The sequence below is a fragment of the Heptranchias perlo genome, chromosome 2 (assembly GCF_035084215.1).
Source record: "Heptranchias perlo isolate sHepPer1 chromosome 2, sHepPer1.hap1, whole genome shotgun sequence".
NCBI classification, from domain to species: Eukaryota; Metazoa; Chordata; class Chondrichthyes; order Hexanchiformes; family Hexanchidae; genus Heptranchias; species Heptranchias perlo.
In genome coordinates, this window is record NC_090326.1 from 38,923,495 (window position 1) to 39,168,599 (window position 245,105).

The window sequence follows — 245,105 nt, forward strand, 5'->3', positions numbered from 1 at the left end:
AGTGAAACTCCACAGCTTATTTCCCATTTAAGTCTCCAAGGTTGAGTTTCATGTCGGGGCCATAAATCACATCATTAACAGGATCCTTTGACATGAATGGCAGTGGTGAGATTAACTTGCAGTGCAAATCTAGCAAATCATTATATGCAATTAATTTCAATGGGGAGGCTCAGGGCGAGGTTGCACTTTTTTGTCTTGTCGAGGTTAACGGAGCGGCGCAAATTGTCCCGCAATTTGTGGAGAATTGCAACTCATTGCGTATATCTGCTACATTGTTTTTTACACAATAATGGCAGGTGCTGTTAATACACCATTATTTTTCCAGCAATACTGGGGCCACTTCTAGCTTTCAAAATGGTAAATGTAAATAATTTTGACTAACTTGGCACAGGCTGGCTTTAACAACCTACCAGCAATGTGGTTAATCAGAAATGATACTTTTTGATATTTACTGATCAGGCTCTTGTATGCAACACACCCACTAATCTGAAAATAACCCCTTTTTAAATTACTAATGTTGCATCCTTTCTTTCAATGCTATCTGTTGGGGATAACAAAAACAACTAGCAAGTGCTTTTAATGTAGTAAAACCTCTAAAGGCACTTCATGAATGTTATCAAAGAGCCATGTAAGGTGTTACTGGGACAGATGCCCAAAAGCTTGGCCAGAGGTTTTAAGGAATGGGAGGAAGAGAGAGAAGTTTATGGAGGGAATTTCAGAGCTTGGGGCCTAGACAGCTGAAGGTACGGCCACCAACGGTAGGGCAAAGGGAATCGGATGCAGAATTGGAGGAACACTGAGTTCTTGGAGGGTTGTAGGGCTGGAGGTGGTTACAAATAGGGAGGGGTGAGGTCATAGAGGGATTTGAAAACAAGGATGAACATTTTAAATTAGAGGCATTGCTGCACTGCAAGCTAATGTAGGTCGGGGCAGAGACGGTGAAGTTACGGAGGTGGAAGTAGGCAGTTTTGATTGTCAAATAGGATGCCAAGGTTGCGAACGGTCTGGTTTAGCCTCAGTCGGTGGTGGCTAGGTAATGTAGGGGCCGAAGACAATGGATTTTGGTCTTCCCAATACTTGGAGGAAATTTCTGCTAAATTTCCAGTACTGGATGTCAGTCAAGCAGCGTGATGAATCGGGTGGTGGTGAGGTACAATTGGGTGTCATCTGCGTAAGTGTGGAATCTGTGTTTTAAGATGATATTGCCGAGGGGCAGCATGTAGATAAGAAATAGGAGGGGGGGGGACTAAGAATAGATGCCTGGGGGACTCGAGGGAACTGAGCAGGAAGTGAAGCCATTGCAAGAGACTTTCTGGATAAATTACAATGGAACCAGGTGAAGTCCATCGGAGGAGCGGTGTTAGAGGATAGTGTGGTCAACCTTGTCAAAGACTGCAGACAGGTCGAGAAGGATAGTTTACCATAGTCACAGGTTGTCATTTGTGACTTTGATAAGGGCCGTTTTAGCATTGTGGAGGGCGGAAACCTGGTTGGAGGGGTTCAAACATGGAGTTGTAGGAAATACGTGCACGGCTTTGGGAGGCAACAACACGTTCAAGGACTTGAGAGGAAAGGGAGGTTGGAGATGGGGTGGTAGTTTGTGAGGACCGAGGGGTCAAAGGTAGGTTTTTTTTTGAGGGGTTGATGATGGCAGATTTGAGAGGGTGGGGGGGGGAAAAGTACCAGAGGAGAGGGAACAGTTTACAATATCAGCCAGCAGGTAATACTAGTAATATGTAATTTTTCTTTCCTGTATTCCTGTTCATTTGCTGCTTTTATTTACATAATATGTAAAACCAAACATTTAGTTAATATTTACAGTTTGGCTTCTGCCTACACTACAATAATGGAGTTTCAGTAAGCAGGCTCGCACCACTGAAAGCTACTGATTTTGTGCTTCGAGTAAATGGGTTTAGCGGCCGTCGGGCTAACAATTGACCCTCTTTTCAAGTTATATATTGGCAAGATTTATGGAATGACACTTGTATCCTGTTAGTTTGCTTCTTCAGCTATTGAAGCAACCAACACTATTTCAGACCAACATTGCTAGTTTTATTGCAAGATATAAATTCATAAAAGTAACACAAATTGGACAAAACATTATAGTACTCAACTTTCTCTTGATAGTTTAAATTCTTTCCTGTAGCTAAAATTTTTTTTAATGAGCTTTTTATGTAAGCACCTTCTGGTTAGATGTAGTCACCCAGATGAGTAGTTGAACTGAAAACGTTGTCAGGACTGTCTAGTTTGCCATTCATTTCACTCCTCAATGCAAAATGTATTTTGCTCACCAACATGTTTCTTTGAAGAAGCCTCAATTTCTCAACAGATGGGTAAATAAGCTTTTCAGGTGAGGTATTTAAAATGTTCAAAGGATTTGATAGGGTAAAGAAACTATTTCTGCTGGTGGGGGGAAATCAAGAACAAGGAGACATAATCAAATTAGAACCAGGCCATTCAGGAGTGAAATTAGGAAGCACTTTTTCACACAAGGTAGTAGAAATTTGGAATACTCTCCCCAAAAGACTCTGGATGCTAGGACAATTGGAGCTTTCAAGACAAAAATTTGTCAGGTTAAGTGTATCAATGGATTTGGAACAAAGGTGGGAAAATGGAGTTGAGGTGCAAATCACCTATGATCTAATGAATGGTTGTAAACAATTTTACAACACCAAGTTATAGTCCAGCAATTTTATTTTAAATTCACAAGCTTTCAGAGGCTTCCTCCTTCCTCAGGTGAACGTTGTTGTCGTCATTTCCAACAACGTTCACCTGAGGAAGGAGGAAGCCTCCGAAAGCTTGTGAATTTAAAATAAAATTGCTGGACTATAACTTGGTGTTGTAAAATTGTTTACAATTGTCAACCCCAGTCCATCACCGGCATCTCCACATCATGGCTACCTAATGAATGGTGGCAGAGCAGGCCAGTGGGGCTGATAGGATTAGGAGTAGGCCAATGTTCATCAACTGTCTTCCAGGTAGAGTGTGAAACGGCTGGGTTTTGATGCCTGGATGGGTTTTAAATCTTACATCTGAGAGCATTACTAATATAGCTTAGACTGGAGTGGCCAATATACATCTCCTCTCATAGTGGCAATCTTGCATATAATTAACATTTCAGAAGCCTAAGCTGTAGGACCAACCAATCTGAACCTTTTTGTGAGGGTTCATTTACAGATAATCAAGAACAAGAGGAGATAAAAGTGAACTTTGCACTTCAATATCAAATTTAGACCAGCCTATGTGTACTCCTTTCCCAAGCCCCTTACCTCAAGGTGAAGAAAATCTCATGTTTAAATGGAGCCATAGTTTCTAATCCCAGTGTCTAGACAAAGCTACTAATTCAAATGCAGAAGAACAATCTAGAAATCCAGAAATATTTTATAATTTGAAATTGAATGTAATCCTGTTTCCATCTCACATGTTTATTGTTCCAGCATTTAAAGAGCGGATTTTGCCTACATTTTGTTTCTTGTGCCTGAATGAATTTGGCTACAGTTCTGTGCATTGATTTTTAAATTGAGCATCAGAAATTTGTAGCATTCCTTTTTTTTAAGATATGGTGAGGTAGACATGATCTGGAAAGAGAAAAGGATTGGTCACTGCTCATGAAGCTATGGTACCAGATAATGAACAACTTCAGCCACGTGTAGCTCAAACACCAGGCGTACAAGAAGCTACACTCAACAAAGCTGAAAAGGCTTTCTATACCTGTTTGACCATAAACAAAAAGCTTGCATTTATGTAGTGCCTTATGTCACTCGGCACATCCCAAAGGGCTACAATGGATTGCACTGAAGTGCAGCAATCAGTGTTAAATGGAGTCAAATTAAATGTGGCTATTGTTATGTAACATATGTGAAAGTTTATTTATTTTCAGTCAAAGCCTCTCTACTGCTCAGTAAATGCTATTAAACAGTGCTGTAACAAAGCAAAACTTTGTGGTTGTAACATTGGCATTAATGACAAAGTGCGAACTCCAGTGGTGGTGGGGTGGGAGGTGAAACATGACAAACATCCTATAAATTTGGGGACTATATATTCATAGTTGTAATATGCTGAAGAAGCCTCTGTTTCTTAACAGGTAGCCAAATAAGCTTTTCAGGTGATGTGTTTAAAATGTTAAGATTTGATAGAGTAGATACGGAGAAACTATTCCTCTGGTGGGGGGTCATAATCTTTAAATTAGAGCCAGCCATTCAAGAGTGAAATCAAGAAGCGCTTTTTCACACAGGTCGTCGAAATCTGGAACTCTCTTCCCCAAAAGGCTGTGAATACTAGCAAGACAGATTTTTGTTAAGTAAGGGTATCAAGGGATATGGAGTTGAGGTGCAGATCAGCTATGTCTAATTGAATGGCAGAACAGACTTGATCTGTATATTAACTCCATCTATCCACTTTGATTCTGTAACCTTTAATACTCTGGCCTTACAAATCTACCAATCTCCCCTTTTGAAATTTTCAGTTGACCTTGCCTCAACAGCTTTTTGGGGGAAGAGAGTTCCAGATTTCCACTATCAAGTGTGAAGAAGTGCTTTCTGACATCACCCATGAATAGCCTAGCTCTAATTTTAAGGTTATGCCCCCTTGTTCTGGTCTTTCCCACCAGGAGAAGTAGTGTTTTTTTTTCTCATCAAATTATTTAATCATAAACACCTCAATTAGATCACCCCTCAATCTTCTATACTCGAGAGAATACGAGTCCATGCAACCTGTCCTCATAATTTAACCCTTTTAGTCCTGGTATCATTCTGCTGAATCTGTGCTGCACTCCCTCCAAGGCCACTATCTCTTCCTGAGGTGCGGTGCCCAGAACTGAATGCAGTGCTCCAGATGGGGTCTAGCCAGAGCTTTATATAACTGTAACATAACTTCCAGCCCTTGAGAGGACAACTTTCCATCAGCCTTTTAAATAATTTATTGTAACTGTCCACTAGCTTTTAGTGATGTCTGCACTTGGACCTCTAAATCTCTCTGCGCATCCATAGTTCCTAGCTTCTTGCCATTTAGAAAATATTCTTGATTTGCCCTTGGATCCAAAGTGGATGACCTCACTTTCCCACATTGAACTCCATCTGCCATAGTTTTGCCCACTCACTTAATCTATCAGTGTCCCATTGCAACTTTCTGCTCCCACCTACACGACTTACTATGCCACCTAACTTAGTGGCGTCAGCAAATGTAGATATACTGCTCTCTATTCCTTCATCCAAGTCACTGACATAGTGAAAAGCTGCGGTCCCAGTACAGATCGCTGGGGGACACTGCTAGTCACATCCTGCCAATTTGAGTACATACTCATTATCCCTACTCTCTGTCTCCTAACCAATTTCCTATCGGAGCAATCTGTTGCCTCCAATTCCATGCGCTCACGTTTTTGTTAACAGCCTCTTTTATGTGGAACTTTGTTGAATGCCTTCTGGAAGTCCATATAGAATCAAAAGTTTACAACATGGAAACAGGCCCTTCAGCCCAACATGTCCATGTCGCCCAGTCTATACCACTAAGCTAGTCCCAATTGCCTGCACTTGGCCCATATCTCTCTATACCCATCTTACCCATGTAACTGTCCAAATGCTTTTTAAAAGTCAAAATTGTACCCGCCTCTACTACTGCCTCTGGCAGCTCGTTCCAGACACCACCCTTTGAGTGAAAAAATTGCCCCTCTGGACCCTTTTGTATCTCTCCCCTCTCATCTTAAATCTATGCCCCCTCGTTATAGACTCCCCTACCTTTGGGAAAAGATTTTGACGATCTACCTTATCTATGCCCCTCGTTATTTTATAGACTTCTATAAGATCACCCCTTTACCTCCTACTCTCCAGGGAAAAAAGTCTCAGTCTATCCAACCTCTCCCTATAAGTCAAACCATCAAGTCCCGGTAGCATCCTAGTAAATCTTTTCTGCACTCTTTCTAGTTTAATAATATCCTTTCTATAATAGGGTGACCAGAACTGTACACAGTATTCCAAGTGTGGCCTTACTAATGTCTTGTACAACTTCAACAAGACATCCCAACTCCTGTAGTCAATGTTCTGACCAATGAAACCAAGCATGCTGAATGCCTTCTTCACCACCCTATCCACCTGTGACTCCACTTTCAAGGAGCTATGAACCTGTACTCCTAGATCTCTTTGTTCTATAACTCTCCCCAACGCCCTACCATTAACGGAGTAGGTCCTGGCCCGATTTGATCTACCAAAATGCATCACCTCACATTTATCTAAATTAAACTCCATCCGCCATTCATCGGCCCACTGGCCCAATTTATCAAGATCCCGTTGCAATCCTAGATAACCTTCTTCACTGTCCACAATGCCATCAATCTTGGTGTCATCTGCAAACTTACTAACCATGCCTCCTAAATTCTCATCCAAATCATTAATATAAATAACAAATAACAGCGGACCCAGCACCGATCCCTGAGGCACACCGCTGGTCACAGGCCTCCAGTTTGAAAAACAACCCTCTACAACCACCCTCTGTCTTCTGTCGTCAATCCAATTTTGTATCCAATTGGCTACCTCACCTTGGATCCCGTGAGATTTAACCTTATGTAACAACCTACCATGCGGTACCTTGTCAAAGGCTTTGCTGAAGTCCATGTAGACCACGTCTACTGCACAGCCCTCATCTATCTTCTTGGTTACCCCTTCAAAAAACTCAATCAAATTCGTGAGACATGATTTGCCTCTCACAAAACCATGCTGACTGTTCCTAATCAGTCCCTGCCTCTCCAAATGCCTGTAGATCCTCAGAATACCCTCTAACAACTTACCCACTACAGATGTCAGGCTCACCGGTCTGTAGTTCCCAGGCTTTTCCCTGCCGCCCTTCTTAAACAAAGGCACAACATTTGCTACCCTCCAATCGTCAGGCACCTCACCTGTAGCGGTGGATGATTCAAATATCTCTGCTAGGGGACCCGCAATTTCCTCCCTAACCTCCCATAACGTCCTGCGATACATTTCATCAGGTCCCGGAGATTTATCTACCTTGATGCACGTTAAGACTTCCAGCGCCTCCCTCTCTGTAATATGTACACTCCTCAAGACATCACTATTTATTTCCCCAAGTTCCCTAACATCCATGCCTTTCTCAACCGTAAATACCGATGTGAAATATTCATTTAGGATCTCACCCATCTCTTGTGGTTCCGCACATAGATGACCTTGTTGATCCTTAAGAGGCCCTACCCTCTTCCCTAGTTACTCTTTTGCCCTTTATGTATTTGCAGAAGCTCTTTGGATTCTCCTTTGCCTTATCTGCCAAAGCAATCTCATGTCCCCTTTTTGCCCTCCTGATTTCTCTCTCAACTCTACTCCGGCAATCTCAATACTCTTCAAGGGATCCACTTGATCCCAGTTGCCTATGCATGTCATATGCCTCCTTCTTCTTTTTGACTAGTGCCTCAATCTCCCGAGTCATCCAAGGTTCCCTACTTCTACCAGCCTTGCCCTTCACTTTATAAGGAATGTGCTTACCCTGAACCCTGGTTAACACACTTTTGAAAGCCTCCCACTTACCAGACGTCCCTTTGCCTGCCAACAGACTCTCCCAATCAACTTCTGAAAGTTCCTGTCTAATACCATCAAAATTGGCCTTTCCCCAATTTAGAATTTTAACTTTTGGGCCAGACCTATCATTCTCCATAGCTATCTTAAAACTAATGGAATTATGATCACTGGTCCCAAAGTGATCCCTCACTAACACTTCTGTCACCTGCCCTTCCTTATTTCCCAAGAGGAGGTCAAGTTTTGCCCCCTCTCTAGTCGGGCCATCCACATACTGAATGAGAAATTCCTCCTGAACACACTCAACAAATTTCTCTCCATCCAAGCCCCTAATGCTATGGCTGTCCCAGTCAATGTTGGGAAAGTTAAAGTCCCTTACTATTACCACCCTATTTTTCTTGCAGCTGTCTGTAATCTCCTTACATATTTGCTCCTCAATTTCCCGTTGACTATTTGGGGTCTGTAGTACAATCCTATCAAAGTGATCTCTCCCTTCTTATTTTTCAGTTCTACCCATATAGACTCAGTGGGCGAACCCTCGGATATATCCTCTCTCACTACTGCCGTGATGTTCTCCCTAATCAAGAACGCAACTCCCCCCTCCTCTCTTACCTCCTGCTCTATCTTTCCTATAGCATCTGTACCCTGGAACATTGAACTGCCAGTCCTGCCCCTCCCTTAGCCATGTTTCAGTAATAGCTATAACATCCCAGTCCCATGTACCCATCCATGCCCTGAGTTCATCTACCTTGCCCATCAGACTTCTTGCATTGAAATAAATGCAGTTTAATCTAGACTTCCCTTGGTCTTTGCCCTGCTTTCTCAGACCATCTGTCCGGTCATGTTTTGTACACTCTCCCTTACTGCCTTTTGTTTCTGTCACCACTTTACTTCCCACTGACTTCCTGCATCGGTTCCCATCCCCCTGCCACATTAGTTTAAACCCTCCCCAACAGCACTAGCAAACACTGCCCCTAGGACATTGGTTCCAGTCTTGCCCAGATGCAGACTGTCCAATTTGTACTGGTCCCACCTCCCCCAGAACCGGTTCCAATGGCCCAGGAATTTGAATCCCTCCCTCTTGCACCATCTCTCAAGCCACGTATTCATCCTAGCTATCCTGTCATTCCTACTCTGACTAGCCCGTGGCACTCGTAGCAATCCTGAGATTACTACCTTTGAGGTCCTACTTTTCAGTTTAACTCTTAACTCCCTAAATTCAGCTTGTACGACCTCATCCCGTTTTTTACCTATATCGTTGGTACCTATATGCACCACGACAACTGGCTGTTCACCCTCCCCCTCCAGAATGTCCTGCAGCCGCTCCGAGACATCCCTGACCCTTGCACAAGGGAGGCAACATACCATCCTGGAGTCTCAGTTGCGTCCGCAGAAACGCCTGTCTATTCCCCTTACAATCGAGTCCCCTATCACTATAGCTCTGCCACTCTTTCTCCTGCCCTCCTGTGCAGCAGAGCCAGCCACGGTGCCATGAACCTGGCCGCTGCCATCTTCCCCTGGTGAGCCATCTCCCCCAACAGTATCCAAAACGGTATACCTGTTTGAGAGGGGGATGGCCACAGGGGACCCCTGCACTACCTGCCTGCACCTCTTACTCTGCCTGGTGGTCACCCATTCACTTCCTGCCTGTACACCCTTTACCTGCGATGTGACCAACTCGCTAAACGTGCTATCCACGGGTTTGTCTGCATCGCGGATGCCCCACAGTGAATCCACCCGCAGCTCCAGCTCCGAGATACGATCGGTCAGTAGCTGCAGGTGGACACACTTCCTGCACACATGGTCGGCAGGGACACTGGTAGTGTCCGTGACTTCCCACAACTTGCAGGAGGGGCATATCACGGGTGCGAGGTCTGCTGCCATGACTTGCCTTAGCTTAGTTACCTCTTTTAAATTACGTTGAAATTAGAAAATGTTAACTATACTAGGGACCAAGGTTCACTAAAAAAAACACTACCTGCTATAAAACCTGCAGACCTTCCCTTTCTTATTACTTTACTTACAGTAAAATGATAGAAATACTCACCTGAACCTACTCACCAATCAGCTGCCTCCCCAGCGCCGCGTCACTTTCTGACTGGTGATGTCACCCCGAACTCTGCCGCTGGTCTCAGAGTGTCGGTCTCAGAGTGAGCCTCGCCTTTTATACCTCCGATCTGGTCTCGGTGATTCTCCCGCTCTCGGGCCTCGCCTTTTATACCTCCGATCTGGTCTCGGTGATTCTCCTGCTCTCGGGCCTCGCCTTTTATACCTCCGATCTGGTCTCGGTGATTCTCCCGCTCTCGGGCCTCGCCTTTTATACCTCCGATCTGGTCTCGGTGATTCTCCCGCTCTCGGGCCTCGCCTTTTATACCTCCGATCTGGTCTCGGTGATTCTCCCGCTCTCGGGCCTCGCCTTTTATACCTCCGATCTGGTCTCGGTGATTCTCCCGCTCTCGGGCCTCGCCTTTTATACCTCCGATCCGATCCCGCTCCGGTCTCTGGTCTCGGTGATTCTCCCGCTCTCAGGCCTCCCCTTTTATCCTCCGATCCGATCCCGCTCCGGTCTCTGGTCTCGGTGATTCTCCCGCTCTCGGGCCTCGCCTTTTATACCTCCGATCCGATCCCGCTCCGGTCTCGGTGATTCTCCCACTCTCAGGCCTCCCCTTTTATCCTCCGATCCGATCCCGCTCCGGTCTCTGGTCTCTGTGATTCTCCCGCTCTCGGGCCTCGCCTTTTATCCTCCAATCCGATCCCGCTCCGGTCTCTTTGATTCTCCCGCTCTCGGGCCTCGCCTTTTATCCTCCGATCCGATCCCGCTCCGGTCTCTGTGATTCTCCCGCTCTCGGGCCTCGCCTTTTATCCTCCGATCCGATCCCGCTCCGGTCTCTGTGATTCTCCCGCTCTCGGGCCTCGCCTTTTATCCTCCGATCCGATCCCGCTCCGGTCTCCCTTATCTACCACGTTAGTGACCGCCTCAAAAAATTCAACTAGACATGACTTACCCTTAATAAACCCATGTTCACTCTCTCTGATCAGTTCATATTTGTCCAAATGCTCAGTCACTATGTCCTTATTAACAGATTCTAGTAACTTCCCCACAACTGACGTTGGTTAATGGGCCTCTAATTTCCTAGTTTATCTCTCTCTTGTCCTTCTTAAATAGTGAGTGACATTGGCAATTTTCCAATCCAAGGGGACAATTCCTGAATAGACAGTTTTGGAAAATCATGACTAACGCCTCGATGATTTCCTCACCTTTTAACAACTGAGGTGGAAACCATTGGGTCCTGGATATTTGTCTATCTTTAATCTCATTTGTTTCCCTATCACCATTTTTTTTTACTTGTATTGAATCTAGTTAGTCCCACCCCTTGATTTATTTTTAGTTTTCCTTGTAAGTCTGATATTCTCATCCTTTTTGTTAAGACCGATTTTTAAAAAGTAGTTACTTAGTAAATCTGCCATTTCCTGATTTCCAATTACAGTATCACCTGAGTCTGTCATTAAGGGGCCCACATTACTCTTAGCCATTGTCATTCTTTTAATATATTTGTAAAAATCTTTTGTGTTGTCCTTGATAACCCACGCAAGCTTTTTCTTATATTCCCTTCTTGCAGCTCTTACCACTTTTTTTTGTATCCCTTTGCTGTTCTTTATATATCTCCCAGTCTCTAACATTTGCCTTTGTATAAGATGGTTCCTTTAATTTTATACATTCATTTCCCTTATTAAACAACTTTGGTCAACTACACAAGTAGAGCTCTTACCCTTTAGGCATATGTACAGGTCTTGTATTCTACCAAATACTTTTTGAATACTTCCCACTGTTCATCTGTAGTTTTATCCATTAATAGTTCTGCCCAGCCTATTGTGGTCAATTCCTGCCTCATCCCTCCAAAGAAAGCCGCACCTAAATTTAAAACCTTGGTTCATGACTCACCCTTCTCTCAAACCTAATATTGAATTTGAACATATTATGGTCCATGTTGACTCGGTGTTTCCTTAAACCAGGAAGGAAAGTTAGGTTGTCAGGAGTTTAGTGGGAATAGGGTCAAGGGAACAGCAAGTGGGTCTAATGGACAAAATGAGCTTGGAGAGGGAATCAAGGGATATGGGGATTGGGCGGGAAAGTGGAGTTGAGGTAGAAGATCAGCCATGATCTGATTGAATGGTGGAGCAGGCTCGAGGGGGGGGTATATAGCCTTCTACTGCTTCTATTCCTTATGTTCTTTTGATGATACTGGGGGGTAGGGGAGGGAGAGAGAACTATAGAAAGATAAGGTTTCAGGACTAGGGTAGAAGGACTGAGGGAAGGTTTAGCTTGGTGAGCAAGTTAAAGGTCGAAGCAACTGAATGGATGGTCCCTATCTTGGTGACAAAGAAATCCATGAGCTCCTGTCGCCTTTAGAACCGTTCAGGTGTATTAGGACCTCGTCTGACACTCCCAGTCCTTGCTTTCTCGTCACGTCACTAAAATCAGGCAAGTCTGACTAAACCCTGGTGTCATTTTAATCAGGAGCTTCAAAGTCAATTTTACTAACGAAGAGTCCAAGTACTGGAAGCTGTTCTGTTGATTCAATGACTTGAATAAAATTGGAATACTTTACATTGACTGTTCCACAAGATTTAAATATAAAGTAACTCCACTAAATAGCAGATAATTCTTGACGGATGTGACTTGAATTAGTTTGTACTCTGCACTAAGGTTTGACTGAGTTTAAAGAAAACCAGACATAATTTATTTTCTGCTATGGAAGGTAAAAATGTACACTTTAAACTTACAATAAAGTATTGGCAAACTTTTTTTCATGTGCTTATTAAAAACGCATGATGTGTAGATGCTAACTTGTCACATTTAATTCAGGGACTTCACACTGTCAGAATTTTTTTGTAATTGCCAAAACCATAAGAAAATTCAGACAGCCAGATTTTGCTGGGGAAAAAAATGAAGTGTCTCCACTACTAATTATGGCAAGTTGGCTTCTCAGATGATACAATGCTGTAAATTGCCTCAAAATATCATTGTGTGCTTTCCTGCTGCCTTGGCCAGATTATCCAACCAGTAATTGTGTCATACTGACAAGGAAGGTCCCAGGATCAACCTGGCCTGAGCTAACTGATGTCAGCAAGGCAGGGGTAAAGGGGCTACAATAGAGGTCAGTGCCCCAAGTTAGGGAGGGCAAACTAGACCATGATTATCATTCCTGATTGTTATCCAGATAGAGGAGCACGTGTGAGGGCAGGTTTGGATTCAGCTGTGATTTCCGCACCCCCATGTTTCAAATAACCTGTTGGTACAGGATTCACACAATAATAATCACATCATTGTGTCACTTGTACATGTTGTTGTGACAAATGGAAGAGCCACAAGATCTGTGCATTCATGGACAAGTGATTATTTTTTGGGAAGATTAGTCAAATGGGTGGTGAGAGGAAGGAGGGGCTAATTGGTCTGAGGAAATAAGCAGGGTCCTACAAAAGAAGCTAAATAAAATCTGCAAACAGCTAAATTCCAAATAAAGGTTCAAGCAACTAAACAGTGCACACGTTTAAAATTCACGTAAGCAAGGCTAGAGGTTAGAAAAAAATAACAAAATAACCATAGCCCCACAGTCTCACAACATAATCTCATCGTCCCACACCATGGCCCCGATATTAACGGAGAGGCGGGATGGCAGCGGGGGGGGGGGGGGGGGCGATTGGGCGCGTGGCAAACCCGCATGAACCAAACTTATTGTTGCCGACACAATCGCACGTTGATCAATAGTGGTTAATATACTTTCCGGGTTTCACGCCCATCAGCTAGCCTGATTGACAGGCTGGCTGCCATCAGGAGCTGCAACGCGAGGGGGGGATGGGAAAGAGAGAGAGCCAGACGTCATCCACCGCTGGACTGGAAGACCGGCGGGAGAACGCAAGATCCGGCACTGGACTGGAAGACCGGGAGGGGGGATATTGGAAGATCCGGCGCTAGACTGGAAGACGGGGGGGGGAGATCAGAGCGGGGAGACATCGGACATTGGAGCAGGTTTCAAAGGTAGGTGGATTTAGTGTTTTCACTTCATTGCATGTTCTTTTGTTTAATTATTTTAGTTTCTTGTTCCCTGATCTGGCCCTTCAGGCGTGAATCAGAAGCAGTGTGCAAGCCGCCCAGGTAAGTTTAAAAATCTTTCTAATCACTTACTCTGTCACAGGTAAAGTGCCTTAAGTACCTCAATGAGGTACATTTGGCTCTTTAACTGTCCGGGCAGGACTTCCGTTTTCGGGTCGCCCGCGCGCACACAGGTGGGTCCCTGGGAAACTCGGAAGCCGGCAGGTTGGAGCCAGCTTCCGAAACCGAACGGGATTTGCGCAATTTTCAGAGCCACCCTCAGCCGCCCCAACACACCCACAATTTGCCTCCCAAAATCACCCCCCATTACTTCGCGGTCTCACATTTACTCTACACTATAATTCCACAGTCTCACTCTAACCCCATCTCACCACAACCTTGCAGTCCTACTCTATAGCCCCAGTCTTACGATCTCACACTCTAACCCCCACACTCTCCCCACTGTAACTACACAGCCTTACACCATAACCCGTTTTACAGAACTGAGGCAATTTGGCAGAAGTGGACTGGACACAACTACTTGAGGGGAAATCAGTGGCAAGCCAGTGGGAGGCACTAAAAAGTGAAATTCTACGGGTACAAAGCAGACACATCCCCTCAAAGAAAAAGGGTGGCGCTGCCAAATTTAGAGCCCCATGGTTGTCAAGAAGACAAAGCAGAAAAAGAAAGATAAAGCAGAAAAAGAAAGCTTGTGACTATCACAAAAAACCAGAAAGCCTAGAGGAGTATAGTAAGTACAGGGATGACGTAAAAAAGGAAATAAGGAAAGCAAATAGAAGGCATGAAAAAATATTAGCTAGTAAGAATAAAGAAAATCCAATGATGTTTTATCAGTACATTAAGAACAAGAGGATAGCTCAGGAAAAGGTGGGACCTATCAGGGATGATAAGGGTAACTTGTGTGTAGAAGCAGAGGATGTGGGTCGGGTTTTAAATGAATATTTTGTCTCTGTATTCACAAGGGAAAGGGATGATCCGGACATAGTAGTTAAAGAGGAGAGGTGTAAAATATTGGATAAGGTAAACATAACGAGAGAGGAAGTAATAGATGGACTGGAATCCTTGAAAATTGATAAGTCACCAGGGCCGGATGGATTGTTTCCTAGGCTATTGAAGGAAGCCAGGGAGGAAATAACGGATGCTCTGAGGATCATTTTCTAATCCTCACTAGATACAGGGGAGGTACCGGAGGACTGGAAGACTGCAAACGTAGTACCATTGTTTATAAAGGGTACGAGGGTAAGGCCGAACAATTATAGGCCAGTCAGTCTTACCTCGGTGGTGGGCAAACTATTAGAATCAATACTGACAGATAGGATAAACTGTCACTTGGAAAGGCATGGTTTAATCAGGGATAGTCAGCATGGATTTGTTCAGGGAAGGTCATGCCTTACAAATCTGATTGAATTCTTTGAGGAAGTGACCAGGAGGATTGATGAGGGTAGTGCAGTGGATGTTGTCTACGTGGATTTTAGTAAGGCATTTGACAAGGTCCCACATGGCAGACTGGTCAGAAAGGTAAAAGGCCATGGGATACAGGGAAATGTGGCGAATTGGATCCAAAATTGGCTCAGTAACAGGAAACAAAGGGTAAAAGTCGATGGATGTCTTTGCAAATGGAAATCCATTTCCAGTGGTGTGCCACAGGGCTCAGTGTTGGGTCCCTTGCTGTTTGTGGTATATATTAATGATTTGGACTTGAATGTAGGGGGCATGATTGGCAAATTAGTAGACGACACAAAAATTAGCCATGTAGTTGATAGTGAAGAGGTTAGCTGTAGACTCCAAGAAGATATCAATGGGTTGGTGGAGTAGGCGGAAAAGTGGCAAATGGAGTTCAACCTGGAGAAGTGTGAGGTAATGCACTTAGGGAGGGCAAACGGTAAAAGGGAATACGCAGTAAACGGGAATATATTGAGAGGGTTAGAGGAAGTGAGAGACCTTGGAGTGCATGTGCACAGGTCCCTGAAGGTGGCAGCACAGGTCAATCAGGTTGTGAAGAAGGCATACGGAATGCTCTCCGTTATTAGCCGAAGTATAGAATACAAACGCAGGGATGTAATGATGGAACTGTATAAAACGCTGATAAGGCCACAGCTGGAGTATTGTGCGCAGTTCTGGTCACCACATTACAAGAAAGACATAATTGCTCTGGAGAGAGTGCAGAGAAGATTTACAAGAATGTTGCCAGGGCTTGAAAATTGCAGCTACGAGGAGAGATTGGATCGGCTGGGGTTTTCTTCCTTGGAGCAGAGGAGGCTGAGGGGAGACTTGGTTGAGGTGTACAAAATTATGAGGGGCCTGAATAGAATAGACAGGAAGTACCTGTTTCCCCTAGCGGAGAGTTCAAGAACTAGAGGACATAGATTTAAGCTGATTGGTGGAAGGATTAGAGGGGACATGAGAAAAAACTTTTTTATCCAGAGGGTGGTGGGTGTATGGAATTCGCTGCCCGAATTGGTGGTAGAGGCAGGGACCCTCAACTCTTCTAAAAAGTACCTGGACCTTCACCTAAAGTGCTGTAAGCTGCAGGGCTACGGACCGGGTGCTGGAAGGTGGGATTAGAATGGGCACCTGGTTGTTCTTCGAGCCAGCGCGGACATGATAGGCCAAATGGCCCCCTTCTGTGCTGTATCTTTTCTATGGTTCTAACCCCTGTTGCTTCACGCTTTATGATCATCAGATGACAGCACCAAGTCTTGGAATTACTGTACCTGACCATGTTAGTTCAGCCCCCTCACATCAGTGGAGATTTAGGAAATTAAAAACAAGAATGAGGAAGAAGCTATAAGACAGACCATTGTTCAGCAACTGCAAATGATCTAATCTGGTAAAGGAATGCATTAAATTGGATGCATCCTTCCCACCATAAGCAGCAGATTGTGCAGTACGAAGATAACTGGGAAGAGGGGAGGCATTTTTATTGTGACATTTGATTGGCTTCTATAGTTTGGCGCAATTGCTATTCTTCTGCTTTGCACTGGTCTCGATCACTTCGAGGACCCTGGGCAGATAGGGGTGGTAGGTTATTGGGCTCGGAGATGGGATGAGGTAGGGAGTGCACCACAGTGAACGTACTTGCAAAATGTGAGTGAACCTATTGAAACCAATAGACTAAACATTTTCTACCCCACAAATCCTCCCTATCTTTGATATCTCCCTTCCTAAGGGATCCTGGAGAGGCTGAGGCCTCAGGCACAAAATTATACATTTTCTGGCCCAGTCCATGTCTCCGATTCTATTGGGTAAAGGTCTTATTATGTACCATGTCAGCTGTGGCTCAATGGTAGCACTCTTGCCTCTTAGTCAGAAGGTTGTGTGTTCAAATCCCACTTCAGCAACCTGATATTTCATTGCAGTACTGAGGGAGTGCTGCACTGTCGGAGGTGTCGTCCTTCAGATAAGACATCAAACCGAGGCCCTCTCTGACCCCTCAGGTGGACGTAAAAGTTCCCACGGCACTATTCAAAGAAGAGCAGGGAAGTTCTCCCGGTGTCCTGGCCAATATTTATCCATCAACCAACACCTAAAACAGATAATCTAGTCATTTATTTCATTGCCGTTTGTGGGAGCTTGCTGTGTGCAAATTGGCTGTCGAGTTTCCTACATTGCAATAGTAACTACACTTCAAAAGTACTTCATTGGTTGTAAAAAGCTTTGGGATGTCCCAGGTTGTGAAAGGCGCTATATAAATCCAAGTCTTTTCTTTTTTGGGTCATAGTGAGATTGACAGTCACCCAGCACTGCTTAACTCGGCTCCAGACCTCATTACAGCCTTGGTTCAAATATGGACAAAAGAGCTGAATTCCAGAGGTGAGGTGAGAGTGACCGCCCTTGACATCAAGGCAGCATTTGACCGAGTGTGGCACCAAGGAGCCCTAGTAAAATTGAAGTCAATGGGAATCAGGGGGGAAACTCTCCAGTGGCTGGAGTCATACCTAGCACAAAGGAAGATGGTAGTGGTTGTTGGAGGCCAATCATCTCAGCCCCAGGACATTGCTGCAGCAATTCCTCAGGGCAGTGTCCTAGGCCCAAACATCTTCAGCTGCTTCATCAATGACCTTCCCTCAAACATAAGGTCAGAAATGGGGATGTTTGCTGATGATTGCACAGTGTTGAGTTCCATTCGCAACCCCTCAGATAATGAAGCAGTCCATGCCCGCATGCAGCAAGACCTGGATAACATCCAGGCTTGGGCTGATAAGTGGCAAGTAACATTCGCGCCAGACAAGTGCCAGGCAATGACCATCTCCAACAAGACAGAGTCTAACCACCTCCCCTTGACATTCAACGGCATTACCATCGCTGAATCCCCCATCATCAACATCACCAAAGGCTGCATAAATACTGTGGCTACAAGAGCAGGTCAGAGGCTGGGTATTCGGCAGCGAGTGACTCATCTCCTGACTCCCCAAAGACACATAAATACTGTGGCTACAAGAGCAGGTCAGAGGCTGAGTATTCTGCAGTGAGTGACTCACTCCCCAAAGCCTTTCCACCATATACAAGGCACAAGTCAGGAGTGTGATGGAATACTCTCCACTTGCCTGGATGAGTGCAGCTCCAACAACATTCAAAAAGCTTGACACCATCCAGGACAAAGCAGCCCACTTGATTGGCACCCCATCCACCACTCTAAACATTCACAACCTTCACCACCAGCGCAAAGTGGCTGCAGTGTGTACCATCCACAGGGTACACTGCGGCGACTTGCCAAGGCTTCTTCGACAGCACCTCCCAAACCCACAACCTCTACCACCTAGAAGGACAAGGACAGCAGGCACATGGGAACAACACCACCTGCACGTTCCCCTCCAAGTCACACACCATCCCGACTTGGAAATATATCGCCGTTCCTTCATCGTCGCTGGGTCAAAATCCTGGAATTCCCTTCCTAACAGCACTGTGGGAGAACCTTCACCACATGGACTGCAGCAGTTCAAGAAGGCGGCTCACCACCACCTTCTCAAGGGCAATTAGGGATGGGCAATAAATGCCGGCCTCGCCAGCGACGCCCACATCCCATGAACAAATTTTTAAAAATTCCCTATCTAGAATTCCCTCTTTAGTATGAGAAATCAAATAATGCAGGTTGGTGGAGGGTATACTGAGTATATTCATTTTTTGGAGGGTAACCTGTTAATTAGGATGAAACACCGTTGGAGTGAAATTTTTCTTTGCCAGTAGTGGAAATGTGCTTTGAATTGGCAGCAAGTTTTATACCGTGCCTAGTGTTCTTTATCATTGAAGCCAATAGAAAAGAAAATCGGGTGCGGTATAAAATGGGCTGTCGATTCGCTATCCATGCATTTTGTGCTACTGGAAAAGGCCAACTTCACCCCCTTGTGCATTATGTTTATTCCACATGAACGTACCTTACACACACGTGTACTTACACACAGGATTATATTTACATATTTTTTGCCTAGCTCAGTGGGATATATTTTCTCATGAGGCAATGTACATATGAGAAAATATAGGAAAAGCATACTCCCAAGAGCTAGTAAATGTTAATGCTAAAATTCAAGAGCTTCTGAAGGAGTATACCGCCACGCCCCCCCAGAAAATCGCTCCCACACGTGTTTGTGGCAAACCCACTCCCGCAATTGTTACAGCACCACTAAATTGACACTTCAGTTCTTTGACTGGTTAAACCAAACTGGTGAGCACAAGAAATTCAAGCGCCTTTGGCCTAATAGTTTCCATGGGGATGAAACGTTTCCGCTAGGATTGTTCTTCAATGTGTCACACCATGTGTTCCTTGTGCTTAAAGTTCAAAGATCAGCATTTAATTTGACTCCGAGACTTCACATGGAGATATTGTAGAAGTAAACATGAAAATTGCATTTCTCGTACCATGCAATTGCTTCTGTTTTTTGACGGTATAAATAATACTTTGATTGCTGTTACCTGAAGAAGTACAGTTAGAGATTTATCTGCTGGCTCTCCCTCTTGATATATGGTTTGTGGTGGCTATTTAATCCTTGAGAAACGAGGCTTGCAATGCGACTCTCATCCCAAAAGACAGTAATTGAATGTGCATCCTGGAAATAATTTATATTAGTACTTTCAGTCAGGGCCCCATGTGTCCCTGCTATTTCTGTCACCTGATTAGGCAGCAATTTTTCAGTATATTTTCCTCATCTCCTCAATGTGATAGATCCAACAGTGCTTAGGGTTCATGTTAGAGGTTGGAATGCATTAATTGATTACTAAGTGATTCAATGTACTGACCTGTACATTTTTTTGGTGGGGACATGACAATCAGCCTTTAAAGTGTAAATCATTAGCTCTGGTTGTGTGGACAGTGTCTAATCAGCCTGTCACTATTCTGCTGTCTAATTTTGTGGAACCAATTGATAGCCCCAAAGTGCTGCAAGAAGATATCATGTAGTGTTAGAATGTGAGACGTGGTTGTGAAGCTATAACATAGCACTTTAGGGTTATAGTGTGAGGCTGTGGGGTTATTGTGTGGGACTGTTCGGTTATAGTATGGCACTGTGAGTTTATAATGCAGGGTTTTGGGATTTAGTGAGATTGTGGTGTTAGTGTGTCACTGGGATTATAGTATAGGACTGTGGGGTTATTGTGTGGGATTTTTGGACTGGGTTATAGTGTGAGACTATAGAGTTACAGTGTAGGACTGTGTGGTTATAGTACGAAACTGGGGTATAGAGTGTTGTAGGACTGTGGGGTTATAGGCCGAGACTGTGGGGTTACAGTGTGAGACAGTGAGGTTATACTGTCGCAGGGTATGTTTAGAACATTAGATTGTGTGGTTGTATTGTGAGATTGTGGGTGTTGCCTCACATGAAGTGAAAGCCCCAAAATCTTCTCTTATTAATCAACTAGTACTGCCTCCTTTTTAAAAAAAGTGCAAGTAAGTTATGCTAAACCTTTCTAAATCACTGGTTAGACCCCAGCTGGAGTATTGTGTTCAATTTTGGGCACCACACTTCAGGAAGGATGTCAAGACCTTGGAGAAGTTGCAGAGGAGATTTACGAGAATGATACCAGGGAGAAAACGGGGAGGCTAAGGGCGAAATGCCGTTTATGCGAAGCAAATGACAGAGCGGTGTAAATCGACCAGCAAGTTCTGGAGATTCGCAACTCATGGTGTATCCCTTTATCCCCTGAATACGCTGGACGATTTGCACATTAATAAGGCCGTCACTATTCCAGCAAGATCCAATCCAATCTCTTCAATCGTTACTCGGTGGCGTGGTGTGATACAAAGATTTGGTAGCTGATGGGACCATAAATGTAGGTTTCAGCATAAGTCATCACGCAATATTGCCCATTCATGTTTTCGATGACACTCAGTCTCCCGTCACCATCTTGTTAATTTCACCGGACATTCTCCAGCTGCCTCGGTCTCGGTCCCATTCCCGGAATTATTATAGACTGTAAATCTTTCCTCCTGTGCTAACTCTCTAATTCCCTGTAACAATGGCCTTGTAACACCATTGACCACCCTAGTCTCAAAATAATGCATGTCATTTTATTGTTTGCACTTCGGCTCTATTGCAAATTGACATACTCGCTCCAATTAATCCTGACCGTGATCCGACTATCCCCGCTGTATCTCTCCTTAGTCACTGTTGGTCAAACACCCCCACCAGTTGTCTTTCTTGTCCTGTCGGTGGGTCCTCACATTTCCCATGGTAACTGGTTAATATGTTTACCAAGGTGGTATCAAAAAATCAAAGAGAGAGCATTTATCTCAGAACAATAAGTATTACCACTAATGGCCCATTTTGAAAAGTTAAACTCTACGGTTACATGTATAATTTGTATATATTGTCAATCAAATGATCGATGCAGCGGTTAAACTGCTTTCTGGCCCCGGCATGACAATAAGACCTGTACCATTTGGGTTTGGGCCGCTGCCAAACCCTTTTTTGGGGGCATTGGGGTGGTAACATTTCTTTCCCGTGGTATCACTTTCATTGTCACCAGCCGAGGCTCCATCTCCCAAACTTTAAAATTTTTTAATTAAAATCATCTCACCCCCCCCGCCATCCTCTTGTACGCTCAGGTGATAGGTCCCAGCATCAGTTGTCTCGATATTAAATATCTGCAGTGTCCTGGGATCCATATATACTCGATATCTATATCGCTTTTCCCCCCGAGTCTGGGGAATTGTTTCTTTTCTGGAATACGTGACTGAGCCCCACTTTTATAAGTTTCAGAAATTCATGTCTCAGTGCAACAGGTAAAATAATAGATAACCAATGTCCAATCGTCTCACTTAATAAGGCCCTGCCTCACATTGTTCAATTGTTGAACCTCTTGAGTGTCAAATTCTCCTTCCTCCAGTGTCTGTATATCGGCCATAGTAGCAGGGGCATGTGAGGCTGTAATCTTTAATGCTTCACTTTGTTACCTCCAGCAGGAAATGCTGGAGCTCCTTCAGTCCTTTTGCTTCAGCTGACCTTCTCCTGGATGGATATTACCTCAGAAACAACCATAACTACTTGCATTTATATAATACCTTTAACGTAGTAAAACGTCCCAAGGCGCTTCACAGGAGCGATTATCAAACAAAATTTGACACCGAGTCAAGTAAGGAGATGTGGTATCGGACCACGTGACACCAGCAAGTGTTACTGCATTTAGCTTATCAAGGTTGGGTCCTCTGTGGTTGAGTATTTTTGCTTGTGGTTTTGCACCAGCGGCTGTTGTGTGACAAGTTCCGAGAACTAGAAGGCCATTCATGAGCAGGAGAAAAAGGCGGGGCAGGGGGTGCGGACCGAGGGTGGGGGCGAACCAAAGGGGGGGGGGGGGCGAACCGAGGGTGGGGAGAAACCAGAGTTGGGAGGAACTTTGATTCCACCAGTAACTAATAGTAACTCGCTGAAATTGCACCGATAACTAATAGTAATATTGGTAACATTCAGATTCCCCTCATAACCAACAGTAATGCAATAACACACAGATATTCTATATGTACCTGGTAGTAATAGACTAACGTCCCAATGTCCTACCTGTAACTAGTATAAATCCTATAAACCGCTGATATTCACCTTGTAACTACAACCAGAAACCCCCCCACCCCTGCACTGCACAGGGTGCGGTCAGGCTCCCCAGTCAATGCCACTTTTAACAGGCCCCATCTCTCTCCCTATCTCCTTGGGCTCTGGTTATGTGTGAAGGTGACAACTCTGAACTGGGAGCCTCAGTCAGAGCTGATCTGTACTTGGACTTCACTCGTTAAAACCGGCCGGTACAGACCGACCTGAACCAAACTGAGAGATCGCACTAAGGGCAGCGGGCTCGGTGTTTGGGGCACACCCGCCTGAGCCCCAATTTCCTGACCCCCATTCCCCAGTCACCCTCTCTCCCCACCCCAAGCTCCAATCCCCCAATCACCTTTAGTTGCTGGTCACTCACTCTTTACCCCCGTGCCTCAATCCCTTGCCCCCTTGTACTTTCTCATTGTAGCCCCGCACCTCTCCTTCTCTGCCCCTTCCCCCAGACACTAGGCATCCAGCCAGTCCCGTTTTCAGTCACACCTAAGAGGGATCCGTCTCGCTGCGGCATCAGGTGGTGATGGCATCATGGGGGATGGATTCATGCCCCATTCCGTTAGACTCCCGGGCAATCTGGGATGGTTGGCAACCCTACATGAGACAGTTATGGCAATACCACTCCATGTCCTGGCACATAGCCGCCCACCAGCCCACTGTTTTAAGCCTATCCAAGATATTTATTACTCCCTGATATTCCCCGTTGGTAAGTCATGTACTGCCCTGATAAACTCTTCCCTATAAGCTCGGGAGACCTCGCAAATGCTATTGTCCGGGACTCCTCTAAGCAGCACTACTCCTTCAGGGGATAGGTGGTCTTTCGGATCCTTGGCTACGTCGTTATCTGGTTTGGGGGACAAATTCTTCAATGCTTCCCTAACTAGTTTTGGGCCCTGGTCAGCAGCTTGCAAACTGCCTGTCAATGGGCTCCCCTTTCGTGTGCTGACGTGCCACCACACTCACTGCTTAAACTGGTGGCATCAATCGATCGCCCAGCCTTGCCACCTCTTTTACCTGCCAGGCACGGGGCCCTCTTTTTTAATTATATATACATAATAACATTACAGAATCCCTCATTTTTTTTTGCCAGGGTGACGTGGGCAATTGGTCTTGCATCTGACGTCGCATAACTGCTTCTTTGGCAGACACATAAGAACTCAGTAAAGTCGTTACAGACCTACGTGGGTACAGCTGTAGGACATGAACCACAGCCGTCAACTCCGCATATTGTGCAGAATGAGGTGTGAATGATATTATCACAAATAGTAAAGCCTGATAAGGGTTAACCACTCCGATAGTAACACGAGCTATCCAAATAGCATTCACTGACCTCTCCTTCTGGTTTTGGGCCATCCTGATGCAGAGCTCAAAAGAGGGAAGCTCGCCCCCTGGCTTGCATTGCGTTGAGCATTCAGGAGGTACTCCCTCGTAAAAAAAAGTGAATGAGTCAGGATTGAGGGGCCTTTCTCATGCCGGATTGTGGTGTCCTGATCTTGCAGAAGTAGCGTCCAACGTGTCGAGCAGGCATTTAATATGGCCCATCCTTAATCCTTGCAGCAAGGAGATACTTGGTGGGGGTGCAAGGTATGTAGAATCATTGGCTTCAGACTGACAAGGCATGTGAAATGTTTCATGGCCCAAAAGGTAGCTAATATGTGTCTCTCGCAGAACGAGTAATTAGGGAATTAGGGGTTACGGGGAGCAGGCAGGAAATTGGACATGAATTTAGATTTGAGGTTAGAATCAGATCAGCCATGATCTTATTGAATGGCGGAGCAGGCTCGAGGGGCCGATTGGCCTACTCCTGCTCCTATTCCTTATGTTCTTATGTTCACCCGTGAGGACATGAGGTGGAGACACAACGGGTTTCAATCGTGCCTGTGTCAACACCGCAGAAAGACCAGTGCCGGAAGCTGCCACTCTAGGTGAAATGGCCTATCTGGACAGGGGCCTACAGTAGGGCCTGCTTCAACTCGGCCACTGATTCAGTTCGGGCGAGGGTCCACACCCAAATTTCTGCCTTTTTAAGCAAATCATACAAAGGGGCTTCTAAATGCAAAATTAGGAATAAAATCTCTTGAAGAACCCACGAGCCCCAGAAAGGATCTTTGCACTGTTTCGAAAGTGGGGATGGGTACCTCTGTATTAACTCTACCTTATGTTGATCAACAGGCTTCCCTTTGCGTCCGATAGTGAGCCCTAAAATGGTAACGTGTTTTTAAAATTGTGCTTTTTTAGGATTAACCTTTAACCCTGATTCTAACAATATGAGTAATAATTCCTGCACTGGGGTTAAATGTTCTTCCCTTATTTCTAACAGAACAGAATATCATCTACATATTGCAATACATTAGATGGCCCCTGAAACTTATCCAGAGCTTTCTGTATGTGCAGATAGAAAATAGAAGGCGAATCATGGAAGCTCTGTAGAAGGGAAACCCATGTATACTGTACCCTTTGAAACGTGAATACACATCTATTCTGGCAGTCTGGATGCTGGGGAATAGACCAGAAGAGAAGTTATGTTAAACGTGTATAGAACCTTGATTAGACCACACTTGGAGTGCTGTGCACAGTTCTGGTTTCCATATTATAAAAAGGATATAGAGGCATTGGAGAAGATGCAAAAAAGATTCATAAGGATGATAACAGAACTTAGAGGATATATTTATCAGTAAAGACTAAACAGGCTGGGGCTCTTTTTTCTAGAAAAGAGAAGGCTGACGGGTGACCTGATAGTGTCTTTAAGATTATGAAAGGGTTTGGTAGGGTAGGTGTAGAGATGTTTCCACTTGTAGGGGAATCCAAAACTAGGTGTCATAAATATAAAATAAAAACAGGAAATGCTGGAGAAGCTCAGCAAGTCAGGCAGCATCTGTGGAGAAAGAAACAGAGTTAACAATTCAGGTCGAAGACCTGTTGTCCAAGCCAGTCACTTGTCATTTTAATTCCCCTTCCCACTCCTACTCTGACCTCTCTGACCTCGGCCTCTTACACTGTTCCAATGAAGTTCAACATAAGCTCGAGGAGCAGCACCTCATCTTTTGTTTAGGCACTTTGTAACCTTCCGGACTCAACATTGATTTCAATAACTTCAGATCAGAAACATTTTTCAGTCAGCTAGTGCTGGTGATGGTTCTGCTGCTGCCATTTACAGCTACTCCTGACCAATCTTTTGTTTCTCAACCTGTCCAATTATCACCTTCCTTGCCTTACACCATCATCCCTTTTGTCATTTAATCACTCTTGCCCTCTACCCTATCACAGACCTTCCCTCTTGTTCTTTCCTCCCCTCCCCTCCCTACCCCCTCCTTTCCCTGGCTCTGTACTTGCTCGAAAACTTCAACTCTCTTAACTTCCAGTTCTGACGACAGGTCTTCGACCTGAAACGTTATCTCTCTTTCTTTCTCCACAGACGTTGCTCACTTGCTGAGCTTTTCCAGCATTTTCTGTTTTTATTTCAGATTTCCAGCATCCGCAGTATTTTGCTTTTTGTCATAAATGTAAGATAGTCACTGATAAATCCAATAAGGAGTTCAGGAGAAACTTCTTTTCTGAGAGTGGTGAGAATATGGAACTTCCTCCCACAAGGAATAGTTGAGGCGATTAGCATAGATGCATTTAAGGGAAAGCTAGATAAGTACATAAGGGAGAATGGAATAGAAGGATATGTTGATAGGGTTAGATGAAGTAGGGAGGAGGCTTGTGTGGAATATCAACACCAGCGTAGACCGGTTGGGCCGAATGGCCTGTTTCTGTGCTGTAAATTCTATGGGCCAAATCTTCCTGGAGAAATAATGGTGTGTTAACGACACCGGCCGTTATTAATGCGCACATGAGCCAGTGTGTTCAGGGGATGAAGAGATACGCCATGAGTCGTGAATCTCCAGAACTTGGTGGTCAATTTAAGCCGCTCCGCATTTGCTTCGCATAAATGGCATCTCACCCTTAGCCTCCCCCTTTTTTTTTAAGAACTTGCTGGATTTGCACGTTAATTGCCCATTAGGGTACGGTAGCATAGTGGTTATGTTACTGGGCTAGTAATCCCGAGGCCTGGACTAAAATCCAGAGTCATGAGTTCAAATCCCGCCACGGCAGCTGGCGAATTTAAATTCAATTAATTAATTAAATTCAATTAATTAAATAAAAATCTGGAATTAAAATACTAGTATCAGTAATGATGGCCATGAAACTACCGGATTGTCGTAAAAACCCATCTGGTTCACTAATGTCCTTTAGGGAAGGAAGCCTGCCGCCCTTACCCGGTCTGGCCTATATGTGACTCCAGACCCACAGCAATGTGGTTGATTCTTAATTGGCCTAGCAAGCCACTCAGTTGTAAAATCTTGCTACGAAAAGTCAGAATAAGAATAAAACCGGACGGACCACCCGGCATCGGACCACTAGGCACCGGACACGACAACGGCAAAACACCAAGCCCAGTCGACCCTGCAAGGTCCTCCTTACTAACATCTGGGGACTTGTGCCAAAATTTGGAGAGCTGTCCCACAGACGAGTCAAGCAACAGCCTGACATAGCCATACTCACAGAATCATATCTTTCAGCCAACGTCCCAGACTCTTCCATCACCATCCCTGGGTATGTCCTGTCCCACCGGCAGGACAGACCCACCAGAGGTGGCGGTACAGTGATATACAGTCAGGAGGGAGTGGCCCTGGGAGTCCTCAACATTGACTCTGGACCCCATGAAATCTCATGGCATCAGGTCAAACATGGGCAAGGAAACCTCCTGCTGATTACCACCTACCGTCCTCCCTCAGCTGATGAATCAGTCCTCCTCCATGTTGAACACCACTTGGAGGAAGCACTGAGGGTAGCAAGGGCACAAAATGTACTCTGGGTGGGGGACTTCAATGTCCATCACCAAGAGTGGCTCGGTAGCACCACCACTGACCGAGCTGGCCGAGTCCTGAAGGACATAGCTGCTAGACTGGGCCTGCGGCAGGTGGTGAGCGAACCAACACGAGGGAAAAACTTACTTGACCTCGTCCTCACCAATCTACCTGTCGCAAATGCATCTGTCCATGACAGTATTGGTAGGAGTGACCACCGCACAGTCCTCGTGGAGATGAAATCCCGTCTTCGCACTGAGGACACCATCCAACGTGTTGTGTGGCACTACCACCGTGCCAAATGGGATAGATTCAGAACAGATCTAGCAGCTCAAAACTGGGCATCCAAGAGGCGCTGTGGGCCATCAGCAGCAGCAGAATTGTATTCCAGCACAATCTGTAACCTCATGGCCCAGCATATTCCTCACTCTACCATTACCAACAAGCCAGGGGATCAACCCTGGTTCAATGAGGAGTGTAGAAGAGCATGCCAGGAGCTAGCACCAGGCGTACCTAAAAATGAGGTGCCAACCTGGTGAAGCTACAACTCAGGACTACATGCATGCTAAACAGCGGAAGCAACATGCTATAGACAGAGCTAAGCGATTCCACAACCAACGGATCAGATCAAAGCTCTGCAGTCCTGCCACATCCAGTCGTGAATGGTGGTGGACAATTAAACAACTAACGGGAGGAGGAGGCTCTGCAAACATCCCCATTCTCAATGATGGCGGAGTCCAGCACGTGAGTGCAAAAGACAAGGCTGAAGCGTTTGCAACCATCTTCAGCCAGAAGTGCCGAGTGGATAATCCATCTCAGCCTCCTCCTGATATCCCCACCATCACGGAAGCCAGTCTTCGGCCAATTCGATTCACTCCACGTGATATCAAGAAATGGCTGAGTGCACTGGATACAGCAAAGGCTATGGGCCCTGACAACATCCCAGCTGTGGTGCTGAAGACTTGTGCTCCAGAACTAGCTGCGCCTCTAGCCAAGCTGTTCCAGTACAGCTACAACACTGGCATCCACCCGACAATGTGGAAAATTGCCCAGGTATGTCCTGTCCACAAAAAGCAGGACAAATCCAATCCGGCCAATTACCGCCCCATCAGTCTACTCTCAATCATCAGCAAAGTGATGGAAGGTGTCGTCGACAGTGCTATCAAGCGGCACTTACTCACCAATAACCTGCTCACCGATGCTCAGTTTGGGTTCCGCCAGGACCACTCAGCTCCAGACCTCATTGCAGCCTTGGTCCAAACATGGACAAAAGAGCTGAATTCCAGAGGTGAGGTGAGAGTGACTGCCCTTGACATCAAGGCAGCATTTGACCGAGTGTGGCACCAAGGAGCCCTAGTAAAATTGAAGTCAATGGGAATCAGGGGGAAAACTCTCCAGTGGCTGGAGTCATACCTAGCACAAAGGAAGATGGTAGTGGTTGTTGGAGGCCAATCATCTCAGCCCCAGGGCATTGCTGCAGGAGTTCCTCAGGGCAGTGTCCTAGGCCCAACCATCTTCAGCTGCTTCATCAATGACCTTCCCTCCATCATAAGGTCAGAAATGGGGATGTTCGCTGATGACTGCACAGTGTTCAGTTCCATTCGCAACCCCTCAGATAATGAAGCAGTCCGAGCCCGCATGCAGCAAGACCTGGACAACATCCAGGCTTGGGCTGATAAGTGGCAAGTAACATTCGCGCCAGATAAGTGCCAGGCAATGACCATCTCCAACAAGAGAGAGTCTAACCATCTCCCCTTGACATTCAACGGCATTACCATCGCCGAATCCCCCACCATCAGCATCCTGGGGGTCACCATTGACCAGAAACTTAACTGGACCAGCCATATAAATACTGTGGCTACGAGAGCAGGTCAGAGGCTGGGTATTCTGCGGCGAGTGACTCACCTCCTGACTCCCCAAAGCCTTTCCACCATCTACAAGGCACAAGTCAGGAGTGTGATGGAATACTCTCCACTTGCCTGGATGAGTGCAGCTCCAACAACACTCAAGAAGCTCGACACCATCCAAGATAAAGCAGCCCGCTTGATTGGCACCCCATCCACCACCCTAAACATTCACTCCCTTCACCACCGGCGCACTGTGGCTGCAGTGTGCACCATCCACAGGATGCACTGCAGCAACTCGCCAAGGCTTCTTCGACAGCACATCCCAAACCCGCGACCTCTACCACCTAGAAGGACAAGGGCAGCAGGCGCATGGGAACAACACCACCTGCACGTTCCCCTCCAAGTCACACACCATCCCGACTTGGAAATATATCGCCGTTCCTTCATTGTCGCTGGGTCAAAATCCTGGAACTCCCTTCCTAACAGCACTGTGGGAGAACCGTCACCACACGGACTGCAGCGGTTCAAGAAGGCGGCTCACCACTACCTTCTCGAGGGCAATTAGGGATGGGCAATAAATGCCGGCCTTGCCAGCGACGCCCACATCCCGTGAACGAATAAAAAAAAAAAAAAAAAATTCACCGTAGAAAGTTCGGTCTGGAATTTAACAGCGTATGTACCCTTTTAACAATGTGATAATTGTTAATGCAATGCCAATCAATCTCTCTGGATCAGAAAGGGAACAATTTAAACTGTTGAGTCTCATTCCTGCACGTAGTCAATTGTTGTTAGAGATTTTAAAAATATCACATTTTTAATTATTTTTCTTACTGTCTCTTTTCTCCCTCTCTCTTAATCCAATCTTTCGTTCCTGCTCTTTATCTCTGTGTACCTCCCTCTTTCTCAATCCTTAAATCTCATTGTTTAATGAGATACACTGTTGGTCCCCTCGTTCACTACGGTCCCAGATGCCCCGTTGCCCTCGCTGCGCCGTTATCAGCTCGCTCTTCCAGCAAGTTACGGTGCAAATTAAGTTCGAGCTGAAGGGTGCAGGAAAAAGTCTGACTAGAGGGTCACGCTGCGAGCTGCTCCCCTCCAGATTTGGCCTTATGTAATTCTATGTAACCCGTTTGAGATGTCCAAGGTAGAAAGCTGCTACGTGCCAGGTAGTATTCTACCGATGACATCAGGTGGGGGTTCATCGTCTTGCCATCTGGTTCAACTTCCAAGATCCATCTGGCTTCCTGATGGGCCAGATAGGTGAATTATTGGGATTAACATACCCTTATCACCCACTGTTCTAACTAATGCTGCTAATGTCATTCCAGGCTGCAGCAGGTGACCCCGAGGCATAAAAATTCAGTGCCACCATTACAATCAGAGCCACAGGCAAGGACGAAAGTGATCTGTTGCTGGGCTGCAGTGGGTGACACAGGTCTATGACAGCCTCCTTGTTAAAGTGCAGCCTCCTCACACACTGCTCCTCCTTGAATCGCAGGGTGTGAAGCTCTTGGCCTGTACACTGTAGTGGGGTAAGGCCTCCTGCGTGCTCTCCACCCTCCGCTTCTTCTCCCTGCAGCTTCAGGTCTGTGGACTCATAATGATGACCAGAGGCTTTGCCAGAACCCCTGCTCAAAATTCTGCAGTAGACTCAGTAAATTTTCCAAAAAGTTATTTAGCTATCAGCTAAAGAGCCAAAAGCTGTCAAAATGCACAAACCAGTGATTTACCAGAGAGTAGCTGATTAAATAATGCAGGAAATGGCAGCCTCCCAACTTTTCCTGCCCATGATTTGTGGGCCTGCTTAAGAACTGGCAAGTAGCACATTGTAGCAGTTAGAAATGACATTTGGGTCCTGAAACAGGTGCAGGACAAGTATTTACATATATTAACTAGGTACCCACCAAATTCAGATGGGGGCTTGGAAACCTAACAAGAAGCCTGATCCAAAATGCCATTGGGCACCTGTCCAGGGATGAACAGGCTGGAAAGTCCGCAACCCAATTTTCAGGTGCTTAACACCGATAGTTTCAATGTAAAACAGGTGGGTGCCCATTGAAAATCACCCCTACAGTGTGGGACTATAGGCTTATGGTGTAAGATTGTAGTGTTACAGTGCAGGAATGTGGGGCTGTAGTGAGAGAGTGTGGGCGTTTAGTGTGAGGTTACAGTGTAGCAATGTAGGGTTACAGTGTGAGATTGTGGGAGTTAGTGTAAACACAGTAGGGTTATAGTGTGGGATTGTGAGACCGAGACTGTGAGGCTCTAGTGTGAGACTGTGAGGTTATAGTACAGTGTGGGACACCAACTCTGGATCAATAGGCAGTGTAGAAGTGAGTGCCTGGAACAGGCACATTGAATTCAATTTTATAACTTGCCATGAAGGGATTTGAACTCACAAAGACAACAGAAAATGCTGGAAACAGTTAGCAGATACCGTGAACCTATAACACAGGGCCACCTGCTTGCTAAACACCACCAGCAGGCTGTAGACAAGGTTAAGCAGTCCTACAATCAAGGATCAGCTCTGTAGCCCTACCACATCAAATTGTCTACCACCATTCTCAATCAGGTAATTAAGGGAGGAGGAGACTCCATGAGCATCCTCATCCTAAACCATGGTAGAGCCCAGCATGCGACTACAAGAGACAAGGTGAAGTGTTTGAAAACATCGTCAGCCAAAAGTGCCAAGTGGATAATCCTATTTTGCCTCCTTCCGAGGTCCTCACCATCATAGACACCAATGTCTAGCCAACTCCATGTGACATTAAGAAGCGGCTGAGTGCACTGTGCACTGGGAAGGAAATGGACCCTGCCAAAATCTAGTCTGTAATGCTGAAGACCTGTGCACTAGAACTAGCCACCTCATTAGCCAGATAGGTATGTCCTATCCACAAAATAAAAGATAAATCTAACCCAGTCCAAATCTAAGCCATTTACCATCCTATCAGCGTCCTCTTAATTCCATCCATCATTTTGCTGATGATTATCAACAGCGCCATGAAGTAGTACCAACTCACCAATAACTGCTCACTGATGCTCAGTGCGGCCGCAGTCCTCATCACAGCTTTGATCCAGGCATAGATGCATGAGCTGAATGCCAGAGGAGAAGTGAAAGTAGCTGCCCTCGCCATCAACTGAGTGTAGCACCAGGAAGCCCTATTCAATGGGAGTCAAAGGGAAAATCTTACAGTGTCTGGAGTCATTCCTAACACAAAAGAAGATGGCCATGGTTATCGGACTCCAAATATTGCATATCCGGGATTTGTTGCTGCAGTTCCTCAGGGAAGCACCCTTGGCCCAACCATCTTTGGCTGGTTGACCTTCCCTTCCCTATAAAGTCAGGAATGGTAGAGGTGTTTGGTGATGATTCCACAGTGTTCAGCTCCATTCATAACTCCTCCAAACAGCCCATGCCAGCCAACTGCATGTCTTGGAAAACAACCAAATGGCAGGTGACATTTGTGCCACATAACTGCCAGGCAATGACCATCTCCAGCTAGATAAAGTCCTACCACCTTCCCCTGACCCCCACCATTGCCGAGCCCCCACTATCAACATCTTGGAAGCGATTACTAACCATAAATATAACTGGATCAAGCACATCAGCAATGTAGCTAAAAGAGCAAGATAGATGTGATTACCCTGTGAGTGGCTCACTTTCTTATGCCTCAAAGCCTCTCCACCATCGATAATGTTCAAATCAGAAATGTGATGGAATACTCACTGCTTACCACCATCCAGGACTCAGCAGTTCACTTGATTTTTGCCCCAACCACTGAATTCAAAGTCCATCCCCTCCACCACAGTTGCACTGCAGCTGAAGTGCTAGCCACAGGATGCGCTGTGACTGAAGTGCTATCTACAGGATGCGCTGCGACTGAAGTGCTAGCCACAGGATGCGCTGCGACTGAAGTGCTATCTACAGGATGCACTGCGACTGAAGTGCTATCTACAGGATGCACTGCGACTGAAGTGCTATCTACAGGATGCACTGCGACTGAAGTGCTATCTACAGGATGCGCTGCGACTGAAGTGCTATCTACAGGATGCACTGCAGCAACTCATCAAGCTTAATTCAACAGCACATCCCAACCCCCTGACCCCTACCACTGAGAAGAACAAGAGCAGCAATGTGTGAGAACACCATCACCTCCAAGTTCCCGCCTAAGTCACATACAGTCCCAACGTGGACATATGTCACCATTCCTTCATTGTTGCCAGGTGAAAATCCTGGAATTTACTACCTAACACCCTTATGGGAGCACCATCACCGCAAGGATTGCAGCAATTCAAGGAGGAGGTCCACCATTGCCTTATTAGGGTAACTAGAGATAGGTAATAAATGCAGCCTTGCCAGTGCCACCTACATCCTGAACACAAGTGCAATATGACTGCACACAAAACAAACATTCCCTCAGTTACTACACTAATGCAAATGAATACTTGTCCCAAATTAAATATTCCCAACAGCAACAGTCAGGCTTTTTGAGTAGGCATCATAGGAATAATTTTGTGAGACTCTGACCAGGTATAGAGCATCACTAGACAGGAGCACAGGTTATAGAATCAGCCCTATAGTGTTATAGCCCTCTCTCCATTCTAAGTTCAGCACAAAGCCTCATTAAATGGCATGATGTGAGAGCCTTATCTCCGTTCCCAGCATGGAGCCTTACTGCAAGATGGAAGGCTGCCAGGAGAGCATTGGAATAGTCAAGTCTAGAGGTAATAAAGGCATGGATGAGGGTTTCAGCAACAGATGCACTGAGGCAATCATGTCTCACATTCCACAAACAATACTCAGAAAATCTCTTCCCCCCCCCCCTACCCTGCCCACAGATTATTTTTCTCATAAACAGAAGGTTTGGGTCCCTTAGCCTAGATATTGCTATTGTTGCACTATTGATGGGTTAGCTGTCACTTATTGGAGAATTTTCACCTGCTTGTTAATGCCTGTGTTAGCTGCACGCTATCTTATACCTGCACACCTGTTCAATGAAGGCTTCCCCAAAGCTCACGGCTTGTACCATTTTGACCTTATGACTTTTTTTTATTTTCAGGATGTGGGCATCACTGACGAGGCCGGCATTTATTGCCCATCCCTAGTTGCCTGTGAGGAGGTGGTGGTGGGCCTTTTCCTGCAGTCCGTGTGGTGAAGATGCTCCCATAACGCTGTTAGGTAGGGAATTCCAGGATTTTGACCCAGTGACGGACCCAGGAATAGAGATAAGACCAAGTCGGGATGGTGTGTGACTTACAGGGGAACGTGGAGGTGATAGTGTTTCCGTGCACCTGCTGCCATGTCAGGGGTGTCAAACGTCCGGCTGGATACAGCCCACAGAACAGTTCCATCAGGCCTGCGAAGTGCTGTGCCAAGACTCCCAGGCACTGCTTCTTACAGCCCGAAAGACCAGCGTCTTTAAATTTCGCACCGCAGTAGCGCTGCTCCCCCGCTCCATGATGACAGAGGCCCCTCCTGCCAGCACAAAAATCCTGCCCGGCCACTCAGGAGTGACCGAAAATGAGAGTGATTTGTGGAAAGGAGAGAGACATTGAGTGGGGAAAGGGGCTGGGTTGGGCTGGGTGAACAGCGGCAAAAGGGCTGGAATCTGGATTGGGTTTCCAGAGATTGAGACGGGTGGAGGTTGGTGAGATTGGGACTCGAAGGGGGTTCGGTGAGATTGATACTTGGTGGTGGGGGGCGGTGGGGGTGTGTGAGATTGGGACTCGGGCGGGCGGGTGTGGTGAGATTGGGACAGGGTGGGTGGTCGGTGAGATTGGGACTCGGGGTGGGTGGCGGGAGAGATTGGGATTCGGGGTGGGGGGGTTGGTGAGATTGGGAGTCGGGCAAGGGGGCAGTCAGTGAAATTGGGAGTCGGGTAGTGGGGGGGTTCAGTGAGACGGAGTCGGGCAAGGGGGGGGTTGCTGGTCGGAGAGATTGAGACTCGGGCGGTGGGGGGGTTCAGTGAGATGGAGTCGGGTGAGGGGGGGGTTGCTGGTCGGAGAGATTGGGACTCGGGCGGGGGTTTGCCTCCCGCGTACCGTGATGCTCCGGTGTACCATCTTTCATTGAAAACTCATTATATGTGCCCGCAGGCCCTATTCCTCCTACAGGCCATGGTCTGATGTTTTTTTCAGTGTTAGAGATGTTACACTGTGCAATACACAATTAGGAATGTCAACCCTCTGGGAGGTTTCATCACACGACATCTGATCACGTGACGTTCAATCGCACGACAAATGCAGCATGCAAATATTATTGCATTTACCTTTTAAAGGTTGGGTCTCCTATGGTTAAGTGTCTTTACTCATGGTTTTTTGCCAGCTGTTAACGCACGAGAAGTTCTGAGAACTGGAAGTCTGCCCTTCAAAGTTTGCCTTACTTAAATTTAAAACCCTGGTTTGTGACTCTCCCTTCTCTCTCTCAAACCGAACATCAAATTCAATCATATTATGAGACAGACAATTGTTTTCCTCATTCTAATTGGATTTCTTTTTAAAATTCAACTTTTTTTTTAAGCAAACAAAGCCTTTGGGGGAAACAGATAAGAAGGGAGGGTAAGAATGAAATTGATTGAGTGAGGCATTTGGCCTACCACCACCCACCCTTGAGGGGTAACAACAGGGAGGGGGGAGTGGATGGAGTTTTAAGGCTGAGGTGAGTGACAGTAGAGCAGTAGTTGAATGGATATTTCAAAGCGGAGGAGCTAAGGATAGTGAAAGGAGTGAAAGGGTGTTAGGAAGGATAATGGTGAATGGAAAGGTGAAGGCATAGGGGACGAGCGGAGAGGAGAGGAGAGGAGAGGGGTTGAGAGAAAGCATGATTGATTGGGACAAGGAAAGGGAAGGAAGCTGCCAAGGTCCATATTTTCCCCACAGCACCCATCCCAACAAAAGCCTGCTGCCATTAGTGGCTCCTTTAACCACACCACTCCATACCACCCACCACCTCCCATCTAAAAGGAGAGAAGAAAAAGAAAGAGGTGCAGAAAAGGGAGGGAATAGGAACAGAGATGTTAAAAGATGAGTTCAGGTGAGAAAAGCAGCAGAGACGAGAAAAAGAAAGGTAGAAGCCATCTCAGCAACACACAGACATCAGAATGACCATATTCTCCAACTTATTGTATGCAATATCATGGGAGAACAACTAATATATGTAGAAAATGCTACTGCTAAGTTAAAACTTATTCTCAATGGGTTCATTTCACAGGACAGCAGAAGTACGAGGTGTAGATTAGAACTCAAACAGGATGTCTGAACCAGCATGTTTCAGACAATAAAAGTTAGTTTGGACATTTTGTTGACTGTTCTGGGTGGGATAACTTGATTCATTCGAGCTCAGTAGGGCTAGTTGCCAGAGCAGTTTGGTGAGATCTGCCTTCTTGGGTCAGAAATAACAGAGAAAAACTCATGCTCAGGATCAGTCAAGTCTAACAAAGGCTGTGAGAAGGCAAGTCCTGGCCTGAACTGGGTATTAAATATAGCATATCAGTTTTCCCAGCTAGAAGCAGATCTGAAAGGAAATAAAACAATTTGGAATAGTGTACTAAATGAGCACTTTGTTGTTTTGTGTTGTTATGGGATGCATTATAGGACACGTATATAAATTGTAAAACGGTAGTCAGAGGAAGGGTAAGAGCCGAGGGAGTGAAGGAGTTAGTAGAGAAATTGGATAGGTTAAAAATAGAGGTACTCGATACCAGAACTGAGAGGATATATTTATCAGGAAAGACTAAACAGGCTGGGGCTCTTTTCTCTAGAAAAAAGGCTGAGGGTGACCTGTTAGAGGTCTTTAAGATAATGAAAAGGTTTGATAGGCTAGACATAGAGAAGATGTTTCCACTTGTGGGGGAATCCAAAACTAGGGGTCATAAACAGAAGAAAGTCACTAATAAATCCAATAGGGAATTCAGGAGAAACTTCTTTACCCAAAGAGTAGTAAGAATGTGGAACATGTTACTAGATGAAGTAGTTGAGGCAAATAGTATAGATACATTTAAGGGGAAGCTGGATAAACACTTGAAGGAGAAAGGAATAGAAGGGTATGCTGATAGGGTTAGATGAAAGAGGGAGGGAGGATGCTCGTGTGGAGCATGAATGCCAGCATAGACCAGTTGAGCTGAATGGGCTGTTTCTGTGCTGTACATTCTAAGTAAGTATTAATCCAATTCCCTTTTGAATGTTACTATTGAACCTGCTTCCTCCACCCTTTCAGGCAGTGCAGGCCAGATCGTAACAATTCGCTGCATAAAAAAATAGTCTCCTCATCTCCCCTCTGGTTCTTTTGCCAATTACCTTAAATCTGTGCTTTGTTACTGACTCTCATGCCAGTGGAAATAGTTTCTTCCTATTTACTCTATGAAAACCCTTCATAATTTTGAAGACCTCTATTAAATCTCCTCTTAACCTTCTCTGGTCTAAGAACAATCTCAGTTTCTCTAGTCTCTCCACATAACTGAAGTCCCTCATCCCTGGTACCATTCTAGTAAATCTCCTCTGCACTCTCTCTAAGGCCTTATCATTCTTCTTAAAGTGTGGTGCCCAGAAATGAACACAATACTCCAGCTGAGGCCTAACCAGTGATTTATAAAGGTTCATCATAACTTCCTTGCTTTTGTACTCTATGCCTCTATTTATAAATTGTAAACAATTTTACAACACCAAGTTATAGTCCAACGATTTTATTTGAAATCTGAAATTTGAAATCGAGTTCCTGACATTTACCTGAGGAAGGAGGAAGCCTCCAAAAGCTTGTAGATTTCAAATAAAATCGTTGGACTATAACTTGGTGTTGTAAAATTGTTTACAATTGTCAACCCCAGTCCATCACCGGCATCTCCACATCTATTTATAAAGCCAGGGATCCCATATGCATTTTTAACAGCCTTATCAACTTATCCTGCCACCTTCAAATATTTGTGAATGTACATCCCCAGGTTTCTCTGTTCCTGCACCCCCGTTAAAATTGTACTTCCAATTCTGGAGTCCAAATCGTTTATGTAAATGGTGGCTAACAGTGGTCCTAGCACTGATCCCTGTGGGACACACTTCTCACCTTTGCAAGACTGAGTAACTACCCTTAACCCCTACTTTCTGTTTTGTAGTCAGCTTGCTATCCATTCTGCTACTTGTCCCCTGACTCCACATGCTCTGACCTTAATCATGAGTCTACTATGTGGTACCTTATCAAAGGCCTTTTGAAAATCCAAATATATTACATTTACTGCATTTCCCTTGTCTACACTTTCTGTTACTTTTTCAAAGAATTCAATAAGGTTTGACAAGCATGACCTTCCCTTTTGAAATCCGTGCTGACTATTCTTTATTATATTTTTGGTTTCTAGATGTTTTTCTATAACATCTTTGAATAAAGATTCAATTTTCTTTCCTACCTACCAACATTATGCTGACTGGTCTATAGTTCCCTGGACTTGCTCTATCTTCTTTTTTAAATATAGAAATCATATCAGCTGTCCGCCAGTCCTCTTACACTATTCTCTTTTCTGTATGTGTATATACATATTTATATATATAGTGCCTCTGCTATCTCTTCCCTAACCATTTATTCACAAATGCAATCCATCCAGACCAGGGGTTTTATCCTCTCTAAGTTTGATTAGTTTTTCAATTGCTTTCCTAATTGTTTTTTTGACTTTTTTCCTAACCTCTTTGTATTCCCTTTTGTCAACCTCTACTTTATTGTCCATGTACTTATTGTATGCCTTTTTCCTTTAGTTTCAATTTTACCCTTATCTCTTTATTCATCTATGGTGTTTCATTATTCGCTAGTTGAAGGGGAAGCATTTGCGGGGTTATGGGGAAAATAGGAGGGAAGTGGGACTAATTGGATGGCTCTTTCAAAGAGCCGGCACAGGCACGATGGGCCAAATGGCCTCCTTCTGTGGTGTATGATTCTAGGATTCTACGAAAGGGGATGATTAGAGTACCTGTGCTTTGTTTTGCTGATACTGAGAATTCAAAAGCAATGGTTATTTATAGAAGATGCATTTATTTTTCTCTGTAAAAGTTGAAGCATATTTTTGCTTAGACTATGAGAGTATTTGCGTTTATTTTTCAAAATGATTTTAAAACAAGATAGAATTTGAATTTAGGATGCTTTGTGGAGATAAACTGTTACTTCTGAAAGAAGCTACCTCAGAAAGGTAATTATAGCACCTGCAGGTTATTTTGTTTATATTCAGAATTTAATAACAATTTCTGTTAATAGAAAGGTTTAGTTATGCAGTTGTGCTAGTTATTTATTTAGCCAGCTCCCATGGATAAAGGAATCATTTATTTTCTAGAAATCAATCAAAAAACTTTTACTTCAACATTTCTTGGCACATTTCTCAAACTTCTTTTCTGATCCTTTCATCAGTTATGTACACTCCTATTCCATTTCCACACACAGCACTAACCCCTCTTGCAACCGTGTAATCTCTGACTCACTGATTATATAAATTTTGTCTCTTACTCAGACGTTAAGCTGCATTTCCCTGTGGCTGCTACTGATATTGTTCACTTATTGAAGAAGTGCCTCAGGTGATGCTGCAGCAGGTAGCGGCAGGCTTGTTTCTTCATCAGACTTGACTCAAAAAAACTATAAAGTCTTAACGATTGTCCCAGATGAAAGAGTATATCCGTATCCTATCACCCCAATTCCAGCTATGGAACATTGAGGACCATTGTCTTGCTTGTTCACATCTATACATGAAGAAAGTCTCCAGTACTGGCCTTGTGGATACAAGAAGGCACGGTGCAGTGCAAAGTGAAAGAGTACACTGAGCTCCCTTGATTTCATGTCTCCCAGGCAACAGAATGCCGTACACATGTCCTGTCTCCATAAGGTCAGTGCTAGGCAAAATTAATACAGTGATTAGAGCTGATTCCTTCCCTGCTGGTCATCTATTTTTAGATGGTGTCCAACAGTTCCTGGCTGGCCAATCCTGTGTTAATTAATATTTTAAATGCTACAGCATTCTAGTCCCTATTCTGAAGTGTTTGATATGTATATCGGTGTGAGGACAACACAGTGTGCTGAGAGTTCGGTACGTGTGGGAGTTGAAGGGTTAATCTCTTTAAATCTAGTGCATATTGCTTCAACTGTTTAAGGTCAATTTAAAAGTTTAAATTTCTAAGTTTCTGTCAGGCTTCAGCAGAGAGCTGCTGTAGCAAGTTAATTGGTTAGCTAGATTCAATTGGTACCTGAAGGTGGGGCAGGCCTGACTCATCTGAGTCTCAACTGTAGAAATACAGGGGCCTGTCAGTGCGGACAGCACGGTGTGAGGACAACACAGTGTGCTGAGAGTTCGGTACGTGTGGGAGTTTGGTGAAGTGGGGGAAGGAGGTGCTGCTTTGCCTTGCTTTTCCTGCAGAGCGGTAGTGGACCTGAGAGCGGTGAGCGGCGGGAGAGAGCGAGACCAGAGCGGGGATAAAAACAGCGCGGAGAGAGCGAGAGTTCAGTCGGTGAGCGGCGGTAAAGAGCGAGACCAGAGCGGGGATAAAAACAGCGCGGAGAGAGCGAGAGTTCAGTCAGTGAGCGGCGGGAGAGAGCGAGACCAGAGCGGAGATATAAACAGCGCGGAGAGAGCGAGAGTCCAGTCGGTGAGCGGCGGGAGAGAGCGAGACCAGAGCGGAGATATAAACAGCGCGGAGAGAGCGAGAGTTCAGTCGGTGAGCGGCGGGAGAGAGCGAGACCAGAGCGGGGATATAAACAGCGCGGAGAGAGCGAGACCAGAGCTTACTTTGAGAGCGAGACTCTGAGACCAGCGGCAGTTCGGGGTGACGTCACCGGTCAGAAAGTGACGCGGCACAGGGGAGGCAGCTGATTGGTGAGTAGGTTCAGGTGAGTATTTCTACCATTTTACTGTAAGTAAAGTAATAAGAAAGGGAAGATCTGCAGGTTTTATAGCAGGTAGTGTTTTTTTTTTAGTGAACCTAGGTCCCTAGTATAGTTAACATTTTCTAATTTCAACGTAATTTAAAAGGGGTAACTAAGCTAAGGCAAGTCATGGCAGCAGACCTCGCACCCGTGATATGCTCCTCCTGCAAGTTGTGGGAAGTCATGGACACTACCAGTGTCCCTGCCGACCATGTGTGCGGGAAGTGTGTCCACCTGCAGCTACTGACCGATCGTATCTCGGAGCTGGAGCTGCGGGTGGACTCACTGTGGAGCATCCGCGATGCAGAGAAACTCGTGGATAGCACGTTTAGCGAGTTGGTCACACCGCAGGTAAAGGGTATACAGGCAGGAAGTGAATGGGTGACCACCAGGAAGAGATGCAGGCAGGTAGTGCAGGGGTCCCCTGTGGCCATCCCCCTCTCAAACAGATATGCCACTTTGAATGCTGTTGGGGGGGATGACTTATCAGGGGAAGGCAGCAGCAGCCAACTTCCTGGCACCACGGGTAGCTCTGCTGCACAGGCTGGGAGGAAAAAGAGTGGCAGAGCTATAGTGATAGGGGACTCAATTGTAAGGGGAATAGACAGGCGTTTCTGCGGCCGCAACCGAGACTCCAGGATGGTGTGTTGCCTCCCTGGTGCAAGGATCAAGGATGTCTCGGAGCGGCTACAGAACATTTTGGAGGGGGAGGGCGAACAGCCAGCTGTCGTGGTGCACATAGGCACCAACGATATAGGTAAAAAAGGGGATGAGGTCCTAAAAGCAGAATATAGGGAGTTAGGAGGTAAATTAAAAAATAGGACCTCAAAGGTAGTAATCTCAGGATTGCTGCCAGTGCCACGTGCTAGTCAGAGTAGAAATAGGAGGATATTTCAAATGAATACGTGGCTAGAGGAATGGTGCAAGGGGGAGGGATTCAAATTCCTGGGACACTGGAAACGGTTCTGGGGGAGGTGGGACCAGTACAAACCGGATGGTCTGCACCTGGGCAGGGCCGGGACCGCTGTCCTAGGAGGAGTGTTTGCTAGTGCTGTTGGGGAGGGTTTAAACTAAAGTGGCAGGGGGTTGGGAACCTGAGCAGGGAGAGAGAGGAAAGCGTAACAGGAAGGGACAGAAGGTATGGAGTAATAGGTAAAGTGTTAAAAAAGGAAAAAGCAGGAACTAAGCGTCACAAAACAGATTTGAAAGTTCTTTATCTGAATGCACGTAGCATTCGTAATAAAATGGACGAGTTAACGGCACAAATAACTACGTATGGGTATGATCTTGTGGCCATTACAGAAACATGGCTGCAGGGTGACAACGACTGGGAATTAAATATGCCAGGGTATTTAACAATCAGGAAGGACAGGCAGGAAGGAAGGGGAGGTGGGGTGGCTATGTTAATAAAGGAAGGAATCACTGTAATACAGAGAAATGATATTGGGACAAAGCATCAAGATAATGAAACAGTTTGGGTGGAGATAAGGAATAATAAGGGAAAAAAAACATTAGTGGGCGTAGTATATAGGCCTCCTAATAGTTGCAACTCTGCTGGAAGAAGTATTAATCAGGAAATAGTCGGGGCATGTAATAAGGGAACAGCCATAATTATGGGGGATTTTAATTATCATATTAACTGGACAAATCAAATTGGGCAAAGCAGCCTTGAGGACGAGTTCATTGAGTGCATCAGGGATGGATTTCTTGAGCAGTATGTAACTGATCCTACAAGGGGGCAGGCAACCTTGGACCTGGTCCTGTGTAATGAGTCAGGATTAATTAATAATGTCCTAGTTAAGGATTCCCTTGGAACGAGCGACCACAACATGGTTGAATTCCATATCCAATTAGAGGGTGAGAAGGTTGATTCTCAAACAAGCGTACTGAGCTTGAATAAAGGAGACTATGATGGTATGAGAGCGGAATTGATTAAAGTGGACTGGGAAAATAGATTAAAGGGTAAGACGGTACATGAGCAGTGGTGTTCATTTAGGGAGTTATTTTACAACTTTCAAAATAAATATATTCCACTGAGGAAAAAAGGGTGTAAAAGAAATGACAGCCATCCGTGGCTAAGTAAAGAAATCAAGGATAGTATCCGACTAAAAACAAGGACATATAAGGTAGCCAAACTTAGTGGGAGGATAGAAGATTGGGAATTCTTCAAAAGACAGCAAAAAGTAACTAAAGGATTGATTAAGAAAGGGAAGTTAGATTATGAAAAGAAATTAGCAAAAAATATAAAAACAGATAGCAAGAGTTTCTATAGTTATATAAAAAGAAAAAGGGTGGCTAAGGCAAACATAGGTTCCTTAGAGGATGAGACCAGGAAATTAATGGTGGGAAACATGGAGATGGCAAAAATGCTGAACAAATATTTTGTTTCAGTCTTTACAGTAGAGGACACTAAGAATATCCCAACACTGGACAAACAGGGGACTCTCGGGGGGGAGGAGCTAAATACGATTAAAATCACTCAGGAGATGGTACTCAGTAAAATAATGGGACTCAAGGCGGATAAATCCCCTGGACCTGATGGCTTCCATCCTAGGGTCTTGAGGGAAGTGGCAGTAGGGATTGTGGATGCTTTGGTGATAGTTTTCCAAAATTCCCTGGACTCAGGAGAGGTCCCGGCAGATTGGAAAACTGCTAATGTAACACCGTTATTTAAAAAGGGTAGTAGGCAGAAGGCTGGAAATTATAGGCCAGTTAGCTTAACATCTGTGGTGGGTAAAATTTTGGAGTCTATTATTAAGGAGACAGTAACGGAACATTTAGATAAGCATAATTTAATAGGACAAAGTCAGCATGGCTTTATGAAGGGGAAGTCATGTCTGACAAATTTGCTTGAGTTCTTCGAGGATATAACGTATAGGGTGGATAAAGGGGAACCAGTGGACATAGTGTATTTAGACTTCCAGAAGGCATTCGACAAGGTGCCACATAAAAGATTATTACTTAAGATAAAAAATCACGGGATTGGGGGTAATATTCTGGCATGGGTGGAGGATTGGTTATCTAACAGGAAGCAGAGAGTTGGGATAAATGGTTCATTTTCGGACTGGCAACCAGTAACCAGTGGTGTTCCACAGGGGTCGGTGCTGGGTCCCCAACTCTTTACAATCTATATTAACGATTTGGAGGAGGGGACCGAGTGCAACATATCAAAATTTGCAGATGATACAAAGATGGGAGGGAAAGTAGAGAGTGAGGAGGACATAAAAAACCTGCAAGGGGATATAGACAGGCTGGGTGAGTGGGCAGAGATTTGGCAGATGCAATATAATATTGGAAAATGTGAGGTTATGCACTTTGGCAGGAAAAATCAGAGAGCAAGTTATTTTCTTAATGGCGAGAGACTGGAAAGTACTGCAGTACAAAGGGATCTGGGGGTCCTAGTGCAAGAAAATCAAAAAGTTGGTATGCAGGTGCAGCAGGTGATCAAGAAAGCCAACGGAATGTTGGCTTTTATTGCTAGGGGGATAGAATATAAAAACAAGGAGGTATTGCTGCAGTTATATAAGGTATTGGTGAGACCGCACCTGGAATACTGCATACAGTTTTGGTCTCCATACTTAAGAAAAGACATACTTGCTCTCGAGGCAGTACAAAGAAGGTTCACTCGGTTAATCCCGGGGATGAGGGGGCGGACATATGAGGAGAGGTTGAGTAGATTGGGACTATACTCATTGGAGTTCAGAAGAATGAGAGGCGATCTTATTGAAACATATAAGATTGTGAAGGGTCTTGATCGGGTGGATGCAGTAAGGATGTTCCCAAAGATGGGTGAAACTAGAACTAGGGGGCATAATCTTAGAATAAGGGGCTGCTCTTTCAAAACTGAGATGAGGAGAAACTTCTTCACTCAGAGGGTGGTAGGTCTGTGGAATTTGCTGCCCCAGGAAGCTGTGGAAGCTACATCATTAGATAAATTTAAAACAGAAATCGACAGTTTCCTTGAAGTAAAGGGAATTAGGGGTTATGGGGAGCGGGCAGGAAATTGGACATGAAGCTGAGTTCGGATCGGTCAATGCCCTGTGGGTGGCGGAGAGGGCCCAGGGGCTGTGTGGCCGGGTCCTGCTCCGACTTCTTGTGTTCTTTAGATTTGTGGTTGGGATCAGATCAGCCATGATCTTATTGAATGGCGGAGCAGGCTCGAGGGGCCGATTGGCCTACTCCTGCTCCAATTTCTTATGTTCTTATGTTCTTATGTATGGCACATGGTTGTACGTGATTAGCTTCACCTGAAGAGGGCACCATATCCATTATCTGAAACTGTTCAGATTTTAAACAGCAGAAATTACACTGGAGCGAGGACTGATTTTTATAAAGCCTGACATTTTTTTTCGAACAGACCACTATATCCATTAGTGGGATCATGGTGAATGATCATAACCCATGTAGAAACATGTGTTTGATACAAGCCATTAAACACATATATTGAGCTATATACATGTTCTGTGGCTCATCTCTTTATCTGTGATATAACTAATCGTTATTTTTATGGCACAATGCTGCTAATTAAGTGTATCAAGCTGGAGAATACTACACACAACGAGCCATGCACGCATAGAAGACTGAAAGGACCCAATGCTTTCCTTAAACATACCAACTGAGTAAGAGGTTTTCTGTTGCTATGTTGTTAGCCTCGGTCATTGGATTCTTGTCTATAACCTTAGAATAAAACTATCCCTGTTGCTGCGACAGCTTGTGCTCATTGGTATTCTGTTGCTGCACACTCCTCACAGTCCAACAACTTTCTCTCCATCTTGTCAGCCCTGCGCTGCTCATCGCGTACACCTGGTGACTCCTCACTCGCCTGACTCTGTGGAGTGAGCAAACAGGCTGCAGCTCAGACAGGCTTGAGTGTGTTTTCCCTGAGAGGGTTAGCTCTGGAAGACAGACAGGTCAGTATGTGGCTTGTCCCTATTGTGTCTGCCTCTAACAAGCCGGAGCTGTTTTAAAAACCTTCCCCTGGAGAGTTCCACTCGGCACTGCGGAAAAGATTATGGAGATTGGCCGCTGCTGTCATGTGACTGATGCTAGGCAACATGTGCCATTGGCCTGCCTGGTGCAGAATGATCAGGAGCAGCTCCAGTGCAGGCTAGCGCTTTCTTCACAGAGAATTCCGAGCAAGGTTGTGCATCTCCAGAGAGGTAAGACTTTCCATTTTTTTCCCTATTAAACAGCATCTAACAATGCTTGGACATTTTTTCATTTTAAATTGTGGTCCACAGCAAATTGGTTGTTATTAGCCCACAAAATCATTTATTCCCTGGAGATGGAGACGCAGCCTTTATACCAGTCCGTCTCTTTTTTTTAAGGTTGGTCCTTTACGGCTTTCTTTTACTTCACCAAAAAATGGAAACGTGCCCATAAAATATGTCAAGAAATAATTAATTTTCAAGGTGATTCATTGTACTGTGTGCTGTCACCCATTCATTTTAAGCAATGCATCTCCAGACGTGTATCTCTCATTATCTGGTTAAAGATTTGTCCTTTTTCCTTTGCTGCCACTGTGCATCTATAAATACATTCAGCATTGGTGCTGGTGGACAAACACGGTTAGCTGTGCGATAACAGTCATTCTTTGTGTTTCAACTTTCATCCATCGCCGTATCGTAATGGGAAGAAAGAAAAATAATGCGTTGAGGTGAAAGCTGATGACCTGTGAGGATGTAGGTGCGTTTCAGGGATTCTACACATCCTACACCAAGGTAAGATTTCATTTTCTAACCTATTAAATTTCCTTGGCATCAGTTATCGTTTCAGGTGTAAAGAGAGTAATAAATGGGACGTATATACTCAGACAACATAATGAGGGGTTTTCCCCTTAAATCTGCATATTCAGTATTACTAGAATTTGGCTCGGCTCTATTTGTGACTGTGTACAGTATGACAGTTGGAATAATCTGTTATATAACAGTGGGCTTTAGAAAACACTGTGATAGCAGGGTACTGTTACAGCTAACTGGCAGTGTACAGTGTGTAGAATGAAGCAGGCCTGAAATCACTCACTTCTCTCCAAAAGAAATTTTCTGATCATCCACTTTAGTCAGTGACATCTAATTTTATTTCTATGTATAGTTTAATTTGTATTGCCTTTTCATTTATCTGCTGCTTGTTGAATTTGAAGTGGAGATTCTGATTGTGGATTGAAATTCTGTTACGATGTGTTAAGTTATCAGTTATGGTTCCAGCTGTCTTTCCCCACCCCCCAAGACCTACCCTCTGCTTGGGAAATGGTGTCAGTGAGGATTCAAACCTTTGCCTATTAATTTCACACTCCAGTTTATAACACCTGGGTGAGGATCCTTTGGTCACCATGGGGCAATTTTACAAGTTTGTGCTGCCGTGGGAAACCTCGCTCGCTAGCAGCACAAATTGGAAATTCAGGGCTCGCATTGCCTAAGATCTCTGACCATTCTCCACTAGCAGCGCAGACTGGTAAAATTGCTCATGTGTGTAGTGACATTGTAAACATGTTTTTCAGACTCACTAGAAATAATGAACAGAGGAAACCTTCTCAAATGCACTAATGAAGTTGCTATACATTGGTATAAATCTTACAATTTGCAACTCCCAGCGCAGAACTTTGCATGACCAGATCACATTTTTAAAAAAATTCATTTTTGGGATATGGGCGTTGCTAGCAAGGCCAGCATTTATTGCCTTTCCTTAGCTGCCCTTGAGAAGGTGGTGGTGAGCTGCCTTCTTGAACTGCTGCAGTCCATATGGTGAAGTTACTCCCACAGTTCTGTTAGGTAGAGAGTTCTAGGACTTTAACCCAGCGACAATGAAGGAACGGTGATATATTTCCAAGTCAGGATGGTGTGTGACTTGGAGGGGAACTTGGACGTGATGGTGTTCCCATTTGCCTACTGCCCTCGTCCTTCCAGGTAGTGGAGGTTGCGGGTTTGGGAGATGTTGTCGAAGAAGCCTTAGCGAGTTGCTGCAGTGAATTCTGTTTTAGTAAACACTGCAGCCACGGTACGCCAGTGGTGGAGGGAGTGGAGTTTTGAGGTGGTGGATGGGCTGCTTTGTCCAGGCTAGTGTCAAGCATCTTGAGTGTTGTTGTAGCTGCACTCATCCAGGCATGTGGAGAGTATTCCATCACAATCCAGATTTGTGCCTTGTAGATGGTGGAAAGGCTTTGGGGAGTTAGGAGGTGAGCCACCCGCCGCGGAATACCTGGTCTCTGACCTGCTCTTGTAGCCACAGTATTTATGTGGCTGCTCCAGTTGCGTTTCTGATCAAAGGTGACCCCCAGGATGTTGATGTTGGGGGATTCGCCGATGGTAATGCCGTTGAATATCAAGGAGAGTTGGTTAGGCTCTCTCTTGTTGGAGATGGTCATTGCCTGGCACTTGTCTGGCACGAATGTTAGTTGCCACTTATCAGCCCAAGCCTGGATATTGTCCAGGTCTTGCTATATGGGGGCATGGACTGCTTCATTATCTGAGGGGTTGTGTATGGAACTGAACACTGTGCAATCATCAGTGAACTGCCTCACTTCTGACCTTATCATGGAGGGGAGGTCATTGATGAAGCAGCTGAAGGTAGTTGCTGAGTGTTTAGCTAATTTTAATGGATGGAAAAGGGACCGGCTATAAATTTGGTGGACTGACCTCCATGCCCATGTTTCTACTATCTGCTCCTGTTGCGAGAAGCTCTGGAATGCTAAATGGTAAAACCTACCCTTAATGACCACATAGATTCTTACACCCACCCCTACGTGTGACAATGACGTCATTCAGTTTTCATCCTGCCTTGGGGGAGGAACTGACACGTGAGCTCATGTACTGTGGTGAGCTGCTTCCTACAAGGGATAGACACCGATGAGTGGAAATGAACAGGAGTGTCAGGACAACAAAAGGAATGCATGAGAGATTGAGTAGAATGGGCCTATATTCTCTGGAGTTTAGAAGAATGAAAAGTGATCTCATTGAAACATATAAGATTCTTAGAGGGCTTGACAGGTTGTTTCCCCTGGTTGAAGAGTCTGGAACTAGAGGGCATAGTCTCAGGATAAGGGGTCGGCCATTTAGGACCAAGGTGAGGAAAAATTTCTTCACTCAAAGGGTTGTGAATCTCTCTACCCCAGAGGACTGTGGATGCTCAGTCGTTGAGTATATTCAAGACTGAGATCGCTAGATTTTTGGACTCTAAGGGAATCAAGGGATATGGGGATCGGGCAGGAAAGTGGAGTTGAGGTAGAAGATCAGCCATGATCTTATTGAATAGCAGAGCAGGCTCGAGGAGCTGTATGGCCTACTCTGCTCCTATTTTTTTATATTCTTATGAGGAGAAAAAAGATTCTGCAGAGTCACAATGCTCAGAATGATCCCGATGTTCTGATTGTTGCAGAACAGGCTAATTAGTGCTGGCTGGTGTAAAATGGTTACATTGTATAATGTCAGGGGTAAAGTAAAAAGCTGTCAGTTGCACAGACAGACAGCATAATGCAGGTTTTATAATGCTACAATCAGTTGTCAGGATATTGCAATTGGTTTTCCCACTCACTGTATAGGTTTGATTATATGAGTCATGGAATCGCAGAATGTCACAGCACAGAAACATGTCATTTGGTCATCAAGTTTGCACTGGTGATTATTTCCACATGAACCACTATCTAATCCCACTCTCCTGCTTGCTCACCACTCCTTTTAATATTCCTCTTTTTCAAGCAACTATCTAATTCCCTTTTAAAAGTATTTATGGACTTTACTTCAAGAGCAGTTTGTGGCAGAGAATTCCACATTCTAACCACCCTTTGTACAAATAATTTTTTTCTAACCTCCCCTTTAATTATGTTTATCTTGAATCTATCGTGTCAAACACAATCAGTTACTATAACCCTTCATAATCTTGAAGAACTCCATCTTTAATGTTTGCAGCTCTAGTGTAAAAAGCTCTGATTTGTCAGTCTTTCTTCAATACTGGTAACATTCTTTTTTTTTTCACTCGTTCATAGGATGTGGGCGTCGTTGGCAAGGCCAGCATTTATTGCCCATCCCTAATTGCCCTTGAGAAGGTGGTGGTGAGCCGCCTTCTTGAACCGCTGCAGTCCGTGTGGTGAAGGTTCTCCCACAGTGCTGTTAGGAAGGGAGTTCCACGATTTTGACCCAGCGACGATGAAGGAATGGCGATATATTTCCAAGTTGGGATGGTGTGTGACTTGGAGGGGAACGTGCAGGTGGTGTTGTTCCCATGTACCTGCTGCTCTTGTCCTTCTAGGTGGTAGAGGTCGCAGGTTTGGGAGGTGCTGTCAAAGAAGCCTTGGCGAGTTGCTGCAGTGCATCCTGTGGATGATACACACTGCAGCCACAGTGCGCCGATGGTGAAGGGAGTGAATGTTTAGGGTGATGGATTGGGTGCCAATCAAGTGGGCTGCTTTGTCTTGGATGGTGTCGAGCTTCTTGAGTGTTGTTGGAGCTGCACTCATCCAGGCAAGTGGAGAGTATTCCATCACACTCCTGACTTGTGCCTTGTAGATGGTGGAAAGGCTTTGGGGAGTCAGGAGGTGAGTCACTCGCCACAGAATACCCAGCCTCTGACCTGCTCTTGTAGCCACAATATTTATGTGGCTGGTCCAGTTAAGTTTCTGGTCAATGCTGACCCCCAGAATGTTGATGGTGGGGGATTCAGCGATGGTAATGCCGTTGAATATGAAGGGGAGGTGGTTAGACTCTGTCTTGTTGGAGATGGTCATTGCCTGGCACTTGTCTGGCGCGAATATTATTTGCCACTTATGAGCCCAAGCCTGGATGTTGTCCAGGTCTTGCTGCATGCGGGCACGGACAGCTTCATTATCTGAGGGGTTGCGAATGGAACTGAACACTGTGCAATCATAAGCGAACATCCCCATTTCTGACCTTATGATGGAGGGAATGTCATTGATGAAGCAGCTGAAGATGGTTGGGCCAAGGACACTGCCCTGAGGAACTCCTGCAGCAATGTCCTGGGGCTGAGATGATTGGCCTCCAACAACCACTACCATCTTTCTTTGTGCTAGGTATAATTCCAGCCACTGGAGAGTTTTCCCCCTGATTCCCATTGACTTCAATTTTACTAGGGCTCCTTGGTCAAATGCTGCCTTGATGTCAAGGGCAGTCACTCACCTCACCTCTGGAATTCAGCTCTTTTGTCCATGTTTAGTGTCTCTGTCTAGTGAATCTACGTCTCACCTTTGCCATTGCTTTTAAATGCTTCCTATGATGAAGTAGCCAAAACCATTCATACTACTCCAACTGTGGTCTAACTACTTCTTTGCTTTTGTGTTCTATGTCGCTGGATATAAAAACAAGGATTCTCTTTGCATTTTCATGGCCGTACACTGTTAACAGGAAGACTTTTTTTTATTTGTTCGTGGGATGTGGGCGTCGCTGGCAAGGCCAGCATTTATTGCCCATCCCTAATTGCCCTTGAGAAGGTGGTGCCTTCTTGAACCGCTGCAGGCCGTGTGGTGAAGGTTCTCCCACAGTGCTGTTAGGTAGGGAGTTCCAGGATTTTGACCCAGCAACGATGAAGGAACGGCGATATATTTCCAAGTCAGGATGGTGTATGGCTGGCAAGTTATGGAATGTATATGGCATTAATACTGTAAATACAAACAATACTTTGACTAACACCTGTGCATTGTAGTGATATTATCATGCCTGCAACACTGGTGTGAACACATCTTTTTTTACTGTAATGTAAGAAACGAAAAGGTGTTTTAAAAAAAACTGGGGCTTTTTTCGCTGAAACAGAGAAGCTTAAGGGTACACTTAACCTGATAGACTTTCAAAATACTGAAAGGCTTTGAAAGGGTAAATAGTTAAAGATTGCTTCCATTGGTTGGTGAATTGGTAAAAAGAGGGCATAGATTTAGGATCTAGAAGAATGAAGGGGGAAATTAGAAAAAAAAATCTCGCAGAGGGCTATTAGAAAATGGAATGCTTCTGAGGCATTAAGTGGCTATTCAGGCAGAGACTATAACATAATTTTAAAGGGAATTGGATAAGTGTTTGTAAAGGAAGAATATAAAACAATACAGGGATAGGGCAGGGAAATGGGACCAGAGTAAACAGCTCCAGTTCAAGAACTACCACCAGCACAGGTGTGATGAGATGAATTGCTTCCTTCTGTGCTGTAATTTCTATGATGCTAAACATTAAAGCACCAGTGATTCTCTCCAGAAAGAGCTCTTTCTCAACATCACTAATCAGAACTTGAAGAGACATTAGGCCCTGTATCTTTATTGGGCCTATCTAAAAATGTGCAAGCTGATTCCCATTAAAAACGATACATTAAAAGGTTGAATTGTTACAAATTCCCCGAAGATGTCCCATGACTTGGCCCCGGAATCACCAATATATGGGAGAAGACATGGATTTTCAAAAGGTGTTGGATAAGGTACCACATAGTAGACTCATGACTAAGGTCAGAGCGTATGGAGTCGTGGACAAGTAGCAGAATGGATAGCAAGCTGGTTGCAAAACAGAAAACAGAGAGAAGGGATTAAAGATAGTTACTCAGACTGGTGAAAGGTGGGAAATGGTGTTCCACAAGGATCGGTGCTGGGATCACTGTTGTTTACCATTTATGTAAATAGTTTTTGTCTCAGGAATCAGAAGTACTATATCAAAATTTGCAGACGACACCAAATTGGGTGGGGGGGGGGGAAGGTGGGGGTTATAGTTAATACTGAGGAAGATTGCGACAAAATACAAGAAGAGGTTAACAAACTTGCAAAATGGGGGCGTGTAAATGGCAAATGAATCTCAATATAGATAAGTGTGAGATGGTACATTTTGGTAGGAGGAATAAGGAGGCCACATACTCTGGAAAATAAGAGTCTAAATGGGGTAGAAGCGCAAAGGGATCGAGGGATACAGATTCACAATCATTAAAAGTGGAACTGCAAGGTAACAAAGCCATAAAAACTGCAAACAAAGCATTGGGGCTCTGGGGTTCATTTTTAGAGGAATAGAATTCAACAGCAGAGAAGTTATGTTAAACTTACATAGAACCTTGGTTAGACCACATTTAGAGTACTATGCACAGTTCTGATCTCCATATTACAAAAAATTGTTAGGCAAGGGTATTAAGGGATATGGAACCAAGGTGGGTAAATGGAGTTAAGATATAGATCAGCCATGATCTAATTGAATGGTGGAATAGGCTTGAGGGGCTGAATGGCCTACTCCTGATCTTATATTTCTGAAAAGGATATAGAAGCATTGGAGAAAGTGCAAAAAAGATTTACAAGGATGATACCAGAACTAACAGCATATAACAATGAGGAAAGACTAAACAGGCTAGCTCTTTTCTGTAGAAAAGAGAAGACTGAGATGTGACCTGATAGAGGTCTTTAAAATTATGAAGGAGTTCGACAGGGTAGATGTACAGAAGATGTTTCCACTTGGGGAGTCCAAAATGAGGGGCCATAAATATGAGATAGTCACTAATAAATCCAATAAGGAATTCAGGAGAAACTTCTTTACCCAGAGAGTGAGAATATGGGATTTGCTACTACATGGAGTGGTTGAGGCGAATAGCATAGATGCATTTAAGGGGAAGCTAAATAAGTACATGAGGGATAGAGGAATAGAAGAATATGTTGATAGGGTGAGATGAAGTGAGATGCGGGAGGAGGCTCGTGTGGTGCATAAACACCGGCATGGACTTGTTGGGCTGAATGGCCTGTTTCTGTGCTGTAAATTTTATGTAATGCTATGTAAGGAATGCATATTGGGAAACTCCATGCACAATCTTCATGATTTTCCGTCCAGCTCATCTTGCCTCGCCCATTGGCTATAACATAATGGAGGGGTGTGATTTCATGATATGTGTTCCGTATGGGCGAGGCTCCACCTCTGGGAGCGCATATTTGTAACATTTAACTTGAAGTATATATTTTTAGAAAAGAGCTTGTCTTACCTCTGCAAATGATGAGAATTTTAGATTAAAAACAGTTTTATAGGAATTGGATTCTTACTCATTGCCAAGGTGAGCACGGTCAGGGCCTAGACTTGTTATTAAACACTTTGCAAATTAAATCGCCTGATTGATTAGTGTATCTAAACCAGCGACACACACACAATAAAGATGGCATCTGAGGCATGGAGATATATCTTCATTTATATGCCAATTGCCTATTAGTTTTCCTCTATGATATATGGACAGATTTAAAAGATTGTAAAAATGCCCAGTAGAACTTTTGGGAGGGAATTTTAACTACTCCTGCCCAGTTTCCGCCAGGCGGGGGTGGGGGTGGGGCGCAGTTAAAATGGAGCGGGGACTTACCCGGCTCTTGTCCCACTCTGATGTGGCCGATAGCAATTTTAAATTGCAGACGGCAAGGACACCTGCCCCAAGCCAGTGGGGTCCTTCTTTCAATGCGCAGATTGGACTCCAATGAGCCCTGAGTGAGGGAGCAGTAATGGGTTCCCCGTCAGGCCAAAGCTGTCAAGAGCTGCATCGAGGGCCAGGGGAGCCCAGGCAATTGTAATTTTAATTTTTTTTACAGGTTTCCTGTGGGCCAGGAGTGCTTCTCTGAGCCCCACATGGAAACCTAGGACCTCCCACCGCCCCCCCCCCCCCGCGCCCCCAACCCCGACCATGATTTCCCTCCCCAGGCACACCAATGCACTTATCTCATTCCAGGGACCTTCCGCTGAGTCCGTCGCCCAAATTTAATGTCTGGGCAGCCACTTCATGCCGACATCTGAGCTGTTTTGCTTAGGAAGTCGGCAACCGGCATGCTAATGTGGGCCAGCTATTAAACTTGGCCGAGGCCCCCTGCTACTGCTGCCAGGCAGCATTGTCGCCCGGGAGTACAAATTGACGCCTTTGTGGTTTCTGTTTTCAGTACAGCTCGGTTTATGGGAGAGAATTTTCACGGGGTTCTCCTGATCTCCCACCTTAACTTCAGCAGGAGATCGCTGGAAACGCAGGAGAAAAGGTGTAAACAACCGTTTATAGACGTGTACACCATCTCTCACCAAAGAACCTGCACAGAAATTCCAGGCACATATCTTTTTACTATGTTTGAGAATCAGGACGTGGTATGAAATTGCAAATAATATAATAACAAGGCAACGTCTTCCTTGCAACTTGAATGAAAGTCAAAACAAAACAAAGCTGGATCATTAGACACAATGGTATAATTTCTAGGAGGGTGGATTAGAGTCTCATCATCTGCACAATGCTGCTGTAACTGCTCACTAAAGGGATTATTGTTCCCAATTTAAAAGTACTGGTGCGATAACCATATGATTTGCTGAAGGATTATGGGGCTATTAATCAGATTGAGAATCCTAGATGGGCTCTTAGCTATAAGCTGCTCTTGACAAAAAGCTCATTTGAACAAAAAGGACAATCACAGCGGTGGATCTACTACTGACATTTAGAGAAAGCATCTAATGAGTGGGAAATTAGCGTAAAAGTCAGTGTTGGCCACATTTTCAGTGTTCAACTTTCCACAAGATCCAGCAAAATCACACCCAAGCCAAACTAATGTGAAGAGAACTCTCTTCTGCCGCATACACAAGACAGCGTCCACCAAGGCTTGTGTAACTGGGGATAACTTGGGGTACAGCATTACTTAAAGCTCCAAGGAAGTAATATTTAATTTTTTTTTACTGATCACTAATATAGTTTTGTGACAGCTAATAATTTCTGCTGCAATGTCACCAATTCCTTTGTTTTGTACAATAAATGATTCTTTCCATTGACAGGACAAGGATTCTAAAGATTAATCTGACCTAATTTCTTCTATACAGAACCAAATTTTTTTAAAGAAACAGAATACTATAGCAGATATAGAGCCACCCCAGAGCCTTTAGTCTCTGAATGTAAGAACATAAGAAATAGGAGCAGGAAAAGGCCACCCGGCCCCTCGAGCCTACTCCGACATTCAATAAGATCATGGCTGATCTTCTACCTCAACTCCACTTTCCTGCCTGATCCCCATGTCCCTTGATTCCCTTAGAGTCCTAAAATCTATCGATCTCAGTCTTGAATATATTAAATGACTGAGCATCCACAGCCCTCTGGGGTAGAGAATTCCAAAGATTCACAACTCTCTGAAGAAACTTCTCCTCATCTCAGTCCTAAATGGCCAACCCTTTATCCTGAGACTATGTTGTAATCTCAATTGCATCATTGTGTCCAGAGTAGAAAGATGTAGAAAGTGTATTACTGAAGCTTCAGTACAAAGATGGGCACTGGGAGCTGAGGTCGCACAGCCTTATTAGACCTGAAAGGTAGAAGCCACTAGAGACAGTTACAGGATGTTCCATAAGAGTGTGGGTGCAATTTTGGTGCACTGTGGTGGTGCTTTGGTGCACTAATCTCAGAATTTATTCACTTATAACCTTGACGTGAGTGTGACCCAATTTTTAGCCAAAATCCCTGCATTTTTAAAATTCATTCATGAGATGTGGGCGTCGCTAGCAAGGCCAGCATTTATTGCCCATCCCTAATTGCCCTTGAGAAGGTGGTGGTGAGCCGCCTTCTTGAATTGCTGCAGTCCGTGGGGTGAAGGTTCTCCCACAGTACTGTTAGGTAGGGAGTTCCAGGATGTTGACCCAGCGACGATGAAGGAACGATGATATATTTCCAAGTCGGGATGGTGTGTGACTTGGAAAGGAACGTGCAGCTGGTGTTGTTCCCATGTGCCTGCTGCCCTTGTCCTTCTAGGTGGTAGATGTCACGGGTTTGGGAGATGCTGTTGAAGAAGCCTTGGCGAGTCGCTGCAGTGCATTCTGCGGATGGTACTCACTGCAGCCACACTGCGCCGGTGGTGAAGGGCGTGAATGTTTAGGGTGGTGATTGGGGTGCCAGTCAAGCGGGTTGCTTTGTCCTGGATGATGTCGAGCCTCTTGAGTGTTGTTGGAGCTGCACTCATCCAGGCAAGTGGAGAGTATTCCATCACACTCCTGACTTGTGCCTTGTAGATGGTGGAAAGACTTTGGTGGGTCAGGAGGTGAGTCACTCGCCGCAGAATACCCAGCCTCTGACCTGCTCTTGTAGCCACAGTATTTATATGGCTGGTCCAGTTAAGTTTCTGGTCAATGGTGATCCCCAGGATGTTGATGGTGGGGGATTCAGCGATGGTAATGCCGTTGAATATCAAGGGGAGGTGGTTAGACTCTGTCTTGTTGGAGATGGTCATTGCCTGGTGCTTGTCTAGTGCGAATGTTACTTATAGTTATTAGTCATATCAGCTCTGATAGTAAGAATCCATTGCTAATTCTCAGTATTCTCAATGTTTATAAATTCAGCCATAGCTACTTTATTTCTCTTACTGTAATAAAAAGACATCACTAATAAGGAAATACAGGAATAAAGAGTATATTTTTTGTTGGAAAGATTATTGTTAAATTTCTCTAATTTACTGCTTCTTGGGATCAAGTCCAAAAGATTCATAACAGTCAAGAAGGACATAGAATCATAGATTCATGGAATGATACAGCACAGTAGGGAGCCATTCAGCCCATTGTGTCTGTGCCGGCTCTTTGAAAGAGTTACCAATTTGTCCCACTCCCCTGCTCTTTCCCCATAGCCCTGCAAATTTTTCCCCTTCAAGTATTTATCCAATTCCCTTTTGAAAGTTATTATTGAATCAGCTTCCACCAACCTTTCAGGCAGTGCATTCCAGATTATAACAACTCGCTGCGTAAAATTTTTTTTCCTCATGTTGCCTCTGGTTCGTTGGCCAATTACCTTTGGGATATGGGTGTCTCTGGCAAGGCCAGTATTTATTGCCCATACGAGTTGCCCTGAGAAGGTGGTGGTGAGCCGCCTTCTTGAACCGCTGCAGTCCGTGTGGTGAAGGTTCTCCCGCAGTGCTGTTAGGGAGGAAGTTCCAGGTTTTTGGCCCAGCAATGATGAAGGAACGGCGATATATGACCACATATGTGTGAGTTAAGAGATGTGTGAAACATGACCTGAACAAGTTTTCAGGTTGCTCACCCCACGTTAAACCTGTAATTAGTAAAGCCAGAGCTGAAGCAGTAACCTCTAACTGAAAAAACCTCCATGTTAAACCCCTCAAACAGAACTCTTGTGTTCTCAAGTGCATTTTCTCAGTTTTGCATATATCATTTTTGGGTAGAGATTACAAGAATTAAGGCTGCATGAGTAATCAGGGTGACACTGTTAGGATTTCCATAGCATATGTTAATTATTCAAAAAAGAATAGCACATCATACCAGAAAATCATCGGCGATAATTTCTTCAGGTCATCTCCTGCTCCACCATTGTAACTTCGGCATAAGAACAGTAGAAGCCTCAAGGAAATTTCCGGGGGCTTGATATTTGTGCGAGAGGCTGACTCGTGATCAGTTCTCTGCACTGTCTGAAGTTAGAATTTGTACAATATATAATATATACTCTCCATGTCAGAGTCATTATATGAGATAATAGAAAGATTACATCAACCAAGAAAAACGAGAGTTGGAGAAGAATTACTGCGTTCTGTTCATTCACCGGCAGGCCTGAGAACATGTTAAGTAAAGCTTTGTAAAGAAAAATAATCTTGACAGGATGATGTACCACTTTTGGATCATCTATACATACGCAGGTGATTTTATTTTGCAATAATTATCTTGCATGACAATAATTGCACAAGTTGCTTCCTTATGTAACAAAAAGATAATAAAACAGCCAGTCCAGTAATGACATTGCTGATGGAGTGCAGCTCACACATCTCTGAGTCCATTTGTAAAGTCACAGAGGTGACATACCTAATGATTTTGTTCAGAAGCACGATAACAAGGGTAGCACTGACAGACAATAAATCTGAACTCTTGTAATAAATGGTTTGTGTGAAATCTGGAAATATATCTTGAGATATTAACTCATTTCTGGGGACCATCTCTCTTGCAAAGATGTTTTAGTGCAAGGTGAGGAATGGAAACACAGGCAATATATATACTTTAAAATGACTGTGATATGTTAGAATAATCATTAGTTATTGCAACTTTTCATGGTAGTAAAACCATCATTAATAAGTGTTCAGATTTATCAGTTCATTCCAAGGACTGTTTGCAAAGAATTCTTTTTGCTTGTTTTCCACTGACTGGCTTTGTTTAGAATTATGGCTAATTTCATTCTTGTGAATGTTAGAAAACATAAACCAAGTTTGTGTTCTTCAGCATCTCCGTAAAGTTTCAGAAGTCCAGGTTAAACTAGATCCCAGGGTTTTGACTGGGAATATTCCTATTCTCAATAACAGTTGGAAAGTCTTAATAATAATCTTAGCTTCTTTTGGTTTTAATTGTGCCTATAAAATCATGGGCTTGGTTTTTATTTGTTTTTGGGATGTGGGCCATATTTACTTTCTATCCTTTAGTTGCCTGGAGGAGGTGGTGGTGGGCCTTTTCCTTGAACCACTGCAGTCCTTGTAGTGATGGTGCTCCCACAATGGTGTTAGGTAGAGAATTCCAGGATTTTGACCCAGCAACAATGAAGGAGCAGCAATATATCTCCAAGTCAGGATGGTGTGTGACTTGATGGTTTTCCTACAACATTGCAGCTCTTCTTGTTCTTAATGTTATGGGGCTAGAAGATGCCAAAGGAGTAAGCTTGGTGAGTTACTACAGTGCATCTTGTAAATAGTATATACTGCAGCCATAGTAGAAAGAAAACAGAAACCAAGGCTCACTCTAAGTGCACCACTTGAATATTTACTGGAATACATGTGGCTGACCATGTTGAGTTTGACCATCTGAATGATGTTGATGACAACAGTTGTAAGACCAGAATTATTGAGTAATTTCAAAAAATTATCATGAAATCTAATTGTCAACATTGTAATGTTTTGGGCAGGCAACCACTGAGCCATCTAATCCCAAAGCAATTAATTTGTTCCTGAAATAGAGAAAGGTATAAAATAAAAGGATGATGTTTGCAGCATTCTTGAGATACATAAATTCCTAATCATTAAGTTCCATTCTGGTTAGTTGTTTGCTTGGTGATGGAAACTATTGTTTTTGTAGCCATGATGTGGAGATGCCGGTGATGGACTGGGGTGGACAAATGTAAGGAATCTTACAACACCAGGTTATAGTCCAACAAATTTATTTTAAAATCACAAGCTTTCGGAGATTATCTCCTTCGTCAGATGAATGAATGAAAAGGTTCTCAAATCGCATATCTTATACTATGTTGGGACAGCATCACACCAATCAAAAGGTGTCGTTGTTATTCAAACAGGCCAGTCACGGAGAACAGCACGTCCCCGTACACTCGATATACATTGTGTCTATTACACAGGCAGGCAGAAAGAAACTCAAAATGGCAGAGAGAGAGAGAGAGAGAGAGAGAGAGAATTTTTAAAAACATATAAATTTTTTCCCCCTTTTTGCTGGTGGGGTTACGTGTAGCGTGACATGAACCCAAGATCCCGGTTGAGGCCGTCCTCATGGGTGCGGAACTTGGCTATCAACTTCTGCTCGACGATTTTGCGTTGTCGTGTGTCTCGAAGGCCGCCTTGGAGAACGCTTACCCGAAGATCGGTGGCTGAATGTCCTTGACTGCTAAAGTGTTCCCTGACTGGGAGGGAACCCTCCTGTTTGGCGATTGTTGCGCGGTGTCCGTTCATCCGTTGTCGCAGCGTCTGCATGGTCTCGCCAATGTACCATGCTCCGGGGCATCCTTTCCTGCAACGTATGAGGTAAACAACGTTGGCCGATTCACAGGAGTATGAACCATGTACCTGGTGGGTGGTGTCCTCTCGTGTGATGGTTGTATCCGTGTCGATGATCTGGCAAGTCTTGCAGAGGTTGCCGTGGCAGGGTTGTGTGGTGTCGTGGACGCTGTTCTCCTGAAAACTGGGTAACTTGCTGCGAACGATGGTCTGTTTGAGGTTGGGTGGCTGTTTAAAGGCGAGCAGTGGAGGCGTGGGGATGGCCTTAGCGAGGTGTTCGTCGTCATCGATGACATGTTGAAGGCTGCGGAGAACATGGTGTAGTTTCTCCGCTCCAGGGAAGTACTGGACGACGAAGGGTACTCTGTTGGTTGCGTCCCGTGTTTGTCTTCTGAGGAGGTCTATGCGATTCTTCGCTGTGGCCCGTCGGAACTGTCGATCGACAAGTCGAGCGTCATATCCCGTTCTTACGAGGGCGTCTTTCAGCGTCTGTAGGTGTCCATCGCGTTCCTCCTCGTCTGAGCAGATCCTGTGTATTCGTAGGGCCTGTCCATAGGGGATGGCCTCTTTGACGTGGTTGGGGTGGAAGCTGGAAAAGTGGAGCATCGTGAGGTTGTCCGTGGGCTTGCGGTAGAGTGAGGTGCTGAGGTGCCCGTCTTTGATGGAGATTTGTGTGTCCAAGAAAGAAACCGATTCTGAGGAGTAGTCCATGGTGAGTTTGATGGTGGGATGGAACTTGTTGATGTTATCGTGTAGTCTCTTCAGTGATTCTTCGCCGTGGGTCCATAGGAAGAAAATGTCGTCGATGTATCTGGTGTATAGCGTTGGTTGGAGGTCCTGTGCAGTGAAGAAGTCGTGCTCGAACTTGTGCATGAAAATGTTGGCGTATTGGGGTGCGAATTTGGTCCCCATGGCTGTTCCGTGTGTTTGGGTAAAGAACTGGTTATCGAAGGTGAAGACATTGTGATCCAGGATGAAGCGGATGAGTTGTAGGATGGCGTCTGGAGATTGGCTGTTGTTGGTGTTGAGTATTGAGGCTGTTGCAGCGATGCTGTCGCGACACTACAGACTTCCTACAAAAACTCAGCACCCACGGACCAGTTGAACCAGGAACACTTCTCACCACGATGGACGTCTCGGCACTATACACCAGTATCCCCCACGATGACGGCATCGCTGCAACAGCCTCAGTACTCAACACCAACAACAGCCAATCTCCAGACGCCATCCTACAACTCATCCGCTTCATCCTGGATCACAATGTCTTCACCTTCAATAACCAGTTCTTTACCCAAACACACGGAACAGCCATGGGGACCAAATTCGCACCCCAATACGCCAACATTTTCATGCACAAGTTCGAGCACGACTTCTTCACTGCACAGGACCTCCAACCAACGCTATACACCAGATACATCGACGACATTTTCTTCCTATGGACCCACGGCGAAGAATCACTGAAGAGACTACACGATAACATCAACAAGTTCCATCCCACCATCAAACTCACCATGGACTACTCCTCAGAATCGGTTTCTTTCTTGGACACACAAATCTCCATCAAAGACGGGCACCTCAGCACCTCACTCTACCGCAAGCCCACGGACAACCTCACGATGCTCCACTTTTCCAGCTTCCACCCCAACCACGTCAAAGAGGCCATCCCCTATGGACAGGCCCTACGAATACACAGGATCTGCTCAGACGAGGAGGAACGCGATGGACACCTACAGACGCTGAAAGACGCCCTCGTAAGAACGGGATATGACGCTCGACTTGTCGATCGACAGTTCCGACGGGCCACAGCGAAGAATCGCATAGACCTCCTCAGAAGACAAACACGGGACGCAACCAACAGAGTACCCTTCGTCGTCCAGTACTTCCCTGGAGCGGAGAAACTACACCATGTTCTCCGCAGCCTTCAACATGTCATCGATGACGACGAACACCTCGCTAAGGCCATCCCCACGCCTCCACTGCTCGCCTTTAAACAGCCACCCAACCTCAAACAGACCATCGTTCGCAGCAAGTTACCCAGTTTTCAGGAGAACAGCGTCCACGACACCACACAACCCTGCCACGGCAACCTCTGCAAGACTTGCCAGATCATCGACACGGATACAACCATCACACGAGAGGACACCACCCACCAGGTACATGGTTCATACTCCTGTGAATCGGCCAACGTTGTTTACCTCATACGTTGCAGGAAAGGATGCCCCGGAGCATGGTACATTGGCGAGACCATGCAGACGCTGCGACAACGGATGAACGGACACCGCGCAACAATCGCCAAACAGGAGGGTTCCCTCCCAGTCGGGGAACACTTTAGCAGTCAAGGACATTCAGCCACCGATCTTCGGGTAAGCGTTCTCCAAGGCGGCCTTCGAGACACACGACAACGCAAAATCGTCGAGCAGAAGTTGATAGCCAAGTTCCGCACCCATGAGGACGGCCTCAACCGGGATCTTGGGTTCATGTCACGCTACACGTAACCCCACCAGCAAAAAGGGGGAAAAAATTTATATGTTTTTAAAAATTCTCTCTCTCTCTCTGCCATTTTGAGTTTCTTTCTGCCTGCCTGTGTAATAGACACAATGTATATCGAGTGTACGGGGACGTGCTGTTCTCCGTGACTGGCCTGTTTGAATAACAACGACACCTTTTGATTGGTGTGATGCTGTCCCAACATAGTATAAGATATGCGATTTGAGAACCTTTTCATTCATTCATCTGACGAAGGAGATAATCTCCGAAAGCTTGTGATTTTAAAATAAATTTGTTGGACTATAACCTGGTGTTGTAAGATTCCTTACAATTGTTTTTGTAGACTGAGGGCAGTCAGGTAAGTAATTAAATTCACCAAAAACCTTACCATATTTGAAACTCATTCTGCAAGGTTTTGCATAACCAGATTCCTTTTGGAGTTTTCCATGGAGGGTCACAGAGTAAATTTGTTCCATCAACTACAAATGTGGTGACGTTCCACATAATGTTTGAGTGGATTATAGCAGGTATATCACAAATGAAATGCTACATTGCAATCTGCAGTGATATTTTTGGTTTCCATGATTTATTAACCTTTCTCTTGGAAGATTACAAAGTTCTTCTTGACTGTGTTCTGTGTCATTATATACCTAAACCATCTTCAGTACATAAAAAATGCAGGGGGCGGGGAGAAACTTTTTTATGCAGCGAGTTGTTATGATCTGGAATGCACTGCTTGAAAAGGTGGTGGAAGCAGATTCAATAATAACTTTCAAAAGGGAATTGGATAAATACTTAAAAAGGAGAAATTTGCAGGGTTATGGGGAAAGAGCAGGAGAGAGGGACTAATTGGTTAGCTCTTTCAAAGAGCCAGCACACACACTATGGGAGGAATGGCCTCCTTCTGTGCTGTATGATTCAATGGTTCAGTGATGTCTTTATAATCATCCCTGTGGGGCTGAAGTGGGGCAGACTCTACAACACTGCATTTATTTTGTGAACAATTTTACAACACCAAGTTATAGTCCAGCAATTTTATTTTAAATTCACAAGCTTTCGGAGGCTTCCTCCTTCCTCAGGTGAACGTTGTTGGAAATGAAATCCTTGAAATGAAATCGCATTTATAAATCACAGAACAATGCTTGGTGATTACAGACAGTTTTTTCAACTGCCCGTTGCCAAGGCAATCAGTGTGCAGACAGACAGGTGTTACCTGCAAGGTCTCCGAATATACAAATCACCAAAAAAAACAGAGATAGAGAGGTAGAAACATAGAAAAGACAGCAACTGACCCGTTATATTAAAAACAGATAACATTTGTTCGCTGGTGGGGTAACGTGTAGCGTGACATGAACCCAAGATCCCGGTTGAGGCCGTCCTCATGGGTGCGGAACTTGGCTATCAATTTCTGCTCGACGATTTTGCGTTGTCGTGTGTCTCGAAGGCCGCCTTGGAGTACGCTTACCCGAAGGTCGGTGGCTGAATGTCCTTGACTGCTGAAGTGTTCCCCGACTGGGAGGGAACCCTCCTGTTTGGCGATTGTTGCGCGGTGTCCGTTCATCCGTTGTCGCAGCGTCTGCATGGTCTCGCCAATGTACCATGCTCTGGGGCATCCTTTCCTGCAACGTATGAGGTAGACAACGTTGGCCGAGTCACAGGAGTGTGAACCATGTACCTGGTGGGTGGTGTCCTCTCGTGTGATGGTGGTATCTGTGTCGATGATCTGGCATGTCTTGCAGAGGTTACCGTGGCAGGGTTGTGTGGTGTCGTGGACGCTGTTCTCCTGAAAGCTAGGTAATTTGCTGCGAACGATGGTCTGTTTGAGGTTGGGTGGCTGTTTAAAGGCGAGTAGTGGAGGTGTGGGGATGGCCATAGCGAGGTGTTCGTCGTCATTGATGACATGTTGAAGGCTGCGGAGAACATGGCGTAGTTTCTCCGCTCCGGGGAAGTACTGGACGACAAAGGGTACTCTGTTGGTTGCGTCCCGTGTTAGTCTCCTGAGGAGGTCTATGCGATTTTTCGCTGTGGCCCGTCGGAACTGTCGATCAATGAGTCGAGCGTCATATCCCGTTCTTACTAGGGCGTCTTTCAGCGTCTGTAGGTGTCCATCGCGTTCCTCCTCGTCTGAGCAGACCCTGTGTATTCGCAGGGCCTGTCCATAGGGGATGTCCTCTTTGACGTGGTTAGGGTGGAAGCTGGAAAAGTGGAGCATCGTGAGGTTGTCCGTGGGCTTGCGGTAGAGTGAGGTGCTGAGGTGCCCGTCTTTGATGGAGATTTGTGTGTCCAAGAAAGAAACTGATTCTGAGGAGTAGTCCATGGTGAGCTTGATGGTAAGATGGAACTTGTTGATGTTATCGTGTAGTCTCTTTAGTGATTCCTCGCCGTGGGCATTAAACAAGTAAAATAAGTAAGTTTTTGCTTGTTCGGTATCTGAACATATTCATTGTATTTATTCTAAAGACTGTGCAGTTTGTGTTGTCCAAACACACAAATTTGGTTGTATGCATTCAATTTTAATTTTTACTGTAAATATAGAAATTTGGTAACATTCCATTTCTGAGGAATATAAATGAATTTAAGGCTAATGGAAGTAAAGACAAATTAGGTAGCTGGATTGAAACCTGCAATACTCATGGATGATCTGTCTGCAAAGCAGTGGAGCCCTGCAACAATCTATTCTGGGTCTTTGTTCACATTATTCAGAAACCATGGGGTGGCAAGTATCAGCAAATTGACTGACACTTCAAACAGTATAGCCAGGTGACAGGTGTAAAGGAGGTTGATGCCGTTCAAAAGAAGGAGAAAAAGCAATTAAAATCTGGGACACCTGTTTGTGACTGTGTGAGCCCCCTGTGTGTAGGATATTAACCCACTTTTGACGCTGTAATGCCCCAGATTCTTGTACTGCCCCAGTTAGGCTGCTTCCATCCTGTGGTTTTAGTGTTACTTGGTGCTGTCAGACACAAGCACAATACCACAGGGTACTGTGGCTGTCAGTTCACTGTTAGTAAGACACCCGGGAGAGTAAAGGACATCACTGAGAAGGTGCAGAACATTCTGCGGGGGGAAGGGGGAACGGCCAGAAGTCGTGGTCCACGTGGGTACCAATGACATCGGAAAGAAAAAGGATGTGGTCCTGCGGCTAGAGTTTCAGGAGCTAGAGAGGAAGTTAAAAAGCAGGACCTCAAAGATAGTAATCTCTGGATTACTCCCAGTGCCATGTGCCAATGAGTACAGAAATAGGAAGATAAGGCAGGTTAATATGTGGCTAGAGACATGGTGGAAGAGGGAGGGCTTCAGATTCTTGGGGCATTGGGACCATTTCTGGGGCAGGAGGGATCTGTTCAAGGCAGGCGGGTTGCACCTCAACAGAGCTGGGACCAATATTCTCGTGGGGAGGTTCACTAGTGACTGGGGGAGGGTTTAAACTAATTTGGTAGGGGACTGGGCACCAGGATGTAGCATTAGAAAGGAGAAACAAAGTGCACAAAGGATTGGGAAAGACACATAGCACTAGAGTTAGAAATAGTATAGTATTAGGTGGGATCAGACTAAGAGAGAATACGAGAAGGCCAAAGATAGGTTTAGAGTCCACGGGGGTGATTTTAAGCCCCAAGAATGGGTGGGTTGGGGGCAGGTGGGAGTTGAAAATAGTTGTTCTTTGGGTTGCAACCACAACCCAACTTTATTTCCTGGTTTGACGTTGGCGCGTAAAAGTACAGGCTTCCCACTGGGAATGCAAAGTCTGAAAATGTTGCAGTTGCGACCCAAAACAACAACTATTTTCAACTCCCAACCGTCCCCAACCCACCTGTTCTTGAGGTTTAAAATCACCTCCCATGTGTGTAATCGCACGAAGCGTGGTAAATAAGGTTGGTGAGCTGCAGGCCCAAATAGCCACACGGGAATTGAATCTAGTGGCGATAAGGGAGACCTGGCTCAAAAAAGGGTATGATTGGGTACTAAATATTCCTGGATACAAGGTGTTCAGGAAAGATAGGGAAGGAAAAAAATGGGAGTGGGGGGTTGACAGTATTGATTAAGGGGAATATTGCAGTGCTGGAGAAAGAGGATGTCCTTGAGGGGTCAAGGACAGAATCTATTTGGTTAGAGTTAAGAAACAATAGAGGTGCCATTACACTACTGGGTGTATTCTATAGGCTACCAACTAGTGGGAAGGATATAGAGGAGCAAATTTGCAGGGAAATTACAGAGAGGTGCAAGAACTATAGAGTAGTGATAATGGGGGACTTCAACTATCCTAATATAGACTGGGAAGGTAATAGTGTAAAGAGCAAAGAGGGGGAAGAATTTCTGAAGTGTGTTCAGGAGAACTTTCTTGATCAGTATGTTTCTGGCTCAACGAGGAAGGAGGCAGTGCTGGATCTGGTTCTGGAGGACGAGGTGCGTCAAGTGGAGCAAGTGTCAGTGGGGGAACATTTAGAGAACAGTGATCATAGTATCATAAGGTTTAGATTAGTTATGGAAAAGGACAAGGAGCAATCTAGTGTAAACACACTTAATTGGAGGAGGGCCAATTTCAGTGGGTTGAGAATGGATCTGGCCTGGGTAAATTGGAATCAAAGGTTGGCAGGCAAAACCGTAATTGAACAATGGTTCGGGTACAATCTAGATACATCCACGAGGGGGAAAGGTAGGTCAACTAAATCCAGAGCTCCGCGGATGATGAAAAAGATAGTAAGGTGAAGCAGAGAATGGGGGCATATGATAGATAACAGGTTGATAATACAAGTGAGAACTAGGCTGAATATAGAAAATACAGAGGAGAAGTGAAAAGGGAAATAAAAGGGACAAAGAGAGAGTATGAGAATAGACTGGCAGCCAACATAAAAGGGAATCCAAAAGTGTTCTATAGGCATGTAAATAGTAAACAGGTAGTAAGAGGAGGGGTGGAGCCGAATAGGGACCAAAAAGGAGATCTACTCATGGAGGCAGAGGGCATGGCTGAGGTACTAAATGAGTACTTGCATCTGTCTTTACCGAGGAGGAAGATGCTGCCAAAGTCACAGTAAAAGGGGAGGTAGTTGAGATACTGGATGGGCTAAAAATTGATTAAGAGGAGATAATAGAAAGGCTGGCTATGCTTAAAATAGATAAGTCACCCGGTCCGAATGGGATGCATCCTTGGTTGCTGAGGGAAGTACGGGTGGAAATTGCAGAGGTGCCGCAATCCTCCTTAGATGTGAGGGTGGTGCCAGAGGACTGGAGAATTGCAAATGTTATACCCTTTTTTGAACAAGGGCGTAAGGATTAACCCAGCAACTACAGGCCAGTCAGTTTAACCTCAGTGCTGGGGAAGCTTTTAGAAACAATAATCGGGGACTAAATCAATAGTCACTTGGACAAGTGTGGATTAATAAAGGAAAGCCAGCACGGATTTGTTAAAGGCAAATTGTGTTTAACTAACTTGATAGTTTTTTTGACGGGGTAACAGAGAGTTGATGAGGGCAATGCGGTTGATATTGTGTATATGGACTTTCAAAAGACATTGGATAAAGTGCAACATAATAGGCTTGTCAGCAAAATTGAAGCCCATGGAATAAAAGGGGCAGTGGCAGCATGGATACAAAATTGGCTAAGTGACAGGAAACAGAGAGTAGTGGTGAACAGTTGTTTTTCGGACTTGAGGGAGGTGTACAGTGGTGTTCCCCAGGGGTCGGTACTAGGATTACTGCTTTTCTTGACATATGTTAATGACTTGGACTTGGGTGTACAGGACACAATTTTGAAACTTGCAGATGACACAAAACTTGGAACTGTAGTAAACTGTGACGAGGATAGTGATAGACTTCAAGAGGCTATAGACAGGCTGGTGGAATGGGCAGACACATGGCAGATGGAATTTAATGTAGAGAAGTGTGAAGTGATGCAATTTGGAAGGAAGAATGAGGAGAGGCAATATAAACTAAATGGTACAATTTTAAATGGGGTGCAGGAACAGAGAGACCTGGGGGTTCACATACAGAAATCTTTGCAGGTGGCAGGACAAGGTTGCTAAAGCTATTAAAATGGCATATGGGCTTTATAAATGGAGGCAGAGAGTACAAAAGCAAGGAAGTTATGCTAAACCTTTATAAATCACTTAGTTAGGCCTCAGCTGCAGCATTGTGTTCAATTCTGTATAATATACAAATATATTAAGAGAAAGAGGATGGCAAATAGTAATGTGGGTCTCTTAAAGACAGACACGGGTGATATTGTAATTGAAAATCAAGAAATGGCAGACTTGCTAAATACTTACTTTGTATCGGTCTCCACAGTAGAGGAAGAGGGTAAAGTACCAGAGATAAGAGGAAAACTAAATCAAGAGGAGGAACTTACTAGCTTTAATGTAAGTAAAAAAAAAAATGGTAATGGAGAAAATAATGAGACTAAAGATAAATAAATCTTCAGGACCTGATGATTTCCACCCAGGGTATTAAAAGAAATAGGTGAGGAAATTGTAGATGCTCTTGTCATGACCTTCCAAAACTCTCTCTTGATTCAGGAATTGTCCCCTTGGATTGGAAAATTGCCATTGTCATTCCATTATTTAAGAAGCGTAGGAGAGATAAACTAAGAGATTATAAACCTATTAGTCTAATGTCTGTTGTGGGGAAGTACCTAGAATCTGTTATTAGGGACAGAGTGACTGAGCACTTGGATAAATATAAGCTGATCAGAGAGAGCCAGCATGGAATTGTAATGGGTCTGTCATGTCTAACTAGCCTAGCTGAATTTTTTGAGGAGGTAACAACATGGTAGATGAGGGAGTGTCTAAGGATGTTGTTTATATGAACTTCCAGAAGACATTCGATAAGGTGCCACATAAGAAACTGTTAACAAAAATGAAAGCACGTGGAATTGGAGGTAACCTATTGACTTGGGTAGGGAATAGAAACATAGAAACATAGAAAACAGAAGCAAGAGTAGGCATTCGGCCCTTCGAGTCTGCTCCGCCATTCAATATGATCCTGGCTGATCCTCTATCTCAATACCATATTCCCGCTCTCTCCCCATACCCCTTGGTGCCTTTTGTGTCTAGAAATCTATCTATCTCCTTCTTAAATATATTCAGTGACTTGGCTTCCACAGCCTTCTGTGGTAAAGAATTCCACAGGTTCACCACCCTCTGAGTGGTTAGGAGGTAGAGGACAGAGAGTAGGGATAATGGGTATATACTCAGATTGACAGGATTTGACTAGTGGCGTCCCCCAGCGATCTATACTGGGGTCTCAGCTCTTCACTATATTTATAAATGACTTTGACAAAGGCATAGAGAGCTATATGTCCAAGTTTGCTGATGACACTAAGTTAGGTGGCACAGTAAATAGTGTAGATCAGTGCAAAAAGTTGGAAAGGGATATTGATAGATTAAATGAGTGGGCAAAACTGTGGCAGTTGGAGTTCAATGTGGGAAAGTGTGAGGTCATCTACTTTGGACCCAAGAAAGGTGGAACAAAATATTTTCTAAATGGTGAGAAGCTAGGAACTGTGGATGAGCAGAAAGATTATGGGGTCCAAGTACAGAAATCACTAAAAGCGAGTGGACAGGTCCAAAAAATAATGCACTGTTGATCTTTATCTCAAGGGGGCTGGAATAGAAAGGGGTGGAAGTTATGTTACATCTGTACAGAGCTCTGGTTAGACCGCATCTGGAGTACTGTGTTCAGTTCTGGGCACTGCACCTCAGGAAGGATATATTGACCTTGGAGGGGGTGCTGTGCAGATTCATCAGAATGATATCGGGGTTAAAAGGGTTAAATTATGAGGGCAGGTTGCATAGACTAGGCTTGTATTCCCTTGAGTATAGAATTGAGGTGCTTAAGATGAATAAAGGATTTGATAGGGTAGGTAGAGATAAACTATTTCCTCTGGTGGGGGGAGTCTAGTACAAGGGGGCATAACCTTAAAATTAGAGCTAGACCATTCAGGGCTGATATCAGGAAGCACTTCTTCACACAAAGGGTAGTGGAAATCTGGAACTCTCTCCCCATCCCCGCACCACCCCAAAAAAAGCTGCTGAGGCTAGGTAAATTGAACATTTCAAAACTGAGATTGATAGATTTTTGTTAGACAAGGTTTTTAAGGGTTATGGAACCAAGGCAGGTAGATGGAGTTAAGAAACAGATCAGCCATGTTGTAATTGAATGGCAGAACAGTCTCGAGGGGCTGATTATAGAATCATAGAATCATAGAAGTTTACAACATGGAAACAGGCCCTTCGGCCCAACATGTCCATGTCGCCCAGTTTATACCACTAAGCTAGTCCCAATTGCCTGCACTTGGCCCATATCCCTCTATACCCATCTTACCCATGTAACTGTCCAAATGCTTTTTAAAAGACAAAATTGTACCCGCCTCTACTACTGCCTCTGGCAGCTCGTTCCAGACACTCACCACCCTTTGAGTGAAAAAATTGCCCCTCTGGACCCTTTTGTATCTCTCCCCTCTCACCTTAAATCTATGCCCCCTCGTTATAGACTCCCCTACCTTTGGGAAAAGATTTTGACTATCGACCTTATCTATGCCCCTCATTATTTTATAGACTTCTATAAGATCACCCATTAACCTCCTACTCTCCAGGGAAAAAAGTCTCAGTCTATCCAACCTCTCCCTATAAGTCAAAACATCAAGTCCCGGTAGCATCCTAGTAAATCTTTTCTGCACTCTTTCTAGTTTAATAATATCCTTTCTATAATAGGGTGACCAGAACTGTACACAGTATTCCAAGTGTGGCCTTACTAATGTCTTGTACAACTTCAACAAGACATCCCAACTCCTGTATTCAATGTTCTGACCAATGAAACCAAGCATGCTGAATGCCTCCTTCACCAACCTATCCACCCGTGACTCCACTTTCAAGGAGCTATGAACCTGTACTCCTAGATCTCTTTGTTCTATAACTCTCCCCAACGCCCTACCATTAATGGAGTAGGTCCTGGCCCGATTTGATCGACCAAAATGCATCACCTCACAATTATCTAAATTAAACTCCATCTGCCATTCATCGGCCCACTGGCCCAATTTATCAAGATCCCGTTGCAATCCTAGATAACCTTCTTCACTGTCCACAATGCCACCAATCTTGGTGTCATCTGCAAACTTACTAACCAAACCTCCTAAATTCTCATCCAAATCATTAATATAAATAACAAATAACAGCGGACCCAGCACCGATCCCTGAGGCACACCGCTGGTCACAGGCCTCCAGTTTGAAAAACAACCCTCTACAACCACCCTCTGTCTTCTGTCGTCAATCCAATTTTGTATCCAATTGGCTACCTCACCTTGGATCCCGTGAGATTTAACCTTATATAACAACCTACCATGCGGTACCTTGTCAAAGGCTTTGCTAAAGTCCATGTAGACCACGTCTACTGCACAGCCCTCATCTATCTTCTTGGTTACCCCTTCAAAAAACTCAATCAAATTCGTGAGACATGATTTTCCACTCACAAAACCATGCTGACTGTTCCTAATCAGTCCCTGCCTCTCCAAATGCCTGTAGATCCTGTCTCTCAGTATACCCTCTAACAACTTACCCACTACAGATGTCAGGCTCACCGGTCTGTAGTTCCCAGGCTTTTCCCTGCCGCCCTTCTTAAACAAAGGCACAACATTTGCTACCCTCCAATCTTCAGGCACCTCACCTGTAGCGGTGGATGATTCAAATATCTCTGCTAGGGGACCCGCAATTTCCTCCCTAACCTCCCATAACGTCCTGGGATACATTTCATCAGGTCCCGGAGATTTATCTACCTTGATGCGCGTTAAGACTTCCAGCACCTCCCTCTCTGTAATATGTACACTCCTCAAGACATCACTATTTATTTCCCCAAGTTCCCTAACATCCATGCCTTTCTCAACCGTAAATACCGATGTGAAATATTCATTTAGGATCTCACCCATCTCTTGTGGTTCCGCACATAGATGACCTTGTTGATCCTTAAGAGGCCCTACTCTCTCCCTAGTTACCCTTTTGCCTTTTATGTATTTGTAGAAGCTCTTTGGATTCTCCTTTGCCTTATCTGCCAAAGCAATCTCATGTCCCCTTTTTGCCCTCCTGATTTCTCTCTTAACTCTACTCCGGCAATCTCTATACTCTTCAAGGGATCCACTTGATCCCAGCTGCCTATGCATGTCATATGCCTCCTTCTTCTTTTTGACTAGGGCCTCAATCTCCCGAGTCATCCAAGGTTCCCTACTTCTACCAGCTTTGCCCTTCACTTTATAAGGAATGTGCTTACCCTGAACCCTGGTTAACACACTTTTGAAAGCCTCCCACTTACCAGACATCCCTTTGCCTGCCAACAGACTCTCCCAATCATTGGCCTACTCCTGTTCCTATATTCCTACCACACCATAGGAAGAATGTGAACATCTTGGAGAGGAGGTAGAGGAGATTTACTAGAATGGTACCAGGGGTGAGGGACTTCATTTATGTGGAGAGACTAGAGAAGCTGGGATTGTTCCCTTTAGAGCAGAGAAGGTTACAGGGAGATTTAATAGAGGTGTTCAAAATTATGAGGGGTTTTGATAGAGTAGATAGGGATAAACTGTTTCCACTGGCAGGATGGTCGATAACCAGAGGACACAGATTTAAGGTAATTGGCCAAAGAACCAAGGGGGAGATGAGAATAGTTTTTTTGACGCATCGAGTTGTAATGATCTGGAATGCACTGCCTGAAAGGGTGGTGGAAGCAAATTCAATAGTAACTTTCAAACGGGAAGTGAATATATATTTTGAAAAGGAAAAATATGGAGGGCTATGGGGAAAGAACAGGAGAGTGGAACTAATTGGATAGCTCTTTCAAAGAGCCCGCACAAGCACAATGGGCCGAATGGCCTCCTTCTGTGCTGTATGATTCTATGAAAATCTCTGTTCTTTCTTGATATTTTTAATTTTTAGCTAAAACCCATCAAAACACTTCTTCATCATTGTGCACTAGGTTTAGTGTATATTGTGTGCACAGTATGGGGCACTGAATTGCTTGCACATGTCATTGGCAAAAGTGAGAATGGGGGAGAAATTTATTTACCTAACAAAAATCTATCAATCTCAGTCTTGAAAAGCTCAATTAACCCAGCACCACAGCCTTTTTTGGGGAGGGAACTCCAGATTTCAACTACCCTTTGCGTGAAAGCGTGCTTCCTGGTTTCACTCCTACAAGCTACAAGGCCAGGGCAGTGTGCAAGATTTGCCGTACTTTCGAAGGACAAGGAGAGATAAGCAAACCACAACAAAGACAGCTGTCTTCTCAAACCGCGAGAAAGAGACAGAAAGGAAAAACCAGCAAGCGGTTTTTGCAGCAGCAAAGAGAGATATTAAAAACAGCCATTTTAGTGATTTCTAGGAGACAGTACCAGAAGCAGTTCAAAGAAGAATTAACCCCTCAGTCTCTCAGAATAAAGGAGTGATCACCCTTCCTTCTGAGTTTCACTCCCAGATAAGGTTGTAAGTATCTTTATCTGTAAAACTGTTTGGTTTTATTGACATTAGGACATATCATTTAGAAAAGTACCTCAGCCTCGGTCGATTCTTATCTCTCGTACCCTAAAGAGTAGAGATAAAAATCCTACAGTCGCATTACAATTCTCTGGGTTGTGATGCTGTACTTTGGATTGTGATGTCACGTTGTTTGTCCGACATCCAGCACTGGACGAGCAAAAATTTCCTCCAACTAATTGTTGGGAAGACCGAAGCCATTGTCTTCGGTCCCCACCGCAAACTCCATTCCCAAGCCACCGACTCCATCCCCCTCCATGGCCACTGTCTGAGGCTGAACCAGACTGTTCGCAATCTTGATGTCCTATTTAATCTTGAGATGAACTTCAGACCACATCTTGGTGATAGAGGAGGGCTCTATCACCAAGACCGCCTACTTCCACCTCCGTAACATCGCCCAGCCTCAGCTCATCTGCTGCTGAAATCCTCATCCATGCCTTTATTACCTCTAGACTTGACTGTTCCAATGATCTCCTGGCCACCCTCCCATCTTCCACCCTCCGCAAACTTGAGCTCATCCATAACTCTGCTGCCCATATCCTAACTCGCACCAAGTCCCGTTCACCCATCACCCCTTTGCTCACTGATCTACATTGGCTCCCAGTCCGGGAATATCTCGATTTTAAAATTCTCATCCTTGTTTTCAAATCCTTCCATGGCCTCGCCCCTACTTATCTCTGTAACCTCTTCCAGCCCTACAACCCTCAGAGATCTCTATGTTCCTCCAATTCCAGCCTCTTGCGCATCCCTGATTTTAATCATGCCACTGTTGGCGGCTGTGCCATCAGCTGTCTAGGCCCTAAGCTCTGGAATTGCCGGCCTAAACCTCTCTGCCTCTTTACCTCTCCTACTTTAAAACGCTCCTTATAACTTATCTCTTTGACCAAGCTTTTGGTCACTTGTCCTAATATATCCTAATGTGGCTCGGTGTCAAATTTTGTTTGAGAATCGCTCTTGTGAAGCGCCTTGGAACGTTTTACTACATTAAAGATGCTATATAAATGCAAGTTGCTGTTGTTGTTATGCTGTACTATGGATTGCATTACTGCTCCCTGGGTTGCGATGGTGTACTCTGGGTAGTGATGCTGTACTCTGTGTTGTGATACTGTACCTAGGTTGAGATGCTAGACTGTAGGTTGCAGTACTGTTCTCTGGGTTGTGATTCTGTACCACGGGTCATGATTCTGTACCCTGGGTTGTGGTTCTGTATCCTGGGTTGCATTATTAATCTCTGGGCTATAATGCTGTACTCTTGGTAGTGATGCTGTACACTAGATTAAGATACTGTTGTGATGCTGTACTGTAGATACTGCACCCTGGGTTGCGACGCTGTACCCTAGGTTGTATTACTGATCTTTGGGTTTCATTACTGTTCTCTGCATTGTGATGCTCTAATCTGGGTTGCGATGTTGTTCGCAGAGTTGTGATCCTGTACCTTTGGTGCGATGCTGCACTCTGGATTGCGATGCTGCACTCTGGATTGCGATGCTGCACTCTGGATTGCGATGCTGCACTCTGGATTGCGATGCTGCACTCTGGATTGCGATGCTGCACTCTGGATTGCGATGCTGCACTCTGGGGGGGGTCTGAGCACAGCAGTTGGGAGGGAGGGAGGGAGTGAAAGATTAGGGTTGGAGGTCGGCCTATCGTGGGGCAGTTCCCGATCGGGCAGAAGCTTTGCTTGAGGAGCTGGGGGGAGCACACCTGCTCTCCCTGGCCCACAAGGAGTGCTATAAAAAGCACTTCCCTTCTGCAGCTGGCTACTCCTTTCTCCATTTAAACCGTTAAATTTAAATCTCAACTGCACTGAGAGTCTGATTTAAATATTATAATGAAGTGTCCTGCCTCTCCAAGATGGGACACAAGCACGGCACGCAACCCGCCATCGTAAAAATGGCGGAAGGCATGTTCATGGTGGATTGTGGTCGCGTTTCCTGATTTTTAATCTTTAACCGCCGTCCCCCCACACCGGACCCTCTCCTATCTGTCGTGAGGGGTTAATGTTGACCCCCATTTTTCTCAGCTCCTCAGAAACCAATTTTAACATAAAAGCGAAACTGCAGCTAAAATGTATCTGCCCCTAAATGCAACAACAACAACAACAACAACAACAGGGAAATCCAGAGCTTAGGACCAAGCTGGCATGTTGCACAGAGCTTTTGCAAGCAGGAGTGCTTCCCCCAGGCCCAACAAGCCTACCTGCAGCAACCCCCAACTCCCCCATGATCACCGACCCCCCCCCCCCCCCAATCCCGACATCCCTCCCTCGGTGACTGACCCCTCCCCCGGTGACTTACTCCTGATCCTCCTCCCGATGACTGACTTCCACCCCACCCCCCCACCGACGACTAACTCTCCCCCGGTGACCCCCATTCCCGCCCCCCTCCCCATCCATCCAATCTAAGACTTACTTGAACACTTATCTCTTCCTTGCTCTTCTCCCACCTGACTGAGACCTGCCTGTCAATCAGGCCGGCCTGTCGGGCGGGAAACCGTCAAAAAAAATAAAAGACATCCTTACGTCAAAATCTTAAGGATATCCAGGAATGTACTTCCGGCTTTCCCGTCCGCAATTCGCCCCGCACCCCCCCCCCACCCAAACCCGTTTCTGGCTCTGGGCTAAAATTATGCCCATAGAGTACAAAGAGTACATAGAGTAAGATAGTTATGCTAAACCTTTATAAAACATGGGTTAGGCCTCAGCTGGAGAATTGTTTTCAATTCTGGGCACCGCACTTTAGGAAGGTGCAGAAGAGGTTTACTAGAATGGTAATGGGAGTGAGGGATTTCAGTTATGTGGAGAGAATGGAGAAGCTGGGGTTGTTCTCTTTCTATCAGAGAAGGTTAAGGGGAGATCTGATAGAGGTGTTCAAAATCATGAATGGTTTCCAGTGGCAGAAGGGTCGGTAACCAGAGGACACAGATTTAAGGTGATCGCCAAAAGAGCCAGAGGCGACACGAGGAAACATTTTTTTTAACGCAGCGAGTTGTTATGATCTGGAATGCACTTTCAAAAGTGAATTAGATAAATACTTGAAGGGAAAAAAATTACAGGGGTATGGGGAAAGAGCAGGGGAGTGGGACTAATTGGATAGCTCTTTCAAAGACCCAGCACAGGCACGATGGGCCCAATGGCCTTCTCCTGTGCTGTACCTACTTTGATAAGGAGATATTAAAACAGGTGACCAAAAGCTTGGTAGAAGAGTTGGGGTTTAAGGAGCGTCTTAAAGGAGGAAAGAGAAGTGGAGAGATTTAGGAGGGAATTCCAGAGCTTAGGACCTAGGCAGCTAAGCAGGACCAAGCTGGCATGTTACACAGAGCTTTTGCAAGCAAGTGCTTGGTGCTCTATGCATGTGCATAAAAAGCTTTCGGGGCATTCTGAGGTGGCTCAGCTTTCAGTGCTGGAGGCAGTGAATATGAAAGCCCTCATTCAAATATCCTTCCAACACCCACTGCTGAAGCTCACTTATCAAAATTGCCAGTTAAATTAAGGCCAGTGTTGGTGAAATCACTACAGGAAAGGAAGGGTTAAAAGGCTCTAAAAAGTCATGGACACAATTGACGATGTTTAATCTTTTTGAAGCGAATTATTCTTGTAGGTGCTGAAAGTTTCAGTAATTCTTTGGACCAGGGATATGTAGGGTGGCCTGCCTACTTAGTCCAGTTATCTGACTGCTACGATTAGTAACACTCACTCGAATGGATATATCTGTGTTAGCCTAGATTTCACCCTGCAGCTCATTCAATCAGATTGGATTTTATGTTTTTATGTATACACACACACACACACACACACACACACACACACACACACGTCCTGCCAAAGCTGCTGTGTAGGCTGCAAGAAACTTTCACGTGTGGCGTTGGTAGCACATGCGCAGAAGAGAGAGGTCACAAGATTGTGAATGGGCATCCAAAAAACTGACTGCTTGCTCAAAATATGAGTGGTTGGCTTATATGCTTCTGGTCAGTCTCCTCATATGCATCATGTATGTTACTGTTACAACTGGTAGTAGATGAACAGGCAGACGGATCTTTATTTCCTTTTTACATGTGGGTTTTCAACTAGTATCATTTCTTTAATGTATAAATGTCAGCAGGTGACCTTCTGTCAGCTCAATGTCACTTTGATGACAATTACTTCAAAAGCCTCCAACTGTGCTTTTGGAAAATAACTTCTCGGAACTGTGCAGAAGAGGAATCAAAGTAATTTGCATCCTAAAGGGAATTCTCAGCTCCGATGCACACTTCTGTAAAGTTTCTGATCTGAGGAAGCTTATCCTTGAACAGGTTTAGACGAACAGCAGCCAAAGACCACCTGAGTCAAGGAGGGGCTTGCAGACTTAACATGTGGTTTATTAACATGCACTGAAGGAAAATAGAAAAAAAAGTGTTGTAGTTTTATATTTAGCTTTGTTGCCTACTGTACTATTGTTGTATAGTAACTTTCTGCAGTGTTAGTTTTATATTGCTAGTTGTTTAAAGCGGTTATGAATCCTTTTTAGAAATTTCTTATTATGTCTTTAAAAATGCAAAAAGGTTCCAGTTATAAGAAGTATAGCAATGGTTCCCAGCTGGATAATTGATCATTTAAATACCCTGAACTTAAAAAGATAGGCCAAAGCCTACAAATTCAATCATGCCCAGAACAGTGCTATTCATTGGCTCCATGCTTGTTTGGGGAGGCGGGAAATCGGGTGTCCCTGATGCCACGTAAAGGCAGCCGGCACCTCTTAAAGTAGAGAAACTGTAACTAAAGCTAACAGGGTATTAGGTTGTATTAATGGAACCATTCAGTATAAATAAAAGGACACCATTTTGACATTATACAGATTGCTAGTCAGACTGCATCTGGAGTACTGTGCCCAGTTTTGGTCCTCCCACATGGTGGGTGATATAGTGGCCTTGGAAAACGTCCAGGAGAGCTACAAGAATGATTCCTAGCTTAAAGAACCTCAGCTATTCAAAGGCTCGAGGACCTTGGTCTATTTACTTTAGAGCAGCGTAGACTTAAAGGTGACCCGATAGAGGTCTATAAAATAATTAATGGGCTGGATAGCGTGCTTATTGATAGATTATTTCAGTTTAACAGATCGGGGAGGACCAGGGACACGAATTTAAACTATGGAAGAGTAGGAATAGACTGGATGTTAGGCGGTTCTTTTCCCAGAGAGTACAGAGCCTCTGGAATATGTAGCCAGCTGGTGTGATGGGCGCTGACTCTCTCTAAGCCTTCAAGAGGGAGCTGGACCTGTTCCTGACTGAGGCAGAGATCGCATCATATAGAAGGCAAGTGTCTTTATAGATAACACTCGGTCCATGTAATCTCCTGGACTGGTTTTGATCGCCTGAGAGGGTTGGCGAGGAATTTTCCAAAGTATTTTGTCTCTTTTTTTGCATCTCCCAGAAGATTACATGACTGCGGGGGAGGGAAGAAGTGCCTAATCATGATGCTCCGGCCATCACGTGTGGGGCAGGCTTAATGGACCAGCTGGTCTTTTCCTGCCCGTCAATTTTGTATGTTTGTAAAGGGAGGTGCACTGTTGCTGCAGACAGCAGGGAAATTGCCCAGATTCAAGAAGATGGCTTGGAAGAGGTCCAGACAGGCCACCCAGGTTCTCCAATGCCACATTGGAAGCCCTGGTGCAGGGGTGGACAGGAGGAGGGAGATCCTGTTCTCCCCAGGGGGCACAACACCTCCGCCACAGTGGGAAGAGGTTGCAGAGGAGGCCAATGCCAGGAGCTTAGCTCCTAGGACATGGCTGCAATGCTGAAAGAAGTTCAATGACTTCATCAGAGATGTCAAGGTAAGAATACTGTTCTCTTATTCTCTGCTCATACATCCATCACCTAGGAACATAGGAACAGGAGTAGGCCATTCAGCCCCTCGTGCCTGCTCCGCCATTTGATAAGATCATGGCTGATCTGTGATCTAACTCCATATACCTGCCTTTGGCCCCTGTCCCTTAATACCTTTGGTTGCCAAAAAGCTATCTATCTCACATTTAAATTTAGCAATTGAGCTAGTATCAATTGCCGTTTGCGGAAGAGAGTTCCAAACTTCTGCCACCCTTCGTGTGTAGAAATGTTTTCTAATCTTGCTCCTGAAAGGTCTGGCTCTAATTTTTAGACTGTGCCCCCTACTCCTAAAATCCCCAACCAGCGGAAATAGTTTCTCTCTATCCACCCTATCTGTTCCCCTTAATACCTTATAAACTTCGATCAGATCACCCCTTAACCTTCTAAATTCTAGAGAATACAACCCCAATTTGTGTAATCTCTCCTCGTAACTTAACCCTTGAAGTCCAGATATCATTCTAGTAAACCTACGCTGCACTCCCTCCAAGGCCAATATGTTCTTCCGAAGGTGCGGTGCCCAGAACTGCTCACAGTACTCCAGGTGCGGTCTAACCGGGGTTTTGTATAGCTACAGCATAACTTCTGCCCCCTTGTACTCTAGTCCTCTAGATATAAAGGCCAACATTCCATTTGCCGCCTTGATTATTTTCTGCACCTCCAGCCTCACTACTCACAATACTTCCCTCCCACTTCCCTTCACTCTCCTACAAGCACTACATTCCACCTCCTTCTCAGACTCACACTCACCACTATTACAACCCTCACTTCCCCACACCTCACATCTTACACACAAAATACCAACTATTCGACCATGGCAGGCACATTCACTAAACACCTCAAGACTGTCACTAACACACTCCTTTCTTTCCTACAGGAAAAGGTTGCACACAACCTGAGACAGGAGGCTGCCACTGGAGGAGGCCGAGCCCACCTGCAAACCCTCTCCCCCGTGGAAGAAAACGTGCTGTCCATCATGGGCGGAGGTAGAGTTGTGGCCGTGATGAGTGGCAACGTTGGAGGAGACATCATGCAGGGTTTCTTCTCACCTTATCCTTTTTTTCCCTTCTTACTTCTATCTCACCCTACACACTTTGCATGACAAATTGCAGAAGCTTTCACCAGCCACTTCTCTCTCTGCTCTCCCTTCACACTAAAAGCTAACCCTTGTCCTTTTCTTTCATTTCAGGTGCTGAAGATGCGGAGATACCTCTGCCACTTCAGGAAGAGGAGGCCAGCCTTCCTGAAGATGCAGCGTCACTCAATCTGACCCTTGCAAGCACCAGCTCAGAGATTGGCACTACATGTACTTTAGAGGCTAGGCTAGAGGGCGGGTCTTCACGCGATGAATCACCGGACACAAGTGTGCAGGAGCTAGGACACAGCAATAGAACACCATAGATCCCAGCTCGCCGGAGGGCGAAATAACATACTAGCTCTGCTGCAGAGGACTCAGATGCTGATTTCGAGGACTCTGATGATCAGCAGGGTGTGGGGAACCTAGTTGGAGGCAAGGAAGGAGGAATCTGGTCCTGTCCAACAGTTGCAATGTACTTACTATCTGTGAGGAAAAGGAGAAAGTTTCATTCTTATCTATCCAGTCGTATCCAGAGAATCTCCTGCAATGGCTTCTCTTCCCGCTCCCACACCGTTACCTCTGGAGTCCCCCAAGGATCTATCCTTGGCCCCCACCGATTTCTCATCTACATACGGACCCTCAGCGATATCATCCAAAAACATAACGTCAGGTTCCACATGTACGCTGACGACACCCAGCTCCAACTCGCCACCACCTCTCTCGAACCTTCCACTGCCTCTGATGTGTCGCACTGCTTGTCCGACATTCAGTACTAGGTAAGCAGAAATTCCCACCAGCTAAGTATTGGGAAGACCGAAGCCACAAATTCTATTCCCTAGCCACTGATTCCACCTCCCTCCCTAGCCACTGTCTCAGGTTGGACCAGATTGTTCGCAACCTCGGTGTCATATTTGACTCTGAGCAGAGCTTCCGACCCCATATCCACTCCATCACTAAGACTGCCTACTTCCACCTCCATAATATGCAGCATCTCTTCCCTGCCTCAGTCTATCTGCTGCTGAAACCCTCATCCATACTTTTGTTATCTCCCGACACAATTATTCCAATGATCTCCTGGCCAGCATCCCATCTTCCACCCTCCATAAACTTGAACGCATCCAAAATTCTGCTGCCCATATCCTAACTCACACCAAGTCCCGTTCACCCATCATCCCGGTGCTCGCCGACCTACTTTGCTCTTGCTTCACCAACATCTCGAATTTAAAATTGTCGTCGTAGTGTTCAAATCCCTCCAAGGCCTCACTCCACCCTATCTATGCAACCTCCTCCAGCCCTACAACCTCTGAGAAATCTGCGTCCCTCTAATTCTGGCCTGTTGTGCATCCCTGACTTCCCTTCAATCCTCCATTGGCGGCCGTGCATCCTCTGCAGCCACGATCAAGAGTTCCAGAAGATGTGTTGCCTACCTAGTGCCGGGGTAAGGGATATCTCGACATGGGTGGAAAGGAACCTGGAAAGGGGAGGGTGGAGGACCAGTTGTCATGGGCCATGTCGGGACCAACAACATAGGGAAGAACAGGGAGCGGGGTCCTGCTAAAGGAATAAAACAAGCAAATTAGAAGAGAGTATGAGAAGCAAGGAGCTAAATTAAAAAACAGGGTCTTGAGGGTAGTAATCTCAGGATTATTATCTGGACCAAGAGCTAATTGGTATGTAAGGATAAATAGGGCTATAGAAAGGTCTTTAAACCAATAAAGGTGGGGAGGGGGGGATCAGCTAGAAATAATGTTAAGACTGATAACCTAAAGATGAGAAAAAGAAGGGATAAGAGCAAAGTTCAGAATGCAAAAAGAGATATAAATAATCCAAGTTCAGATCATAGAATAGGAATTAATAATATGCCTGATAGAAATAAAACAAGAATATTGAAAATTAAGAAAAAATGTGATGTTAAACACTGAGAAAAACACCAACAGCGTATATGGGCAGTATGGGGACTGTTAACCAAATCCGAGTTCTCTACACAATTGCACGTAACATAAGGAATAAAACAAACAAATTAGAAGCACAAATTTAGTTCAAAGGGTACAACGTAGCAGCCATTTCAGAGTCCTGGTTACAAGTTGGGCATGAACGGTAACTTAATATTTCAGGCTATGAGGTCTTTAGAAAGGATAGGGAAGGGAGGAGGAGTAGCAATATTGCTAAAAAGACAATATTACAGCAATTGAAAGAAAGGATATCAGTAACGGTGAGCAGGCAGTGGAAACACTCTGGGTAGAATTAAGAAATCGCAAAGGATGCTTGACTCTAGTGGGAGTTGTCTACAGACCTCCAGATAGCAGTGATGCAGTTGCAGGATGCATAAATACGAGATCAGAGAAGTATGTAGCAAAGGCAAGGCGGTTATAATGAGAAATTTTAATTTTCACGTAGACTGGGAGATGCAAAACAGCACAAGTCGTAAATGCAATTAATTTCTAGAGTGTATCCAGGACAGTTTACTGAAACAATGGGGGTTAAATTAGTTAATCCCTGAAAAAAGGCACAGGGATCACAGTGCCTGATTAACCCGTGCCTGGTCGTTGAGATGCATGCAGCACGTAACATTCATGCTGCCTGCTGTTTTACATGATTGCTGCGTGCAGCCAGGCCTACCTGTGCTGTTGAATGGCTGCTCACCAGCAGGGGGCCCAGATATTGCGAGTAGCTAGCTCCACTTAAAGGCAGCCTGCACCTCTTAAAGGGAAGGTGCACTGTGGCTGCAGGAAGTGGTGTAAGTCAATGGTGGAGTGAATCTGCACTGCAATGTAGTGAAGTATGGTGATGATGGGAACTCTGGAATTTTTAATGAGCAACAACTTGGCTGCTCAAAGTTTGCGGGACTCTTATATTTTGAAAATATAAGTTACAGGTCTGGATGGAGTCTGAACAGAGATTAGAAATCGCACACACAAAACACAGATGCAGGTCCCATCCTTATGTTTACAAACTGTTGAGTTCCTTCAAAACATTCAATAAAGGTTGTTCACAACTACATCCCACATCCTCCAATCTGCACCCCAGATTCTGCCAATCTGCCGATCTGAGTTTGCACCGGGCCTGCGAGACAGCGTGCATCTCTGATGATGCACTAGGGCCTTGCTGCAAGAGGTGGACAGAAGGAGGGGCATCCTATATCTGCAGAGGGGCAAGAGGCCCTCCAGACATATGCTCCCGAGGGAGTGGGAGGCAATAGGTGAAGAAATTAATGCCAGGAACATAGCACCGTGAACATGGATGCAGTGCAGGAAAAAGTGCAATGATTTGACACGAGCAGTCAAGGTGCGAGTTCAATTGTCGAGTGGCATATACCAACTGCACCAACTACCAGCTGCACCACTAGTCGCATCCACTGCTTCACGCACTACACCCACCATCACCCACCTACCAACAAACTCCGTCAGTACTCAACTCTTCAAATCAGATGCTTCCTCTCACCCTCACACATTACCACTGTTGCAAGCCGCACACCCACAACTCACAGGTCACACACACTGGCAGCTATTCAACCATGACAGCCACATCACCCAAACATCTTTCAGGACACTCACCGACACACTTCGCGCTTTCTTGCAGGAGAAGGTGGCACATAACAGGAGGCAGCAAGTGACAGTGGCTCCATGGAACATGAACCTGCTGTCCTCTCTCAGGATGACAGCATTCCTGTCCCACCCCTGCCACTCCACCAGTGCCCATGTTGTTGACTATCAGCTAGCCAGTCCACTCCCTGTATAGTACTGAAACTTTGTTATAGGAACATAGGAACAGGAGTAGGCCATTTAGACCCTTGAGCCTGTTCTGTCATTCAATGCAATCATGGCTGACTTGTGACCTAACTCAATACACCCGCCTTAGCCCCATATCCCTTAGATTTTTGTAAAACCAAAGGTATTATCAATCTCAGATTTAAAATTAACAATTGACCTAGCATCAACTGCCATTTGCAGAAGAGCGTTCCAAACTTCTACCACCCTTTCGTGTGGAAGCGTTTCCTAATTTCACTCCTGCAAGTCCTGGCTCTAATTTTTAGGCTATGTCCCCTCGTCCTAGTATTCAAGTATAGGAGACCTCCAAAAACAGGTACAAATGCATCAGCGGCCAAAAGCAGTAATTCAACAACGAACCTGTAACTCGTGCCTGATCCCTTTAAATAGCGCTGGTGGGGGGATCCTCCATGCCGTTTAAGACCTGTTCAGCTATGCAAGGTTAAGACGGTGTGGAGTTCCAAAATCGCATCTGTCCCTTTAAATCAGCATTGCACACTGATCTACTGCATAACCTCCGTGCTGGCATTCGTTAGGTGCGCTTGTGCAAACGTCTTTACCAAAATGGTGGCCTGTGCATGTCACGCCAGAAGTGGGCGCGCGCATTTCAGATGCCGTTTTAGGCCCTTAGGAGTCCACGTAGTGCCTACACAATGGGCGCTACGTGGCCCAATTTAGTCGTCAGTATGTTTTAGAACCAACATGGGGACAGGCCATACTAGATTTAGTAATGAGTAACAAGCCAGAATTAATTAATAATCTGACCGTAAGGGAGCATCTTGCCAACAGTGACCATCACATGATAAGAGTTTGACATTAAGTTTGAGAAGGAGAATGATCACATGCAAACCAAGGTTTTAAATATGGTTGATTTCAAAGGAATGAGACTTAAGATGAACATGTTAAACTGGGCTGAGCTGCTGATAGGCCAACCTACAGAAGAACAGTGGGAGGTATTCAAAGAAATATTTAGTACAATACAAGATCAATACAGTATAGTGATGCAGCATAAAGCTTAAAAAAAGTGGCTTACACAAATGCCAAGAAAAGTGGTAATCCAGCGAACTGGGAGAAATATGGAAAGCGACAATGGGACACAAAGAAAGTATTAAGAGCTGCAAAAAGGAATACGAGAAAAACCTTGTAAGTAATATAAAGGTTAATGGGAAAAGTTTTTATAAATATATTAAGAGTAAGAGAGTGGCTAAGGGAGATGTTGGCCCATTAATGACAGACTCGGGTGATGCTGTAATAGACAGCAAGATAATGGCAGACTTATTAAACGAGTACTTTGTATCCATTTTCACAGTAGAGGAAGAGAATAAAATACCAATGAAGGAAGGGAAACTAAGACATAAATCAAAGGGAGGAACTTATTGAATTCAATATAACTTTAAAAAAAAACGTAATCAAAAAATTAATGGGACTTAGGATAGATAAATCTCCAAGACCTAATGGTTTCCACCCAAGGGTATTAAAAGTAGGTGAGGAAATTGCAGAAGCGTTAGTCATAATCTTTCAAAACTCTCTTGATTAGGGCATTGTGTCGTTAGATTGGAAATTTGCTAATGTCACTCCACTATTTAAGAAGGGTGGGGGAGATAAACCAGGGGAATGATTTTAGCCCGGAAAAACGGGTGGGTTGGGGGCGGGGGGGGCAGTAACAATTGCACAAATCTAAAATCCCGCCCCCAATCCGCCGATTTCAGTTTTTTTGGGGGGCAGGCCGAGGGTCGGGCGACCAATCCACTCTCGGGAGGCAGGTCAGGCATTAAAAGCTTTTAACGGGGCTGCAAGCCTCCATTTTCAAAGATTTTTTGTATTTAACCCCGGGGGCCGGGTTCCCTGGGCCTTCTACTCCACGCCACATGAGAGGAGGTGAGAAGGCCCGAAACTGACTTTGATGAAGGAATAGAGAGTTGTATATCCAAGTTTGCAGATGACACTAAGTTAGGAGGGACAGATGTGAGCAGGAAGTTGCAAAGGAACATAGATTAAGTGAGTGGGCAAAACTGTGGAAAATGGAGTTCAATGTGGGCACTGTGATGCATTCCACTTAGGACCCAAGAAAGATAAATCGGGGTATTTTCTAAATGGTGAGAAGCTAGGAACTATAGAGGAGCAAAAGAGATTTGGGAGTCCAAGTACACAAATCATTACAAGCTTGTAGATAGATACAAAAAAGCAAATGGAATGTTGGCCTCTATCTCAAGGGGGTTGGAATACAAAGAGGAAGAAGTGATGCTTCAGTTGTACAGATCCCATCTGGAGAATTACGTTCAGTTTTGGGCACTGCACCTCAGGAAGGATATATTGGCCTTGGAGAGGGTGCGGTGCAGATTCACCTAAATGATATCGGGGCTTAGAAGGTTAAGTTATGAGGACAGGTTGCATAAGGTTCGCTTGTATTCCCTTCAGTATAGAAGATTGAGGAGTGATCTGATAAAGGATAAAATATTAAAAGGATTTAATAGCATAGATACAGAGAAACTACTTCCTCTGGTGGGGGAATCAAGAACAAGGGGACATAACCTTAAAATTAAAGCCATTCCACTCAGGAATGAAATCAGGAAGCACTTTTTCACACAAAGGTTAGTAGGAATCTGGAACTCTCTTCCCCCAAATGACTGTGGATACTAGAATAATTGGAGCTTTCAAGGGCGTCATTTTAGCACCCGCTAGCGGGTGCGTTCCTGGCAGGGGGGCTCCGAAAATCGGAGAATTCCGGCGCGGGACCAGAGCCCGCCCCGAACCCGCGCACTTCCGGGTTCCCCGCTGACGCGCCGGCGTGCGCGTGCAGCCCCCGCTGGTGGGAATCCCGCAGGCAATTAAAGCCAGTGGGGTGCAACTTGACAGTATTTATTTTGCTTGTTCAGGTCATTAACTGACCTGATTAAGGGATTATGTGAGGAGGGGTGGGATTTTAGAGCAAACTGGGACTGTTTCCCACACTGGGGGAAACACTCCCAGGTCAAATGGACCTGTTGCAGCTGTCAGCCTGTGGCAGCTGCAAAGGTCCATTTGACAGGCGGGGGAGGGGGAGAGACCCTCACCCATTGCAGGAGGCCAATCTGTCACTTTGGACAAAGTTTGGCCTCCACTACCCTCCTCCTGACAGTCAAAGTCACCAACCTGCACACTTACCCCGGGGTCCAGAGACATGTACCTACCTTGCGAACCCCCTCAGATGTACATCTTGCGGATGGGGGCCGCCGTAGCTGCAGTCATGACCTCCTCGGAGGGCGAACAGCATCACCAGCCTCGCCATCCACGCCGTCCACCTCTGACACGTGGAGCTCCACAACAGAGTGCTGTGACACATCCACCTGTACAGCAGGAGGGTGGGCTACCGCAGAGAGAGATGCGTCGCAGAGGGCACTACCCTCGCCACAGGGTCCACAGACCGAGGCTCAGCCTCCTGGACCTCTCTGAGCAGCAGTGCACACGGAGGCTCAGAGTCACTCGACATGTAGTCGTGGACATCTGCAGGCTCTTTCATGCCGAGCTGCTCCTGGCTGGCCCGAGCACCATCTTCTTACCTGTCGCTGTCAAAGTCACCACTGCCCTCACCAACTTCTCCTCCGCATCCTTCCAGGGTGCAACCGGGGACATCGTCGATGTCTCTCAGTCGTCTGCGCAAAAGAGCCCTGCAAATACATCTACACCCACTCTGCTTGGGCACAATAGGTGGCATCAGTTGTGGGTCCTCATAGTGATCCTCAGGAGAGAGCATTATTGCACAAACCAGACAGGATTCGCGAAGACATGGCAGTAGTGGTGCCAATATAATATGTAATGTGAGTTGGTCACAAATTCAATATAAGTAACACCCATGACAAACCCTCAAACACCCTTGTGCATCCCCTTCATGCTCACGACACGTTTGCCTTACGCTGCCTACTGCACATATGTGATGCATGCCCTGTGGCTGCAGCACAGGTAGTGGCAGGTTGAGTGAGGCTGGCCGTGAAAGAGATGCACGAGAGGGTGAGTATGAGAGAGAGCCATGAGATTGTATGAGGATTGGTTTGAGTGGTAGTGGTGGGATGAGTACTGGCGAGGTGAGTAGGTGCAGGTAAGATGAGGATGAGGTTTGAGTGGGTATGAGGGGTGATGTGACAGTGTTGTGTTGGCAGTGCTGAAGGAGATGTGGGGTGGGGGCGGTGATGTGGCAGACGGAGTGTAGGGGAAAGACTACGTGTACTCACTTTGGCTGACCTACTGAGGTCATTGGAGCGCCTCCTGCACTGTATGCAGGTGGGCGATATGTTGGTTGCGCTGGTGACCTCCTCTGCCACCTCGAGCCAGGCCTTCCTGGTGGCAGAGGCAGGCCGCTTCCTCCCGCCCGCCGGGGGGAAGATCTCTGTCCTCCTCCTCACCCCATGTATTGATACCTGGAGTGAGGCATCATTAAACTGGGAGCAGCCTTCCCCCTGGGCTGCTCCATGCTGTAATTGTTGCTATTTGTTGCAGCATCTGTCAGTGGAGGACTGCCCCTTTAAATAGAGCGCCTCCAGCTGACAGATCTTACTGCGCATGCGCAGTCCGCCCGACGCACAGATCAGCAGTGGGGAACCCGGAGGACCAGGTAAGTGGATCCAATTAGTGGATTGGATGCTACAATCGCGCGGGAAGCTGACTAATTTCACCGGGCGCGTTACCCACGCGCCCGATAGCCCCCCCGCCGAGAACCCGCAGCCCTGCTAACATCGGGCCCCAAGACTAAGATAGATAGATTTTTTTTAGGTAATGGTATCCAGGGATATAGAGCCAAGGTAGATGGAGTTAAGATACAAATCAGCCATGATCTAATTGCATGGTGGAGCAGGCTCGAGGGGCTGAATGGCCTACTCCTGTTCCTATGTTCCAATGTACAGGCAAAAAGAACCTGGGCCAGCTGGGCGGCACCCAAAGATTCTTAAAGAACTCAGGATGTGCTAGCAGCAGCACTAGCAAAAATATTTAGGGATTTGCTTGGAAAGGTTTAGAATTGGAGGACTGAAGAATGGCAAAGGTAGTATTGAAAAAGGGAACAAAGGTAATTATAGACCAGTTAGTCTCAGATCAGTACTAAGGGAAATTCTGGAATTATTATTAAGACAAAGTAGTGAAACACTAGAGAAACAAACTAATTTAAAAGAATTAACATGGATTTACAAAAGGGAAGACATTTCATAGTAATTATCAAACATATTGATATAAAGTGACAAATCTGTGGCTAAGGATGAGATGTGATGTACTTGGACTTTATTAGGGCTTTTGATCAGGTACTTCATAGAAAACTAGTTTGGAAAATCAGCAGACATGGAATTGGTGTGCTGAGGTAGATTGTATTATGATAGAAGACAGAGATTCTATGTGATGTAAAGTCCTCTGGGAGTAGGAATGTGACAAATGGAGCCCTGAAGGGCTCAGCATTGGGACCAGTCTTCTTCAATAATGTTATAAATTGGCTGGAATAAGGCACCAGAAGCTTTATCTCAAAGTTTCGGAAGATCCCAAAATAGTAACAGTGGAAAATACTGTGGAGAATGAAGGCAAGCTACTGGGAATTTAGACGGTTTGGGGAGGTGGGCAGACAATTGGCAGATGGAGATTAATGTGGTAAATTAATGCATTTAGAAACAAGAAACAGGCAGGGGAATTACAGGATTAATGGGAAATTGCTGACCACGATGGTAAAGAATCTTGGAGTAATACTAGATAGATTCCCTCAAACAACAAGCAATGTCTGACTGCTGTCAAAAAAGCTATTGAGAGTAAGGGTGCATAAAAAGAATGAGGTGTAGATCAAGGAAAGTAATTCGCCATTATATAGGGCATTGGTCAGACCCCAAATAGAGTACTATGTCCAGTTCTGTAACCCTCACTACAAGAATGATATCTGCACTTTTTCTAGCTCAGCTATAAGAGTTACTAGAATGATATAGGATTAGAGAATAAAACATATGAGGATAGACTCACGAACTGGGACTCTTCTGTTTGGAGAAGAGAAGACTGACAGAGGATATGATGGAGATATTCAAGTTAATAGGTTCAGGGATGTTGAAATTCAGTCAGGGCTTTTGTATTGACATGAGACAGCAGAATGATGGTTCATGGAAAGAGGAACATGGGAATCTTGAAGAAGTGGATCATTTGGGCAGGCAGAAATCCTGCCCCACCATGTGGCAGTGTTGCTGCTGGAGAGATAAATCCCTGCCATGGTCTCTTGCAGCTTTGAGATTTTTCTGTTCCAGACACATAGCAAAAAATTGTATTGTCTCCTGCGTGGCGCTATCTTTGAAACAGGGTCCGCCTTCGTTGACGCACCTCACTTCATTTTGCGCTCCATGGGCCACTTCCTAAAAGTGGACCTTGTTTTTTTTTAAACTGGTGCTATAAGGGCAGCCAACGGCTCTTCAATTGCTGCTGGAACCTATTATTCCAGCCCTTGACCCATGTGGTGCTCCTAGTGCATCATGCACTATGCACTGGCAATATCTTGTATCATTGTGCACAGTCCCTTCATTTGGACACAGGTACTCATGACGCCTCAAGATAAGCTGTCCTCGTGACTCTTCACATTATCATCCCTCTAGCCACTGCCTCGATAGCTGTATGTGGTAAAACAGTAACCCCCTGTGTGCTAACATTTCTTCTAACTTCTAACCCTTAGTTCTCTAATGATAATCTTGAGTCTATGGCCTTACATGGATATGAAGGTGCTGTGCTTGTGATTTTTAACAGCATTTGGAGTTGAATTATCTTGACAGATATTTTGCACGGCCTTCAGTAACATTTCCTCCAGATCTTGTACCATTCATGGAGAATGGAGTCCCTTGGGACTGAAATAGATGTTAATGTTTTCACATTGGAGATTTTGAAGCTGTTGTGGGGCTTAGTCTTGTCACTACTTATCACTGTTTAACACTAGTGTTTCATTTTAATTTCTAGAATAAATCATGAGTAAAGTGGAGGACAAGCTGGAGCAGATGATACCATGAAGAAAAGCTCACGGGTCCTCTATCACCAACTGCTGAGTAAGAATTACATACAATGTCTTGTGTTTATTTAATTTTACATGAAGCAAAGTCTGCCACATGTATGATTTTTTGTACCAAATTAAAATTTTGGCTATCAGAAGTTTGGAAGCAGGTAGCAGGATAAGAACCTTACTGAAAAAGAATGTGCTTAAAAAAGGACCACTGAAAGCCCAATGTGCTCGTGTGTAGTTATGCTGTGTAAGTCTTCATAAAGGAATTCACTGATGAATTCAGCTGTCGTCAGTGGACTGTGTCAGAATCTCAGTGAAGTCTGACAGAATAACCATTTTACCTCACAGTGAAGTTAGCAGTGCCAATTTTGTGGTATCACATGTTTTTCTGAGAGTAGTCACAATTTCAGGGCACTACTTTTTTTTAAAAAAGGGATAGAATTGCAAGTTTAAATGGGAGTTAAAAACCTATTGCCAATTGTAACACTGTTGGGCCTTAAAAAAAAAGTCTGCATTAATCAATGGCTTACTAATGTTAAGTGATTTACCAATTCACTCAATAGTTGACAAATACTTTTATCTAACTGTACCGACAGCTTCATGTATTGTGGTCTCTCCTTTATGAGACCTTAATGTTTGGTAATCCTGCTGAATAACTATCCATAAACAAGGTCCACATTGCTTGGTATTTTCCTAGTTTGAAATGGATATTGTTTATAACCATTAGAATGCCAAATATCTTATGGGTGATTTATCTTCATTTTGTTCTGGGAGTCTTCCCCCTTCAGCACAATGTCAGGTTTGGATCTGTCTGATGTCAACAGCAATAGATCTGCATGACATGGGACGGTTTTTCATTTGGAACAAGTGGGCCTATCGAGGATAGGGCTGAGACTGAGTGTGTGAGACCAGTTATGGTCTTTGTGGCCTCCTGAATTGCTGCTCAAAGCAATTGGATGTTGGGACATGAACAAAATGTGGGAAGGGTATTTTTTGGCCACAATCCCTCTAATATTCCTGCACAAGGGAGGAATCGAATTTGTTGCGTATGAAGAGTGTTATATGTTCAATCGATTTATTTAGAATTTATCTTTCCGCACTCTCTGTATGTAAAGATTGTGGAGTGTTTGCCTCCATTCTTCTCTGCATTTCTGCTCTGTTATTTGGTGGCCTATGTCTTATTGGCGGGCCCCTTTTTCTGTGCCATCATTTGCCATGGTGTATAGAGTTGGGTCTGTGGAGCTTTTCTACCTTGTGACTTGCAGAGAGCCACAGATAACAATCTACAACAGTTCATTTAAACACAATGGCCCAGAATTTGCTAGCGTGGGGCATCTCACGGTGCGCCCGGTTAGCTAGACTTGTTCCTACAGCTCAAAAGTTTTTTGCCCACAAGGTTGCTGGAAGTGTGAGCTGATAATGGTGCAGAGAGGGAAACAGGGCATCTAGGACCCTGGCAAACAACGGGACAAACAGTGTATCTCCTTAATCAATAAGATTAATGGATTGAGAAATAAACAGAAGAAGGACTGAGAAGGAGGGTGAATTCAATGTCAAATCAGGTACAGAAAGAGAAATAAAGAGAGAGAGAGAGAGAGAGAAAGACTGGATTAAAAGAGAAAGAGAAAAAAAAGAGACAGAAAGGAAAAGTAAGAAAACAAATTTAAAATTTGTCATTTTTAAAATCTCCAATAACAATTCACAACCTGAAGGAATGAGACTCCACACTTTTAATTGTTCACTTTCTGGGCCAGAGAGGTCGATTGTCAGTCATTAACAATTATCACATTGTTAAAAGGGTACTTAGAATCATAGAAAGGTTACAGCATGGAAGGAGGCCATTTATCCATCGAGTCCGTGCCGGCTCCATGAAAGAGCAATCCAGCTAGTCCCACTCCCCCGCCCTATCCCTGTAGCCCTGCAAATTTTTTCCTTTCAAGTACTTATCCAGTTCCCTTTTGAAGGCCATGATTGAATCTGCTTCCACCACTCCCTCGGGCAGTGCATTCCAGATCCTAACCACTCGCTGTGTAAAAAAGTTTTTCCTCATGTCACCTTTGGTTCTTTTGCCAATCACCTTAAATCTATGTCCTCTGGTCCTTGACCCTTCCACTAATGGGAACAGTTTCTCTCTATCCACTCTGTCTGGATGCTTCATGATTTTGAACACCTCTCTCAAATCTCCTCACAACCTTCTCTACTCTAAGGAGAACAACTCCAGCTTCTCCAGTCTATCCACTTAACTAAAGTCACTCATCCCTGGAATCATTCTAGTAAACCTCTTCTGCACCCTCTCTAAGGCCTTCACATCTTTCCCAAAGTGCAGTGCCCAGAACTGAACACAATTCTCCAGTTGTGGCTGAACCAGTGTTTTATAAAGGTTCATCATGACTTCCATACTTTTGTACTCTGTGCCTCTATTTATAAAGCCCAGGATCCCGTATGCTTTTTTAACCACTTTCTCAACCTGCCCTGCCACCTTCAATGATTTGTGCACATATACCCCCAGATCCCCCTGTTCCCGTACCCTTTTGGAGTTCTGCCCTCTAGTTTACATCGCCTCTCCTCATTCTTCCTACTGAAATATATCACTTCGCATTTTTCTGTGTTAAATTTCATCTGCCAGGTGTCCGCCCATGCCACCAGTCTGTCTATATCCTCTTGAAGTCTATCACTATCCTCACTGTTCACTACCCTTCCAAGATTTGTGTCATCTGCAAATTTTGAAATTGTGCCCTGTACACCCAAGTTCAAGTCATTAATAGATATCAAGAAAAGCAGTGGTCCCAGCATTGACCCCTGGGGAACACCACTGTATACCTCCCTCCAGTCTGAAAAACAACCGTTCACCACTACTCTCTGTTTCCTGTTACTTAGCCAATTCTGTATCCATGTTGCTACTACCCCCTTTATTCCATAGGCCGCAATCTTGATGATAAGCCTACCGTGCAGCACTTTATCAAAAGCCTTTTGAAAGTCCATATACACCACATCAACTGCATTGCCCTCATCTACCCTCTCTGTTAGAACCATAGAAAAGATACAGCACAGAAGGGGGCCATTCGGCCCATCGTGTCCACGCCGGCTCGAAGAACAACCAGGTTCCCATTCTAATCCCACCTTCCAGCACCCGGTCCATAGCCCTGCAGCTTACAGCACTTTAGGTGCAGGTCCAGGTACTTTTTAAAAGAGTTGAGGGTCCCTACCTCTACCAGCAATTCGGGCAGCAAGTTCCATACACCCACCACCCTCTGGGTAAAAAAGTTTTTCCTCATGTCCCCTCTAATCCTTCCGCCAATCAGCTTTACCTCATCAAAAAATTCTGTCAGGTTAATTAAACACGATTTGCCTTTAACAAATCCGTGCTGACTTTCCCTAATCAATCCACACTCATCCAAGTGACTGTTAATTCTGTCCTGGATTATCATTTCTAAAAGTTTCCCTGCCATTGGCCTATAGTTGCTGGGTTTATCCTTACACCTTTTTTTTGAACAAGAGTGTAACATTTGCAATTCTCCAGTCCTCTGGCACCACCCCCCGTATTTACGGATGTTTGGTAGATTATGGCCAGTACCTTCGCAATTTCCACCCTTCCTTCCCTCAGCAACCTAAGATGCATCCCATCCAGACCGGGTGACTTATCTACTTGAAGTACAGCTACTTATACTTAATTAGTAGACTTAATTTCTGTGGCAAATTTAATGGGCAATTAATATGCTAATGCAGCAACTTCATGAAAATGATGGGAAGGTTAAGGTCGAGATGCTGTTTTTGCGAAGCCAACGGTGGAGTGGCACAAATTTGCCAGTAACTTGTGGCGATTCGCAATTCACGGGATAGCTCTTCCTCACCATAAGTTGCTGGCTGATTTGCACATTAAAAACAACGTGCGTCATTCAGACGCTGTTATTTTTTCAGCAAATTCTGGGCCAATGTTATCCAAGCATTAGTCTCACCAGGGTCCCTGCCTCTACCAGCAATTCGGTGCATCTGTATGTGTTATCTGCTGAAGAAGGATTGTGCGTCTATCACTCCTGAATATTGAATTTGAATAATTTTGCAGAGATCAAGCTGAGTGGCAGGTGAGTGCTGGTGCATGGTCTTTTCCTTCTTTTCTAAATCCTCATAGCCTATTATTTCATACATACCAACCATCAGTGTTTTAAGCTGCCAGTCAGTTTTTTCATCCATGCTTATTAGCACAACACAAGAAAAATCAGATTATTTTTTCTACTGGGACTGGAGGTTGTGAGGGTCAAACAATCAGATCAGTTGGAAGGTGAGACTAGAACTTGTCTGAACCAATTATATTGATCAGAGGGCAAGACTGGGACGAGAGCCTCTTGGGAGTGATTGGAGGATGAATGAAAAGGCTGTTTGAACCAATCGATCACAAACTATTTTTCCCCACTTTTGGTTGCGCACTAACTTCTAGCAGAAAAGTTTAATGAAGAGCTGATAATCTCAGACCTGCAGTTGCAGCTGTACTTATTGAGTATATGTCCCTAAAGTTTGTTAGTTAGCATTTTTGTACATTGCACTACTGCAATAGGTGATGTGGATCATTCTCAATTCCTGGGTGAATTATAGTATCCGGCTGTGTTCTGTGACTTTAAAAGCTCTTTTCAGTTTGTTTGTGTTCATGTGGAGGTCACTTTATTAATGCGAAGTAACCTGGACCGTTTATATTAGAGCTGTCAACATTTACAGGGAAATGCGAGGTGTGACATTAATAATTAATAAGCATGTCATAGATTGCATACTCGGTCAGTTGGACCCGCCTAAGGAAAACTTATATAGCTCCTAGTGCATGTTTTCCTGCAGCTTTTTTAAACAATTGCAGTGTGTAATGATTTTTATCCCATAACTAGGAAGTTATTCTCAAATTCTCTGGGGTTTCATGGTTTCCTGACGTACCCCCGGTGTGAGACCAGCCGAATCCCCAGGGAAATAGCAGAGACCTGGTTACATCAGGACCCAGCATTCATATAGTGACTGGCACATCACCCACTGGTGGGGTCCAGGCCAGGCATGTGGCCTACACCCCCCCCCCCCAAAGAATTTTATTTTAAGCCAGATCATTCCCCTTGCTCAAGAAACCAATAGGAACATTGGCAGGTTTGTGGCAGGGGGTGGTGGGAATGGTGCCTGGGCAAACCCCTGCCTCAGGAAGATGATCATGGGAGTTTCCATGGGCATGGGACAAGTGAGCGACAGAGATGTTCCCAAAGTGGCGCTTGCAGCCGTCTGCCCCATGCAAATGAGGTGCAATCCCGTCGATCCCACAAATGCTAGTGGGGTCATTACTACAGGGCATCATCAGATGCAATTCCAGCGTAACTGCCAGGATTGCGATATGAGGAATTTAAGGTCTAGATCGTTTTCACAGGGTCAAAAGAGCAACATAGGGTAGAAATTACAGTTGCCGATAATAGTAAACAAACGCTTAACACATTAGGTTTAGAGTAGTGATGGAAAGGGGCAAGGAACAATCAACGGTGAAGGTACTCAACTGGAAGAGGGCTAATTTCAGGGGGCTGAAAAGCAATCTGGCCCAGGTGGATTGGAAACAAAGATTGGTGGGTGAAACAGTAAATGAGCAATGGGAGGCCTTCAAAGAGCAGATATTTTGGGCACAGACTAGACACTTAAGTGTCAGCAGCAACCATCCTTCACTTTCTATGCACTTCCTCAACTGCCCATTTATTCACCCACCACTGCCACTCACCCCAATCCTGATGCAATGTGATGAAACTGTCTGATAGTCACCCTCTGATGCACCTCTTTCATGGTCAGCCTCACCCAAAGCAATGCATTCATAGGGTGAATATGTCACCTTGAGTCACTCTCAGGTCTGTTCTTTCTCCCCTTGTAGGAGAAGAAAGCATAAAACGCAAGAGAGAGGAGCCGAACTGGAGGTGGCCCACCACATAGTGGAGGTGATAGATGTGGAGGAGGAGGCCATGGAAATAAATTGTACCATTGCATGCCTATCCATCTAAGATGGAGAGACTGGGAACCCGCAGATGGCTGGTGACAGAACTAACATTTTTCATACATGATGAATTGTTTTATCAATGACATAACTGTGCTAGACCTCAGTATGGTCATTGGAAAGATTGTCACTTTTGCGATGAATCATTAATATCACTTTCTATTGTCTTCCAGGGTCTTCACGCCTTCACGAGGAATCAGCAGAAATGGAAGAAAGCGATTCCTCTGAGGAGCTCATTCCTTCTGAGGGTGCACCGTCACAGGACATACAGCCATGCACCAGCGCAGATACTCGCACTTCGCTGGGTCCTGTTAGACAGTTAGTTGGGTTGTCACCTGGTGATTCACCAATCACAAGTGAGCACGAGCAGACACTGGTGGCAGGGGCAGCTGTGGAGAGTCTGCATTGGGGGGCGCACTCCTCTCCAAGCCCTGCTCAGCTGCACACAGATGCTGAACCCCTGGGGCCATCATTGAGAAGGAGAAAGATCGAGGTACAGCTGCAACTTTGCAAGGTAATAGAAAAAGTGCCATGCACACTCTTCACAAGAGCGGAGAGGATGGAGGAGTCCAACTCCATCGCTAGTGGATTGGTGGCACAGGAAAGTGCGGGAATGTCTGCTATGGAGAGAATGGCAGCCTTCATTGAGCTTCAAGCACGACTCTCAAATGAGTCCATGCAGGCCATGACAACGGCTGTGCGGACTCTGGATGCCAACATGTCTGCCGCCTTAAACAGGTAGACAGCTACGTTAGCTGTGGCCTTACAACGCGTCACATCTGCTCACCAAGTCTGAGTATGCAAGGAAGCACTACATACTATTTTAACAACTTTGCATTTATACAGCACCATTAATGTAGTAAAATGTCCGAAGGTGCTTCACAGGCGCGTTATCAAACAAAATTTGACACCGAGCTACATAAGGAGATATTAGGACAAGTGACCAAAAGTTTAGTCAAAGAGGTGGGTTTTAAGGAGGAGAGAGAGGTGGAGAGGTTTAGGGAGGGAATTCCAGAGCTTAGGGCCTAGGCAGCTGAAGGCACGGCCACTAACGGTAGAACAATTAAAATTGGTGATGCGAAAGAGGCCAGAATTGGAGGTGCGCAGAGATCTCGGAGGGTTGTAGGGCTGGAGGAGGTCACAGAGATAGTGAGGGGTGAGGCTATGGAGGAATTTGAAAACAAGGATGAGAATTTTAAAATCGAGGCAGTCCCAGACCAGGAGCCAATCTAGGTCAGCGAGCACAGGGGTGATGGGTGAACGGGACTTGATGCGAGTTAGGATATGGCCAGCAAAGTTTTGGATGAGCTCAGGTTTATGGAGGGTTGAAGATGGGATGCTGGCCAGGAGAGTATTGGAATAGTCAAGGCTAGAGATAACAAAGGCATGGATGAGAGTTTCAGCAGCAAATGTGCTGAAGCAGGGGAGGAGACGGATGATGTTACGGAAGTGGAAGTGGGTGGTCTTAGTAATGGAGCGGATACGGGGGTCAGAAGCTCATATCAGGGTTAAATAGGACACCAAGGATGCAAGCAGTCTGGTTCAGCCTCAGATAGTGGCCAGGGAGAGGGATGGAATCGGTGGCTAGGGAATGGAGTTTGAGGTGGGGACCGAAGACAATAGCTTCGGTCTTCTAGATTGATTCCTTGGATGAGAGGGTTGTACTATGAGGAGAGATTGAGTAGAATGGGCCTATACTCTCTGGAGTTTAGAAGAATGAGAGGCGATCTCATTGAAACATATAAGATTCTGAGGGGGCTTGACAGGGTAAAGGTTGAGAGGATGTTTACCCTGGCTGGAGAGTATAGAATGAGAGGGCTTAGTCGCAGGATAAGGGGTTGGCCATTTAATTCTGAGATGAGGAGGCATTTCTTCACTCAGAGGGTTATGAATCTTTGGAATTCTCTACCCCAGAGGGTTGTGGACACTGAGTCGTTGAGTATATTCAAGGCTGAGATAGATACATTTTTGGACTCTAGGGGAATCAAGGGATATGGGGATCAGGTTGAAGATCAACCATGATCTGATTGAATGGCAGAGCAGGCTCGAGGGGCCAAATGGCCTAGTCCTCCTCATATTTCTTATGTTCTTATGTTCCCAATATTTAGTAGGAGGAAATTTCTGCAAATCCATCACTGGATGATGGACAAGCAGCATGACAAATCAGAGGCAGTGGAGGGGTTGAGAGAGGCGGTTGTGAGATAGAGCTGGATGTCGTCAGCACACATGTGGAACCTGATGTTGTGTTTTCAGATGATGTCACCAAGGGGCAGCATATAGATGAGAAATAGGAGGGGGGCCAAGGATAGATCCATGGGGGATTCCAGAGGTACCGGTACAGGAGAGGAAAGAGAAGCCATTGCAGGTAATTCTCTGGCTAGGACTGGATAGGATTGGAACCAGAGGAGGGCAGTCCCAAACAGCTGGACTTAGGGAGTCCTTTGAAGCTGGCAGAACTACCTTAAAGAGTTGGGGAGGAATTTCCCAGGGTTTTTCACCTGAAATTGGCCAGAGGTATTTTTTCCTCCATTTTCCCCTCCCCCAGATTCAGTATTATTATGGGGAGGGAGGGTGGTGCACAAGGTTGTATCATCTAATGGATAGGGTGAGCATGGATGGGCTTTTGTTCTTACCTAACTTCCAATCTACAAATCCTGTACTCAATAACCTGTTCATCATCCAAAGATTATTGTCACTGAAAGTAACCTGACCTTTACATATGATTGCTGTTGCACTCCCTCAGAGACATATGTAATCGATAACACCCACATATAATCCCCACTGCTTATAGCAGACGCGTTCGAGCGAACGTGATTTGCCCGCTATATGCGATGGCCGTTATACGTGGTAATCTCGCTATAGTTATCTTACCTGTGGAAAGAAATTTCACTGAAGATGTTTTCCTTCGTCAAGCTTTCTGTCCCTGATAGTTGAATGAGTTCTTTGGCAACATCCAGTTTGCCATTGTAACAAGCCCCGAGGAACAAAATGGCAACGACACTGCTTATTTCTACTAAAGGCAAATCGACACAAAGCTGAACAGATTGAAACAGCTGACTTAGAGATACAGAGCTGTATCGCTGTAGATATTCACCACGCGGGGCTGACTGTGCCCCTCTTCCTTTTTGCTGCTGCCCTGGCTATCATGAAATCATGAAGCACTTGTTACAAGGCAACTTTGATGTGCAGCCCGACACGGTGAGCGATCCTCCTTACTACTAGACCCTAGACCTGACCAAGGACCCTGAATTCACAGCAGCAACCGCACCCTGGCCGCTGTCATCAGGAAACTGGAGGAGCAGGGAGCAGGACAACCATCTAAACCATTTAAGCAGGACAACCTTTCAACTTCACTCATACAATAACACAGTAAGCACAGCTCTTTCCGCCCCAAATAAATGGAGCACTTAAGCTGCTATAACCAGCAACTTTGAAATTGATGTTAATGCAAATGGCTAGTGGTTATCCTATTTTGGCCGATAGAAATGACTGCCCATTTTAAACGTGGATGTTTTAAGTGGTGGGGACTGTACTGCAGTTGCTCAACGGTTTCACTGTTGGGCTTTGAGATTTTTGTCTCCATTTGGCCTGGAAGGCATTTTAGATTCATTTATATTAGGACGTTGCTATTAAGTTAGATTCTGTCCAAAAGGGGTTAACTCTCCATGACACACAAGGATCTGGGAATGTAGTTTAGGCTCATTAGCTGGAGCCAGACAAAGTGTCTAACAGGATTGTGTTTCTCGCAGACCATATCAGTTTGAGACAATGTAGATAAGTAGTACATTTTTAGAGACATTCGCACCTGTAATGTTAGAATGTCTTCCTTTCAAGGGGGTCTTAACTGAACAGAACATGTAGGTGCCATGTTGAGAAGGTTTCTGCTAGTCTGTAAAGTGAGATTAGTGCTTTAACAGGGATAGAGTGGCATACTTTGTTCATTTCCATGTTACAAGAAGCAATATGAAATATATTAAATATCACTAAAAATTGCATTATTTGGTGTTATATTTAATGTAAAGTAAACCAGCTTCATTGGTTTAAAGTTGGTCTCATCTCATTGGGGTGTTTATCAGTCTGCCTTCTAGAAGATAGGTGGAATGCATGCGGGATTGTGTAAGATCATAGGGACCGAAGTTGGGCCATGTAGGGCCCGTCTAATAGGCGCTATGCAGACTCCGAAGCCCCGAAAATGGCGTCCAAGATGCGTGCACACACTTCCGACATGAAGTGCGCAGGACGCCATCTTGCTAAAGGCGTTTGCGGCACACACCTAACGATCGCCGGCAATGTGTAGAATAGGGAGATGATGACGCGAATCAGTCTGCAACGTTGATTTGAAACAGTCGGTGAAATTTTGGAACTCCCTGCTCCAGCCAACGTATTGTCTTAACCTCGCACAGCTGAACAGGACTTAAATGGCATGAAGGACCCCCCCAACAGCGCTATTTAAAAGGATTGTACAGGAGTTACAGGTTAGTTGCTGGATTAGTTATTCTGGCTGCTGGTGCAATTGTGGGTGTTTTTGAAAGTTTCCTATACTTGGATAAAGTTTCAATATTCTACAAAGAGTGGTCTGGCTGGTCTTGCAGTACTGTTAGTGGCATTTAAAATATAGTGCTGAATAAAGTTGCTTCTAGACATGGATGGCCTGGTAGGACTTCCCCTGGGAATTGAACGTGACTGGGAGCATGCAGAGAGGCCACGCAGAGCAGGACAAGCTGCTAGAAGAGGGAGGAGGAGGAGCAGGGCACTCAGCAGGAGACCATTTCCGTGGAGGGTCTTCAGGGAGCAATTCTCTTATCTCAACTTAAGTGACGACCAGTGCATCAGATATCTTTGGTTACCTAAAGAGGTTGTGACTGAAATTTGTCAACTGCTGCAGCCATGACTACAGCCTCAGAGCAGGGCAAGGACAGCATTGCCTGTGGCTGTCCAAGGTGACCGTGGAGCTTAATCTTTACGGCTCTGCCTCCTTTCAGGCTGCTGCTGGAGATATAAGCAACATCTCACAGTTTGCAGTGCACTGCTGTATAAGGAAGGTCACTGAGTCTCTGTATGCACTGAGAAGCAGATTCATCTCATTCCTTCTTGCCAGAGACAAGCAGAAGGAGCGAGCACGAGGGTTTGCTTGCATTGCAGGCTTCCCCATGATGCAGGGTGCCATTGACTGCATGTATATTGCTGTGCATGCTACACATCACAACTCGGCCATATTCATGAACAGAAAAGGATTCCACTCCCTCAATATGCAGCTGGTGTGCGACCACACGCAGCGCATCATGCAGGCCTGTGCCCGCTATCCTGGCAGCAGTCATGATTCCTTCATCCTGCAGCAGTCCTTTGTTTCAACTATATTTCAACCAGCACAGCAAGTCAAAGGCTGGCTACTGGGTGACAAGGGTTATCCCCTCATGAAGTGGCTCATGACTCCGGTCAGGAACACACACACGTGCAGAGCAGGTGTACAACAAGAGCCATGCTGCCACACAGAACATCATCGAGCATACCATAGGCGTCCTCAAGCGACGCTTCTGCTGCCTGGGCTGCTCTGGGGGAGCCCTGCAGTACTCAGCTGAGCGGGTATCAAGATTTGATCAAGTTGTATGCTGCCTGCTGCACAATCTCACCATTATGAGAGGCAGTGGCAACAGCTGTTCTATCAGGCGAAAACCTGAGGAAGAGGCATAGGAGGAGGAGGAGGAAGTGGAGGAAGAGGCAGGGAGGCTACCAGGTAGACAGGCCCTGTCTGCCAGGGCTCTGCATGATCAGATTATTAATGAGCGATACCAGTAACCTCAACTACACCTCCCAAAATCAACAAAAGTCCCACACTCCTCACCTTTCCTCTCTCACATGACCATCAAATAGTCCTCCTTATGATTATACAGTGGTTCCTCCCTCAGCTCATCGCAGAAATAAAAACCACCACCAACTGCGAATTCGAATCTACATTTACAAATTAACACATGAAATTATGTAAACAAAATGAGATTATTTACCCTTGTGCATTCCCTTAGTGCCTGTTTTTTCTGTGCTGTTACCTAGCCTAGTGCTCCTACGAGGTGCTTCCCCAGTGGCTGGAGCATGGGTGGTGGAAGGCTGCTGACCTTCAATGGAGGAACGTGCAGATGGTTTTGGAGGACGACCTCGAGCAGCTCTGGGCCGGGAGGGCCCGGCTTCAGACTGCACCACCTCGGCATGGGCTGCAGCAGTCTGGCCTGGCTGGATGACCGGCAACAGCAAGAACATTGGCGGAGTGACGGGGTGGGAGCAGAAATGCTGTCATCCAGAGAGAGGATAGCAGGTTCCTCTTCCATGGCGCCACTGCCACTCTCCTGGGGCGGCGTCTCAGCAATCCTGGAGATCTGTTGAAGAACAGATTGTTGGAGTGCTGTGACACCCTGGAAGTTCCATCCCAGAGCAGTACCCAGAGCCACGCTAGCAGCAGTCTGAGCTTCCAAATGCAGCAGTCTGACCTTTGATGGCAGATGTTTGTGCTGCAGTGGAAGCTGTTACATTGGTCATCAGATGCTGCATCATGGTGGGTTCCACAGGTCCGCCGATGGAGGTGACCACCCATTCCATATGGGAAAGGATGGGCTCCAAGCTCTGCGCAAAGCCCTGTGCCAAGTGGAGCTGGACTCCTCCATGCCTCTTGACATTGTGCGCAGGCTTTCCAGTGCATCAAGCATTTGGTGGTGTACGCCCATCAGCCGCTTTCTGTAACCTGGCCCATCGAAGTCGTCATCCCCCACCCGTAACGCACCCAGACTTTCATTCGAAAATCGAGACCTAAAATCAAAGGGGCAGAGAATCAGCAGCAGCTCAAAAACAAGGCTCCCTGGAACTACCTACAACAAGGCTGCAGTGTTTGGTCAGAGAGTGTCAGCAAACAATGCACTACATGCTCCTATGCAAGATTCATACAGCCATGCAACATCTAAAAGAATGGCTGATGCAACCATTTGATTTCAAGATTTGCAGAGGCAGTTCACCTTTACATGCATTAAAATATTTTTCTTTGTGTTTTGCTTTATAATCTCTTCATTGCCTTTAGACCGATTGGGCTCGATTTTCAAATGAAAGTCCAGCTGCGTTGGGGGCTGCGGGGTGGGCAGCGAAAATCGGTAAAGTCCCGAGCGGGTGAGGAACCCGGCTCCATCCCGCCGACTTCCGCGTCTCACACAGACGCATCTGTGCGCGCACGGGGTTCTGGAATCCGGAAGTCATGTCGGCAATTAAAGCCGGCAGGACGATATTTAAAGAAGCAAATGTACCTCATTGAGGTTATTAAGGTACTTAAATTGTTACATAGTAGGTAGTTGCAACAATTTTCAACTTGCCTGGGTGGCTTTCCCACGGTTTCCAATTCATGCCTGAAAAAACCAAGTGTGAAGGGCCGGATCAGGCAAAAATAAACGAAATAAATTAAATAAAATAACATTTCACAAAGTTAAAAAAATAAATAAACCTACCCTTCAAACAATCTCACCTGCACTCCCTTGATCCGATGTCTCACCCCCTGATGACTCACCCCGTGATGACTCTTCTCTGATGTCTCACCCCCTGATATCTACCCCCCCCCGATGATGTCCAATGCCCCCCTCTGATCATTGTTCCCCCCCCCGATCTTTGTCCCCCCCACACTCTGTTCCAGCGCCCGATGATGCCTGCCTCTCTCTCTCTCTCTCTCTCTCCCCCCTCCCCCCCCCCCCCCCAGCGTTGCAGCTCCTGTCGGCGAGAAACCCAGGAACAAGATTAATGAGCATCAATTACCTCGTGATTGCGTGGGGAACGGTAAGATTTTATTATCCGAGTGTGCCACGCTCCCATTGACCCCCCACCCGCTGCCATCCCACCGCCATTTGAAAACCGAGCCCATTGTGTCTATTCTGGAACATGCAGTGTAATACAGTACTGATGGAATTGATTCTTAATGGCTATTACAGTCTGGGCTACAGTATTGATGGAACTGACTGCGCATGAATTATTACAGTATGCAGTTCAGTACTGATGGGATTTATTGTTTATGAATTATTATAGTCTGGGGTGCAGTACCGATGGGATTAATTGTTTGTGAATTATTATAGTCTGGGGTTCTGTACCGATGGGATTCACTGTTTATGAATTATTATAGTCTGGGGTGCAGTACCGGTAGGATTATGTGTTTATGAATTATTACAGTCTGAGCTTCAGAGTTGATGGGATTAAGTGTTTATGAATTGTTACAGCCTGGGGTTTAGAGCTGATGGGATTAATTGTTAATGGATATTACAGTCTGAGGTGCAGTACTGATGGGACTGACTGTTCATGAATTATTACAGTGTGGGGTTCAGTGCTGATGGGATTAACTGTTAATGGATATTACAGTCTGATGGGACTGACTGTTCATGAATTATTGTCCATGTATAGTGCTGATGACACCGACCTTTCATGAGTTATTAGTCAGGGGAGCAGTCCTATTGGGACCGACTGTTCATGAATTACAGTTCATGTACAGTCTTGATGGGACAGACTGTTCATGGATATTACAGTGGCTGGTACAGTCAGACCTAACAACAGTCTGCATTTAGCCACCTGTGAGATTGTGATTTTCTGTCTGAAAATATCTAGTTCAGTCTATGAAGAAAACAACAGATATAAAGCAAAAGAATTTAAAGTAAAAGATGAAGATGCGAAGGGTAAAGAATAGGACAGAAAAGAGGATAAGAAAAAGGGGAGCAGAAAATATATTTTAACACCAGTTTAACACTATACTGAAGACTGCTCATGTGGAAGATGTTAGACTAATTCAAAGGTCAACATTCTTTTTTCTTGGCTCAGAACTTTTAATGTAACACTCCACACATTGAGCCCCCTGAGGTCAAACTTTATTTTTAAAATGTAGATTCCACAGTAGTATAATTCATACGCTAAAACAAGTACAAATCATTTACTCTATAAGAGATTCTACAAAAATTATTATTCGCTATAAAATTCATGTAATTCATTTACATGCAGTAAAGGTTTTCATTTAACAAGGTGTATCCGCAAAATGAACAGATTGAAAGTTACCAAATCTAGGAGGCATTGGAAGATGTTCTACCTTCAGCTCCCTTGTCCCGAAGGTTCACACTCAACGAGCTGCTAACTGCCTCTCTGTTAAGACCTGAAACTACAGCCTATGTGACTTTCTTGGCTTATCTGCCAGCCACATCATTACATCAAAGGAAAGTTAAAGAGCAAACAATTCCACAAGGTAAAATTAGTAAACTGACAAAGGCCTTCTATCTAATTGAATGAGTGAATCCTCTCGCTTGTTCTCTTATCAGCTAGTACATTTCTTCTACAGCTCTTCGGCCTTGAAAACATGTTTTTACAACAAAGTTCTGCAATACATCTCCTTGCCATGATTAAATGCTGGGCTTCAGGAACTAATTGACACTATAAAACTCTTCAACTAATAGCTAGGTTTCTCAATTAATTAGACAACAAAGCAATGGGCCAGATTTTGCTGGAGTGGGGTATCTCGCGGCGTGCCCCATTAGTTAGACTTGTTCGTGCACATTTAGGTTTTAACATTCTTTGGCCTCAAAGTTGCTGGAGGTGCGAGCTGATAACGGCGCAGTGAGGATAACAGGGCATCTGGGACCTGAGTGAACAACGGACAAACAGTGTATCTCCTTAACCAATGAGATTTATTGATTGAGAAATAAACAGAGGAAGGACTGAGAAGGAGGGTGAATTAGAGTGGTTGAATTCAATGTCAAATCAGATCAGAAAGAGAAATAAAGAGAAGGAAAGAAAGAATGGATTAAGAGAGAGAGAAAAAAGAGACAGAAAGGAAAAGTAGGAAAACAAATTTTAAAAACTTAAATTTGACATTTTAAAACAATTCACAACCTGAAGCAGTGAGACTCCATGCTGATAATTGTTTACTTTTTGGGCAAGAGAGGTTGATTGGCAGTCATTAACAATCACGTCGTTAAAAGAGTACTTATGCTGTTAATTACCAGACAACTTTCTGTGGTGTGTTTAATGGCCAATTAATATGCAAATACAGGAACTCCATGAAAATCACAGGGAGGTTAAAGTCAAGATGCCGTTTTCGCGAAGCTGTTGGCGGAACAGCGCAAATCATCCAGCAACTTGTGGCGATTCACAATTCATGGGTATCTCTTCCTTACTACAATTTGCTGGCCAATTTTTGTATCAATAACGGCATGCGTCATTCAGATACCATTACTTTTTCAATTGTAAACAATTTTACAACACCAAGTTATAGTCCAGCAATTTTATTTTAAATTCACAAGCTTTCGGAGACTTCCTCCTTCCTCAGGTAAGGAAGGAGGAAGTCTCCGAAAGCTTGTGAATTTAAAATAAAATTGCTGGACTATAACTTGGTGTTGTAAAATTGTTTACAATTGTCAACCCCAGTCCATCACCGGCATCTCCACATCATGATTACTTTTTCAGCAAAATCTGGCCCAATATTTACGTATATACACAAAACATTACTTCCTAGCGTTGAACTGACACATGATAGCACCAAGCTATCATAAAGATGTCGCACTTCTCCTATATCCTTGTGAAGCTGGGAAGATTGTTAAGCTAGTGAGTAGCCACACTGTCTCACACACACTCAGGGTCTAGATGTTCTCAAGGCCTTTGTATGTTTGTCAGAGGATTGTTGACACCAAGAGGGTAATTACACTGCTGGTGCTGTAAGGGTCTGCTTCAATTCATAAGTTCAGTGGTTTACATTATATTTTTAAATCAGAATCTAATAGCCTCTATCTTAGACAGACCTGTATATAATACAAAGCAGATTTGTCCTGTTACTAAAATTTCACTTTAAAATCTCACTTATTTACAAGGGTAAACAGTGACATGGACTATTTGGGCCAAATGGTCCGTTACCATGCTGTAACTTATATATAATCCTGTTTCTATGCCATATTGGCTGTTTTCACACCAGAGCAAATAGAAGTTATTGTGATTTGCTGAAAATGCTTCCATCCATTGCTACTGCAATTTCATTGCTCTGATGATAACTGAAGAAAATCCATGGCTTGAAACCATCACTTCAGGGGTAGGGATCATAGGATAACAATAGGGTAACAATAAAATAAACTGTAGACTAAATTATGCACATGCTGTCCCCATGTCGGAATGTAGTTTGACATGTTTATGTTTTTTCCATGAGGCGATGGCTTTGATATACTTCAACAACAACAACTTGCATTTATATAGCACCTTTAATGCAGTAAAACTCCCCAAGGCGCTTCGCAGAAGTGATTATCAAACAAAATTTGACACCGAGCCACATAAGGAGATATTAGGACAGGTGACCAAAAACTTGGTCAAAGAGGTAGGTTTTAAGAAGTGTCTTAAAGGAGGAGAGAGAGTTAGAGAGGTATAGCCAGGGAATTCCAGAGCTTAGGGTCTAGGCAGTTGAAGGCACAGCTGCCAGTGGTAGAGCGAAGAAAGTCGGGGATGCGCAAGAGGCCAGAATTGGAGGAACGCGGAGATCTTGGAGGGTTGGAGGGCTGGAAGAGGTTACAGAGATAGGGAGGGGCGAGGCCACCAGTTTGAAAAAAAGAATGAGAATATTAAAATCGAGGTGTTCCCGGAGTCGGAGCCAATGTAGGTCAGCGAGTACAGGGGCGATGGGTGAATGGGACTTTGTGCGATTTAGGATACGGGCAGCAGAGTTTTGGATGAGCTCAAGTTTACGGAGGGTGGAAAGTGGGAGGCCGGCCAGGAGAGCATTGGAGTAGACGAGTCTGGAGGTAAAATAAGCATGGATGAAGGTTTCAGCAGCAGATGAGCTGAGGCAGCAGCGGAGACAGGCAATGCTACGAAGGTGCAAGTAGGCGGTCTTGGTGATGGAGAGGATATGGTGTCGGAATCACAGCTCAGTCAAATATGACCCCAAGGGTGCAAACTGTCTGGTTCAGCCTCAGACAGCGGCCAGGGAGAGGGATGGAGTCGGTGGCCAGGGAACTGAGTTTGTTGTGGGACTGAAGACAATGGTTTCGGTCTTCCCAATATTTAATTGGAAGTAATTTCTGTTCATCCAGTAATGGATGCTGGACAAGCAGTGTGACAAATCAGAGGCAGTGGAGGGGTCAAGAGGGGTGGTGGTGAGGTAGAGTTGGGTGTTGTCAGTGTACATGTGGAACCTGACGTGTTTTCGAATGATGTTGCCGAGGGGCAGCATGTAGATGAGAAATAGGAGGGGGTCAAGCATAGGAGCAGGAAAAGAAGCCATTGCAGGTGATTCTCTGGCTATGACTGGAATCAGGCGAAGGTAGGGTACAGTAAGGATAGCGATAGACTTCAAGAGGATATAGACACTCTCTGGTGGCATGGGCGGACACGTGGCAGATGAAGTTTAACGTGGAAAAATGCGAGGTGATGCATTTCGGTAGGAAAAATGAGGAGAGGCAATATAAACTAGAGGGCACAATTCTAAAAGGGGCAGAGGAACAGAGGGATCTGGGGGTGTATGTGCATAAATCTTTGAAGGTTGCAGGGCAGGTTGAGAAAGTGGTTAAAAAAGCATACGGGGTCCTGGGCTTTATAAATAGAGGCACAGAATACAAAAGCAAGGAAGACATGATGAACCTTTATCCATTGGTTTGGCCACAACTGGAGTATTGTGTCCAGTTCTGGGCACCGCACTTTAGGAAGGATGTGAAGGCCTTAGAGAGGGTGCAGAAGAGATTCACTAGAATGATTTCAGGGATGAGGGACTTAAATTATGTGGATAGACTGGAGAGGCTGGGATTGTTCTCCTTGGAACAGAGAAGGTTGAGAGGAGATTTGATAGAGGTGTTCAAAATCATGAAGGGTCTAGACAGAGTGGATAGAGAGAAACTGTTCCCATTGGCGGAAGGGTCAAGAACCAGAGGGCATAGATTTAAAGTGATTGGCAAAAGAAACAAAGGTGATTTGTGGAAAAACTTTTTTACACAGTGAGTGGTTAGAATCTGGAATGCACTGCCCAAGGGAGTGGTGGAGGCAGATTCAATCATGACCTTCGAAAGGGAACTGGATAAGTACTTGAAACGAAAAAAATTGCAGGGCTACGGGGATAGGGCAGGGCAGTGGGTCTAGCTGGATTGCTCATGCATAGAGCTGGTGTGGACTCGATAGGCTGAATGGCCTCCTTCCGTGCTGTAACCTTCTCTGATTCTATGATTCTAAGAGGGCAGACCCATCCAGCTGGACAGCGGAGGAGAGACGTTAGAGGAGGATTTAGCTCACTTGCTGTTTATAGAACTGAAAATCTCTCGCCTAGGATTTTGTCCAGTCGTGACAGCCCTGATTACAGTAATAATTGATCTATCTGATTGAACGCAGAGGAAAATCATTTTGCCATCTGACCTCTTCTGTTGAAACTGTTTTGTGTGAGTTGCTAGGAGAGTGGACAAACTTAGTGGAAGTGATGAAATTGCAACCTAATTTCAGAGGTCATACAGCTTGATTTATCTGAAGTAACTGAGCCATTGGGTAACTGAGGGAAAATTCCAGAGCAGATACTTTGAGGTAGAGTGAATGAGAATGAAAAGAAAAGCAGCAAGTGAAAAATGAAAATTCAAGACTCCTGGGATCACCCCACTAGCTTTAGGATTTGTTGTGCACTTTGTTCTGCAATAGTTATGACTTTGAGATTGAGGGATATATATAGTGAGAACTCAAAGTTGAAAGAAAAAGTGAAGGAGAAATGAAGACTGTCAGGAACCAGGAGACAAAATGGCTCCAATGCATAACGGGGAAAATGGACAGTTTAGATTTGAGCACTTTACACAGAGAAAGAAAAGAAAGAGCTTGCATTTATATTGCAATGTTCATGCCCTCATGATGTTCCAAAGAACTTGACAATTAAATATCCTTTTATTTAACGTGTAGTTACTGTTGTGTAGGTAAGTGCAGCAACCAGTATTGTGCTAAGCAAGGTTCCATAAACAGCAAGTGAGCGACATAACCAGCTAATTTATTTTAATGGAGTTACTTGGTAGGGAACAGGGCGAGAACTCTCCCGATCTTCTTCAAATGGGATCCACCGTGATTCAATGTCTCTCCTGAAAGGCAGCACCTCCAACAATGCAGCACTGGGCTCCAGACCTCATTACAGCCTTGGTCCAAACATGGACAAAAGAGCTGAATTCCAAAAGTGAGGTGAGAGTAACTGCCCTTGACATCAAGGCAGCATTTGACCGAGTGTGGCACCAAGGACCCCTAGTAAAATTGATGTCAATGGGAATCAGGGGGAAAACTCCAGTGGCTGGAGTCATACCTAGCACAAAGGAAGATGGTAGTGGTTGTTGGAGGCCAATCATCTCAGCCCCAGGACATTGCTGCAGGAGTTCCTCAGGGTAATGTCCTAGGCCCAACCATCTTCAGCTGCTTCATCAATGACGTCCCCTCCATCATAAGGTCAGAAATGGGGATGTTAGTTGACGATTCACAGTATTCAGTACTATTCGCAACCCCTCAAGTAATGAAGCAGTCCGTGCCCGCACGGAGCAAGAGCTGGACAACATCCAGGCTTGGGCTGATAAGTGGCAAGTAACATTCGTGCCAGACAAGTGCCAGGCAATGACCATCTCCAACAAGACAGAGTCTAACCACCTCCCTTTGACATTCAACGACATTACCATCGCCGAATCCCCCACCATCAACATTCTGGAGGTCACCATTGACCAGAAACTTAACTTGACCAGCCACATAAATACTGTGGCTACAAGAGCAGGTCAGAGGCTGGGTATTCTGCAGCGAGTGACTCACCTCCTGACTCCCCAAAGCCTTTCCACCATCTACAAGGCACAAGTCAGGAGTGTGATGGAATACTCTCCACTTGCCTGGATGAGTGCAGCACCAACAACACTCAAGAAGCTCGACACCATCCAGGACAAAGCAGCCCACTTGATTGGCACCCCATCCACCACACTAAACATTGACTCCCTTCACCACCAGCGCACTATGGCTGCAGTGTGTACCATCCATAGGATGCACTGCAGCAACTCGCCAAGGCTTCTTCGACGGCACCTCCCAAACCCGTGACCTCCATCACCTAGAAGGACAGGGGCATCAGGCACATGGGAGCAACACCACCTGCATGTTCCCCTCCAAGTCACACACCATCCCAACTTGGAAATATATCGTCGTTCCTTCATCGTCGCTGGGTCAAAATCCTGGAACTCCCTACCTAACAGCATTGTGGGAGAACCTTCACAACACAGACTGCAGCGGTTCAAGAAGGCGGCTCACCACCACCTTCTCAAGGGCAATTAGGGATGAGCAATAATGCTGGCCTTGCCAGCGATGCCCACCTCCCATGACTGAATTTTTAAAAAAAATTCCCTCAGTACAGCACTGAAGTATCACACTTGATTATGGGCTCAGGCCTTGGAGTGGGGCTTGAGCCCTCAATCTTCTGATTCAGAGCTAAGAATGCTACCAATGAGCCAAACTGACATGTTGCAGAGGGTGGTGAATGCAAGGAACAGCTTGTCCAGGGAGACAGTAGAAGCAAATAGTGTGGAAACACTTAAGGGAGAATTAGATGGATATTTGAGAGACTGGGTGATTGAGAGGAATTAGCTTTTGGGACCAGCCAGATAGAGTGCAGGTTATTTTCTTGGCCCTGTATTTTCCTAGGCTATGTAAGTTTTGCTGTAAATATTCTCTCAGGTCTTTCACATGTGTGCTTCTTCAACGTCTTTGAAGGTGGACTGAGAAAACACTTGATTTGACAAGGCCAGATATGAATGATTAAGTATCTTTATTTCACAGCGAGTGAACATACTGAGCAACAGTTATAATCAGACTCGCTTAATTAAATCAGTACAAGTTGACATTGTAAAATAATACAAATTAATGAACACGCTACGTTCCTCCACATTGGTGGGTCATCTTGCTTAACTTAAGCAAAATAACTCTTAACTACTCTCCTATATTCTTATCTTCTTGCAGCCTTTGCTGGGACTGACAATCTGTGCAGCTTTCTGCTTTAAAGAAAAAACCTGATTGACCTTGCAATTTTTATATGTCTGCCTCTTTATTTTCTTTAATCACCCTTTGTTCATGATCAAAAAAGAAGGCCTGCCAGGCACCCGCTGCCAAGTGCCCAGGACCAGAGACTTTTTTTGCATCCCTCAAGAGTTAGTGCCCCTGAACATGTGCAGGTCAGAGATCCTGACACTTAGGCATGGATCGCGCCTGTCGATGTCCTTTGCTACTGACTTTGTCGGAGTATGCAGGATCAGGGGAAGGCATCTAATTTGCCAGCAAGCATCCGTGCTACTACAGATTCATGCCCACCTACCCCAAGTTACTGGGCAACCCAGCCTCAGGCTGCCCAGGCCTGGATACCCAAGTTGGGCCCTACTTCTACAGGGGTGGTGGCTGGTACACCTCTTCTCATTGGGCATATCTGCTGCCACTTGAACACCAGGCCTCTGACAAGTAGGGGCCGGGGAAACTGCTTGGCACACAAGACATCCAATGGATAGGGTGACAATAGATAGGCCTAATGTTTTTTTCATCATAGAATCATAGAATGAAGCAGCACAGAAGGAGGCCATTCAGCCCATCGTATCTGTGCCGGCTCTTTGAAAGAACTATCCAATTAGTCCCACTTCCCTGCTTTTTCCCCATAGCCCTGCAAATTTTCCCCCTTCAAGCATTTATCCAGTTCCCTTTTGAAAGTTATTATTGAATCTGCTTCCATCCCCTTCTCAGGCAGTTCATTCCAGATCATAACAACTCGCAGTGTAAAAAAAACCTCATCTCACCTTTGGGTGTTGGAAGTAGGTGAGAACATTACAGTTGCCCAAACTATAATCTTCCAAAGTTTTCTCAATTCAGGAACCATTCCTTTAGATTGGAAAACTGCACATGTCACTCCGCAATTTAAGAAATTTGAGAAAGGGAAGCCAGGGAATTATAGACCAGTTAGCCTAACATCTGTTGTCGGGAAATTACTCGAGTCTATAATTAAGGATAGAGTGATTGAACACCTTAAAAAATTTTCAGCTGATCAGAGAGAGCCAGCATGGATTTGTAAAGGGTAGGTCATACCTGATGAACCTGATGGAATTTTTTGAAGAGGTTACTAAAGTAGTGGACAGGGGAATGTCTATGGATGTTATTTATATGGACTTCCAGAATGCATTCGATAAAGTCCCTCATAAGAGACTGTTAGCTAAAGTTGAAGCTCATGGAATTGAGGGAAAATTTTTGACCTGGTTAGGAAATTGACTAAGCGGCAGGAGACAGAGAGTAGGGATAATGGGCAGGTACTCAAATTGGCAGGATGTGTCTAGTGGTGTCCCATGGGGATCTGTGTTGGGGCCTCAACTATTCACTATTTATTAACGACTTAGATGACGGGATAGAGAGCCACATATCCAAGTTTGCCGATGACACAAAGATAGGCAGCATTGTAAGCAGTGGAGATGGAAGCATAAAATTACAGAGCTATTAATAGATTAAGTGAATGGGCAAAACTGTGGCAAATGGATTTCAATGTAGGCAAGTGTGAGGTCACCACTTTGGACCTAAAAACGATAGATCAGAGTATTTTCTAAATGGTGAAAAGCTCAAAACAGTGGCGGGCCAAAGAGACTTAGGAGTCCATGTACATAGATCATTAAAATGTCATGGACAGGTGCAGAAAATAATCAAAAAGGCTAATTGAACACTGGCCTTTATATCTAGAGGACTAGAATACAAGGGGGTAGAAGTTATGCTACAGCTATACAAAGACCTGGTTAGACCACACCTGGAGTACTGTGTTCAATTCTGGGCATCGCACCTTAGGAAGGATATATTGGCCTTGGAGGGAATGCAGCGTAGATTTACTAGAATGATACCTGGACTCCAAAGGTTAAATTACGAGAAGAGATTACACAAACTAGGGTTATATTCCCTGGAATTTAAAAGATTAAGGGATGATTTGATCGAAGTTTTCAAGATATTAAGGGGAACTGACAGGCTATATAGAGAGAAACTATTTCCGCTGGTTGGGGAGTCTAGGACTAGGGGACATGAGCTAAAAATTAGAGCCAGGACTTTCAGGAGTGAAGTTGGGAAACACTTCACGCAAAGGGTGGTAGAAGTTTGGAACTCTCTTCCACAAACGGCAATTGATGCTAGCTCAATTGTTAATTTTAAATCTGAGATTGATAGATTTTTGTTAGCCCTATACCCCTTAATGCGTTTGATTAAGGCCGGTATACGGAGTTAGGTCACAGATCAGCCATGATGTCATTGAACGGTGGAACAGGCTCGAGGGGCTAGTTGGCCTACTCCTGTTCCTATGTTCCTTTGGTTCTTTTGCCAATTACCTTAAATATGTCTCTGGTTACCGAACCTTCTGCCACTGGAAACAGTTTTTATTTACTCTATCAAAACCTTTTATGATTTTGAATACCGCTATTAAATCTCCCCATAGCCTTCTCTGCTCTAAGGAGAACAACCCCAGCTTCTCTAGTCCCTCCACATTACTGAAGATCCTCATGCCTGGTATAAATCTCCTCTGCACCGTCTCCAAGGCCTTGACATCTTTCCTAAAGTGTGATGCCCAGAATTGGACACAATATGCCAGCTGGGGCCTCACCATAGTTTTATAAAGGTTTAGCATAACTTCCTTGCTTTTGTACTCTATGCGTCTATTAATAAAGCCCAGGGTCCCATAAGGTGGCTCATCAAGACCTTCTCAGGGCAACTAGGGATGGGCAATAAATGCCAGCCTTGCCAGCGATGCCCACATCCTGAGAATGAATTAAAAGAAGAACCACCTCATTGAACATTGTTTGTTCATTGACCATTTTGTTCCTCTACGTTTTTGACTTTTTATTGACTGTTTCAGTTTGCTAAGACACACCTTTGTGAAGTCTTGGTAATTACTGCTGCAGTACAAGTTGCAGCTAACAAAATAGGAAGGATGGGAATCCCTTTGACTTTTCCCATAGTGCTGCATGAATTGGATGACAAAGGAAAATTCATGAGCTGACAAAATCTTCAAGTCCAATGACACGTCAGGTTATATATTCAATCCTGTCAATATATAAGGACCTGTATTACAGACCACGCCATTGGTACCTGGGTATGTCACAGCACCTCTGCTTCACTGCAGAAGCAGTGACCAAGCTATGTCACTTGCTGCATGCTGATTTAGAGACAGCTTTAATGATCGGGGTGGCTTTTCCCATAACTTCAAAGGTGTCGATGGTATTAGGCTTCTGTGCAACAAGATCCATCCATGCCATTGTAGGAGATGTCTGCTGGATAAGCCAGAGAGCAGATCATTTCTGTATAAAGCAAGTGACTGACACCATGAGATTTTAACCCAATCCGCCAGGTAGGAACAGGGTGGCTGAATGGTGAAAATCGACTTACCGCCCCGTTCCTGCCAGGAAAGCTGCCAACTGCCGTTTTAACTCTGGCACTGACTCAAGTGGCAAACTCATCTGCTGGAAGCAGATGGGTGCCTCAGAAATAAATTAAAATCAGGGTCCTATGATGTCATTGAGACCCAACATGATTTTAACTGGGTGGGTCAGAAGTCCCGCCCAGCTGCAAACCGGCTGTGTAAAACCGAGCAGCACTGGCTTCACAAACTGACTGAGATGACTGGAAGCTGCATTTAAAGGGGCACTCACCTTCAGGCCCTCATGTCATTAAGATCTGTGTGCTGTTGTGAGTGATACATTTCCAAGGCAGTTCTGAGCTTGCAGTTTGCTTCTTTCTGTTTTTTATCGCCTCTTACCTACCTTTATTAAGCACGGACTGCTTAGCGGGGTGCGGAGGGGGAGGGGGATTGGTCTTTGCTTCACTCCTTTGTATAGGTGAACAATTGGAGGAAGAGAAGAAGCAGCAGCAGCAGCCTCAACAACAGGACAAGCAGCAGGTAGGCCTGTTTGTAGACAGTAGGTGTGGAGGGGCTGCTCATAGGCCTTGCCCAGCCCATAGGATCTAAAGGGCAAGAGTTAGTTTTTTGGATATCTCTGAGGAGCAGTGTATGAGGAGGCTGCCCTTTACCAAGCAGGCTGTTGCTGATCAATGCAGCTTCCTGCAGCAGAACCTGTGCTTTCTGGACCAGGAGGCTATGCTTTGCCAATGGCTGTCAAAGTCGCCACTGTCCTTATCTTTTTCGCCGCAAGCTCCTTCCACCTACTACAGGGGACATCACCCACAACCATAGACCAAAAAGCCAAAAGTGATAACGGTGATGATTTTAATTCCATACACCATATTGGAGTGGATTTGTTTCTCACCCAAGTGATGAGCCCACGGGTGTTAGAGATGAAACCCATGTGGCCATCAGGGCTTCTCACGTAAACCCAAATGCGTACCTCAACAGGAAAGGATGCCACTCCATAAATGTGTACGTAGTTTTACACCATGAATATGGGGTTGATCTTCCTCTCCCAGCACTGTCTGAGACCAATAAGTGCAAAGCGCACCGGCAGTGCCCCAGGCCACACCAACATCTTCAGTGCCCAACCCTTCTATGGGGCCTCTTTACCATATTGTTAGTGCGCTCCGGGTGCGCATGGCAGAGCAGTATTGGGCGCAGGGCGAGACAGAAGAGGAAGTACGAGTGCTGTCTGGGCTTTAAAGATACTAACACCTTTAAAGGGTAGATATAATTAAAGCTCATGGGAGAGCCAGAAGGAATTTGATTTTGCAGGTGATGGGGCATGATTTTGACCTAGATAGCATCTGATGAAGCTTGATAAGTTTTTATATTTTTGTAAGTGCGCCAGAAGCTGTGAGTTGCCTGTCAGTTGTCTTCATGGTTCTGTCCCTTGTGAATGAATTTGTGCTGCTGTACCATGGCTGGAAGGCAGCAGCACCCCATGCGGCTGTCTGAGTGCCCCTGCAGCCTGCTTTGGAGCAGCAGGCAGTCCCCTGGTGACGAGCAGTAACAGAGAAAGCAAGTGTGAACCTGAAGAGTGATGGTGTGGGAATAGGAGGAGGGTGCTGGTTTGACTGTGAGGCTTCTCTTTTTAGTCCAGATGGGATACAGCAGTTGGATGGTAAAGGAGAAGGGGGTATTCTTGCTTTGTAGTAGGAAAACAGGTGGTTGTGGCCCAGGAGAGGGCCAGGCGAATAAATTCAGCAAGGAGTCTTGTGGTTGTTCCTCACATCTGCCTCTAAATAATTCATATCACAAAGGAGAGGGAGGCACAGTATTGAACATAGCCTTCATCATTAAGTGCAAAAGACTAACTGCATGCAGCAAAGCTATTTTTTATTCAAAAAGCCAAAAATAAAATCCTTTCGCTACCAGTCTGTCCCTTAAGACGGATGATATCTGTCAGGAAGCAGTAGCACAGATTTTTAAGGGGGAAGTCTGCTCTGATCTGCAGCCGCCACTATTACAGGAACTCTGCATGCAGAGCCCTCTGACGTTCGTTTGCATGTCATTTACATTGCTGCACCCTCTTCAGGTACAGTCATGCGCAGACAGCAGAAAAGCCATTCTGTTGAAGTACTGTTCAGGTGCAAAATGGAAGAAAAGGATTAAGGGCCATTCTTGCTCTGCATTGCTCCCATTTTTTGATTGCTATTTGGAAGCAAGGTGGAGAAGAATTTATCCCATGATATTGTTCATTGGGCTGATGGATATAATCGTATTACAGTTAAACCTATTAGTAACACAAATTTGTAATTATGTAGCACCTGTAGCATAGGAAACATCCCAAGGTGCTTTACAGAGGGTAGGGGAATGGATGCCAAGCCATGGAGTGAGAGATTAGGAGGTGTATCCAAAACCTTGTTCGAAAAGAAAGGTTTTGAGAAGATTTTAAAGCTGGAGAGAGAAGTGCAAAGGCAGAGGGCTTTAGGGAGGGAATTCCAAAAAGTAGGCCAATGTAGCTGAAGGCCTTCTCACCAATGGTTGGGGCATAAAAGGCCAGTCAGAGAACTGCAAGATATGGAAGGAGATAGAAGGTTGGATGGAGGAGGTTGAGAAGATTGGGTGAAGACCAGGCTGAGGATGTTAAATTTAATTTGTTGGGGAAAGGGGAGCCAAAGAAGGTTTGTTTTTTCATTCATTCATAGGATATGGGCGTCGCTGGTGAGGCCAGCATTTATTGCCCATCCCTAATTGCCCTTGAGAAGGTGGTGGTGAGCCGCCTTCTTGAACCGCTGCAGTCCGTGTGGTGAAGGTTCTCCCACAGTGCTGTTAGGTAGGGAGTTTCAGGATTTTGACCCAGCGACAATGGAGGAACGGCGATATATTTCCAAGTTGGGATGGTGTGTGACTTGGAGGGGAACGTGCAGGTGGTGTTGTTCCCATGTGCCTGCTGCTCTTTTCCTTCTAGGTGGTAGAGGTTGTGTGTTTGGGAGGTGGTGTCGAAGAAGCCTTGGCGAGTTGCTGCAGTGCATCCTGTGGATGGTACACACTGCAGCCACAGTGCGCTGGTGGTGAAGGGAGTGAATGTTTAGGGTGGTGGATGGGGTGCCAGTCAAGCGGGCTGCTTTGTCCTGGATGGTGTTGAGCTTCTTGAGTGTTGTTGGAGCTGCACTTATCCAGGCAAGTGGAGAGTATTCCATCACACTCCTGACTTATGCCTTGTAGATGGTGGAAAGGCTTTGGGGAGTCAGGAAGTGAGTCACTCGCTGCAGAATACCCAGCTTCTGATCTGCTCTTGTAGCCACAGTATTTATGTGGCTGGTCCAGTTAAGTTTCTGGGATTGTAGATTTAGGCAAATGGGACAGGATATGGGTGGCTGAGTTTTAGAGGAGTTAGATTTTATGGAGGGTGGAAGATGGGAGGCAAACCAGGAGGATGTAGAGATGATAAAAACGTGGAAAGTGATTTTAGCAGTGAAGGGGCTGAGATAGGGATGGATGCAGGCAATGCCATGGAGATGAAAAGAAATGATTTTAGTAAAATATTTCCCAAATGTGCATGGTGTCACCATACTGCCCATATTTTGAATCTGCCCCCAAACCAAGGACATTTTGACAGGTGTATAGCACTGCCCCAATTTCTGCTCTTGCCTGCCCAGGTTACAGTGTTTGTATGCCAATTCTGGACTTATGTATTATTATTAATTGTATCACTGTTAGCAGATTCGTGATCAAATTATCATTATTAAGCCTTTTATTTCTAAACCCATCTTTATTACGCCCATTATTTAGACCCATCAGTACTAAACCAATCACTGTTAAATGAATTATGCTTAATTGTGATGGGTTTAAGAGATGAGCTCAGTAATGATGTGTTTAATTGTGCTGGGCTTTAGCAGTGACAATTTATATTTTTAGATGGGCCTTCATTGTGCAGCTGTGATATGGAGAAGGTGGATCTGTTATATATTTTCCTTACTGGAGAAAGAGGCATAAGTAATGTGATGTGAGATTATAGCATAATGGAAGTATTATAACGTGGATATTTTGTTTTGTTTAGTTTATTAAGAAGAAGCAATAAATAACGTGAACCCATCAGAAATGACAGTACCTCCACCTCTGACAGTGAGTCATCACTCTGGGCTGGATCTTGCTGGAGTGAGTCATCTCGCTGTTAGACTTTTTTCTGCACCCTTCAGCTCAAAATTTTTTTGCGCCGTAACTTACTGGAAGTGTGAGCTGATATCAGCGTGGCGAGGGCAACGGGGCATCTGGGACCTCAGTGAACGGTGGGACCAACGGTATCTCCTTAATAAATGAGATTTAAGGATTGAGAAAGAAACAGAGGAACGACGGTGAAGGAGGATGAATTAGAGTAAAATCAGGAACAGAAAGAGAAATAAAGTGAGGAAAGAAAGATTGGATTAAGAGAGAGAGAAAAAAAAGAAACAGAAAGAAAAAGTAAGAAAAAAATTAAAAAATTTAAAATTTGACATTTTTAAAGTCTCCAACAACAACTGACTACATGCAGGAATGAGATTGAACTGTTTAAGTTGTTCCCTTTCTGGGCTAGAGAGGTTGATTGGCATTGCATTAAGAATTATCACGTCATTAAAAAGGTACTTATACTGTTAATCACCAGCCCTAACTTTCTGCGGTGCGTTTAATGGGCAATTAATGTGCAAATCCAGCAAGTTCTGAAATATAACGGGGAGGCTGTGGGCGAGATGCTGTTTGTGTGAAGCAAACGCGATAGTAGCGTAAATCGACCAGCAAGTTTTGGAGATTCACAACTCACGGCGTATCTCTTAATCCCCTGAACACGCTGGCCGATTTGAGCATTAAAAATGGGCGGCATCATTAACGTGCCGTTATTTTTCCAGCATGGTCCCTCATTACTTTTTCACTGTAGTTTTGTGCTGTCTCAACCCTGGCTGCAGCCATTTTAACCATGATTATTTCTGAATCCCATTGTTTCTGCCCACATCTGTTTAATATCTTAAAGCTGCACTCAGTTGTACACGCTGGAAAATTTAATGACGTCACTCCATAAACGTCTGAACTCTCCAACTGTACATGACTGATATAGAATTATTGTAATTATATCATTAGTCAAACTGTCATTACCATATCTCAGTGACATTTTACAAACACCTCTCTGAGCTCCCACGTGATACCTCACAATGTAATTAACAGCTTAATGAGCAAATGACTATCTTTCTCTGTTCAGGAAGCTTAATGTTTACCTTTTTCTTAATGGAGTGAATATTGACATAAGAACATAAGAAATAGGAGCAGGAGTGGGCCACATGGCCCCTCGAACCTGCTCCACCATTCAATAAGATGATCTTTGACCTCAACTCCACTTCCCGCCCAATTCCCATATCCGTTGATTCCCTTAGAGTCCAAAAATCTATCGATCTCAGTCTTGAATATATTCAACGACTGAGCATCCACAGCCCTCTGGGGTAGAGAATTACAAATATTCATGACCCTCTGAGTGAAGAAATTCCTCCTCATCTCAGTCCTAAATGTCCAACCCCTTATCCTGAGACTATGACCCCTAGTTCTAGACTCTCCAGCCAAAGGAAATATCCTCTCAGCATCTACCCTGTCAAGCCCTCTTAGAATCTTAGATGTTTCAATGAGATCACCTCTCATTTTTCTAAACTCCAGAGAGTATAGGCCCATTCTACTTAATCTTTCCTCATAGGACAACCCTCTCACCCCAGGAATCAATCCAGTGAACCTTTGTTGCACCGCTTCAAGGCAAGTATATCCTTCCTTAAGTAAGGAGACCAAAAGTGAACACAGTACCCCAGGTGTGGTCTCACCAAAGCCCTGTAGAATTGCAGCAAGATTTCCTTACTCTTGTACTCCAACCGCCTTGCAATAAAGGCCAACATACCATTTGCCTTCCTAATTGCTTGCTGTTCCTGCATGTTAAGTTTCAGTGTTTTGTGTACAAGGACACCCAAATCTCTCTGAACACCAGGGAATGAGAACTTCCCGTATTTGATGGTGTCACTTGCCGTGCATGTCAACTGCACGAGCCTACTGAAAAAGCCAACCGTAGCCCAAGAGAATGATGCAGGTATTGGGGGTGGGGGGGAGCAGGAGCCCAGAGGGGAGCAGGGAGGGGGCAGAACATGGGGAGGGAACAGAGCACATGGTGGGGGGAGCAGAGCACGGAGGGAGCAGGTCGAATGGAGGGGGGAGGGTTGAGGTGGAGAGGGAGAACGTGATCCATCTCCCCACCTGGAACACAATCTCCCTTCTCCACCACCCCCCACTCCCACTTCCTAAATGTAGTGTGGGAGCCTGATTTCAATATGTTATTGAAATGACCCACCTACCCACGGCAGGACATTCGGACGCAATGATACCCATCGTGGGCAAGTGCTTGGCATGTCGGGGGCGTGTTCCCTATATTTAAGTCATTAACCCCCTCACCCTCGACCCTCTCTTGCCTGTTGTGGGGGTGTTAGTATCGAGGCCATTGAGTCTACAGCATGACTGGATCAAATTACACATTCCAGGCAAAGTGTTGGGTGATTATTTATAATGTGGAGATGCCGGTGATGGACTGGGGTTGACAATTGTAAACAATTTTACAACACCAAGTTATAGTCCAGCAATTTTATTTTAAATTCACAAGCTTTCGGAGGCTTCCTCTTTCGTCAGGTGAACGATGTGAAAATGATCAAGGATTTCATTTTCACATCGTTTTCACATCGTTCACCTGACGAAGGAGGAAGCCTCCGAAAGCTTGTGAATTTAAAATAAAATTGCTGGACTATAACTTGGTGTTGTAAAATTGTTTACGATTATTTATAAAGCCAAGGACCCTGTATGCCTTTTTAACAGCCTTATCAACTTGTCCTGCCACCTTCAAAGATTTCTGACTGTAAACCCCCAGGTCTCTCTGTTGCTGCACCTCCTTTAAAATTGTACCATTTTGTTTATGATACCTCTCCTCATTCTTCCTTCCGAAATGAATCACTTCACATTTCTCTGCATTAAATTTCATCTGTGACGTATTTGCCCATTTCACCAGTCTGTCTATGTCCTCCTGAAGTCTGTTACTATCCTCCTCAGTGTTTACAACATTTCAGAGTTTCATGTCATCTGCAAACTTTGAAATTATGCCCTGTATACCCAAGTCCAGGTCATTATATATATCAAAAGGAGCAGTGGTCCCAATACTGACCCCTGGGGGATACCACCGTATACTTCCCTCCAGTATGAAAAACAATCGTTCACAACTACTCTCTGCTTTCTGTCCCTTAGCCAATTTCATATCAACACTGCCACTGTCCCTTTAATCCCATGGGCTTCAAGTCTATTATGTGGTACTTTATGAAAAGCCTTTTGAAAGTCAATATGCAAAACATCAACCGCACTACTCTCATCAACCCTTGCATTTACTTCATCAAAAAGCTCAATCAAGTTAGTCAAACACGATTTTCCCTTAACAATTCCATGCTGGCTGTCATTGATGAACACATGTTTTTCCAAGTGACAATTAATCTTGTCCTGGATTATTGTCTCTAAATATTTCCCCACAACTGACGTAGGATGACTAGCCTGTTGTTATCTGGTTTATCCCTCTCTCCTTTTTTAAACAGGGATGTAACATTTGCAATCCTCCAGTCCTCTGGCACCACTCCCATTTCTAAGGAGGATTGGAAGATTGTGGCCAGAGCCTCCGCTAACTCCACCCTTACTTCCCTCAGCAACCTGGGATGCATCCCATCCAGACCAGGTGACTTTTCTACTTTTACTGCCAACCTTTTAAGTACCTCCTCTTTATCTATTTTTACCCTATCCAATATCGCTACTACCTCATCCTTTACTGTGACATTGGCAGCATCCTCTTCTTTTGTAAAGACAGGTGCAAAATACTCATTTAGTACTCATTCTCATACACTCTCTTTGCCCCTCTTATATCCATTTCCAGTTCTCCTCAGCACTTTCTGTAATCAGCTTTGTTCTGTACTGAATTATGTGCCTGACATTTATCATAAGCCTCCTTTTTCTGTTTCATTTTAATCTCTATACCTTTAGTCATCCAGGGAGCTCTAGCTTGGATGCCCTTCCTTGCCCCCTCATGGGAATGTGTCTAGTCTGTACCCGAACTATCTCCTCTTTGAAGGCCTCCCATTGCTCATTTACTAAGTCACCTTAACACCTGTAGTAAGGAAATTTTAGAGTGTTTAATTAAGGATGAAAGTAGCACACATTTAGACAAAGAAAAAATAAATAGAAGTAGCCAGCACGGATTCCCTAATGGAATGGAGGAATGGGTTAAGAAGCGGCAGATGGAATTCAATGCCAGTAAGTGTGAGGTGATACATTTTAGTAAAAACAACAGCAGTAATTGTACTCTGAATGGATGGCTCAGTGCATTGGAACAGCAGAGGGATTTGGGGTTACAGGTTCACAGGACATCAAAGGCAGCACCTCAGGCTGATAAGGCCGCAAAAAAACTAATGGAATTCAAGAGGTACAGAATATGAAAGCCAAGAGGTAATGATGAGCCTCTACAAGAACCTTAACAGGACCTCAAAGGATTGTTTACAGTATTGGGCTCCACACTAAAGAAAGGATAATGAGGATTTAGAGAGGGTGCAACACAGAATGCTGCCAGGAATGAGGATATACAAAGATGAAGAAAGACTTGAAAAATTGAGGCTTTTTTCATTAGCACAATGCAGGTTATGAGGCCATATGATTGAAGTGTTTAAGATGATGAAAGGATTGGATAGAGTAGATAGAAGCAGTCTGTTTCCAGTCATTGAGAGGTCTAGAATGAAGGGCCATCGATACAAGATTAAATGTAAGAGATTTAGAACAGAGAACAAATTTCTTTACACAAAGAATTCTAAGGCTGTGGAATTTGCTTCCAAAGTTAATGGTTGAGTCAGAAACTATGTCAACATTCAAGATTAGACTGGATAGGTAGATGATGTAAAGGAGGGTAAAGGGATATGGGAACAGGGCGTGCAAATGTAATTAGGACTATTTACTTGCGTGGAGGGTAAACACCAAAATGGATTTGTTGGGTTGAATGGCCTCTTTCCATGTTGTAGTTTCTTTGCATTTATATGTATTGTCACTACAGGGTACAATAACATCATTAACTTACAATTGTATAGTGCCTTTAACATAGAAAAACATCCTAATGCACTTCACAGAGGCGAAATCAGACAAAAATGGACACCGAGCCAACGAAGGAGATATTAGAAGGGGTGACCAAAGGATTGTAAGGAGAGCCCTAAAGGAGGAGAGGGAGGTGGAGAGGCAGAGGGGTTTAGGGAGGGAATTCCAGAGTAAGGGACCTAGACAATTGAAAATGCAGCCACCAATGGTGGGGCAAAGGGAGGGCGATTGCACAAGAGAGCAGAGTCAGAGGAATGGAGAGTTTGGGGGAGGATTGTAGAGCTGGAGGAGGTTACAGAGATTAAGGGGGGCAGGCCATAAAGGAAATTAAACACAATGATGTAGTGAGCGGGACCTGGTGCAGGATACCATATCAGAGTTTTGGATGAGCTGAAGCTTATGACAGCTGGAGAATGGGAGAGGATTGGAATAGTCGAGTTTGGCGGTGACAAGGACATGGATGAGGTTTTCAGCGGCAGATGGGCTAAAGCAGGGGTGGAGGTGGGCATTGTTATGAAGGTGGAAGTAGGCGTCATTGTGATAGATAGTATATGGGGTTGGAAGCCCAACTTTGGGTTCCATAGGACACCAAGATTGCGAACAGTCTGGTTCAGCAAAAGACAATGGCTGGGGAGGGAATGGAATCAGTGGCAAGGACACAGAGATTTTCGTAGGGGGGGGTCAAACACCATGGAGTCAGTTTTCCCAATGTTTAAATACCACCACAGGGCTTAATCCCACCATTGAACTTATCACCGCCAGAAGTCTTAACACCATCAGAAGGCTTAATACCACCAAAATACTTAACACCACCAAAGGAGGCCACCACTCAAAGCACAGAATTTAAGGGTAAAAATTACTGGTGATATTATGTGGATGAACACTTAAATGAATAGGTTAACACCTCCATTAAATAGTGGACAGAGGAATATTATAGAAACATGTTGAATGTTCATCCACTAATTGCTCTTGTGGTGCCTGCCAGGACACACATCAAGGATTCAGGTCCACACTCCCCTTGATGTTCTATCGTTAATTTTAAATGAATTAGGGTAGTCTCAACCCAACTTCTTAGTGGAAATGAATCCACACCACAACACTGTCTCTAACTTGGCACTAAGAATGGCTGGCTTAGGAAATGGAACCATTCACACCTGTGCTCTTCAGAGGCGAAGGTTAAGGGGTGTTGTTGGAACAAAGTAGAGAAAGTTTCACTGACATTCTCTATCTCAGTGGGGAAAAATTCACCCCAAAATAGCAACGTCCCGAAAATCCAATAAGGTGTTCCACTGGTCCCCCGATATAACTGGTGGGAGACTGGCAGACCTACTGTAAAATGGCAAGGACCTGGTTGTAGAATTTTTTGACTTGCCTTGTAAGGAACGGAAACTCCACTTCCCCCTAACAAGGCAGATATGTTGCGGGGGGTGGGGGGGTGGGGGTGAGGCAGAGCCAGGGGTGGTGAATCACTGCCCCAGGAGTGCCCACTTGTCTGACTCAGTCAGGACCTGGTGTAATGTGTGGGGGCCCAGACCAGGAAAGCAGTCTGGACCGCAAAGAAATGGACAATTTTTAAAAAAATCTGAGTCAAAGGGGGCCTGGCTGGGGAACCCTGGGCAACCTCCACCCAATGGCGGGCAGCCACCAGATTTTCTGGCTGCATGGGCAGACAGCAAATGGAGCTATGCATGCAGTCTGCCTGCCTCATGCAAATTAGGTGCCCTCCCACTGACCCCGCAAATTTCTGGCCAGCACCGGAGAGCACCAGATTGTGTGATCCCAGAGTAACCATCAGGATCACGTCCCAAAGATTTTCAGGGCCAAAATATCTTGTTTTATTTGATGAACTTTCTTGTCTGCTTTGCTGTAATAATGACACCTATTGGTACATCACGCCTACAGCGGCTGCTTTTGCATCAGGACATATGAAAAGTATTCTGTCCTATCACCCTTATGAATTCTAAGCAGGAATGCACTGGTACTGGTGTGAGATTTCATTCATTTGAGATATTATCCTAAAAATACCATGATGCCATTGTGATGTTGGATGAACTCCCACCCACCTTTTTCACCTGCCAATGACCCCTTCCCAAGGTCAGGATCATTTCAATAATTGGGTCAGGCACCTGAGCCTGTAGTGGCACCACAGAGGCACCCAACCCACAAAGGCAGTGAAACTCGGAACAAAACCTTGCTACCAAGAGGGGGCGCCAGAGGCCTAGATCAAGCTGAAGAAAAGGATGAGCGCCATTTTTAAAACATGTTACCCAGTAATTTCAGGGCCCCTCAACAATGGTTGGATTTCTCACTCTTGGGGCCTTCACTAGGCCTAGAATGGGTCCTGTGCCTGCACTCAGCCAACATAGGTCCTACCAGAGCCACTTTGAGCAGAATTTCCAGCATAGCTCGGGACTGTCCCCAAATATGTTCCCCAAACTGCTGCCGGGACGTAGGGTGGGTAGACAGAAAAAGTCCCTGAACCTCACCCCCCCCCCCCCCCCCCCCCCCCCCCCCATCAGGATTTCTTGGGCAGCTGAAATGGGACAGAAACATGATCAATCCAGATTCAGCACCAAATTGCAATCACTCATTTAAAACTATGCCAGAATTCCACCCACTATTGTTTTCAGCTTCTACCCAAATCATCCGTAGGAACCACAAGTAAGGTCGACATTATGTCGAGAATACTTTTTTGGTACTATAGTTGTGTCAGGGACAATCATGATTACTGTGTTGGACTTGACAGCAATAGTTTGCTCAAGGTGAAAATGTATTCTCATTTGCCAAATGGTTTAGACTATTGGGAGAAGCCTTAATTGGAATTAAATGCTCTGTAATAGATAACAAGTAAATTACCAGATAATAAACAGAAGAGTATTATCTACTTAGGTTATTGCTGATACCATTTAATCAATCAGGTTTGCTGTAAAAGCAAATTTTACCGTTTAATAGTGGTTCCACTCTGCACTTGCTAATTTATATTTTTGCACTAACTTCAAATGGCACAGTTAAAATGTTAAAAGACTAAAAGGCCCAAAATGCTTCAACAGCAGAGCAGGTAATTGATTATGTCTAATTGTTGTATCCTTTAAAACAGTCTAGCCAACCTGCAAATAACCTGGCTGTTTATGTAATGATTTGAGTGTGCAGTTAGCGGACAAACTTTGTGCCTTAAAGGTTGGCTAGTTCTGTTTTTTTTTCAATATATGTGGCACTTCAGCCGCTTTCTGTATTGGTAATAGGAAGTATTCAGGCATATGTAGAATGGAATTTTCATTGCATGCATCTGTAATGGAGAGTGAAGTCTGGCAGTGCTGATACCGCAGTGGTTTCAGTATTGATTCTGTGGTTGGTTAGCATGGGGCCAGGGTGCATGCAGCAAATGCACAACTGTATACTTTCCTTTCAAATGCTACCCCTGCCTCTCCTCCACATGCTGACATGCACATTTCGGGGGGGGGGGGAGGGGGTGCATCTAAGGGCATGTTCCCCTGTAAAATGTTTAATCTTATGTCATTAATGCTGCATTGTGGTTCATTTTAGAACACGTTTTACTTCACAAATGAATAAAATAAATGACACTTGAGTTTGTCCATAATCAATAGACTAACCAGAACATGATGTGGAGATGCCGGTGATAGACTGGGGTGGACAAATGTAAGGAATCTTACAACACCAGGTTATAGTCCAACAATTTTATTTTAAAAGGATTTTAAAATAAAATTGTTGGACTATAACCTGGTGTTGTAAGATTCCTTACATTTAACCAGAACATCACATCATTGCCTGAACCGTCACTTTATTCACAGAATCACTCTCCCCATCACTTTCAAAATGGCAGTCTTACCTCATCTCCCTCACAGAGGCAGTTGCCCCTCCCTTCCAGTGACACTCTCCCCTCTCCCTTCACAGAAACACTCTCTCCTGGGATGGGGATGCAACTTGAATGAAGAGTGTGTAATAAATCATTGCATGTTCTTTCTATATTGGTGCAGTGAAACATTTATGTAGCATCTTTCAAGTCCTCAAGATATCCCAAAGCAGTACACATACAATGAATTACATTTGAAGTGCAGTCACTGTTATATACACAAATGCAGTAGCAAAATTGCATACAGCAAGATCCCACAAATAGCAATGAGATTAAAACTGTTTTTGGTAGTGTTGGTTGAGAAATAAATTTGGCCAGGACACCGGGAGAACTCTCTACTCTTTTACCCATCCACCTGAACAGACAGACAACTTGGTTTATCATCACATCTGTAAGGCAGCACCTCCAACAATGCATCACTAGCTCAAAACTACACTGTCCACCTTAGATTATATACTCATGTCCTGAAGTGAGGCTTGCAAATACAGCCTTCTATCTCAGAGGCAAGTGTGCTATCACTGTGCTAAACTGATTTTTTCTTTCACTCACTCACTCACTCCCAAATAATGAGTGAGAAGGTGAGTATTTGTCATAAAATGTTAGTCAGGTTACATACCCGTACTGTAGAATTGAGAAAGATCCTAAAAAAAATTTATGCCCAAAATTGGATCGTGCAGTACCCATTTCTCAAGCGAAAAATGGGCATTGCAGGGTCCAATATGACGTGTGGCATGCACGCACTCATTCCACGCCGGGTATGGGTTGCACACCATACTGGTTGAAGAATCCAGTAGTCACCCAAGGCGTGGCCTGAAACTAGTGTTAGGTCAATTGCCAATGCAAATTGAGGGCCTATCGCCTATTTCAAGCCCCTTTGCGAAATTGATTCCTAACTGACGGTAGCATGCTGCACTCAGTCTTCTCAGGCGAAAAGCAGCCAAACCTTTTTTGATAGTGTTGGCTGAGAAATAATAATGCTGCTCCTGGCCCCACGTTGAAACTGTGACCCACTGTGGGCCTGCCCTCGTCCCCCTCCCGATTGTCTCCCCCACCTCCCCGACTTACCTTAGGCCCTCGCACAGAGTCTCAGCCGGCTGATCTTGCTCTCTCCCTGATCAGAGAGCTGCCTCTGGGGCCTACAGCTGCAGTTTGCCGGTACTATACGAATGAGGCCAGCAGACCAACTTTTCGTGGTCCTGCTGCCTGCCTCTTTAGGCGTGTGCAGCGAGTGCTGTCGTCGGATCACACCCCAATTTGCATGTGATCCAATTTCTAGGCCATAGCCTCAAGACTGAAATAGTTTCTAAATTGTCGACCAATTCTCTATAAAAAACCATGAAATCATATTTTATTACACAACCAATCACAGTTGTAGGGCCATACAGCCAGGGTGCAGATTAAATGAACGGTTGACCCCTCCGCTGATGTGGCGCTTGTTCTCTTTTATGCTTATTTCTAGTTTGGTTCGAAACCTTCGATGAAACACTCCACACGTCTTAATCTCCCTGAGAGTCAGGTTTTATTTTTAATATGTAGATTCCATAATAATACAACTCATATACTAAATGAGTACAAAATATTCAACAAATAAGAGATTCTACAAAGGAATAATTATTATAATAGTCATACAGTATTATAGTTATATAGTAAAATTCATAGTTTACCGACATAGCTTGTTTGATTATCAGACTGAGCAATCACCTAGTCTGGGCGACAGAAAAAGATGTTCTACCTTTAACTGTAGCTGGAAAGCTGTCTCTTCCCAGCATGCACTCTAACTCTAAACTGAAACTGCTCCTTTACTTAAAGCCCAAATAGTTACAGTTCATGTGACTTTGTTACATCTGTCAATCAAGACAGTTAAGAATAAAACATTTGAACTGAGATGAGGAAAAATTTCTTCACTCAGAGGGTTGTTAATCTTTGGAATTCTCTACCCCAGAGGGCTGTGGATGCTCAGTCGTTGAGTATATTCAAGACTGAGATTGATAGATTTTTGGACACTCAAGGGATATGGGGATAGGGCGGGAAAGTGGAGTTGAGGTCGAAGATCAGCCATGATCTTATTGAATGGCAGAGTAGGCTCGAGGGGCCATATGGCCTACTCCTGCTCCTATTTCTTATGTTCTTATGTTCCTATTCTCTTATCAAATAAAACATTCCATTTGATGGCTGTGGTCTCGGAAAGTCGTCCTTGTGTCTCCGTACTTTTCCACAACCGTGCTATACAGATATCCCTAATTCGAGCTATAAATTCCTTAACATGCCAGCTACACCATATAGTTTTGGATAACAGAATGGTGTTGCTTATCCAGCTTCCTGTTTCATTAGAACCAAGAAGCTTCTCTCCCATCGTAAAAATGTCAATTTATTTTTACCTTGTGAACTTTGACGACAAATAGTCTTCAAAGTTCCAATTGGTTCTTTCACAGAATCTTGAATAATGCTAGTTCAAATGTTATGTTAAAAACAAAGTCTGTTTATATTTGTTATTCCTCCAGTCTGAATTGATTACAAATACATATCTGTTCAATGCAGAGCCTATCAATACCAAACGGGCATATACACAAAAATAAAGCAAGATTCCAAATCCATTTTACTTTTATCACTACTATTTCATATTAAATTTGATCTTCTAACAGACTTCAGCTAATAGGGGGTGGGCTCCCACAAACAGAGCAGAGGGTAGATACAGGAACTTGAGACTTCCAGTAGTTTCGTGGATAAAGGATTCCCCATCAGCCGTTCAGGTTGGAAGAGGAAAAAGGTCTCATCTTTATGACTATCATTACGAGGGTGTCATTGGCCACGGGTGAGGCTAATGTGGTGCCCATAGACAAAATGTGTGAAAAAACAGGTACAAGGTAACTACAGACCAATTAATCTTAGTTCCAATCCGTGTAAAATAATGGAATCAATTTTCTAGAGTAAACTTGAGGATTCTTTGTAATAATAATAACATAGTTAACAACAGTCAGCATGCGTTCAGAAGGGGAAGATCCTATCAGACCAACCTCCTCAACTTCTCTGAGGGAGTGACAACCTCAGTGGACTGTGGGAAGCCCTAAGACATGTCTAAGACCCCTACACTTCCAAAAGGCAGTTAAGAAAGTTGCATACGAATAGTCAATAGTTAAGAACACAAAGCATTAGGGATTCAGGGAAAACTCTGGCAATGGATAAGAAATTGGCTGAAGGGTAGAAAAGAGTATTCATTAGAGGAGTTATATCTGGGAGGGGAGGATATGAGTAGGGTGCCTCGGGGCTTGATGTTGGAACCACTACCATTTTCAACTTATGTAAATGACCTGGATTCAGAAACTGAGTGCAAAGTGATCAGCTGATATCAAATTAGATGGGGCCGTGGATTTGGAGGGGCAGCTCTGAAATTACATAATAACTTGGATAGGATATGTTTGTAAGCAGAAAAATGTCAGATGAAATTTAATATGGAAAAGTGTAAATTACTGGACATAGGAAGAAAAATTAAGCGACATATGTACTCTATGAACGGTGGTGAAATAGCTAAGGATGAAGCCGCAGGGGTCTTAGTAGACTTGACACTCAACGTGTTCAACAAAGCCAATAGAGTGTTAAACCACATAGCCAAAACAGCAGAATACAAATCAGAGGAAGTAATGGCCAAACTTTATAGTGCTCTGATCAGATCACACCTTAAATATTGGATCCAGTTCTGATCGCCAAGACAGAAGGGAGACATTCAAGCTCTGGAGGAAGTAGCCACGCTTCTAGCCAAGCTGTTCGAGCACTGGCATCTACCCGACAATCATAGAGCCATTGAATGATACAGCACAGAAGGAGGCCATTCAGCCCATTGTGCTTGTGCTGGCACTTTGAAAGAGCTATCCAATTAATCCCACTCTCCTGCTCTTCCCCCATAGTCCTGCAAATTTAAGCATTTATCCAATTCCCTTTTGAAAGTTACTTTGTATCTGTTTCCTCCACTCTTTCAGGCAATACATTCCACATCATTACAACTCCATGCGTGAAAATATTTCTTCTCTTGCCTCTGATTCCTTTGCCAATTACCTTTAATCTGTGTCCTCTGGTTACCCAACCTTCTGCCACAGGAAACAGTTTCTCCTTATTTCTCCATCAAAACCCTTCACAATTTTAAACACCCCTATCAATTCCCCCCTTAACCTTCTCTACTCGAAGGAGAACAACCCCAGCTTTTCTAAACTCTCCAAGTAACTGAAGTCCCACACCCCTGGTACCTTTCCAGTAAATCTCCTCTGCACCCTCTCTAAGGCCTTGACATCCTTCCTAAAGTGGTGCCCAGAATTGGACACAATTTTTTTTTTATATTCGTTCACGGGATGTGGGCGTCGCTGGTGAGGCCAGCATTTATTGCCCATCCCTAATTGCCCTTGAGAAGGTGGTGGTGAGCCGCCTTCTTGAACCGCTGCAGTCCGTGTGGTGACGGTTCTCCCACAGTGCTGTTAGGAAGGGAGTTCCAGGATTTTGACCCAGCGACAATGAAGGAACGGTGATATATTTCCAAGTCGGGATGGTGTGTGACTTGGAGGGGAACGTGCAGGTGGTGTTGTTCCCATGCGCCTGCTGCTCTTGTCCTTCTAGGTGGTAGAGGTCGCGGGTTTGGGAGGTGCTGTCGAAGAAGCCTTGGCGAGTTGCTGCAGTGCATCCTGTGGATGGTGCACACTGCAGCCACAGTGCGCCGGTGGTGAAGGGAGTGAATGTTTAGGGTGGTGGATGGGGTGCCAATCAAGCGGGCTGCTTTATCTTGGATGGTGTCGAGCTTCTTGAGTGTTGTTGGAGCTGCACTCATCCAGGCAAGTGGAGAGTATTCCATCACACTCCTGACTTGTGCCTTGTAGATGGTGGAAAGGCTTTGGGGAGTCAGGAGGTGAGTCACTCGCCGCAGAATACCCAGCCTCTGACCTGCTCTCGTAGCCACAGTATTTATATGGCTGGTCCAGTTAAGTTTCTGGTCAATGGTGACCCCCAGGATGTTGATGGTGGGGGATTCGGCGATGGTAATGCCGTTGAATGTCAAGGGGAGGTGGTTAGACGCTCTATTGTTGGAGATGGTCATTGCCTGGCACTTATCTGGCGCGAATGTTAGTTGCCACTTATGAGCCCAAGCCTGGATGTTGTCCAGGTCTTGCTGCATGCGGGCTCGGACTGCTTCATTATTTGAGGGGTTGCGAATGGAACTGAACACTGTGCAGTCATCAGCGAACATCCCCATTTCTGACCTTATGATGGAGGGAAGGTCATTGATGAAGCAGCTGAAGATGGTTGGGCCAAGGACACTGCCCTGAGGAACTCCTGCAGCAATGCCCTGGGGCTGAGATGATTGGCCTCCAACAACCACTACCATCTTCCTTTGTGCTAGGTATGACTTCAGCCACTGGAGAGTTTTCCTCCTGATTCCCATGGACTTCAATTTTACTAAGGCTCCTTGGTGCCACACTCTGTCAAATGCTGCCTTGATGTCAAGGGCAGTCACTCTCACCTCACCTCTGGAATTCAGCTCTTTTGTCCATGTTTGGACCAAGGCTGTAATGAGGTCTGGAGCCGAGTGGTCCTGGCGGAACCCAAACTGAGCATCGGTGAGCAGGTTATTGGTGAGTAAGTGCCACTTGATAGCACTGTCGACGACACCTTCCATCACTTTGCTGATGATTGAGAGTCGACTGATGGGGCAGTAATTGGCCAGATTGGATTTGTCCTGCTTTTTGTGGACAGGACATACCTGGGCAATTTTCCACATTGTCGGGTAGATGCCAGTGTTGTAGCTGTACTGGAACAGCTTGGCTAGAGGGGCAGCTAGTTCTGGAGCACAAGTCTTCAGCACCACAGCTGGGATGTTGTCGGGGCCCATAGCCTTTGCTGTATCCAGTGCACTCAGCCGTTTCTTGATATCACGTGGAGTGAATCGAATTGGCCGAAGACTGGCTTCCGTGATGGTGGGGATATCGGGAGGAGGCTGAGATGGATCATCCACTCGGCACTTCTGGCTGAAGATGGTTGCAAATGCTTCAGCCTTGTCTTTTGCACTCACGTGCTGGACTCCGCCATCATTGAGAATGGGGATGTTTGCAGAGCCTCCTCCTCCCGTTAGTTGTTTAATTGTCCACCACCATTCACGACTGGATGTGGCAGGACTGCAGAGCTTTGATCTGATCCATTGGTTGTGGAATTGCTTAGCTCTGTCTATAGCATGTTGCTTCCGCTGTTTAGCATGCATGTAGTCCTGAGTTGTAGCTTCACCAGGTTGGCAGCTCATTTTTAGGTACGCCTGGTGCTGCTCCTGGCATGCTCTTCTACACTGCTCATTGAACCAGGGTTGATCCCCTGGCTTGTTGGTAATGGTAGAGTGAGGAATATGCCGGGCCATGAGGTTACAGATTGTGCTGGAATACAATTCTGCTGCTGCTGATGGCCCACAGCGCCTCATGGATGCCCAGTTTTGAGCTGCTAGATCCATTCTGAATCTATCCCATTTAGCACGGTGGTAGTGCCACACAACACGTTGGATGGTGTCCTCAGTGCGAAGACGGGACTTCATCTCCACGAGGACTGTGCGGTGGTCACTCCTACCAATACTGTCATGGACAGATGCATTTGCGACAGGTAGATTGGTGAGGACGAGGTCAAGTAAGTTTTTCCCTCGTGTTGGTTCGCTCACCACCTGCCGCAGGCCCAGTCTGGCAGCTATGTCCTTCAGGACTCGGCCAGCTCGGTCAGTAGTGGTGCTACCGAGCCACTCTCGGTGATGGACATTGAAGTCCCCCACCCAGAGTACATTTTGTGCCCTTGCTACCCTCAGTGCTTCCTCCAAGTGGTGCTCAACATGGAGGAGGACTGATTCATCAGCTGAGGGAGGACGGTAGGTGGTAATCAGCAGGAGGTTTCCTTGCCCATGTTTGACCTGATTCCATGAGATTTCATGGGGTCCAGAGTCAATGTTGAGGACTCCCAGGGCCACTCCCTCCTGACTGTATATCACTGTACCGCCACCTCTGGTGGGTCTGTCCTGCCGGTGGGACAGGACATACCCAGGGATGGTGATGGAAGAGTTTGGGACATTAGCTGAAAGGTATGATTCTATGAGTATGGCTATGTCAGGCTGTTGCTTGACTAGCCTGTGGGACAGCTCTCCCAATTTTGGCACAAGTCCCCAGATGTTAGTAAGGAGGACCTTGCAGGGTCGACTGGGCTTGGTGTTTTGCCGTTGTCGTGTCCGGTGCCTCGTGGTCCAATGCCGGGTGGTCCGTCCGGTTTTTTTCTTATTATGACTTTTCGTAGCGAGATTTTACAACTGAGTGGCTTGCTAGGCCATTTCAGAGGGCAATTAAGAATCAACCACATTGCTGGGGCCTAACCAGTGATTTATAAAGATTTACCATAACTTCCTTGCTAATAATAATAAGAACCAGCAGGCTAATCCCTAGACCACTGTTGTTCACCATATACACAAATGATTTGGACTCGGGAATCGGAAATACAATTTCAAAATTTGCGGGATGACACCAATTTGGGGGTATTGTTAATACTGAGAAGCATTGTGAAAAAATACAGGAAAACATTAATAAATTTGCAGAATGAGCATGTAATTGGCAATGAATTTCAATATAGACAAGTACGGGGTAGTACATTTTGGTAGGAATAATAAGGAGATCACATCCTCCTTGGAAAATAAGAGTCTAAACAGGGTAGAGGAGCAGAGGGATTTAGGGATAAAGATACACAAATCATTAAAAGTAGCAACACAGGTTAATAAGATCATAAAAAAAGCAAACCAAACACTGGGGTTCATTGCTAGAGGGGTAGAACTGAAAAGCAGAGAAGTTATGCTAAATTTGTACAGAACCTTAGTTAGACCACGCTTGGAGTACTGTGAACAGATTTGGTCTCCACACTACAAAAAGGATATAGAGGCACTGGAGAATGTGCAAAAAAGATTTACTAGGATGGTACCAGAAATGAGAGGTTATACCAATCAGGAAAGATTGAATAGGCTGGGGCTCTTTTCTCTAGAAAAGAGAAGACTGAGGGGTGACCTGATAGAGGTCTTTAAGATTATGAAAGGATTGATAGGGTAGACATAGAGAAGATGTTTCCACATGTGGGGGAGACCAGAACTAGGAGCCATAAATATAAGATAGTCACTGACAAATCCAATAGGGAATTCAGGAGAAACATCTTCACCCAGAGAGTAGTAAGAATGTGGAACTCGCTACCACAAGGAGTAATTGAGGCGACTCGCATAGATGCATTTAAGGGGAAGCTAGATAAACACATGAGGGAGAAAGGAATAGTGGATATGCTGATAGGATTAGATGAAGAATGGTGGGAGAGGGCTCTCGTGGAGTGTAAACACCGACATAGACCTGTACAAAGAATGTACAGCATTCTGGTCTGTTTCTGTGCTGTACATTCTTTGTAATTGAAAGACTGGAGAAATTTTTTTTTCAGGCTGGAAAGGAGGTGTCTAAGAGCAGATCTTATAGATGTTTATAATAGTTAAGGGAATAGAAAAAGTAAACCTGGAATGTATGTCAAATAATGAGAGTAGGACAAGGAGACATAGAAACAAACTAGTAAAAGGTATATTTTGAGTTTTCAGCCTAAAGCCGAGATTTGGATTTCTTGATGCAGAGCTCCTAATGTCACAATGCCTGCAGCTGCACTTACCTAGAATGGACAGACAATATATGGATTGATTTTTCAAATTTTCACTCTTGGCACAGAGCTTTATGAACTGGCAGCACATATTGGTGATTCATGTACTTAGGTCAGCAGGTCCTGTGGTATTTGCAGTCTATTAAAATTAATGGATGGAAAAAGCTGCAGAACAGATACCATTGTCATTCGATTTATATTGTTACCATACAAACATTTTGTTTCTAGTAGGTGCTTAATGCAGAGTTGTTTATAACCAGAGGGGGAATCAAGACGATGAAAATGAAGAATTCAGATTTATCTTAAAGTAATGGCCTGTCAGTAGTTTCTGTGTTAAGTTGGTCTCTTTGAATGTGAAAAGGATCCAAAATCCAGTCAAACGCTTTAAAATTCTGCAGCATTTGAGTTGAATAAATTGTTTATGTCCCTTTATAACTTCCTGTTCCCATCCACATAACTTACTGTGCTCCCAACTAACCAGATAATCTGTTTTTGGTGGTATTGGTTGAGGAGGGATAAATGTTGACCTGAACTCCCTGCTCTTCATATAGGGCCATGAGATCTTTTACATTCCCCTGAACAGTCAGAGGAGTCTCCGATCCATGATCCCTTTGATCAGAGCTTCCCTCTGGGAGCACAGGAACATTGAATGTGCCCTTTCATACCAGCAGAGTACTATCTGACCGTGTGTCCAAACATCTAATATATGGCTGACATTTCATCATTGATTAGATACGGTAGGAAAGATCAATGATATTCATAAAGAGTTATCCAGATGACTGGGCTATGCTAATATATTATGTAAGTTCATAGGCCCCAGAAAACAAATGACCTGACAAAAAGCAGGGAGCTATAGAGATAGGCATTCAGCTGTAAGATTGGCAAGCAGAATATCCTTGCGTTATTAAAACTCATATGTGCATTACTCCATGTCTGAATTTGATTTAAAATAACCCACATAACAGATCCCCAGAGAAAATGAATTTCAAAAAGCCTGAGATGAGGTACAAATTTATTCAAAGATCTGAACAATACAGAAAAGCTTCTGGTTTACGTGAAAAGTTTGCAGAGATTCCGATCTGCCTACTGATATAAATGGGGGGGGGGGGGGGGAAACAGAAGGTGTTCTCTGCTCATTTAAGCTGACAGAGAGAGACGGGTCCATAACATAAATTCTAGGGTCTAGTGCTGCTAACGGAGCTTTGCCTGACAGGAATACGTCCATGTGATTTTCCATCCATTCATTTTGCAGGCTGTGCAGGCCGTGAAACAGGCGCACCTGATTTTCTGATATGTGCTCCCATCATGTGAAGTCTGCATCAAGACAACTAAATCATAAAATTTGCCCCGTAAGAGGTTTGTGGAAATATTTGACAGATTTTTAGTGTGCATATAAAATGTAATTTTTAAAGAAAGCAATAAGTAATTAAAGAAAGCGTGGTGAATATATGCAGTTTTGTCGCAGCCCTATGCTGCTTAGAACAGCACTGCGAGTACGTCACAAGGAACTCAGTGAAATGTTTCATTACCACTGGTATAGTTGGCCTATGAAATAAAAGGCTATTAAGAAAGCTTTCAATGAGCCCTGATCTTATACTTGAGAAGAAGAAAAAAAACTGCATTTATGTAGAGCCTTTTACGACCTCAGGACTTCGCAAAACATCTCACAGCCATTGAAATACTTTTGAAGTGTATTCACCGTTGTGATGTAGGGAAATGTGACAGCTAATTTGCGCACAGCAAGATCCCACAAACAACAATGAGATTAATGATCGGTTAATCTGTTTTAGGTGTTGGTTGAGGGATAAATATTGGCCAAGATATCAAGAGAACTCCTTTGCTCTTCTTCAAATAGTGCCATAGATTATTTAATGTCCACCTGAGGGGGCAGACAGGATCTCATCTGAATTTTTTGAAGAGGTGACTAAAGTAGTGGACAGGGGAATGTCAACGGATGTTATTTATATGGACTTCCAGAAGGCGTTTGATAAGGTCCCACATAAGAGACTGTTAGCTAAGATAGAAGCCCATGGAATCGAGGGAAAAGTACGGACTTGGTTAAGAAGTTGGCTGAGCGAAAGGCGACAGAGAGTAGGGATAATGGGTAGGTACTCACATTGACAGGATATGACTAATGGAGTCCCGCAGGGATCTGTCTTAGGGCCTCAATTATTCACAATATTTATTAACGACTTAGATGAAGGCATAGAAAGTCTCATATCTAAGTTTGCCAATAACACAAAGATTGGTGGCATTGTAAGCAGTTTAGATGAAAACATAAAATTACAAAGGGATATTGATAGATTAGGTGAATGGGCAAAACTGTGGCAAATGGAATTCAATGTAGACAAATGTGAGGTCATCCACTTTGGATCAAAAAAGGATAGAACAGGGTACTTTCCAAATGGTAAAAAGTTAAAAACAGTGGATGTCCAAAGGGAGCTAGGAATACAGGTACATAGATCATTGAAGTGTCATGAACAGGTGCAGAAAATAATCAATAAGGCTAATGGAATGCTGGCCTTTATATCTAGAGGACTAGAGTACAAGGGGGCAGAAGTTATGCTGCAGCTATACAAAACCCTGGTTAGACCACACCTGGAGTACTGTGAGCAGTTCTGGGCACCGCACCTTCAGAAGGACATATAGGCCTTCAAGGGTGTGCAGTGTAGGTTTACTAGAATGATACTCGGACTTCAAGGGTTAAGTTATGAGGAGAGATTACACAAATTGGGGTTGTATTCTCTAGAGTTTAGAAGGTTAAGGGGTGATCTGATCGAAGTTTATAAGATATTAAGGGGAACAGATAGGGTGGATGGAGAGAAACTATTTCCGCTGGTTGGGGATTCTAGGAGTAGGGGGCACAGTCTAAAAATTAGAGCCAGACCTTTCAGGAGCGAGATTAGGAAACATTTCTACACACAAAGGGTGGTAGAAGTTTCGAACTCTCTTCCGCAAACGGCAATGGATACTAGCTCAATTGCTAAATTTAAATGTGAGATAGATAACTTTTTGGCAACCAATGGTATTAAGGGATATGGGCCAAAGGCAGGTATATGGAGTTAGATCACAGATCAGCCATGATCTTATCAAATGGCGGAGCAGGCACGAGGGGCTAAATGGCCTACTCCTGTTCCTATGTTCCTAGATGGCACCTTTGACAGTGCAGCACTCACTCAATACTGCATTGAAGTGTGTTCAATTCACTGGAGTGAGAACTTGAACCCATGATCAGAACCATGACTGCTGCCACTCAGCCAAGGCTGACACCTGAGAAGGCAAGGCAACAGGCAGGGCAAAATGAAACTGTTAAAAGATAGCATGTATTTAAAATAGCCAGATGCAGATCAGCTGAAGGCGCTAAATTACCAAGTAGTTAAAGTATCCCAGCCAAAGTTGCCTCTGAAGGGAAGCAAAGTAAAGCCACAAACAGTAAGAAACCCATCCATAAAGCAAAAGATACAGACATTCACCAGCATAATTCAAAGAGGTCTGCTCTACTAGAGATATGCCAAAAAAAGCATTTTCAGACAGGATGCAGGCAACAGAAAGCTGTCATTTACATTCAAGTGAATGATTAAGAATATGTATTCCTGGGTGAAATATAGGAAGAAGACAAAAACACCTGGACAATGAAGGTGCTCCTTAACAATATCCCAATCAATTTCATCCCAGAATCCCAGTGCCTGGAAAAGCTAGCCACTGATTCCAGAAATTCTCACTGCAAAAAACAACTAAAATGCCACAACAACTTGAATCTCGATCTGATAATCCAAGTGACCGAAATAGCATACTGGGACTGGAGTAGTGGCACCCCAGGCAACAGCGACCGTCTCATAATTAAATTTGGCATGATCTGGGATAAACCAATGCTCAGGTATACAACTTCAAAAGTGGCCAAATTAAAAGGAATAAGGGAAGAGTCTAAACAGTTGACTAGAATCATAGTATCTTACAGAACAGAAGGAAGCCATTTGGCCCATTGTTCCTGTGCCAGCTCTTTGAAAGAGCTATCCAAGTAGTCCCATTCCCCTGCTCTTTCCCCATGGCCCTGCAGATTTTTCTTTTCCTTGACTAGGGACAAAATCTACAAAGCGCTGACAATCATCATGAGGGAGTCAGCGAAAACAGGAGAGGTCCCACTGGATTGGAAACAAGTTAACATGATACCTTATTTTTTAAAAAGTAATAAAACAAACCTGGGTAATTACAGATCCATTAGTCTTACATCAGTACCTGGCAAAATAATGGAATCAAATTGAGGGGGGCCAGATCCAGTCTGACCAAACTTCTTGACTGGTTTGAGGAAGTGACATCCCAAGTGAAAACTGGAAAGCCTTTGTTTAAGTTTCACTTGAATGGCTTCAAATAGAAAAAGAGGCTTTGGCTATAACATGGTCATGTGGGACATTTAGCAACCACCTAATATGGAGGAATGTCCAATATAATACTGATCACAGCCATTCATATCATTATTGGGATCCAAACATGTGCAGCAATTATCACTGTGAATAGGGATTTTGCTTACACCTTATGAGGTTTTCATATAATTTCTCACATAGCTGGAAAGGACCTGACAATGGCTGCGATGAGGTCCAGTATCGGGAGTGACAGACTGCTGCGAGATTCCAGGAGGATATAGACACATAAGTGAATCTTGTTGTCCAGAAACTGACAACAAGTGAATGTTGCCTACAGCTCAGCAGCAGCATTACAAAGTGTGGTGTCTGATTATAGAATACTGCATGGAAGGGTGCTCACAAAAGAATGAAGTAGACAGCAGACTGAAACGATACTGGCCAGTGGAAAGCCTAAGATGGATTGTTCTTGAGAGGCAATCATCTACTGATTCCTGCAACAAAGTTATGGAAAGGACATTTAAAAAAAAATTGTTTTTGGAATGTGGGCAACAGTGACCTGGCCACATATATTGTCCATACCTAGTTTCCCTGAGAAGGTGTTGGTAGACCCTCCTCCTGAACTGCCACATTCCTTTTGGTAATTGTGTTCCCATAATGGTGTTAGGTAGGGAATTCCAGGATTTTGACCCAACAACAACAGGAACATAGAAACAGGTGTGGGCCATTCAGCCCTTCGAGCCTGTTACGCCATTCAGTTAGATCATGGCTGATCTGTATCTTAACTCCATCTACCCGCCTTGGTTCTGTAACCCTTAATACACTTGTCTAACAAAAATCTATCAATCTCAGTTTTGAAATTTTCAGTTGACCTAGCCTCAACAGCTTTTTGGGGGAAAGAGAGTTCTGGATTTTCACTATCCTTTGTGTGAAGAAGTGCTTCCTGTCATCGCTCCTGAATGGCCTAGCTCTAATTTTAAGAATATGCCCCCTTGTTCTGGACTCCCCCACCAGAGGAAATAGTTTATCTACCCTATCAAATCCTTTAATCATCTTAAACACCTCAATTAGATCACCCCTTAATCTTCTATATTCAAGGGAATACAAGTCTAGTCTATGCAACCTGTCCTCATAATGTAACCCTTTTAGTCCCAGTATCATTCTGGTGAATCTGTGCTGCACCCCCTCCAAGGCCAATATATCCTTCCTGAGGTGAGGTGTTCAGAACTAACTCCAATACTCTAAATGAGGTCTAACCAGAGCTTATATAACTGTAACATTAAACTTCCACCCCTATATATTCCAGTCCTCTTGAGATAAAGCCCAACATTCCATTAGCCTTTTAAATTATTTATTATACCTGTCCACTAGCTTTTAGTGATTTCCATACTTGGACCCCTAAATCTCTCTGATCATCTACAGTTCTTGCCATCTACAAAATACACTGATCCATCTTTCTTAGGTTCAAAGTGGATGACCTCAAATTTCTCCACATTGAACTCCATCTGCCACAGTTTTGCTTACTCACTTAATCTATTAATGTCCCTTTGCAACTTTCTGCTCCCATCTACACTATTTATTGTGCCAACTTACTGTCATCAGCAAACTTAGATATATGGTTCTCTATTCCTTCATCTAAGTCATTGATAAATACAGTAAAAAGATGAGGCTCCAGTACAGATCCCTGGGAGACACCACTAGTCACATACCCATTATCCCTACTCTCCGTCTCCTATCTCCTAATAGAATCATAGAATCATAGACGTTTACAACATGGAAACAGGCCCTTCGGCCCAACATGTCCATGTCGCCCAGTTTATACCACTAAACTAGTCCCAATTGCCTGCACTTGGCCCATATCCCTCTATACCCATCTTACCCATGTAACTGTCCAAATGCTTTTTAAAAGACAAAATTGTACCCGCCTCTACTACTGCCTCTGGTAGCTCGTTCCAGACACTCACCACCCTTTGAGTGAAAAAATTGCCCCTCTGGACCCTTTTGTATCTCTCCCCTCTCACCTTAAATCTATGCCCCTCATTATTTTATAAACTTCTATAAGATCACCCCTAAACCTCCTACTCTCCAGGGAAAAAAGTCTCAGTCTATCCAACCTCTCCCTATAAGTCAAACCATCAAGTCCCGGTAGCATCCTAGTAAATCTTTTCTGCACTCTTTCTAGTTTAATAATATCCTTTCTATAATAGGGTGACCAGAACTGTACACAGTATTCCAAGTGTGGCCTTACTAATGTCTTGTACAACTTCAACAAGACATCCCAACTCCTGCATTCAGTGTTCTGACCAATGAAACCAAGCATGCCGAATGCCTTCTTCACCACCCTATCCACCTGTGACTCCACTTTCAAGGAGCTATGAACCTGTACTCCTAGATCTCTTTGTTCTATAACTCTCCCCAACGCCCTACCATTAACGGAGTAGGTCCTGGCCCGATTCGATCTACCAAAATGCATCACCTCACATTTATCTAAATTAAACTCCATCTGCCATTCATCGGCCCACTGGCCCAATTTATCAAGATCCCGTTGCAATCCTAGATAACCTTCTTCACTGTCCACAATGCCACCAATCTTGGTGTCATCTGCAAACTTACTAATCATGCCTCCTAAATTCTCATCCAAATCATTAATATAAATAACAAATAACAGCGGACCCAGCACCGATCCCTGAGGCACACCGCTGGTCACAGGCCTCCAGTTTGAAAAACAACCCTCGACAACCATCTGTCGTCAATCCAATTTTGTATCCAATTGGCTACCTCATCTTAGATCCCGTGAGATTTAACCTTATGTAACAATTCCCTACCTATGTGAACAGGTTGCCTCCAATTATATGTGCTCTCATTTTTGTTTGCAGTCTCTTATCATAGAATCATAGAATAATACAGCACAGAAGGAGGCAATTCAACCCATCGTGCCTGTGCCGGCCCTTTTTCAATTAGGCCCAATCCCCTGTTCTTTCCCAAATTTTTGCCCTTCAAATATTTATCCAACTCCCTTTTGAAAGTTACTATTGAATCTGTTTCCTCCTTTCAGGCAGTGCATTCCAGATCATAACAACTTGCTGTGTAATATTTTTTCCCTCATGTCGCCTCTGGTTCTCTTGTCAATTACCTTAAATCTGTGTAATCCTGTTGCCAACCCTCTTGCCACTGGAAACAGTTTCTCTTTATTTACTCTATCAAAACCCTTCATGATTTTGAACACCTCTATCAAATCTCCCCTTAACCTTCTCTGTTCTAAGGAGAACAATCACTACTCCTCCAGTCTCTTCACATAACTGAAGTCCCTCATTCTTGGTATCATCCTCGTAAATGTCCTCTGTACCCTCTCTCAGGCACTAAGACCTTGACATCCTTCCTAAAGTGTGGTGCCCAGAATTGGACACAATAAGGCCTAACCAGTGATTTCTAAAGGTTCAGCATAACTTACTTGCTTTTATACTCTGTGCCTCTATTTATAAAGCCAAGGATCCTGTATGTTTTTTTAATAGCCTTAACAACCTGTTCTGCCACCTTCAAAGATTTGCGTACGTAAACCTCCAGGTCTCTCTGTTCCTACAATCCCTTTAGAATTGTACCATTTAGTTAATATTGCCTCTCCTCATTCTTCCTTCCAAAATGCATCACATAGAGTTACATAGGGCCCGATTTTAGCAGGCCTGCGGGTTCTCGGCGGATGGGCTAGAGGGCGCGTGGGTAACGCGCCCAGTGAAATTAGTGGGTTTCCCGCGCGATCATAGCAGGCAAACCACTAATTGGATCCACTTACCTGCTCCTCCGGGTTCCCCGCTGCTGATCTGCGGGTCGGGCGGGCTGCACATGCGCAGTAAGATCTGTCACCTGGAGGCGCTCTATTTAAAGGGGCAGTCCTCCACTGACTGATGCTGCAACCAATAGCAAAGATGACTGCATGGAGCAGCCCAGGGGGAAGGCTGCTCCCAGTTTAATGATGCCTCACCCCAGGTATCAATACATGGGGTGAGGAGGAGGGGGAGGACAGAGATCTTCCACCCGGCGGGCGGGAGGAAGTGGCCCGCCTCCGCCACCAGGAAGGCCTGGCTCGAGGTGGCAGAGGGGGTCACCTGCGCCACCAACATATCGCCCACCTGCACACAGTGCAGGAGGCGCTCCAATGACCTCAGTAGGTCAGTCACAGTGAGTACACGTAGTCTTTCCCCTACACTCCGTCTGCCATATCACTGCCCCCACCCCACATCTCCTTCGGCACTGCCAACACTACTCTGTCACATCACCCCTCATACCCACTCAAACCCCATCCTCATCTTACCTGCACCTACTCACCTCGCCAGTACTCACCCCGCCACTACCACTCAACCCAATCCTCATACAATCTCATGGCTCTATCCCATACTCACCCTCTCGTGCATCTCTCTCACGGCCAGCCTCACTCAACCTGCCACCACCTGTGCTGCAGCCACAGGGCATGCATCACATATGTGCAGTAGGCAGCGTAAGGCAAACGTGTCATGAGCATGAAGGGGATGCACAAGGGTGTTTGAGGGTTTGTCATGGTTGTTACTTATATTGAATTTCAGAACAACTCACATCACACATTATATTGGCACCACTACTGCCATGTCTTCGCGAATCCTGTCCAGTTTGTGCAATAATGCCAGCTCCTGGGTATCACTATGAGGACCCACCACTGATGCCACCCATTGTGTCACTGCAGAGTGGGTGTAGGTGTATTTGCAGGGCTCTTCTGCACAGACGACTGAGAGACATCGGCGATGTCCCCGGTTGCACCCTGGAAGGCTGCGGAGGAGAAGTTCGGGAGGGCAGTGGTGACTTTGACAGCAACAGGTAGGAAGATGGTGCACGGGCCAGCCAGGAGCAGCTCGGCATGAAAGAGGCTGCAGATGTCCACGGCTACATGTCGAGTGACTCTGAGCCTCCGTGTGCACTGCTGCTCAGAGAGGTCCAGGAGGCTGAGCCTCGGTCTGTGGAACCTGTGGCGAGGGTAGTGCCCTCTGCGACGCATCTCTCTCTGCGGTAGCCCTCCCTCCTGCTGTACAGGTGGCTGTGTCACAGCACTCTGTTGTGGAGCTCCACATGTCAGAGGTGGACGGTGAGGCTGGTGATGCTGTTCGCCCTCCGAGGAGGTCATGATTGCAGCTACGGCGGCCCCCATCCGCAAGATGTATATCTGAGGGGGTCCGCAAGGTAGGTACATGTCTCCGGACCCCGGGGTAAGTGTGCAGGTTGGTGACTTTGACCGTCAGGAGGAGGGTGGTGGAGGCCAAACTTTGTCCCAAGTGACAGAGTGGCCTCCTGCAATGGGTGAGGTCTCCCCCCCCAGCCCCCCCCCCCCCACCTGTCAAATGGACCTATGCAGTTGCCACAGACTGACAGCTGCACACGTCCATTCAAGCTGGGAGTGTTTCCGCCAGTGTGGGAAACAGTCCCATGTTGTTCAAAAATCCCACATAGTCCCTTAATCAGGTCAGTTAATGACCTGAAATGCCTAACTAAATATTGTCAAGTGGCATCCCGCTGGCTTTAATTGCCTGCGGGATTCCCACCAGCAGGGGCTGCGCCCGCACGCCGGCGTGTCAGCGGGGAACCCGGAAGTGGGCGGGATCGAGGTGGGATCCGGTCCCGCTCCTGGATTTCCTGATTTTCGGGGCCTCCCCGCTGAGAACGCACCCGAAAGCGGGTGGTAAAATCGAGCCCATAGAGTCTACAGCACAGAAACAGCCCATTCGGCCCAACTGGTCTATGCTGGCATTTATGTGCCACATTTGCCTCTGCCAACCCCTCTTCATCTAACCCTATCAGCATATCCTTCTATTTTTCTCCCTCATGTGTTTATCTAGCTTCCCCTTAAATGCATCTATGCTATTTGCCTCAACTACTCGTTATGGTAGCGCGTTCCATATTCTTACCACTCTTTGGGTAAAGAAGTTTCTCCTGAATTCCATATTGGATTTATTAGTGACTATCTTATATTTATGACCTCTAGTTTTGGACACCCCCACAAGTGGAATCATTTTCATACTTCCCTGCATTAAATTTCATCTGCCATGTGTCTGCCCATTTGACCAATCTGTCTATGTCCTCCTGAAGTCTGTTACTATCCTCCTCACTGTTTACTACATTTCCGAGGTTCGTGTCACCTGCAAACTTTGAAATTATGCCCCGTGCACCCGATTCCAGGTCATTAACATATAACAAAAAGAGTCGTGGTCCTAATACCAAACCCTGGGAGACACCACTGCACACTTCCCTCCAGTCTGCAAAACAACCGTTCACCACTACTCTCTGTCTCCTATCCCTTAGCCAATTACGTACCCAAGTTACCACCGTCCCTTCAATTCCATGGGCTTCAAATTTGCTAACAAGTCTATTATGTGGTACTTTATCAAACGCCTTTTGAAAGTCCATATGCACAACATCAACCGTACTACCCTCATTAACCCTCTCCGTTACTTCTTCAAGGAACTCAATCAAGTTAGTCAAACAGGATTTGCCTTTAACAAATCCGTGCTGGCTTTCATTTATTAACCCATATTTTTGCAAGTGCCAATTAATTTTGTCTCGGACTATCGTCTCTAAAAGTTTCCCCACCAACGACATTAGGCTGACTGGCCTGTAGTTGCCAGGTTTATCCCCCTCCCCTTTTTTGAACAGAGGTGTAACATTTGCAGTCCTCCAGTCCTCTGGCACCACTCCCATATCTAAGGAGGATTGGAAGATTGTGGCCAGAGCCACTGCAATTTCCACCCTTACTTTCCTCAGCAGCCTAGGATGCGTCCCATCCAGACTGGGTGACTTTTCTACTTTGAGCGCTGCCAACCTTTTAAGTATCTCTTTTGTGGAACCTTATCGAATGACTTCTAGAAGTCCATATAAATTATATTGATAGACATTCCCTTATCTACACCTCTTATGTGGAACCTTATCAAATGGCTTCTGGAAGTCCACATAAATAATATTGATAAAGATCCATATAACATTCATAGACACGCCCTTATCTACCACATTAGTTACCTCCTCAAAAAATTCAGCTAGGTTCGTTAGACATGACTTACCCATTACAAATCCATGCTGGCTCTCTCTGATCAGTTCATGCTTGTCCAAGTGTTCAGTTACTCTGTCCCTAATAATAGATTCTAGTAACTTCCCCACAACAGACATTAGACTAATAGGTTTATAATTTCTGAGTTTATCTCTCTTACCCTTCTTAAATAGTGGAGTGACATTGGCAAATTTCCAATCTAAGGGAACAATTCCTGAATTGAGAGAGTTTTGGAAGATCATGACTAGAGAATCTACAATTTCCTCACTTAATTCTTTTAACACCATCAGGTCCTGGAATTCTTTAGTCTCATTATTTTCTCCATTAACATTTTTTAACTTATATTAAATCTAGTAAGTTCCTCCCTTGATTTATTTTTACTTTTTCTCATATCTCTCATACTTTATTCTCATCCTCTACTGTGAAGACTGATACAAAGTAAGTATTGAACAAGTCTGCCATTTTCTGATTTTCAATTACTATATCACCTGTGTCTGTCTTTAAGAGACCCACATTACCCTCAGTTACCTTCTCACTTAAAATTCTTGTAAAATCCTTTAGTGCTGTCCTTGATATCCTTCACAAGATTTTTCTCGTTTTTCTTTTTTGCAGCTCTTACTACTTCGTATCTTAGTGCCCCTTTGCTTTTCTTTATATCTCTCCCAATCCGCGTGATATCTACTGCTCTTTGGCTTAGTATGAGCCCTTTTAGTTTTATACCATCTCTCACTTCTCTTTTTGTCCAAGGTTGTTTAATTATGCGAATAGAGCTCTTGCCCCTTAGGGGTATACAGGCATTGTATTCTACCAAATATTTCTTTGATCATCTCTCATTGTACGTCTGTACTTTTATCCGTTAATAGTTCTGCCTAGTCTACGGTGGTCAATTCCTGCCTCATCCCACCAAAGTCCGCCTTGCCTAAATTTAAAATCTTAGTTTGTGACTCAACCTTCTCCCTCTCAAACCTAATATTAAATTCAATCATGTTATGGTCACTGTTAGCTAGGTGTTCCCTTACTGTCAGATTATTGATGAATTTAGGCTCATCACTAAATCTAATATGGTCTGTTCTCAAGTTGGTTCATTGACATATTGTTCCAAAAAACTGTCTTGAGTACACTCAAGAAATTCACTGCCTTTGGAAATCGGCTGTTCTGCTTCTCCTTATCTATGTGAAATCAACATGCTTCTCTGATCTCCATGTTTATGCATCCCACTACTTTATCACTGCTATCAGGAGGTCTGTAGACAACTCCCACCAAAGTCTCACATCCTTTTATAATCCTCTGTTCTACTGCCTGTTCACCCTTCTTGATATCCCCTCTGTCTAATGCTGTAATAGTGTCCTTTATCAATATTGCTATTCCTCCTCCTTTTCCAATTTCCCTGACCTTTCTAAAGACCTTATAACCTGGTATATTTATCTCCCAGTTATGCCCAGCTTGTAGCCAGGTCTCAGTGATGGCCACTACGTCATACATTTTAAACTGAATTTGTGCTTTTAGTTCACTTGTTTTAGTCCTTATGCTACATGCATTAGTGTATAGAACTCTTATTTGGGCAACAGACCCTATCCTGCCCTTTTGCCCTGATGCTGTTTTACTCACATTTTTTAGCTTATCACACTCCTTGATTTTCATTTCTCCTATTGTATTTTTATCAGTTATTCTATTATTATTCCCTATTTTTTTTCTGAACCTGAAGTATTTATATTACCTTTAACACTATTGATGATCTGGACTTCACTCTCATCCCTTTTTCTTATCTTTAGCCTATTTTCACTTTTATTTTCATTTCTGCCTGAGCACCCCCACTTTATTTATTTAAGGTCCTTTCTACAGCCCTGTTTATCCTTCCAGCTAGGACCTTGGTCCCAGTCGAGTTCAGGTGCAGCCCATCCCAGTGGTACAGTTCCTTTCTGTCCCAGTACTGGTGCCAGTGTCCCATGAAATGCAACCCCTCTTTCCTACACCAATCCTTCAGTTACGTGTTTACTTTCCTAATCTCTTTGTCCCTATGCCAATTTGCACGTGGCTCAGGTAATCATCCTGAGGTTATACCCCTCGAGTTCCTGCCTTTTAATTTAGCTCCTAACCCCTGATACTCCCACAGCAGGACATCCACCTTGTTCTTTCCTATGTCATTGGTCCCGGCGTGGACCACGACAACTGGATCTTCCCCCTCCCTTTCCAAATAGCTTTCCAGTTGCTTCGAGATATCCCTTACCCTGGCACCAGGTAGGCAACACACCCTTCGGGGCTCTCATCGTGACTGCAGAGGCTGCTATCTTTCCCCCTAATGATTGAATCCCCTATAACTGCCTCATTTCTATTCTGCTCCTCCTCCCCTTTGCAGATTACCGTCTGCTCCACGGTGCCTTTGTTAGTGTTGTGGCAGTCCTTCCCGCAGCATTTCTCCTTATCCTCACAGGTAGCAAGTATCTCCTACCTGTTGGACAAGACCATTGTCTGCGGAACCTCCTTCTCTCCCTCCCCGAGGTACCCCTACCTTTCTGACTGACAGTCACACTCTACCCTTCCTGTACCTGTGCTTTCCTCTGGGGTGTCACTGTGCTCCAGAGAAAACCATCCAGAAATTACTCCCCCTCCCTTATGTGTCGGAGTGTCTCTAACTCACACTCCAGCTCAAAGACCCTGAGCTGGTGTGACTCAAGGCAGAGACATTTCCTGCATTTGTGGCAATTCAGGACAGCCTCACTGTCCACAAACTCCCACATACTGTAATCCCGACACACTGCCTGTGCTGCCATTACTATTCTTTCTTTATTCATTTATTTATTAGTTTGTAGTAGAATAACTTGAGGTCTAGATTATATTTGGTAGATGGGTTTTAGCTTGGTTTCTAATTAATTAGTAATTAATTACACTGAATATTTATTTATTTACTTACTTACTTAACTAAGTTGCACTCAGCTCAAATTCCTCGGGCTCCGCTGCTCCTCCCTCTGCACTGACTAGGACGTCCCTTTTTCAGCGTTTGTTTTAGTCTCTGCAGCTCTGTCTCCGCCGTGCTCTTTTTAAATGTGCCGGTTCTCCCACGGTGCTCTGCCTCTGACAATGAAGGTACACTGATGGTGTGTGACTTGGAGGACAAACCCTGAGTCTACTGGAAGAGGAGATGTTAGACTTAATAAGAAGATGCACAGGACAGCCTCTTAGGAGAGGGCGAGGTTAGAGGCAAGCTGGCAAGAGAAGGTTGGTAAAGGCAAGGTTCATCAAATGTAATTTCAGCTTCATGTGCTTTCTCAAAGTATTGCACTATTCTTATACGTGGCTGCTATTTTGTCAAGGGCAAATGTCACTGTGTGCAAAGCTAAACAAGCTCTTCTGTCTTGGCTTGGCCTGCTGCTTCAGCATGCAGATAGGCCTGTGCGGCCACTTCACTGAACACCAAAGCATCTGGAAATGTAGATATCATATTCGACATAGGATAACATGGCCTAAATGAACATTTTGAACAAGTTGTTTAGAACTGCTTGAAGTGTTCTGAGGAAGGACAACCATGTCAAACACCCAAAGTGTCAGCCTTGGCTCAGTGCTAGCACTCTCACCTCTGAGTCAGAAGTTTGTAGGTTCTGCTGGCCACATTTATTCCTCAAATAACACCAAAAACAGATAATCTGGTAATTTATTTCAATACTGTTTGTGGGACCTTGCTGTACACAAATTGACTGATGCGTTTCCTACATTACAACATCGACTACACTTCAAAAGTATTTAATTGGCTGTAAAACGCTTTGGGACATTTTGGAATGCAAGGTTATCCAAGTTACAGGGGGTGTAGAGCTTTCAGGTTACAGGGGGTGTAGGGCTATCCAAGTTACAGGGGGTGTAGAGCTTTCAGGTTACAGGGGGTGTAGGGCTATCCAAGTTACAGGGGGTGTAGAGCTTTCAGGTGACAGGGGGTGTAGAGCTATCCAAGTTACAGGGGGTGTAGAGCTTTCAGGTTACAGGGGGTGTAGGGCTATCCAAGTTACAGGGGGTGTAGAGCTTTCAGGTTACAGGGGGTGTAGAGCTATCCAAGTTACAGGGGGTGTAGAGCTTTCAGGTTACAGGGGGTGGAGAGCTATCCAAGTTACAGGGGGTGTAGAGCTTTCAGGTTACAGGGGATGTAGAGCTATCCATGTTACAGGGGGTGTAGGGCTATCCAAGTTACAGGGGGTGTAGGGCTATCCAAGTTACAGGGGGTGTAGAGCTTTCAGGTTACAGGGGGTGTAGAGCTATCCACGTTACAGGGGGTGTAGGGCTATCCAAGTTACAGGGGGTGCAGAGCTTTCAGGTTACAGGGGGTGTAGAGCTATCCACGTTACAGGGGGTGTAGGGCTATCCAAGTTACAGGGGGTGTAGAGCTTTCAGGTTACAGGGGGTGTAGGGCTATCCAAGTTACAGGGGGTGTAGGGCTATCCAAGTTACAGGGGGTGTAGGGCTATCCAAGTTACAGGGGGTGTAGGGCTATCCAAGTTACAGGGGGTGTAGAGCTATCCAAGTTACAGGGGGTGTAGGGCTTTCAGGTTACAGGGGGTGTAGGGCTATCCAAGTTACAGGGGGTGTAGGGCTATCCAAGTTACAGGGGGTGTAGAGCTATCCAAGTTACAGGGGGTGTAGGGCTATCCAAGTTACAGGGGGTGTAGGGCTATCCAGGTTACAGGGGGTGTAGGGCGATCCAGGTTACAGGGGGTGTAGGACTATCCAAGTTACAGGGGGTGTAGAGCTATCCAAGTTACAGGGGGCGTAGGGCTATCCAGGTTACAGGGGGTGTAGGACTATCCAGGTTACAGGGGGTGCAGGACTATCCAGGTTACAGGGGGTGTAGGACTATCCAGGTTACAGGGGGTGTAGGACTATCCAAGTTACAGGGGGTGTAGAGCTATCCAAGTTACAGGGGGTGTAGGACTATCCAAGTTACAGGGGGTGTAGGGCTATCCAAGTTACAGGGGGTGTAGAGCTATCCAAGTTACAGGGGGTGTAGAGCTATCCAAGTTACAGGGGGTGTAGGGCTATCCAAGTTACAGGGGGTGTAGAGCTATCCAAGTTACAGGGGGTGTAGAGCTATCCAAGTTACAGGGGGTGTAGAGCTATCCAAGTTACAGGGGGTGTAGGACTATCCAAGTTACAGGGGGTGTAGGGCTATCCAAGTTACAGGGGGTGTAGAGCTATCCAAGTTACAGGGGGTGTAGAGCTATCCAAGTTACAGGGGGTGTAGGGCTATCCAAGTTACAGGAGGTGTAGAGCGATCCAAGTTACAGGGGGTGTAGAGCTATCCAAGTTACAGGGGGTGTAGGACTATCCACGTTACAGGGGGTGTACGGCTATCCAAGTTACAGGGGGTGTAGAGCTATCCAAGTTACAGGGGGTGTAGGACTATCCACGTTACAGGGGGTGTAGGGCTATCCAAGTTACAGGGGGTGTCGGGCTATCCACGTTACAGGGGGCGTAGGACTATCCACGTTACAGGGGGTGTAGGACTATCCACGTTACAGGGGGTGTAGGACTATCCAAGTTACAGGGGGTGTAGAGCTATCCAAGTTACAGGGGGTGTAGGGCTATCCAAGTTACAGGGGGTGTAGAGCTATCCAAGTTACAGGGGGTGTAGAGCTATCCAAGTTACAGGGGGTGTAGGGCTATCCAAGTTACAGGGGGTGTAGGGCTATCCAGGTTACAGGGGGTGTAGGACTATCCACGTTACAGGGGGTGTAGGGCTATCCAAGTTACAGGGGGTGTAGAGCTATCCAAGTTACAGCGGGTGTAGGACTATCCACGTTACAGGGGGTGTAGGGCTATCCAAGTTACAGGGGGTGTAGGGCTATCCACGTTACAGGGGGTGTAGGGCTATCCAAGTTACAGGGGGTGTAGAGCTATCCAAGTTACAGGGGGTGTAGAGCTATCCAAGTTACAGGGGGTGTAGGACTATCCACGTTACAGGGGGTGTAGGGCTATCCAAGTTACAGGGGGTGTCGGGCTATCCACGTTACAGGGGGCGTAGGACTATCCAAGTTACAGGGGGTGTAGGACTATCCACGTTACAGGGGGTGTAGGGCTATCCAAGTTACAGGGGGTGTCGAGCTATCCAAGTTACAGGGGGTGTAGGACTATCCAAGTTACAGGGGGTGTAGGGCTATCCAAGTTACAGGGGGTGTAGGACTATCCATGTTACAGGGGGTGTAGGGCTATCCAAGTTACAGGGGGTGTAGGGCTATCCAAGTTACAGGGGGTGTAGAGCTTTCAGGTTACAGGGGGTGTAGAGCTATCCACGTTACAGGGGGTGTAGGGCTATCCAAGTTACAGGGGGTGTAGAGCTTTCAGGTTACAGGGGGTGTAGAGCTATCCACGTTACAGGGGGTGTAGGGCTATCCAAGTTACAGGGGGTGTAGAGCTTTCAGGTTACAGGGGGTGTAGGGCTATCCAAGTTACAGGGGGTGTAGGGCTATCCAAGTTACAGGGGGTGTAGGGCTATCCAAGTTACAGGGGGTGTAGGGCTATCCAAGTTACAGGGGGTGTAGAGCTATCCAAGTTACAGGGGGTGTAGGGCTTTCAGGTTACAGGGGGTGTCGGGCTATCCAAGTTACAGGGGGTGTAGGGCTATCCAAGTTACAGGGGGTGTAGAGCTATCCAAGTTACAGGGGGTGTAGGGCTATCCAAGTTACAGGGGGTGTAGGGCTATCCAGGTTACAGGGGGTGTAGGGCGATCCAGGTTACAGGGGGTGTAGGACTATCCAAGTTACAGGGGGTGTAGAGCTATCCAAGTTACAGGGGGCGTAGGGCTATCCAGGTTACAGGGGGTGTAGGACTATCCAGGTTACAGGGGGTGCAGGACTATCCAGGTTACAGGGGGTGTAGGACTATCCAGGTTACAGGGGGTGTAGGACTATCCAAGTTACAGGGGGTGTAGAGCTATCCAAGTTACAGGGGGTGTAGGACTATCCAAGTTACAGGGGGTGTAGGGCTATCCAAGTTACAGGGGCTGTAGAGCTATCCAAGTTACAGGGGGTGTAGAGCTATCCAAGTTACAGGGGGTGTAGGGCTATCCAAGTTACAGGGGGTGTAGAGCTATCCAAGTTACAGGGGGTGTAGAGCTATCCAAGTTACAGGGGGTGTAGAGCTATCCAAGTTACAGGGGGTGTAGGACTATCCAAGTTACAGGGGGTGTAGGGCTATCCAAGTTACAGGGGGTGTAGAGCTATCCAAGTTACAGGGGGTGTAGAGCTATCCAAGTTACAGGGGGTGTAGGGCTATCCAAGTTACAGGGGGTGTAGAGCGATCCAAGTTACAGGGGGTGTAGAGCTATCCAAGTTACAGGGGGTGTAGGACTATCCACGTTACAGGGGGTGTACGGCTATCCAAGTTACAGGGGGTGTAGAGCTATCCAAGTTACAGGGGGTGTAGGACTATCCACGTTACAGGGGGTGTAGGGCTATCCAAGTTACAGGGGGTGTCGGGCTATCCACGTTACAGGGGGCGTAGGACTATCCACGTTACAGGGGGTGTAGGACTATCCACGTTACAGGGGGTGTAGGACTATCCAAGTTACAGGGGGTGTAGAGCTATCCAAGTTACAGGGGGTGTAGGGCTATCCAAGTTACAGGGGGTGTGGAGCTATCCAAGTTACAGGGGGTGTAGAGCTGTCCAAGTTACAGGGGGTGTAGGGCTATCCAAGTTACAGGGGGTGTAGGGCTATCCAAGTTACAGGGGGTGTAGGACTATCCACGTTACAGGGGGTGTAGGACTATCCACGTTACAGGGGGTGTAGGGCTATCCAAGTTACAGGGGGTGTAGAGCTATCCAAGTTACAGCGGGTGTAGGACTATCCACGTTACAGGGGGTGTAGGGCTATCCAAGTTACAGGGGGTGTAGGGCTATCCACGTTACAGGGGGTGTAGGGCTATCCAAGTTACAGGGGGTGTAGAGCTATCCAAGTTACAGGGGGCGTAGGACTATCCACGTTACAGGGGGTGTAGGACTATCCACGTTACAGGGGGTGTAGGACTATCCAAGTTACAGGGGGTGTAGAGCTATCCAAGTTACAGGGGGTGTAGGGCTATCCAAGTTACAGGGGGTGTAGAGCTATCCAAGTTACAGGGGGTGTAGGGCTATCCAAGTTACAGGGGGTGTCGAGCTATCCAAGTTACAGGGGGTGTAGGACTATCCAAGTTACAGGGGGTGTAGGGCTATCCAAGTTACAGGGGGTGTAGGACTATCCACGTTACAGGGGGTGTAGGGCTATCCAAGTTACAGGGGGTGGAGGGCTATCCAAGTTACAGGGGGTGTAGAGCTATCCAAGTTACAGGGGGTGTAGGACTATCCACGTTACAGGGGGAGTAGGGCTATCCAATTTACAGGGGGTGCAGGACTATCCACGTTACAGGGGGTGTAGGGCTATCGAAGTTACAGGGGGTGTAGGGCTATCCAAGTTACAGGGGGTGTAGGACTATCCACGTTACAGGTGGTGTAGGGCTATCCAAGTTACAGGGGGTGTAGGGCTATCCAAGTTACAGGGGGTGTCGAGCTATCCAAGTTACAGGGGGTGTAGGACTATCCAAGTTACAGGGGGAGTAGAGCTATCCAAGTTACAGGGGGTGTAGGGCTATCCAAGTTACAGGGGGTGTAGGGCTATCCAAGTTACAGGGGGTGTAGGGCTATCCAAGTTACAGGGGGTGTAGGACTATCCACGTTACAGGGGGTGTAGGGCTATCCAAGTTACAGGGGGTGTAGGACTATCCACGTTACAGGGGGTGTAGGACTATCCAAGTTACAGGGGGTGTAGGACTATCCACGTTACAGGGGGTGTAGGGCTATCCAAGTTACAGGGGGTGTAGAGCTATCCAAGTTACAGGGGGTGTAGAGCTATCCAAGTTACAGGGGGTGTAGAGCTATCCACGTTACAGGGGGTGTAGGGCTATCCAGGTTACAGGGGGTGTAGAGCTATCCACGTTACAGGGGGTGTAGGGCTATCCAGGTTACAGGGGGTGTAGAGCTATCCAAGTTACAGGGGGTGTAGGGCTATCCACGTTACAGTGGGTGTAGGACTATCCAAGTTACAGGGGGTGTAGGACTATCCACGTTACAGGGGGTGTAGGGCTATCCAAGTTACAGGGGGTGTAGAGCTATCCAAGTTACAGGGGGTGTAGAGCTATCCAAGTTACAGGGGGTGTAGAGCTATCCACGTTACAGGGGGTGTAGGGCTATCCAGGTTACAGGGGGTGTAGAGCTATCCACGTTACAGGGGGTGTAGGGCTATCCAGGTTACAGGGGGTGTAGAGCTATCCAAGTTACAGGGGGTGCAGAGCTATCCAAGTTACAGGGGGTGTAGAGCTATCCAAGTTACAGGGGGTGTAGAGCTATCCACGTTACAGGGGGTGTAGGGCTATCCAGGTTACAGGGGGTGTAGAGCTATCCACGTTACAGGGGGTGTAGGGCTATCCAGGTTACAGGGGGTGTAGAGCTATCCAAGTTACAGGGGGTGTAGGGCTATCCAAGTTACAGGGGGTGTAGGACTATCCAAGTTACAGGGGGTGCAGAGCTATCCAAGTTACAGGGGGTGTAGAGCTATCCAAGTTACAGGGGGTGTAGAGCTATCCAAGTTACAGGGGGTGTCGGGCTATCCAAGTTACAGGGGATGTAGGGCTATCCACGTTACAGGGGGTGTAGAGCTATCCAAGTTACAGGGGGTGTAGGGCTATCCAAGTTACAGGGGGTGTAGGGCTATCCAAGTTACAGGGGGTGTTGGGCTATCCAAGTTACAGGGGGTGTAGGGCTATCCAAGTTACAGGGGGTGTAGGGCTATCCACGTTACAGGGGGTATAGAGCTATCCAAGTTACAGGGGGTGCAGGACTATCCAAGTTACAGGGGGTGTAGGACTATCCAGGTTACAGGGGGTGTAGGGCTATCCAAGTTACAGGGGGTGTAGGGCTATCCAAGTTACAGGGGGTGTAGGGCTATCCAAGTTACAGGGGGTGTGGAGCTATCCAAGTTACAGGGGGTGTAGGACTATCCAGGTTACAGGGGGTGTAGAGCTATCCAAGTTACAGGGGGTGTAGGACTATCCAGGTTACAGGGGGTGTAGGGCTATCCAAGTTACAGGGGGTGTAGAGCTATCCAAGTTACAGGGGGTGTCGGACTATCCAAGTTACAGGGGGTGTAGGACTATCCAAGTTACAGGGGGTGTAGAGCTATCCAAGTTACAGGGGGTGTAGGGCTATCCAAGTTACAGGGGGTGTAGGGCTATCCAAGTTACAGGGGGTGTAGGGCTATCCAAGTTACAGGGGGTGTAGGGCTATCCACGTTACAGGGGGTATAGAGCTATCCAAGTTACAGGGGGTGCAGGACTATCCAAGTTACAGGGGGTGCAGGACTATCCAGGTTACAGGGGGTGTAGGGCTATCCAAGTTACAGGGGGTGTAGGACTATCCAGGTTACAGGGGGTGTAGGGCTATCCAAGTTACAGGGGGTGTAGGGCTATCCAAGTTACAGGGGGTGTGGAGCTATCCAAGTTACAGGGGGTGTAGGACTATCCAGGTTACAGGGGGTGTAGAGCTATCCAAGTTACAGGGGGTGTAGGACTATCCAAGTTACAGGGGGTGTAGGGCTATCCAAGTTACAGGGGGTGTAGAGCTATCCAGGTTACAGGGGGTGTAGGGCTATCCAAGTTACAGGGGGTGTAGGACTATCCAAGTTACAGGGGGTGTAGGGCTATCCAAGTTACAGGGGGTGTAGAGCTATCCAAGTTACAGGGGGTGTAGAGCTATCCAAGTTACAGGGGGTGTAGGTCTATCCAAGTTACAGGGGGTGTAGAGCTATCCAAGTTACAGGGGGTGTAGGGCTATCCAAGTTACAGGGGGTGTAGAGCTATCCAAGTTACAGGGGGTGTAGGACTATCCACGTTACAGGGGGTGTGGAGCTATCCAAGTTACAGGGGGTGCAGGACTATCCAAGTTACAGGGGGTGTAGAGCTATCCAAGTTACAGGGGGTGTAGGACTATCCAAGTTACAGTGGGTGTTGGACTATCCAAGTTACAGGGGGTGTAGGACTATCCAAGTTACAGGGGGTGTAGGGCTATCCAAGTTACAGGGGGTGTCTGACTATCCAAGTTACAGGGGGTGTAGGGCTATCCAAGTTACAGGGGGTGTAGGACTATCCAAGTTACAGGGGGTGTCGAGCTATCCAAGTTACAGGGGGTGTAGGGCTATCCAAGTTACAAGGGGTGTAGGACTATCCAAGTTACAGGGGGTGTAGAGCTATCCAAGTTACAGGGGGTGTAGAGCTATCCAAGTTACAGGGGGTGTAGGGCTATCCACGTTACAGGGGGTGTAGGGCTATCCACGTTACAGGGGGTGTAGGGCTATCCACGTTACAGGGGGTGTAGAGCTATCCACGTTACAGGGGGTGTAGAGCTATCCACGTTACAGGGGGTGTAGAGCTTTCAGGTTACAGGGGGTGTAGGGCTATCCACGTTACAGGGGGTGTAGAGCTATCCAAGTTACAGGGGGTGTAGGGCTATCCACGTTACAGGGGGTGTAGAGCTATCCAAGTTACAGGGGGTGTAGAGCTATCCAAGTTACAGGGGGTGTAGAGCTATCCAAGTTACAGGGGGTGTAGGGCTATCCAAGTTACAGGGGGTGTAGAGCTATCCAAGTTACAGGGGGTGTAGAGCTATCCAAGTTACAGGGGGTGTGGAGCTATCCACGTTACAGGGGGTGTAGAGCTATCCAAGTTACAGGGGGTGTAGAGCTATCCAAGTTACAGGGGGTGTAGGGCTGTCCAAGTTACAGGGGGTGCAGGGCTATCCAAGTTACAGGGGGTGTAGGGCTATCCAAGTTACAGGGGGTGTAGGGCTATCCAAGTTACAGGGGGTGTAGAGCTATCCAAGTTACACGGGGTGTAGGGCTATCCAAGTTACAGGGGGTGTAGGGCTATCCAAGTTACATGGGGTGTAGGGCTATCCAAGTTACAGGGGGTGTAGGGCTATCCAAGTTACAGGGGGTGTAGGGCTATCCAAGTTACAGGGGGTGTAGGGCTATCCAAGTTACAGGGGGTGTAGGGCTATCCAAGTTACAGGGGGTGTCGGGCTATCCAAGTTACAGGGGGTGTAGGGCTATCCAAGTTACAGGGGGTGTAGGGCTATCCAAGTTACAGGGGGTGTAGGGCTATCCAAGTTACAGGGGGTGTAGGGCTATCCAAGTTACAGGGGGTCTAGGGCTATCCAAGTTACAGGGGGTGTAGGGCTATCCAAGTTACAGGGGGTGTAGGGCTATCCAAGTTACAGGGGGTGTCGGACTATCCAAGTTACAGGGGGTGTAGAGCTATTCAAGTTACAGGGGGTGTAGGGCTATCCACGTTACAGGGGGTGTAGAGCTATTCAAGTTACAGGGGGTGTAGGGCTATCCACGTTACAGGGGGTGTAGAGCTATCCAAGTTACAGGGGGTGTAGGGCTATCCACGTTACAGGGGGTGTAGAGCTATCCACGTTACAGGGGGTGTAGAGCTATCCAAGTTACAGGGGGTGTAGGGCTATCCAAGTTACAGGGGGTGTAGGGCTATCCACGTTACAGGGTGTGTAGGACTATCCAAGTTACAGGGGGTGTAGGACTATCCAAGTTACAGGGGGTGTAGGGTCATTCAAGTTACAGGGTGCCGTCTGTCTATGAGAGCGCCTGCAATTGGAGGCAACCTATTGACATGGGTAGGGAATTGGTTCGGAGGTAGGAGACAGAGGGTAGTGATAATGAGTATATACTCCAATTGGCAGGATGTGACTAGTGGTGCCTCCCAGGGTCCTGCATTACTGCCTCAGCTTTTTACTGTATTTATTAATGACTCAGATGAAGGATTGGAGAGCGTATATCTAAGTTTGATGACGTCACTAATTTAAGTGGCACAGTAAATAGTGTTGATCGGAGCAGAAAATCTCAGTGGGATAATGATAGATTAAGTGAGTGGGCAGAACTGTGGCAGATGAAATTGAAATGTGGGAAGTATGAGGTCATCCACTTTGGACCCAAGAAAGATAGATTAGAGTATTTTTTAAATGCTGAAAAGCTAGGAACTACGGAAGAGCAGTGAGATTTAGGGGTCCATGTACAGAAATCACTAAAAGGCCAGGGGACTACAAAAGTTATGCGAGTTATTTAAAGCCCTGGGTAGGCTACATCTGGAGTACTGCATTCAGTTGCATCGAAAATAGGAGCAAGAGTAGGCCATTCGGCCCTTTGGGGCTGCTCCGCCATTCAAAATGATCATGGCTGATCGTCTAACTCAGTACCCTGTTCCCGCTTTTTCCCCATATCCCTTGATCCCTTTAGCATTCAGTTCTGGGCACCATACCTCAGGAAGGATATATTGGCCTTGGAGGGAGTGCAGATTCACCAGAATCATACCTGGGCTAAAAGGGTTAAATCATAAGGTCAGGTTGCATAGACTAGGCTTGTATTCCCTTGAGTATAGAAGATTAAGGGGTGATCTAATTGAGGTGTTTAAGGTGAGTAAAGGATTTGATAAAGACAGAGATAAACTAATTCCTCTTATGGGAGAGTCCAGAACAAGGGGGCATCACCTTGAAATTAGAGCTAGGCCGTTCAGGATGTCAGGAAACACTTCTTCACACAAAGGATAATGGAAATCTGGAACTATCTCCCCAAAAAGCTGTTGAGGCTGGGGGTCAATTGAACATTTCAAAACTGAAATTGATAGATTTTTGTTAGGCAAAGGTAGTAAGAGTTATGGAACCAAGGCGGGTAGATGGAGTTAAGGTACAGATCAGCCATAATCTAATTGATTGGCATAACAGTCTCAAAGGGCTGAATGGCCTAATCCTGTTCCTATATTCCTGTGTTCCTGAGTCACAGTGGCTGTATGCCCAAGCATATTCAGCTTTTGCATATTCAGTAGTCCCAAATGACAGTTCCTGGTATTTTATTGCTTTAACAAGATATTCAAACCATATCGATTTCTCAGGTTCTGGCACTGAGTATTAGAAAGGACTATAAATCTGACAGTGAGGAGATTTTCTAAAGAGCATTTTTATATATGATGGTGCCTTGAAATTGTTTTATTGGAGGAGACTAAGTTAGCCAAACTACAACGTGCAAGAGCGCCACAACTATTTTTGCCTTACAACGCCAAAGTAGCACCATGATCAACATGAGCATGCACTTACCTGTAACAAGTTTACTGAGATTTACTGGGGAGAGGAGATCATTTCGTCTGTGCTTGTTCACACCCTTAAAAAAAATCACTAGGTCACGCCTCCCTCAGCAGATCTTATAGACTGCGACAAATTTTCCTCTAGATCACCAAGCTAAATCGTACATATGTGGAGTCAGTATTGTGGAGGGGCCTCAGAATAAATTCACTCGGGTAAATTTTGCAAGGCTTTGCACCACAAGCAGGATCTCACACACAACCAGCGCATATTGGAAAATCACAGATACCTTGCCTGCCTTTTGCAAGCAGCCAACAGATATTGGAAAATCTGTCCATTGATTTCAATGTGCGAAAAGTTGCAGGCAATTAGTGCACTATTTTTTCATATTTGCTGGCAACATGCAAGGCCCCATACTGCTGATGGGGCCTCACAAGACCTATCTACTGTGTCAATCTATAACCATCAGCTCCTAGAACTTTATAGGGCAAATTCACTGATCCCGTGTACCCATCAGTGTGCCATGCTCCAAGCAAATGTAGGTCAGTGATATAGCGAAAACACTGTAGTGCCAATTCTCTGACCTGCACTTCCTTAGAGCACAGCTCCCCACTCAAATTGGTAAATGTATCCTATGGGGTTTTCTGTTGTCCTATATAAATTCAAACTAATTTGAACTGAAAAGAATTGTTTCACTATTACATGCTGCACTGACAGAACAAAATAATACAAATAACCTGCTCACCAATGCTCAGCTTGGGTTCTGCCAGGATCACTTGGCTTCTCACTTCATTACAGTCTTGATCCAAACATGGACACAAAATCTGATTTCCAGAGGTGAGGTGAGAGTGACAGCCCTGGACATCAAGGCAGCATTCATGTGCGGCACCAAGGAGCCCTAGTAAAATTGAAGTCAATGGGGATTAGGGGGAAAACTGTCCAGTGGCTGGAATCATTCTTGGCACAAAGGAAGTTGGTTGTGGTTGTTGGAGGCCAATCATCTCTGCCTCAGGACATCACTGCAGGAGTTCCTCAGGTTAGCATCCTAGGCCCAACTATCTTCAGCTGCTTCATCAATAACCCTCTATCATAAGGTCAGAAGTAGGGCTGTCACTGATGATTGCAAAGTGTTCAGCTGCATTTGTAATTCCTCAGATAATAAACCAGTCCATGCCTATGCAGCAAGACCTGCACAACATCCATGCTTGGGCTGATAAGTGCAAGTAACATTCGCACCATACAAGTGTCAGGCAATGACCATGTCCAATAAGAGAGAGTCTAACCACCTCCCCATGACATTCAATGGCATTACTATCGCTGAGTCTCCCACCGTCAACATCCTGGGAGTTACCATTGACCAGAAACTCAACTGGACCAGCCACATACTAGAGTGGGTCAGAGGCTGAGTATTCTGCAGCGAGTGGCTCATCTCCTGACTCCCCAAAGCCTCTCTACTGCCTACAAGGCACAAGTAATGAGTGTGATGCAATACCCTCCATTTAGCTGGATGGGTGCAACTGCAACAACACCCAAGAAGCTCGACACCATCCAGGACAAAGCAATCTGCTTGATCGGCACCCCATCCATTAGCCTAATCATCCACTCCCTCCACCACCGGCGCACTATAACTGCAGTGCGTACTGTCTACAGGATGTACTTCAGCAAGTAGCCAAGGCTTCATTATCAGCATCTCCCAAACCTGTGTCCTCCACCACTTAGGGCAGCAGGTGTATGGGAACACCATCGCCTCCAAGTTTCCCTCCTAGTCACAAACCATCCTGACTTGGATATGTATCGCGGTTCTTTCATCGTCACTGGGTTAAAATCCTGGAACTCCTTATCTAAGAGCATTGTGGGAGCACTTTCACCACATGGTAAGCACCAGTTCAAGAAGAAGACTCACCACCACCATCTCAAGGGCAACTATGGATGGGCAATAACTGCTGGCCCTGCCAACGATGCCCACAAATCCCAAGAATGAACAAAAAATATTGAATTTTTCTAAAGAACAAAACGAAAATGGACCTTATTGAATTTTTACCCCATTGAATATAAAAGGAAGGATGTGATATTCGATTTGCATAAGAGATAATTGGGGTACTTTTGGGCACCACACAATAATAAGAATATTACAGCCATGCAAAAGGTAGAGTGAAAATTTACTAAAATTATACCAAGAGGCACTGACAGAAACAGTTAGAGACATATGACCAGCTTGTGCTTTTACCTAGAGGCGTATTTGCAGGCTGACGTGGGTGTTATATTGATGGGTTTTTACGGTAGATAGTATCCTTTGACTCAGTATCACCAGCCACTCCTGTAAGTGAGCCTTCCATGCCTTTTTAATGAGAGTGTGCCTTTACCTATTCAGTATTAAGGTAAATGTGGTGAGATCCAGAGGGTTGATAAAGAACCCTTGTGACTGTATTTCGGCTTACTGGAATATATCAAATTCCACCATGTGATATCCTCATCTGCAATAGGTGAGTGACTATACACTTTATCAGACCATGGCTCAGGGTATAAACCACTAGACACATTTATTGAATATTAAACAAGCAAATCAACAGTAGATAGTGAAAACAGTATATTTACAGTAATTACAATTCACATTATTGGCCCCAAAATGTCCTGTGCAGACCATGTACAAGGCTCATTAAAGGACATCTGATCACATTCTCAGTCCCAATGGGCTGGAACCATGGGTATGTCAGCTCCAGTAAGCAATTAGCCAGTGTTGAATAATGGAGGATAAGAATTGATAGACATTTTGGAGTTGTGCTTCATTTCTTCTGAGCGAAGGAGCGCTTAAAATGCCATCGATTTTTTTTGCAATGTTTACGGTATGTTTTTCGTACCATGTTATTTATTTGTATTAGTCATTTTTCTGTATTTAATATTTTAATTAATAATTTTTAGAAAGATTTTTGAGGCCTAATTTTTGTTTTATCCCGATGGTAAGTTTACTTTTAAAGTGCCTCAAAATCAGCATTTTATCTTTGAGGTAATTCATAAGAAGGTATGCCAGGGAGATCAGCAGGCAGCAGAACATAACTGCAGTGGGAATAGAATGCCAGTGCAGATTGTGGAGGGGGAGAGAATGCCAGCATAGATTGGGGAGGGGGGGACAATGCCAGTGTAGATGGGGGGGAGAGAATGCCAGTGTAGATTGGAGGGAGGGGGAGACAATGCCAGTGCAGATTGTGGAGGGGGAGAGAATGCCAGCATAGATTGGGGAGGGTGGGATCAATGCCAGTGTAGATGGGGGGGGGGGAGGAGAGAATGCCAGTGTAGATTGGAGGGAGGGGAGAAAATGCCAGTGCAGATTGTGGAGGGGGAGAGAATGCCAGCATAGATTGGGGAGGGGGGACAATGCCAGTGTAGGTTGGGGGGTGGGGGAGAATGCCAGTGTAGATTGGAGGGAGGGGGGAGAATGCCTGTGTAGATTGGAGGGAGGGGGGACAATGCCTGTGTAGATTGGAGGGAGGGGGGACAATGCCAATGTAGATTGGAGGGAGGGGGGACAATGCCTGTGTAGATTGGAGGGAGGGGGGAGAATGCCTGTGTAGATTGGAGGGAGGGGGGACAATGCCTGTGTAGATTGGAGGGAGGGGGGAAAATGCCAGTGTAGATTGGAGGGAGGGGGGACAATGCCTGTGTAGATTGGAGGGAGGGGGGACAATGCCTGTGTAGATTGAAGGGAGGGGGGAGAATGCCTGTGTAGATTGGAGGGAGGGGGGACAATGCCAGTGTAGATTGGGGGGGGGGGAGAGAATGCCAGTTTGGATTGGGGGAGGTGGGGAGACAATGTCAGTGTAGATTGGGGGGCGGGGGGGAGAGAATGCCAGTGTAGATCGGAGGGAGGGGGGAGGACAATGCCAGTGTAGATTGGGGGGCGGAGAGAATGCCAGTGTAGATTGGGGGGGGAGAGAATGCCAGTGTAGATTGGGGGGAGAGTATGCCAGTGCAGGTTAGGGGGGTGGAGAATGCCAGTGTAGATTTGGGGGGGTGAATGCCAGCTGGATGGCTGGTGGTGGTTCTGCGCACCACAACAGTCTTTAATACACCTGGTTGGTTTCTGCATCCCCAGTAAGCAGTTTTAATTTTATTCTTCAATTTCTTCCATAGATTATGATCTTGAACTATCCCCCAGGTCTCCAGCTCTTTATCTTTCTCTCTTACCCCCGCCCCCATGGCCTCCAGCTATATTCTGGTGGAAGACCGCTGGCTGCTGGTGGCTGGCTTCTGATGACTAACAATGAACTGACTGCTGGTAGCATGACTTGAACTACTGGCTCCTGGTGACTTGCTGTGGGCTAGTCCAGTGTAAGTACCAGGATATGCCCACCTGGGACTTCCACTGCTGGTCCTGCAGGAGGTGATCCCTTAAGATGCATTCCTTGTGGTGTGGGCACTCACCATTGCCATGCAAATAAAGGGATCACCTCCTGCAGGGCCAGCAGTGGAAGTCCCAGGTGGGCATATCCTGGTACTTACACTGGACTGTGCCCCCTGCCCCTGCTGCCTGCCCCTGCCCCCTGTCCCTGCCCCCATGGATTTTAAGTTCCTTTATGTCTAGATAGGAAAAAGTATCCTCCAAAATACTGGAAAATGCACCAAAGTTTTAAAAATTGGAATTTTCTGAGGGTCATGCCCCCAGGCTCCTGTAGAAAATAATTTTCATGCATGATGTACAATGTACCCACTTCTAAAATTGTCACTATACCACTGTCTCAAGATTAGAAAGAAAGAACTTACATTTATATAGTACACTTCATGTGCCCTGGATGTCCTAAAATGCATCACCACCAATTAATTACTTTGTGAAGCGTAGTCACTATTATTACATAGGCAAGTGTAGTAACCAAATTGTTCACCGCAAGGTCCCACAAACACCAATGCGATAAAAGATGCTTTTGGTGGTGCTGCTTGTGACATAAATATTGGCCAAGATACTGGGAGAAATCCTCTGCTCTTCAAATAGTGCCATGAGACTTTTCACATCTACCTGTAAAAAAGTTAAATGGGACCTCAAGTTCACGTTGTATCTAATAGGTGGTACCTCCAGCAGCTCTCTCTTACACTGAAGTGCCAATGTAGATTTTGGGTTCAAATCCTGGAGTGGGGCTTGAGTCCACATCTTCTGATACAGAGGCAAATGAACCAAGCTATTTCTATTGATAAAACAAGATTAGTGTACTGATGCTTCCCTTGTTCATTGGATCTTCCTCCTAGTTTTAACCTTCAGATAAGGTGGGAGCCATGCTTAGCTAATTCGTGACATTTCAGCTATTAAAGTACTCCTGTTGTAAATTATTGGGAATATTCATCAAGGTGGCAGGAGAAAGTTAGAGGACAGAAAATCATGCTGATGGTGACATATTGATATGAAATGCATGCAATGGTAAGTAATCAGCAGAGAATGATGACATTTCTTAATCACATGCCAAGAATTTGTACAGGAATGTGCTGTGATTATTCGGGTCTTAGCATTATGCATGTACCATAGTATCATAGTAGGTACAGCACAGGAGGAGGCCATTTGGCCATTCGTGTCTGTGCTGGCTCTTTGAAAGAGCTATCCGATTAGTCCCATTCCCCTGCTCTTTCCCCATAGCCCTGTAAATGTTTTCCCTTCAAGTATTTATCCAATTCCCTTTTGAAAGTTACCGTTGAATCTGCTTCCACCGCCCTTTCAGGCAGTGCATTCCAGATCATAACTACTCGCTGCGTAAAAAATGTTTCCTCATGTCGCCTCTAACTCTTTTGCCAATCACCTTAAATCTGTGTCCTCTGGTTACTGACCCTTCTCCTTATTTACTCTTTCAAAAGCGTTCATGATTTTGAACACCACTATTAAATCTCCCCTTAACCTTCTCTGTTCGAAGGAGAACAACCCCAGCTTCTCCAGTCTCTCTTCTGAAGTCCCTCATCCCTGGTACCATTCTGGAAAATCTCTTCTGCACCTTCTCTAAGATCTTGACATCCTTCCTAAAGTGTGGTGCCCAGAAATGGTCACAATACTCCAGCTGAGGCCTAACCAGTGTTTTATAAATGTTTAGCATAACTTCCTTGCTTTTGTACTCTATGCCTCTATTAATAAAGCCCAGGATCCCATATGCTTTTTTAACAGCCTTCTCAACTTGTCCTTCCACCTTCAAAGATTTGTGTACATACACCCCCAGGTCTCTCTATTCCTGCACCCCCTTTAAAATTGTACCATTTAGTTTATATTGCCTCTCCTCATTCTTCCTGCCAAAATGTATCACTTCGCACTTCTCTGTGCGAAATTTCATCTGCCATGTGTGCGCTCATTCCACAAGCCTGTCTATGTCCTCTTGAAGTCTATTACTATCCTCCTCACGGTTTGCTACAGTTCCAAGTTTTTGTAGGGTGTTTTGGGGTTGTTCTCACCCTATTGATCGGTGCAGATATCTGGTCGCCGGTCTTGCCAAGGAACACTTATACCTCACGGATCGGGGGTTCAGGAAAACGGGACTTATGCTAACGCACCCAGTGATGGATCACGTAGCTGAATAGCACAGAGAACACACAAACTTGGTGTTTGAATTGAATTGGAATGTTGGTTTTATTATACCGTCAACACGAAGAAAATAACGATAAAAACGGTCCTACACAGTACATTGAGTTACACACACCCACTACAGTACTTTATCCCGCTAAATTAAGAGGTTGGTGGGGACCCTGGAGACACCTATCTCTCTCACACACACACACACACACACACACACACACACATATGGTCGAGGCTCACCAATCCTTTGCACTTGCAGGCCTGGCTGACCGGTTCTCTCACATAGGGTTCGTTGGTTTTGCTGGAAGCCGCTCTCCTCCATAGAGAGCTCGGGTGAGCAAGAGAAGCAGAACAAGAGAGAGAGGGGTTTCGAGCTTCCACTAATGTACCCCTCTCTTACAATGGTCTTCATCACTAAATGAGGCACTTCATGTCTGTTTATAAACAGTTCTTACAAAGTCCTTGATGGCTTTTGATGGTCTCTCATCATGTTGTAATTGCTCCTCTCGATGGGTCATTGTTCTACGAATTAATTCCGATTTGTTGAGCACTTGCCACACAAGGCTTCCTTTTTATCCCACGTCCTAGGTGTCGATTGGTTTCGCATCAGAACCAAGGCATGGCCCCGCTATGTCTGGAGCAGTTGCCTCTCTCAATGGCCGACTGCCTCTCGAATTAGTGCTGAGTGTTGACCTCCTGCTGTAGGTTTTGCATTAAAACAGAGGCATGTCTGAAGCAGTAATTCTCCCACATTCCACTGTGTGTGTTGTTGATTTGACTGGTGACCTCTCACCTATCCTTCCATCTTAAGATTTTGGTCAATGGCCAAAGTTTTACATCCTCAGGGAAAAGGTGGAATTCCCAGAATTCTTACATTTTGTGTCATTCTCAAATTTTGAAATTGTGCCCTGTACACCCAAGTCCAAGTCATTAATATATATCAAAAAAGCAGTGGTCCTAGTACTGACCCCTGGGGTACACCAATCTGAAAAACAACCGTTCACCACTACTCTCTGTTTCCTGTCACTGGCTACAACAAATATATTAAGCGTCAATTGTTTCAGTTCATAACTGTTGGACAATGCATAAGGGACTCTTTGAAGATTTGGATTTTATTTCAAAAATTTGTAATATATGCCAAGTTTTAAATATGTCAAGTTTCTTCTGCTCCTTTGACTATCTGTCATCGATAGTCCTGATTTGTGCTCTATACCTTTTACACTTGTCATTTATATACACTGTACAACTAAGCTAGAGGTGAGGATGATGGAGTGAATGCAGTTTACTTGGATTTTCAGAAAGCATTGGTGAAGTTCCACATGAGATTACCAGGATTTTGAAGAGGTTTCGAAGGGCAAGAAGGAAGGTGACAAGGTGAAGGTGTTTAGGGAGGGAGTTCTAGAATGTAGGACTGAGATGGCTGATCTTCTGCCACTGATGGTGGATTGGAGGGGGGGTGTACAAGTCCTCAAAATCAGAGGAGTGAATGGCAATGGCTGAAAGAGGTTATAGAGGTTGGTGGGGGGGGGGGGGGTGGTGGTAGGTGAGGCCATGGAGGAATTTATAAACAAGTGTGAGGATATTGAATTCAGTGTGTTGGAGGAAATTGGAGTTCAGTGAAGACAGAAGTGATAGGTGAGTGTGAGTTAAGACACGATGCGAGTGGCAGAATTTTGGACTAATAGAGTGAAGCTCAGGAGCAGGCATTGAAGAAGTCAGGTCTGGAGGTAACAAAAGCATGGATAAAGGTTTCAAACTCGGTGACGAGGTAAGAGCGGAGGTGGGTGACGTTCTGGAGGTAGAAGTAAGCAATATTGATGATGGATAGGATGTTGGGTTTGAAACTCAGCTTAAGGTTAAACAGAGTGTGATCCCTTTGATTGAACCTGAAGAAGCAGCTAGGGAGGAGGAGGGATCAGGGGAAAAGGATACAGAGTTAAATTTAATGAAATTGATGACAAGTTGTCTAGAGGGTAGAAATTCCATTGGGGTTCCCTGATCTCTCAGTGCAACTTCAATCGAAGATTGACGGAAACCTGGAGAAATGACATTAACAGCTGGATACGCCATTTCTCCAGGGTTTCTACTGATCTTCCACCAAAGTTATGGTATGAGTTTGGAAGAATCCCCCATGAAATGCCAGGCGTAGATGTTTTCAGAATTGGCTTAGCAACAGAAAATGGAGGGCGGTGATAAATGCTCTTCACAGGAAATTGTTCCGGGATCTCTGCTCTACACAATGTTTGTGAATGATATGGAACAGAGTGTTTCCAGTATTAGTATTACATTTGCTGTTGATGCATAGCTTGGGGCAGGTAATAAGTACAGAGGAGATTATTGTCGAAGAAACTTGGACTAAGTTATGTATATAAGCTAAAATATGAATTTAATGTGGACAATGTAGGAAATGAATAAAAGAACAGTTAACAGTAAAAGCCTTGAATTTTGTCAATCTATTCCAAAGTTCTTCTTTCAGTTCTGGTCTTTATCATGTTGGCCCTAGAGAAAGAAAATATTTACTTTCTGGCTGGCCATAGGTTTTCATTAGGCTCTGCTGAGATCCTCTGATCTGAGTGGTGCTGGGCTCAAGGTCTAAGGCCTACTCTGGGTGCCAATCTAAATGAGTACCTGCCCAGTGTTGAGGCAAGTGGAAGCTGCCATTAGGTTTCTTCAGTGCAAGCACTCTTTACCCTCCCCATCGGGAAAATCCCAGACCAATGCAAAGGGGTTGCAGATCCAGTATCACAGTCTGCAACTCATCCTTCTTTGCTCCTTTGCACTTATAGCTGCAGGTCTCCCATATCTGTGAATTACTGTATCCAACAATCTGCTGTGAGTTGTCTTCGATTTAATAGAATCTATTCACAGGCATCTTTTATGATGAGAACAACACAGTTTACATTTTATAATGTTATATATTATGTATACACATTGCTCTTTGATTTCAAATAACATCTTATTCTTATTTACATTTAGGTGTTCTACTGATCCTGGCACTGACAGAAGAACTAATATCCACTGCACAAGAATTGTCTCCTAACTCATGGTCTCAAAACCATCTAATAGACTTAACTACTGTAAGCATGGTGATGCCCAAACCTAGTGCCACTCCCAAGATGACAGACCATACTAACTGGCACAGGACCTCAGATACAGATGGGAATATCTTGAAATATCTTCAGATAGTCCATAACACGAAGCTGATGGATATCAGCTTAATTGAACCTACACCTACTGTCATCCAGCCGCTTCTATCAGCCTCATCACAGGATGTCGCCCGTAATTATCACAGAACAATGGAGGCCACAGTTTCCTTATATAATCAAAGTACTTTGCATTCAGAGCCATCACCTTCAAAGGAGAGACTGTCTCCTCTTCACAAAGATGACTTAGTGGAGCCTGCGCAACTTCATGGAAATGTAATGCTGCATTCTTCATTTTCTACTAGAATATACCACAGAGATTTTGAGACAGTCTCTTCATCTGTTAATCATCAATCTGAGCTTGTTTCAAGAACCTCAGATATCCATAACATCACTATGTTGATATTCTCAAATGATGTAGCTACACTGAATCAGGCTGACAACTTGCATGACCTTAAGAATCTTTGGCAAGCGGAGGGATCAAACATTACAGAAGAAAGGGATTCACAGACACCACTTCTTCCTGCCTTGCCAAGTAGTCTGATGATTAGTTCTGTCTCACAGGTCGCTTCTACCTTTGATAGCTTGTCATTAAAATCACAGCCAGGTCTAAACTTGGATTTGTCTATCATAACAGCAGGTGAATATCCCCCATATATAGATACACTTCAGGATTTATTGAAAGTTAGTGATAAAAACCTATCCGTCGTGTTTGGATCTTATATTTCAACCTCCATGACAACATTCAGCACTATGGAAAGTGATGCTTTAGCTCATGGCATTCTGCCAACTATGTCTACACCTGGGATCTCTTCAACCTTGTCAGAATCTGACACAACAGCAGCAGGGAGCTTCCTGAACAGAATAGTTCCTGCTGGGACTAGGGGCCCTGAAACACCTGGCAACATTTCCCATGTAACTGAAGTAGATAAGCCACAACAAAAAGCAACTATCTGCCTCAGCAAAGTTGACATAGCCTGGATTATTCTGGCAGTCAGTGTGCCTGTTTCATCATGCTGTAAGTAAGGAGTTTAATTTCACTATTATATGGGTATAGATGGATGAATAGTTTAGATAATCAGCCTACATGTGGCTACAATAATGATTAGCAATTCAACAGAGAGATCAATGTCCAGTACAACTGAAAAAAACTCAGAAATGTGTGCACGCAATGAGGAGCTTCTAGGACAATCTTACACCGAAAGGAGTGTAGAAAGGCTAATTTATAGCAAGAATAATGTCATATCATTTTAATAATTGAGACCATTACTTCAGGTTTCAGTCTAAGCGTGTCCAGAGAAAGGGAAGATGCATCAACTATTTCTGTAATTGATTACTGGGCACTTCTATCTGATAAAGTCTTTAAATGTGCTGTCTCTAATTCTGCAAATACAATGGTGGAAAATGTTGCACCTTCAGATAGAAGAGAGTGATAATGGTACAGAGCTGCTCTGAGCTTGAATAAATTCTGCATTTAACAGAACTTGACTCAGTCTAGTCATCATCAATGTGAAACTACTATCATTGTACAAGTGGTGGTCAATAGTCCTAAATTAAAACATGACCGCAGGAAGCTCAAATTGTTTTCAGATTGACTATTAACAGTATGTGGCAGACACTGTGGGAAACCAAAACATCACACTGGTGTTCTTGGGGTAAAGTATATGGAACGCTATTAGGGTAATGATTGCAGGGGAGTGCTGTACCTCATCTGCCTCAGACAACAGTTTACATAAGAGTGTGGTGGTATCAATGAGTACGTAGTGAAAAACTATGCTATTTTCTAGCAATGTAATTACTATAACCTTTACAAATGAGTTAGGAAAGCAACATTTGCATCTGATCTGAGTGAACTGTATTATTCAGCATTGGAGCAGCACAGGTCCTTCTGGAACAGGGTTCTGAACCTATTAATCCAGTATAAATATCCAAGGGCCGAACGTTACTTGTAAATTGAAGGAGGTGAAAATATAATGGGGTCAAAAATCCATAACCCTTCCAGTGTGCTCCTGCTGTAATTCCAGCAGGACTGTCCCAGATGAGCCAGAAATGAGGTTAGGACCCAGATATTCCAGGTCCCAGCCTTATGTTGGAGATTTGTGGGGTGTTGCTTGCAGGGGAGCCACATAAATATTTAAAATCTACAGCATATCTAATTGATTGGATCTGCCCTTGGTTGCTATTTTTCCTGAGTGTTAGAAACCTAACCTCCATCCATATGGAATGCGTTATTATATGGAATATTCAGGTTGTTATACTGTCATACAAATTGCCAACAGCTGGAAACGTGCCCCCTTTCTTACTCCATTACTGATAAATAATATTTTAAGTTATTTAGTGGATATACATATATCACGTTTGGTATGATACTGTTTACTAGACATGTTTTCCTATGCTTGTGGTACAGTAATAAACCACACATTCAATAGGATTGAGTCCTGTAGAAAACAATTACAGTCAGATCGTGTTGATTAAGTGTCAGTTTGGCTCAGTCAGTAGCACTCTTCTCTGAGTCAGAAGGTTATGGGTTCAAGCACCACTTCAGGATCTAGTAACATAATCTACCCTGACACACCAATAAAGTACTGAGGGAGTGCTGCATTGTCAGAAATGCCTTCCTTCAGATGAGACATTAAACCATATCTGCCTGTTAATGATCACATGGCACTCAAACAAGACTGGGAGTTCGCGCAATTTCCTGGCCAATATTCTTCCCTCAACCAATACTACCAAAAATGATTAACTGGTCATTGGAGATGGTGCAGAGGAGATTTACTATAATGGTAACAGAGATAAGGAACTTCAGTAATGTGTAGAAATTATGGAAACTGGGATTGTGCTAGTGCTGTGGAGGAGGGTTTAAACTAATTTGGCAGGGGGAGGGGATCCAGAATGTAGCAGCAGAGAGGAGAGACTAGGTGCATAGTAAAAGTTAGGAGGGACAAATAGCAACAGAATAAAGAATAGTGTAGAAAGAGCAGGAATTAGGTGGAGGAAAAAAGCAAAACAGACCAGCATGGTGACTGAATGCATGTCTGTTAATGTGGGCAGTGTTACAAATAAGGTTGATGGAACTGCAGGCACAAGTTGTCACATGGGGTTATGATATAGTGGCTATAACGGAGACCTGGCTTAAACATGGGCAAGAATGGGAAATAAATATTCCTGGCTACAATGTATTCAGGAAGGATAGGGAAGGAAAAAAGAAAGGGGTGAGGAGGTGGCAGTATTAATCAAGGATAATATTACAGTTCTACAGAAGAGCAATATTTGGTGTGATGAGTTTGGGCTTCCTCCTCTCCATGCACTTCTACTTGGAACAGAACATTGTGATGTCATTAACAGATGTACTAGACGGTTCAAAGACTGAATCTGTTTGGTTAGAGTTAAGAAACAGAAAGGAGCTGTTACATTGCTGGGTGTTTAATACAGACCCCAAATAGTGAGAAGCAGATAGAGGAGCAAATCTGTAGGCAAATTTCAGAGAAATATAAAAATAATAGAGCATTAATAGTAGGGGACTTCAGTTACCTTAATATAGACTGGGGAAAAAAGTGTAAAGGGCAAGGAGGGTGAAGAATTCTTAAAATGTGTACAGGAGAACTTTCTTAATCAGTATGTTTCTAGCCCAACGAGGAAGGAAGCAGTGCTGGATCTGGTTCTGGGGAATGAAGTAGGGCAAGTGTAGTGTGTTTCAGCGGGAGAACAAATGGGTAATAGTGATCATAATATAATTAGGTTTAAAGTAGTTATGGAAAGGGACAAAGAAAAATCGACAGTGAAAATACCCACTGGAAGAGAGTCAATTTCAGTGATTTGAGAAGGGATCCAGCACAGGTGGACTGGAAACAAAGATTGGCCAGGTAAACAGTAAATGAGCAATGGCAGGCCTTCAAGGCGGAGATAGGTCATTTACAAACCAAGCATATTCCCATAAGGAGGAACGATAGGGCATCCAAAGCTGGAGCTCCCTGGATGACAAAGGAAATAGAGGTTAAAATAAAACAGAAAAAGGAGGTTTATGAAAAAAATCAGGTACAGAATACAGTAGAAAACCAGGCAGAATACAGAGAGTGCAGGAGGAAATTGAAAAAGGATATAGGAAGGGCAAAGAGAGAGTATGGAAAAAGATTAACAGGTAACATAAAAGGGAACCCAAAAATCTTTTATAAATATATAAAAAGTAAAAGGATAGTTAAAGGAATGGTGGGACCAATTATGGACAAAGAAGGAAATCTTCTTGTGGAGGCAGAGGATATGATTGAGGTACTGAATGAGTACTTTCCATCTGTCTTCACAAAAGAAGAGGATGAAGTTAATGTCACAGTAGAGGAGGAGAGAGTAGAGATATTGGATAGGATAAAAATAGAGAGAAAGGAGGTGCTAAATAGGTTGACATCACTAAAAGTTAACAAATCACCTGGTCCGGATGGGATGCATCCTAGGTTGCTGAGGGAAGCAAGGGTGGAGATAACAGAAGCTCTGACCACAATCTTTCAATCCTCCTTGGATATGGGAGTGGTGCTAGAGGACTGGAGGATTGCAAATGTCACACCTCTGTTCAAAAAAGGGGAGAGGGATAAACCTGGTAACTACAGGCCAGTCAACCTAATGTCAATGATGGGAACTCTGCTAGAAACCATTGTCAAGGACAAAATTAATTCTCACTTGGAGAAGCATGGGTTAGTAAGGGACAACCAGCACAGATTTGTTAAAGGCAAATCATGTCTGACTAATGTGATTGAGTTCTTTGATGAAGTATAGAGCAGGTTGATGAAGGTAATGCAGTAGATGTATATATGGACTTTCAAAGGGCATTTGAGAAAGTACCACATAACACACTTAGTCAGAAAATAGAAGCACATGGGATTAAAGGGACGATGGAAACTTGGGATACATAATTGGCTACGGCTAGAAGGCAGAGAGTAGTGGTGAACAGATGTTTGTTCTGTCTGGAAAGAAGTATGCAGTGGGGTCTCCTGGGGATTGGTATTGGGACAATTGCTTTTCTTTTTATATATAAATGACCTGGACTTGGGTTTAGGGAGTACAATTTTGAAGTTTGCGGATGATACCAAACTTGGCAACGTGGTGAATAGTGGCAGACTTCAGGAGGACACAGACAGACGGGTGAAATGGACAGACACATGGCAGATGCAGTTTAATGCTGATAAGTGTGAAGTGATGCACTTTGGGAGGAACAACATGGAGAGGCGGTATAATCTAAATGGTACTATTTTGAGGGGGCTGCAAGAGCAGAGGGACCTGGGGGTACATATTCACAAATCTTTGAAGGTGGCAGGGCAAGTTGGTAAGGTGATTAAGAAAGCATATGGAACATTTGGCTTTGTAATTAGGGGTATTGAATACAAAAACAAGGAAGTCATGCTAAACCTTTACTAATCACTAGTTAGGCCTCAGCTGAAGTATTTTGTACAATTCTGGGCACCACATTTTTAGGAAGGATGTCAAGTCCTTGGAGAGGATACAGAGGAGGTTTACATGGATGATACCAGGGATGAGGGACTTCAGTTATGTGGAGAGATTGGAGAAGCTGGGATTGTTCTCAGAGCAGAGAAGGTTAAGGGGATGCCTAATAAAAGTATTCAAAATAATGAGGGGTTTTGATAGAGCAAATAGGAAGAAACTGCTTCCACTGGCAAGTGGGTCAGTAACCAGAGGTCATAGATTTAAAATAATTGGCAGAAGAACTAGAGGGGAAATGAGGAGAAATTTTTTCACACAGAGGGTTGTTAAGATCTGGAATGCACTACCCGAAAAGGTGGTGGAAGCAAATTCCATAGGAACTTTCAAAAGACAATTGGACATGTACTTGAAGAGGACTAATTTGCAGGCTTATGGGGAAAAATCTGGGGTGTGGGACTAATTGGATACCTCTTTCAAAGAGCCGGCACAGGCACGATAGGCCGAATGGCCTCCTTCTGTGCTGTAAGATTCTATGATTGTTCTTCTTGGAGCAGAGAGGTTAAGGGGAGATTTAATGGAGGTGTTCAAAATTATGAGAAGTTTTGATAGGGTAGATAGGGAGAAACTGTTTCCACTGGCAGGAGAGTCAGTAACCAGAGGACACAGATTTGAGATAATTGGCAAAAAAGCCAGAGGGAGCTGAGGAGAAATTTCTTTACTCAACGAATTGTTATGATCTGGAATGCATAGCCTGAAAGGGTGGTTGAAGCAGGTTCAATAGTGACTTTCAAAAGGGAGTTTGATATATGCTTAAAAAGAAAAAATATGCAGGGCTATGGGGAAAGAGCAGAGGAGTGGGAATAATTGGAAGCTCTTTCAGAGAGCCGGCACAGGTATAATGGGCCGAATGGCCTCCTTCTGTGCTGTATGATTCTACGATACTGTGATTTATCACATTACTGTTTGAGAGAAGTTGTTGATTGGAAATGGCTGCCTTGTTGCCCTACGTAACAATAGTGACTGCACTTCAAAGTAACATAATATTTGAAGCGCTTTAGGAGGTCCTGACAGATGCTAATAAATGCAAGTTCTTTCTTATTATGTTTCATTAACATTTATGTATCTTCATTACTTCTACTTTATTCTATGGGTACGCACATTTTTACTAATGTACACTGAAGGATTACCATCAAGAACAAGATACCACAGATGGAATATGAAGCTGTTAATCAGAATTCATAAAATGGTGAAAATAAGTATTTGCAGTTGAATTATACAGTTATTCAATTAGCTTTTTAATTGCTATGAGCAATGGAACATAGAAACAGGAGTAGGCCATTCAGCCCCTCGAGCCTGTTCCACCATTCAATTAGATCATGGCTGATCTGTATCTTAACTCCATCTACCCGCCTTGGTTCCATAACCCTTAATACCCTTGCCTAACAAAAATCTATCAATCTCAGTTTTGAAATTTTCAATTGACCCCCAGCCTCAACAGCTTTTTGGGGGAGAGTTCCAGATTTCCACTACCCTTTGTGTGAAGAAGTGCTTCCTGGCATCACCCCTGAATGGCCTAGCTTTAATTTTAAAATTATACCCCCTTGTTCTGGTCATAAGAGGAAATAGTTTCTCTCCATCTACCCTATCAAATCCTTTAATCATCTTAAAAACCTCAATTGGATCACCCCTTAATCTTCTATACTCGAGGAAATACAAGCCTAGTCTATGTAACCTGACCTCATAATTTAACCCTCTTCGGGTTCTGTTGACTCTGCATTGCACTACCTCTAAGGTCAATGTATCCTTCTTGAGGTGCGGTGCCCAGAACTGAATACAGTACTCCAGATGCAGTCTAACCAGAGCTTTATACAAGTGTAGCATAACTTCCACCCCTTTGTATTCCAGCCCCCTTGAGATGAAAGCTAACATTATATTAGCCTTTTTAATTATTTTTGGTACTTGTGCACTAGCTTTTAGTGATCTCTGTACACGGACCCTAAATCTTTCTGCTCCACCACAGTTCCTAGCTTCTCACCATTTAGAAAATACTCTGATCTATTAGTCTTAGGTCCAAAATGATGACCTCACACTTCCCCACATTGAACTCCATCTGCCACAGTTTTGCTCACTCACTTAATTTATCAATGTCCCTTTGCAACTTTCTGCTCCCATCTACACTATTTACTGTGCCACCTAACTTAGTGTCGTCAGCAAACTTGGATATACTGCTCTCTATTCCTTCATCCAAGTCATTTATAAATATAGTGAAAAGCTGAGACCCCAGTACAGATCCCTGGGGGACACCACTAGACACATCCTGCCAATTGGAGTATATACTCATTATCTGTACTCTCTGTCGCCTAACTCCTAACCATCTACCTCTACTCATGTCAAAAGGTTGCCTCCAATTCCATGAGCTTCCATTTTTCCTAATAGTCTCTTTGGTGGAACCTTATCGAGTGTCTTCTGGAAGTCCATATAAATAACATCCATAGACATTCCCTTATCTACCACATTAGTGACCTCCTCAAAAAATTCAGCTGGGCTAGTTAGACATGACTTACTCATTATAAATCCATGCTGGCTCTTTCTAATAAGTTCATGTTTGTCCCCTAAACATACGTTAGGCTAATAGGTCTATAATTTCCATGTTTATCTCTCCCACCATTTTTCAATCCAACGGGACAATTCCTGAATCAAGAGAGTTTTGGAAGATCATGACTAAAGCATCTATTATTTCCTCATCTACTTCTTTTAATATACTGGGGTGGAAGGCATCAAGTTCTGGAGATTTGTCTATCTTTAGCCTCATTATTTTCTCCATTAAATGCCATTTGCATGATTCTATGATTCTATTTTTTTTTTATTCGTTCACAGGATGTGGGCGTCGCTGGCAAGGCCGGCATTTATTGCCCATCCCTAATTGCCCTTGAGAAGGTGGTGGTGAGCCGCCTTCTTGAACCGCTGCAGTCCGTGTGGTGACGGTTCTCCCACAGTGCTGTTAGGAAGGGAGTTCCAGGATTTCTATGTGCTTGTAAAGGGGCAGGTATACTAGATTGTCACTCCACTCCAGACTAGAAATTTTGATGGGAAGAAAAATGGGGTAACAGTAACAGAAATCGTCAGTCAATCCCCAATATTTAGTAACACCGGTATTACGCTTTTCTCTCACCAAAATTAATGAGGACTTGCGGCCCCATTGTTGTAAAACTGAGGAAGAGCAAGAGAACTACTTGTGTAATTAAACAACCTTGATCAACAAAAGAGGTGAGAGATAGTATAAAACTAAAAGAAAGGACTTATACGAAGGGAAAGAACAGTGGAGATCCCGCGGACTGTTAGAAATATAAAGAACAGCAAAGGGATACGAGGAAAGTAGTAAGACCTGCAAAAAGGGAATACCAGAAAAAACATTTGAGGGATATCAAGGACAACATTAAATGTCTTTACAAGTATATTAAGAGAAAGAGGGTGGCAAAGGGTAATGTGGGCCACTTAAAAGCAAACGCAGGTGATATTGTAATTGTAAATAAGGAAATGGAAGACTTGCTCAGCTCAGGCTCAAATAAGACGCCAAGGTTGCAAGGACCCTCAGGCAGTGGCCAAGGAGAGGGATGGAGTCGGTGGCTAGGGAATGGAGTTTGTGGCAGGGACCGAGAACAATGGCTTCAGCCTTCCCAATATTTAATTGGAGGAAATTTCTGCTCATCCAATACTGGATTTTGGACAAGCAGCGTGACAAATCAGAGGCAGTGGAGGAGTCGAGAGAAGTATCACAGTATCATAGTATCATTGTATGATACAGCACAGAAGGAGGCCATTCGGCCCAACGTGCCTGTGCCGGCTCTTTGAAAGAGCTATCTAATTAGTCCCACTGCCCTTCCCTTTCCACATGGCCCTGTAAATTTTTTCCCTTCAAGTATTTATCCAATTCCCTTTTGAAAGTTAGTATTGAATCTGCTTCCACCGCCCTTTCAAGCAGTGCATTCCAGATTACAATTCGCTGCATCAGAAAAACTTTAATTCTTTGGTTCTTTTGCCAATCACCTTAAATCCGTGTCCTTTGGTTACCGACCCTTCTGCCACCCAGGTTCTCCTGAAGTCTGTTACTATCCTCCACATTGTTTACTACATTTCTGTGTTTCGTGTCATCTGCAAACTTTGAAATTATATCCTCTATACCCAAGTCCAGATCATTAATATATATCAAAAAGATCAATGGTCCTAATAATGACCCCTGGGGAACACCACTGCATACTTCCCTCCAGTCTGAAAAACAACTGTTCACCACTATTTTCTGCTTTCTGTCCTTTAGCCAATTTTGTATCCACGCTGTCACTGTCCCTTTACTCCCATGGCCATTAATTTTGCTAACAAGTTTATTATGTGGTACATTATCAAATGCGTTTTCAAAGTCCATATACACAACATCAACCACACTACCCTCACCAACCCTCTCCGTTACTTCATCAAAGAACTCAATCAAGTTAGTTAAACAGGATTTGCCTTTAACAAAACCATGCTGGCTTTCAGTTATTAACACATATTTTGCCAAGAGCGAGTTCATTTTGTCCCAGATTATTGTCTCTAAAAGTTTCCACACCTCCGACGTTAGGCTGACTGGCCTGTAATTGATGGGTTTATCCCTCTCCCCTTTTTTGAACAGGGGTGTAACATTTGCAATCCTCCAGTCTTCTGGCACCACTCCCATATCAAAGGAGGATTGGAAGATTGTAGCCAGAGCCTCTGCAATTTCCACCTTTACTTCCCTCGATAACCTAGGATGCATCCCATCTGGATCAGGTGACTTTTCTGCTTTGAGTACTGGCAACCTTTTAAGTACCTCCTCTTTATCTATTTTTATTCTATCTGCTATCGCTACTACCTCCTCCTTTACTATTACATTGGCAGTATTCTCTTTAGTGAAAACAGATACAAAATACTCATTTAGTACCTCAGCCATACCCTCTGCCTCCATAAGATGATCTCCTTTCTTGTCCCTAATTGGCCCCACCCTTTCTTTGACTATCTTTTTACTATTTATATGTTTATAAAAGACTTTTGGTTTCCCTGTTATGTTAGCCACTAATCTATTCTCATACTTTCTCATTGCCCCTATACTTTCTGTATTCAGCTTGGTTCTCTACTGTATTATGAAACTTACATTTGTCATAAGCCTCCCTTTTCTGTTTCATTTTAATCTCTATATCCTTAGTCATCTAGAGAGCTCTAGCTTTGGATGCCCTTCCTTTCCCCCTCGTGGAAATGTGTCCACTCTGTACCCGAACCATCTCCTCCTTGAAGGCCTCCCATTGTTCAATTACCATTTTGCCCACCAATTATTGATTCCAATCCACCTGGGCAAGATCTTCTTTTAACTCAATGAAATTAGCCCTCCTCCAGTTAAGTATTTTTAGGCTTGATTGTTCCTTGTCCTTTTCCATAACTATTCTAAACCTGATGATATTATGATCACTGTTCCCCAAATGCTCCTCCACTGAAACATGCTCCACTTCCCCAGAACTAGATCCAGCACTGCTTCCTTCCTCGTTGGGCTGGAAACACACTAATCAAGAAAATGTTCTTGTACATTTTTCAGGAATTCCTCCCCCTCTTTGCCCTTTACACTATTACTATCCCAATCTATATTGGGATAACTGAAGTCTCCCATTACCACGACTCTACAGTTCTTGCATCTTTCACTAATTTGCCGGCAAATTTGCTCCTCTATCTCCTTCCTACTATTTGGTGGCCTATAGAGTACACCCAGAAGCGTAATAGCGCCTCGATTGTTCCTTAATTCTCACCAAATAGATTCTGTCTTTGACTCCTCAGCTGCATCAACCCTTCCTAGTGCTATAATAGTTTCTTTGATCAATACTGCAACCTATCCCTTCCTGAGTACCCTCTGCAGCCCCCGCTTCAGTGCCCTCTGCAGCCCCTGCTTCCTCAGGTTGCCATGGACCTGTGGGAAGGAAGAACAAAATGTTACAATGGTGCAGCATGTTCATTTGCCACATCACATAAGTTTTTTCTTCACATTCAATGCACAAATTCATTGGAAAATGGCAACTCACCCCACTTGGTGCAGGCCAGGGCTCACAGGCTGCATGAGCAACCCCCATTCTAATTTCCTTTTCCCACCCTGCAGCCACGAAAGAGGTTTCAAACATGCAGCTCCAGCATGGAACACATGCAATTCACAAACTTCAGATGTCTCTCCTCTCTGTCTCAGCCTGGCCAGGAGACAAAGTAATAGAATGTGACGCTCACATTGCCTGAATCCAATATCTGATTCGCCCACAGATGGTACACCCTTGTACCCCTGTAGCTGCGGGGCTCTGTTCTCATGGTGGGTAAGCTCCCTCAGGAAGGAAGTACCCCCACCCATCATCATCCGCTCCTGGGGATTATGAGCCATCTTACCCTACACAGACATAAAAATATGAAAAAGAGAGAGCATCACGTTAGTTGCTGACTGTTGTTAGGGACTTTGTTTCATGAATTCTAATGTGCTCTTTCTGCAGCAGGAATAAAAAGGTGTGAAATTCATTACTTTGGAAAGGCTGTCTCCCATGGCAACTGAGTTTTACAACTCACTTGACTTTAGTTTCAACCTTCCACAAACAACTTGTAAAAAAAACTCACTGGCTTACATGTAGTAACACACAGACTGCAATTTTAAAATTATATATTTGTCTAATAATCTGTAACTACCTTCTCTGCTCTGGTAAGATCGTTATATTTCTTTCTGCATTGGTCCGCTGTCCATGAGACTATGGATCTCTGCTACCCCCTTCCATGCCACATGCTGATTTTGTGTGATGCCCTGGATTTCTCGTTCCCTAGCAGCCGCCGACGTCTCATCTCGAACTTGTCTAACAATGTCCGCAGCTCATCGTCGGCAAAGTTGTGGGACCTCGTCTTCTGTCTTTTCTTGCAACATCTTTCAAGGATTTTCTGTGAAGAAGTGTATATGCAAAACACTGTTAATTACTTTCTACTGCTTTGTAAAAAGGTTTTTAAAAGTTTATTTTTAAATTTTGGTAACTATATAATGTTAGTTTTAGGTCATTTCAAAAGTTACAGGTCACTCGCCTCTCAGTGCCACACCTTAACTGAGTTGATGGCATCTGTTTTCATCTATTTATAACGCCATGTGATTGGTCTGTTTGATAAACCATTGGGCACGATGTTCATGAGGTCCCAAATGTGACGGTGACATTGCTGCGGCATTATCACTTTGCATTTCCAGCAATTTGCAGCGCAAAAATAATACGATCTGAAGGGTGAGGTAAAATATCCAATATACGTAACTCGCTGTGAGAAGTGCCATTCCAGCAGTTTCTGGGCCAACATTTCTTGACTAATTAATTGCATTATGTGACAGCGCCAAACTTCAACCTTTAGTTATCCCCAGGTCGTCATTTTATTCAAAAATCCCAGTTGCATGCTCCCAGGAACCAGCTAAGTGAAAAAGTGCAAAATGCAAAATAACCTGAGTGCTCACAATTAATGAAACTTGTTATGTCAATGAAATGGATTTGGCCAAATGTTATTCAACCTGTTTGAAGTCCGTTGACAGATGTAGTGAAGGTGGCCACACAGCTGATCGATGGAGGAATGGTGAAATAAGTGCGACAAAAACTGTAGAGTCCCTGTTAGAAAAGAATCAAGATACCATTGAATGAACTGAATTGAAAGTTTAGAGGTGGGCAAGCAGGACTACAAATTCTAACCCTGCACCTAAACATTGCACAGGAAAGCTTTCAAAACATATAAATACCCCAAATGAGCACAGAACACCACCCATCACCCCCGCCCCCACCTCCCCAGTAAAATGAGATTTCACCAACTTCCCCCCCCACCCCCAGTAAAATGAGATTTCACCAACCCCCACCCCCAGTAAAATGAGATTTCACCAAACCCCACCCCCAGTAAAATGAGATTTCACCAAACCCCCCCCAGTAAAATGAGATTTCACCAAACCCCACCCCCAGTAAAATGAGATTTCACCAACTCCCTCCCCCCCAGTAAAATGAGATTTCACCAACTCCCTCCCCCCCAGTAAAATGAGATTTCACCAACTCCCTCCCCCCCAGTAAAATGAGATTTCACCAACTCCCTCCCCCCCAGTAAAATGAGATTTCACCAACCCCCACCCCCAGTAAAATGAGATTTCACCAAACCCCACCCCCAGTAAAATGAGATTTCACCAAACCCCACCCCCAGTAAAATGAGATTTCACCAACTCCCTCCCCCCCAGTAAAATGAGATTTCACCAACTCCCTCCCCCCCAGTAAAATGAGATTTCACCAACCTCCACCCCCAGTAAAATGAGATTTCACCAAACCCCTCCCCCAGTAAAGTGAGATTTCACCAACTCCCTCCCCAGTAAAATGAGATTTCACCAACCCCCCCTCCCCAGTAAAATGAGATTTCACCAACTTCCCCCCCCCCAGTAAAATGAGATTACACCACCCCCCACAGTAAAATGAGATTTCACCAACTCCCTCCCCCCCAGTAAAATGAGATTTCACCAACTCCCTCCCCCCCAGTAAAATGAGATTTCACCAACCTCCACCCGCAGTAAAATGAGATTTCACCCCCCCCCCCGAGTAAAATGAGATTTCAGCAACTCCGCCCCCCCCCCCAGTAAAATGAGATTTCACCAAACCCCACCCCCAGTAAAATGAGATTTCACCCCCCCCCCCGAGTAAAATGAGATTTCAGCAACTCCGCCCCCCCCCCCAGTAAAATGAGATTTCACCCCCCCCCCGAGTAAAATGAGATTTCAGCAACTCCGCCCCCCCCCCAGTAAAATGAGATTTCACCAAACCCCACCCCCAGTGAAATGAGATTTCACCCCCCCCCCGAGTAAAATGAGATTTCACCAAACCCCACCCCCAGTGAAATGAGATTTCACCAGCCCCCCCCCCAGTAAAATGAGATTACTTCAACCTCCCCCCAAGTAAAATTAGATTTCACCAAACCCCCCTCCTACAAAGTGAGATTTCACCAAACCTCCCTCCTATAAAATGGGATTTCACCAAACCTCCCTCCTATAAAATGGGATTTCACCAAACCCCCCCCCCTCCAGTAAAATGAGATTTCACCAACCCCCCCCCCCCCTCCAGTAAAATGAGAATTCACCAACCCCCCCCCCCCCCCCAGTAAAATGAGATTTCACCAAATCCACCCCCAGTAAAATGAGATGGAACGAGGGACTATCTGGTAAACTAACTTACTTGATTCTCTAAATAGCGTATCTGCTCTCCATAAGGCAGGACAGTAACAGATTTAAATACTACCTTAACATTTAAACTTTTCTTATATACCGGTACAGATTTGCAAAAGAGATTGAGTACACTTTGTAAGTGCTTCAGTGGCTGTTGTAAAATGATGTTATGGTTTTTGCATCATCAGCAGAGCAGGATAATGGGAATCAGCAGACAGTATAACAAGGTTTGTCATACTGTTTTACTGGTGTAATATATAGTCAGGACATAGAATAGTATTTTCTTAAAAATGAAGCTATTGACCAGGTGGTTCATTTAGATTTAATGACTTCATCTACTGTTAATATCAAGGCTTTTTCTCCTCTTTGGACTTCTTAATGTTCAGACTGTCTGCTACAAAAGGGTGTCATCATCTGCACTGGAGAGTGATGGTGAGATAGTTTAGGGAGATAATAATCTCAAAAAAAGCTGCTCTTGATGTGTAGTTGCAGCAAACAATGAAATTTAATGTAAGCTGTGTGAAGCAAGGTGCTTTCTTATATATAAAACTAACTTTTTTTCTCTGTTGACAGCAGTTTTGCTTACAGTATGTTGTATGCAGAAAAAGAGGAAGACGTCAAATCCTGAAAACAATTCAAGTTATTGGAACAATGCAATCACTATGGATTACTTCAACAGACACGCTGTGGAACTTCCGAGAGAAATCCAGTCTCTTGAAACATCAGAGGTCATTTCTTTAAAATAAATTTGAAAAAAAAATGATAGAATTGAGTAACTAATGTGGTGTGGCGGCCTAACGCTGGTTAAGCACCTGACTCCCAACCGGATGCTCATGTACCTGCCACCTAAGCTTACTATAGATTCTTGACGTCTTGACAGTTTTCATCTGGGGATATGTCAGTGGGGCATTCCAGACCAGCCAGCAGATCTGTCTGACTTGCACCTTCTTCCTGTTAGCCAACGAGCAGGATTAACAGTTCTCATTTTGTCCTGCACTGTGGCTAATAGCAAGAAGGGTGCAAATCAGAGAAGATTTTCTGGAGACCAGCAGTATTTACAGAGGACAAGATGGGAAGGTAAAATAAAAGTTGAAGAGCACTTGGCAGGTGTTGCTATTCATCTTTTTATATCTGGCCAGAGCCCAATATGAGAAAGGGCTTGCGCGGGATATCAAGGACGAGGCTAAAGGTTTTTACAAATATATTAAGAGAAAGAGGGTAGCTAAGAGTAATGTGGGCCCCTTAATGACAGACATTGGAAATCAGGAAATGGCAGACTTATTAAATAGCTACTACACAATAGAGAATGAGGATAAAATAACGAGAAAAAATAAAAATAAATCAAGGGAAGAAACTAATTCGATTCAATATAAGTAAGAAAATTGTGATGGAGAAACTAATGAGATTAAAGATAGACAAATCTCCAGGACCCCATGGTTTCCACCCCTGGGTATTAAACAAAGTAGGTGAGGTAATTGTAGATGCTCTAGTCATGATCTTCCAAAACTCTCTCGATTCAGGAATTGTCCCCTTGGATTGGAAAACTGCTAATGTCGCTCCATTTTTTAAGAAGGGTGGGAGAGATAAACTAGGAAATTATAGGCCTATTAGTCTAACAACAGTTGTGGGGAAGTTACTAGAATCTATTATTAGGAACTGAGTGACTGAGTATTTGAACAAATATGAACTGATCAGAGAGAGCCAGCATGGAATTGTAAAGGGTAAGTCATGTCTAACAAACCTAGTTGAATTTTTTGAGGCGGTAAATAACGTGGTAGATGAGGGAGTTTCTATGGATGTTATTTATATGAACTTCCAGAAGGCATTCGATAAGGTTCCACATAAGAGACTGTTAACAAAAATGAAAGCTCATGGAATTGGAGGGAACCTATTGGCTTGGATAGGGATTTAGTTAAGAGGTAAGAGGCAGAGAGTAGGGATAATGGGTATATAGTGATATTGGCAGGATGTGACTAGCGGTGTCCCAGAGGGGCCACAGTTTATACTATATTTATAAATGACTTGGATGAAGGAATAGAGAGCAGTATATCTAAGTTTGCTGATGACACTAAGTTAGGTGGCACAGTAAATAATGTAGATGGGAGCAGAAAGTTGGAAAAGGAACATTGATAGATTAATTGAGTGGGCAAAACTGTGGCAGATGGAGTTCAATGTGGGGAAAGTGTGAGGTCATCCACTTTGAACCTAAGAAAGATCAGAGTATTTTCCAAATGGTGAGAATCTAGGAACTGTAGATGAGCAGAGAGATTTAGGGGTCCAAGTATAGGCATCACTAAAAGCTAGTGGACAGGTACAAAAAATAATTAAGAAGGCTAATGGAATGTTGGCCTTTATCGCAAGAGGGCTGGAATAATAAGGGGTGGAAGTGATGTTACAGTTATATGAAGCTCTGGTTTGACCCCATTTAGAGTACCTGCATTCAGTTCTGGGCACCGCACCTCAGGAAGGATATATTGGCCTTGGAGGGGTTGCAGCACAGATTTATCAGAATGATACTGGAGCTAAAAGGTTTAAATTATGAGGACAGGTTGCATAGACCAAGCAATGTAGAAGATTTAAGGGGTGATCTAATTGAGGTGTTTAAGATGATTAAGGAATTTGATAGGGTAGATAGAGTGAAACTATTTCCTCTGGTGGGAGGGTCCAGAACAAGGGGCATTACCTTAAAATTAAAGCTAGGCCGTTCAGAGGTGATATCAGAAAGCACTTCTTCACACAAAGGATAGTGGAAATCTGGAACTCTCTCCCCCAAAAAGCGGTTGAGGCTGGGGGTCAATTGAAAATTTCAAAATTGAGATTGATAGATTTTTGTTAGGCAAGGGTATTAAGGGTTAGGGAACCAAGACGAGTAGATGGAGTTAAGATACAGATCAGCCACGATCTAATTGAATGGTGGAACAGGTTCGAGAATGGCCTGCTGCTCTTCCTATGTTCCTATGTCCGACTCTTTCTCAAAATCTCAGTTCGGCTTAGTTGTAATAATCCTACCTCTGAGTCAAACAGTTATGAGTTTAAGCCCCACTCCAAGATTTGACCCCAAATCATATCTCCCTCAGTGCAGAACTGTGGGAATGTTGCATTGTCAGAGGTGCTGTCTTTCAAATCAGATATTAAAACAAAGTTATGTCTGCCTGTCCAAATGTGTGTATCCATGGCTCTATTTGAAGAAGGGGGGGGAAATCCTCCCATCATCCAAAAACAGATTAACTGGTCATTCATGTCTTTTGCTGTTTGTGGGGTGTTGCTACATTTGGCAACATAACAGCACTTCAAACATATATAAATTGTAAGATGAGGAAGTTAAATGCGTGGCTGGATAGACGACACAGGAAGGAAGGGTTCAGATTCTTGGCACGTTAGGACCTAGCCTAATATCTTAAATATGAAGCGGATGCAAAAAGTGGGATTAGAATGACTAATGGTAAATAGTAAAGGATTTTATTAATCCTTTAAAAAAATAAAAGAATATTTAAAGAAAGGACTGACTAGAAATGAAATAGGAATTAATGGCAGAGATACTGAGGGGTAAAGATTGGACCTTGTTGCACCCGTTTTATGGATGTAAAATGGGCGCAACGAGGGCCAAATTCAGGAACCAACGTCCTGAATCTCCCTGGAGGCCACCTAAAACAGGCTTGAGGCCCCTTACATATGTAAATGAGGGGCCTAACTCCTGTTTTAGAATGCCTTGGGACAGTGCTGTTCTAGGAAGCGGGTCACATGCTGGGCCTACTCAGCTCAGCTTCACTTGACATAGATTCGGCCTAGGAACAGGCCACCATCGAAAACATGAGTTTGAGACATTTTTAAAGAAAAATTCACATGGTGCCAGGAAGAGCAGGAATGCTCCTCCCGGCTCCACAGCATTCCTGCCAGCCATGATCGGCCCCCCTCCCGCTGTCCTCCGCCTTCCCTCCCCCTCCTGGCACTTACCTGAGGCCATTGCCAACAAGACAGGTGGCCTGCAATTTGTTCCTGCTGAAGAATAAGCTGCCTGTGGATGAGCAACAGGCGCAGATTATTTGGATGAGACCAGAGGCCCTATTTTGGGCCGGCCTTGGGCCTTCTGTTTCAGGTGCCGTTGCTGTCATATTGCCAACTTCACATCCAATACCGGGCGCTGACTGACCTCTGCCCCTAAATGAGTACTTAGCCTCAATTTTTGCAGAAGAGTGTGATAGAGGGAATGAAAGGGTACAAGAGGAGGATGTAGGGCACTTAGATAGAGTAAATAAAGATAGGGAAGTGGTACTGAAAAAATGGTGGAACTCAAAGAGAAAAAACATAGAACCCTGATGACGTGCATCCTAGACTTTTAAGGGAAATCAGAGCGAAAATAGCAGAGGCTTTAATCACAATCTTTCAAATATGCTTTGATAGGGTAGTTGTGTCAGAGGACTGGACAGTTGCCAGTGTAACGCCTCTGTTCAATATAATAAGGGAGAAAGGGATAAACCAGCTAACCATAGACCAGTTAGCTTAATAATAGTAATGGATGAGCTTCTAGAAGCCATAATAGGAGAAAAAATTAACACTCACTTAGAAAGACATGGATTAATTCAGAAAAGCCAGCATGGATTTGTAAAAGCCAAAACATGTTAAAGAAAATGCAGTGGATGTTCAGTATATGAATTTTCAAAAGCTGCATAGGAGGCTTCTTGATAAAATGAATGCACACAATATAAATGGAAATGTGGCAAAATGGATATAAAATTGGTTAAAGAACAAAAAATAGCGAATAGTGGTTAATGGATGTTTTTTGTACTGGATGGATGTAAATGATAGTGTCCCAGAGATCAGTATTCAGATCATTGCTCTTCAAAATAATTCTAAATGATCTGCACTTAAGTATTAGGAGAGACCACATCAAATTTGCAGATGACACAAAAAAAGGGAATTCGATTAACTGTGATGAGGACCACAAGAGGTTTCAGGAGGACATAGGCAGTTAGGCAGAAAGATGTCAGATGAAATTTAATGTGGAGAAATGTGAGGTGACATTTTGAGAGGAAAAATAAGGAGCGTAAATATACACTAAATGGTAAAACTTTAAGAGATCAAGTGAGCTGAGAGACGTAGAGGTTCAGATATGCATTTTTTTAAAATGGGAGAACAAGTTGACAAAGCATGTGGTATCCTAAATTGGAGAATAGAATATAAATGCAAAGAGATAATGCTAAACCTGTATAAACCAATGATGTGGAGATGCCGGTGATGGACTGGGGTTGACAATTGTAAACAATTTTACAACACCAAGTTATAGTCCAGCAATTTTATTTTAAATTCACAAGCTTTCGGAGGCTTCCTCCTTCCTCAGGTGAACATTGTTGGAAATGAAATCCTCGAAATGAAAATGCGATTTCATTTCCAACAACGTTCACCTGAGGAAGGAGGAAGCCTCCGAAAGCTTGTGAATTTAAAATAAAATTGCTGGACTATAACTTGGTGTTGTAAAATTGTTTACAATTGTATAAACCAATGGTTAGGCCACAGTTAGAATATTGTGTCCTGTTTTGGGCACCCTACTTAGGAAGGATATCAAGGCTAGAGTGTGGGGACAGAGGAAATTCACAAAGGAAATTGACGACAAGAATAAGAGTCTTTTGTTGTGAAGAGAGACTAGAGAAACTGAGACTTTTTTTAGTAGAACAAAGAAGGTTAAAAGAAGTTCTGATATGTATTCAAAACTATAAAATCTATTTCCACTGGTCGGTGACTGAAGGGAATAAATTTTAAAATAATCACCAAAAGAACAAAATCAGATGGATATCCCTTTGTCACATCTTTTCCAATACCATGATGTTCTTCCTATAATATGGTGACCAGAACTGCCCACAGTATTCCAGATGGGGATGAACCAATACCCAGTATTACATCCTATGATTTGTGTTCTATTCTGATTTGCAGAGCTGTTTTTGTGTGTCAGCTCATTTTTTAAAAATTTATTCATGGGATGTGGGCGTTACTGGCAAGGCCAGCATTTATTGCCCATCACTAATTGCCCTTGAGAAGGTGGTGGTGAGCCGCCTTCTTGAACCGCTGCAGTCCGTGTGGTGAAGGTTCTCCCACAGTGCTGTTAGGTAAGGAGTTCCAGGATCTTGACCCAACATATTTGCATATTCATTGGAGGATTCATTGGTGTAAATTTGTGTAACGTGGGAGTAATGTGTGGGGATGTTTGGAAATTAGAGTGCAGCCTTTAAAAAAACAATTCTGACTGAAGGTTACAGCAGTAGGCTGGGGAAACAGCAAGTAAGTAGCATAGTGCTTGACTGAGTTGAGTGTCAGATAGGTTGATTGTCTATCTCATGGATGTTTTAGTACCACTTTTCAAGAATGTCTATCACTGGAGCATCTGCCAAAGGCAGCCAAAGAAGAGACAGGGGCATGACACAGAGACATAAAAGAAGAGCCAACAATTTAATTGAACCAGACTGCAAACCTTCCTCGATGAAATAGAGTAGAGACAGATTGCTGGGTAGCTGTGGGTGGAAATTTGTGCTTTAAGGAAATGGAAGCCCTTCCTGTTGAGGAGGTTGATAAAGTCATCTGTACAAGTTTGAAAAGCATCTGTTTCACCCTCGACCTTGGGAAAACCAGAAACACCGTAGAACTGGATGGTCCTCTCTCGCTGCGCTTTGCTGTGATGCAAAAGTCGATGAATTTCCCAGGTCACCTATAAAGGATGTCAGTCATTTGTTGAATGCATGCCCAAACTGCAGCCTGGCTGATATCAACGATCTCCCGTGGCTACCTGAAATGACCCTGTGCGATATAAGCTGAGCGCGGTTGTGACTTTCAAAGCCACAGACGGCGCAGTGGCTGCAGATCCTCCTGCAATAGCCGGAACAGCTCCCCTATTGTCTCTTTGGTGAAGCGCACTCTTCGAATACGCATCTCCTCACTAAGATCCTCATTGGACCTGTGTTGCCAGTATATCCTTTAAGGGGGTTAATATCTTTCTTAGATGCTGCTTCACTGTCCTTTCCTCTGCTGTTCCTCTTCCTCCTCCATGATAATGGTATACATACCCATAAACAATGCCATACCTGCTCCTGAGAAGCCCTTACTGTGGGTGGGGAGCTCAAAATCTCTCTGTGATCTCACACCATAGAAGCAGTTAGAAGTAAGCCCAAGGCTGCGTAGGCAGAAGGCCAAAAAAGCATTCTACAAATTTGTTCCCATCTGCAGTAATCACTACTCAAACACTCCAGGCTCAGAAATTCCTAATTTCTACCGACCTCAGATGATCCTGGCAATAGCTGCATCTTATTTCACTGATTCTAACTTGCACTAGTGCATTGCGACCGTGAAACCAAACAATTCAAGGTTGCAGTACCGCTCGTCCTCATTACCATAAATTATAATGAGCTGGCTGGGTAGATCAGGAAAAAGGGCAAATCACATTAGGAAACTTGGGGGACCAGTTTTGGGTGGAAAATCAGCAGAAATGGCTCACTGCCTGACATGCCCCAATACTGCACAGAAAAAATGCTAATAACGGCATGGAAATTCAGAGTCCTTGGAGCTGATTTTCACTGGGGAAAATCGGTGTTAATGGAGCGGTCAGGACCTAAAAATGGGGTTGATAGCCTTACGATGATGGGCCTGCTGTACCTTTCACAGGGGCCAACTGTGGGCGGTTGAAGTGCCTGCCTGAATCACGCGGAAGGCCACTTCGCCAGGAAAACCAGGGTCCTAGTCACGTAATTAGGACCCCGATTGCAATTTTAAGGGACACAAGGTCAGAGCTTGTGGCACAAAGGCGCAATCAGGAACAGAGTGCTCCTCCTAGCTCCCAAAAGTACCGCAGGCCTCACCCCACCTCAGCGTCGGGGCGCTCTGAGGACATACATGTGCGCTTCTGCTGGTGTCCCAGCCGGCTGACATTCCCGAAGCTGCATTGGGACGCCTGTTTGCTCACAGCTCGCCTGTGAAAATTCAAACGTGGCCGAAGCCTCAAAATCATGACTCTTCACCGCTGGTACAAGCGACCGTCTGACGCATTCCACTGGTTGACTGCCCAAGGATCAAAATTGAAGCAAAGGGTAATGGTCGACTGGTGTTTTTGCGACTGGAAAGCTGTTTCCATTGGGGTCCTGCAAGGCTCAGTACTCGGTCCCTTGCTTTTTGTGGTATATATTAATGATTTGGACTTGAATGTGGGGGGCTTGATCAGGAACTTTGTAGATGATAAAAAATTGGCCGCGTGGTTGATAGGAGGAAAGCTGTAGACTGCAGGAAGATATCTATGGACTGGTCAGGTGGTCAGAAAAGTGGCAAATGGAATTCAATCCAGAGAAGTGTGAGGTAATGGCATTTCTGCGGCCGCAGACGTGATTCCACAATGGTATGTTGCCTCCCTGGTGCCAGGGTCAAGGATATCACTGAGCGGCTGCAGAACATTCTGGAGCAGGAGGGTGAACAGTCAGAGATGGTGGTCCATATCAGTACCAACGACATAGGTAGAAAGAGGGATGAGGCTCTGCAGGCAGAATTTAAGAAGTTAGGAAAGAGATTAACAAGCAGGTCCTCAAAGTGGTAATCTCCGGATTACTCCCGGTGCCACACGCAAGTCAGTATAGAAATAGGAGGATAGAGCAAATGAATGCATGGCTGGAGAGATGGTGCAGGAAGGAGGGCTTCAGATTCCTGGGGCATTGGGACCAGTTCTGGGGGAGGTGGGACCTGTACAGGCCAGACGGGTTGCACCTCAACGGAGCTGGGACCAATGTTTTCGCGGGGAAGTTCGCTAGTACTGTATAGGGGGGGATGGTTTAAACTAATTTGGCAAGGGGGTGGGCACTAGGATGTAGCAATTGAAAGGAGAAACAAGGTGCACAAAGAATTGGGGGAGAAAGATAGCACTAGAGCAAGTAATAGTACAGTATTAGGTGGGATCAGACTAAGAGAGAGTACAAGAAATTATAAGATGGGTTTGCGGTGCATGTGTGTGAACACACGAAGCGTGGTAAACAAGGTCAGTTAGCTGCAGGCGCAAATAGCCACATGGGAATATGATGTTGTGGCGATAACGGAGACCTGGCTCAAGAAAGGGCAGGATTGGGTACTAAATATTCCTGGATCCGAAGTGCTCAGGGAAGATAGAGAAGGAAAGATAGGAGGGGGGGATGGCAGTATCGATTAAGGGGAATATTGCAGTGCTGGAAAGAGAGGATGTCCTGGAGGGGTCAAGGACAGAATCTATTTGGTTAGAGTTAAGGAACAATAGAGGTGCCATTACACCACTGGGTGTATTCTATAGGCCACCAACTAGTGGGAAAGATATAGAGGAGCACATTTGCAAAGAAATTAGAGAGAGGTACAAAAGCCATTGAGTAGTGATAGCAGGAGATTTCAACTATCCTGATATAGACTGGGATAACAATAACATAAGGGGCAAAGAAGGGGAGGAAATTTTGAAATGTGTTCAGGACAACTTTCTCGACCAGTGCGTTTCCGACCCAACGAGGAAGGAGGCATTGGTGGACTTGGTTCTAGGGAATGAGAGAGGACGAGTGGAGCAAGTGTCAGTGGGGGAGCATTTAGAAAGCAGCGATCATAGTATCATAAGGTTTAGAATAGCTATGGAAAAGGACTCTGACCACTCTAAAGTAAAAATACTCAATTGGAGGAGGGCCAATTTCAGTGTGATGAGAACAGATCTGGCCCCAGTAAATTGGAATCATAGATTGGCAGGCAAAACTATAATTGAACAGCCTTTAAAGAGGAGATGATTTGGGTACAGACATGGTACATTCCAACGAGGGAGAAAGGTAGGGCAACTAAAGCCAGTGCTCCCAGGATGACAAAGGAGATAGAGAATAAGATGAAGCGGAAAAAAGCGGCATATGGCAGGTGTCAGGTTGATAACACAAGTGAGAACCAGAATATAGAAATTTCAGAGGGGAAGTGAAAAAGGAAATAAGAGGGGCAAAGAGAGTGTATAAGAATAGACTAGCGATCAACATAAAAGGGAATCCAAAAGTCTTCTACAGACATGTTAACAGTAAACGAGTAGTAAGGCGAGGGGTGTGGCCGATTAGGGACCATAAAGGAGATCTGCTCATGGAGGCAGTGGGCATGGCTGAGGTATTAAATGATTACTTTGCATCGATCTTTACCAAGGAAGAAAATGCTGCCAGAGTCTCGGTAAAGGAAAATGTAGTTAAGATACTGGATGGGCTAAAAATTGAGAAAGAAGAGGTATTAGAGGTAACTGTGCTTAAAATAGATAAGTCACCTGGTCCGGATGGGATGTACCCTAGGTTGCTGATTGAAATAAGGGGGGAAATTGCGGAGGTACTGGCCATAATCTTCCAAACATCCTTAGATACGGAGTGGTGCCAGAGGAGTAAAGAATTGCAAATGTTACACCCTAGTTCAAAAAAGCGTATTAAGATAAACCCAGCAACTATATGCCAGTCAGTTTAACCTCGGTGGTGGGGAAACTTTTGGAAATGATAATCCGATACAGAATTAACAGTCACTTGGACGAGCGTGGATTGATTAGGGAAAGCCAGCACGGATTTGTTAAAGGCAAATCATGTTTAACCAACTTGATAGAGTTTTTTGATGAGGTAACAGAGGGTAGATGAGGGCAATGCAGTTGATGTGGTGTATATGGATTTTCAAAAGCGTTTAATAAAGTGCCACATGATAGGCTTGCTATTAAGATTGCGGCCCATGGAATAAAGGGGACAATAGCAATATGGATACAGAATTGGTTAAATGACAGGAAACAGAGAGTAGTGGTGAATGGTTGTTTTTTGGACTGGAGCGAGGTGTTCCCCAGGGATTGGTGCTGGGACCACTGCTTTTCTTGATATATATTAATAACTTGGACTTGAGAGTACACAGCCTAATTTCAAAATTTGCGGATGACACAAACTTGGAAGGATAGTAAACAGTGAGAAGGATAGTGATAGACTTCAAGAGGATATAGACAGGCTCGTGGCTTGGGCGGACACGTGGCAGATGAAGTTTAACGCGGAAAATTGCGAGGTCATGCATTTCGGTTGGAAAAATGAGGAGAGGCAATATAAACTAGAGGGTACAATTCTAAAAGGGGTAGAGAAACAGAGAGATCTGGGGGTATATGTACATAAATCATTGGAGGTGACAGGGCAGGTTGAGAAAGCAGTTAAAAAAGCATACAGGATCCTGGGCTTTATAAATAGATGCCGGTGATGGACTGGGGTGGACAAATGTAAGGAATCTTACAACACCACCTGACGAAGGGGATAATCTCCGAAAGCTTGTGATTTTAAAATAAAATTGTTGGACTATAACCTGGTGTTGTAAGATTCCTTACATTTATAAATAGAGGCATAGAGTACAAAAGCAAGGAAGACATGATGAACCTTTATAAAACAATGGTTCGGCCACAACTGGAATATTGTGTCCAGTTCTGGGCACTGCACTTTAGGAAGGATGTGAAGGCCTTAGAGAGGGTGCAGAAGAGATTTACTAGAATGATTCCAAGGATGAGAGACTTTAGTTTGCATGGATAGACTGAAGAAGTTGGGATTGTTCTCCTTAGTGCAGGGAAGGTTGAAAGGAGATTTGATAGAGGTGTTCAAAATCACGAAGGGTCTCGACAGAGTAGATAGAGAGAAATTGTTCTTGTTGGCCGAAGGGTCAAGGACCAGAGAACATAGATTTAAGGTGATTGGCAAAAGAACCAAAGGTGACATGAGGAAAAACTTTTTTACACAGTGAATGGTTAGGATCTGGAATGCACTGCCCGAGGGGGTGGTGGAGGCAGATTCATCATGGCCTTCAAAAGGGAACTGGATAAGTACTTGAAACGAAAAAATGTGCAGGGCTACGGGGAAAGGGCGGGGCAGTGGGATTAGCTGGATTGCTCTTGCATAGAGCTGGCTTGGACACTATGGGCCGAATGGCCTCCTTCCATGCTGTAACCTTTCTATGATTCTATGATTCTATAATGCATTTGGGGAGGACAAACAAGGCAAGGGAATACACAATAAATGGGAGGATACTGAGGGGTTTAGAGGAACAAAGGGACCTTTGAGTGCATGTCAGGTAGATAAGGTGGTTAAAAAGGCATACGGGATACTTTCTTTTATTAGCCGAGCATAGAATATAAGAGCAGGGAGGTTATGCTAGAACTGTATAAAACATTAGTTAGGGCACATACGAACATACGAACTAAGAGCAGGAGTAGGCCATTCGGCCCCTCGAGCCTGCTCTGCCATTTGATAAGATCATGGCCGATCTGATTGTGACCTCAACCCTACTTTCCTGTCTATCTGCTATAACCTTTGACTCCCTTGTCAATCAGGAATCTATCCAACTCAGTCTTAAAAATATTCAATGACCCTGCCTCCAACGCTCTCTGGGGAAGGGAGTTCCACAGACTCACGACCCTCTGAGAGAAAAAATTTCTCCTCATCTCCCTCTTAAATGGGAGACCCCTTATTTTTAAACTGTGGCCCCTAGTTCTAGTCTCTCCCACAAGGGGAACCATCCTCTCAGCATCTACCCCTTCTAGTCCCCTCAGGATTTTATATATTTCAATCACAGCTTGAGCACTGAATACAGTCCTGGTCACCACATTATAGAAAAGATATGATTGCACTAGAGGGGGTACAGAGGAGATTTACGAGAGTGTTGCCAGGGCTGGAGAATTTTAGCTATGAAAAAAGATTGGATATGCTGGGGTTGTTTTCTTTGGAACAAAGGAGGCTGAGGGGAGGTTTAATTGAGATATATAAAATTATGATGGGACTAGATAGAGTGGATTGGAAGGACCTATTTCCCTTGGAAGAGGGGCCAGTGACCAGGGAGTATAGATTTAAAGTAATTGGTAGAAGGATTAGACAGGAGCTGAGGAGAAATTTTTTGATCCAGAGGGCGGAGGGGATCTGGAATTCACTGCCTGAAAGGGTGGTAGAGACAGAAACCCTCAACTCATTTAAAAAGTACTTGGATGTGCACTTGAAGTGCCGTAACCTACTGGGCTATGGACCAAGTGCTGGAAAGTGGGATTAAGCTGGATAGCTCTTTTTTGGCCGGCACAGACATGATGGGCCGAATGGCCTCCTTCTGTGGGGTAACTTTCTATGATCCAAGATTCTATGACCCCCTCATGTTTATTCTTCTACCGTTCTCATCAGTTTGCACTGGTTGATATTGAATTTCATTTGCTATTTCTCAGCCGAACTTCCCAATCCATTTAGACAGGATCACAGGAACAGGAGCAGACCATTCAGCTTCTCAAGCCTCTTGCACCATTTAATTAGATCATGGCTGACCTTTACCTCAACTCCATTTACCCACCATTGATCCATATCCTTTGATACCCTTGCTTAATAAAAATCTGTCGATCTTGAAAATTTCAACTGACCCAGCATCCGCAGTCTTTTGGGGGAGAGAATTCCACATTTCTTTGTGTGAAAAAATGCTTCCTGATTTCATTTCCGAATGGCCTGGCTCTAATTTTAAGATTGTGCCCTCTTGTTCTGGATATCCCACCGGAGGAAATAGTTTCTCTGTATCTACCCTATCAAATCCTTTTATCATTTTAAACACAAGAAGATGAGCCCTCAACCTTCTAATCTCAAGGGAATATAACCCAAGTTTATCCAACCTGTCCTAATAATTTAACACTTTAGGCCCTAGTATCATTTTAGTAAATCTGCGCTGTACCTCCAAGGCCAATATATCATTCCTGGGGTGAAGGTTAAGGAGAGATTTGATGGAGATGTTCAAAACCACGTTCAAAAACAGATTAGAGAACATGTTAGAATCATAGAACTGCAGCATAATTGAGTTTGTCATCAGACTCACCATGGATAAGGAGAGTACAACAAAGATTTAACTTGTTCAGTCATCTCTGGGTTGTTACACAAAACCAGATTGAAAGTTGTTTCCCCTCTCCTATGCTGCTTAACTATCTGGGTTAAAAAGCAATCCATGACCGTAAATCTACTTCTGCTCCCACTACTTTAAAATATCCCATGACAGTCATCTTCATGCTCAACTGTACCTTCCTAATTTGTTTTAACAGTTCAGCATCCATAGCCTCATTCTTACCCAGTGAGCCCTAACAGATCCCAATAACTATATTCTTTTCCTTATCCCTTATCCTATTCATTATGCCTTTACATTGCTTGTGCTAAATCCAGGATTAATTATTTCCTTTACCGTCATATCTTCTTTTGTACATAAAGCAACTCCTCTCCTGGCACATCTTCTCTATCCTTACACATCAATCCATTGAGCTGTACCCCTCACTCTGCATCCTTACTTCAGCACGATTCGGTAATACGTACAATATTACAATCCTTGTCAGCAGTATAGAGTTTCAGATCACCTTTTTTTGTTAGATGTGGGTGATGCTGGCATTTTTTGGACTCTGGGGGAATCAAGGGATAAGGAGATCGGGCAGGAAAGTGGAGTTGAGGTCGAAGATCAGCCATGATCTGATTGAATAGCGGAGCAGGCTCGAGGGGCCGTGTGGCCTACTCCTGCTCCTATTTCTTATGTTGTTATGCAAGGTTGCATTAATTGCCCATCCCTAGTTTGCTAAGAAGGTGATAGTGGGTCTTTGAAAGGGGCTTCCAGGGCGTCACACCAGTCCAGCCATCTGTTCCCCAACAGATCACCAGGATTGCTGAGGCGCCACCCGGGGAGAGTGGTAGTGGCACCATGGAAGACAAACCTGCTGTCCGCTCTCAGGATGACAGCATTCCTGCTCCCACCCCTGCCATTCCACCAGTGCTCTTGCTGTTGCCTGTCAGCCAGCCAGGCCAGACTACTGCAGCCCAGGCCGAGATGGTGCAGTTTGAAGCTGGGCCCTCTAGACCCAAAGCTGCTCGAGGTCGACTTCCAAGGCCATCTGCAAGCTCCCCAATTGAAGGTCAGCAGCCTCCCACCACCCATGCTGCAGCCACTGGGGGAAGCACCTCATAGGAGCACTAGGATAGGTAAAGGCACACGAACGACAGGCACTAAGGGAGTGCACGAGGGTAATTAGTTTCATTTTGTATGCATTATTTCATGATTGCATTGATAAATTTGGATTTGAATTTGCATTTGGTGGTGGTTTTAATTTCTGCGCTGAACTGAAGGAGGAACCAATAAGTGTTGTCAGAAAAAGGACGATGTGATGGCCAGTGAGAGAGGAAAGGTGAGGAGTGTGGGACTGTTGGTGAATGGGGAGGTGTTGTTGAGGTTACTGGTATCGCTCATTAATAATCTAATCATGCAGAGCCCTGGCAGAAAGGAACTGTCTACATTGTAGCCTCACTGCCTCTTCCTCTTGCACTACTTCCTCTTTTACTTCCTCCTCCTCCTCGTGCTCCTGCTCCTCAGGTTCTCGCCTGATAGGCGGTGGCAAGGCCTATTCCCTCATTATGGCCAGGTTGTGCAGCATGCAGCATACACCACAAATCTGGATACCCGCTCAGCTGAATACTGCAGGGCTCCTCCAGAGCGGTCCAGGCAGTGGAAGCATTGCTTGAGGATGCCAGTGGTCTGTTCTATAATGCTTCTTGTGGCAGTATGGCTCTCATTGTAAGCCTGCTTTGCACATGTGCACATGTTCCTGACCGGAGTCATGAGCCATTCCATGAGGGGCTAACCCTTGATGGCCAGTAGCTAGCCTTTGACTTGCCGTGCTAGTTGAAATAAAGGTGGAGTTGAGGACTGCCGCAGAATGAATGAATCATGAATGCTGCCAGGATAATAGGCATTCACCTGCACATTAAGGGAGTGGAATCCCTTTCTGTTGATGAATATGGCCGAGTTCACATGAGGAGCACGCATGGCAATATGTGTGCAGTCAAGGGCTCCCTGCACCCTGGGGAAGCCTGAAATCCATGCAAAACCTTTTGCTCGCTCCTCCTGCTTGTCTCTGGCAAGAGAGAATGAGATGAATGTTTCTCATTGTATAGAGAGCATCAGTGACCTCCCTTTTTCTGCAGTGCACTGCAAACTGCGAGATGTTGCTTATATCTCCAAAGGCAGCCTGAAAGGAGCCAGAGGCATAAAAATTAAGAGCCATGGTCACGTTGACAGCCACAGGCAATGCTGTCCTATGCAGCTTTGAGGCTGCAGTTGACAAATTCAGTCACAACCTCTTTAGCGAACCGCAGCCATCGGATGCACTAGTCGTCGCTGAATTTGAGGTAAGAGAATTGCTCCCTGAAGACCCTCCGCGGATATGGCCTCCTGCTGAGTGCCCTGCTCCTCCTCCTCCCTCTTCTAGCAGCTTGTCCTGCTCTGCGTGGCCTCTCTTCATTCTCCCTGTCATGTTCAATTCCCAGAGGAAGCACTACCAGGCCATTCATGTCTGGAAGTAACTTCTTTCAGCACAATATTTTAAATGACACAAAAAGGACTGCAAGACCAGCCAGCCCACTCCCTGTAGAGTGTTGAAACTCCAGCCAAGCATAGGAAACCTCCAAAAACATTTAGGGCCATGCAGCGCCCGTTGTTCCAGCGCTGCACGACCTCTCGAACATCCAAGATGGCATCTTGGCTGCGCGTTTCCAGCGTGATGTGTGCCGGACGCCAGCTTGGTATAGGAGTTAGCGCAGGCGCAAATACTGAACGCCAGAAGCATGAAAAGTAAGGAGAAAATGCGAGCAATCAATGTGCAACGCTGACTTAAAGTGATAGACACCATTTGGACCTTAACGCTCAACTCAACACACTGTCTTAACCTTGCACACCTGAACGTGTCTTCGAGTGCCTGGAGGACCCCCCCCCACCACCCACCATCAGCGCTAATTAAAGGGACCATTCAGGATTTACAGGTTAGTTGCTGGATTATTGCTTCTGGCTGCTGGTGGTGTAGGAAGTGTTTTTTGAAGCTCCCTATCATTACTGAGAGTTCCTAGAACTACATTTAAAAGTGGTTTGACAGGTACTGCCTTACGGGTCGGAAAGTTACAACCGTGGTTGAACAACATTCCTGGCAACCATGGGTGGTCTGCTGGGCTCCCACTGGGCATTGAGCATAACTGGGAGCATGCAGAGAGGTCACGCATATCAGGTCAATCTGGGAGGACGAGGAGGCGCAGGGCACTGAGCAGGAGGCCGTATCCAATGAGAGCCTTCCGGGACCAATTCTCTTACCTCAACATGACCGAGGAGGATTGCATCCGACGCCCGAGGTTCACCATGGAAGCCGTGACCGAGATCTGTCAACTGGTGCGGCCACAACTGCAGCCTCAGAGCAGGGCGAGGACAGCATTGCCTGTGGCTGTGATGGTCACCGTGGCACTGAATTTCTATGGCTCAGGAGCATTTCAGGCCTCTGCTGGTGACATGTGCAACATCTCGAAATATGCAGTGTACTGCTGCATAAGGGAGGTTACAGACGCACTGTACCAGATGAGGAACAGGTTCATCACCTCCCCTCTCAACAGAGACAAGCAGAACGAGTGAGCACGGGGGTTTGCTCACATTGTTGGCTTCCCCCTGGTGCAGGGTGCCATTGACTGCACACATATTGCCCTGCGTGCCTCGCATATCAACTTGGCCGTGCTCGTCAACCGAAAGGGCTTCCACTCCCTCCACGTGCAGCTGGTGTGTGACCACACGCATCAAATCATGGAGGTCGATGCCCACTACCCTGGGAGCAGTCACGATGCCTTCGTCATGCGGCAGTCCAACGTGCCAGCTATCTTTCACCCGCCTCGGCAAGTCAAAGGCTGTCTACTGGGCGACAATGCCTATCCCCTCACACCGTGGCTCATGACTCCGGTCAGGAACGCACATATGTGCATAGCAGGCATTTAATGAGAGCCATGCTGCCACACGGAACATCAGGAAGCACTGCATAGGCCTCCTCAAACAAGGCTTCCGCTACCTAGACCGGTCTGGAAGAGCCTGCAGTACTCCCCTGGGCGGGTGGGCAGATTCGTGGTGGTATGCTGCATGCTGCACAACCTCGCCATCATGAGGGACCAGCCTTTGCCACCAATGATTGGAGAAGACCCTGAGCCAGAGGTGGAGGAGGAAGAGGCTGAGGAGGAAGAGGCTGAGGAGGAGGAGGAGGAGGGGGTAGAGCTGGAAGAGGAAGTGGAGGAAGACGCAAGGGTGCAACAGTGACCACACGCCTTGCCTGGAAGGGCTCTGCATGCTCGCCTGATCTGTGCCGCTATCAATAATGTCAACTACATCCCCAACTCACCAACAGTCCTACCTTCCCCACCTTTCCGCTCCCACAAGACAATCAAATCGCCCTCCATCTGATTACACATTGGTTTCCCTCTCAGCTCATCGCAAAATAAAAACCACCACCAAATGCAAATTCAAAGTTACATTTATCAATAAATAAATGAAATTATGGAAATAGAACAGAACTATTCACCCTTGTACATTCCCTTAGTGCCTATTGTTCGTGTGCCTTTACCTATCCTACCTCTTACGAGGTGCTTCCCCAGTGGCTGGAGCATGGATGGTGGGAGGCTGCTGGCCTTCAATGGAGGAACGTGCAGATGGCCTTGGAGGACGACCTCGAGCAGTCTGGGCCAGGAGGGCCCGGCTTCAGACTGTACCTTCTCAGCATGGGCTGCAGCAGTCTGGCCTGGCTGGCCCATAGGCAACAACAAGGGCATTGGCGGAGTGACAGCGGGGGGAGCAAGAATGCTGTCGTCCTGAGCGAGGACAGCAGGACCGACTGCCATGGTGCCACTGCCACTCTCCCGGGGCGGTGCCTCAGCAATTCTGGTGATCAGCTGGAGAACGGATTGCTGGAGTGCTGTGATGCCCAGAAAGCCCCGTTCCACAGTGGTTCCGAGAGCCACAATAGAAAAGTTTGAGTTTCCATTGCAGCAGTCTGAGTAGCAACCATAGCTTGCAGAGCTTTGATGACATTGGTTTGTGCTGCAATGGATGCCACAACATCGGCCATCAGATGCTGCATCATGCTGAGTTCCACAGGTGTGCTGATGGAGGTGACCACCCGTTCCATGTTGGAAAGGATGGGCTCCAAGCTCTGCGCAAAGCCCTGCGCCAAGTTGGAGCTGGACTCCTCCATGCCCCTTGTCATTGCGCGCAGGCTTTCTGGCAGGCTTTCCAGTGCCCCAAGCATTTGATAGTGTACGCCCATTGGCCGTCTTCTGTAGCCTGGTCCATCGAAGTCCTAATCTGACTCCTCAGCAGCAGAACTATTGTGCGACCTCTCTCTCCGGCGAGCTGGCACCTGTGGTATCCGTTCCCCCCGCCCCAGTTCCTACGCACTTGAGCTCGGTGTCTCACCACGTGCAGATCCCTCCTCTAACCTAGCCTCTAAAGTACATGCAGTGTCAGTCTCTGAGCTGGTGGAAGCGAGTGTCAGATCAAGTGACGGTGTGGCTTCAGTGTCCTCCTCCTCCTCAGACGGTGCTGCCACGTGTTCAATGACAAAGGGAAACAGGTTGAACTGTGGAGCAGGGAGAGGAGCAAATAAGAGGTGTGTGCCGACAGCATCTGCAGCACGTGAGTCAGAAAAGATTATGGGAGGAGGTAGAAGTGGGAAACGAGAATGAGCATTAGATATGCAGAGGCCCCCTTCATCGGGACCTCCAGCCCATTGTTGTCACGGCTGCAGCGACGGCCCGCCCAATCTCCTCTAGGGGGTGAGGACATGTAAATGTCCCCATCCACCCTCAGGTCCCTCCTGCTGCCAGCTGTTATGCGCCACCTTCTCCTGCAAGACAAAGGACAGTGTGCCGGTGAGTATCCTGCAAGGTGTGTGGTTGATGTGCCTGTCATGGTCGATTGGCTGCCAGTGTGTGTGACCTGTGAGTGGCGGTTGTTTGGCTTGCAAGTGTGGTACTACGTGCGAGTGAGATGGGCAGTGTTTATTGATGGGTGGGTGATGGGGAGTGTGATCCGTGGAGCAGTGGCGCAGTTGCTAGGATGTGCCACTTGACACTTGCATTCACTCACCTTGACCACTTGTGTCAAATCATTGAACTTCTTTCTGCACTGCACCCAGGTGCATGGTGCCATGCTCCTGGTGTTCATCTCCTGGGCCACAGCCTGCCCATGCCTGTGGAGCTGCAGTCTGGAGGGTCTCCTGCCACCCTGCGGGTACATGCCTTCCTTTTGTCCACCCAATCCACCAGGGCCTCCAGTGCATCATTCGAGAAGCTTGGGGCCTTCTCTCGCGCCGGTCCTGCCATCCTTGCGGCCATCTTTCCCTCCTCCTAGAGGACTGTGCATGTCCCATTTAAAATGTGCACCTGCACCTTTAAGAGGTGCGCTGAGCACGCCCCATTTCCGACTCCCTCATTCTCATTGCAGCCTCCCAGCAGCGCAGGCAGCGCTGGTTGCCTAAAGATATCATGATAAGTAGCAGGCAGCTCAAAATTCACGTAGGGTTCATCGGGGCATAGGGTAATAATGGATCATGCTACCCGCGCCCGAAAGGGGCCCTATCGAATTTTTCCCTGCACAATTGCACCACCAGCTAGAATAAATAATCCAGCAACTAACCTGTAAATACTTCATGATCCCTTTAATTAATGCTGGTGAGTGGGGTCCTTCGTGCCATTTAACATTGTGTTCAGCTGTGCGAGGTTAAGACATGGCGTTGGATGAAATGTGGAGTAACAAAATGGCAGCAGTGGTTTCAGAGCAGCGTGTCACACTGATTTGCATCATAATCTCCCTACTCTCCATGCTGCCGGAGGTCGTTGGGTGCACGTGCGCAAACACCTTTACCAAGATGGCTTCCTGCACACTTCACTTCGGAAGCGTGTGCGCAAATCTCAGACGCTATTTTGAAACCTTCGGTGGCCATGTAGCGCCTAAAAAAATGCACAAAGCGGCCCAATTTAATCCCCTTATTTTCCAAGGAGTGGGTGGCCTCCTTATTCTTCCTACCAAAATGCACCACCTCACACTTAAGATGGGAGGTCATTGATGAAGCAGCTGTAGATGGTGGACCAAGGATGCTACCCCGATGAACTCCCAATGCAATGATTGGCCACCAACAACCACGACTATCTTTCTGTGCGTCATGTATGACTCTGGCCCTGGAGGGCTTTCTCTTTGACCCCCCCATTGACTCCCATTCCCTTTGAACCCCTCAGTTTCGCTGGGACTCCATGGTGGCATATTCAGCCAAAATGTTGTCTTGGTGTCAAGAGCAGCTACTTTCACCTCACCTCTGGCATTAACTCCTTACGTGTATGTCTAGATTTATTCTTAATGCTACTCGCATGAAGTGCTCATCTCAATTCAATATGAGATCTATACTGTAGATACTGGTTGGTATCCTTACTAATGGTAAGGGTTCGCCTGGGAACTCTGTACTCCCCAGGTGCAATGAAGCAGACAATCTATCCTAATAGGTCACACCTATTTCAATTCCTTGAGGAAGTCGCGAAATTAACAGAGAACATGATTCTTGCCTGCATAGAAATGGAAAAAGTTGCTCTGTACATGACAAATATTACAATATTTAAAGGCTGGTGTATTTTGAAATAATAGATAGGGATTTCTTATTTGAAAATGCTTGTTTTTATTTTTTCAGGACCATCTTTCTGAACCTCGATCCCCTCCGAATGGTGATTATGTAGACACTGGAATGGTCCTCGTCAATCCTTTTTGCCAAGAAACACTCTTCTCAGCAAACGCAGAGAGAGTTTCTCAGTTGTAGTCATGTGATAAAGAAACCTGAGTAAAGCTCTATTTACCGTGGTAGCTGTAGACAGTATTCATACCTCCATGTAAACCTTAAACAGCAAGCTGGCTCAGCCAACGGACCTCTTTTCCAAAACTTCACAGATCCTTTTTATATGTGTGAAGAAGACTTTACAAGACTGTGCTTTATAAAATAAAAGTATTTCTAAACAGACAACTATTTAACTACTGGTCTATTTGTCTATTTTTTGTGGTTCTTCTGGTTTTCGCAGGTGTGTTTTTTCACTGATGTAATATTTTGTATTTATTTGTTAAAACACTGTCATTTTAAGCAGCCTGTAATTAAAACTGTCATTGGTGCGTTAGGCCAGAACAATAAATGTGTTTGTGCTCAGTTCTACCAAGCTGAAATTAAAATCACTGAGAAATACAAACATTTTCTTTGATTGAATCATAGCAACATGTACATACACTTTAAATTCCACTTCACAGCAGGCCAGCAGGCAAAAGGCACAAAGTATGAAGCAGAATCTAGTCTCAAAGATCACTCTCCTCCCTATAGAACAAATCCACTAAAATTGTAACACTGTGTATATGTTGGCTCTGGGAATCTATTTATTCAGCAGTAAAAAAGAAAGCTTGATGGGAACCTACTTCTGGTGGGTCATCCATATAGTTCTCAATTTGTCTCAAAAGTGCATTTGGTTATTGTCTCTTGAGGTTTGCACAGGGAAATATAAAAATCCTGCTATTTGTAGTAAATACATTCAGAAGCCAGCAAGTGGCATTCCTTATACAAAAAAGGAAAATCAAAATGGTCTCTTCCTGCAAATATCACTTTTCTTTCTTAGTCTCTAATTCTTTGTGTTGCTCTGTTTTCCTGTTTGTCTTGCACACTTTTGCTCTCTCTCTCTGAATGGCTGTCACACTTCTCATTGTGATGGCACATCTGGTTACTCGTCAACTCTTTTCCACACTCTCATCCTGTTTGTGTAAGCCTCTTCTTCCATATGTGTGCCTTCTCTTCTGTCTCTTCCCATCTGCCTGCATAGCTTTCACATGTTACCTTACCCATCTGTTAATTCTCTATCTTCTAACTATTTTCAAGTCCAGGCTACATAAGATGGCAGCTGACATGTTCCAGGTTAGTGACGGGTAGTGGGATCAGGGAGGGAGTGCTGCTAGAACAAATGTGGACGAGAGACAAAGTGGGAAATCTGGGGGAGCAGGATGGGAGGTCTTGGGCCAGTAGAAATCCGGGAAATGGGGTGGTGGAGTGGGAGGAGTGGAATTGGCCTGAGATTGCCATGCAGGAGGTAGAGGATGGTAGGAGTTAAGGGAGGAGTTGATGGATATTCTATCAGCTCCTCAACCACCTGGTCCTGCTACCCACCTCCAACCAGCCTCGTGGTGACTACCATCTCATCACATACCTGGGCTTTATAAAAGGTGAAATAAAAATGCCAATACATTAGTAAAGAATGGGGTCTGGGAGACCTGATATTCAGTAGGCCCGGCCTGGGAAACTGGTGGGAGGAGTGGTGATGGGGGAAGGGTGGTGGTGGCAAGAGATAGAGCCATTTGTCAGGGAGATAGCTGGGGTAGGAGGAGTGCACTCAGGGGTTGGGACCTGTAAGCACCGGAATGGTTTGGTGTCTGAAGCACTGAGGGGGTACGGGAGCACTTTGGGGGTGGAGTAGGGCCTGGGAGCAGTCTGAGGGGAGGCAGTAACCTGAGAGCACTCAGGGAGAGGTCTGAAATCTGTGAGCACTTGAAGACACCCCAGTCCGTTATCACTCAGGAGAGCTGGAGTTTGGAAGCGTTCCAGGGATTTAGGGCTGGAAACACATCAGAGGAACCAAGGCACCCGAGCTGCCAGTGGTAGAAACTGTGCCCATGACCACACTAATAGCAGACCATGACTGCGGCCCAACAGCCATGGGCCTGTCGGGATGAGATAGAAGCCATGCGGGCAGTGGAAATAAAGGTTACAGCCACACCGGAGGTAAAAAAATCAGATGGCCAGGAGCAGAACTGATGTGCCTTAAACGCAATGCATCTAGTCTGAAGGGGAGTGGGTGGGGTGGGGGGGGGTTCCTGTGGCTATGCCAGAAATGTTGATGATGATCACATGCAGCTGACAGTACATGTCCAGAAGGCTGAATGCCTGTGTGGGAAGAGATAGGAAACTGAGGGGCACTGAGGTCTTGCATGTGCAGTGGCCAGCCCAAAAAATATTGGAACCCAAGGCCCAAATGAAAGGTATGAGAATGGAGCAAAAATTAGGCACAAAGCTCCTGAGAGAATGAAATTCCTGTGCAAGACAGAATAGCTTTAGGTATTTCAAGGTGCAATAGGTACGTTTTGTGATTTTGTGTTTCAGAATTGTTGATCTTTTATGTAGAATCTTAGAAAATTTACGGCACAGAAGGAGGCCATTCGGCCCATCGTGTCCACGCCGGCTGAGAAACGAGCCACCCAGCCTAATCCCACTTTCCAGCACTTGGTCCGTAGCCCTGCAGGTCACGGCTCTTCAGGTGCACATCCAGGTATTTTTTAAATGAGTTGAGGGTTTCTGCCTCTCCCACCCTCTCAGGCAGTGAGTTCCAGACCCCCACCACCCTCTGGGTGAAAACATTTTTCCTCATTTCCGCTCTAATCCTTCTACCAATCACTTTAAATCTCTGCCCCCTGGTTATTGACCCCTCTGCTAACGGAAATAGGTCCTTCCCATCCACTCTATCTAGGCCTCTCATAATTTTGTACACCTCAATCAAATCACCCCTCAGCCTCCTCTGTTCCAAGGAAAATAACCCCAGCCTATCCAATCTTTCCTCATAGCTATAATTCTCCAGTCCTGGCAACATCCTCATAAATCTCCTCTGCACCCTCTCTAGTGCAATTACATCCTTCCTGTAATGTGGTGACCAGAACTGTGCGCAGTACTCAAGCTGTGGTCTAACTAGTGTTTTATACAGTTCCAGCATAACATCCCTGCTTTTATATTCTATGCCTCGGCTAATAAAAGAAAGCATTCCATATGCCTTCTTAACCACCTCATCTACCTGTCCTGCTACCTGAAGGGATCTGTGGACATGCACTCCAAGGTTCCTCACTTCCCCTACACCTCTCAGTATTCTCCCATTGATTGTGTATTCCCTTGCCTTGTTTGCTCTCCCCAAATGCATTACCTCACACTTAGAGTTATACAGCACGGATAGAGGCCCTTCGGCCCATCGTGTTGGGCCGAAGGACCTCTATCCGTGCTGTATAACTCTTCTCTGGCCCATCACTTCTCTGGATTGAACTCCATTTTCCACTTTTCTGCCCATCTGACCAGTCCATTGACATCTTCCTGCAGTCTACAGCTTTCCTCCTCACTATCAACCACACGGCCTATCTTTGTGTCATTCGTAAATTTCTTAATCATGTAGTTATGTTATAAACATGATTTTCAACAGTGTATAGCGCAATGGGTGAGAAACCAACTGAAAGGACTTTGGAAAAAAATTCAGTTGCATTTATTGGAAATTTTTTGAACGTTAATAAGCATTTAAGTGTTTTTTGATTAGTTACTCTTTATGAATGTAAAATTCGAGTCAATCAGCATGCTTTGCATGAAATGGGAGCCAATTACACACTTTGGGCCCGATATTACCATGGCAGCGGGTTCGTGGCGGGGGGGCGATTCACGCATCGGGTGAAATCAGTCTGCCCCGAACGCAATCGCAGGCTGATTGGATCCACTTACCTCTTGTTCCGGGTTCCCCGCTGCTGAGCTGCGCGGCGGGCAGACTGCACATGCGCAGTAAGGTCTGTCAGCTGGAGGAGCTCTATTTAAAGGGGCAGTCCTCCACTGACTGATGCTGCAAGAAATAGGAAAAATTACAGCATGGAGCAGGCCAGGGGGAAGGCTGCTCCCAGGTTTAATGATGCCTCACTCCAGGTATTATTGGATGGGGTGAGGAGGAGGGGGAGGACAAAGATCTTCCCCCCAGCGGGCGGGAGGAAGCGGCCTGCCTCTGCCACCACGAAGGCCTGGCTCGAGGTGGCAGAGGAGGTCACCTGCACCACCAACATATCGCCCACCTGCATACAGTGCAGGAGGCGCTTCAATGACCTCAGTAGGTCAGCCAAAGTGAGTACACTCACTCATTCCCCTACACTCCGTCTGCCACATCACCGCCCCCACCCCACATCTCCTTCTGCACTGCCAACACTACTCTGTCACATCACCCCTCACACCCACTCAAACCTCATCCTCATCTTACCTGCACTTACTCACCTCGCCAGTACTCATCCCGCCACTACCACTCAACCCAATCCTCATACAATCTCATGGCTCTATCTCATACTCACCCTCTCATGCATCTCTTTCACAGTCAGCCTCACTCAACCTGCCACAGGGCATGCATCACATATGTGCAGTAGGCAGCGTAAGGCAAACGTGTCGTGAGCATGAAGGGGATGCACAAGGGTGTTTGAGGGTTTGTCATAGTTTTTACTTATATTTAATTTCTGATCAACTCACATTACATATTATATTATCACCACTACTGTCACGTCTTTGCGAATCTTGTCTGGTTTGTGCAATAATGCCCTTTCCTGAGGATCACAATGAAGACCCACAACTGATGCCACCCATTGTGTCACTGCAGAGTGGGTGTAGGTGTATTTGCAGGGCTCTTTTGTGCAGACGACTGAGAGACGTCGGTGATGTCCCCGGTGGCATCCTGGAAGGATGCGGAGGAGAAGTTGTTGAGGGCAGTGGTGACGTTGACAGCGACAGGTAAGAAGATGGTGCTCGGGCCAGCCGGGAGCAGCTCGGCATGAAGGAGGCTGCAGATGTCCACGACTACATGTCGAGTGACTCTGAGCCTCCATGTGCACTGCTGCTCAGAGAGGTCCAGGAAGCTGAGCCTCGGTTTGTAGACCCTGTGGCGAGGGTAGTGCCCTCTGCGACGCATCTCTTTCTGCCGTTGCCCTCCCTCCTGCTGTGCAGGTGGATGTGTCACAGCACTGTGTTGTGGAGCTCCACGTGTCAGAGGTGGACGGCGTGGCCGGCGAGGCTGGTGATGCTGTTCGCCCTCCGAGGAGGTCATGACTGCAGCTACGGCGGCCCCCATCCGGAAGATGTACATCTGAGGGGGTCCGCAAGGTAGGTAAATGTGTCTGGACACCGGGGTAAGTGTGCATTTGGTGAATTTTGTTGTTAGGAGGAGGGTGGTGGAGGCCAAACTTTGTCCAAAGGAACAGAGTGGCCTCCTGCAATGGGTGAGGGTCTCCCCCCCCCGCAACCTGTCAAATGAACCTTTGCAGCTGCCACAGGCTGATGGCTGCAACACGTCCATTTGAACTTGGAGTGTTTCCCCCAGTACGGGAAACAGTCCCAGTTGTTTGTAAAATCCCAACCCTCCTAAAATATCACGTTAATCAGGTCTGTAAACGACCTGAAATACCAAAATAAATACTTTAAGTGGCACCCCGCCGCCTTTAATTGCCTGCGGGAGTCCCACATTCGGGGGGCTGCGCGCGCCTGTCAGTTGGAGCCGGGCTCCCAACCCGCCCCGGGAATCCCCGATTTTTGTAGCCCCCCCGCCAGGAACGGGTGCGAAAATAGAGCCCTTTATGTCTACAGGCTTATCAGACATGTTCCCACCCGCTTTGGACACAATTTCTGGGGTGTGCTCTTCTAAAGTTGGCATTAAGGCATATTGGTGGTGCAATATGGAAGAAGATGCAGTTATTCCATACATCTGTTCCTAGACTCAGCTAAGTCTGTATGATAGCCATAAAGACGATTTGTCTGGTAAAGGATGGCTTACTTTGTGATGGTGAGAGGAGCTGGTGAAAGAAGCTTTGTGATTAGCTGGGGAGAACAAGCTGAATCTGTCAAGTTTATCCAATATTTCAGGGGGAAAATGTGTCTAATTTTTATGTTTATCAATTTAAACTTTATTTTCAAAAACTTTGGTAATATGGATATGTAAGTTCTCTATTTGCAATGATTAACATTCTCTAGCTTTTTGCCCTTTGTAAAAAAAGACCAGTGATTACCAATGGTGCTCATGGACTGTCATCAGAAAGGAAACAGAACAGGGCAATCCAAGAGACAAACAGAAATAGGGACTCAAACAAAAAGTTCAAATGCCTAAAATACTTATGAATACATCTTAAATATGAGCACATTTAAAGTAAAATAGTACAGCAACATCATAAGGAATGTATAGAAAAAAGAACATTATGGGCAGAGAATGGAGATATAGTTACAGCAAAGGACTTAGAGGTTTTTCTTGTGTGTTTATGGACATGACGTGGTAAGTAGCATGCTGAACATGCTTTAAAAAGAAAAAAAGAAACACTTGCGTTTATATAGCAGCTTTCACGACCTCAGGATGTCCCAAAACGCTTTACATCGAGTTACATCGAGTCTACAACAAAGAACCAGGCCATTCAGCCCAATTTCATCTCCCTCCCTATTTCATCTAACCCTATCAGCATACCCTTCTATTCCTTTCTCCCTCATATGTTTATCTAGCTTCCCTTTAAATGAATCTATATTATTCACTTCAACTACTCCTTGTGGTAGCGAGTTCCACATTCTTACCATTCTTTGGGTAAAGAAGTTTCTCCTGAATTCCCTATTGGATTTATTAGTGACTATCTTATATTTATGATCCCTAATTTTAGACCCCACAAGTGGAAACATTTTCTTTACGTCTACTCTATCAAACCCTTTCAATATCTTAATGACCTCTATCAGGTCACCCCCTCAGCCTTCTTTTTTCTAGAGAAAAGAGCCCCAGCCTGTTCAGCCTTTCCTGATAAGGATATCCTCTCAGTTCTGGTATCATCCTGGTGAATCTTTTTTGCACCCTCTCCAAAGCCTCTCTATCCTTTTTATAATATGGAGACCAGAACTGTTCACAGTGCTCCAAGTGTGGTCTAACCAAGGTTCTATACAAGTTTGACATAACTTCTCTGCTTTTCAATTCTATCCCTCTAGAAAAGAACCCCAGTCCTTTGCCTATTTTATGGCCTAATTAACCTGCGTCATTACTTTTAGTGATTTGTGTATCTGTACCCCGAGATCCCTTTGCTCCTCTATCCCATTTAGACTCTTATTATCCAAGCAATATGTGGCCTCCTTATTCTTCCCACCAAAATGCACCACCTGTTGAGATATGGGAAGGAAGGAGTTAAGTTGAAAATGTGCAGAAAGGACAGTTGGGATGTATGATAATATGTGTGTGATTAAATTAGCAGAAGACAAAGGCCCTGATCACCTCAGCAGTTGATTAAATTTAAGCAATTTGCGAAGTTAAATCCGTTGGGTAAAATGATAGGCAGACTCGTTCCTTGTCTCTTGTCTTGCCTTTATTTCAATGTTACTGTGCGATAAGAAAGATACAGTCAAGCCTAGGCACGAGCTCTTCAGACAGCACCATAGCTTTAATCGAATCATCTCTTTTTATACATTCAAATCTCCCGCTTATTTCCCTTAACTCCATGATTGGTTATAAGTTTGTGCATTGCCTTGTACAGTGCATCACCCTCTTTTCTGTTTGTGCTACCCTCGGTAGTCTCAGCTGCTCTCAGTTTGGACCTGTGGTAAATGAGTTTTCAAGCTGCTAATTTAATCAATTGCTGAGGTGATCAGGGCCTTTGTCTTCTGCTAATTTAATCACGCACACGTTATCATAAGAACATCAGAACATAAGAATTAGGAGCAGGAGTAGGCCAAACGGCTCTTCGAGCCTGCTCCGCCATTCAATTAGATCATGGATGATCTTCGAATTTAACTCCACTTTCCAGCCCGATCCCCATATCATGCTGTCCTTTCTGCTCATTTTCAACTTAACTTCTTCCTTCCCATGTTTTAACACCACCCCACACAGCCAATTAAGTACTTTTGAAGTGCAGTCACTGTTGTAATATAGGAAATGCATCAGACAATTTGCGCACAGCAAGCTCCCACAAACAGCATTATGATAATGACCAGATAATCTGTTTTAGGTGTTGATTGAGGGATAAATATTGGCCAGGAAACCGGTGAGAACTCCCCTCTCCTCCTCCTCTTCCTCCCCCTCTCCTCCTCCTCTGCGTCTCCCTTCCTTCCCCTCCCTTCTCCTTCCCTTCCTCTCCACGCCCCTTCCCTTCCCCTTCCCATCCCCTCTCCTCTTCTCCCCTCTCCATTCCTCCTCTCTTCCCCTTCCCCCTCTCCCATAGTTCTCTCTCCTTCCCTTCCTCCTCTCTCCTCCCCTTCTCTCCACTCTCTTCCTCCTATACACCTCCCTTCTCTTCCTCTCACCCCCGCCCCCCTCTCTTCATCCTCTCCCTTCCTTTTGCCTCCCCTCCATTCTCCTTCCCCCCTCCCCTCCCTTCCCTTCCCCTCCTCTCCCCTTCTCTCCACCTCTCCCTCTCCCTGATCAGTGTGCTTATAAAAGCCAAATGCAGCATTTGTGACCATGGGATCAGGTTCCACATTTACGCTGACGACACCCATCTCCACCTCTCCCCCACCTCTCTCGACCCCTCTACTGCCTCTGTGTTGTCAGGCTGCTTGTCCGCTATCCAGTTTTGGATAATCAATTACAGTTTCTAACCAGTTAAACATTGGGAAGACTGAAGCCCTTGTCATTGGCCCCCATCACAAACTCAGTCGCCTTGCCACTGATTCTATCCCCTCCCTGGCTGGACCAGACTGTATGCAATCTCAGCATCATATTCAATGCCACGCTGAGCTTTCGAGTTCATATTCTCCCCATCAAAAAAATCGCATACTTCCACCTTTGTAACATCACCTGTCTCCGCCCCTCCCACAGCCCACCTACGACTGAAACCTTCAGCCATGCCCCCAGAGTGAGCAGGCAGTAGAAACTCTGGGTAGAATTGAAGAATAGAAAAAGATGTAAGACTTTGGTTGGAGTTGTCTACAGACCTCCTGATAGCAGCGATGAAGTAGCAGGATGCATAAATATGGAGATCAAAGAAGTTTGTTGCAAAAGCAGAGTGGTTATAATGGGAGACTTTAATTTTCACATAGACTGGGAGAAGTAGAACAGCTCGCGACCCAAAGGCAGCGAATTTCTTGAGTGTATTCGAGACAACTTTCTGGAACAATATGTTCTGGAACTAACACGAGGACAGACCTTACTAGATTTAGTGATGAGTAATGAACCTGAATTAGTCAACAATCTAATGGTGAAGGAACACCTAGCTAACAGTAACTATAACATGATCGAATTCAATATTAGGTTTGAGACTTGTTAAATACTTACTTTGTAACATTCTTCACAGTACAGGATGAGGATAAAGTAGCAGAGATACGAGGGAAACTAAAACTAAATTAAGGGGATGATCTTACTAGATTTAATATAAGTAAAAAAACGGTAATGGAGGAAATAATGGCCCCAATATTTACGGGGAGACAGGGAGGGAGCGTGGGCGTGTCTCAGCGTCCGGGAAACCCAGAAATCCCAGGAAGGCAGAGGCCTTGCCGAATTTAATGGCAGGACCTCATTAGAATTTTGTTACTCTGTTTCCCGTCGGGCAGCCGGCCAGATTGATAGGCTAACCACGACCCTCTCCCACCTGTCGTGGTGGGGGGGGTAGTTTTAAAATTCTCCCCAACGAGATTAAAGACACATAAATCTCCAGAACCCAATGGTTTCCACTCCAGGACATTAAAAGAAGTAGATGAGGAAATAATAGATGCTTTAGTCATGATCTTCCAAAACTCTCTCGATTCAGGAATTGTCCTCTTGGATTGGAAAATTGTCAATGTTACTCCATTATTTAAGAAGGGTAGGAGCAATAAACTAGGAAATTATAGGCCTTGTAGTCTAACGTCTGTTGTGGGGATGTTATTAGAATCTATTATTAGGACAGAGTGACTGAGCACTTGGACAAACATGAACTGATCAGAGAAAGTCAGCGTGGATTTGTAAAGGGTAAGTCATGTCTGACTAATCTAGTTGAATTTTTTGAGGAGTTAACAAACGTGGTAGATAAGGGAGTGTCTATGGATGTTATTTATATGAACTTCTAGAAGGCATTCAACAAGGTCCCGCATAAGAGACTATTAACAAAAATGAGAGCACATGGGATTGGAGGCAACCTACTGACATGGGTAGGGAATTTGTTAGGAGGTAGGAATAATTGGCAGGATGTGACTAGCGGTGTCCCCCAGGGAACTGTACTGGGGCCTCAGTTTTTTACTATAAATGATTTAGATGAAGGAATAGAGAGCCGTATATCCAAGTTTGCTGACGCCGTCAATTTAGGTGGCACAGTAAATAGTGTAGATGGGAGCAGAAAGTTGCAAAGGGATACTGATAGATTAAGTGTGGGCAAAACTGTGGCAGATGGAGTTCAATGTGAGGAAGTGTGAGGTCATCCACTTTGGACCTCAGAAAGATAAACCAGAGTATTTTCTAAATAAGAACACAAGAATATAAGAAATAGGAGCAGGATTAGGCCATATGGCCCTTCGAGCTGCTCCGCCATTCAATAAGATCATGGCTGATCTTCAACCTCAACTCCACTTTCCAGCCCGATCCCCATATCTCTTAATTCCCTTAAGGTCCAAAAATCTATCTCAGCCTTGAATATACTCAATGACACAGCATCCACAGCCCTCTGGGGTAGAGAATTCCAAAGATACACAACCCTCTGAGTGAAGAAATTCCTCCTCATCTCAGTCTTAAATGGCCGACCCCTTATCCTGAGACTATGCCCCCTAGTTCTAGACTCTCCAGCCAGGGGAAACAACCTCTCAGCATCTACCCTGTCAAGCCCCCTCAGAATCTTACATGTTTCAATTAGATCACCTCTCATTCTTCTAAATTCCAGAGAGTATAGGCCCATTCTACTCAATCTTTCCTCATAGGACAACCCTCTCATCCCAGGAATCAATCTAGTGAACCTTCGTTGCACCACCTCCAAGGCAAGTATATCCTTCCTTAGATAAGGAGACCAAAACTGTACAGAATACTCTAGGTGAGGTGTCACCAAAGCCCTATACAATTGTAGTAAGACTTCCTTACTCTATGGAGAATGGTGAGAAGCTTCGAACTGTGGATAAGCAGAGAGATTTAGGGGTCCAAGCACAGAAATCACAAAAAGCTGGTGAATAGGTACAAAAAATAATTTAAAAGACTAATGGGAATGTCAGCCTTCATCTCGATCGGGCTGGAACACAAAGGGGCGAAACCTGTAAATTAGGGATACCTAAGGGACTTGCATCAGGTGTCCTTTATTTACAGGTGTCCTTATTTTTAAACTGGTCATTGTATGCACAGTAAACCGGATGAGCCAAATATCCCGAGATTGGCTATATCTCCTGCAGCGTTCCCTCTTTCTTTGCCCTCACCTGAGATCATGCCTCATTTTGGAGCTCTGCCAGTGGGATGTGATTTCAGTTCAATTTCTGTTCATTGGGTTTCCCAGTTCACTGCCATCCCGGGGTCATTTTCCATTGAGGGAGGAATGTTGTGATCTTGGGATTTGTTGGCAGCCTGTACAGGGCGAGGTGGCTGCTGTAGGGCCAGAGTGCCTGGGCTTTTGTGGAATGGGGAGTTCTTTACCCAGCATCCATGGCGGCAAAGAAACCCTGAGGTAGAGCCGTGCAATTCAATCCCAGAGATAGAGCGGTTTCTCTGCCACTATGGATGCTGGGTAAAGAGATCCCCATTCCACAAAAGCTGTTTCTTTTACCCACTGCCGCCTCACGCTGACCTGCGTGTCTCGTGTAAACGAACATGGTCCTTTGCATGCTGTCCGTAATTCATAATTTGCGAGTGTCAGTGGTTTCAAGATGCAGCTTGTATCAATTACAATGTAAGTTATGTGGGACTGTCAATAAGTGTCCATTTTTTGCAGGTGTCCATTTTTTGGGGATATCTGTTTGTACAGATCTCACTGTACGTACAATGGATACCTGCTGCAGTATCCATTTTCTGAGACGAGGGCATCAGTGAGCTATGAAGGAAAGAGCGTGCTCTTGTGGCAGAAAATCAGTGTTGCAGTTCTAGTTCCAGTTATTTACAAGGGCTTCACAGTGATTTTGTGCTGATTCAAATTCAACTTTCCCACCCCTTCCTCAAGGAAAAAGGAAAACAAGTCTTGTGAAGTTTTCAACTCCTGTGGATGTGCATTAAAAGAGAGTGAACATCTTTTAGCACTGCTCTACTGCTGAGTTTTTTTTGAAGGCACGTGGGGAGGATGAACGAAAAGATACCAGGGAGAATAGTATAAAACCTTTGCCCCTATCCTTTCACCTAGGACCTAGAGAGGGCTGAGGGGTGACCTAATAGAGGTCTTTAAAATTATGAAGGGGTTTGATAGGGTAGATGTAGAGAAAATGTTTGCACTTGTGGGAGTATCCAAAACTAGGGGGGAGGTAATAAAAATAAGATAGTCACTACTAAATCTAATTAGGAATTCAGGAGAAACTTATTTATCCAGAGAGTGGTTAGAACGTGGAACTTGCTATCATATGATGTAGTTGAGGCGAATAGGATAGATGCATTTAAGGGGAAACTAAATAAGTACATGAGGGAGAAAGGAATAGAAGGTTATGCTGATAGGGTTAGATAAAGCAGAGTAGGAGGGGGCTCATGTGGAGCATAAACACTAGCATAGACTAGTCGGGCCGAACAGCCTTTCTCTGTGCTGTAAATTCTATGTAATTCTATGTAGGTCTACACACCCAGACATATCTACATGAGATTGACCAAATAGAATATTCAACAGGAAGGTAGTTTCGAATTTGTGCCATCTGCTGCGCGCTGACCACATCCACCACAGGCACAGCACTGCCAGTAACAGTCAGGTCCTTCACATCTGGCAACCTCTAAGTTCGATCAGAGGACGTATGTAACATCAGTCAATCAGCAATGTACGGATATATCAAGCAGGACTCTGATGCTTTATTTGGCAGAACAAATTCCTCATCAGTTTCCCAATGGAAATGAATCCCAAAATGTGAAGGCACTGAAATTCTTCTGGCTCGCAGGATTCCCCTTGGTCGAGGCAGTAATTGATGGCACACGTGGCCATACAGGCTCTATACACAACCCTGCATCATTCATGAACCACAAGGACTGACTCTTAACAATGTGCAATTGGTGATTGCGAGCTGCAAAAAATCATGCAAATGAATGCCCAATTCACAGGCAACAGCCACTGTTCTTTTATTTAAAGGTAAGTATGAGGCAAAAAACAAACTTGGTGGATCACACCTAGGAGACTAAGATTTTTCTCTGCAGTCCTGGCAAATGATGCCACTTCAAATATAATTAACATGGCAATATACTGTGTGCCATAGTGTTGTGTTTGAGTGTGTGAATGAAGGAGAGAAGAAAGAACATGAGAAGGATGATACTATGGTACTTGCTGGGAGCTTGGATGAAGTATTTGACCTCACCCCCACTATGTTGTAAGATCCAGTGATTTTCATGGAAATCTCTTCAAAGAGGCTTACGTTCATGTAGTTATAGAGCTCTCCTCCACAGTGCCTTTGCTCCCTTTTATTATGTGTGGTCTTGTCCTGCAAGCAGAAAAATAGTGTTGAGAAGTTGGAATTATCAGGCAAGTACACATCATGGAGCTACATTTTGGTAAAATGTTTGTGCAATGACGCTGAAAGGTGACAGTGTGTCAATTATAAGCTGCAGCTGCAATTTATGCCTTGCTGAATGGCCACTTGTGATAAGTATGCAAAAGTCTGTAAGGTGCTCTGAGTGCTTGGTGTGTGTCAATGTGCAACAGTCTGTGAGCAAACATTTTGTGGCATACATACTTTGCCCATTCATTTGGTGTAGGGTTGTGATGACTAGCCTGAATTTGGCTAATTTCTTGAAGTCTGCAAAATTCTCCATTTGCTGCTAGGTCCTCTGGATGGTTGATGTAGCATTTAACTTTGGAACCACAGCTGACTATTCTCTTTTGGTGCTGCTCCATCTAACAAGTAATTAGACCGCATCTGGAGTACTGAGTTCAATTCTGGACACAGCACCTCAGGAAGGATATATTGGCATCGAGGGGGTGCAGCTCAGATTCACCAGAATAATACCGAGGCTAAAAAGGTTAAATTATGAGGACACGTTGTATAGACTAGGCTTGTATTCCCTTGAGTATAGAAGATTAAGGGATGATCTAATTGAGGTGTTTAAGGTGATTAGATAGAGAGAACGTATTTCTTCTGGTGGGGGAACAAGGGGGCATAACCTTAAAATTAGAGCTAGGCCGTTCAGGGGTGATGTCAGAAAGCACTTCTTTACACAAAGGGTAGTGGAAATCTGGAACTCTCCCCCAAAAAGCTGTTGAGGCTGGGGGTCAATTGAAAATTTCAAAACTGAGATTGATAGATTTTTGTTCGGCAAGGGTATTAAGGGTTATGGAACCAAGGTGGGTAAATGGAATTAAGATACAAATCAGCCATGATCTAATTGAATGGCAGAACAGGCTCAAGGGGCTGAACGGCCTTCTGCTGTTCCTATGTTCGCATTATATATTGGGAAGTAATAGTGTTTGCCTCACAGAAATACCCTTCTCTTTATAAGACTGCTGAAGCTCCTTAAATAACTGTAGTAACACAGAAAATCCCACCTTCCCAACCTGTGAGCTCCCAGCAGGAAATCAGAAGTTAGAACGGGAATGGTGGTGTGCAACTTGGCAACTACAAAGCTCATTATCATTCCCACTGCTAGGGAAAACCCAATCTCTCATATTCATCTGTGACTGTCAAAAAAGTTGAGTTCTGATGGAAAGAGTTTGTTGGTATATGGGTGATGGGGGGAGTGTAGTGTGTGGTGCAGTTGGTAGGCGATGCCACTTGACAGTTAACCTCACTCACCTTGACCACCCATGTCAAAGCATTGAACTTCTTCCTGCGCCTGGCACTGACTTCATGCCCCGCTGCCTCCCACTGCCTTTTGGATGTATGTCTGGAGGGCCTCTTGACCCCCCAACCCCACCCCCCCACTTGCGGATATAGGATGTCCCTCTTTCTGTCCATCTCTTGCACCCAAGGTCTCTAGTGCATCAGCAGAGAACCTCGGGGGTGCATGTGCTCTCGCAGGCCTGGTACCAACTCAGATCAGCAGATTGGTGAGTTCTAGCGTGCAGATTGGAGGATGTGGGATTTAGTAGTGCGCAACCTTTATTCAATGTTTTAACATAACTCATCAGTGTGTAAACATAGGAATGGGACCTGCATCTGTGTTTTACATGTCCGATGTCTGATCTCTGTTCAAACTCCGTGCAGACAGTGGACTGTTATTTTCAGCAAATAACAGGTACCAGCTACCTTTAAGAGATTTCTAAGAAACATCCTCTCTTTAAGAGATTGAGCTCCCCCTGGTGGTGGAAAGTGTGAATTGCATTGATTCCATGTGCAAGGCCTGGAATGGAAAGCTGATTGCAGGAGAGTCCTCGGGTGGGCTGAAACTTGTGTCCTGCCTGCGTGGGGGTCATTGGGCGCGGGGTAATAGTACATCACGCTACCTACGCCCAAAAACGGCCCCTATCCAATTTTTTTCCCCCCAACATGTTTAACTACTTGTAGAAAGACAAAATACCTTCAACAGTCAACCAGTTTCTGTTCCCTGTGAGGTTGTGTATGCCTTACTATGCTACCATTGTCTGCAGAACTACAAAATTAGCAACCCTATTGCTAACAATCAGCTGATTTTGAATGGTTTCAGTAAAAAAAAAGTACATTTGAAAATACTCTTTTTGCCCCCTCCTTTCTATATAGATGGGCCAAGGAAACTGGCTGTATATTCCCAACTTCTTTCAGTCTGACCCAGTTTGCCAAATAGCATGTGGTACAAAGAAAGATTCAGTATCATTATACGCCGAAACTGAAGGAGTGGAATACTGTTCAAATTGAGAATTTTGCTGGAGTAACTATTTATATGTACACGTACAATTCTCTCAGGAAGATGTAGTGAGCTGTATTTTTTTTAAGCATGTCCAGAATCTGGAGGGGAGTAGTAAACCTGTGAGCAGCAATGGTGTCTTTGAATCCCTGACTCAAAGCTGTTTCAACCCAACCCCCAAGAATGATGAATAGAGATCTTGTAGATTGGAGTCCAAGGCAATAGCAATAGTCTGAGCATTCAGAAGAGATATTCCAATGTACTAGCAACCTGTCTCACCGGAGGTTCAGCTGCAGATGCTCCAGGGGTTACCATGCACTCCATGGTATAGAGAAAACCAGGCTTCCTGCACATATATGGCTATTGAACTCCTCCACACTCCTAGCCAGACCTAGCAAAGTAGTTTGGACAAATTCAAGTGACTCCTTTTTTTTGATTCGTTCATGGGATGTGGGCGTCGCTGGCGAGGCCGGCATTTATTGCCCAACCCTAATTGCCCTTGAGAAGGTGGTGGTGAGCCGCCTTCTTGAACCACTGCAGTCCGTGTGGTGAAGGTTCTCCCACAGTGCTGTTAGGAAGGGAGTTCCAGGATTTTGACCCAGCAACGATGAAGGAACGGCAATATATTTCCAAGTTGGGATGGTGTGTGACTTGGAGGGGAACGTGCAGGTGGTGTGTTCCCTGCTGCTCTTGTCCTTCTAGGTGGTCGAGGTCGTGGGTTTGGGAAGTGCTGTCGAAGAAGCCTTGGCGAGTTGCTGCTGTGGATGGTACAAACTACAGCCACAGTGCGCTGGTGGTGAAGGGAGTGAATGTTTAGGGTGGTGGATGGGGTGCCAATCAAGCGGGCTGCTTTGTCTTGGATGGTGTCGAGCTTCTTGAGTGTTGTTGGAGCTGCACTCATCCAGGCAAATGGAGAGTATTCCATCACACTCCTGACTTGTGCCTTGTCGATGGTGGAAAGGCTTTGGGGAGTCAGGAGGTGAGTCACTTGCCACAGAATACCCAGCTTCTGACCTGCTTTTGTAGCCACAGTATTTATGTAGCTGGTCCAGTTAAGTTTCTTGTCAATGGTGACCCCCAGGATGTTGATGGTGGGGGATTCGGTGATGGTAATGCCGTTGAATGTCAAGGGGAGGTGGTTAGACTCTCTCTTGTTGGAGATGGTCATTGCCTGGCGCTTGTCTGGCGCGAATGTTACATGCCGCTTATCAGCCAAGCCTGGATGTTGTCCAGGTCTTGCTGCATGCAGGTACGGACTGCTTCATTATTTGAGGGGTTGCGAATGGAACTGAACACTGTGCAATCATCAGCGAACATCCCCATTTCTGACCTTATGATGGAGAGAAGGTCATGATGAAGCAGCTGAAGATGGTTGGGCCTAGGACACTGCCCTGAGGAACTCTTGCAGCAATGTCCTGGGCTGAGATGATTGGCCTCCACCAACCACTACCATCTTCCTTTGTGCTAGGTATGACTCCAGCCACTGGAGAGTTTTCCCCGATTCCCATTGACTTCAATTTTACTAGGGCTCCTTGGTGCCACACTCGGTCAAATGCTGCCTTGATGTCAAGGGCAGTCACTCTCACCTCACCAGTAGTTGAGCCTGCTCAAACAGCAATATCTTTTACATGCAAAGTCTCTTAGGTATGAATCCCTCGGCTTTGCAGCCTAGCAAGACTCCCTGCTGAGGGCATGGGATCGGTAAATTTGTGGTATACAGCCAAATAGGTCCAGCATGACCTCTTCAAAGGCTGTCAAGAGTTTGAAATTTCTGGGCTCTTTTCCATTTGGGGTCTGTTCCTTCAGTATGAGTCATCCTGTCCTGAAAGCAAAGATATAGTCTTGAGATGTTGCATATTTAAAGAGCACATACAGTGATGCACAAATGCCCAACCTGCAGCCCATTGCATCATACATTTCGAAGGATTTTTTCTGTGAAGCCCCTTTAAGATGTCAGTGTGACGACAGTTTCAGTTGTAAGTTGCAGTTTAAATTGGGCCTTGCTACAGTCAGCTAGAGCCAAAGGTGACATGAGGTAAAACTTTTTTACACAGCGAGTGGTTAGGATCTGGAATGCACTGCCCGAGGGGGTGGTGGAGGCAGATTCAATCATGGCCTTCAAAAGGGAACTGGATAAGTACTTGAAAGTAAAAAATTTGCAGATCTACGGGGATAGGGCGGGGGAGTGGGACTAGCTGGATTTCTCTTGCATAGAGCCAGCACGGACTCGATGGGCTGAATGGCCTCCTTCCATGCTGTAACCTTTGTATAATTCTATGATTCTATGAATGGTAAGGATTCAGAGTTATAAAGTTTTTTGAATGCTGTGGATGGGCATCTGTAAAAAGTAACAGGTTCAAAGGAAACGCTTTGTAGCCTGTATACTTGGTGAAATTACTTGGTATAAGGCTAGCCTTACCTTAGCAGGTTTCCTGATGTATGTCATCTTCTTCCACAATTGGAACCAAGTCCTCAGGGTTTTGCTGACAGCATTCACCCTATTAGCAATCTGCTGTCAGGCATTTTGGGCCATTCTTCTCTGGGGAGGGCCACTCTCCTTTGCCCCATTTCATCCAATATGACTTCAAACTTGGTGTGTGGTGGTGAGAACCATACATTCTGCAGAAATAGTGCAGTTTGGTCTTCAAGTGAGAATGCAGCACTTTAAATGGCCACTTCAGTGCTTTAAAATTCTTGCTAGCTTTGCAAATGTTCCTTCAGGCAGTCAGTACCATTCCGTAATTGTCTTGCAAAACTACAATTACTGTTGTCCAGGATTAATCCTGTCAGCAAATGTGGGTCCCTTACAGACAGAGACGGGAGAATTTATAATGGGGAATAAGGAAATGGCAGAAAATTAAACAAGTACCTTGGGCTCGAATTTAGCAGGCCTGCGGGTTCCCAGCGGGTGGTCCTCCGGGAGCGTGGAAAACGCGGACGGCTAATTGTGTGCGTCCCCCACGCGATCGCGGGATAATTGGACCCATTAAGCCCTGCTTCCGGGTTCTGCGCTCCCCAGCTGCGTGCCGGCCGGCTGCGCATGCGCAGTACCGTCGACGCGATGTAGGAGCTCCAGTTAAAGGGGCAGTCTCCCAAAGCCCCTCCTGCTGCAAGCAAGAGGTCTGGGAGAATGGCTCAACAAAGGGGAAAGGCTGCGCCCCGTTTTTCAGATCTGGCACTGCAGCTGATGCTGGAGGGCGTGAGGAGGAGGAGGGAAACACTCTTTCCAGAAGATGGGCGCAAGTTCCCTGCCGCCGCAACCAGGAAGGCATGGGCAGAGGTGGCGGCGGAGGTGAGCAGCAGGGGCAACACCCCAAGGACTTGGGAGCAGTGCCGCAAGCGCTTCAATGACCTGACTAGGTCTGGCAAGGTGAGTACACCAACGCACCCTCCCACATCCCGTCCCCACCATCACGCCAAGCAGATCACAACCCCCTCCTGCACAGCCACCACTGCGCTCCATCAGCAATCCTCACAGCCACTCATTCACCATCCTCGCCGTGCACGCAAGTACCCACCGTCCCTGACCCCACCCGAACACTACCACACACCCCAATCCCCATGCAATGGGATGGGCACGTGGCCCACGCTTCCTCCCATCCGTTCCGCGCCACGCTCAACCCAACCACACCGATGCTCGATGCGTCTCACGATGCAAGACGCACCCACTCACACATCTGTGTTTTGCCTTCACAGGAGAAGAGAAGCAAGAACAATAGGGAAAGGGCACGCACCGGAGGTGGGCCGCCGCAAGTGGTGGAGCTCACCGACGCAGAGGTGGAGGCGCTCGACCTCGCCCGCACGCGACATTGCCTGTCGGTGGCCGATGGCGAGTGTGTCGCTGCCGAAACGGCCGGTAAGGGAAAGCTGACACTCAACACCCATGATCGCGAGTTACCGTCTCATCACCTGCCATCAGGCGCACTGTCAAGTTGGTCCACATGCCTTAAAGTGCCCTCTGTTCTCTTGCAGGTCCGTCTTTGGGTCAAGCGAGCGTGGAGGGCGATTCCTCAGAGGACATGGCGGTCTCTGAGGGTGCATCGTCACATCAGAGCCAACCATCCACCAGCGCAGAGACACGCACCTCGGTGGGTCCCCCTCGCCAACTAGTTGGGGTAGCACTTGGTGAGTCACTGCGCACGAGTGAGCATGAGCAGACCCTGGTGGCAGGGGCAGCCGCGGAGGGTCCGCGACGGAGGGAGCACTCATCTCCAGGCTCTGCTCAGCCGGACCCAGATGCTGAACCCAGGGGGCCACCAGTGAAAAGGAGAGTCGTCGAGGGCCACCAGCTAATTGCTGAGGTACTGGCAGAGGTGCCGCGCGCATTGTCCACAATAGCACAGGCGATGGAGGAGTCCAACTCCTGCATGTGGGCATTGGTGGCGCAGGCACAGGAGGGTACCGGCGACACAGTGTCGCGGGTAGGTGCGGGACTGTCTGCGGTGGAGGACAGGCTGGCCTCCCTCGAGCGTCACGCACAGCTCCACTTCGAGTCCTTGCAGGCCCTGACAACGTCTGTACGGATTCAGGGTGAGTAACATTCCGACGCCACCAACAGGCTGAGGGATACACTCGGGGTGGCCTTGCAAGGCCTCACACATGCCATCCAAACTGCCGTCCAGCAGGGTGGAAGGGGTGATGTGGGCCGAGGCCAAGAGAGGGATGATGGTGACCGGGGACATGAAAGCGGGGACGCCTCTCAAGGCGTCCCCACGTCCCACCCGTCGCCCACCTCTCAACCAGTACCCGCAATGGTGCCTCCTCTCCAGGTGGCCGAGTCTGCCCCTGCCCCAGTGCAGGAGGAGCAGTCTGTGGAGGTGCCCTCACGGGCACCGAAACCCAGGGGCCGTCCGCCAAAAGCATCTACCCGGTCAAGGCAAGAAGACGAGCAACCTGCCACTACCTCTGCTGGAGCCACAGGGGTAGCACCACGTAGGGGTTCCCGGAGAAGAATTGCAAAGGCCTTATAATCACAAAGGGAATACACCAGGGTGTTTATTATTTTGTACTTTGTTTCTTATATAATGTCACATTCCAGATATTAAATAGTCTATTCTCACCACTCCTGCCACCTCTCGTCCATTCTTCCGCGGCTTGTGCAATAGTTGCGTTCCGTGGAGGCCACCATGACGGCGAACACCTGCTGCCACCCATTGGGCACACTGCTGTGGGTGCAGGATTACAGGCAGCACTCTTCAGTGGAGGGGGCTGGTATGGCCGCTCGCATGTGCAGGTGAGGAGATGCGAGCGCCTCGCAGTGTCTGACTCTAGGAGAACCGTTGACGTATGAGTGCGTCCCTGGCCCGGCGACCATCCCGGTGAGTTGCGGCTCGGCGCATGGGTCGTCCAACATCCTCTGGCGCGTCCTCCTCCTCCGCCTCCTCCTCCTCCGCATCCTCCTCCTCCTCCTCCTCCTCCTCCTCGCCCTCGCCTTCCTCAATGTGGGTGGCGGGTGTGGATGGGGCCTCCTCCAGCAGCACCCCTCTCTGTTGGGCCATGTTGTGCAGGGCACAGCAGACAACTATGATTCGTCCCACTCTGAATGGTGTGTATTGGAGCGCTCCCCCAGAACCATCAAGGCACCTGAAGCGCATCTTGAGAAGCCCTATGGTCTGCTCAATTGTAGACCTGGTAGCAGTGTGGCTGTCATTGTACCGACGCTCCGGCTCGATGATGGGGTTCCTCAGAGGTGTCATGAGCCACGTGTGGAGGGGATACCCCTTGTCGCCGAGGAGCCAGCCGTTGCCGGCGTTGGGTGCCTGCAGGATGGGCGGGACGGCGGACTCCCTGAGGACGAAGGCATCGTGGCAGCTGCCGGGGTATCTGGCGCACACGTGTAGGAATCTCTGGCGGTGGTCACAGATGAGCTGGGCGTTCATGGAGTGATACCCCTTCCTGTTGATGAACAGCCCTGGCTCATGCGGAGGTGCCCGTATTGCGATGTGGGTGCAGTCGATTACACCCTGCACCCGTGGGAAGCCGGCCATGGCATGGAATCCAACCGCCCTCTCCATCTGGCTGCGCTCGTCCATGGCGAAGTTGATGTAGTGGGAGGCCCTGCGGAACAACCCATCGGTGACCTGCCTTATGCACTTGTGTGCAGAGGACTGACAGACCCCGGTGATGTCCCCGGTGGCACCCTGGAAGGAACCGGATGCGAAGAAGTTGAGGGCAGTGGTGACTTTGACGGCGACAGGTAAGAAGATGCTGCTTGGTCCATCAGGGAGCAGCTCGTCGTTAAGGAGGCTGCAGATGTCGGCGACTACCTGGCGATTGACTTTGAGCCTCCGTATGCACTGCTCCTCGGAGAGGTCCATGAAGCTGAGCCTCGCTCTGTACACCCTGTGCGGAGGGTAGTGCCTCCTGCGACGCATCTCTCTCTGCGGTTGCCCTCCCTCCTGCTGTGCAGGTGGGTGTGCCGCAGCACCGTGTTGGGGGGCCCCACCTCTCCGAGGCGGACGGCGTGGACTGCGAGGCTGCTGGGGCTGGTCATCCTGTTCGTCCTCCGACGATGTCAACGCACCACCCATCTGGCAGGTGTTGGTGTGAGGGGTTGTGCAGGGTAGGTGGGTGGGTCCTCGGACTGGGGCTGCGGTTTCGTGTCGGTCTGTCCTCTGGCTTGGCGGGGGTTGGTGGAGGGCAGGGGTTGCCCTATGTGACGCGGTGGCCTCCTGCGTGGGTGAGGGCTCTCCCCCGTGGAGCGCACCTTGGCACCTGCCACAGGCTGCTGGCTGCAACACGCCTGGTTTGAAGGGTACTGTTTCCCCCAGTGTGGGAAACTGACTGCGTTGAACCTAAAATCCCACACTTCCTCTTTTGACAGCTGCTTCAGCTCATTAACTGACCACAACGAGCAAGTTAAGTGCTCTCAAGTGGAACCCCGCTGGCTTTAATTGCCTGCGGGATTCCCACCAGCGGGGCTTTCGCGCGCAGCCCCGCACGTCAGCGCGGTACCCGGAAGTGGCCGGGATTTCGTCCGAATCCGGTCACGTGATCGGAGATCGGGATTTTCGGGGCCCCCCCGCTGGAAACCCGCAGGTAACCCGACCCTAAAATCGAGCCCCTTGTGTCTGTCTTCATGGAAATAGGCACAAAAAACCTCCCTGAAATATTAGAGAACCAAGGGTCTGGCGAGAAAGAGGAACTGAAGGAAATTAGTATTAGTAAAAAAAATAGTACTAGAGAAATTAATGGGACTGAAAGTCGATAAATCCCCAGGACCTGATGATCTACATCCCAGGGTTTTGAAAGAGGTGGCTATAGAGATAGTGGATGCATTGGTTGTCATCTTCCAAAATTCTATAGATTCTGGAATGGCTCCTGTAGATTGGAGGGTGGCAAATATAACCCCACTATTTAAGAAAGGAGGGAGAGAGAAAACAGGGAACTACAGACCTGTTAGCCTGACATCAGTAGTAGGGAAAATGCTAGAATCTGTTATAAAGGATGTGATAAAAGGACACTTAGAAAATAATAATAGGATTTGGCAGAGTCAACATGGATTTATGAAAGGGAAATCATGTTTGACAAACCTATTGGAGTTCTTCAAGGATGTAACTAGTAGAATAGATAAGGGGGAACCAGTGGATGGGGTGTATTTGGATTTTCAGAAGGCTTTCGATGAGGTCCCACACAGGAGGTTGGTGAACAAAGTTAGAGCACATGTAATTGGGGGTAATATACTGGCATGGATTGAGAATTGGTTAACAGACAGAAAACAGAGAGTAGGAATAAACAGGTCTTTTCCAGGTTGGCAGACTGTGACTAGTGGGGTACCACAGGGATCGATGCTTGGGCCCCAGCTATTCACAATCTATATCAATGATTTGGATGAGGGGACCAAATGTAATATTTCCAAGTTTGCTGATGACACAAAACTAGGTGGGAATGTGAGTTGTGAGGAGGATGCAAAGAGGCTTCAAGGGGATATAGACAAGCTAAGTGTGTGGGCAAGAACATGGCAGATGGAATATAATGTGGAAAAATGTGAAGTTATCCACTTTGGTAGGAAAAACAGAAATGCAGGTTATTTTTTAAATGGTAAGAGATTGGGAAATGTTGATGTTCAAAGGGACCTGGGTGTCCTTGTACATGAGTCACTGAAAGCTAACATGCAGGTGCAGCAATCAATTAGGAAGGCAAATGGTATGTTGGCCTTTATTACAAGAGGATTTGAGTACAGGAGTAAAAATATCTTACTGCAATTATATAAGGCCTTAGTGCGACTGCACCTGGAGTATTGTGTACAATTTTGGTCTCCTTACCTAAGGATATACTTGCCATCGAGGGAGTGCAACGAAGGTTCACCAGACTGATTCCTGGGATGGCGGGATTGTCGCCTGAGGAGAGATTGAGTAGACTAGGCCTGTATTCTCTAGAGTTTAGAAGAATGAGAGGTGATCTCATTGAAACATACAAAATTCTTACAGGGCTCAACTGGGTAGATGCAGGGAGAATGTTTCCCTTGGCTGGGGAGTCTAGAACCAGGGTCACAGTCTCAGAATAAAGTGTAGGTCATTTAGGACTGATTATGAGGAGAAATTTCTTCACTCAGAGGGTGGTGAATCGTTGGAATTCTCTACACCAGAAGACTGTGGAGGCTCAGTCATTGAGTACATTCAAAACAGAGACTGATAGATTTCTAGATATTAAAGGCATCAAGGGATACGGGGATGGTGCAGGAAAATGGCGTTGAGTTAGAAGATCAGCCATGATCTTGTTGAATGGCGGAGCAGGCTCGAGGGGCCGGATGGCCTACTCCTGCTCCTATTTCTTATGTTCTTATGTTTTTCTTCCCTGAACTGGTTCTGGCCAAAGTGTTTCAGTTATCAGTCTGGCCAGGGCCACAAGGTCACATGTAATCCATTGAGACTCAAGCGCATTTTCTCGGATGGGAGCCCCAATACTCTGACAATTGTAATACCCAACTGCTCTGATTGAATTGTCCTTGCAAAAAAAAATATAGTGAAGATGTTGTATTTCCGTGGATTCCAAATCTTGGCTCCACAGATTTCCTGGAGCTCTGAATATGCATCTGAGGAAAAAAAAAAGATGTTAGCAGATTGGGAGCAGTGGCTGACTACCATCTGGGAAGAGAAACCTGTAGACTGTCGTTAAAATCCTTTAATTGTTGCTCCAATTAATATAAGCTTTATCCTGTAGCATTGCAAAAGCTATAATTGATTATGAAACACAAAGTCCTGTAATGGATTACTATTAATTAGGTATGATTTACTTTTGGTTAGTGAACTCTTGTGCTGTTAATATGAGAGATGTCCATTTTGGAGAAAGGAACACTTCTATACACCAGTACCCTGGTGTCAGAATCAAAGCTTTGCAGACCTGTTTTAGCGCAACAAGGTGAAGAGTCAAGTTCTGTGTGCTCTGTCCCAACAGTATGCCTTAATCCCAACCTCTGAAGTACAACTTCTCCCCACCACTGCACCGGGCTAAGTTCTTCTGTTTCTTACATCAGTCATCCTTATGGCCTCTCTAAGAAAATGTTCCAAATTGTGGACAATTCTGTATCGTGGGTCAGTGCCTGTTCAGATGGAGAATTTTCCATGTGTGAACCAAAGTACTTTTGCTCAGTGTCAATGGGCATTGGCATCCCTGAACCAGTTAATTGGGCAATAGTTGTTAAGACAGTGGCTCATACTGTGTGATATCTAATTTTACAGGCTACCAGCTCTCCCCCCCACCCCTTCTTCCCACCATCCCCCCCCTCCCCCACCACCACCATGAACACAAAAAATATATAACACATGCTTCCTATTTGAGTGTAATGATGTTTGAGGCCAAGGAAAGTTTTTATCTTGAGGATGAGTGAGCTGCCATTTGGATAGTGATTTTCTCTTTTACACTCTAGCTACACCCACCCCCCACCGCGGCCCCACCCCAGGTCACTGTGGAATGGAGGGGCAAACCATGAAAGTTTCTGGTTCATGATCATCTTTGTGGGCTTCATGTTTCTTTTAACATTCTCATTCAGACAAGAAACTGAGCAGCCTTCTTGCGATTTTGACAACTGATGAATGAACGCTAGCACGCATTTGGTACGGGCAGAGTTGGCTATAAGCATGCTTCCCAGTTAAGTCTGCACACGTATACATTCACTTATTTTAGAAAGTTTATATCTGAACGACGTAATTAAAATAATGTGATTTGAAATAAAATGTGTGTTATATTAAGGTTAGAACATAAGAACATAAGAAATAAGAGCAGGAGTAGGCCATACAGCCCTTCCAGCCTGCTCCGCCATTCAATCAGATCATGGCTGATCTTCGACCTCAACTCCACTTTCCTGCCCGATCCCCATATCCCTTGATAGCTCACAAATATAAAAGTTAGCATTAACTTTTAGTTTGTGGGGAATGATTAACCTAATATTTTAACTAAAATCCATAATTGTTTTATTTTTTGCTTCAAAGTGCCAAATATTGAAAAAGTAGGTATCCAGCTTTGTTGATGCTTTGTATGGTTAGCACAACAAATGTCAAGCCTTTGTCATCAATATGAATTGTAGAAGAAAAATGTAGGAAAGTACAAATGAATGTCTGTTACATTGTTTTTGTCCAGTCTATATACAGTAATCCGAAATTGAAACTTTGAAAGTGGTTTGGTGTATCAATGCATTATAAAACAATTAGACTAGGGTGTTTTTGCCTACAATTTCTCACAAAGCTTGTTCTTAAAGGGTTGGGCTGAGTGGAGGTAAGTCATCTCTTGAACGAGAGGCAAAATCAATGTTCAAAAGGATGCCTTTACTCCAACTCAGAGCATCCCTACTGGACCAGTATAATTTTTTCCATTTACCAGAGCAGCCAATGTTGTGTTCATTCTGGATAAGATTTCCAATTTCTTCCCAAATTGTTACAATCTCGATTCATTTATGTCTCTTACAGTCAATAGAAACCAGAGAATTTCAGTCCATCACTTTAGATATGGTCTGAATCCGGGTCAATGTGCTAAACTCAACCTGCTGCCTGATCCCCTTTATTGGGGAGTTTTAAGGAAGCAAGCCAATTATCCTATTAAAGAAGATAGTTTATATGATTTCAACTGATTTATGCTCTCTGGATGTGTGGCCTGCTGTCAAACATAGAACTCCCTGTGAAAAATGTGCAAATATATTCAAATGATAATCATAAGTTGACTTCTTTGAATCCAGTGAGATGAGCAGGCCACTTAAGTTGCACAAAATCTCATGGGAACAAAGTGGTCTCAGTACTAATTCAGTTGGGATCACCGAATCAGCCCTATACAGTAGAAGTGGGGTGGCAACTTCTTAGTTCATCCTTCTCACAGTTATTGACTTGGGGGGTTAAATTGGATAATCCCTGAAAACGGACGTGGGGATCATGGTGCGCGATTAACCGGCGCCCGGTTGTTGCGATGCAGGCAGCACCTCCAGACATACGCTCAACTGGCAGTGGGAGGAAGTAGCTGAGGAGGTGAATGCCAGGAGCATAGCTCCAAGAACATGGATGCAGTGCAGGAGGAAGTTCAATGATTTAAAACAAGTTGTCAAGGTGAGTGCATTCAAGCTTCAAGTGGTACATCATACCAACTGCACCATTAGCCTCATCCACTGCTCAATTCACTACACCCCCATCACCCAACTACCAACAATCTCTTTCAGTCAGTACTCAACCGTTCAAATCATTTGCTTTATCTCACCCTCACACACTTAGCTCTGTTGCAAGCTTTACACCCACAACTCACAGTTCTCACACACTGGTAGCTATTCAACCATGGCAGCCACATCACCCAAACATCTTGCAAGACACTTACTGACACACTTCCCTTTTTCTTGCAGGAGATGGTGGCACATAACTGGAGGCAGCAAGTGGCAGTGGCTCCATGGAACATGAACCTGCTGTCCTCTCTCAGGATGACAGCATTTCTGCACCCGCCATTCCACCAGTGCCCTTGCTGTTGCCTGTCAGACAGACAGCCCACTCCCCGTAGTGTAAGGGAAATCTCCAAAAACACGTACAAATGCACCAGCAGCCAGAATAAATAATCCAACCTGTAACTCCTGCATGATCCCTTTAAATAGCGCTGATGGTGGGGGTCCTTCATACCCTTTAAGTCGTGTTCAGTTGTGCAAGGTTAAGACAGTGCGTTGACTGGAGTGTGAAGTTCTAAAATACCAGTGGTCCCTTTAAATCAGCGTTGCACCCGATTCGCGTCATAATCTCCCTACTCTGCATGCTGCCGGCGGTCATTAGGCACGTGTGCAAACCCCTTTACCAAGATGCGTCCTGCACACCTCCCATCAGAAGTGTGCGCACGCTTCTTGTACCCCATTTTTTAGGGTTATTTGCCCGCGTTGTGCCTAAAAAACAGGCGCTAGATGGCCCAATTTCACCCCTTTGATCTTCTCAGTGCTGCAAACGATCCACCAATTGCCACCCACAAATTCTTCCTGTCTGTATCTCCTGTAGTGTACAGTTATGTATTTATTATTGTCTAGATCTATCAAGTAGCTAAACCAAGACTTTTCTTTGTCAACAAATCAGTTTAAAAACCAACAAAACTGCCCAACATTTTATTTTTACTTCACGTAGAAACTTTTCTCTCTGGATAATTTCTCAGTACACATTCCTTTCTCTGTCATCTGATTGCTAAAGAAGGGAACTAGTTGTTCTGATAAAATGATAAAAACTTCTCACCATATCCCCTTTGCTTTCAGCTAATGAAACAAACATGTCTAGGGGTAGGCTTGGCAACAAAAAAAAACATTTTTGTGCCCCACAGTAATTTGCTGTTGCTAACTAATTATTGATAAGCCAATCTTGAAGCAGTTAAGGCCAACAAATGAATTCTGGACAGATTTGCACTTCTAAGAGGCAATGAGAGGACAATTTCACGTGGCTATCGCACATACTAGAGATTTCTCCTTATACAATATAATATTCTCAATTTGTCAGAGAAACCTTTAATCTATATTGGTTTTCTCACAGTTCAGCCACTGGAAGTCTTTATTTAAGGTTTTGATGTTTCTGCTGTTTGTACTGGTGATATGACACTATCACTTGGAGGGGATACTTAACTAAGAGATGATAACTGAACAGGGAAATTCAGGCTCAAGTTCAGCTGATGGACTCACTCATAGCTATCAAATCTTAATACAACACATTCTCCTTTGAACTTGAAATTAATCTCTGATATCCCTGGTTCCTATGGATTGTGCCATTAGCTGTCTGCATAATATACAGTTTGGGAGTCTGTCCTTGCTTTTTACTATAGGAGGATTTATCCATCATTTCTCCCTATCAAAATTGATCTTTGCTCTTGCCTTTTAAGTCAGAAAGTTGTAGGTTCAGGCCTCACTCCAGAGACTTGAGCACATAAGGTACCGCATGGTAGGTTGTTACATAAGGTTAAATATCATGGGATCCAAGGTGAGGTAGCCAATTGGATACAAAATTGGATTGATGACAGAAGACAGAGGGTGGTTGTAGAGGGTTGTTTTTCAGACTGGAGACCTGTGACCAGCGGTGTGCCTCAGGGATCGGTGCTGGGTCCGCTGTTATTTGTTATTTATATTAATGATTTGGATGAGAATTTAGGAGGCATGGTTAGTAAGTTTGCAGATGACACCAAGATTGGTAGCATTGTGGACAGTGAAGAAGGTTATCTAGGATTGCAACGGGATCTTGATAAATTGGGCCAGTGGGCCGATGAATGGCAGATGGAGTTTAATTTAGATAAATGTGAGGTGATGTATTTTGGTAGATCAAATCGGGCCAGGACCTACTCCGTTAATGGTAGGGCGTTGGGGAGAGTTATAGAACAAAGAGATCTAGGAGTACAGGTTCATAGCTCCTTGAAGGTGGAGTCACAGGTGGATAGGGTGGTGAAGAAGGCATTCAGCATGCTTGGTTTCATTGGTCAGAACATTGAATACAGGAGTTGGGATGTCTTGTTGAAGTTATACAAGACATTAGTAAGGCCACATTTGGAATACTGTGTACAGTTCTGGTCACCCTATTATAGAAAGGATATTATTAAACTAGAAAGAGTGCAGAAAAGATTTACTAGGATGCTACCGGGACTTGATGGTTTGACTTATAGGGAGAGGTTGGATAGACTGAGACTTTTTTCCCTGGAGAGTAGGAGGTTTAGGGGTGATCTTATAGAAGTCTATAAAATAATGAGGGGCATAGATAAGGTCGATAGTCAAAATCTTTTCCCAAAGGTAGGGGAGTCTATAACGAGGGGGCATAGATTTAAGGTGAGAGGGGAGAGATAAAAAAGGGTCCAGAGGGGCAATTTTTTCACTCAAAGGGTGGTGAGTGTCTGGAACGAGCTGCCAGAGGCAGTAGTAGAGGCGGGTACAATTTTGTCTTTTAAAAAGTATTTGGACAGTTACATGGGTAAGATGGGTATGGAGGGATATGGGCCAAGTGCAGGCAATTGGGACTAGCTTAGTGGTATAGACTGGGCGACATGGACATGTTGGGCCGAAGGGCCTGTTTCCATGTTGTAAACTTCTATGATTCTATAATCCAGGCTGACACATCAGTGCAGCACTGAAGGAGTGCTGTGCTGTCTCAGGTGCTGTCTTTTGGATGAGACATTAAACCAAGGCCCCGACTGCCCTCTCGAGTGGACGTAAACGATCCCTTGGCACTATTCGAAGAAGAGCAGGGGATTTCTCCCTGGTGTCTCGGCCAATACTTATGCGTCAACCAACATCATTAAAGCAGATGATCTGGTCATTTGTGCCGTTGCTGTTTGTGGGACCTTGCTATGTGCAAATTTCTGCGTTTCCTACATCACAACAACGATTAAACTTCCAAAGTACTTCATTGGCTATAAGGAGGTCCTGAGGTTGTGAAAGGCACTATATAAATACAAATCCTATACTTTCCTTTTTAACTAGATTCTAGCTCTGGAAGCTCTGTAAATTAATCTTAATAAATAAAAACATTAGTAGGCTTCTGGCTTTTTTGTCAGCCTACTTTAACAATTTTTTGCTTGTAGTTTAACTTCCTGGATGCCAGATTCTTCCAGGCATCCCAATCTCTGGGTGGAAAATAGATGGAAGCCACAGGAATTCTTGTGGAAATCAGGACCCATGTTGGGCTGGATAGAAGTTCCACCCACCATAGGGTCCATTGGAAACTGATTGCTCTTCTGGGAAGAGACTTGCCGGTTCTCAGATCCCACCTGAGTTTGCTCCCCTGCTGGGCCTCTTGTGCCTACTTTACCTCACTACACAAACCCCCTGCACCTCAGGCCCCAAATTCAGAGCCATAACCACCATGACAGGTAGGGTTTCCAATGACGGAATGACCAGGAGCTTCCCGGAATCGGGGGGTTCCTCCACCGAGCGCTGCCTCCAGCAGCCCAGGAGATCAGAGATTTAAATTTCCCGCCGCAGTGCGCCCCCGCCCCACTTTGTGACATCATTGGCTGCGGTTAGAGAAGCCTCCGGCTTGGTGACGTCACCTGCAGAAAGTAACAACCTCGTGGCGTGCAGTCAGGAGGGGGCTGGAGAGTCAGGGAGTCTCAGCATTCGGGAGGGGGGGTCTCTGAAATGTAGGGTAGTGTCTCTGAAATATGGGGAGGGTCTCAGTTTCCTCTCTTTCCCTGCTCACAGGTGGTCTCCTGGTTCTTGGAACTTCTAGCACCACTGTAAGGAACCTTACAACACCAGGTTATAGTCCAACAGTTTTATTTGAAAATCACAAGCTTTCGGAGGCTTTCTCCGTCATCAGGTGCTATGTCCAGCTGCTGACTGGAAACTTGCAGCAAAAGTACTCAACTTCAGGGGACCCAAACTTTACACAGTAAATGCTTTAAGATTTGTCGATAAGTCATGTGATCGGATGTAACGTGGTCGGAATGCCTCCAATCAGAGTTGGCAACTCTTCTTACAGGATGTCAATATAATGGGATTATTGCAACATGGTAATGAGTCAAAACTTTATATCTTTCCGATATTGACCCCTGCAGCTAGATTTCAAATGACTTTCATAGCAGCCAATCAGCAATATAAAGCGGTTAAAGTTTGCATTTTTTTATGCAGGTGCAAAGCCGCAGTTCAACAATCATCGCATGTTACTGATAACAATCTGCTGTTACTGGAACCGTCGACCTGTCGAGGTAACAGCGGCTTTAGGACCATTTCCTGAAGTGATAAGACATTCAGACTATTTCCACGAATTCAGAACCCTCCTTCCCCCCCCAACAAAGAAAAGAGCGACAACCTTGGTCTAAGACGATATAACTTTTAAACACGCGGATAAGTTTACATTCTATTTCTGTTTCCAAGGAAGTAAACCCAAAAAAAAAAAATCAGGAAATGCTGGAAATACACCACAGGTTTTTTTTAAAAAAAAATATATATATCAACTGCAGATCATTAAGGGGAAGCGAGGTGTGAGAGCAGGAGACACTTTCTCTTTGTTGGTCTACTGGAGGATCCCCGGGAGAGGGAGGGAGGGTTTCCAAAGGGGCCGAGCTCACAGGGTGTTGTGTAATTTGACTCGAGCTGAACATCACCAGACGGCACTGACACCCACACGGAAGGGAGCAGGAGTCGGATACAATGTAACTGGCGGCCCTGAGACAGCGCAGGCAGGTAAGGAAGGGTCAGGTCAGGGCACCGGCAGGGAGAGGGAGAGGGGCACAATTCACCCGGCTCCCCCCGTGCCCAGTTTAATGTGGATCAGGAGAGAGAGAGAGAGAGAGAAGGGCTGGGGGAGTGGTCTACCCTCCGGGCTGGAGGAAGTGCATTTTTTTTCCCCCATGGTGATTGTTCCGAAAAAAAAAAAGCTACTCGAGGGTCTTATTTTTTTTAATTTGGATACTTCGGCCGCCGCCCCTCGCATGTTGTATCCGGCACTTGGGATGTGAGCGGCACTTTCCGGTATCGAAATGGCGACCCGAGGAAGTGAGAAGAGAAAACTCCTGGCTGGTTCTGGTTAAAAGTAATGGGGGTGGGTGGAGGGGGCGTGCTGATCGCCACAGACCCTCACTCAACTCTCACTCTCTCCCACCCTCCCTCTACTCCCACCCTCCCTCTACTCCCACCCTCCCTCTACTCTCACCCTCTCCTCTACTCTCACTCTCTCTCTACTCTCACTCTCTCTCTACTCTCACTCTCTCTCTACTCTCACTCTCTCTCTACTCTCACTCTCTCCCTCTACTCTCTCTCCCACCCTCCCTCTACTCTCACTCCCTCCCTCCCTCTACTCTCACCCTCCCTCTACTCTCACTCTCTCTCACTCTCCCTCTACTCTCTCTCCCACCCTCCCTCTACTCTCACTCCCTCCCTCCCTCTACTCTCACTCCCTCCTCTACTCTCACTCCCTCCCTCCCTCTACTCTCACTCCCTCCCTCCCTCTACTCTCACTCCCTCCCTCCCTCTACTCTCACTCCCTCCCTCCCTCTACTCTCACTCCTCCCTCCCTCTACTCTCACTCCCTCTCCCTCTACTCTCACTCCCTCTACTCTCACTCCCTCCCTCCCTCTACTCTCACTCCCTCCCTCCCTCTACTCTCACTCCCTCCCTCCCTCTACTCTCACTCCCTCCCTCTACTCTCACTCTCCCTCCCTCTACTCTCACTCCCTCCCTCTACTCTCACTCCCTCCCTCTACTCTCACTCTCTCTCCCTCTACTCTCACTCTCTCTCCCTCTACTCTCACTCTCTCTCCTCTACTCTCACTCTCTCTCCCTACCTCCCTCTACTCTCACTCTCTCTCACCACCCTCCCTCCTCTACCCTCCCACCTCCCTCCTCTACCCTCCCACCCTCTCCTCCTTACCCGTCCCCACCCTCGCCTCCCTCTACCCTCCCACCCTCCCTCCCTCTACCCTCCACCCTCCCTCCCTGTACCCTCCCACCCTCCCTCCCTCTACCCTCCCACCCTCTACCCTCCCTCTACCCTCCCACCCTCTACCCTCCCACCCTCCCTCCCTCTACCCTCCCACCCTCCCTCCCTCTACCCTCCCACCCTCCCTCCCTCTACCCTCCCACCCTCCTCCCTCTACCCTCCCACCCTCCCTCCCTCTACCCTCCCACCCTCCCTCCCTA

The 245,105-nt window shown here is 45.3% G+C and overlaps 2 protein-coding genes across 10 annotated transcripts in view; both read left to right on the plus strand.

Annotated features, from left to right (window-relative positions):
- The first annotated feature begins 46,324 nt into the window (after positions 1-46,324).
- On the plus strand, positions 46,325-211,552 carry tmem108 (transmembrane protein 108). 5 transcript variants are annotated; one of them, XM_067997558.1, is made up of 6 exons: positions 46,325-46,398; positions 46,875-46,959; positions 92,515-92,600; positions 174,702-175,886; positions 190,107-190,261; positions 211,057-211,552. In XM_067997558.1, the coding sequence occupies exons 3-6, from the start codon at positions 92,561-92,563 to the stop codon at positions 211,180-211,182; spliced, it is 1,506 nt and encodes a 501-aa protein (XP_067853659.1). In that variant the 5' UTR covers positions 46,325-46,398; positions 46,875-46,959; positions 92,515-92,560; the 3' UTR covers positions 211,183-211,552. The 5 variants fall into 5 exon arrangements, with proteins under 5 accessions (XP_067853659.1, XP_067853666.1, XP_067853672.1 ...); XM_067997565.1 differs by lacking the exons at positions 46,325-46,398; positions 46,875-46,959 and adding an exon at positions 74,735-74,826; XM_067997571.1 differs by lacking the exons at positions 46,325-46,398; positions 46,875-46,959 and adding an exon at positions 74,735-74,823.
- A 31,993-nt stretch (positions 211,553-243,545) lies between these two features.
- Positions 243,546-245,105, plus strand: part of ripk1l (receptor (TNFRSF)-interacting serine-threonine kinase 1, like) — a 74,401-nt gene continuing 72,841 nt past the window's right edge. For 3 of the 5 annotated variants that reach the window (XM_068001757.1, XM_068001758.1, XM_068001759.1), the window contains exon 1: positions 243,546-243,650. The gene's annotated coding sequence lies outside the window, so the exon portion shown is untranslated. The remainder of the gene's footprint in view (positions 243,651-245,105) is intronic. The other 2 variants (XM_068001755.1, XM_068001756.1) reach the window with 1 other exon arrangement.

Excerpts from the sequence above, each read along its gene's own strand:
- tmem108 (XM_067997543.1), top strand. The coding sequence starts at position 140,908 with ATGTGCTCCCATCATGTGAAGTCTGCATCAAGACAACTAAATCATAAA. Across the intron at positions 175,887-190,106 it reads TGTGCCTGTTTCATCATGCT|CAGTTTTGCTTACAGTATGT; the intron begins GTAAGTAAGGAG and ends CTCTGTTGACAG. Across the intron at positions 190,262-211,056 it reads AGTCTCTTGAAACATCAGAG|GACCATCTTTCTGAACCTCG; the intron begins GTCATTTCTTTA and ends TTATTTTTTCAG.